General features: G+C 41.5%; 19 protein-coding genes and 1 long non-coding RNA gene across 28 annotated transcripts; 5 read left to right on the top strand and 15 right to left on the bottom strand.

The window, feature by feature from the left end:
* Positions 1 to 177: 177 nt before the first annotated feature.
* Positions 178 to 3,356, top strand: rab5aa (RAB5A, member RAS oncogene family, a). The gene is made up of 6 exons (XM_079571568.1): positions 178 to 363; positions 1,208 to 1,417; positions 1,500 to 1,651; positions 1,810 to 1,932; positions 2,014 to 2,107; positions 2,211 to 3,356. Exons 2-6 carry the CDS (start codon positions 1,252 to 1,254, stop codon positions 2,324 to 2,326), a joined length of 651 nt encoding a protein of 216 aa, XP_079427694.1. The 5' UTR covers positions 178 to 363; positions 1,208 to 1,251; the 3' UTR covers positions 2,327 to 3,356.
* A 1,441-nt stretch (positions 3,357 to 4,797) lies between these two features.
* On the top strand, positions 4,798 to 11,199 carry kat2b (K(lysine) acetyltransferase 2B). Its single transcript, XM_079571553.1, has 18 exons — positions 4,798 to 5,148; positions 5,919 to 6,045; positions 6,123 to 6,268; positions 6,346 to 6,432; positions 6,510 to 6,691; positions 6,761 to 6,952; positions 7,035 to 7,138; positions 7,223 to 7,348; positions 7,553 to 7,686; positions 7,823 to 8,031; positions 8,119 to 8,245; positions 8,306 to 8,416; positions 8,536 to 8,679; positions 8,743 to 8,857; positions 8,951 to 8,981; positions 9,082 to 9,145; positions 9,221 to 9,305; positions 10,324 to 11,199. Exons 1-18 carry the CDS (start codon positions 4,939 to 4,941, stop codon positions 10,515 to 10,517), a joined length of 2,388 nt encoding a protein of 795 aa, XP_079427679.1. The 5' UTR covers positions 4,798 to 4,938; the 3' UTR covers positions 10,518 to 11,199.
* Positions 11,200 to 11,550: 351 nt separating this feature from the next.
* On the bottom strand, positions 11,551 to 14,511 carry LOC306974360 (shugoshin 1-like). 4 transcript variants are annotated; one of them, XM_079571556.1, is made up of 10 exons: positions 14,430 to 14,511; positions 14,084 to 14,241; positions 13,780 to 13,988; positions 13,654 to 13,694; positions 13,518 to 13,573; positions 12,650 to 13,450; positions 12,464 to 12,562; positions 12,229 to 12,381; positions 11,893 to 12,088; positions 11,551 to 11,813 (listed from the first exon to the last, which is right to left on the bottom strand). In XM_079571556.1, exons 2-10 carry the CDS (start codon positions 14,229 to 14,231, stop codon positions 11,654 to 11,656), a joined length of 1,863 nt encoding a protein of 620 aa, XP_079427682.1. In that variant the 5' UTR covers positions 14,232 to 14,241; positions 14,430 to 14,511; the 3' UTR covers positions 11,551 to 11,653. The 4 variants fall into 4 exon arrangements, with proteins under 4 accessions (XP_079427682.1, XP_079427684.1, XP_079427685.1 ...); XM_079571558.1 differs by having other exon boundaries at positions 12,229 to 12,378; XM_079571559.1 differs by having other exon boundaries at positions 12,229 to 12,375.
* A 7,730-nt stretch (positions 14,512 to 22,241) lies between these two features.
* Positions 22,242 to 43,944, bottom strand: LOC306974363 (zinc finger protein 385D-like). The gene is made up of 8 exons (XM_079571565.1): positions 43,755 to 43,944; positions 41,847 to 41,965; positions 30,114 to 30,221; positions 28,316 to 28,475; positions 26,404 to 26,640; positions 25,931 to 26,115; positions 23,887 to 23,991; positions 22,242 to 22,563 (listed from the first exon to the last, which is right to left on the bottom strand). The coding sequence occupies exons 1-8, from the start codon at positions 43,762 to 43,764 to the stop codon at positions 22,315 to 22,317; spliced, it is 1,173 nt and encodes a 390-aa protein (XP_079427691.1). The 5' UTR covers positions 43,765 to 43,944; the 3' UTR covers positions 22,242 to 22,314.
* Positions 43,945 to 53,406: 9,462 nt separating this feature from the next.
* On the bottom strand, positions 53,407 to 55,390 carry LOC306974367 (ras-related protein Rab-25-like). The gene is made up of 5 exons (XM_079571569.1): positions 54,814 to 55,390; positions 54,275 to 54,470; positions 54,006 to 54,199; positions 53,836 to 53,916; positions 53,407 to 53,767 (listed from the first exon to the last, which is right to left on the bottom strand). Exons 1-5 carry the CDS (start codon positions 54,848 to 54,850, stop codon positions 53,640 to 53,642), a joined length of 636 nt encoding a protein of 211 aa, XP_079427695.1. The 5' UTR covers positions 54,851 to 55,390; the 3' UTR covers positions 53,407 to 53,639.
* A 435-nt stretch (positions 55,391 to 55,825) lies between these two features.
* Positions 55,826 to 61,940, bottom strand: ubqln4 (ubiquilin 4). Its single transcript, XM_079571555.1, has 11 exons — positions 61,758 to 61,940; positions 60,106 to 60,257; positions 59,885 to 60,030; positions 59,538 to 59,800; positions 59,016 to 59,174; positions 58,702 to 58,924; positions 58,482 to 58,621; positions 57,886 to 57,969; positions 57,622 to 57,737; positions 57,207 to 57,510; positions 55,826 to 57,129 (listed from the first exon to the last, which is right to left on the bottom strand). The coding sequence occupies exons 1-11, from the start codon at positions 61,899 to 61,901 to the stop codon at positions 56,977 to 56,979; spliced, it is 1,884 nt and encodes a 627-aa protein (XP_079427681.1). The 5' UTR covers positions 61,902 to 61,940; the 3' UTR covers positions 55,826 to 56,976.
* Positions 61,941 to 63,500: 1,560 nt separating this feature from the next.
* LOC306974368 (lens fiber membrane intrinsic protein-like) lies at positions 63,501 to 66,567 on the top strand (the record flags this gene model as incomplete). Its single annotated transcript, XM_079571570.1, has 4 exons — positions 63,501 to 63,675; positions 64,753 to 64,902; positions 65,000 to 65,134; positions 66,506 to 66,567. The coding sequence occupies 4 exons, from the start codon at positions 63,501 to 63,503 to the stop codon at positions 66,565 to 66,567; spliced, it is 522 nt and encodes a 173-aa protein (XP_079427696.1).
* Positions 66,568 to 72,022: 5,455 nt separating this feature from the next.
* On the bottom strand, positions 72,023 to 86,921 carry tinagl1 (tubulointerstitial nephritis antigen-like 1). Its single transcript, XM_079571564.1, has 11 exons — positions 86,616 to 86,921; positions 84,361 to 84,427; positions 81,152 to 81,244; positions 80,958 to 81,072; positions 79,110 to 79,236; positions 78,845 to 78,995; positions 78,573 to 78,759; positions 77,739 to 77,784; positions 77,005 to 77,128; positions 73,531 to 73,576; positions 72,023 to 73,376 (listed from the first exon to the last, which is right to left on the bottom strand). Exons 1-11 carry the CDS (start codon positions 86,917 to 86,919, stop codon positions 73,212 to 73,214), a joined length of 1,425 nt encoding a protein of 474 aa, XP_079427690.1. The 5' UTR covers positions 86,920 to 86,921; the 3' UTR covers positions 72,023 to 73,211.
* A 12,841-nt stretch (positions 86,922 to 99,762) lies between these two features.
* On the top strand, positions 99,763 to 101,498 carry cfap300 (cilia and flagella associated protein 300). The gene is made up of 7 exons (XM_079571406.1): positions 99,763 to 99,892; positions 99,963 to 100,044; positions 100,121 to 100,190; positions 100,289 to 100,446; positions 100,519 to 100,691; positions 100,794 to 100,860; positions 101,454 to 101,498. The coding sequence occupies exons 1-7, from the start codon at positions 99,783 to 99,785 to the stop codon at positions 101,478 to 101,480; spliced, it is 687 nt and encodes a 228-aa protein (XP_079427532.1). The 5' UTR covers positions 99,763 to 99,782; the 3' UTR covers positions 101,481 to 101,498.
* Positions 101,499 to 101,831: 333 nt separating this feature from the next.
* kcnq4 (potassium voltage-gated channel subfamily Q member 4) lies at positions 101,832 to 149,230 on the bottom strand. 3 transcript variants are annotated; one of them, XM_079570705.1, is made up of 15 exons: positions 149,178 to 149,230; positions 134,494 to 135,326; positions 113,992 to 114,082; positions 113,354 to 113,480; positions 113,104 to 113,279; positions 112,521 to 112,646; positions 112,265 to 112,375; positions 112,089 to 112,184; positions 111,643 to 111,731; positions 111,130 to 111,255; positions 108,821 to 109,050; positions 108,651 to 108,750; positions 104,939 to 105,070; positions 104,722 to 104,860; positions 101,832 to 104,510 (listed from the first exon to the last, which is right to left on the bottom strand). In XM_079570705.1, the coding sequence occupies exons 2-15, from the start codon at positions 134,793 to 134,795 to the stop codon at positions 104,307 to 104,309; spliced, it is 2,049 nt and encodes a 682-aa protein (XP_079426831.1). In that variant the 5' UTR covers positions 134,796 to 135,326; positions 149,178 to 149,230; the 3' UTR covers positions 101,832 to 104,306. The 3 variants fall into 3 exon arrangements, with proteins under 3 accessions (XP_079426831.1, XP_079426832.1, XP_079426833.1); XM_079570706.1 differs by lacking the exon at positions 111,130 to 111,255 and adding an exon at positions 110,396 to 110,452 and having other exon boundaries at positions 101,833 to 104,510; positions 149,178 to 149,227; XM_079570707.1 differs by lacking the exon at positions 111,130 to 111,255 and having other exon boundaries at positions 101,833 to 104,510; positions 149,178 to 149,227.
* Positions 149,231 to 149,292: 62 nt separating this feature from the next.
* nfyc (nuclear transcription factor Y, gamma) lies at positions 149,293 to 166,345 on the bottom strand. 4 transcript variants are annotated; one of them, XM_079570287.1, is made up of 11 exons: positions 166,224 to 166,345; positions 156,807 to 156,913; positions 156,653 to 156,724; positions 155,938 to 156,051; positions 154,293 to 154,388; positions 153,470 to 153,646; positions 151,188 to 151,256; positions 150,760 to 150,912; positions 150,465 to 150,569; positions 150,325 to 150,384; positions 149,293 to 150,235 (listed from the first exon to the last, which is right to left on the bottom strand). In XM_079570287.1, the coding sequence occupies exons 2-11, from the start codon at positions 156,900 to 156,902 to the stop codon at positions 150,116 to 150,118; spliced, it is 1,062 nt and encodes a 353-aa protein (XP_079426413.1). In that variant the 5' UTR covers positions 156,903 to 156,913; positions 166,224 to 166,345; the 3' UTR covers positions 149,293 to 150,115. The 4 variants fall into 4 exon arrangements, with proteins under 4 accessions (XP_079426413.1, XP_079426414.1, XP_079426415.1 ...); XM_079570288.1 differs by lacking the exon at positions 166,224 to 166,345 and adding an exon at positions 163,135 to 163,699; XM_079570289.1 differs by lacking the exon at positions 166,224 to 166,345 and adding an exon at positions 162,915 to 162,933.
* Positions 163,873 to 175,709, bottom strand: LOC306973464 (uncharacterized protein; the record flags this gene model as incomplete). The annotated part of the gene is made up of 14 exons (XM_079570388.1): positions 175,402 to 175,709; positions 175,176 to 175,244; positions 172,987 to 173,011; positions 169,379 to 169,465; positions 169,139 to 169,281; positions 168,958 to 169,077; positions 168,827 to 168,875; positions 167,981 to 168,752; positions 167,749 to 167,839; positions 167,560 to 167,640; positions 167,373 to 167,474; positions 167,049 to 167,289; positions 166,726 to 166,908; positions 163,873 to 163,910 (listed from the first exon to the last, which is right to left on the bottom strand). The coding sequence occupies exons 1-14, from the start codon at positions 175,459 to 175,461 to the stop codon at positions 163,873 to 163,875; spliced, it is 2,061 nt and encodes a 686-aa protein (XP_079426514.1). The 5' UTR covers positions 175,462 to 175,709.
* A 440-nt stretch (positions 175,710 to 176,149) lies between these two features.
* Positions 176,150 to 179,311, bottom strand: LOC306973535 (regulation of nuclear pre-mRNA domain-containing protein 1A-like). Its single transcript, XM_079570459.1, has 7 exons — positions 178,948 to 179,311; positions 178,296 to 178,425; positions 178,113 to 178,230; positions 177,942 to 178,025; positions 177,744 to 177,870; positions 177,376 to 177,551; positions 176,150 to 176,695 (listed from the first exon to the last, which is right to left on the bottom strand). The coding sequence occupies exons 1-7, from the start codon at positions 179,096 to 179,098 to the stop codon at positions 176,621 to 176,623; spliced, it is 861 nt and encodes a 286-aa protein (XP_079426585.1). The 5' UTR covers positions 179,099 to 179,311; the 3' UTR covers positions 176,150 to 176,620.
* A 1,823-nt stretch (positions 179,312 to 181,134) lies between these two features.
* LOC306974230 (uncharacterized protein) lies at positions 181,135 to 183,558 on the bottom strand. Its single transcript, XM_079571405.1, has 8 exons — positions 183,420 to 183,558; positions 183,225 to 183,347; positions 183,042 to 183,096; positions 182,103 to 182,360; positions 181,887 to 182,023; positions 181,698 to 181,814; positions 181,568 to 181,625; positions 181,135 to 181,395 (listed from the first exon to the last, which is right to left on the bottom strand). The coding sequence occupies exons 1-8, from the start codon at positions 183,471 to 183,473 to the stop codon at positions 181,328 to 181,330; spliced, it is 870 nt and encodes a 289-aa protein (XP_079427531.1). The 5' UTR covers positions 183,474 to 183,558; the 3' UTR covers positions 181,135 to 181,327.
* Positions 183,559 to 183,632: 74 nt separating this feature from the next.
* LOC306974326 lies at positions 183,633 to 185,163 on the bottom strand. The gene is made up of 3 exons (XR_013793622.1): positions 185,014 to 185,163; positions 183,944 to 183,987; positions 183,633 to 183,713 (listed from the first exon to the last, which is right to left on the bottom strand). It is a non-coding gene; the product is annotated as an uncharacterized lncRNA (long non-coding RNA).
* Positions 185,164 to 188,752: 3,589 nt separating this feature from the next.
* LOC306974314 (uncharacterized protein) lies at positions 188,753 to 189,793 on the bottom strand. Its single transcript, XM_079571508.1, has 7 exons — positions 189,711 to 189,793; positions 189,580 to 189,645; positions 189,366 to 189,505; positions 189,175 to 189,297; positions 189,049 to 189,106; positions 188,900 to 188,980; positions 188,753 to 188,821 (listed from the first exon to the last, which is right to left on the bottom strand). Exons 1-7 carry the CDS (start codon positions 189,787 to 189,789, stop codon positions 188,769 to 188,771), a joined length of 600 nt encoding a protein of 199 aa, XP_079427634.1. The 5' UTR covers positions 189,790 to 189,793; the 3' UTR covers positions 188,753 to 188,768.
* A 2,343-nt stretch (positions 189,794 to 192,136) lies between these two features.
* Positions 192,137 to 200,336, bottom strand: LOC306973463 (uncharacterized protein; the record flags this gene model as incomplete). The annotated part of the gene is made up of 28 exons (XM_079570387.1): positions 200,293 to 200,336; positions 200,144 to 200,212; positions 199,923 to 200,062; positions 199,725 to 199,847; positions 199,603 to 199,660; positions 199,202 to 199,273; positions 199,047 to 199,109; positions 198,441 to 198,556; positions 198,284 to 198,352; positions 198,177 to 198,201; positions 198,064 to 198,081; positions 197,901 to 197,966; positions 197,688 to 197,827; positions 197,475 to 197,591; positions 197,340 to 197,397; positions 197,190 to 197,234; positions 197,056 to 197,112; positions 196,204 to 196,337; positions 195,535 to 195,639; positions 195,412 to 195,466; positions 194,434 to 194,514; positions 193,100 to 193,507; positions 192,959 to 193,021; positions 192,748 to 192,884; positions 192,563 to 192,670; positions 192,425 to 192,485; positions 192,222 to 192,344; positions 192,137 to 192,156 (listed from the first exon to the last, which is right to left on the bottom strand). The coding sequence occupies exons 2-28, from the start codon at positions 200,193 to 200,195 to the stop codon at positions 192,137 to 192,139; spliced, it is 2,514 nt and encodes an 837-aa protein (XP_079426513.1). The 5' UTR covers positions 200,196 to 200,212; positions 200,293 to 200,336.
* Positions 200,337 to 208,000: 7,664 nt separating this feature from the next.
* On the bottom strand, positions 208,001 to 215,507 carry fkbp9 (FKBP prolyl isomerase 9). The gene is made up of 10 exons (XM_079570781.1): positions 215,167 to 215,507; positions 214,535 to 214,680; positions 213,198 to 213,387; positions 212,967 to 213,112; positions 212,600 to 212,789; positions 211,689 to 211,834; positions 211,417 to 211,606; positions 210,851 to 210,996; positions 209,552 to 209,715; positions 208,001 to 208,661 (listed from the first exon to the last, which is right to left on the bottom strand). The coding sequence occupies exons 1-10, from the start codon at positions 215,367 to 215,369 to the stop codon at positions 208,485 to 208,487; spliced, it is 1,698 nt and encodes a 565-aa protein (XP_079426907.1). The 5' UTR covers positions 215,370 to 215,507; the 3' UTR covers positions 208,001 to 208,484.
* Positions 215,508 to 216,142: 635 nt separating this feature from the next.
* On the top strand, positions 216,143 to 220,829 carry crtap (cartilage associated protein). Its single transcript, XM_079570745.1, has 7 exons — positions 216,143 to 216,873; positions 217,291 to 217,440; positions 217,549 to 217,720; positions 218,012 to 218,140; positions 218,235 to 218,380; positions 219,443 to 219,526; positions 220,595 to 220,829. Exons 1-7 carry the CDS (start codon positions 216,412 to 216,414, stop codon positions 220,646 to 220,648), a joined length of 1,197 nt encoding a protein of 398 aa, XP_079426871.1. The 5' UTR covers positions 216,143 to 216,411; the 3' UTR covers positions 220,649 to 220,829.
* A 1,624-nt stretch (positions 220,830 to 222,453) lies between these two features.
* Positions 222,454 to 230,587, bottom strand: susd5 (sushi domain containing 5). Its single transcript, XM_079570458.1, has 5 exons — positions 230,481 to 230,587; positions 229,307 to 229,484; positions 226,430 to 226,539; positions 225,162 to 225,350; positions 222,454 to 224,278 (listed from the first exon to the last, which is right to left on the bottom strand). Exons 1-5 carry the CDS (start codon positions 230,545 to 230,547, stop codon positions 222,657 to 222,659), a joined length of 2,166 nt encoding a protein of 721 aa, XP_079426584.1. The 5' UTR covers positions 230,548 to 230,587; the 3' UTR covers positions 222,454 to 222,656.
* Between the last annotated feature and the right edge of the window lie 5,982 nt (positions 230,588 to 236,569).

Below are 236,569 nucleotides of genomic sequence, written 5' to 3'. Positions count from 1 at the left end.
TTTGGGACAATTTGAGTTCTGAATAGATTGATTGATTGTAGCACTTTAATGTCGTTGAGGTAGATATAGAGGTTTTATTGCGGAATCATGTTTTGTGGATGTAAAATGTATAAACCGAACAGCATATCTTTGAAATGGCCTGAGCAGAGAAATCCATGAGCAGACGTCGTGTGACGTGGCAGAGGGCGGAAGTTCTTGCTTGTGTTTTGGTTCTAAAGGGAAGTTGCGACAAGAAAGAAAGAAGACGGGATTTTTTAAATCATTTTCCGACTTTTCGACATTATCACGTCGAAATAAATTGGCTTGTTTTGATAAACACTTCAATTGTTGTGTTCAAAGTTGAAAACGTCGTCTGGCTCCCAGGTAACGCACTTGACATCATAGCAAGGCTAGCTGGTTCACTGCTAAAGGCTAACGCCTTGGCCAGTCAGTTGTCATCGGGGAGAGGTTAGCTTTTAGCTGGTTAAAGTGGTGTTTTTCAATGGGCAGACATTTGTCTGCTTTTTCTTTGTCGGTTTGCCAGATGTCTTCGTGGTAGGCTAGGCTTTATCAAATCATGCCAGTCATGCGTGGTAGATATTTGTGGCTGGAATCAGGTCAGTGGGAGGAAGGCTAATATCTCTGTTCTCTGTTTACCGCGACACAAAGAAATCAGGACAATAATTTAAGTATTTATATTTTATGTTATGCTCTATTGCCATTGACATCTGCAAAAAACACGCTTTTATCATCTCAGAGGAAATAACCTAATTTATAGGTTAAATGAAAAAGTGGCGTTCTGTCACAAAAAACAAAACAGATTCACCACAGGACGTGAAATGAGAAGTACTCAAGCAACATTCAGTATGTGAGATGTGTTGTCAATGTCACTTACCTAGTACATATAACCATGATAAGGCGTTGTTCTTAAACTGGAAATTACTTGCATGTTTCCTTGACCATTTCACTTTACCAAAATTGTAAAAAAATAAAATAAAAAAAAGTCTTCCTAGATTCTTGTATAATACTGGGAACAAAGTGGTATTGTGTAATAATAAAGGTAGTCTTGTTTTGCCAAGTAGGTAAGGAACTGAATACCAGACGAGTATGAATGCTGTTAAGGATGCTGTGCATTCACATCCACATTCACTCTTTCTGCTATTACATATTTAGATAATTGTCTTGCCTAATTTTGTGAAGGTGAACAAAGTGTTTTGTCCGCTTTCAGCACAAGTCTGAAGTTTGAGGGATACCAGGTGATCTGTCAAGGTCATGGCCAATCGAGGAGGAGCTACAAGACCCAACGGACCAAACACGGGGACCAAAATCTGTCAGTTTAAGCTGGTGCTACTTGGTGAGTCAGCTGTGGGAAAGTCAAGCTTGGTGCTGCGTTTTGTCAAAGGACAGTTTCATGAATTCCAAGAAAGCACAATAGGAGGTGAGTTAAACATTTAAACCAAATGTTAAGAGAAAATGAACTGCACTGTTATGAAACGACATTAATTGCTTTTTTTGTTTAGCGGCCTTCCTCACCCAGACAGTGTGTCTAGATGACACAACAGTAAAGTTTGAGATTTGGGATACTGCAGGTCAAGAGCGTTACCACAGTTTGGCACCTATGTATTACAGAGGGGCGCAAGCAGCTATAGTTGTCTATGACATCACGAATGAGGTATGTTTTAACTGCCTTGTCGTACAAATCTACAATCTGCTCTACAATCTTTTTTGTCCAAATAGAGACTGTAATATTGGATTTTTGTTTATTTTCTCAAAAAAATTAAAGTAGCTGAAAGTGTAAAAATGAATTAATGCATAATGCATTTTCCTCAGGAATCTTTTGCTCGAGCTAAGAACTGGGTAAAAGAGCTACAAAGACAAGCTAGTCCTAACATTGTCATCGCACTGTCAGGCAACAAGGCGGACCTGGCCAATAAAAGAGCTGTTGACTTCCAGGTTGGAGAAATTCCAGATTATTAACACTTCTTGATATTGTTTGAACAGATGTACAAATATATGAACAATATATTTTGACAGGATGCCCAGTCATATGCAGATGACAACAGCTTGCTTTTTATGGAGACATCAGCTAAAACTTCTATGAATGTGAATGAGATATTTATGGCTATTGGTGGGTGACTCTAAAGTGAAATGCATATTATTCATACCTACATAACATTGTAACACAGCATTAACCTTTCTTTTTACATATTTCTTTCTTAAATGAACCATAGCAAAGAGACTCCCGAAGAGTGAACCTCAGGCTGCTGGAGCTAACACTGGGCGTAACAGAGGAGTGGATCTAACAGAAGCTGCACAACCCGCCAAGGCTCCATGCTGCAGTAACTAACAGGATGCCTTCCCAAACCACCTTTACCACAGTAACTGATACAGCCCATGCACCAATGCCACTGCAGTTACTATTTTATGTCTTGTTGTCTTATCCCCGGTTCTTTAATGTTCAAGAGAAGAAAAAAACTAAACATTTTATAGTTGCTAGGTCAGCCAATTGCCTGACTTCTGGCTCTGCCTCCTATGCTCCATTCTGATTTTGCTGCTACTTGGTGAGTTTGCTCTCCAGTCTTTCATTCATAATGTTTAATTGCACAAGAACAGACACATTGGGGCCCCATGCCTTTCTTCCTCTTTGTAGATATGTCTGTTTTCTAGAGAAAATGACTGGTTTACTACTACATTCTTATGCCTGTCTTTACCGTATGAATCTATATGCCAATTGTTGTTAATATTATGAACTTAACCAACATACATTAGATCAAAGAGAAGGGTGTGCATAGATACATAGCAGATGAATTTGAGAATGGAATTAATGCTGCTTAGTTCTTCTCAGTTACCAGGTTTTTTAACCAAAAGCTAAACGTCTTTAGACCCCATCTTAATCCTTGTCTGTCTTTGCCTAATCAGTTGATCCTTAGTGGCATTTGTTTTCATTTTCTTGACCATCTACGGCCCGTGCGAGCCATAATGCAATCACTCGCAGTATTTCTGTATGAACTCCTCTGGACCAATCCAACACAACTCTACTGTCACATGACCAGGTGCAGATGCTGCTGAGGTTAAACTGTCTCTTTGTTATTCCATTCCTTTTTCACTCAGTTTTTTCATTGTGGATGAAATCTCTTGATTTTTGCCTTTTGGAAGAAGTAGCATGTTTCTTTAGTTTAAGAAAAGTTTAAAGGTGTTGACCTTTCGGGAGTTGCAATATATAAGAACAATTGAATATCCCCTTGAATGCAAACGGTCTGAAATACCGTCCCAAGCAGGAAATATCTTTAAGTTTTGCAGACTGTTCAGGTGTTTATAATTGCATTTTTATGGGGGAAAAAAGTTCATATTAATTCATAATTAACCTTTCAGTGACCCAGCGGTTGTATGGAAGGTTAACATGGTGCCTTTACTTTCCACCCCATGGCATTAGGGGGCTCAAAGACCAATTGTTGTTTGGGGTTCTGGTAGGTTTTTCACTGCTGATGCATCTGTGTCCATGGTTACGTGTACAGTCCATCTGGAAAAACTACCAGAAACCCTGAAAACCCTGAAATAAAATTAGTCCTGGAGCGCGTAGAGGCCACTGGCGTGGAAAGCAAAGGCGCCAAGCTAACCACCCATACAGCCACTGGGTCACAGAGAGGTCAAATTTGCACTAATATCAACTTTTTTCTCTCACATGACCCCTATATTTGCACATTGTCAAGTATCATTGAACCTAACTGTCTTTGTACAATAATTGCCTGTTACAGCATCTTTCCCACGTTTGACTCGATCTCCCTTTGTTTGTATTATATATTTGCACCATCACAGACGACATGTAGCCACATATCCATGGGGCTCATGTCTTAAACAGGTCTGTCTTACTCATGCCTTGCACTAACAATGTTCATGATTTATCTTGTCATATTTACAGCCAGTGTGATATAAGTCTATATATATATATATATATTATATATATATAAATACATATAAATATATAAATAATCTACTGTAAATAGGATGTTGCAGTGTACTCTGCTTATTTACCTGTGATAGGACAAAATCTTGCTAGGGCATGCCCAATAATTTTTAAAAATGTACAGTCATTGATTGGAAAATGGCAAGATAGATTTGATTTCTGTTGCTGTTTCTTATTTCCCCCCACAAATGGTTCAGTTATAATCAGTGGTGGTCTGTATTATAAATGTATGTAGTGATATTAACCAAAATGAAATAGCATTTATTTAGTGGTCTGTATTGTACACTTTTTTTCAAAAGAAAGTCACAATATCTGGTTTAGTTTTTTTTTTATATCAATCTCTTGGGTCTCACAAGTTCTTTCTTGTGGTATTCAGGTGCCTTGCACTTGTCCCTCCAGTGGACCTGGACACCTCTGGAGTTCAGTGACTCTTCTGTGACTCATGTGGAAACATTGAAACTGTCAGCAGGCAGAAGTATGATTCAGAATAAACAAATTAACACAAATCAAGACACAAAATGTATGTTTTTGTGTGTGGCTGCTTTATTTCAATGAGCTGAATTTAAATGCAAGCATTTTACAATGCTGTACAGGTACCAAATAATGGTATTTGGGTAGGTAATCAACTGCTATGTGAGTTTTTATCAAAGTGACCAGTTATTTTACCATTTATTATATTTTCTGGATGCTCATAAGTTACTACTGCTAATGGGGATGTATTTGCGTATTTTAAACGTGGAGTGTGATCCTCACATTTAATGAGAATAGATTGCTATATTGTCTCTTGACCTTGAATATAGCGCCGTATTTTATCGTATTACTGTATTTTGACCTCGTCTGGATCCAATCTCACTTGTCCTCTAGCGGACGAAAATGGACCTACACAGAGAAAATGAAAATAAGGATGAGCGCCATGTCTGATCCTACACTGCTGGACTAAAGCGCGCACCAGATTGGATCTCCACGGCCGGCCCCCTGTCTGCACTGGGGAAACCATGGCCGATGGTGCGGGCTTTCAGCAGGGCTCGCCGGCCGTAGGGGCTGCAGGCTCGGCGCCGGCCGGGCCAGGGGCCGGGGGAGCGGGGATCACCGATGGCTCCGGTGCCGCTGGAGGATCTGCGCGAATCGCTGTAAAGAAGGCGCAAGTCCGCTCTTCACCGCGACCCAAGAAACTGGAAAAACTCGGAGTGTATTCATCCTGCAAAGTACGCACTAACGTCCCCGTAGTGCTCTTTTTATCACCCCTACTTTAAGAGATGTTTTGAGAGGGGCTTAGGCGGCACTCTGTAATAGCTACTTTACAAAACGCAAGCATTAGCGGAAGCCATTGCTGCTCAAATGTTTTGTATTTTTGCAAACGCAAGCTTTACTCGCAAGTTAAAAATAATAGCTTATTTACGTGACACTTCTGGGCGGCGGCCTGTTGGCTGCAGGTCGTCCTTGTTGATGTTGTCCCTGTGGGTGTTGAGGTGGGGGTTTGTGATTGTAATAAACTTGGCTTGCCTCTTGGTCTAGGGGGGTATTTGGCAGTGTGCAGAGCCTACACCGTGTGCGTGAGAGGGTGTTTAGTGCGGGTTTAATACTCCCCGCGGGGCTTTTAGCAGCCCTGTCACTGTGTCAATGCACAATGCAACAAGAAGCACATTCTGAGGCATATGCAGCGTATGCAACGCAGACGCGGATGGGGTCTTTGTTTTGACAGGGCGACAGCTGCTACGAGGGGCGGAGTTTGTTCTGCACTGCACATGCGCATAAAACAGTCTCAGCTGACGATGACAGCTCCTGGCATTTTGCTGTCACAAGCAGTTAATTCCCAATTTTGAGAAAATAAGAGTTGGTCTGTAATTATTTCTTTTCCTTAAAGCCTATATCTCATGCTTTGTTGGTAGAAACTCTAGTGCGCCTCAGTAAAACCTGATTTAAAAAGATTTTTAAAGATGGATTTTTAGGATAATGTAATTTCTCTGTTTTCCAGGCTGAAGGTGCCTGTAAGTGTAATGGTTGGAAAAGTCAAAATCCCCCTCCCACGCCCCCTCGCACCGACCAGCAGTCCAGCACTGTCAACCTCCAGGAGCCCTGCCGGAGCTGCTCACACACCCTGGGTACATCATCCCTCAGACGTATTGCATACCCTGGCCAGTGCTAGGGTGGGAGATAAATGTTTGCTCTCTCTTTTTAGGGGACCATGTCACACATCTAGAGAATGTTTCTGAGGAGGAGATGAACAGATTGTTAGGGATTGTTACGGATGTGGAGTATCTGTACACGTGTGTTCACAAGGAGGAGGATGCTGACACTAAGCAGGTCTACTTTTCCCTTTTCAAAGTAAGTTTTGGTCTTTGCTGCAATATATTGGCAATGTGTTCACATACAATGGTACTAAACCTGCATTAATATTTCAGTTGCTTAGAAAATCCATTCTTTTGATGGGAAAGCCCATGTTGGAAGCACAAGAGAGTCCGCCTTTTGAAAAACCCAGTATAGAGCAGGTAACATAAATAAAGGCACAACTCAACGTAGATCGGGTGGACCAAGCACATGTGACCGCTCGTTTCTTCTGCTGCAGGGAGTGAACAATTTTGTCCAATACAAATTCAGCCATCTACCCTCCAAGGAGCGTCAAACCATCATTGAGCTGGCAAAGATGTTTCTCAACCAAATCAACTACTGGCAGCTTGAGACTCCCTCCCAGAGGCGACAGCAAGTGCCCAGTGATGACGCAGCAGGATACAAGGCCAACTACACCAGGTACTTTCACTCACTGACACCGCGCTACAGCACATGGGAAGTACTTTAATCCCCTCTGTGTCCCCTCAGATGGCTGTGCTACTGTAACGTGCCTCAATTCTGCGACAGTCTGCCCCGGTACGAGACCACACAGATCTTCGGGCGAACGCTGCTACGCTCCGTGTTCACTGTGATGAGGAAGCAACTGCTGGAGCAGGCTCGACAGGAGAAAGACAAGCTCCCTCCAGAGAAACGCACGCTGATTCTCACACACTTCCCCAAGTAAAAAATCCAGACAGTTTTGTAGGTGACGGGATTTGCAAATGTACATGTTAGTTATATTGCCGTGTACGTGTATTTCCAGGTTCTTGTCGATGCTGGAGGAGGAGGTGTACAGTCACAACTCTCCAATCTGGTGCCAAGATTTTCAGGCAGGAGCTTCGGGAGGACAGATTCCTATCCACACAGGTACACACTCACTTGAAGCACATGCCACACAGCTGACACAGCCCCCCAACTTTGTGTAATAATAATTTCTTTGTATTTGTTCAGTAATCAGTGCACCTCCAGTCACTAGACCATTGTACTACAGCACCAGTCCTGTCTCAGTGGATCCCTCCACCGGGGGCAGTGTGAGTCCTGCCAGAAAACCAGTATCTGCTCTAGAGCCAAACCCAGGTATCAGCTTAAGCTTTTAATGGCTAGGAACGTAATGAAGGCAACACAGTGACAAACAGTGTCAATGAAGGTGTGACTGGTATTTGTTTTTGTAATGGTACTCTGAAAGTTCTGCAGATCTTTGTGTTAGGGTTTGGGCTGCATGTATTCAAGCTATTACCTTTTATGTTTTTTTTTTATTTGTCTCTGCTATGTTTTTATCAGGTGTGGAAAAGCGTAAAGCTTCAGAGCCACTCAATCACGAGGAAAATAAGAGGCCCAGAGTGATGGGCGACATCCCCATGGAGCTAATCAACGAAGTTATGGCAACCATCACTGACCCTGCTGCTGTTCCTGAGGTAACCAATGAAAAGACTCATGACCTGGAAATAAATAACCAGGATTAACATTATTCTTTGACAACTGAATCATGCATTATTTCAGCTTGAAACGTACTGTTGCAGTGTGTAAAACTAAACATGTACATTGCTGTAGACCAGTTTACTGTCTGCCCATTCTGCGCGAGATGAGGCGGCCCGTCTGGAGGAGCGCAGGGGTGTGATTGAGTTCCACGTCATTGGGAATTCGCTGAACCAAAAACCCAACAAGAGGATTCTGATGTGGCTCGTGGGCCTCCAGAACGTGTTCTCCCACCAACTCCCCCGCATGCCAAAGGAGTACATCACACGGCTCGTCTTTGACCCGTGAGTGGAGCGGATGTTGTGGCGCATGTCCCAGTCAGGAATTGACTCTCATCATGAATGCACTTTAATGATTTAATGTTTCTGCAGAAAGCACAAAACACTGTCGTTAATTAAAGATGGTCGGGTCATCGGTGGGATCTGCTTCCGGATGTTTCCCTCACAGGGCTTTACAGAGATCGTGTTCTGTGCTGTCACATCAAATGAACAAGTCAAGGTAAGAGCTCCTTTGGCTAATGCTTCATGTGGCACAGAGTATGATTGGTTTGTCTTTTAGGGATACGGGACCCATTTGATGAACCATCTAAAAGAATACCACATCAAGCATGAAATTCTCAACTTCCTCACCTATGCTGATGAATACGCTATTGGCTACTTCAAAAAACAGGTATTTCAGTTTTAAGTCATCGGTGCGCCTCCCATGAAGCGTCTTACTGGGTGTTTCTGAAATCTAATGCCTTTTTAACATGTGAATTTATTTCCTTCCTTTCTCTTGTACTCCTTTAGGGTTTCTCAAAAGACATCAAGGTCCCGAAGGCTAAATATGTGGGCTACATCAAAGACTATGAGGGTGCCACACTAATGGGCTGTGAGCTCAACCCCAGCATCCCTTACACCGACTTCTCGATCATTATTAAAAAGCAAAAAGAGGTATTGCAACGCACAACAATATCATTCCATAATGTTTTTGGCCTAATGTTTCACTTCTCACAGATAATCAAGAAGCTGATCGAAAGGAAACAGGCTCAGATCAGAAAAGTTTACCCAGGACTGTCCTGTTTTAAGGAAGGAGTACGGCAGATTCCCATTGAAAGCATTCCTGGCATACGTAAGAAGAATTATTTCTGATTCAATATTTGTATAGATTTAGAATGAGAAGAATTGAGATTCTGTTTCTTTCTTATTTTTGTTTTGTGAACAGGTGACACTGGATGGAAGTCACTTGGGAAAGGGTTTGTTTGATTCAACTCTTGTCTTGCTTTACCAACAAAACTACGTAACTCCCAAGAAAAGATTTACAGCACAAATGTTCACTCGTTCTACATATTGCAGGAAGGAACTGAAGGACCCGGATCAACTGTACGGCGCACTAAAGACCATCCTCCAGCACGTGAAGGTCTGATTTCACAGCAGATGATTATCTTGTAATTTAAGTATGTCTGTCCTCTTAACATTTAATTTTACTCTAAAGAGTCATCAAAACGCCTGGCCTTTTATGGAGCCAGTGAAGAAAACAGAGGCACCTGGGTACTACCAAGTCATTCGCTTCCCCATGGGTAAGTTAAAGGCAATTCAGATCAATCTGTCAATCAGTCCTCAACGTGGGCCAGAATTTAGACCTGCTATGCTTGTAGTGTTTTGTAGTGTTCATTATTTATTTACATCACATTCATATACCTAGCAATATTCTCATTTAATATTCTTATGGATGTAATTTAGTTTTTTTGCATAGTGATTTTTTTTTTTTCTGCAACTTATTTTTCATTCTGATTCCAAGTTTAACTGTGAGATGAGATATTGTAACAAAAATAATTTCCCCTTGAGGATCAATGAAGTATTCGGGTTTGGGTTAGTCCAGAGCCGCTGCGATTGATCGTGCCGCCATTGATTCCAACAGTTATTAAATCTAAATTTGGAAATAGGCAAGACGGGTTTATTTATACAGCACATTTCATGTCAAAGACAACTGAATGTGCCTTACAACAACACCAAACATACAAAAACACAATGAAAATACAATAAATCAATTGATACAATCACCTAAGAAAAAATATACACATATATATCTACGTATGTTATTATTTTATTATTTCCTAAAATAAGTTCAATTGCCATAGGCAGCAGGAAGTGACCATGCTTTCAGCTTGTCTCACGTTGTCACGGAGACTGTTCCAAACCTTTGCTGCAATATATTGAAACGCTGCCTTAGGCGTGACTCTAGGAACCACCAAAAGACCTTTTCCCGAGGCAATTTCTAACTGTATTTTTAGCTTCTAGTGAAAAAGCTTCAAGATGAGTCAATGACAACCTTTGTGTGTTTTTGTGGGCCAAAGAAAATTATCCCATAGTGACATTGTTTGTCTTTTCTTATTCCGGTATTCTATCAAAAACACAAGATTATGGGCCAAAATTCAATGGGAGGTTCTGCAGAAAGTTTTGGCTCAAAAGTTTCTCGTTGTGTTTAGTTTCCTTTTCAATATCGACCCAACCCTAAAATGCATAGATTTGTGTTTGCGTGTGGTAGAATTTGGCCAAGATTTGACTTAATGCTACCTGTAAACTGTCTTTACACAGATCTCAAAACTATGAGCGAGCGTCTAAAGAGCAGATACTACACCACACGCAAGTTGTTCATGGCGGACATGCAGCGAATCTTCACCAACTGTCGAGAGTACAACCCCCCGGAGAGCGAGTACTACAAGTGCGCCAACTTACTGGAGAAATTCTTCTACACCAAGATCAAAGAGGCAGGACTCATAGAGAAGTAGCATGTTTTACGGTGAGACAAAAGCTTGTTTGGACACTGAAGGTACTCGAGGTCATTTGGAGGAGGAATACAAGACTGGCCACAAGATAAGGCCTCTCAGACGACCAGCAGACTGTTGTAGATGTCAAACAAATGAAGATGCTTCTAGTTTCATAACCTAGTTTTCAAACACATTTTTACAGTCATTTAGCCTTTGAAAGAGGTGTTCGTTGATTCAGGTAGATGTCATCAGCCCCATCTAAACCAAACTGTGTTAGAATACACCTGGCCTGGGTGGGACATCCCATTTATGTATGTACAAGTGTTGAAAAGATGCCGTTTGTCTTTGGTGAGTTCATCATGCCAAAAAATAAGATATAAATATTTTAAATTTGTACAGATTTTATTGACAGAAAGGAGGAATATTCTCATGTATATTTGAAAAGTGTATATAATATATTTTTAGTTTCAGAAATTAATAAGTTCTTGTTTTCAGTAAACTACATAGGGCAGTTTGCATACTAAAAACACTTTTATTTTTGCAAGTATTGGATAACACAAATGAAAGCATCCTATTTCCAAGTCTTTCAAACAAATGCTTAATATTGACCTGAAGCTAATTTAATAAACTAGAGCGTATTATTTATGTGCTGTAATTTAATACAACTATGCTTAAGACAAAGTCTTAATTTCATATCTTTGTTCTGCAGAAGATTGATACATTGTGCAATACAATGTAGTTTCGATGTTTGCTTAGGACAAAAACTTGTTTGTACTTTTGAAAGATGTTTTTGTCAAAATGTTTCATCCTTTTTGTATAGCTGGTTTTACTGGCATTGTGTGAGCCTTTTTTGTAGACCGAATAAAACACAAGTGCAGCTAGATCTACCATTTTAAAGACAAATTAATACAGCCTTTTATTATGACAATGTATTACTCAAATTACAGAGCACCTGTACACTTGTTATATATTACATTTCATCTCCGACCATCAGGATCTTAAAATAAAAGTAATGATAAACAAACTGACATTCACAAACTATAAAATACTAGTATAAATGGGTAAATTTTACTAAAATTTAACACATCAGACATTGAAATTAAAATGTTTATTAAAAATAGTACAACTGGTGGTGCTAAAACAGGTAGTGGATGCCTTTAGAGACAGCCAACAAATGACTCATTGTATTTTTCTAATGGCAGCTGCGTTTTCATGGAGTTTCTTGATTTTTGCTCGGATCGTCTCCCGGTCTTCTGCTTGAAAATCGGTGAGCGAAGGAACTCCAAATCTGTGAATTTGTCTCCTCGCCTGAGTTTCCTGAAAAGAGTATTGTTATTAGAGAGTAAAGCATTATGACTACAGCTGTATGCGTAGTAATAATAAACGGTAGGCTTACGCGATGAGGGAGGGCTCTTTGTAGTCAACAGTCATAGTGCAGCGGCGTTTGCGAGTTGGACCCTGAGCTGGCGTGGAGCAGCGTGCACCCGAGAGACGGGACCCTCCGCATGGGTACTTCCGATAGGCTGCAGGGGACATATTGGTCACATCACACAGACTCAAGCCCCGCCCCATGGGCCTCATACCAAATCCACCTGTGGACATGTGAAGAAAGAGTGAAACCAGTGAAGTCACCAACAAATGCCACACGTGAATAGAAAAGTGAGGTGCATGCAGTGATGGCGAGAAACAACAAGAGGAGTGTGAACTGCACAGTAAATTGAAAAGGACTCACGTTTCTTGCATGACCTCCCTCTCTGTGGTGTTTGGTCAGTGTGGGAGTCATTAGAAGATTCTCCAAAGTTCGAGAGGACGTCATCAATTCTCTTTATTTCAGCTTCAACCAGAGGACTAACAGGCTGCAGACAGTGTTCCTCAATGTCTGCTTCTTGGGGATCGAAATGGACACATTGTGAATGAAGCTCACTAACAAAAATAGTCAATTTACTGTATTTACACCAGTTACTCACCAGCAGCTTCATTTTCTTCATAAACCCCATCCTGCTCCTCTGAGATCTTTTCTTTTTTGGACCTCTCAATCTTAGAGCACGAGTCTTCATCTCTATAAACTGCAAATAAAAAGCATTGGCAAATTTTGATCCTGACTGCTTGTAATGTAGGTTCAAAATAAGTTCAAAACAATTCACTTTTCTTACCTGTAAATTCTTTTTGTGGATAAATGTTTTCATAAATCACTTGCTTTGAGCGTCTGCCTCTGCGTGTGTTGATGGCTTTCATGGCTTCAGGTGAAGAATGTTTTTTTCGGCTTTTCTGTGGGATGTAAAGACTGTCCTCTGATTCAGGAGATGGCGGGGACAGTGAATCTTTCCCTTTGAACACAACCGTTGCTGCATCAGCTACTTCCTTGGATTGAGACGTGGTTGGCTCATTGTCCTCAGCTTTTGCTTTAAAAGGGGTAACATGAACAGCTTCCTCACAGTCAAAGTCAAACGTATCATTAAATCCAAGTGAAGTATTGAGTTTGTTTTGGGACGTAGGAGCAGTCTTGGAGCGTGTAGAAGAGCGATCCCGACTCTTGGAGCGAGCTCTGGGTTTGGGGTTTTCCCACGGTTTCTTTAAAGGACCACGCTCCGGCTTCCGTCCACGCTCTGGTTTCTTCTGAGTCGGATCTGCTTTAGATCTGCTCGGCTGTTTTCTGCCTGGCTGAGGCTCCTTAGTGCATCTGGCTGGAGCCGGTTCAGGTGTTGAGTGCTGAAACTCTTCAATAGGCTCTTCAAACATTGGCTCTTCAGCTAGATGTGTTTGTTTCTGGTTTGCATCATCTCTGCAAATAGGACTTGCTTTTAGGGTACCTAATTGAGCAACTGAGTCCTCTGTCATTATCTTGTGCTCCTGCACACGCTCAGAGCGTCTCCTGCTACTACTTTTGTCAGTTTGGCGACGTCTGACACCCACAGTTGACGGCAGCACAGCAATCTTATCATCGTGTTGTAAATCTGAAAGTCCACATTTTTGTTATTACCTTTTTATACATTGCAGTTTGTAATAAACAGGGCTGTTTACCTGCACACACAGGGAAGCCTTTTTGTGGAGGAGTCTCAATCTTGTTACATTTCTTCCTGTTTGATAAAAAATAATGAATCCAAATGTTTGCAGTCGTTAAAAACAAAGTTCTTGGTTGTATTCTATATTTATTTACCTTTGTAATTCTGTTTGAGCAATGTTGTTGGAGGACGTGTTCTATAAAGACATATTAAACATAATGGAACACGTTATATGTATAATGAAAGACTTTACAAGACTTTACACACGTTGTTGAGCATACCTCTGAGGAGTTTGAAGACAAAGCTTCCTGCTCTTTCAGTTTCTTCTTAAGTAAAAGGAGATGAAGAAAGAGAGCCTGTTGTTCTCTTTTCAGCTGTAGGATCACGGCATTTGCCAGCCTCACCTTTTCTTTTTCAGCCTGCAATGCCACAGCCAGGGCTTGGTTGTTTTGCTGGACGCCCTGCAGAATTGTGTTTGTTGAACTGGTACCTGAGTAAAAGAACAGCTTAATTCCACCGGATCATGATCGGTGTGGTGTTTTACACATTTAAGTACACATTAAGGGGGTTAGCATATATCTTTACCGTTGATACATGTGGTTATCCTCCGAGACCGTCCTCTGTTTGGTAAAGAGACGCTGGCTAAACGCTTGTTCCTTTTCTCCTTCATTTTTTCTTTTATCTCTTCCAAACTTTTTTGAAACGACTTTTTCTTCACCCGTTCCTTTGCCATGTCTCAGAATCTTTAACAGACATAATTTGTGCAAACTTAATCACCAACACTGAGTAAATTTAATGCAAGTGAGCAAACATGCTAGATTAGCTAGCATGTGGGTTGCTACAGGCTTGTTATAGCACTTTTACAACGGACCCCAACCCAAAACACACGCAATACTAGTGATTACTGCTACTCACATGTGCTGCTACTCACATGTGCTGAGAGCGGTACGAAGTTTGAGAATAAAATCCGTCGATGGAAAAGCGACTGTACAACCTTTAAAGACCAAAAAAAAGTATTATTATTATTACTGTCGGAGGAACGCATCCGCTCAGTCAGTTGACGTTCGAATTGTGTGACGCGGCTGATGATTGGTGGAATCAGAAACACGTAATTTCCGCCTGCATTACCATTAAAGCTCGCTAGGAAGTGCTAATAAACAACGATTTATTTATTTTTCATACTGATCATTTGTATTTGATCAATTAAAATGCACATTCTTTGTGTAATGTGTTTGACTTACAATAAAAAACATGTATGTAAAGGTGCATTATGCAACTTTATATGTGGGGGGAAAAAGTTGATTTGTGGCTGTATTTGACAATGTAGTGACCCAACGGCTGAATGGCGCCTTTAGGGGAGACCGGGGCGCGACATTTTTTTTTTCCCAGGATGGGAAAGGCCACATTTGAAAACAACCCTCTTTTAAACTGATCCAAACTACCCTAGACCTAAACTTAACCCTAACCTTAAAAACACGAAAATCAATGGGAAAAGCCCTTTCCCATCCTAGGAAAAAATAATAGCGACCGGGGCTATTTGTCCCGTCACATAGCCACACTAGAGGGCGCTGTACGCTTGTACTGATATATAGTATGTGTATTGGTATTCCTCTTCTCTTCCAATAATAATTTTCCCATTTGGGCTGAAGACATGAGGGCAGGACACATTTGAATAGTTTTTATGCCTTTTCCCAAACTTTATCTGTAATGAGAGCTTTCCTTTAGTTAGTGCCTTAAACAAAAGACACTGGTCTGAAAGACAGAGACAGTAGCATCGATTTGAGCCTTTTTAAAGCTAACCTGCTAAGTCTGTTCGTTAACTAACTTATATTGTCTGTAAAGTGGACACTAGGGGTTATTTGTCACATGGGTATAACATGGTGGGACATCTTTTACATTTTGTGTCTAATATGTTTTTCTCATCACCTTATTTTAACATTTGCTTTTATAGCAAATGTATGTTTGGGTCATTTGAGTAAATTTGTACATTTTGCACCTAATAGAGTAAATGAGTGTTATGAACACATGAGGTATTGCATTGCGACTGTTTTAAAAGTTTCAAAGCAAGTTAGAAAGGTTTATCAAATTTCAAGTTAATATGAAAAAACCTCCTTTAAAAACAATAGTGACAACCAACCCCACGCCATTGGGACAACTTGCTCCGCACAGTGGATTTAGTGACGGTATTATTTGACGGTAAATAACCATTTATTGCAACATGATAGAAAAAAGAGAGCGAGATCTCTTTCAAGTCAAGGGTTCAAGCTTTCTTTTAATGCAGGTCTGACTCTTGTGGGACTTTCTGTTGATAAGCAGCGAACTCTAGAATAGACAAAAAAAGTGTGACAAATAGCCCCAGTCTCCCTTACTTTCCATCACAGTGATCTCTAGATTTTAATAAGATTTGTTAAATTGTGTTAGTCTGCTTGTTTTTATATCTAGTAACTATTATGCTCATTTGAAATAAGATGCCTCTTGCTCCCCTGGATCTGAAAGCCTAAATATAGCCTAATGCAAACTGAAATTGCATTTGCGCCTGTGTAATACAGCAAAAGACATATACATCTTCACTAGCAATCCAACAACAATTCAACTTTTTCATGGGCTGGGCATAGAAAATAAACACTAAAAACACTCAAATGCAGTCAGAATACGTCAGCGTGTGAAGGAGTGTTCTAATGAAATGTGCTTCTGCAGTGGAGCCGTGAGTGACTCATTGTGTTTCAATAATTAGACCTATTCTGTTTGCCAAGACTGTTACTCCCTCTAAAATCAGGGTGGAAATATTAGTCATGTCTGCATTATAATGCACAAGAAAGAGGCATTTAAGAACACATAGACATCTCTTTTAAGTAAGTAATTTTACACTGTTCTTACACACTACATTTGACCAGTGTTAGCCTACTTGTGTGCTGTATGATTGATCTTCTACCTACCTAAAAAGAAAGCAAAGTGGAGCAGTCAAGGAAGGCGTTGGCATTGTATTTATTGGCCATGATCTTTAAACACAGTGCAAGCATTTGTATAGTAGAGTTAGTGCTGATGACTAATAAAGATACATTTCTTTGGAATGCTTCCTAGATGTGTGCCTCTCACTGCAGTAACACATCTCACTCACTATAAGCAAACTCATACTACATTTTAACGTTAAATAGCCTATGTATAATGTTCACGACGCATGTATGTTTTTGCACTGGCACCACAAGTTTGAAATATCACAACTTTACACATTTTTTGAGTGTGATACATCATAGCAATTGTGTGTTTTGCTGCACACTGGAGATGGCATTTTGGGAATAAATGTTTTCATATTGGGCTTACCATCTGGTGCTGCTAAATGGACTCATTCTTAATGTCTCTGTCACCACATGTAATCTGTTAAAATGCATGAAGTACTAGAGATAAATAACTTTGTCACTGTGGCAGTTTTATCAAATGTACTACATTAATAACCCATCTCTATCCCAGCAATCCCGAACAGCTCATTTGTCTTCCCTTCCAGAAGAAAAGTATGAACTCTAATCTGCACTCGTCTCCACTGTGCCAGAGTCACACACAGCCACACTTTAATATGGAAAAGCCAATGTGTTTGGTGCCATAATATATCTTAATGAAATCATAACACTGTCGGAGCAGCCATCCAAAATAAACCCTCAAACTGAAGCAGCCTTAGAGAACAGTTCCTGTCCTGTTTAATTGAAAGGATAGTATAGTGAGATATGGGACATTTTTGTTATGATCAGAAACCTTGTCAGATTCTGGAGAGTGAGGAATTTTCTCACGCCCTGTGTCTTACCTACATTATTCAAATGCAAATCCTCTAATTAAAGCCAGCTATATTTAGATTGCTTCCACTGTCTTGATTAGAGCAACTGCTACGGCTAAAACGCTGAAATACTGAATCATTTTTAAGAATCAGCATAACTGCACAGACCCTATCAGAGGTTCTCAAACTGTAGTATATGTATGCTGGTGGTATTTGGACTTCCTCTGTTGGTTCTCAGGGACATCAGCGATTTTAGACCTCCTTTATTTTAATTAGATACTAATCCATTTATGCTTAGGCTAATAACACTGTTTAGTTGGTTTAATTAGTTTTGTACAAGTCTGGGTCTATTTAAGGTTTACGTTTTAACCTGGTTTTAGTCCTGAGCCGACTATTTAATGAGGTAGAACTTGGTGTGAAAAGTTCAAGAACTACTGACTACGAATAAATTATGAGCCCAGATTGCTACGCTATGTGTACGGGTAACATAAAACAGATTTTTTAAAAATAGCTATTTGTTCTCAAATCAGTCAGAAGTGGAAGTGTTAGAAGCAGAAACATGGTCTGAGTGGGCCTCACAAAGCTGAACGATGAGTCACACCTTTTCCAAAAGTACAGCTATCATGATTAAGAGTAAACAAGTAGCAAAACAAAAAAACAATTAAAGGTGCATTATGCAAGAAAAAAGTTTATTTTAGGCATATTTGACCTTATAGTGATCCAGCAGCTGTATGAGTGGTCAGCATGGCACCTTTACTTTCCATCACTTTGGTCTCTACAACGCTCCAGGATCAATTGCTTCGTAGGTTTTCTAAACAATTGATCCTGGAGCATCGTAGCCATTGGGTCACTAGAAGGTCAAACTTAAAAATTTTTGCCCACATGAAAAGTTGCATCATGCACTATAACGCTCAGTATGAATGTATTCCTAATTCCACCACATCAACTTTTACCAATAGATTTGGACCTATATGAAAGTCGAACCTCAAAAGATGTTTTGTTCAAATATAGGATACAGGACAGAGTTTGATCCTAGGTTTGGATGATAAGCAGCACAATTCTCCACACAATTGCTTCCCAGTGGGACTTTCATGCTGTTTGTGCTTAATGTACTGCACTTGAACGCCCCACGCAGCCTTTTTCAGTTGTCAAATCTCTCCATCCTTGTTCGCAGTGCTCTGGAGGGAAAATGACGGGCCGCAATTTGAACTTTTGGGCTTCCAGGCACAGCTGTTATTCATGCCAGTGCTCACCTGTCTCTGTGTTCCCTGAACTGGAGCTGCACAACAGGCTGTGTCAGTGGAAGGGGGGAAACACATGATACTGCATGGGTGACTTTAGACACAACTGAGGCTGCAAAGGACAAGTACAAATGAGCAGGACATTGTTGACATTTGTTTGCGTTGTATTTTGTGTTTTTGCATCCTTATTTTTGTATACTTTTATATTTATATTGCATTTTATATACATGTATTTTTGTGTACAGTACTTTAGGGAGCAATGTTGTTTTCAATGTGCTTTATAAATAAACTTGACCTTGACAAGCAAATTCCTAATTTACTGAACCACTTCGCCAACCACTATGCAATGCCTATTGTGTTTTAGATATCAAAATCATTTTTAAGGTGTTGCTTTAGTCTGACAAAGTAACATTTGCAAAAGTGACACTTTCTTGGCTGAAGTCATTTTAAAAAGTGACAGAAAAGGTGCAAAATTTCACAAAATCCATCTGAATCCGTTATACGTGAAGTGAAATATAATCCCATCTTCTGTTCATATTAAAGAAACATTTTAGACACGCAAAATATAATTAATGTATGAACAAACTGTGACATTTGTGCAATGTTTAATGTACAATGTTCATAAAGGTGCACTGATTTTACCTAATGAAACTCTTCAAAATCACTTAATCCCAACCCATATCGTTAACTGTGCCTGTCTTGCATTTCCTGCCACTTTTCTACCTTTAGCATTAGAACCAAAGCGCTTTACAGCAAGGAACCAGTCACCCACTCTCATTCACACACCAATGTGCGCAGACACTTGGCAAGGAGGGTGAAAAGTCTTGCTCAAGGACACAACAACAGTGTGCATCTGCAGGAGCCGGGATTTGAACCCCCCGACCTTCTGATCATGAGACGACCCACTCAACCAACTGCACCACTGCTCTTAAACAGTATCAAAAATCCACACAGTAAAACTTTTACACACGGGGTCGGGGATTAGTGACAAGGACACATTCATTCACATTCAAATTTAAGCCAAAAATTCCTTTCACTACTTTTTAATCCCAGTTCTCTGTCTTTGTAAACCCTTTCGACATTTGTTTTTGTTAAATGAAGAGAACACTAAATCCTTAGAGAAAAGGAGTGGACTTTTGAGACAGATAATGCTAATCAATCTGTGTCTAAGAAAAATGTAATGGTGGAAAAAGACCCTCGAGTGGTGGCGGGGGTGGTGGGGGGGGGGGGGCCTGGACCATGACACAGTGTATAAGATGGGACGTCCCACACACAGATGTTCACAATCAACACCCCATTCATAACGGCTGTAATGAAGATGGCTGTGACAGGGCGAGCAGTGATTGATTGGTAATAGGGTTCTGAACTGTCTGCTGGAAATATTTACTCTGGACTGTGGCAAGAGGCGACGGCCAAAATATCCAACTAATTAATCCAGTTTAGTGTCTTTGGACCGATGAGATGAGAAGGAGAGGTCGTGGAAAGATCAAAACTGAAAGCACTGAGAGAATAAGTTCTCAAGAATAATGTGCATTTGTATGCTTTAAACATTTTAGGTAAAAAGATGATTTCGACGAATGTAACTTAAAGCAGCACTAAGTAACTTGTTTACCTTAATGAATCCTTTCTGTAGTCCCCCTGGGGGTAGAACAAGTGTTAATGGGATGATTGGGTGGCTTTTCATCTCCCCCGGTGTCTCTGGCCAGAAAACCACCCTTGCAACTTCCCTGCCTATGGGTCAGAGGCCCCAATACATACTAATAGAATCACAAAGAAGAAGCTAACAGGCTAACGGGCAACTGTGGACTAGCTCCACTTAAACAGCATTTACAGCCTGGTTTTAGTGAGAAAATGACCTCCATCGTGTAATTGGATGTACAATATCCCTCTCTCCCTTTGTTTTTTCAGTCAGTGTAGTATTTGCTCTCACGGACAATTAATGAGTAAAAAACCGCAACATGCTACGACACCTGCAGTGGCACTTAGTACTACTTTATTGATGACAGTATTTGTTTTTGCTATATTACTCTATTCTGCTGAAACATGGACGTTATTTTAGCAAGACCTGATTATAAACCCTTGATGTGTGAATGTACAGAAAACATCACTTATGCAGCCCACAGAACAAAGACAGAAGTGTTGCAAAGGAATCCATCAAAAAAAAAAGATCACTGGTAGAGTCAATCCATAAAAGGAAACTGTACTTTGGACACAGCTTAGTGAGCGATGGAGACACGTAGAGACTTGATAGAAACGTGCAATAGAATTGAGAAGGAGAGGAAGGCAAAGAGAGGGGTGGACATTGTGAAGTGAACAGGACTAAAGTGATAAGCGACTACAGGAATGGATTTGGAGGACACAAACATGCCATTCAACTAGCAGATAAGAAGACTTCACACAATACTATATGTAGGCTAATTATAGGGGATTTGTCACCTTTTTGATCAAGTGGGGCAATCTTTACTTGTTGGATGGATAGCTCTTAGGAGGTCAGATGTTGTTGAGACTTAAACCCAAACAAAGCCAAAAACCTGCCCCATCATGCAGTAGCACTACCTCATCGTGGTTTAGGATTATGGACAAGATGTTGTTCATTTTGAAGTTATGCAAATACCGCTGTTAAAAAAAAGAGAGAGAGAGATCCCTTTACAAAGACATAAATAGTAAAAGCTATAAAACCAAACAAGTGCTTGGGACTTGGTTTCTAAGGGAAAAATACCAAAAATAGTCAACATGAGTGGTGCAGTTTCTGAGGGAGGATGGAAATAAGATTAAGAGTGAGTGAAGCCGGGGTGTTTTGGCAGAGCGGATGTGAAGGTTCAACAGGAGGATTACACAGTCAAACCCCATACACTCCTTTAAACACACTGAGCCAACACCAACAGATCTCTTTATATATTTATTCCAATGTGAGAGAATATATATGCACCTTAGCACAACATTGTATTGTAAAATAAACATCTTGATTCAACCATGCTCTGTTCATCGGTGATAGTCAAAAGCAGAGTAGGATTTGAATACACAGGTGAGACATCATGAGAACAAAAGGCCTTTTAGAACTAACTTTTTCTGGTGACCTGCTTTTTGAACCCCCGGTACTGTGTTTAAATCAAATATAGATATTCTGTTGTGGGCTGCAATTCAATGGCCATGGCTCATTTTCAGCAAAAAGAAGGAAAAAAAAGAGCACTTAAAAGAATTAGTACACATCAGCCTACGCGCAACTGCAGCGTCAGAGGTGGGTAAGTTTACATTTTGGAGGGAGTGTTACAGGGGAAATAAAGCTCTAGACAGGTATTGTATCCATCATTGTTATTTATAGTATGCAATAGTTTAAAATAGATGCCCAACATATATCAACGCAGTATGACTTATAAAACAGACCGTCAAAAAATGCAAGCCCTATCTTGGTCTTTTTATTCATTAGCATGTAGCTCTCTTAACTCATGGTACTGCACTATTTTTTCAAGAATGCACAGAATAGATGAAATAACACAACCACTGTACGTTGAATGAGGGGATAAAAAGTTTTCATAGTGCTCTGAAATTTACAGCTTCCTTCATTTATGGGGCCTATATTGTGCAAAAGGTTGAACTAGCATTCTGTTGCATACGGCACACAACTATTACATTAGAGTTTCTGTGATGTGATGTCTAAACCTGTGTATTCTTTATCAAATAATCGTTTTAAATTATTTTTATTTGTTTTTTTTTTTGTTGCTTTTTCATGAAACACTGTCTTCTGCCTCCATCTCTCCCCCCCTTGGTCCACACATGTCCAGTACGTTGATCGAGTGGCATGGCTTGTGTCAGAACGGCGCAAACAGGACCGCCCCGTGTGTGGAGCATATGGGGCCGGGGGCCGGAGCGGGGTGCAGCAGGGCCGAGGCAGGGAGGGGCGGCGTCTGGAACAGGGCAGGGGTAGAGTTTGTCGCGGTACGGAGAGGGAAGGCGTGCATCGTGGTCGCCATGGCAGCCGCGACTGAGATCTGCCGCTGGAGGAGACAGGACGTCAGGGGTTTGGTCAAGTCCTGGTTCTTGCTCAGCGCCAATCGGATCTAAGGAAAACAACACAAGTAATTAGTCTTTTGATTTTTATCTATTTGACACTTGAACAGGAAGAAATCCATAAAGAACAATATGCTCTAAAAGGCTCTAAAAAGCTCTAAAAGGGATATTTCAGGATTTTTGACGTAGGGCTTGTTTCCTAGTTATCCAGAGTTTTGCTGATTTCTGGAGATGTTTTTTTTCTTCTTTTTAATCATGTCTGTGTTGACTGACGTACTATTATTTTGCATTTAAAAAAACTTATATTTGAGCAGCATCAGCTTCCTGGTCTAAGCTTCGCAGCGGCGGAGTGATCTGCTAGGTTACCGGATCTACAGTAGTTTGTTTACCTGCGGCCGGCATTACTACACGTGGAATTCACAAAGGAGCTTTCTACAAATCAGATATGGCAATGTTTGGAGGACGACCCGACAATTTTGATGAGGTTTTTAATGCAGGTACTCTGGATAACTAGGAAATAAGGCCCTATGTCAAAAATCCTGAAATATCCTCATATCCAATCTCGACTGGCCTCTTTACTGTGAATGGAATCGGCTAATTGACTGTATTCCCTTGTCCCAACTATAAAACTATATAATACTATACTAATGTTGCCTTTAAAAACACAGAGAAACGTGATATCTTACTCTTGTGTAAAACGTGCAATAATCTGACCCAATGCTCCCTATGTGTGTTCTGGGACTACAGCAGCTAATGAAATGGATCTCTTTTTTTTAAGCCAGTTCCCCATGTCCCACCACTCTGCACAACTTTCCCTAAACTTTGAGGTGTTTTTGTCAATTGTTTTTTGAACCGGTTTCAGCCTATGTCTAAGAGTTCAGAGGAGGACAGAGAAGATAAAGTATGGAAAGCTATTTTGGCCAAAGTATTTTAATCCACTCCTGGAATAGTCCATTGAGGATTCCACCTGTCTTTGCAAATACGTGTCAGGAATCTTGGTTCTGTTTCGAGTCGACTGAAAAACGATGTGTGACGGCATGTAGCAGTCAGAACATGCTGACATCTGCAGCTGAAGGACAACAAGCCCATGTATCTTAAAATGTAAATATAGAAGATAAAAGCCAAGCACTATTTTTAACCCCTTTTGGCCACACTAGTATCTATAGTAAAGGTTTGAGTATATTTGGGGATACATGCTGCTGTGAATTGAGCCATCAAGTCCCTGTCAACACACACACTTGCAAAGTCATTCCCCTTTGTGGCTGGAGCGTGGTTCATAAGTTGACTTTAACAGAACATCCAATAAAAAGACCTTTGATGATTCCATTTTTCTTTACCAATCAGTGTGAATTGTAAGATCGCGTGTCACTCACTGTCTGAAAGTTATGCTGGTGCCGCTGGTTGAGGGGGAACGGGGTGAACTTGGGTTTGCCTGGTTTTCCCGCAGCCCGGTCCTTGTGCCTCCTGCTGCTGATGTGCTGTGTGTGTGTGGGAGGGAGGGGAAAACAGATAAAATTCATATCCACACAGTATCCAATCTACATAATCATAGGGCAAATTTGGACAAGTTTAATCACAGTTTCCTATTTGTTGTAATATGCATCTTTCTGTAGATTTGCAGAAACTCATGTGGGGGCGGGTTCGGGAGATGTTTTCTGATTTGATTGACAGGTACAAGCAGATGGCGGCGTGCACGAGGCGACAGTAAACTCCTAAATATGCATGAGCACCTGGCCAAAGTTAACTTTTAAACACGGAAGAGATGTATGCATTCCTGTCACGAGCGGCAGCATCAGATTCAGAAAGATGCCCGGCTTACAGTGGCTTTGAGCTCATTATCTTGAGGAATGTGCATCTTGAACTTGGTGCGGCGACAGGTGTGAGATCGTTGCGGTGTAATTTGGCGTGAAATCGCTGCGGGCCTGATTTGCTCTCGCTGATGCCTCGTGGATAATGTGACTAAGGGTATATTAGTACCAGACTGAGAGGGAGTCAAATCCAAGTCTGTTTGGCTGTTTATTCCTCTTATGTTGTGTGATAACTCATGCTGTCTGACATCTACGTAAACATGTGTGTAGACTTTAGACTGTTGGTGTGTCCTTGGGCAAGACACTTCACCCAGCTTGTCAAGTGTAAACCAGTATTTTAACAATTATTTAATAGCTTGGTTAAAAAAGAAAAGAAAAGAAAACTGCAGTGCTAGGGAATATTCTAGCCTCTTGGTGGCACAGCGGCTAGAAGATCTCAGATTCGATTCCCACCTGGACGGGCCCTGTCTATGTGGAGTGTGCATGCTCTGCCCGTGTCTGCGTAGGTTTCCTCCAGGTTCTCCGGTTTCCCCTACCACTAAAAACATGTACAACAGCCCAGGATGAATGAGAGCGTATTTGTGAGTGCGAGTTAAGCCAATTGATAAATACATAAACTACAAAGGACAGGTCTTGTGATGGATAGCTCCATCTCTGCCTGTCTTCTTGGTGTGGTTTTTATCCTTCACGAACACTCATCTGTCTCCCTTGGCATCATACAGTCTGTCACACAGAGGCCTCGACATTTACCAACACAAATGATCACGTGATCTCATACAAGGCCTACAGGCATTTGTGGCTCTCTATCCATCACCACTCCAGTCTATTTAAACCTCCTGTTGTGCTGGACTTGAATGACCAACACCAACATGATGAGAGTCCATGTTTCCATACTGATGGAGAATAATCTTCTCCTGTCTCCAGTACATATAGGACGGATTTGTGAGAGCTAGAAATGACTTTGGACCATCATCAACCGTTTCAATTCAACCTCCTCCCCCTGTCGCTATTTGAGAACATGATAAATTACAAGTACAGGGCCTTAAAGATTCTCCTTCTGATCAAATCTACACACATTTAGTTTCACTGTATTACCATGGAGTAGAGCCACAATGAGAAAACAATTTTAGAGACATTTCTTTTTGCAAATGAACTCTTATCAAGATCACTTTAAGCCTGTGATATTGTATACATAAAAGGGTGTCCTTGAGCAAGACACCCTACCCACATTGCTTCACAGCATGTGATTGATTGCATCATGCAGAGATTCTTATGTAAGTCTGACAAATCCCTGTGCCACTGTGGGCAACGTGGCCCAGATCTTTATTCAAGGAGCAAAAATATGGAGAGAAAAAATAAACAGTAATAGTAAACTGACAGGTTGTTTTGTTGCTTTGTTTTTCTGGAAAAAACTACAAAATGTAAAGTGTAAATATTTTTGGCCAGTGCAGTACAATAAGATGTACAGTTTGATAAGTTCATGCCAGTTTATCTGAATGCTGAAATCTAAGCGTTACATTTCCCTTGAAGGTCGAGCCCTGCTGCTACACTCCCGGAAGAAAGGCACCCTCTTTCTAAACTAACTTGCTCATCACTAGAGCTCCCTCACCTGTTTGAGCTGAGTTTCAGAGTTGACGTGCACGTCGCAGATCTCACAGTGGAAGGTTTTGTTCTGCAGTCCCGTTGAAGCCTCAGGGGACGCCGCCGCTAACTTCGCTTTGACGCCTGACCTCGGGAAGGACTTGATAGCCCCGTCACCGCTCCGGGCCTCCAGCATTGTCTTGTGCTTCGTGCCTTTGGGCAAGAACATATTTCATTCACAAGTAGTTACAAGTGGCATTTATGGGGTTTGGGAAGCATTTATACCTCTTTATATTCCTATGTTATTGTGTTCTTTATTTATTCTGAAATAGTTCAAATTATCCAACTATGATTGACGTTTGGGTTTGTAAAACTTTGAGGGTATAATATTGAGCAATAGATAATAGACTCAATTTTAGTAGAATATAATAAAAGAGAAGTCATTGAAAGAAGTCTGAACACTTTCCAGTGGTAACCAGATGTCAAATGTAAGTCTTGTACCGCTGTTGTGAGCCTGGAGCTGGGAGGCGGAGTTGACAGCCACTTTACACAGGGAGCAGTAGAGGAGACGTATGGCCTTCTCCTCCTCAGTCTCATCCTCCGGGGCAGTGTCCAGATCGGAGTCTCTTGGTGCATCCTTCTCCTTCACTCCAGGACAAGGTGGCAGTGTGGGGTCAGAGGTCAGAATGTCACAGCTGGAGAGGGTCGTGTCCGACGGGGGGACTGGCGACGTGGGCTCTAGGTTAGAGACACGCACAAGACGCTAAAACATTTGAATGGATGAAAATGGAGTTGAAATTCTATTGTGGCTTTTATGTGTCCTGCAATCATCTATGGTCATAGTAAATGCCAAGACATATTACACGTTACATTTCTTTAATCAGGAGGTGCAAAAGAACTTTCTCTATCCAATTATATGAAAGAGAAAAGCTTCATTAATTTGATGAGGTATTCCACTGATCATGTGCCACATTAGAATCTGGAGCCTACGGTTAATCAAATCAGTGAACACTTTTTAAAACTTCTTTCAATACCAAGAACTGTCTGATTTTTGAGCTTGCAAGATTAATAAAATACATATTTTAAGTCTTTGTAAAAGGTTCATACTATCTTCTTTGGTTAAGCCTATTATAGTTTTGTTCTTTTAGTAAGACAGAAGGTTTAGTTTACCTGCTTTACTAGCTTCAATCACTTCCTGTGATCCACCAGGTTCCTCAGAAGTGTCGTAACTAGTAAAGCAGGTAAACTAAACCTTCTTAATAGGTTAATAGGTTAATAAAATGCATTCACATCTCCCTGACTGTCAATGCTAATATTCTCTTTCTTTTTTTTCTTCGCTCTCGTCTGTTAAATAAGTGGAGAATAAATCTTACAGCAACTTTAAGCTAAGCTTCAAGCTGTAGGACCCACAGATTTCCTGAGCATCTCTCTTATATGAGCTTACCAAACAGCCTCAGACATGCTGAGGAGCTTGTTGTTGTAGATTGCTGAGAGAACGTGGTTTTCTTGGCGGTAATAGTCCATTCATTATTTTACTCTTTCTGCGACAGACACACTTAAACCCACAGTCTTCATACTCTTCAAGAGAATTTTCTTTTGTGAAAGAGAGCTGTGGAGGTTTTAAGTAAAATGTTCATGCTGTCCTAATGACAACGGTTATCACAGCATGGGTGAGTGGACCATTGATTCCTCTGCGGCCAAACGACACAAGCTGTTAGCTGGAGTAATCTTAGAGAGCTCTTCACTTATTGAGCACTCTCTGGCTCTGAACTGAAAACGATCACTCTCTCCTTCTAACTCAGAAAACACTGAGAAATGTCACTTGTCACAATTTGTCAGGCTCAGGAGCGTTGTTCTGTATATCTATTATGCCGCAGACATGAAGAAAAAGAACCATTCAATTGGCAAACAATCACATTGGAAAGACTACAGCGGTGTTTGCTTATCTACACCTTTGAACTATCGATATTTGAACTTTCAATTTTTCTATACGAGTTTTGAGTTGGACTTTTACCTCCGTACCTTGAGTGGCATTTGAGGTTGGTTTGGAGCTCTATCAAAAGTGAATCCATGTCTCATTTATTTATTCACATCAACATCGAGAGGACGACGCTCATTTGATAATTAATGTGATTGGTGTATAAAAATATTACGCAAAAACAGATGCCGCTCACACACTGGCGCCCCCGAACAGCGGGGTACATTCAAGTGTTTGATCTTGAGGAGGCTACGAATGAGGTCAGTAAATAAAGACATGAGCAAGCGAGAAGATAATGCTCCAAGCTTTAATCTCTTCACGGTGAAACCTGGCGCAGCGGGCGATTTACCACTTCAAAGAGGTAAAAACCGTGACTTGGGAAAAAAAGCAGGTCTGAGCTGTGTATGTTGGTGATGCCTCGGCTGTCACACGCACCTCCCGATGCCGCGTCGGAGCTGGCGGGCGACGGCTGGATTTGGGATGCGGTTTCCTTAGCGACGGGTTCAGGGTTCCCAATCTTAGTGTCGGGGGCATCCAAGGCTTTTATCCGCTTTGCATGTTTGCTGGTGCCACTGTAATGAGAAGACGCCTGTGCCTGTGAGCAAAACAACAGGGAATACACATAGAGGTATTTGATGAAGAAGAGTTGACAGCACTTTTGAAGAAAGCAACACATTGATCTGAACCCAACCGCGGCGTGTGTCCCGTCCCTAAGGCTGCTTACATAATATCACAGGGAACACGGAGAATCCTTTTACATTTAGTTGAATTAATGTCCTGACCTAACCCAAAGCCGCGCATAATTAAGTTACATTTGAAATTTAAATATTTGGAAATAAAGATTTGCATTTCCCACCGGGGTTTTTTAAAAGGGCTAATTTCTTTGAACTCTCAGCGCCTTTCAAACTGGTAAAAGCAAAGGACACGTGGTTAACCCTGCTCTATGGGACGCTAGGTAATACAGATTTGGCTTTACAGGAGTTTGACCTCTTAACCCCCACCTGAACCGAGCACACTTTCTTCAGTTCTCCGGTATTACCCAAATAAAAGCTTCTTGAAAAAAGTGTCAAAATAGAAAACAAGGATGAAAACAAAGCATAAATCCCACAATAAACAAGCGACAAAATGACAACTAGACAGTGATGAAAAAGCCATAAAAAAGCTACAATAAAATGCAACAAAAGCAACAAAACACGACATTAAGAACTACGAAAACACGAAGAGACAAAAACGCTTCATAAATGTGACAAAAACGTGGCGACAACGTGACGGAAAAAAAAGTTGCAATCAGTTTTTGTTTTCCTTTATTTAGCCAAGATAATCCTCTTTAAATTTAAAAATCTTTTTTGGAGGTCTTAGCTTTCAAATGTGGCATGACACTAGTCTATAGGCTGTAAGCTCCAGTCCAGAAGCTTGTAGATTTGGGTAAAGCGGAAATGGAGAAAATCTGGTCGGTTTAGGTGAGAGGTTAAAGTCAGACCTGTGACGAGTAAATGGCAATACTTAAAATGCTGTGATTTATCCTCTTAACCGTCCCCTGATCCAAGCACATTTTCTCCAGTTTGGCTTTACCTATCCAATCTAAAAGCTTCTTGGAAAAACGAAAAAGTAACAAAAACGCAAAAAAAAAAACACAAGGGAAAAGTGACAAAAGAGTGACAAAAACGTGGAAGAAGCCGAGATGAGTTTTGTATTCCTTAGCTTTCAAATGAGGTGTCACCCTGCCCTACTGGCTGTGAGCTCTCAGGTGAATAAGCGTTTGGGTAATGTTGAACTGGACAAAATATGCTCGGTTAAGCTGTGCATTTCAGTTATCGTTTAGATTTAACACAGGATTCCCAAGTACTACTGCAGTATTAGTGTTTTGTATTTGACTTATACAACTGTAAAGTATTATTAGTTCAGGGTTGCATCTGAAAAGTTTCTGATATGAAACTAGTTTTTGAGCATCACTGTGGACAACCTTCTCCCTCTCTCGCATAAAAGAGCAGCACCGATGGCCTCGGATGTGAGGATTTGACATTGGCCTGGTGGAATTGAGGGCAGGCATGCTTCTGCAACATCTTTTAATATTAGGGTGAGGCCGCAGCACATGTTGATATAACAATCACCCGGTACAAAGGAAACATTTCAAAGACCTGGTCCGATCTCACCGACCAGTAAAACAACTAAGACAAGGATAGGCCTCTTTAAAGGTTTTAAAAGGCGTGTGAGAATGCCAGGCCCCACCCACCTCCGAGTTAAACCCCAGACGACACACTCCACAAGAGCTGTGCTTCCTCTTCAAGGGTGAGCTCAGAGCAAAGCTGGGCCCGACCAGAGCTTTGTGCACAGGGTCCATCTGAGGAGAGAGAGAACACCAGAACACCACACACTGTTAATTTCATCTGCTCATTTGTTCTTTTCATTTAAAGGTGCATTATGCAACTTTTTAGGCGGAAAATAATGTGCATATTTGACATTGTAGTGGCCCAGCAGCTGTATGAGCTGTATGAGTCAGCATGGCGCCTTTACTGTAGATCACAGTGTTCTCTACAACGATCCGGATCAATTGTTTTGTAGGTTTTCTGGTGAGAGAGTCCGTCAGCAGTGAAAACCTTTCAGACAATTGTTCCTGGCTTGTTCCAAGGCATCTTAGAGACCACTGTGATGGAAAATAAAGGCGCCCTGCCGAACACCCATACAGCCTCTGGGTCATTACAAGGTCAAATATGCACAAATATCAACTTTTTTCCCAACATAAAAAGTTACATTAAGGCACCGTTAACCTTAAAGGGACTATAAGTGTTGAAACTAAGTTTTTTCATTCCCCTACAGGTACCAGCAATGTTCTTATGTGTAGAATGAGCCCAGGCCCGTTCACCACAACTGCCTCTAAAATCCTGCACTCAAAAAGGTGTTAATTCGGGTCCGAAGTGCCGTCATGCACGAGCTTAACATGGAAGCTGCAGTTACGCATAAGATCTGAGGTGGCAGTAGTGAGCATAAAATGACCAACTTGCATCTAGTCTCTTTAAATGTAGAACTCACACTCAAACTCAATTTGGCCAAAAGATGACTCCAACAACAACGCTTATGGAAAAGGGTGGTTTATTTATTACAAGAAGCTAAGACAAACTCCAGGCACTTAGCAAAAGCCTGCACGGCTTTGCTTTTTCTTCACTCCAAATTAAAGGCTCTATCTAATCTGTGCAAACGACGAGGCCCTGGGCCTAATGAAAACTCCAAGTTATTTTTAAGTATTTTGGACTGACTAAATGTTACACTTAGTTGACTGAATTGGCATTTTATCGACAACAACAAAAACAAAAAACAAAAACTTGATCAAAATGAAATTGGGGCCAGGTTTGTGGGAGTGAGAGTCAGGCAGTGAAAGTAAAAAGCTGAAGTCAAAAGTAGATCGAGATGAAAGGTGTGAGCTGCTGGAGCCTGATCAAGCATCCACATGTCACAGTGAACACTTGTGTAAAGTGCACAGCGGCTCGAACTGGAGTGACCTCACACACTGTAAGTGCCTCCACCCACTGAGAGCACGCAGCCAAAACACTGCTGCTGCTGCCGACAGCCGTGGAGTCTGCCGCAGATAAGCACAGTCCATAAAAGAGTGTGTTATTTCATCAACCTCTCTCTGCCCCTTATACAGTACTTTGACTCGCTGTTTATGAATTCTGAGTGAATGCTGTACCACAGTTTGAGAAACACTATGGGGGAAAGGATTGATCATGAAGCAACATAATCTCCTCTTATTGGGAAAACATTTTAATTATTTTGTTAATGCCGCCGACTTCCACCTAAGCTGTGGTGAGCCATAATGTCTACATCTTAGTAGTACTTAAAGTTTACACCAACAGAAGTGCAAAGTGGATCCAGGTATTTTCAGGCCATAGCCCTCCATGATGTGGCCGTTGCCTCTGTTAGCTATCACCGACACACAACTAACATTTATGGCTGTTCCAGGAAGGCGCTATGACACTAATCCTTCTAATGGTGTTTCCAGTTGGTACTGAAAGGTGAGGTTTAGTGAGCGCCAAGTAACGAGTGCTACACAAACACGCATAGCATTAAATGGCACTAATGTTTTAACAAAGTTGGAGTCTGGAGAAAGAGCTACATGATATGAGCAAAAACAAATCCAACATTTGATCACTTTCTTGCATATCGCGCAACCAATATTGTGGCAATATTTTAAGAAACAATTTCAACAACACTGCGCAGCTTAAAGTCTCTGCGCTTTTCAAGAGCTCCAAGAACCTGCCCTCCACCTGCTGATGTCATAAGGTGGTGTTTCTCCCTGCTCTGAGTGAAGGATAATGTTTAGAATAGACGTTTTACAGTGAACATACCATGTATAATTGAGGGTTAAAAACATTTCCTTTAAGATATATATTTAAGTAGTTTTACAAAGTTAACAGTAAGGAGTAAGAGAATGGGTTGTTCAGGATTTATAATTAGTCTGGAGCTCCCCCTGCAGGCGATCTTTCCCTTTTTGTTCACGGCATGGAAACAAATCTATGGCATTGGGATGATCACAGAATGAGTGATGGATTATGGGCTTTAGAAATGGGAAGTTTCATGTTCAATATATGAATAAACAAATTCGGGGAAGTATATGATGGAGTGCTTCAGCAGTAGAAAAAGAAACAACCAAAGTGAACAGGATTACGGAAAATCCTGCTTGTGTTTTTGACGAGTGCAGGAGTAACATTACAAAATGGTTCAAATTTGGCATGATTTTTCACTAAAATAAAGCATAATGTAGAACCTTTACACAGTGATGTAAATGTAAACTACTTTTATATACTGTATGTAGCACTGGCTATTACCCACTGTCTGATAAGAATGCATGTACTGCACAGTCAATAAAAGAGGCTCAGTGGAAGAAAGCAAGTGCGGATTCAATGCGCTACATAATCAGTCTCTAACTGTGAGGCCGCACTGAAATGCAGCAGCTGGTGATGTATAAATGTATGTGCAATCATGGATTGGACAGCGAGTGCCAGGAGCCCCAATCTGAATTGTGAGGGGTAATAATGTGTTTCTCTATACTGGTCTGGTGAGCTCAATAGAAACATGTACAACGGCTTAAGATGAAAGTGTTTTTCAAGACTTACACCGCGCTGAGTCAAACAAAGAACGAGGCAAATGTATGAAAAACACATTGAGCCTTGTGCATATTGTGAAGTAAAAACTGGTGATTGGAAGCTGCAATTATTCAAAACAAGCTTCAAAGCTTTGTCATATAGAATAATTACTATGCTATGATGTTTTTCAAGTACTTTACTTCTAACTAGCTAGTTTGAAGAAACACAATGTACTTATTTTAGCTTCCCTTATGACACGCAGATGCTACAGCAGGTGAAGACAAACATTTAGGTTGTGTCTTAATAGAGGTAATAGTGGCAGTACTTAGGGGCTTGTGCAAGACACATCACCCACCTCCAGTTTGTGTATGGTTGGCTCACGGGACTGACTGTTGGAGCTTTGATTTTTCAAGGGCACTTTAAAATCCTTAGGGCAAGTCTCGTCATACCATTGCTTGCTTCTCCATCGGGCCGCTCCCTCCTTTTGGGCTATTTGCCTAAAGTCTGGCACCTGTGTACCCACCATCTGGCACAGGTAAGCACGTCTGCAAACAAAAGCCTGTCAGAGTCAACACGAGGCGGAGCTTTTTTTCTCACTTGGTTTGGTATCCAAAAAAGCAAACAAAAAGTACTAATAGTCAGAGCACTGTACTTGACTCTTACTTATTCTGAAGTAAGAATGTACTTGATGTATTTTCTGTAGCGGCTAAACAGAAGCTCGGCTCATTATCGCAGCAGTAGAGCAGATGAAAAACAGCTGGTTATTTACACAGGCTTATGTGTTTAATTCCATATTGGTAAGACGAGTGAAGTAGTTAAGCTTTTAAAAATACACTCTGTTGTGACTTAATCAAATAAACCATCATGAGACATTTAACTATCCCTATAATTTCAGCGCCTCTGCGACTCTATTTTTAATCATCGTCTGTACTGTGTCACTGCGATACTACTGAGAGAACTAAGTGGAGATTTCTTTTATGCATCTCAGGTGTGTTCAGAGACTCAGGTCCCTCTCTTGTGTTCTTGCTTATTTTCTTTGATCATCTCTCCAGACTGCAGCGGTGAACAGTCAGGAGCAGTCCTTGTGTCTGTCCGCTGAAAGCCACAACATACGCTTCTCTGGTTCATTTCTCAAGTAGCATCGAAGATACTGTATACAAATATTCTAACACTTTCCTTGCAGCAATTTGTTTTACCAGATGCCACTGCCATTTTTATTAATTATGTTTATTAACCTCTTAACCCCCTCCTTAAAGGAATAGGCCACCGTTTTTACATACTAAGATATGTTCTTACCTCACTTTAGACGTGTTAATATATCCCCGTCTGGTCTTTGTCCGTGCGCTTTGCCAGGCAAACGGAGCACATACGCAGCCTCTCCCACATGTCATATAGCTCCAAAAAAGCTCACGATAGAAGCTACCAAGCTCTTCCACGTGTTCCCTATTTAAATAAAGTTACGTGAAGTGTTTTCATACGAAGTATATTTACCCAGAAATGTAGCATGTCGATTTTATAAGCAAATAAAAAGGGGGACTATATTGTGAGGCGTAATGATACGAGGAGTAAAACGTCCGCGCAGTAACTCCTAAAGGTTATTGCCGGAAGTGAGCGGGGGAAGTCTTTAGGAGTTACTACGCGGACGCTGTGCTCCTCGTATCATTACGCCTCACAATATAGTCCCCCTTTGTATTTGCTTATAAAATCGACATGTTACATTTCTGTGTAAATATACTTCGCATGAAAACACTTCACGTAACTTAATTTAAATAGGGAACACGTGGAAGAGCTTGGTAGCTTCTATCGTGAGCTTTTTCGGAGCTATGTGACATGTGGGAGAGGCTGCGTATGTGCTCCGTTTGCGTGACAGAGCGCACGGACAAAGACCAGACGGGGATATATTAACTCGACTAAAGTGAGGTAAGAACATATTTTAGTATGTAAAAACGGTGGCCTATTCCTTTAACCAAATGTGTTTTCTCCAGTTCAGATCTAAAAGGCCAGTGTAACGCCTCATTTGAAAGCTAGGACCTACAAAACTCATCTAAACAGATCTTTTTCTTTGCTTTGTTGTCACTTTTTCAGTCACACCTTTGTTGCTTTTTTGTTGCTTTTTTTGGTCCCCTTTCTATTGGCTTTTGTAGCATTTTCCTCCTTGTTTTTGTCTCATTATTGTCCCTATTTTGAGGCTTTTTTCAAGAAGCTTTGAGACTACGGTAATGCCAAACTGGAAAAATGTTCTCTGTTCAGGTGGGGGTTTAGAGGTTAAAGAAAAATCACGAGACAAAACATTATCTTTGAAACTGTGTTTTTATGGTGGGCTGACCAAATGTATTGAAAAGTGAATTAAGCAGAATACAAAGTAAATACTACTGACATTGCTGCACTGATTGAAGTTTTGCTTTCACATTGTCTGGCCATAAGAGCTAAGAAGACGAGTTCTTTTTACAACCAATTCAGACTAGTCGACGAATTAAAGCCTCACTAAAATAAGCTCTCAGTCATTTTCCATGGTAGATCAATGTTTATGCTCAGCAGTCATCTACACTGGGTAGTTTCGTGTTAAGTGCATTTCGGCCTCTCACCTAAGAAGCTTCGTCAGGAATGTATCAGTGGGTTCCAGTTTGTCTGTTTGACTGATAGCCGTCTCATTGTTGATTTTTCAAACTTTTCCTCTGATCCAAAGCTGTTGTTATAAAGATTTATTTCCAAGATATTAACACACATCATAAGGAGTGGCCCACTGAAAGTCCGCGCTCCAAGATAATGCTCTTTTCTGCTTTGAGAATCTTCCAATACCGTGTTATCCAGAAGGCTTTCCTCGACATTTCTCTTCATATTCAAGTCCAGCCTGCACCCTCCTGCTCCGTCTCCTGTTGGCTCTGTATGTGGCCTCTCCATCTGCCGCTCCGAACCCGCGGCTTCCACGTGCGCATCAAAGGCACCTTCAGCGGTCCCGGTGGTCACGGCACCACACGATCACCGCGCCTGCTGCTACACGGGACGGACCGAGGCAAAGTCATTCTGACCCAATTCCACTCAACTCATCCTGTTACACCTGCAAAATAGTCACTTTGAAATGAACTTTGTGTATTAGGCATGGTTTTGTTTTGGAGAATGAGTGTGAGCATTCCTAAAATAGATGTGATGTATTCGGTGCCAAATACTGTGCTGTCTAAAGTAACAGTTTTAGACAGCAATGTTCAAATCAACATAGCATTGCAGCTTTTTTTTTTGGCGAGAAAAAGAAAACCTGTTTCAGAACATGACATTCTTCCATAATAAGCAGCATCATTATTTTCTGTGGGCTACTATTTGAATGTTAAATATGCAATGTCTTCTGTCTTAAATGTGGTTATGTGAAGCAAAGCAGATTTCAACCTGGAGACGGATCAAAAATGTCAACAGCTGTAATGACGTTAGTTCCTTTATGGTGTCATTTGGCCATAACAACGAATATGCCCAAAGAGTTATGCACTCCGTTATAGGTTCAGACAAGTCCAGACTGAAGCAAGTCCAAAACTGTAACCATAGAAACCCCAAGAGTGGGTACCAAACAATCTCCTGTTGGGTGATTTTGGAGAGAGGTGGAGTCAGCTCAGTGCAACAACCGCACGAGGAAAAGACTAAAACACATTCTCAGAGTTCAGATATGTGTCACTGCCCACAACTGTGCAGAACCCCCACAAAGTCACATCCAATCAATATACAACAACTAGGCAACCATATTATATTATATTTACAACCAGTCATTCAACCAGTGCTTCACATTTATTTAATTTTCAATCATATGCCAACACGCCATTAATCTGAGGCTTCTTGAGAGTATCTTGAGCTAATAATGTTTGGAGGCTGAGAACATGTGAGTACAAATAACTACTATACAAAGTCCTACAACTACTAATAATAGGCGACTGCTCGTGCTCCTGCAGAAGCAACTTGGATTACAACCACAACAAGACAACACTCCTTCTGCTAGGTTCTTCTATTATAAATAAACCAATTCACTAAGTATCATGCTGCAACATGGATGAGGCTGACCAGAGGACGAAAGCATGTCAAGTAGTCCTGCATTATTAATACCGTGTAGCCTACTTACAGTTACAGGCTCATTGCATTGGGAATTTCTACGCAGTGAGAAGTAAGTAAGTGGTTTATTTGTCATGATACAAATGTATAACAAAATTGTGTCGATCAGATGTAGGGTTAGTCCCGAGCCGCCACTGTGGGACAACCTGACCAGGATGTTTTTGGAGGTAGGGGAAACCGGAGTACCTGGGGAAACCTGGCTCCCTTCAGTGATCCTCTGAAACGGTGCATTGCCTACTGGGTGTGTCCTTGTCCTTTCAGAGCGTGCAGTGTCCTGCACTGGTCAGCTCCACCTCCTCCTTGCTCTTCATGCTGCCTCCTCTCGCTACCTTCTCATCTTCATCTTTGTCCTACTCCTTCTCCCCTGGCTTTGACGCCGTTCTCCACCTGAGGGTCACCTGTGAAACTCCGCCTTACAGGTGAACCAGGTCTCAGTGAATGGAAGTATAGCAGACGAATATAATCCATCTTATTCTCCAGTAAACATGCAGGCTGCAGGTCTTGCTAAAATACCTCCTTGTTTGCCCCTTTTTTTTGTTTCCTGTGACACCATCAACAAAATACAGACAAAATACTATTTTAACAGTTTGTTTTACATCTTTCTAGTCACAGCAGCTCCATCCATCCATCCATTTTCCTCCGCTTATCCGGGGCCGGGTCGCGGGGGCAGCAGTTTCAGCAGAGATGCCCAGACTTCCCGGTCCACACACACCTCCTCCAGCTGTTCTGGGGGGACCCCGAGGCGACACCAGGCCAGCTCGGAGACATAGTCCCACCACCGTGTCCTGGGTCTTCCACGAGGCCTTATCCCACTAGGACATGCCTGGAACACCTCCTGTGGGAGGCGACCAGGAGGCATCCAAAACAGATGCCCGAGCCACCTCAGCTGGCTCCTTTCGACGTGAAGGAGCAGCGACTACTCCGAGCTCCTCTCGGGTAACTGAGCTCCTCACCCGATCTCGGAGGGTGCGCCCAGCCACCCTGCGAAGGAAACTCATTTCGGCCGCTTGTATTCGCGATCTTGTCCTTTCAGTCATGACCCAAATCTCATGACCATAGGTGAGAGTGGGAACGTAGATCGATCGGTAAATCGAGAGCTTTGCCCCGACTCAGCTCCCTCTTCACCACGACAGACCGATACAGCGACCGCATCACTGCTGACGCCGCACCGATCCGTCTGTCGATCTCACGCTCCATCCGTCCCTCACTCGTGAACAAGACCCCGAGATACTTGAACTCCTCCACTTGAGGTAAGGACTCCCCACCGACCTGTAGAGGGGAAGCCACCTTTTTCCGGTGGAGAACCATGGCCTCAGATTTGGAGGTGCTGATCCTCATCCCGGCCGCCACACACTCGGCTGCAAACCGCCCCAGAGCGTGCTGAAGGTCCTGGTTCGTTGAAGCCAACAGAACAACAGCAGCTATACTCCCAAAATGATCTTTATCCTGGCAATATTGTGAAAATGAAAGAATTTGGAGAACAAAAACACGTGGGAGACTGTGGTTATAAATAAGACAGGCACACAAAAATATGCAAGCACAGACTTCAACATGACAGGAAGTATTTTATTACTGTTCTTTTATTTATGTTTTCCCTGACTGATCCAAGTGGTAGCATTTCTTGCCCTGACTATTTTTGGTAGGGGAAGAATAGGGAGCTTGAACTATGGACTGTATGTTGGGGTGGGAGAAGATGATGGTGAGGGCAGGGGAGGAGTGGACCACAGAGGAGCACCAAAGTGTAAAAGACGGATCGACTGAGAGAGGGTTAAGGCAGCAGTAGATCAAGCGGTCAAGACCCACAGCGACGTCAGCTCACAGGAGCGAAAACGGCTTTTGACAAGGATTGACATTTCTGAATGCCTTTTCAACACACACTTGGTCCCCTTTTTCTAAACCAGCAATTTGTTTCTTTTACGTCTTTCTACTAAAACGTTTAAGAGCACGGCACGGGTTTATAGCTGAGAAGAGTTGTGTTTTTTTTTTTAAAAGGACTCAGGACTAAGAGCTTGAGTCAGTAGCTCTCAAAAACTACTTCATCTTGACAGGAGCGAGTTTTATTACAGACCATGATTATAAAAAATGTAGTCTCCAGTTAAAATTATACGCTTTAGACATCTGTTGACTGCGAAAGCACTAGTTGAAAGGCCCTGTTAAATATAGCTCACATTAACACTAAAGGAACAATAGGTTTTAAGGAAACTGGGCAATCTACATGACTCTGAGTGCTGCAGACTCCATATTTGTGAGAAGTCTAATATGAGGTTGTCATCACACAAAACATGGCCGAAGTCATGTAATAGAGGCGCTAATTATTTGTAATCATTGAGCCAAACTTGCCACAGAAAATCCTCTCGACTGGGACAATACTGACAAGGATACACTATCGATTGCAAATCGATCAAAATTGTAATTTTAATGGTCGCAATCTGCAAATTCCATGAATGCAATCATTTAGTTATTTTCATGCATGTTTTGTTTTAGCTAATTCCATGTGTCTCCGCGTGTCTGCGCAGGCGTCTGCCGGGTCCTCTAGTTTCCCCACCACTAAAAACATGCACAATGATGTTTGTGAATGAATGGTGGCGGTCAGAGGGACAAGTGGAGAAGATGTGTGCAGTCGTGCTTCTGTCAGTCTACCCCAGGGGAAACTGAAGCTACATACAAAGCTGAAGAACATACTGTGATGCACTTTGAGTGACTGGTGTCATGTGAAAAGCGCTTCCATTCCACAAACATGACCAAATCAATTCTATACGTGTTTACATTACATATCAGAACAGGGTGAAACTACAAATTGCTTTTATTATACTTGTATACAACTTATGAAGAGAGGATGAGCCTGAATCTACACCAGTTGAGAATCACTGCCTTCTCTAGCGGGTTCTCAAACTGTGGTAGTTAGTGAATACATTGGTTATCAACCTGGGAGTCTGGACCTGCATGGGATCTATGGGTGCCACACTACATGAACATAACAACTGCTTGTTTTCCAAAATATGCAGTGGAAACACTGGCTTTATATCAGTCATGAGATTTAGAACTCACAGAGATAACTCTAAGTACCAGACGACACGTCTTTGCAAAGAAATGGAAAAGGTGTAGTCTCTGACTCAGTACTTGGGCTTCTTAAGTTAAGTTGTACTTTATTAATCTTTCTCTAAAATTTGTTCTCTGCATTTGACCCATCCTCAATGTTGATGGGCGACCTGTAGGAGCAGTGAGCTGTCAGCATGGGCTGGCGCTCGGGCACCCATCTCCATGATGTGGAGCCAGGCTGGTGTTCAGAAACACCTGGCTGGAGGATTCACCTATTGCACATGTTTTTACCACTAATCTATGCAGACATGGGAAGAACATGTAAACCCCACACTGGCCCCCTGTCCACGTGGGAATCAAACCCAGAATCTTCAAGCTGTGAGGCACGAGTATTAACTACTGCGCCACCGTGATGCAAACAGACAGCTCAGTTTTTTTAAACCCTCCAGGGCCGCTATGTGTGCCTCTCCCACACCCCTGGCCCAAGCGCACATCCCCCTTGGCTCCACACTGCTGCGAGTGCACGGCTCCAGACGGGGAAGAACAGACACAAAACCAGGTCCGATGATCTCCAATGTCTTTATACCGGAACAACCTGCCGTCAGCTGGGCCAACCCGGAAGCCCCATCTTCAGATGGTGCTATGGGAAATCTGTAATTCAATTCAATTACAGATTATTTCATTTATGCACTTATTATGCATTTAGTCCAATTATGGTCCATTTTGACTGTTTGATTTGATCTTGAGCTAGGCCTGGTGGAACTTGAACGGTCAACTGCTCGAGACCATCTCCAGACCAGGCAGAGCGAGGGCAAGATTTAGCAGTGGGCGGGGTCAGGAATTGTGACTTACAGCTGTCAAGATAAGACGGAAACGAAGCAAGGTAGTTGGCCAAGATTTGGTTGTGCATGACAACAACACAACACATTATTCAAACCCTGGAGGGCAGGACTGGTAGAAGATGAGTTCCCTTAAGTTAGAATTAACAAACTTATGCAGCTATGTCACTTTTGCCTCACGACTGACTCCGTACTATCTGGCGAAAGTGCTATTTTTTCTAGTTCTATACATTTCTGCAGTTTTCTCAAACAGACAGCGGCCCTTCAGCCATGTCTGACATATTAACTCTCCTCTGGGCTTTTAGTTGTCTGCACCTTCAACCCTTCACAAAAACAGAGGCAGACAGCTCCCAGAAAACCTCTGTGCCAGGAATATTAAGGACCCCACCCCACGGCTTGTACCAAAATGTCACGCCTCAATGCATCACCACCATATATCTGGAAAAGGTGTGGGTGCAGCTGCAGCATCTGTGTGTTGAAGACTGTGACATACTCAGTCCTGTAGCGGCGATGTGATAATAAAGTGTGATTTGAGCAGTGATGTGACGTTCATGTCAAATAGGATTCCTGCACTGCTCTTCATGAACAGATCTCATTTGTTAAAGAGACAAATCTTTTGAATGCAGTTTTACATAAATATACACTAAATTAAAACAAGAAACACCATAACAGCAGAGCAGACAGCTTTACCCACACGCTGCAGTTTTAGCTTGATTCTTGATTCTTGATTGTGGCACTTTTTTTTTAATTAAACTACTTTGGACACTTTAGTCTTGTTTATTTTTGTACTAATTAAGTTTCTAGCCGTGAAGCACGAGCGCTAACCACGACATCGTACAAATATAGAAAGAGTCCATCAGTTCAATGACGGTTTGAAATAAGCGGATCCCGAAGATCCCACAGAAATCATGCACTTACCTCAGTGAAGGCTGGCAGCAGGTGGAAGGGGAGGAGGTGTTTGAGGGGGTCCGGGGAGGCCTGGGTCCTGCCCGCGGTGGGACGCAGCAGCTGGGGCAGAGCGCTGTGGCACACATTACCTGGAGACGAGAGCGCAGGTAAAGAGACAGGAACAGATGGGGAACCGCGGGATGAAGAACGCGATAATGAAACACACGACAGAAATAAACCCAAGAAACATGTCTCCTAGAGCCGACTGTATAATGAGGAAAGTATGTTTGTGTTAACAGTACAAAGGTCCCTGTGCAAATCCACCATGCATTTCTTTAGGTACTATATGCATTTCTTGCTTCATCTATTCTATATGAGCATGTAGTCTAAATAAGTGGTATTTTCAGTCTTTAGTTTCTGTTCTAAACTTGGTAGGTACAGTATGTTGATAGATACAGTAGCATATTTCCATTGTGTGCCTCCCACAAGTCCTTGGACATGATCATATGTTTCTTTATTATTTCCAGTATTGAGTAGGCTAAGGTGCAAAACACGGTGGACAATTTACTGAACACTGTTTCATTCTGTGGACGAAATACTTTGAAAGTGCTCTTCAGCTGCTGTGGTCTTCAAGTGCATCAAACATGTCCAGTGCAAGAAAAGATTTGCTTAGACATCCATCCCATGACTCATTCTGTACATTTGTGGGAAATGGTTTATTTGTTCTTTCGAGGCTCATCAATAATCACTGAAACATTGCTATGTTTTTGGCGTGTTGACTGTTGCACCCCGCAGCAGTATATGTAAACAATTCACAAGAAAACAGCATTAAAGTTTCCACCTTCCATTTACGAGGGCGATGATTCGTGCGTGACCTCCCAATCTTCCAAAATAGCTGCAAATTGAGAGATTTCAGGAAGTAGGTGTGACCAAAAGCAATAAGCAAATAGTTTTATAATTCACAGGAGAGAGCGATCTATTAGGGCCCCAGACACTTGTTGTGGCCAGTTATTTAATTGCAAACTGCGGCCCATCATCACTAACAGTGATGCGATTAGCGTCGTGTTTACTTGGCCATGTCCTGATTGCAGACGCTTGTTAGTTTGTGAAAAGCTTGATTACAGTCTGATTCGTGACCAGCGCGCATCTGTAATCAGTCTGATCAGACCGAGTACACACCACCCATCCGCAGCCATTACACTGATTGCCCACTGCCTTGTTGGTACAGGCTGTCATATGACTAACTATAGCCTGAATTAAAGGCCCTATACCTGTGTGTGTGTTTGTTTGTTTGTTTGTTTGTTTGTTTGTTTGTTTGTTTGTTTGTTTGTTTGTTTGTTTGTTTGTCGTGTCCAAACTCATTTCGAACTTTCCTCACACATTTTCAACATCCCAACTAAGTTTCTAAGGATGTTTCACAACTTTCAGGGTCACATTTCAGGGTCATTGTCACCACTGTGCTAAGAATAAAACTTGCCTGCTGGTTCTTGAGCAAAAACAAATGCCTTATCATTAGAAGCACAATGTCTTTTCACAATTTACTGAAGGAGGAGGTCATTCCACTATCAGGAAGAACATCAGGTAAAGGACCTTTAATATGGCTCCAGGCAACATCCACACTGACACAAACTTCAAATGAAAACCCATTTGCCTCATCGTTTACGAGACGAGTATTGTGTGTTCTTTGCTCAAATTTAGGCTATTTTTGACTGGTGGTGGGCTCACAAAACAAGGCATTTTTGAGCTACCTCTGCAAGAAACTCAACTGTGTAGGCGTTGTGTGGAAAAGATGCAGTCGTGGTATCGCTTAGAAAGAGAGAGGCAGGTGACTTGAAAGAGCTCAACATAGCAACAAGTGACTCCAGTCCAATTCGCTCGCAACATTTGCAAATCGTAACAAAAACTCCTCAGTGAAAGGGTTTATAATTGTGTACGTACCAAAATACATCGCGACACCTTTAGGAAAATCCCGTTAGCTTGGCCGTAAAAGTCCTTCTCATCATCAGCCGCAGGATACGGGGCTCGTGCGTCTCGCTGCCTCCACAGTCAGTGCGCGCGTGTGTGCTCTCCTCTCCGCTTCTTCTGGATCACTGGCTGGCGGTGCGCTGTGGCTCGTTCACATCTGGACCCCCCCTTCCACCCTTTACCCCCTCCCTCTCAGAGATAACCACTCCTCGTCTTGTCTCCCCCCCCTCCGTTCTTCCGCCTGCAGAAATGCGCCTGTAATTCACTAAATCGACGGAAATTGTCTATAATAGGCGCGCGGTACCATCAGCGCGCACCTCCAGTAAGATCTAAAGTTCCAACATGCGCAGTGCTGTTCGGTTTTTCCCTTATCAAAGTGACTTCTCGAGTTGCCAATGCTTCACAGATGAGCAGCGTGCCCCAGGAGGAAATGTGTTCTATGAATTGGCTGCCATCCTCTCCCCTTTCTTCTCTGTATTTTTAGATCCAAAGTCCATCCAGGCGCGCGGCACACTTTGCGCACAGATTTATTTATATAGGCGCCAACGTATTTGCACTTTGTTGTTCTGCGTCCTCGCATTCTCGCACACTTCATTGCATGAGCAGAGTGACCTCGCGTCAACTTTTCCTGCGCGCGTGCCCGAGCATGTTCTTCATCTTGTCAGGAAACTGGACACCAACATGTTTTCCCACAAACTACAGCTCCTGAGAGATTTAAGCCTTAATGCATTGGTATTCAGCTGCTCCTCGGCCTACAAGGCTTTTTACTTCTTTGCTTCAGACAGAAAATCAAGTAAGGAAACAGGATTTAAATGTTACTTCAGTCAACTTCAACTCAGCTGAACCGTCTACAATACTCAATCACTCTTTTTTTCCCCACAAACAATGAAAGAGGGAGATATACATTTATTGTTGGTGGTCCAAACTCATTCCTAACTTTCCTTACACGTTCTCTAACTTCACAATTCATCAGAGTTGAGTTTAAAAGCATGTTTCATGACTTTCATAGAGCAATATTCTGCTAGTTCATGAATGACAAAATGGTATTTTCATAAAAGTATTTTAACAAACAAAACATTATTTTCAAGGGCCTTTGAATACTCGCTGTGTGGTCAAAAGCAGTTGATGTTCTCACTGTGCAAAGGTGTCCTAAGCCTAATCCTTTGGCAGACTAGGGACTTTTGCAGAAGCCTTGACCACCGGGAGATTCCAGATATTTGTGCAGATGCTCAAGTGCAGAGAGCCAGAGCCATTTCTTCTCAGACTAGTTGAGTTGCGTAGGGCCCTCATTGCCTTAAGGGCCCCATATCGCAGTCAAATGATGGTGTTGTTTCGCTTGTTAGTGTCTTGTTGTGGCAACAGCGCTCACTCACTCCCTATTTTGCCACTTATTACACCAAAATGGAGCAGTCTGCTGAAGTGGATGTGCAGGAGAGATCTTCCGGCTTCCCTGTCACCCCCAGGGCAGGTCTCCCATCTCCCGAGCGGTGCTCACCTCATGTTTTGCATTGCCATCAGCCACACACTCATTTCAACTAGCTTGTTGTTGTCTCTAGCAGAGGACACTCATACAGGACAGTATTTTAGCGAATAGAAGAGGCAAAAGGGAGCTGAATCCACCGGCTCTGTTCTCTGAATGTACATGGTCTAAACAAATTAGTCAATGTGATATTTGCCATTTACCATTAGCCCTAAACCCCAGTCTGACAGTGGCAAATGGTTAATGGTTCTCACACAGTGGGGCAGGGACGAATTGAGGTCATTGTTCCACTTCTGCCATGTACCTGTTTTAAATGGGCTCGTTCTTCGTCGATTATCCTTGGATTGCGTACTGTAGGGCCCCTGTGGACGTTTGCTTTGGGCCCCAGAAAGGCAAGCACCGGCTCTGCAGAGCTAATTTCGTCAAAGGAACAAGTCGACTTAAGTTTCTTGTTTCATTGTCTTTTAATGATGTTCAAGAGGTGTGCAGGATCAGATTCTAGTCATACACTTAGTAACATGAGATTTCCTGCTGGCTTCAATTGGCAAGAAGCCAAATCTGGGTGTTGTTGCGTGTTTTATGTAGGCGATAGTAAGTATTCTGCAGTGAAGGGTTTGTAAAGTAAGAAAAAGATCTTCAAGTTCAACAGCTGCGAAAGTATAACATGTCAGCCAATAGTGCGCATTCTCCAAAACCCCAGTGACATAATTGCCTGAGAAACTGTGCTGCGATGACTGCAGATTGGCCAGGGTCTAAAGCTGTTGTCATTTTACATAGTCAGCCACTGTATCCAGCAGCGCAACCTAAACCTCGCATTACGCAAAGCACTAATGCAGCCAAATTCTCCGGGCCGGAGCTCATCTGAAATGGACCGAGGCGTAGTGGAAACATGCTTTGTGGTCAGACACAGCCAAGGTTATATTTGCCAAAGACGAAGTGCAGAGGCTCCTGACTTAACCATCAGAGATTTTCTCCCTCTCCTTCATACACCTGTCTCCTAAAACACACGAGTTCTTTGTTAAGCGCTTTTGACAAGAGAGAAATTAGTGGTTTAAGTAAAATAAATATGAAGAAAATATAAACTGAACTCCAACTTCTGCGCATATGTGTTTTTCGGGTAAAGCAAGGAAAATGTTGGTCCATCTTGTGGCAGGATGACAACAAAATAAAATGGATGAGGCAGTGGTTTTTAACTGGTCCAAACTGCATTACAGATCATTTTCTTGTCACATTTTCCAAAGCTTGCATTCAGTGATTTGCACAATTTGACTGTATAGTGAGTGCCTCTTCAGACATCATGTGCATTTTCCAGGCTTGGGACTGGCACAAAAAGTATGCCAGTCTCAAGCTTTTTAAGCGCTTTGTTTTCTTCATCTAAATCCAAAAATCGGGAGCAGCAATAGCTCATTTGGTCCCTTACTGATCCAAAAGGTCGACGGATCAAGCCCAGCTCCCATAAAGTTCAAACTGTGCTTGTGTCTTTGAGCAAGACACTTCATGGTGGAGTCACCCTAACAGAGGGGAGAGGGGCACCATTTCCTCAGCCGTCCTCACAGTCCTCACACAAACCCAGTTCATGAAATATATCAAATATTTGCATTCATTCTCAGGATATGTATCATAATGGTGCATTGGGGTATAATGACGGCTGTGGAGATAGGGCTCTTCAATCATATGAAAAATAATATTCCTGATTGTTTTAGTTTGGCCCGAGCACCATCAGGGCTGGCAAAGGGGCTCTCATAATTCTAGTGGTTCATCATTATTATTCAAACTATTTCAAAGTCTTGTCTTTTCCAAACAATGCAAACTATATTATTGGGATACTTTAAGAAGTGAAAATTATTTGTTACAAGTCCTATGTAAACAAATAAAGTGCTCAGTCACTTAACGCCATAGAATCTGAGTGCTTTTAAAGGGGCGGGGCAGGGGAGCTTGGCGGAGCAAGCATGAGACATATTTTTTTTCTCAATTATGTTATTTTTGTAATCCATAACTGTAATCATTTAGAATTTTGATTAATTGCACAGCCCTACGTGGAGCCGCCAGTATTTCAGAGTCATTTAGGAGGGAAATTAGTTACAGAGTGAGGTCCATTTGGTGAGGAGGGGATGATGAGTTGGTCCAGTGAAGCGACTCGGCATGAGAAGTGCATCTACTGAGTTAGCGCTGGGTTATATTTCACACGGACCAATCCTCCATCATGGAACAAAACACTAGAGCACACATGGAAAGATCGTCTCATAAACCCAATTTAACGCAGCTTTTGTCACTTTCTGTACTGCCAGACACTCTGAGTCTCTGTGAGAAAGAGCAGAGCACTTCGCAGGGCTGGGTGGTATTATTATTGGGGTTTTCTCTGCCTCATTCGAGCAGCAGCTGACAAGTCTCCAGTGCCACAGTGGAGACTTTTGTTTGAATTCCTAAGCTCTGAGTTACACAGTCAGGTGTCTTACATCCAAAAGACTAATCGTCATGCCAAAGCACAAGTCACAAGGGGAGAAAAATGTTAAAAAGGGTCACATTTAAGGTCAAATTATCACGAGTTCTCCCAGCATAGGGGGTCAGGTTTGAGATGAGGCGAGTCCATTAGCAGCAATGGCACATATTTATTTATATATTTATATATTTTTCACTAACATAATACAAAAAAGCCTGAATTTTATTGTATTTATTGGGTCAAATGTTTCACAGTACAGCTTTAATCCAACCAACAGCATCACTTTTTACACTTAACATTTTTATCGCTGGAGCACATGATTTTTCCTGTTCAAACGGTGACATTTTTTGTTTTTGGCTCAAACTTGTTTCTAGCTCTCACAATCCCTCCAATGTATCTGTATTGTTCAAACTATTTAATCATATGCACGTTTCATGCTCGTGTACAGCTTTGAGCGGTGGCAAACTGAAGCAATGGGACGACCCCAGGGGCGGAGCTAGAAAAAAAATCACGGGGTGGCAAGCAGGGTCAGGGATCATTTCTGGGGTGGCAACACATTTTACAAAGTCGACTGTGGGGAAAGTGGGGGTATTGCTTGATTGTAAGGCAATTTTTTACGTTTAGATGCAGGCTGAGCCTACCAAAATTATAAACAAATAGCAGCATTGTCCAAAATATAAGTGGGGGTTTCCAACTCAGGTGAAATATAAACTTTGGTAAATAAATAAATACATTTAAAAAATCATCATCTTGGGAGCCACAGGAGTTGGCACGTGGCTCCTTATTTAGCTCTTAAGTTGCTATAATTCTTAGTCCTGTCAAAAAAAGTGCTAACTAAGAGTGAGCCTCTGATGTGAGACATTACATAGGTTATACAGACCAAAACGATTAAATAGATCAGGCATAGAAGGTCTGGATTGCAACTAGTCCTTGAAACAATGCATTTATAAAGTGATGACGACACTAGAGTTTAGTCAGTTCCAGACAAGGACAAAATCTGGCTGAAATCAATGGGGTGGCAGCTGGGGTGGCAAGATCTTTACAAGGGGTGCCACACCTCTAGATGCGCCCCTGGACCACCCCCAAAATAATAATTTAGATTCTACTTCTATCTTCTGGCTTAATACAACTTTTGGTGAAGACAATGGAACATGGTCTGTGCTTTGCTGTGTTTACAACATACTCTGAGGTGGTAAAAAATAAATGAACTCTACAACAACAAACAGTCAGGTCAGCTTTAATCACTGCTATGCTTTCAAGTTTTCAATTCTGTGAAAGCTGATAAAATATCAATACTAAATGAATGCAATTAGCTTTGAACCAAAAGGTGTTTTGACACAGGTCTCACTATGAGACCAGAAGGCCGACCACTGAGCCACCACGCCACCCAGTTCAGTCAGCGTGATTATTTTTTCACAAACTCTTGCTCTTTGTGAGCATTGACCTACAGTGGTGCAGTTAGTAGAGTAGGGTTGTTATGTGACCGGCGGGTCGGAGGTTTGAATCCCGCAGGTGCAAGTTGTCATTGTGTCCTTGGGCAAGACATTTCACCCACTTTGCCTCCAGAGTCTGATAATGTAGTAATAATCAAAACATTATTCTCATATCCATTAAGTTTGGAATTGAATGGGAGAACTTCAACATTAGAAATAGAAATACATCAGCTGTAAACAATATGTAAAAAAAGTAGAGTAAAGAACTGCCGGATCACTACTGATAAATATATTTAACACTCTAAAGCTGAAATTACAATTATTCTTATTGGACAACACAAGCCTAAGCTCTATTCTTGCTGACTGACTGGTAGCATTAGTTTTGTTAGTTAGCATTAGTTTGTAAAGAGAGACCTACTTCACAAACAGACTTAATGAATTTGCTTGTTCTTCATGTCCTCTCCAATTCAAAGTACTTCCAATAATCTCCTAATGTTTCCAAGTGTTAACCCACTCTGCTGATCAGTAACGCACTAAAGACAGCCTTCCTTTTACACTTCTCTGTTCTCGAGTTGCAGCACTTAAATAATGGCCCGCTGCATCGTTTTACACCTGTGGCGTGATGTCGGGCAGCGCAGATGGACAGACAAACCCAACGCTGCCATGGCAACTGAAATCTGTAATATTATTCTGTTAAGTGGACGGACGCTGGGACTCTCCGGTGCTCGGCTTGGGCCTCTACCTGTTTAATTACTTCAGCGGTAAAGGAAATCCAGTGACTCCAACCGAGCGCCAACAGCCTTGCACCACAGGATCTCCAATAATATGAGGGGCTTAATTGACTTTCAGCAAAGAGAGGTGCTGGGTACGAGAATGCATATACGTAGACGTAAACAGAGGCTTTGAGTCTGCAGTAGACTGATAAATGCACCTTGTTTCCTGCTGCACTGCACATTTTAGGAAGTCCAGATTGTACGCTGATGGCTCACCTCTATTCTTTTATTGGTCACCATAACAACATCACCATGGTAATCAGCGCCTTGACTTCGGGTCTATTTATGCACTGATGCCGGTTCACATGGAAATATCACATTTGTTTTTTCCCAGCACTACAAGAATAAGAAGAAGAAAATCAAGATTCCACTTGAACCTGTGCATTTCTGTTCTGTTTAAAGTGTCACCACAAAGAAGCTGCGCAAAACAACAAACAAATGTTCGCCCTGAAACAGCTGCCTTGACCGTGTCATTAAGACATAACCAGCGATGTTGGGGCTAAAGTGAATAGTTCTGTAATCTTACTGCTTGTACCTACATTTTACACCTTTGACCTTCAGCCGGAGGGGACAGAGAGTTCATGGATGGGATGGGTCCTTGACAATTGTCCTACAGAGAAAGCAGGCTGTGATTTGCAGTTTAACCCTGTAACATATGACATGATACATTTCTCCCTGTTCCAAAATATCGTATCTCATTCATTATTAAATGCACTGAGATTGAAATCCATGACATGGCAAAGTGTGCCATCCTTCATATTTACAGGAAGCGGCTTTCTGCAGGGCCAACGTGTCTTTGATGATCACATATGCTGCACACAACCCCACAAACAGACTGAGGAAGTGAAGATCAACACCAAAAACAAGCATCCAAAGCCCCAAAACCACATCAGAAAATTGAAAAGTTGGGGAAAAGTCTGCGAGCTGTTGTTCAGGGAGGATAATCACCGCGCATGCAAATGTGCTGGTGAGGACGGCTTTTAAGGAAGACTTATGTTCCTGAAGGTCAAGGTCACAGAAACTCAACAGTAATAAAACAAACAGATGTTGTGTAAAGTTGTGGAAGACGGGATGTCCCACAGAGACAAAGATGAGAAAAAAAGATGAAGGATCATAAACAGTGTCACAGAGCAGGGGTGATGTGTCATACTGCTCTTCATGTTAGCGCCACAAGGTGCATTTTACAGGCTACATGTCAATATGCATGAGGGCAATAGTCTCCACATGGCTACTGAAACCAAGGTTAAAGCAGTACTAAGTAACTCTTCCCCCTAGAGGCCATAAGCGCAACTGCAGGTGTCGTAGCAAGTTACGATTTTTTAACTTAACAATTGTCTTGGAGAGTAAATCCTACGCTGACAGGAAAGGCGAAGGGAGAGATGGATATTGTACATCCAATTGCACAATGGAAATATTTTTTTTCACTCAAACTTGGCTGTAAATACTGTTTAAAGTGACGTTAGCCCGCAGTTAGCTTTGCCCGTTAGCATGTTAGCCACTTCTTCGTGATTCCATTAGTGTGTATTGCTTTCTCCGGACCGGTGGCAGTCGAGTTGCAAACATGGTTTTCTGGCCAGAGACACCTGGGGGAGATGAAAGACCCTCCAATCATCCCATAAACACTTGTATTACCCCCACAGGGACTACGGAAAGGATTTTTTAAGGTAAACACGTTACTTAGTACTGCTTTAAAACAAGGGCTTTAGACGAGACTTCACGAGCCTGTTAACGACCTCCACCAAGGCATTGGCAACAACATCACCATGTGTAATGATGTGTCTGTAGACCTGAGGCCATACTGAATCAATTAAAAAGAAAAGAAAAAGAAGACAAATTTAGGCTATTCTAATTAATGTGTTTCTCCAAAAAGTGCAGACCTATACAAATCAATCAATATAAGCTCCAACACATTATAAAGTCCACTTGAAGAAACAATAGATAAAAATGCCCACGCCTAAATGTTGTTTTGGTCTGTTTCACAAGTAATTACAGAATAGATTGAAAAACAATACTTACCTTGTTAAAGCCGGGAGTAAGTTCATGGTCTCGGTGTCATGCAGTAGAAGTTGTTTAAAAGAAAGGCAATCATTTTCTTTTTTTGACAAATGTAGCTTGCAAGTATGATGATAACATATTTCCTTCCACGTTGAGAGGGCCTTCTTGGTTCATATAGGTACTGTAACCCCTATAAAATGTCATAATGCAAAAATATTTAAACATTTTCGATTCTCTATGTTAGAATTCCATAGGGAAGAAACTCAATAAAGGCTTTTTGAGATTTTAATGATCTCCAGCTGAGTCTACTGTGCGCACATCTGTGAAGCAGAGATACGGAGTGGCAACTGTCCAGATTGGCATTAACCTCCACTGTTCCAGATTTATCCTCTGTCTGCGAGAGCCACATGTCCAATTACGCCCGCGGCCTGCGCACGATCCGCCGATCCACAGGGACATGAAAGCACCTGGTGCGGGGAATGGAGAAAGACAACAAGGGGCCAGGACTGTGTCTAGGGAGCGGCAGCACGAGGTAAAAAAAATTAAATAAAAGCGCTTACTGGTGTTTTTAAACGGAATCAGTTGATTATTGGGTGTAAAACTAATAATGGAGAAAAGAAGACCAACTGTAGGCACAAGAATAAGCCCAACTGCAGCGCCATCTCCTGAACAATCACTGAAGTTACAACTTAAAATACAAGACCTTTGTCCTTTTGGCAAGATCTTTGTCCCCCTTGTCACACCTATCTGGTTAATGTTTTTTCTTGTTAAGTATTGGTATTATGGTCATCATTGTGGTCAACTGTATGAATTAGTATAAAGTTTAGATTGGCTTTTTACACAGAACCTGTATGTTGGTGGATGAATTTGGCCGCTAGGCTTGACATTGCTCCCAGGGAACAACCCCAAACCAGCCAAAGAGGTTATGCAAGTGATGTCACAGCATCAGAAGCGATTAAAATGTTGAGGGTTTTGTTTTGTATGTTTGAAGGAACTTTGACCTATTGATTGGCTTATATTCTGAATTCATCCGAGTTGTGGAAATGTCGGCTACTTCAAAGTTTAAAACATTTCTTCATACAGTTGCCTGACGTTTCGAGAGTCATCCAACTCTCTTCTTCAAAGGACCAAAGATGATTAGTCCCATCAGATGTAAGATTGGGTGTGGTGACATAGCATAGCACACAGGTGTTGCACAGTCACCAGGCAAGACTTTCCCAACTCTGATTTAATCCAACAAAGGTTGAGCTCATCCAGGTAGATACATACAACACTGAGAGTTAGGCTACTTACATTTGAATTGATAAGTGAATCTCAGCATAGATTTGATTATATACTGTAATCCTTCTAATCCTATCTACCTGACAACCAAATAAAATAAGAATTCAGTTTGTGAAAGTCCATCTTTTTTCAGTGGACCAGAATTACTGATCAGGATCACAGCTTCACAATGAATTAACCATAAAAAGTATTATAAATAATTTATTGCAAGTACAGTGCATGCTTTTATAAATTCACACATTGTTTTTAAAAATATAAAACCATAAAAATCAGTGTCTATCTATTTGGGCCCACTAATATCCAACTATACATTCATGGTTTGAATCTGGCCTTTTTCATCGTCCTCACATACCATACTGTCAAGCTTGATCATTTACAGGTGAAGAGACTATGACAGACAACGAACTGGTGTATCTCAGGCATCACTATGTTAAATTTGGCCGTTTGTTCAGTCTGTTACGAGTTGCTGCAGCAGGTTTTCCTCTCCTCTTGGCCTTGGCTTGCTGATCCAATCGGACTGGAGATGGTCACTGCGCTGATTGACCCACGGGTGACCTCTCTGCTGGCCACCTTCTTATGGATGGCTGTAGGTAAATAAACAGTATGTAAATGTTACTCCTATCATACATTTGCAAGGAGTGAAAGGACTTACATTTAAGAACTTCATGAAAAGCTGCTTCAACATTTGTGGAGTCCAGTGCCGACGTCTCCATGAACATAAGGCCATTTTTTTCTGAAGTGATTGAAAACAAGGAGTGTTTGAGCAAATACTGGACTGCATTAAGATCCCTATCTGAATTCCTCAAAGGTAGCCAGACCGACCTGCAAAGTCCAGCGCCTCCTCTGTTGGGACAGTCCTGAGAGTGTCCAAATCCCTCTTGTTCCCCACCAGCATGACCACAATGTGTGGGTCTGCGTGGTCGTACAACTCCTTCAACCACCTCTCAGCACTTTCATAGGTCAAATGTTTGCTTATGTCATAGACTAAAAGTGCACCCACTGCTCCTCGGTAGTACCTAGAGAGAGAACAAAGAAGATTTACGACACTATAGAGATGTGGCTGAAGGGTGTGTTTATTGGTAAATACCCACGCAGAGGTGATGGCCCGGTAGCGCTCTAGCCCAGCCGTGTCCCATATTTGCGCCTTAATGGTGAAGTTGTCCAGCTGAACCGTCCGGGTGCTGAACTCCACTCCTATAGTCGTGCGGCTGTCGTGATTGAATTCATTTTTGGTGAAGCGAGTCAGGAGGTTGCTCTTGCCCACGCCTGACTCCCCTATCAAAACCACTGTGAAATCACATTAAAGTCTCAGATTAACATGTCCAGACTTCTACTGGTGGAATGAATGAGGAGGTTTGGCAATTGAGGTGGAGTTTTCCAACAGCTTTTATCATACTAGACTTAAGATGTATGTGGCCCATACTATAGCCTGTATTTGACACAGCTTTGGAATGATAAGAATGGCAATTGTTACCACAGGAAAACGTCAACAGGCAAAAGTTTCACAACGGGTCTCACTTCCTCATGTCCTTCAGTGCTGAACCATAATAGCATAAAATTAACTATTAACAGACTAAATTCTATGCATGTGTGCAATATCATTCGTCTTGATAATCAGAGATAAACTTACCTTTGAAGACAAAGTTGTATGACTCATCTTTACTCATGTTGTATTCCTAAGAGAAGGCCCCAAGAATGTAGCCACATTGAGTTGTCGTCCAAAACTAAAAGTAGGCCAGATGGCTCCTCCAAATAGCCTTCTGTTCCCCACCGGCCCGGAGCAAGAGAAGGTGAAAATGGAGGTGAGCTTCAAAAACAGGTCGAGCTGCACCCACCAGAAACGCCGCTCCTCGCTTCCTTGTGCGTGGATACGGGACAGGCAGGTAAAGGCAGGGAGCCGTGGCCAGCCGAGCCCTCATCAGCTGACACCTGCAGGACGGGGAGGAGAGGGAGGGGGCAGAAAGAGAGAGAGAGCAGGTACAACAGGTAGAACAAGAGTCATCCTGATCTGGGACTCCACCCTCAGAGCACTCTGCTTACGGTCTCTATTCATCTGTATGACAATAGAGCTCGCCAAGCAGGTGCAATGGACTGTTGAGCAGCCATGTTACTCCTTCCTTACAAATATCAGCAATAAAAACCTGTTTGCAAGACGGTTCAATGTACCTTTTGTGTCTGAAGGCAGTGAGTAGTGAGCAGGTGGAGTAAATAGTATGTTTCCTTGTTTTAGTGACTCATTAACCATGCAAAAAGAGCATGTGTGACGTGGAGGTTGGACTAAAACACAAACATCAAGAAGATGTAACAATCAAGGACATAGTGAACATAAATGTACAGACACTTTTAAAAACGTAGGTCTAAAGTTGTAGTAGTCCTGGGTTAATCCTTAACTAGCCTTATAACCCCACTGTTTACCTTACGGCTCTTTCCCGACCATAATCAATTCAAAGGACAGGAACTATGTGAGCACTTACAGAGATACTATATTTAGAAGTAAAATGTAATATTTTACACATTGCTAACTAATTTAATTCCCTATGGAAAACATAAGCATTTGAGTGTTGACTTCTACAATATTGACCCAGTTTAGTCGAATTTTCAACAGTGCTAACAAAAACAAAGCAAAACAAATTAGGAACGGATCATTTTTGAGCATGGTTTATTTTTAGTACAGTACTGTTAAAAGTTAGTTTCAACATGTTCAATTGGGAGATGGACTCTTCAGCTGAGGTCAACAGACAAAGCAAAGCTTAAGAAGCAGTTGCCAGGGTTACCACAACTACACGGCTGTAATTCAAAAGAAAGAAAAAAGACAAACTAAAAGTTGATTTTGGAAAACAAAATTGTAAAGTATTATTACTTAATATTTTAATTGATTTCAATGTTGATTTTAAAGAAGACAAACTGTAGTTTTTGCTTGATGCCGATGGCACCTCACACAAAGTAAAGTAAAATGAATCAGATTAAAATTATAAGAAAACTTTTCTTTGTGGTCATTCTCACAGCATCCTTTTCATTTTTAATAAAGTCCTATATATATTGTGAACTCTTAAGGAACATTTTATGTATTTGAACTCCGTGAAATAGGGAATGCCAATGTTGATGTTTGTCTATGGGCAGGGACAACAAAAGGCACTGCCATCGTGCCTCAGAGGAGAAAGACACTGAGTGCCTCGAGTGGGCACAGTATATGGAATGACAGATTACAACTCAAAGGAAGTGTGGGGCGTCATTTCCAAAGCATTTATAATAAATAGTGTTCTGCAGAATCTCAAGAGAAGAGAGAAATTATATCATGAATGAAGGGGTTAGGTCAATAATGTCTGAAAATGTCACAAAATCCTTTCATAAAAGCAGATCTCCACATTGTAGCTCGCTACAGTACAACTGTATCTATGCTAACTACTGCCTCACAGTGGTTAGATGCAGTACTTAACCCAGTCAATCACATCTGCCTAATCTCTATCAGCTCAGCATTTATACGACACTCCACTCTGGTAGGAACAGGGGTAAACGTAAAAGGAAGAAATGGTCGGAGTCCAAAGACAGGCGATGGGTTGGCTCCGTTCTCACTCCTCGATGTGAGTGGTTCAGTCCGGCTCTGCAGTTCTTGGGGACAGTTTTGGGTGAATCCGAAAAGAAAACAAGAATGATGTGAGGAGACCAGAATGAGGATGTTGAAGATCCTGCCCTTTTCTTCAGATGGTTGGGATATTCAAATTTTCTCTTGGTTTTTCTGTAGATGCTGGGTGAGTTGTGTATGTGTGCATGTGTCAGTATGAGCTGTGAATCTTTACGAAGGCTGTGAGCCCAGCAGTCTCTCGATAGCGGCATTGATGTCTCCACCAGTAGCGATAAGGGCCTGCAGATTGGCCTCACGGTTGATAAATCCCATAGCACTTAACTGGTCCAGTTGGGACTGAAACCGAACCTCTGGGGTTACGCTCTGCACAAAGATATTATAATCATGATTAGAAAGGCATTGAACAATGGAGATGACTGACTTATGATGAGGGTACAGACCATTGGATTTGCTGCCCCACCACCTCCGGCAAACATCTGGAGCATCTGTTGCATCAGCTGTTGCTGGGCACTGTTCGTTCCTGCGCTGCTGGGAGAAGAGGCTGGGTTGTCTGATGGGACTGATGGGACCGGCGGGACCGGCGGGACGCCTGGAATCCCGCCTGGAATTCCGCCTGGAATCCCGCTTGGAATCCCGCCTGGAATCCCCCCTGGAATCCCCCCTGGAATCCCTCCAGGAATCCCGCCTGGAATCCCGCCTGGAATCCCGCCTGGAATCCCGCCTGGAATCCCGCCTGTCATTAAACTGAACCAAAAAATACTGTTAAGTATGACATAACTTCCTCTTCTCTCCTCTGGTTAACATTTTAATCTTGGTTATGTGCAATAGGCCTTATTGCGTCGCATTGCGTCTTACCTGGGCATGAGCCCAGGAGCCTCTGTCTGCAGCGTCTGTAAGCCCTGCTGGATCTGCATTAAGGCCTGCATGGCCCGGGGGTTAGTCATCACTGACAAGGCTTCAGGATTCTGCATCTGAAATACAAATACACCACTTTACTAAAATCATGTCACATGGGAGGAAAAATAAATTTCTGCACTTTAGTTCAAGTTTTCAGGGAAAAAGGTTGATTTCAGACATAGAGCAATAACATTACATTAAATACACATGTTTAGTAATGACCTGCTGAAGAAAGATGGGCAGCTGAGCTCGGAGCTGTTCCTGTAGCTGTGGGTTTCCAGCAAACAAGGGGTTATTCATCAAAACCTGAAAGTTCAACAAAAGAGTGAAGTTAATTATTAATTCAACTGTAATGAACGCAGTACAAACAAACTAAAAACAACCCTTATTCATTGTACATTAATGTAGCGGCTAAAGTGTGGTTACATTTTCATGTTAACTTGGGCGGTAATTGTAGCTGTGTAACAGTAGCTAGTTTGATCAGGAAAGAAGCTTAAAAACAAGGACCCTGCTTGTTTGCTAGGCCCTCGTGACTGTGATAAAACTTGGGACTGGATACTAATACTGTTATTACAGTACCTCTATGGTATTGAAAAAAGTGACTGTAAAACTGGTTTAGAAAAAAAGTCTATATGTAAATCAATAAAATCATAGAAGATAATTTTGCTAAAGATATAGTCTATGAATCGTAAACCAGGTGTCATGGAAGTGCTGGTTGATTTTTATTTTTAAGAACTGAATGATGCACAGCTCTATGTGCTCCGAGTGAAACATTCAGTCACAAAAATGTAAATTAACTATAATATATCAGTACACACCTGAGAAGCTACCTCTGGGTTTTGAGACAGTGACTGCATCAGTGAGCGCATGTAGGGAGCAGACATCATGTTTTGCATGAGCTGTGGATTATCAGAGATCTGCTGCAGTAAACTCTGCATCCCTGGGCTGTTAAACATCCCTGCATGAAGGATATAGGTGATTAATGACCTCAACAAACAGAAAAACAGTAAGCCTTTTAAGTCTCTAGTCTTGACTAACCGTTGCCAAGACTTGCAGCGTTGATGCCGAGAGGGTTTGACACAGAGGGGTTGGTGCCACCAGTTGAGGTTGTGCTTCCTGTGGAAGTGCCTCCACTTTCAGCAGTGGTTGAAGTACTTGATGGTCCCCAAGGATTGGGTAAAGGCTCACGGTTCTCTGTTCTTGATGGCTGAGCCCCAGATTCAGAGCCTCCACTTAGAGCTGAGAATGGATTATTCCCAAACTAAAGGAAAATTATGACAGAAATACCTTGACATCAATCAAATTAGGGCATTTAAATAAATAAATACTCAGTAATATAGTGTGTAGTGTACCTGTTCTCTGGCAGCACTGAACATAGGCTCCTGAATGTCGGTGTACATCCTGCGCAGTGCGTTGTACCCACCAGGGATGCTCTCCAAGTTACTTAGAGCTCGGTCCTGATTCCGCATCATTTCCTGCATCATGGCTGGGTTCCTGGCTAACTCCATTGTCTACAATGCAAGGTAAGTGAATGTCATGTTGTGGTAAGATAAAAAAGAAAAGAAAACTGAATTGTAGACCATCTTAAAGAGGGGCACATGAGCTAAACAGACAAGACAAACATATAGGACTGTTATTCAAAGTCACAGCCTCTTACGAACGTGCACGTTCAGCAAACACTTTCAGGAAGCTAGATTTTAGTGCTTTTTCGACATGTATGAACAAAGAAGATCAGGAGAATGGCCGTCTACAGCAGTCACTGTTCAGCCGTGTGAACTTTAGATTGTCTTGTTTATTGTTTTTGCAGTCCTGTGTGGCAACTCCTGTTGTGATATTGGGCCAAACACTTGATTGAGTGATTGATTGTTAATTACCTGTCTCATTAGCTCAGGGTTGTTGAGCATGTGTGAAATCTCGGGATTGCGCTCCATGAGCTGCTGCATCTGTGGGTTAGCCATAATCATCTGTCTCATGAGGTCTGGGTTGGACATCATGTTCTGGACCAAGGGGTTCTCCATGATCTGGGACAGCATTTCTGGGTTGGACATGAGCTGCCGCTGCATTTGCTGCTGCAGCTCCATGAAGTTAGCAGATCCCATTCCTAGTCCAGCCAGATTAGAAAGGTCCCCGAAGCCAGCTACAAAGAAAGGCATCAGAGGAAAAATTAGCGCCGATGTTCTTTTCAGGAATGTCATGGACTATGATATTGAGTGGGACTCACAGAGTATGTTGGGAGTCTGAGTAGGTGGCGGGGCAGAGCCTGAAGATCCTGTTGTGGGAGAGGCGTTAGTTCCTGGACTGGAGGTGGAGGCACTGCCTGCTGGGGTGGTAGAAGAGCTTGAAGCTGAGGTACTACTTTCGCCGGCCCTTGAACAGTTAGTATGAAAATGGCAGTTAGGTTTGAATAAAGGAACAAGATATAGCAAACAAATAAAGACTTACTTGTGAGCTGTTTTTATTACTAAATGTACTGTCAAGCCATCCTTGATACCATGTTGGCTAAGAGTGTCTCCATCTTTTAAGATCTTTCCTGCAAAAATGAGTACCAACTGGTCCTGTTTGGCTTTGAACCGCTTTGAGATCTCTTCCTTGAACTAAAAGAAGAAAGAAAGGGTGGGGGGTGCAATTAAAAGAATGTGTAATTTGTAAACATTTCTCAGACCGGTCTTGGTTTACCTCTAATTTTGTATAACAATAGACAGAAACTGCAGAGTGTATTATAATAATAAATGCTATAGCTATATAACTATAGCTTAGGTATTAATGTTCAGGCTGGGACAAAATATCAGATCACAATACTTTTAGCTGCAATACCAAGCATGGAAGTATCGCAATACTTTCAATACTTGAGTTTGGAGGCATCTTTTTCCATTTTGTGTTAATGGACTTCAATCTTAACACTTCAATAAATGTCAAACGGCATTTGGTTAATTAACTTTGGATATTTTACACATTTAAAAGGAAAACTATCACTTATCATAATTACTTACTCACATGCAATGCGTATCGGATCGGCCCCTGAGTATTGTGATATGTATCGGATCATGACAAAAGTGTATTGCCCCAGCCCTTATATGTAGTTATACATATGTATAAAACATAATGTAGTTGTGGCACTTCTTACAAAAACAGATGTTAATGTTAATTAATAACTTCAATCAATAGGACAACATTCTAAACGTTCTGTCAAACACTCCACCACCAAAAGTATGTATTGTGAATCATTATCCACATGGTTAACTTGACCTACACCCTATTTAATACATGTTTTGGCCTTGGGTGTTCGACATTATTGCTGTGTATTTTCATTTAAGCACAAGCAACAAGACGTCTTGTAGGAACCAAAGGGGTCCAACATGGGCCTCCACAGAGACAATAAACACTGGCCTGGTTTCACAACATCAAAGGTCGTGCATGTGTGACATGCTAAGTTACAACTCCACTCTTTAGTGCACATAATGATGACGATGCAGTAGTTATTGCCCACTATGTACAGAGCCATTATTTATACTCCCGGGCCAAGCTGTACTTCGTTGTCATACCAACAGGGACACTGGGGATTTTATTCCCTGCTGAAAAAGTGAATGACTCAGATACAGCAGAATGTTCTAGATCAGCTTTAAAGCACTAACAGCTACGGAAATACGGATCAGGTCACATAGAGTAGACCGCTATCAACACCGTTTCAGTATAAAATTTGACAATGTTCCAAGCAACAAACCACAAAAAGGAAGCTCATCAGCTGACACTTGTTTGGCTACATGTTAGCCTGAAGGCTGAAGCCTACTGGCTGATTTCGTAGTCGAGCTCGTAAAAGGCTAATGTTAGCACTAGCTACGTAGCCACTTAGCAACTAAAATATACTCTCCGTCTTAACTTTGGATTTTAGACAATTAGCGTTATACAGTGTCTGGTATTAATGACACATGTAAAAACGCTTTCACAAACAGCGGTCGCTAAAACCCTAAATACTTGTAGTAAGCCGGCAAAAGAGATGAAAGATGCTAACGCAGCTAACTAGCGGTGCCCTGAAGTTGTGGGCAGCAGCATGACGTTGAGCGTGTCACGGCGGCGCAGCGGCAAAACAGACAAACCTGTGTGACAGAGGCATCTTCGGCGATGGCGATTTCTTCTTTATCTTTTGGGGTTTTCACTGTGACCTTGATAATAGTTCCCTCTAAATCCTCAGGTGTATTATTGTTGTTATTTCCAGGATCTGCGGCGCCTTGGTCAGCCATCTTTACTCCGCCGATGGAACAGCTCGGTCTGCGTCAGCTTCCGGGTCAGGAAAGGTCACACGTCTTTCCAGAACAAATGTCAGGTGTTTTTCTTTTCTTATTTGTCCAGCAGTCCAGCAGTACATAAAACATTCACTCATTTATTTCCATCAAGTCCATTTACGTTGATCATCAGTCAAATGTTTAATATTCAATGTAAGGATATTAAACATTTAGAAGCCATGGTGAATCCAGCTAGCTCCAGCTGTGACAGGCAAGTGATGTCACTGAAATCTGCCATTCATGGTTGGCATCTGTTTTTAAATCAAAAAGAGAAAAATATAATAAAACCTCATGAACGTGTTATAACCGTAGATTTGCCCTGCCATTCTCAAAGTCCAGAGTCTAGGGGCCCCTTGTTGCGAAGATAATCAAAACAATGTTTAACACCATAAAATTACTTACAAAATAACAATTCAGGCACCTGTGTGTTGATATAAAGCAGTAAATTGTAATTAATAGCCTTAATTAATTGTCTTTTTTTTCTCCACTTGTTTTTGAAGCCCCGCCCACAGTGCCTCTAGACCCCACTTTGGGAACCAACACTGAAGTAACTTGTCCTGCATGGGGTTTCGTTGTGTGTTATACTCCTCAAGGGAAAGACACTATTATGTTGAAATATGTTGCATAACCTATGTGGTATTATTTGATGACATTTCGATAGTATTTGGCTAAACCTTATTCTGATATTGAGACAAATATTTATTACTGATTTCAGTGGTTGCGTGTCAGTCTGTGATTGCTCTGTTTACTCAAAAGAGTCAAGGTTGTCTATGTTTCTTCTTTGAGTGCTGTGTAGCAATAAAACATAAGCTACATAAGAATAAGCACATAGAAATGTTTAAAGGAAAGGACAGCATTTAAAGTCCCTTCTATTGGCTACTAATGTGCCACTCTAGAGTGTGACAGCACAATGAAAATGGCTATTTCAGCATGTAGCATTGAAACACAGTGTCCTGCAAACCTCTGCACATCCCCAGTTCCAGAGCATAGTGTTAATAAACAAACAAAACACGGCATAAAGACACATAGACCGGCCCTACTCTGTGCTCCCAGGGATCACATGCACTGGGCCCCGGGCGGCTTCATTCAGACACAGCACACACCCCAAAGGATTTTGCTGTGATCGACAGAAATGATCAGGGGGACAACTTCTGGTCATAGTATTGTCTGAGTCCAAGAGAGAAACTGCTCTCTTGCCACTCCACTGTGTGTGTTTATCCCAGAAAGGTGGGCAGCGGCGAGTTGCTCTTCCAGATACAAGGTAAGCCATCCAAAATCACTGTGGTTTTGGTGTTGGTGTGGAAATTCTAAAACTGTGAGATACTACGTTTTGCACTTGGACTATAACTAGATAACTTGAACAAGAGGGACATTTGTTGCTAGATATTTTTACTTTTATGATGCACCACTCCAGAGAAAGGTAAGATATCTGAGAATTGCTGTACCTGATTTGCTTTATAATTGTTTTAGCAATGAATTGGAATACAAACTAAAACTACTAACTGCAGTTATGTGTTGAACAGTTGCTCTGCAGTGGGCCCGTTGTCTCAGCTCAAGATGTACAGCTTCATGGGAGGGGGCCTGTTCTGTGCCATAGTGGGCAACATCCTGCTGGTGGTGTGCACGGCCACCGACTACTGGATGCAGTACCGTCTCTCGGGGAATTACGCCCACCAGGGTCTGTGGAGGTACTGCATGGCCAACAAGTGCTACATGCAGACGGACAGCATAGGTAAGACCTGTGGGGTAGGGTAAAAGACAAAGAGAATCATGTGTAATGTGTGGGAAAAACATGATAAGTGTTAGTCTTGACAATCCATAAAATCCTAATGCAAATTTAAGGGGAGACACTGCAGGCAAAACTCATTTTTTTCAGTTTTCAGGTTTTGGGCCAAATTGGTCTCTGAACATACAAGCTTTCACCCGGAAACCAAAAATATGCCTAATCTTCCCAAAAACATGATTGAATATTGCGCTGATTCAATGTTCCCCCATAGACTTATATGGGAAACACAGTTTCAAGGGCCTTTTTCTCAAAACACATTTTTCTGTCATTGTGGCGACACTATGTCCACGTCAGTCGGACCTAAAGACTTCAAATTTTCCAGCCTTGGACTGAACAATATTTGGAAGATTTTTTCAGAAGGATTTTTTATTATTTAATCCCTAGCCCCATTTATTGAGTTTTGAATGTCAAAAAATAAGGTGAAAATTACATTTTTACACATTTTTCCACTAAAAAACAGCTTATTTTAAAACTAAACAAGATATCCAAAATCCCCTCTGAAAAAGTCTTGGTAACTCATTTATCAATAAAATGAAACCATAAATTTGAATGTAGCTCTATCCATTATTCAGATTTCGTCGCCAAAAAGATGGGAAATTTGGGGCATTTTTAGGCATAAAACACCTTGTTCTTATATGAAAAGATAAAATGACAGAAAACTTGCAATGTATTTTTTTTTCTCACATTCTTGCCAGTGATCTACAGCAAAAGTTTTAAATTGATATCTGTAAATTTAATTTTTTTCCCTATTGACCTGCAGTGTCTCGCCTTAAACTTCAAATTATGGTTTCTAACTTTATGAAGTTCAAAATCAGCGTTTTTATATCAGATTATTTCCAGCCACCATCCATTCTGTTTAAAGATTTGCAAAAACTGTCCCAAAAAAAAGTCAACAGTAGCTTTTTTCGCTATTTCATTCTCATTATAAGTTTATTGATATTACATGTTTTTGCTTGTTTACACTGTATTCTTGTAGGTGTAGCCTATATTCCTCTCTTGATAATTCTTCTCTTGCCTTTGCAGCGTACTGGAACGCCACGAGGGCCTTCATGATCCTCTCAGGGATGACATGTTTCGCTGGGATCATCGCCGGCATCATGTCCTTCTCACACTTCTCCTCCTTCGAAAGATTCAACCGTTCCTTTGCTGCAGGAATCATGTTTTTTGTCTCCAGTAGGTCACACAGTTGTTTGTTTATTTTTTGCTTACTGTATATAGTCTGTCCATCATCTGTGTCCAGTTACGTAAACTCCTATTGTTTTATTTGTAGCTTTCTTTGTTCTGCTGGGAATGGCCATCTACACCGGAGTGACTGTGAACTTCCTGGGCAGGCGTTTCGGGGACTGGCGCTTCTCCTGGTCGTACATACTAGGCTGGGTGGCCATGCTCATGACATTCTTTGCCGGTAAGAACGACAATACAAAAATAAAGGAAGCTATATCATCACACTAATGTTTGAGTAAGCTCTCAGTCATCTGTGGGTCTTCTATTTTTTCTCAAAACGTTGTCGGACCAGGCCAGGTGACATATTTTTGAGAATTGTTAAGACTTAAAGGGTCTAGATGGTCATTTTATACTCACTACTGCCACCTCTGGTCTTACGCGTAACTGCAGCTTCCATATTAAGCTCATGCATGACAGCACTTCGGACCAAAATTAACAATTTTTTGAGTGACAGTGCAGGATTTTAGAGGCAGTTGTGGTGAACAGGCTCATTCTACACATTAGGACATGGCTGGAACATGTAAAGGGAGGAAAATGCGTATTTTTAACATTTTTAAACTCCATATAGTCCCTTAAATTACAAAGAAATAAGCAAAAATGAATATTAGAAGCATTCTGAAAGCATAAAATTTGCCAACAGTCTTATTTATAACACAGGGATTAAGATAAAAAGCTTATGGACGCAAACGTGCATGTTTTTGGTGGTATATTCTTGATCATTTGAGCTTATAGTCTTTACTTTGGTCCAGCATGGCCCCCTTATAGATCCCAAAATCCCACCTGGACTCACAACAACATTAATGAAGTATTTCCTCATTAATTTACAAATAATAGTAACCAATAATAACCAACCAAATACACATAACGTTTTTTCCACTTTGGAGCCATAGAAGCTAAAACAAAAGATCCCAAATCCACCTTTTATCCAAAGTAGTAATCTAGTCTGGATTTAGAGGACCTATATCTGATTTATACATTTTACATTGTTTGTTGTAGTTCAAAGTCATCCCTTACTTTCCTAACGCATTTCTAACATTCCAATTGTCCACTGGGATAAGTTTATTAGCATGTTTCACAACTTTCAGGGAGCAATACTGTCACACAAAAACTAGCTGCTAGTTCATGATTGACAAAACATTATAACTCAGTCGCACGGCGCAGAAATGTCCTTTTTCACAAATGTCCGCTTCTACGATACACTGAAGGGCAAAACACATTTTATTACACCTCCAGAAAAGAACAAGCATTGGGTCTTTTATGCCGTGATCTGGAAAATATCCTTCGCTAAAATAAAAGAGAATTGTTCAATGTGCAATTGTGAAATAGATAAAGCACACTCAAAATGTAATGTTAAGTCTGTTAGATGTGGAGTTGGCCGATATCCACCCAGCCTCTCATATATATTTATTGTTTTTAGGTAACAAACCCCAAAATAGCAAAACAATCACTGTAAAAAAAAAAAGTTAGTGAGCAGTATTTAAGATTTTTGAACATCCAATTAATTAATGGGACTATACTATACTATATGTTTAAGCTGTGTTTTGTGTTGCAGGCATTTTCTACATATGTGCCTACAGAATGTGCGAGTGCAGAAGAGGAACTGGGCCTCGCTGAGTCAAGACAAAGTGCATAATTTAACTGGACAATGCCACTTTAAAATCATGGGCAAGCACAAAGGCAGCACTGACTGATCGACTGGACAGGAATGAAGTCTGCGCTTTTTAACCTATGAAGGATTTACATTTTATAACATCTTCTGCCTTGTTTACTCTTTTTTCAGTATTTATTTGGCATATTCATTTCTCTTTATAAAGAAGAGGTCGCTGTGTGTTGTTTTAAGAAGTTACCGGTAGATGGCAGCACTTACACATGTATTTTACAACACGTGCATTTCACAGAGAAACTGATTAATTAAAAGACAAAGGATTAGGCCTTTATGAACACATCAATAAAGGGATTAAAGATAACCCTCTGTGTTTTCATTATTATTATCACTCTGCAAAATATTTCCGATGATGAAGTAAACTGAGTGTAAACAGCAAGCAGAATATTTTCCCTGAGGAGAGGGCTTTATTGTGTTATGAGAAATACATTGCAGGAAGCCTGGTGAGAGGGAGACTATTGTTTGCACAGTTCAGGGCACACATGCATCAAAGGCACTACACGTGTTTGCCTTCCCCTGAAGCAGAGAAACTACACGTTTTATTACAAGCGGCAAAAAATGCACTGCCTCCAGTTACAGACAGCATCTTGTGAGTGGTGGAACAGAAAAAATACTTTTAGGCTACTTTAGTATTTTCAACACAGTGACTTATACTCCGGAAAATAATGACGTATTTTCCGGAGTATAAGTCGCACTAGCCAAATAATGCATAATGAAGAAGAATAAACATTTATAAGTCGCTCCGCAGTATAAGTCACATCACCCTTGACAACTCCCTGAGCATGGACCGTTTACAAGTCTCTCCCGGCAGTTCGTCGTTCAAGCATCCATTTGCGAACTCGTTCCTCCAGCTGTTTTTCTTGTTTTCTTCATCGCAGTAAGAGTAGCCTCTGCTTTTCACCAGTCCCTCACAAGTTTTTCTCTCACTTCACACTTTTTTTTTCTGCTGCTTGATGATCGTTTTTTAAATCTTCTGTGGGACAGGGATAGCAGATACTGGTACACACTGGCCCTTTAACAGTTTTCAGTATGAAAATAGCAAAATGATTTGATATTATATATTTTGATATACAGAATCCAAGTCGCACCTGAGTATAAGTCGCACGTCCAGCCAAACTATGAAAACAAAGTGTGACGGTATACTAAACAAAAAGAATAGAATGAAAACATAATAGTCTAATTAAAAAAACTACCTGAAGTTATGCTCTGATTCATTTGTATTTTTGAGTAGTCCTGCCCATAAAGACCTTCATGCCACCTTCTGCTGATATCATGATGTGGTGCTCCTTTGCGCTTTAGTCTAAACACTTTGCTTGTTCTGATCGTTTTAGAGCCGCTAATGCCATTTCTGAGTAAGCTACATACTCCTTGCCTACTTAATTTCAGGTTAGTCTGTAAAACATAAAGCCTGTAGCCTGTAATGCAAAGGTAAATTAAAGTCAAAGTTGTATAGGGATATTAACAGTTTTAGCTGACAGTGCTGGAGGAAGCATGTTCACTCATAAACTGCACTGAACACATCGTTTCTTTTGCCTGGTACTTTTTAAGTTCTGCTTTTAAAGATAAGAAAACCTTTAGCGGTTTAACTTCACAGATTCATTGCTCTCAGTCTCTCAATCTCTTCACATCATGTTTGTTGAAACCCCCCTGAGAAGAGCAAGTTCATAAAAAGTCAAAAGCATGGATTTGGACCGGGGAACTTCCTGGGTGGAGTCTTGGCCAATGATTGTTTCACTTTAATAAGCACTTCCTCTGGGTGATCAGCTGAGAGGAACGGACTAAGGAGCCGGTGACTCAAGTAATAAATGCTGTGCTTTGTTCGTGACGCAAAAACAATGAAAAATGTAAACAGTTTCCCTGCTCCCAGTGTATAAAGCGGGCCCCTTGGATTGTAGCAACTATTCGGAGATAAGCTGCAATAGTGGCTGATATTCTCTGGATTCTTTGGTTAGGCTTTCATTGAGCCACATACTATTATTACATATTTCTATAAAGTCATATAAGATAAGCAAATATTATATAACACAACCCAGTATACTCTAGTACTTTCCCCTCTCTGATGTAGGGATTCACCTGGCCCTTTGGATTGTGGGCAGTGTGCTTATAAACGCTTTAACAAGTCGCCTACGTCACAGTCTTTCAGAAAACATTCACAGTGGAAAATACTTTTACATCTATGCCCTATTGTTTGTACCCTACGTGCCCAGTGCTCATTAAAAGTTTACCAGATGCAGGAATGCAAGGTGAAGGTCAGTCCTCCAGGGAGCAGCTCTTTTTGAGACCCGGTAGTTTTCACCCACACAGACCCATAATAATATGGCGAGGCTCCTAATAAGAGCTATTACTGTATTTGGTTCAGCTTCAAACAGGGGGAGTCTCCTGACCACTCTCACCTCGGGGACAGGTGTGCAGCCAGGTGTGGCTCAGGGAACAAACACACTTAGCCCCATAAAACTAAAACTAGGGCTTAAATGGAAGAAAGTGGTGGAAATAACTCAGCTGGCAACTGTTTACCATTGATCTATTGACACAAGACAAAGCTGGTGTTATAATAATTGCCCCTTGACTTAGCTTTGTGAGAGAATTTTTCTATTTTTGGTAGAAGGTATCCATAACATTATAGCCTCTTAATAAACCTATCTAGCAATTCATTTAGTCATTTTGATCAATGGGATTTTACAAACCTAAATCATACAGAGAAAGCCTTGTGTACATTTCTGCTGCTCTTTTTGCGAAAGTAGGAAACTCAAAATTTGGAAAAGATGACACAAATAATTGAAGAAATAAAATACATCCAACGAATAAATTCATAAATCCATAAATCCATAAATCCATAATTCTAATCCATAACCTTAAACTAGAAGATTATACTACATACTTTACTCAGGAAAAACTTGTATGGCTAGTGATAAATAAACCCTAGTTTTCTGGTAACTTAACTTAACCCCGACCAGAACTGAGCACATTTTCTCCAGTTACGCTTTACCCAAATCTAAAAGCTTCTTGAAAAAGTGTCAAAATAGCGACAAACACAAGGATGAAAATACAACTAAAGGAGTCACAAAAAAGGCAGAAAAGAGTGACAAAATAATGACAAAAACGCAACTAAAAAAAGCGATAAAAAGTGTTGAAAACACGACAAGAAAGCATCAAAGATCATGGGAAAAAAGCATTGAAGAAAGCAACAAAAAATAACCAAAACACGGGAGAAGAATCCTATGAAAACCAGACAAAAAAGAGACAAAAATGTAACAAAAACACACTTTTTAGGTCTTAGCTTTCAAATGAGGCATCGCTCTAGCCTCAAGGCTGTAAACTCCAGTCAAGAAACTTTTTGAACTGGAGGAAAGGGTGAGAAGAAAGTTAGTGTCACGGCTTGTTATTCCTCCACAGACAAAAACGATTTCCCTGCCCGGTGGACAAGCTGACACAGCACACGCTTAAACAAACCCCGTCCGGGCTGCCACGTCCAATCGGGCCTGCCCCTCAACTCATTACCCATTGTGGCTCACTGACTCCAAATATTAGCAAAAATCCCACTCATTCACAGCACGCCCTCAAGTGTTTTTAAAGACAGTTTATTGTGTGTCTCTGCGATCAATACACAAGACAGGGCTGATGACATTACACGACACAAAGAAGACGAAAAAGCATAATTTACATCTTTATAAATAAGTCAGCTGATATGAAGTGGTTTGTTTCACATTACATGATACGGAAGAATGCAGCTGCAGTGAGTGCCGTGCAGTGGGTGATTGTGTTTACATTAGATTCAATGTAATCCGAGTGGTCCCCCTACTGTATCATCACAATATAGAAATGACTGCTACATTGCATTTGGTCCAAAGAAACAGGTAAGATGAAGTGTGCGCCTTTGGTCTCGTGTCTGCAATGATTTGTGCAACTGGCCACAGAAGAAGGAAACAACTCTATCATAAAATAAGCACCAAAGAGCTGTTATAATGTAATACAAGACATCAGGCAAAATGGTGGGCAGGGGCCACATAACTCGAAATAGGAGAGAAACGATTTAAGAGTGAAATATCCGAACAGATACAGTACAAATGTTGAACCTCGTGATTCTTTGTTAGGAATAGAAGGAAAAAAATTCATCAAGTGGCTTAAGTTCCAGCCTTTTGAAAAATATTAAGTCTTGATGTTTACATAATAGTTGGGGGAAAAGACACATTAGTCCATTTCTGGCGACATAGAAGGCTTTAAACTTTGTGCCAGTTTCTGCTTCACAAGGACAGGCCCATTAATGAAAGAAATATGAACCATAAAGACATGTAAAAACATTTGCATTTCAATTGTTGTTTTTTTAACGCGGATTCAAAACATTGTGAAATTATGTGAACCTTTTGGGAGAGAACTTGCAACAGCTCAAGCAAAAACATTACAGTCTTGCAAAACTCCATATTTTACACATTTTTGCCTAAATATGGAAATGTTTACATCGCTTATCCGAAGTTCAACAGGCACCTTTTAGCAAATGTTATACAGAGACGAAAAGGCGTTTTGAAGTCGGAGCAAAGCAAAATATATAATTTACAGTGAGCTGTAATAATAGAGGAGGGTATTTTTATAAGTGAGACTTCAATTAGCCTCCAATAAAAACTTTATAAGACGCAATGAGAGGAAAGAAAATGTTTCCAGCAATAACAACTACAGTAGGAGTGTGTGCCTGTAAACAAAATATAGTTCATCTGTAAGCTTTGATTTAAGTTGGTAACTGTGGCTTGAAGTATCGTGACACATGGAGTTTAGCAGCAGTGGTCAAAGGTAGAAGATGCTGTATTGTGAGAGCTACAACAATATATACAAAAAATAAAAAATAGCATAGTAACAACCAGAAATGCTATTGCTTTACATGAATATCTGCATCTTGCATCAGTCTTAAATACGTGAATGTGTCCGAAGTGGAAAGAAGCCAGAAACTTGAGGTGTTCAAAGCATTTGGAATAGCAAGACGGGGTTGTGATTTTCAATCCTTGCCAAAACTACAGGAAGAAAAGTTTTATATTTAGATTCTAAATTAAAGCCACACTGCGGAATATTCTACATTACATATGCTACGTCACAAGATACACTTAAAGGGATATTTCAGGATTTTTGATATAGGGCCTCAATTCCTAGTCATCCTGAGTGTTGTTGATTTCTGGAGATTTTTTTATTTTTTTATTAATGCAGTAATTAATGCAAGAGTATGGTATCTAGTAGCCTGCATTAAAAACGTCTTCAAAATCATCAGGCAGTCCTTCAAACTGCCATAACTGATTTGTAGAAAGCTCCTTTGTGAATTCCCGCAGGTAAACAAACTGCTGTGGATCTGGTAACCTAGCAGATCACTCCACCGCTGCGTAGCTTACAACCAGGAAGCTGATGCTGCTGAAGTTACTTTAAAGGGAAAATGGTTGTATTTCAAAAATTATTCAGTCAACACAGACATTTATATGTGTAGTCTGGTGTTGTAAGTGATTTGCCTCAGGTGCACTGTGCTTGGGTCAGACTGTTTATAATGCAGGCTGCTAGCTACCATAGACATGCGCTAGCCTAGCACTGGCCTAGCACCACTACACTCTTCAAATATAAGGACTGCAAGAATTTAAAAAAAAAAATAATCTCCAGAAATCAACAACACTCTGGATAACTCAGAAATAAGGCCCTATGTCAAAAATCCTGATATATCCCTTTAAGTCTGGTAAAACATAAACAAACATGGCAGCGATACCAAAGGAGTTAAGGATTATCTGGACTCAGGTGAGGCTATTTCTAGAGTGGGTTATCAAAATTAAGCATTTAGACAAGAGTCAGATCTGAGGTCAATTGAGGTAATGTTCACCAATAAAACTATCTGAAAGGAAATACAAGCTTGTATTCTGTCAATTTGATGAAATATTACGCAGTGCGGCTTTAAATGAACTGCTTTGACCAAAATATTAAAGACTTTCTTACTGTTTCTTGGTCATGCTTGTTTGTTATCAGGAAAGAAAAAAAAAAAACTCTTTCAAGTTTGAGAGTGTGAAAAACCGCCGCCTTGAGCCGATATGATCTCAATGCCGAGTGTTAAATTGAGCGAAAGAGCCAACTGTGTTTGTGTTTGATTGACGGCCTGATGTGGGAAAGGTCATATCTGACACTGTATCGCGTTACAAAGTGAACCTGGGTGTGCCTAATAGCTTTATGTCTCATGCCTAACAATCTGCCTCTCAAATTTCCACCTCTTGAGCTGTCCCCTCGGGTCGCCCTCCTGTCTGTTTTACACATTAAGCCACAAAGCGCATAAAGTACATGTTAAATGTTCTTCTCCTGTCAGGTGAGGCTGCTTAAAGAGCCGCAGCTTGGAGATGGATGAACCTGAGGAGGATGCTGAATGTAAAAGCTTTTACATGTTTGTTTTTGGAGCAATAAACGTTGAGTTACAGAGGAAGCAGTGGCGGCTGTTTTGTTAAATGGGGAAAAGAGGGGTTTTTACGACCCCGGAGTATAAAAAGGTGTGAAGGGTTTGATCCCCGGCCAATTTGGTGGATCCGCTGTTGTAGTTCATCTCCTGGATCATTGGGGGTGCAGGTAAATGTCTCATTTCAGAATGTCTCTATTTGCGTTTGCGATGATGGTGGTGATGGTTGTGCATGTCCTCCATCGTAATCCTGCCCCAAACGCCGATCACAAATGTCTCGATTTCACACTCGTTTTCACCTCGAGCGATTCGGAAGTAGCCGTTTTCACCCCAGTTCTTTCCCCAGGAGTTGGCCGCAATCTGAAAGAACAGCACATAAAGTAACAAAACAATAGATTAACAGAAAAAAGCGTACATAACCAATTAGTAATTGAGTAAAGCTTTCCACAGTCATCATCCCATCAGACCTAGTAATAATAAAACATGAAAATCAAGATCTTAAAATTAACCTTACCCAATATTTTTGTATTGTGCCATCGACTTTTCTCTCCTCTCCCCATCTGCAATCGGAAAAAAGAACGCACGCTTTCAAAACAAGGCAAACAATAGCAAGCAAAGTTGAGACAAGGCCTGAGTCCCTATTTTTAAACTTCTGAGAATATTATTAGCTTGATTGGCACGGCAGGAATGTGTTCACCTTGGGCATTACTGATACATAAAAGCAGGAAGGGGCATCTGACTGCGTTCAAAATGGCGGAAAATGCTTCATCAACTTCCTGAAAACATGGTATTTATGGCTGGACAACACCGAGCTGCACTTGTACATCATTCCACTCCAAAGAACACGGAGTCCCCCTTTTCCTGTGCCGTTTCCGCGCTCCGGCATGAAACAGGAAGCAAAGGGGAGGTCACAGGGAAGTGACTTAAATCTTGGAAATGTCAACCCATCCAGACATGGACTGTGTGAAGGCAGACGTATCTGTGTCCCCATTGCCCTCTCTAAAAACGCTATCCCGTCCCGCAAAACAACTTGGCAAAAGCCCATAAATTCCCATCATGCCTTGCTGTTTGGTCCTGGCTCGAGTCAACTGGTGCCAACTTTAACTTATTGTAACCTGCAGTGATCAAAACAGTTTCCCTAATTCCCATCCTGTTTTTGCGCCCAGGCCCTTGGTTTTCCCAAGGGCCGTTCGGTGCCCAGTCACGTGTTGTCTTTTATAAGAGAAAGGAATGCTGGGAAAATTGTTCGTCTGGTTTTGGTCCGTGCCAAGTCCGAGGGTCGGTGCGACGGCACTTGAGCCAAGCTTCCATCAGAGATCGACTTTATTAAAGTCTCATATGAAGCAGACAAGATAAACAGATGTCTACTGATGCCAGCCAATCAAGAAAGCTCTATTTCAATCACCGATCACTTTCAGTTTCACTCAAAAAGATTGTGTCTGCAACTATCAACACTGACAGATGCACACAAAATCAGACCACTCTTCATCGCTTATCTTCCCTCCAATCACTGCACTTGCTCACAGCGGGACAATGGCGGCTGGACTATAGACCTGCATGTCCCGCCCCTGACCTCTCCCTCCGGGGGCACTGATCCTCATCTCTGTCCGGTGCGTTTGGAATCAGCGCGGCAGACAATTCTCTTTCCACTACAATGCGCTTCAATACAGGATAACAAACTTTCCCAGGGCCCGGGCTTAAGCGAACGCACCGGATTTATACAGAGCAAACACGGCGACGGTCGCGGCTCAAAATTCTGTCCTGTGTCCAACTGCCCCAAAGTGGAATGACTCTGTAGCAGAGCGAGCTATAGGACTATTTATTAAATTTGACAAAAATGGCATGACATTCACAAAAACAAATCATGTCATATCATACATCTATTCTAAGTCTAAATACGATGTTTTATTTTGGGATAAATTACTCCTTTTCAGAGGTTTTCAAACTGTGGTACAGCTAATACTGGAGGTTTGTAGTTCAATTCAAGTTACCCAGGATCCTCTGTGTCTGTGAGCAGTGTTGGGCAAGTTACTTTAAAATTGTAATATATTCTATAATAGAAGTTACAGCTTTAAAAATTGTATATGTTTGTATCACTGTTTCAGAAATATAACTGAGTTAAACTACTTTGAGTTACTTCTAAGTTACTTTTGGCAAAATATAAACTGAAAATAGTCAAAAAAGTGCAGTCAAAGATTGCTATTCCCATTCTCTCATGTTTTGTTTTTGTTTAACTGCAAATCGTATACATGAGTATGCAACTTGATTTAGTGCTGCATTTTATTTGGGGGAGTTATTTAAATGCACTTGTAACTCGAGTTACTTGAATTGTAATGACTAATATATTCCCGCATTTTGTGTAAATAATATGTTATATTCCTCAGTTACTGAAAAAGTAATATATTGTTGTAATCAATTATTTTATACGTTACCCCCCAACACTGTCTGTGAGTCTAAACTGTTTGATATTAAAACAATAAATTCAATTATTTTTGTCTTTTGGGTTGATCCTTGTTTAGAGCTACTTCGCTCATGGTTCATTCCTAGTTAAAACCTGATTTAGCTCTAGACCAAATCTGTATTGAAAACAAATAGATGTCTCTCAAAAGATCTTAGCAAAACATTTTCATAATTGCTTTGATATGTGTAGAATCATATTTTAGTTGTGGACCCTGCTCTACTTACTGGAGACAAACCAAACATTACATTTTTATGGGCATACCAAAGACGTCAACCTAATGCACAAACAGCTTTACATGAAAACATTTTTACGGCACGCTGCGAGCTGTGAGGCATGTCATTTGAACAGGGTAAGTGCAGGTCTGTGGATAAAAGTTGGGGTGTTTACGTTCAACAAGCCTGCGCACGTCCCGTTATCATCAAACATATACATCTTAGAGAGGCATCCACAACAGCAGCAGTGAAGACTGGGTTAAAAAGGCTGTGTTGTGTCTGGATCAATGGCCAACCAGATAAAAGAACTTAGTCATAGCAAGAGAGGAGTCTCTAAATGCCTTGCGTTTCTGCGGGACAAGCTAAGCCATTATGTGTGATTTTCTATTGAAGATCACAAGAAGACAAGCAGAGTATGCAAACAGAGGACCGACCATTTGGCTGCGTTTCTGACATCATTATTTGATTTAAGGGAGGGCTAGTAAAGGTATTGTTCCACTCTCCAAACTTTGTTGCTTAAATTTAACATTTACAGTATATTATTACGATAAGATTTCACAACTTTACATTCTTCAGAAGAGGGAAGATTGACAAAACTACAGGTGAGATAAAAAGGAGTGCAGAGGAGGGGCCCGACTGAGCAGGTGTGTCAGACGTCTGCCCGGCTGCATATTTGTGGTCATTGTGGTTTTTGGAGGAGGAGCACGGGGGGGAAGTGGGGGGTTTGTCTGGGCCCACAAAGGAGCGGAGACAAGGTGTGCCGCCAAAAACAATTGATGGAGGCTTATTTATGTACCCAGTCATGACAGTGTAAGTGTCTGGTCAAAGTCAAGCTGACACAACTACAGCATGATTCATAATAAACACACTGTATAAACGCAACATAGAAGTTTCTCTCTCAATTGTGCAATAAAACAATGAAGAGCCCAAAAACATTTTAAACCTCCACCAAGGGGTTGGCTCTATTTCTCAATGAAAATACAGAGTCAAATCAAAAACAATACCCAGGCTCTTGCTCCATTGAACACAACACTACTATGATTTGAGTTAAATTGGCACTTTCTTGTACAAGCATGTTCAAAAACCCATATTCATAATTCCATTTTTGTCATGTATGCAGTAGAGATGGGTGATATAACCCTGACATGCTGTCTGTTTGGTAATATTTTAAAGACTTTTCCAACGTTTCCCCAAACACCCCTCCTATTGGTCAGCTTCTGTTATGAGAGGTGGATTTAACCAAGTGTTTTTCCCCACCTCCTGTATGAACCACAAAAAAAGTGTGTAATATCATTAGTTGTTTACACAAACTTACCCAATGATTCGGACTGAGTGTGTCCCATGCTTGCGGTAATGCGAAGGCTTTGTGAAGCTGACGTCTGTGTGCTTGTAGATTCCGCTCTTGTAAATAAAGAAATCTTCATGCACCTCCATAATCGCTAGAAGAAAAAACATGTATAAATAAGAGGCACGATGTTTGAAAGACCTTAGCCTTTACATAACACGGAAAAAAGCTATCTTAATACAATGATACAGAGCTAAAGGACTCACTTGTGCTTTCCACTAAACTGAGAGGAAACACAATGCAGATAATTGCGCACACACATTTCAGGCTTTGTCAAAGAGGAACTTGACATCAGGCCAACAAGTCTTTCTGGACGGCTTAACAATAACCCAGAAGACCTGGCATGGGCTCATGGACCGTTCACATGCACACACGAATGCTGCGTTTTAAGTGGACTTGACAATGGTCCAGATGGGCAGCAGACAATGAGGCGAGCAGAGAAGGAAAGTCAGTCTGACCTCACCGACATGAGGCCTCATACTTTTGACCAGGTGTTAAGTGTCAAAGTTAAAAAATGTGGCCAAAACTATTAGAAAGGCAGGGGTCAAATGTAACAAGAGGGGTCAGACGTGCAGCCCAACCCTCAGAGCTACCAGTTCTGAAGATCGTTGACTGTCTTGACACACTAATACATGATGTAGTGCTGTTGTTTACACTGATAGGCTTACTTTTAAGGAGGCACACACTCATTCAGATCATCTTACCTTGCACCGGGCCATTATCCATAATCTCCTTCATAATCTCCTTCTCCTGTGAGACAAAAGAGATAAAGGATTTATAGAGTGAGTCCAAAGATCATTACATGCAGTGAGATACAGCGGAGTGAAACCTCTGCCTCTGAAGATGTAAAAAGTAAGATAATAAGATTGGGCCTCCCTTTGTTTTAAAGCCTCCTTATTGACTCCATAGACCACTGGGAGACACAAATAACATGCTGTAACGATTGTGAGGAGCATTAGCGCTAGCGTCAGTTAGCTCTGATGGATTCAGCCTGATGAATGGCATGTCGGCAGTAGCTTATTGATCGTGGCGCTAACTTCGGGAAAGCAAACATGACTAAAATCGTCTTTCTTCTCCAAAAACTATAAATGACAGATTATTTACTGGCACAAACTGTCGACAATAAGATCTAATTTACAAGATATTTGATACAAGAATAGGCTGAATATTGACCTAATGTTTGATACGACCGGTAAACAGGTTTAATGCACCGAGTGGTAAATTGATTTCGAAAACAACTGCCGAAAGGAAAACAAGACTTTATTGCTCTATACAGTAAAACAGTTTCAATTTGCTGTATGTCTGAAGTAGACTGCATGTCAAGCCTTTCAGAGATTGATGTAGCTGGGAAGCTGTTTGACGTACTGTATATGTTCCCATATTCATTCATACAGTGTAAAAATGCATGGCAAACGTCCAAACACACGCTGGGAAAACATGTGAGGGGGATTACAGTGTAGCTCTCCACAATGCAGTGAAAGCAGTTACACCGCAGTGTTTACAGGAAGTGCAGAGCAGGTGGTGGGTGCATTACTTACATTTGAGGAGAGCCTGTACGGAGGCGTGGACTGGTAGATGTCGTTGTGGTAGTTGTATGTGTTGGGGCAGCGCTGTGTGGCCTGCCTTTTGCCCCGTCCCACCGAGCGGCTCTGCATCATACAGCGGGCCACCTCCACGGGCGTCTGCTGAGGAGGGCTAAAGGGGTAGCACTCTTCAGTCACCACTCTGTAATACACGAGGAAATGTCATGAAATTCACCGTAAACTATGTACACCCGGTTGTAAATAACAGAGTTTGTGTTAGAGTGTACCCTCGGCGGCGGAGGTACCACCAGGCTCCGTCTATACGCCCTCCTGCGCAGCCCCCCTGGTTACGAGTGTCACAGGAAATCAGGTTTTGTGGAGACAGCTGAGGCGTCATGTGACCCATGGACTGGATGGAGATTCGGTCTGAAGCCACAGCTAATAACAAACAGCAAAACACTTTCATTTGTCTTCATCTTCAAACTTTTCCACACACACTCCCATATCATATAAGCCTTATTTTTCACTCTTAGTTTAACTATCAGTGCCTACCTGCCGTGGAGAAGGCCCAGGACGCTGCACAGTTGCCTTGATCCAACGGCTCATGAATCTTCCCAGGCCACTTCTCCACTGAGTTGAAGTAAAGGGGAATCTGCTCACTCTGGGGATCCATGTTCATCTAATGGTCAGAGCATCACATTATTATTAGTTATTGTTTTTTTTTCATTTATGCATGTTCATGGTTATCAAAGGGCTTTTGTATTTTGGCTACATTATGAAATGAATAAGGTATGCTGCAGAAATGTGGACAAGAACAAACTATTCACAGCCTTTCTTTGCGCCACACGGTTGGGCCACAGGCTGATTGCATAAGCCTGTTAATCAAGCATTGTGCAGAAAGGACTTATTCATGGACAATTAGGAGCATTTGGCCCTGTGTCAATCTGCGAGCCAGTGGAATTGACAGCCATTCTTCATCGCAGATACATCTTCACGACTCGCAACCATTTTTGGACAGTTTCCTTAAAAGATGGGAAGAGTGTGCGTTTATCTGTATTAAATAGAATAATCCCTGGGAAGATAAATCCTTATAATGATATGGCTCACATGACGCGAGGAAATGCCAAACATACCTCGTCCATTAATCTCCACTTTAAGGTTGGGTGAACTGCTAATCTTTCAGTTATGTGTGATAACAGAGAGCGCACGCTTCTGTGAAACTAACGTGCCCCTCCTGAAGAGCACAGAGGGCAGACGGACAGCTGATACACGGCTGAGGAATGCACCGCGAGTCCCGAAGGTGAAAGGTGGAGGTCTCTGGCTTACAGCGCACGTGTGTTTGCCTGAATTTGTCAGGAAATTAGCCAATAGGTTTCCTTCAGGTGCTTGGTCATTTCAGCTGACGACAATGTGTGTTTGAACAAAGCCACTAGTGAAATACTATAGCTGAAAAAAATGTGCATCTATGTTCATTTTTGCTGCAGTTTTTGTTTTATGTGAATAGAACCAGTAATTACAGAGGTATTAACCATAAACAAGGTCAAAACATCTGCATTTTGAGAACCAAAAGGGAAACTAAACCTCCATATTTGGGCTTTCATAATGTTGTGACGTCACATGAATGCCACCTATTTGAAGTAGAGGTGCACAGGAAGGATGTAGTTCCTGGCACAGGTAGGGGCATGTCGACAGCGGAAACTGGAAAGGGGGCTGACCGAGATGTGTGGAAGAGGCATGTCGTGAGAGCCAGGAGGAGTGTGATGGAGAGATGGCGGTGCAGACAGCAGAGGAGGCTGCTCTTTATGCCTGCCACCATCCCCTCTATCTTCTGTCTGCTGTTTTGGGTCTGTCTTATGTAATCTGTCTGGGCGAAATGTAAACAGAGACGCTGTGGATCACAGTGGACTGAGGTCCCAGACACAGAGGCAGTCACCTGCTCAGGGGCCACCATAATTAAGTGAAAAATGTTTCCCTCTTTTCATATTAGGGCCATACCAATGTCCAGTGACTGTTACAATGACTTACATTATTGCCACCGACACGCCAGCGCTTATATAGGGAATATCATGCAAAACAAGTAAACATTATGCCAGCTTAATTTCACATAATACAAAAGCTGTGAATAAAACAGCAGAAGTTAAGTGCGCTCAAGAAATGGGTGTGCTTTGTGACGCACTGGGTGTTTCCAGTGGAGAACTTTAGTCAGAGGAAATTCTTTCACTGAGATTTTGTAGCTGGGACGGATATTGTCTTCCTCAGGCAAGTAATGCCTCCTGGCTGCAACATTATTATTTATGTTGTAACAAAGCGACCAAACTATGTAGAAAGCCTTATCTGTCAGCAAAAACCTCATTTATTTTTGACACCACGGGCAGCATTTCGCACTACCAAATAAAATACCTGCATCTCGTTCATGTTGAGGATAGTCCTGGACGGCCTCTGTGTGCCCAGCCTGTAGCGGATGCCCTCATCCAGCGTCATGCCATAAAACTGACTGTAGTTTGCAGCCCTCCACCTGAAAGAGCAGGACAATGTCAGCTACGTATTTTATCATCATGTGAAGTGTACTGTGACGAGTGCAGTGTGGTCCGTACCCATATCGTCCTCTGTTTACTCCTTGGATCATGTCCGCCTCTATCATACAGGCGTTCTGCTCACACTCCCAGCGTCCAGTCAAACCACACGTACTATAAAAGACATTAAATGAAGAATGATCACGTCATTTTTCCAAAAGGTATAAGACAATACCAAAGTTTAGACAGCCAGTAAAATAACAACACTCAAGAGTTAAATATGAGCCAAGCTAGCGGCCCCAGACTGACTGGATAAATCCAGAATGATGAGAATATGAGGAGGATAACGGCCACATGAAGCCTTTTATGGCAACAGCACACAGGTCCATTTTTAGCGAAGAGAAAGCACAAGGAACACAGAAGTTGGGAGATGACAAAGTGGATAAGGGAGCCGGATATTAACAATGACATCTACTTGTTTTTATTGGATGGGACTAAAAATAGTGAGGAGTGATGTGCGTGCCTCAATGGCTCACTTTATAAAATGGGATCCAGATAAAGTAAATCTTGCTTAGGTAAATCCGGTTTTAGCTTACGGGTTTAACATATATAAAGACAAGTTGTATGACAATTAACTTACTGATAAACAGTCTGGAAAACAACCATTTCTGCCATACAGTATTTTTCAGAACAATCAGTGCACACAGATATAGAATCCCTTTAAGCCAAACCCCATTGACTGTGTGTGTCTCCTATACGTTGTCGCACAAAACCTCCCTGTGACTTCCCGCATCATCATCCCACAGTGGGACGGAGGTGCAGGGGGAACATACAGTGACCCCTGACCTCTCCCTCCCGTTAGAAGATCTCAGGCATGCACACAGCAAAGCGCCACTGGGTCGGCAAGCGCAATAAATTAGCACGAGCGCAGGCGTAATGACAGACTGACAGAGGCGCACGGACTGGAGTGTGGTCACAGATTTGAGTAATGAGGCCTATGTGGACAACAGGAGGCCATTTTTTACATTCCAGGTCATGCCCTATAATCTGAGTGACTTCACCTCTGAGGCGCAGGGAAATACATGGGGATTTCACTTATATAAGACAGAGCCGCGCAAGGTGTATCCTCTCACAACAGATGTTTGAGAACAGTCAAAACCGCAACAAATACTTGTGTTTTATGGAGGCAATTAATTGGATATTTGATTGGATGAGGCCCCGTTACATTATTGAATGAAATGAACATCACAAATGCATCTGCAATTGCAATAAGCCTCAAAAGATTTCCCTCAAGCGCTTTCAAAGTCAAATACTTTATGCTCAATAACTGCTCCTCTGCTTTATAGGCGTCAGGTATTATAAACAAAAGTGAATAATAAAGCAATCAACAGCCATCCTGCACTTTAGCACACACCTGCCATTTGAAGCCAAACTGCATAACAGCGCACAAGGCTAAATAGAATAAAATAGTAACATACATTCTTATTACAGATGTTTTTTATTGGTGAAAAATACCTTTAAAGTAGAACTAACTCATGCCCCTAGAGGCCATAAGCGCCACTGCAGGCGTCATAGCATGTTGCTGTTTTGAGGGATATTGTACATCCAATTAGACAACGGAGATTTTTTTTTTTTCACTCAAACTTGGCTGTAAATACTTTGCCCATTAGCCCGTTAGCTTCTTCTTCGTGATTCCATTAGTGTGTATTCGTGGCTCCAACCCGGAGGCAGGAAAGTTGCAATTGTGGTTTTCTGGCCAGAGACACCAGGGAGAGATGAAAGACCCCCCAATTATCCCATTAACACTTCTATTACCCCCAGAGGGACTACGAAAAGGATTTATTAAGGTTAACAAGTTACTTAGTACTACTTTAAAAAAAAAAATGAATCTTTCTATCTGTTGGCTCGGCTCTTCTCACTTATTATTTTTACATAAATAGATCTAAGTACAAATAGATCTAGAAGAATGTTTTTATAATCTGTAATGTTCCACAGTGTATTTGTGTGTGCGTGTTTTTTTAATCTATTGGCAATATTTTGTTGACAAGATATCAGTATTTTGCAGCACTATCTGGTGGCATGTCCGTTTGTGTAGGATGTGCGGATGGGAGTGCGGGGGCTCCGGTCCTGCTAATGAGAGGAAAAGAGGGAGATGTGTCTGTGCTGAAGCGGAAGCCCTGTCAGACTAGGAGGATGGCCTTATGGGAAATTATAAAGTGTAGGAGTGCAATTGTCTCCCTCCGCGCTCAGGGCAGCGTGCAAGTTTTCAAGAGTCCATGCGCGCTGCTTTAGCGTGGCTGTGCGAAAGAGCGAGGGCATGAGACCTCTTTGTCGGATCGTCAAAAGGGCAGTTGGCACATAAACTGATTTGTGTGCAAAGCTGAAACTATCTTGACAAGTCCATCCTCGTTCCATTTCAGCTGCTGCCCTGCACTCCATCAAATCTCAATGAGAGCCATTTCCAGCCCCGTCCTTTATCTGCACAACCATCAGGGCCTTTCGCTCAAATCTAATAGAGCTGTCTCACCAAGTCTTAAGCCGTCACTTTGACAGAGGGCAGGCACTGCACAGTCCAACAGTTGTACCATGTGAGGAATTGAGGAGCAAAGGGTCAGCATTTAGCTCAGACATGCCCTGGCAAACATCCCTAGACTGCTTCCGCTTCCACACAGTTTACATGTTTATAAATGGATGTTAAACCAACAATGATTGGCCATTTGATTTCAAAGACAGAGACTCAGTGACACTGCAGCGAGAAACCAGAGTCGAGAACAGGTGAGGAATGTAATTCTGTCTTCACTCTTTTAACTTCCTCCCCTCCTTGTGAACGCCCACAAGAGGAACAGATTTAGCTTTCCTTCAGGACGTGCATATCTTGCAGACACATATGAAGCGTTTTATTAGATTCTGTGACTGCCCCTCATGGGCTGCTTGGCCAAATGATCAAACTTCAGTTTTACAAAGTTGTTAGATCATTAGGTGAGCATTATGTCTTTATAGCTACACAGATAAAGCACAGCTGAGCGTATTTATTAATGTAATTCATTGTTGTTCACATGTTGAGATGTTGGAGTAAATGGAGATTATGACAATTATTAAGGCACCTAGGCAGCCTTAAGTCGACCTCAGTTTGGGCTTTTATTTATTTTGCTAGTCTATAGTGAGTTGTAAAATGTAGATTAATATGTGTTAACATGATGATGACTTATATGGACTTAAATTCACCTGTGGGAACATTTAAGCTTTTATGGGCATTAAGAGACATGAAGGAGAAAGGCGTGTTTACTTACCATAAATTGCAGTTCTCTTTGTATGTTTGCCCTGTTAAGAACTTGTTTCCATTTCGCTCACAGGTGCCTGAGGAGACAAAAAGGGGACTTAATATATTTGATGTGAGGCCTGACTATTAGCTCTGCTTGTGTGCGTGTGTTGGTCTGGGTGCGAGTGTACACACAAAATATGTGAGCCCTAAGAAGCTCTGAGCTCCATAATCCAGAGTAGGAATGTGGCGTTAGCGTCTTTCCTGCCTTCCCAGGCTTCCTCTATGCTTTAACCAGCTTACGTTCACTTTTATCTAACGAGAAGGGCAAGAACACAGCCCACCCAACGCATCAATTATTAAACAGGGGGAAATATTCACCTCCTGCTGATGATAAAGTCCATTTTGAACTCAGAACGTGACGCGGTGGCAGTGACTCAGCTTCAGACATTCCTTCGCAGGGAATTTGACCCGCGACAATCGTCATCTCATTCGCACATAAAGGTTGTGTAAACAGCACAGACTCGGTGACAGACTTTTATCTATGGTATGACTTACAGTATGCGCTAACCGTCCGTGTAAATTTGTTAAGGTATTCGGGGCATGATGTTACAGTGTGAATTTACAGGCAGGGTATATGATTAGCCCATAACGCGAGGCCTAAGCAAAGTGAGATTTATAGCTTACACCTGTCATGGACAATCACAACTCACTGTAAAAATACCAGATACAGCCTGTAGACATATAATTCTCCAGGGCATAGCAGGTGATTTGATATGATGGTGGTAGCTATTTCATTTCTCACAATGGTAATAAGCAGTTGAATTGAATTGAACCACTCAGTTGAAAAAGGATCTAGTGTCACTTTGTCCCTTCCTCTCCTTTCCAACTGTGTGATGTGCGATAGGCTCGACACCAGTTTAAGCCTTGCCTTGAACCCCTTTGTCACATAAAAGAGCACATACCTGCCAGGACCTCACTGCCACTCGTCCCAGGCCTGGTGTCTCTGCCTTCACATAGCCCACATTCTTTGGTCTGACCTCCATTCATCCCTCTGTACCCCCCTCCCCTCGTCCCGCGTTAATAAGAAGCTCAGTGTTCCTTCTCTCTGCTCAGGTAATGCCGCTCACCGGGACATTTTACACCTTTGCTTGTTCGCCAGCGACAGAGGAAGTTTGCACAATCGAAACATATTAACATTTACCATTGATTTCAAATTAATGGTCCACCTGCTGTTTTTGGTAATGCTGCTTTCACGCACGTTGAAGATTTGTCCGTATGTGCTTCAAAGCTAGTTTTAAATACTTTAAGTCATTCACTTGTGACAAATCTACTCCCCAAAAGGTGTAGAGGTGTTTCATAAAGTCACTTTGAAGTAGGCGTCTGGACATTGTTTTAAAGTGGTTTTATGACCTTCGCCAGGGATCCTGTGCTTTCTTTGGCATTGGTATGAATTTTTGGTTAAAGAGTGCCAGGACAGTGTTGATATTTTGTCATAATTACTATACTGGACACTGCCTTTGAGAGATAAAGCTCCAGTTTGTCAGAATTGCTCCAAAGGTTATCAACTTATGAAATGACTACCGTATTTTCCGGACAAAAAGTCACACTTTTTTCCATAGTTTGGCTGAGGGGGGGAACTTATACTCAGGTGCGACTTATATAACAAAATATATAATTTCACATGTTTGTTATTTTCATACTGACTCTAGGCTTGTGTACCAGTATCTGATACTCCTGTACTACTGAAGATTTAAAAAACAGTAATCGAGCGGCAGAAAAAAGTGTGGAGTGAGTGATAAGTTTGTGAGGGACTGGTGAAAAGCGGAGGTTACTCTTACTCTTAAGAAAACAAAAAAAAGCTAATCACAGGCTAAAAGCAAGATGGCCACATTGAGAGGAACGAGTTAAAAAATGAGCACTTGAACAACGTGCTGCCGGGAGAGGCTTGTCAACGGTGCAGTTACGCCTCCAGGCCCAGGTAGTTACCAAGGCTGGTGCTTATACACTTATATACAGTGGGGGGAAAAAGTATTTGGTCAGTTCCCGATAGACTTTCTATTGGATTTCGGCCAGTTTTTCGTCAGCTCCCAATTTCGGCCAAATACTTTTTACCCCACTGTATGTTTTTTTCTTCTTCACTATGCATGTTTTGGCTAGTGCGACTTATAGTCTGAAGCGATTTATAGTCCGGAAAATACGGTACTCCTTCTTTGAGTATGCGCTTTGCTGATGGTAATCTCAATCCAAAATAAATCATATTATTTTATCATTGCCACTTCTTACCAATAAAAGGCGGTTGCACCCCTAGACAGTGTCCCCAGAAGTCGGGACAGCAGTCGGACACGGTGCGGTTACAGAAGAGGTCACAGTAGCAGATGGTGTCCAGATATGGGACGGTGCACATGTCATCTCTGCCGGGACAGCAGCCTCCTCTCCTCTGGCAGTATGAGCCATACGGGTCTCTGATGCCCTCCAAATGCAGTGGGCTCGCTAGCTCCCTCTTGGTCCTCCTTGACAGGATCCTCTCCGCAGTTCCCTCTCCAACCACCAGCAGCAGCGCAGCCACGGCCAACAACATGGCTTTCATGGTGAGCTGTAAAGAATAGGTTTATTATTAAAAAATGCTGTGTGAATGTATAACGACAGACATTCTTCTTCCCATAAGTACATAGTGTAGGTGCAATCATTCAGGTGTGACAGTTGCCAACGCACCATCAAGTCGAGGCTGCAATTTACATAAACATCAACACAAATCGTAGCCTGGTAGTGCACGTACACAAACAAGAGATAAGTTCAAACTAAGCTGGCAGCAATGAGACCAAATAATCTACTGGGATATCTTCTCCCCCCGTCAACTTTCCCTTAAAGAAGCCAAAACAAACAGCAGCTCCAAATGAAAACAGACTTTATGAAAAAAGAAATGTTGACTTGACCATTATTCCTCCTCCGTAGATTCATTTTATGTCTTAAACAGTGAAGGGACATCTAAAATACCCAACAGTACATTATAAAAGATATGAGCGCAAACGGAATTATGCTTTAGCAGGAAGTCAAGGAATAATAAACAATAGCACACACCTGTCCCTTAAGAGTTGTCCCATCAGAGGAAATGTTTCATTAGCAATATTCAGTTATGTTTATAGAGATGTATATTTTTGGGAGTAGCTAATATAGTTTGATATCAGGAGACAAAAGGAATCCACAGATATAGATGGTCTAAGTACACAGTACCTGTTTTATCTATGGACAATGCAAAGCCATCTCTGTCCACTTAGCCTCCCAAAGGTCATGCGTGTGTGTTGGCCTGTTACTAAATGCAGATCCTATGGACAGAGCCACACAATGGCAAGGGGTTGGCCTCTGCTTACATAAATCAAATCATTAATTATCCAATCAGATCCCAGAGCATAATAGGCACCCCGCACATAAAGCAGTGCACCGGAAAAGGATCTTTGCTGGACCGTTTTCTGCATGACTGTGCCTTTAGTCCAGAGACACACACACAAGCTCACACTGATTTGGCATATGGGAGTTGGGATGAGCAAGTCTCTTCCTTTTACAACAAGTGTTTTGTTGTAGCAGCCGCGCAATAAAACACCCACCAGTCTCTTTCTAAATCAGATGCTGAGGCCTTTGGGTCAGAATGTCAGAATAAAGCGCACACGTGGTGATCAAAACATTGGCCTCTAAAGGGCCAACAGTGTTATAGTCATGGAGTTTAAAAACAATTAAGGAAGCACAGACCTCCACCAAGGCATTAGTCATATCGCTGCTGTTGAAGTTACTATCTTTCTATTGGATATTAAGGAACATTTTCATCAAGCAATAGTGATTAAAAACATTACAGTGTCCAAATCCAGATCCGCTGTCTCCCATGATATTTCAAAGTTATGTAATTAGACCAACAAATCAACACAAGTGGAAGCACATCATCTAAAAAACTACACAATAAATAACCTTTTAAAGATGATACTTTAATCTATTATCTCACTTAGTATGCCCAAAGGCCAGTCCACCATATGGCTCACCAGTGCGGGGGACAGCTGTAGTCCTATTAGTGATCCCAGAGAGATGAGAGATGACCACAAAATCAGTGAGAGAGAACAACAGAGAGAGAGAGAACAAGTGGCAACATGTAAAAACTTTGAGATTACTGAATAGCAAGAGTCAACAAAATCTTTCTTTGTCTTTGAAATGAAATGTAATATCTCATTGTCTTGGTTTGAAGCCCAGCAAGTTCAAACAAAGCTGCCTCAATGGACACTGCTTAGATGAAGAAAATATGAAGTGCATGTTTTAGTGCATTTTTGTCAATATTGAGCCTTTTAATAAAACATATTCTGGGAAAAATTTGGACAAACATTCTCATATAATGACCGCTTTCATTTCAGCCATAGTTTCAGTTTCAATATCGCCGTGCAGGTGTCTATAATGGTGAGGGAAACTTATCAAGCTGCTTCGCACAATACAAGCAGAACAGACTGAACCCAATAACCTTCAAATCTGTCTGCCACAAATAGTTGAAACATTTTGCAACCCCAAAATGTACATATGTTGCAATTGTGAAAGTTTTGCAAAGGTTAGAGCATTGAATTATCTAAGTAGGACAAGAACACACCAGACTAGAGGAATATAATTGAGGTAACATGAGAGTATGAGTGACTTTTGTGAGGAGCCTGCACCTGCCCAGAAACTAGCCTCAAAAAAAGAAAGCAAAGTCTTGTTACCTTGAATTGACGTAATCTGGCTTTTATAGTCCGTAATAAGAAGTCAGTGACAGCCAGGTGAAAGTCTTTGGGTAAAAGGTCTTTCTCCAGTGTCCTTCAGCCTGCTCTGTCACTCTCCCTATATACAGCACGCTAACTAACCACTCCCCCTAAACCCCTGCACTCTTGCCCGGGTCCCAGCTACAATGCCTGCCTCCCTCACACACATATACACAGACACATACACACACACACACACACAAGTCCCGTAAAACTAATCTACTCACTGTCATATTCCAGCAACAGTGCCCACTCTTCTGCCACCCCCTCCACTATCTTTAAGTTTTCCCTGGGTAAAAACTGCTTAAGCCACTAGTACTGACCTACCATCTAGTGGTCACTGATTGCATAACAGAGATGACATTTATAGTGATGGGGAGTGGTTCCAAATCAGTGCTAGAAACCTGTAGAAGATTCTGGAGGTGAGGTTTTGGCAAGCACAAGGCAGGCAAATAGCTGACATTTTATGGATGTTTTGGATCCCCAGACAGTTGTTTGAATATGTTGACAGAGATTATTTTTGCAGTCTTATTTTTCCTTTCTTAGCACTCCCGCTCACATGGCACAAGGAGGAATGAAACTAAAGCAATAACTCATGGATATTAGCAAGAAACGATTAAGTATCAATATTACTCAAACATAAATGAATGAAACAAGACACATCTCCAAGAACGGGATGTTTCCAAGAGGGAACAACATTATAATATGCTTATTGTCTTAAAAGAAAATGTCTATTCAGCAGAATGATGCTGTTACCTTTATAAATGGGCTTTAGCAGTCAGACACGGTGGTCCTCAGAAGTCACAGCTGCTTGTGGGAAGACCCCCCTCGGAGCCGATCAATAAGCTGATGTCTGTAACACAGTGGGTGTCACGCAGCCCGGGGGTGCCCCGAAACCCTGTCAGGACAATTACAAATAAGACACATTGTGTTTTTCCTCTTAATTTAAACAAAGCAATAAAACAGCCTAACAGACCATTTTGTCTTGTTTAATAATTGACCTGCTGTGTTCAGAACTAATTGGCTGATTAATTACTAACCCAAACATAGACATGGCTCTGCTCTTAAAGTCCAAGTCATGCATGGTTTATCGGTTCACTGTCTCTGATATAAATGTAGATATTGTAATTATTTATTCTAAAGCTATGCATGGAACGTGCAGGAAGTATGTGAAAACAAACTCCTGTCAATCTATTTTTTTGGTGGAGAAAATACAGATGTGATTGCGAAACCATGATGATCTAGATGTTGAAGAATTGTACCACTAGATTTGTACAACCAACAAAAACAAAAACAATGAAGAGGACAACAGCATTGCAAAATAAATCTTTCTTTGGCAGTCCACTATCAAAGCCCTTATGCACAACTTTTCTTGAGGTCTGTATTTTAAACCATTAACTGTAAAGCCTGACATGACAGAACACAACCGATTCTTTCAGCACCGCGAGGAGAGACGAGGTGTTTTCAGTGTAACTTGTTTGACTTTTTTTACTTGCAACAGTGGTAATTATGGCTTTTCCCTCCTTTTGCACAAGCACCTGAACACCGGCGCCCTGAGCTATGTTTACTGCGTTTTATTGTCACCACCATCTCAAGCGTTATTACAGTTTTACCCCATGTCTTGTCTACCTGCCAGCAAAGAGCCACACTGTTGTAGTGACATGTAAAGAATGCTGCTTTGCTTACTGACTGGGGAGGGCTGGAACATGGATATTTAAGATACAGAACTCAGTGTGCAGCCTGATAGCACATGGGCAGCACATTCAACTTCAGCGTCGTGAGTTCACTTCTGGCAATCTGTTCTTTGTTAATACCATGCTATATTCACCAACTTAAACTCCCATCTGCACTCAAATCAGAGGGTTTGTGTCTAAAATGATATTAGAAAACTCTCTTTGTCTCTCTTGACCCCAAGTCCGTAATAAAGTTGAATTGAATTGAATACTATATACATTTCAAAGTATTTAATTGTAATTTAATTGTAATGCAATCCTAACCTCATTTACCAATTACTGTCCAGCTCTGGTGTAAAGTATTCATAAACAGAGTACGGTTTATTTGTTTACTGTTTACGGTAAATGCACAGCCGTAGATCGTAGCCACATGTGGGTGTATAAGGGCCCCTCTGTTGCAGACCCCCTGATTCAGAAAGAAGTCACATGATTGCTGCAATTCATGCGTAATCCCAAAACTGAGTCACTTCACTTGGATTTCAAAGCGGAGGCGCTGTTTCGTAATCCACGCACTATAGTTGTACATTACATAGGACCTACCCAGTGACTCAGGCCTTAACAAGCCCTCCAGATGTTTGTCGAGTGACGCCGGTGACGAGGAACAGAAAAGGGAACCAGATACAAGATACTCACTGCTGCTGCTTCTGTTTTGGGGCATCACTTCCCGAAAATAGACTCAAGACGGGGGCCCCGACGCTGACGGCACACATGGAAACAATAGAGATTATACAGAAAGATTAGCGGCACTCAAGATCAGATTTGTCAAACTCAAGGTGGAAGAAAGACAAATATTTCACTGTCTATTTCTGATACATTTGGAGGATTATTCTGGCGCTTTTGGAAAATAGTTGCAAAAGGGAAGTAATAATATCAATGTGTATCATTGTTGTTAATGTGTACTGCGTTTCACCATTATGAGACAAAGTTACAGTTGAGGTCAGGAGGAGGTCATGGTTATGATAATTATTTATTATGAACTAGGATAATTTTGGGCCATAATAGTACATTTATTCATTCAGTATGATGCCTTATTGACAGTCATGTTTTTTGTAATTTGATCTTTTTATTTTCTACTGAAGAGACACCAAGAGCCCCCACACCCACAGCATAGTGGAGGCGTCAAAAGAGGCACTACATGAAAAAAGCAAGAGACAAAGGAGAAAGTGTCCGGGCAAAACTCACAGCTAAGCCACACAAGCCTTCTTTCCCTGCTAGTGTTCTGGCTAATGGATGTTCTCTAGAAAGTAAAACAGATTAATTGCTAAGCTCTTCCCAGAAGATGGTGAAAGACTATTGTGGAGCGGAGGAAGCTGCACAGCAGGAAGAAGAAGGAGGAGGTGGAGGAGCAGACCAGTGCAGGACACCATGCTCTGAAACAGGGACAAACCCAGGAGGCGGTGCACCGTTTCAGAGGATCAGAGGGGCACTGAAGGCTGCCAGCCAGGTTTCCTCCGGGTGCTACGGTTTCCCCGACCACCGAACCATGCTGGTCACGTTGGCCCACACTGGCAGCTGTGTCGCACCTGAACACAATTTCATTGTACGGTTGTACAATGACAAATAAAGCACATACTTTTGCTTACTTACTTATCATTCAGTATCTTCTATTTACTGATCTTCATACCCGATATATTGATGAAAACAATGTTTATTAAAAACTATGTCACAAAAACAGCAACCTGTCATATCCAGAGTATAACACTGGGGCTGTATAGAAGAGACATGAGCCTGCGAGTGCATTTAACAGTGGGATTAATCAGGAAATGTTTATTTGATTGTCACTATGTGGGCTGTTCATACACAGTCATCTCGAGGAACAATTCGTCCCTGTTTTCAGGCCGTGACATCATACACTCCCATGATGCTCCTCCTATGATGTGAGGTCCACTGGGATGACCTTGTGAAGGAGTGGACGCATATCCCCACTCCTTTGTGAATTTGCTGTTCCTGGAAAACGCCCCGTATAGTAAACAACAAGAACAAGTGTGCGGACATGTTGCTCCAAGGATCATTCGAGAAGCTTTTTTATAGAGTGTGTGGAAAATCACCCACGTGTTATTGTTGATGAGCAGCGCAGGCGAACGGGACGGGCTCCAGTCAATGCGCTGCTTGTTTTCTCCTTTTGCAGCTGGAGAAATGGCACTTCGGACTTGTTTTTGAGAACACAATTTTGTTTCTGTCCAGGACACCCATAATCTCCACAGAGACAGCCAGAAGGAATGTGAAATGCATCTATACAACTGCCTTTCTCTGAGTAATCCTCACCTCAGATCAGTGTCTGGCTCAAGTTTCTTCAATGAAACCCTTTCCTAATCCAGTTTAAGGATCTGTATGGACACCTCCTATATACATCTCATAAACACAATGGGACAAAAGTATAGGATTACAGATCAAATGTAGACTGCAGGTTTGATTACAGTATAACAAGCAGTCGCTAGAAAATTACTGGTAAATATGTAGTTCTCAGAGTCAAATCTGCCAAATGCATTTAAATCACTGTTTCCTTTCAATGGATGAAATGCAGATTGAGTTGATTCTGGCAAGACCTGCACAATCTGAGAATTGCATAGAAACCTCAAATAATATTGTGAATTTGCGATTACTGTATAATTCTGATCATACATCAAATTATACTAAATCGAGACCAATACAAGGATGAATTGAACTACATAAGGAAAATCACGGACATTAGAATTTTTCTAATAAAGTATAATATATTGTATATTTAAATGCACTGAACTGCACTAAATCTCATATCTCGTAATGCTAAAGTTCAATGACAGAGCCAACTTTTTGCCAACTCAGATGTATTGATTGTGAAACCACTGACGTCCAGGCGGTTTATTGCTGAGCTGATATGCGACAAACTCTGAATCATTTATTAGTCAGTAAAAAAAATGAGAAATGTTAGAAATGATCAGTATTGTCAGCATGAAATCTGCACAGGGCAGCTTTGGAAACTACAGCTCAGCATTATTATTTTTTTGATAAAGGTTAATTTTAGAATTGAATCAGAAATGGAAATGCAGAGTCCTCTTTTTACACAAAATTCCAGCCATCATTCCACGCTACTGAGGCAGCACGGTAACGCAGCGGTTAGTGCCTCCGCTTCTCAGCTAGAAGGTCCCGGGTTCGGGTCCCACCAGGACGGGGCCTTTCTGTGTGGAGTTTGCATGTTCTCCCCATGTCTGCGTAGGTTTCCTCCGGGTACTCCGGTTTCCCCTACCACTAAAAACATGTGCAATAGGTGAATCCTCCAGCCAGGTGATTCTGACCATCAGCCTGGCTCCACATCAAGGAGATAGGTCCCCGGGCGCGGCACGGCCGTCGACCACTTACGGGCATTGAGGGATGGGCTAAATGCATAGGACAAATTTCCCCACGGGGACAATAAAGTATACAAACAAACAAACAAACAAACTGCAGGTCAGCTGAACAGCTCAGAGGAATATTTAATGACCTGCTGCCTATTCTGCTTGATGCTTCAAAACAATCACTTAAAGGGATATTTCAGGATTTTTGACATAGGGCCTGATTTCCTAGTTATCTAGAGTTTTGTTGATTTCTGTTGATTTTTTTTATTTTTTATTCATGCAGTCCTTATATTTGAAGAGTTTAGTGGTGCTAGGCTAGTGCGAAGCTAGTGCATGTCTATGGTAACTAGTAGCCTGGATTAAAAACAGTCTGACCCAAGCACAGTGCAGCTGAGGCAAATCACTTATAACACCAGACTACCGATATAAATGTCTGTGTAATTTTTTTAATATAATCATTTTGCTGCAGCATCAGCTTCCTGGTTGTAAGCTACGCAGCGGCGGAGTGATCTGGTAGGTTACAGGATCTACAGTAGTTTGTTTAACTGCAGCCGGCATTACAACACATGGAACTCACAAAGAAAATTTGTTCATTTCAGACATGGTAACGTTTGGAGGACTACCCCATGATTTTGAAGAGGTTTTTAATGCAGGCTACTAGTTACCATGGACATGCGCTAGCCTAGCACCACTAAACTCTTCAAAAAGAAAAAAAAAAAAATCTCCAGAAATCAACACTCTGGATAACTAGGAAATGAGGCCCTATGTCAAAAATTATGAAATATGTCTTTAATTTAGACTATATGGCTGCACAATATTTTGCCAAATTAGTGTTATCGCAATACTGATGCTATATCCATATTGTTGTTGTTTTTATTTCCAACTTTGTTCAAATTTAGTCTTGTTTCAATTCCAATTTTGTATTTTTCAAGACTTGTTTTGACACAGTTTTAATGGAGAAATCAAATTGCTGGTGATTTTTGTTTAAAGAAACGGAAAGAATTGTTTTGAAAAAAGTAGAATCTTCTTTTTTGCTCATCTCATGTTACCCTAATTTAAAACCAACTCATGCTATTTTGTTTAGAGATTAGCCAATGTAATTAAAACCCAGCTCTGGTTGCGTTACATGGCAAGTTATGGGTGTGGCGTGTCGCGGCTTGTTACTGTTTACGGTTTCTCAGATGCGCGCCTCATGCTACGCTGCTCTGTTGAAATGTGTGGAGCAACATCCCAATATCTTACGCAAGATCAACGTAATTCTCTCATTCGGGTTTCACTGCCTGTCTTGAAGGAGGCCTCTTCCTCCTCCTACGGAACTGACACATGAAAAAAAAAATGGATGTCCTTTTCCACTAGACGTAGGGTTTTCCACAATATTCCACTAGACTGACCTTAAAAACACAAAGGGCCTCAGGTGGTCCTCTCCTCTCCACTCAGAGTCCATCCCCAAAGGATCTGGCCATCGCTCAATATCTGTCAACCTGCTCTGCACGCGTCCATTGCATTTACCACATCGATTATGCTACAGACTCCTTTTTCAACTGACCTCTGTGGAAACTGTTTCTATCTAACGTAAAGCAGTAAAGTTGACATTTTCAGTATAGCGTATAAGCAAGCTGAATTATTTCCTTCATACATCCTTTTCCATAAATATACCGAGAGTTCATCCTGGCTCGAAGGAAGGAGATTTGTTTCGTTTGGATCTGAGAGGAGCTCAGAGACCCTCCACTGATACAAAGGGGGCGGCAGGATCAGCACTCTCTGCACCTACGCTGTGTTTATCATTGGTTTGACACGCTTCCACTCAGACCTTCACAAGGATTTGGGACTAAGACTTGTTGTAAATATCAGGTTTATAATGAAGGAGTTGTGTGTTTTGCTATTGGTAATATCTGATGTGCGATCTTAAGTACTCTGGAACTCGTGACCCTTGTGGTTTTAAGCGGGGTTCTGAGCAGATTCCTTGTAACGCTCTAAAACCGCATCTATTGGAGTTGCAGGAGGTTGGCAGAGGGCGACAGTCACATTCCCGAGCGCCTGTGGAACATGTCACTGTAGTGTACACAGCGTTACCAGGGAGACCGGCCCTAAACCATGCCAAACAGAAACGTCTCGGAGCAGGATGGGCCTGTGTTCTGGTTGAAGAGTGACTACTTTGGACACTGACAAGTCCAAAAAAGGTCATGACAGGAAAGTTGTCTTCATTAGCCTTTGAGATTCCTAGTTTTGAAAAAGCATGTTCAAAATCCACAAAGAGGAAAACATTTTATTTTTTATTTTGCCAATGCAGAAAAAATGGACTCTGTAGGTGATTGGGTAGAGAATTTATGGTTCATGAAAAAACTCAATATAAATATGAGCTGCTAAACTAACACAAGAATCAGTATAGTATAGTATAGTATAGAGAACAAGCAGTATTAAACGTAATAATAAGTAGGGCTGGGACGATCCACATGTCTTGATACCCAGGGGCCAATCCGATACATATTGTGATACAGTAAGTAATTATAACAAGTGATATGTTTACCTTAAAATGTGCAAAAAGTCATGTCCAAAGTCTATAAACCAAATACAATTTGACCCTTACTTAAGTGTAGATTGAAAAGTGCGTTAACAAAGTGCTGTGTAACGGTTAGCTACTGGAAAACAAAGGGGTATATGATAAAAAAGCCTCCAAAGACAAGTATTGAAAGTATTGCGATAAAATATCGATGCTTGGTATTGCAGCACAAAGTGTTGCGATCCAAGTCCGATCAGATATTTTGTCCCAGCCCTAATACTCAGATTGGAATATTTTGCTTGGATTCCTCATTGCTTAATTGAGCAGTTCTAGCATTTACACTTATAGAAGAAGCATGAGTTTGAGTCTATATATAAGCGTTCATAGCACCTACTAAAATCCACCCAGTGTAAATGTAGTTTACGACATATAACCAATTACATTTCAGTAAATGTTCCGCTTAATGCTCTAAACAAATTATTTACACATTATGGTCTTGACCTTTGACCTTCCAATAGCCACTTTATGATGACATCACCATCATCAATACCTTTTTTAGGACAGGCAGCTGTTAACACTCTATGAGGAAGAGGTCTTGGACATAATCGACATAATCATTCACCCACTATAAAAGTTATAGCGGCTTATCACACTAACTTCTACTCTTCCTGATGCATTCCTCTGCTCTCCCAGCTCCCTCATCCAAATCTCTGTGCTTTGACGTGCTACTGCAAGGTTCTTTCTGGATTCCCAGAATGTTTAAGATACACTATCACGGAGTACGAGGACACAATCAAACAAGAATGGGAAAACCGGGAAAGTAGGAAAGCTGCGTGATTTGTTGCAGACAAAACAAAGTGGAATTCTGATTAAGGTTTTGCAATGGGTTGGGTCTTGAAATGTGACAGGAAAAAAGCAGCAAGTAAAGTTTATGGACATTCAAACAAAGAAAACGGCCACACAAAATACATACATTAGTGTATATTGTGACTATTATAACTATTATAAGTCCACAAAGCCCACATTATCAGTGATTTACTCATTGCCTTGTACGTCCTATTTTAGAAGTTTGAAAAGGGCTCTCGGACAATTATAAGATTATCCAAAATAGACAACAAATATTCATACCTAAAAAAACACCGACAATAAATGTTGCCTTGACTAAAATTAGTTGGAAGCCATTAAACGATACACGTAAAGGAAAAAAACGATAGTGGTAATAAAGTGTGTCATGGAAATGTATGACAATCTAAGACGCCCAGAAATTCCTGCCCTCTTACATCTTCTCACCTGCTGTGTCTCTGTGTGCACCAGGTTTCACTTTTGAAAGGTGTAATAAGGCACAATTTGAGTGTAATTTACCACAGAGCAATCAGCATACAATACAAACATCTCATTCTAATGATGTTGAGTCTATAATGTCATGTTAATCAAAACAAAATTGACTGTTGTGTTTAAAATGTCTCTTGTGAGATGAGTTGTTTTTTTGGGAGCCTCTTTTTTTGTGTGTGTGTAATGTGGTGCACCAAGACTATTCCCAGGGGCAAACAATGATTGCGTACTCTCTCTTTTATATCGTTTACTTCCACCAATTCAAAAAGCGAAAGCGCCTGCTGGGTTTTTGATTAACCTATGTCATTACTGCTGTCTGGGGTTGTCCATCCATTTGTTCTGTAAGTGGCAAGGGAAATCAAAATGGGAAAACAAATGAGAAACTAACATTGGACAAAATCGACAGGATGGAGTGCAAACTTTTTTTCATTGAGGGCCACATATTTAAAGGGGGGGTATTATGCAAAATCGACTTTTTCAAGCTTTACATCATGTTATTATGTCATTCCCTCATTAAAAACATGCCTGAAGTGTTGCCTTGGCACATTCACGTATTTTTTAGTAATCTGTAAAAACTCTGATGGCAGCCATTTTAGGGATAGGTTTGCCTGAGTCCTCCTAGGAACGCCCCCACCTCCTGGAGACGCCTCCAAGCTTTCGTCACCAGTCGAGTAACCAATCACTGCTCCTCAGCAGAACCCCCTCCCCACTGATGCCACAGACAGCGTGTGGAGGGGGCGTGTCGGAAAGGGTCTGAGGTTCTTAAAGAGACAGAGGCCTATTTCAAGACATTCGCTGCAGCCATTTTGAGAGAGCAATTTTATACAAGGCAGTTATTTTTAATTTACTGCATTTACAGACCAACAGAAGGTTTGGTCATCATTGTAGTGTGCAATAGACTGGTGCTATGTGATTGAAAAAAGCATAATACCCCCTCTTTAACCCATACAGCATAGAGGGCTACAGACTGATGGTTAATGCAGAGAAAATTGAATTTGGGTGCATTTTTGGTGTGATTCCATATTGTAACCATCCCACCACATCGTTTTTTTATGCCATATCACTCTAAAATATTAGTTATTGAGGCTTTAATGCAGCATGTTTAAAGTTACAGTTACAAGTTAAACTTGCAGCAAGGGGGCCAGAAAAAAAAATTCTGAAAGACACATTTGGCCTCCGGGTAGTTTGGACACTGTGCTCTTTATTGGACTCAATATTAAAACAGATAGCTTCCTGAATATTATTGGCGGGAAAATGGTTATAGAAACCAAACATTGATTTAAAATATACATATATATAGCCTAACTATATTATAGAATAATAGCCTGCTGAGACAGAGAATATTTAGTCAGTTCGCCATAATATTTCATGATGCTGCTCTAGTTTTCAGTGGTGTTGTCCTACCTTCTCCACAAAGCATGTGTCCGCCCTCAAGTGGCTAAACCATGTTCATACGGTTCTATCTTATATCTGTGGGTCTGACAAACCCCACACAGACACTCTGATGAAGACTGCATATAAAATACAATTCGGTTTTTCAATATTTTTGGTCTGCTAGTTTCACGTTTCACAGGATCAAAACTGCGTTTGTTATAAGATAAAAACGCGAGACTTTGTTGTCATGGCAACGTAACGTAAACAGTTAGTTGCCAGTCGGTTTGGATTATTGATTTCTATGTCTACGCCGTAGCTCTACGCTAGAACTACATATTTATATATATTTTATTAATTACATTTTTACGTATCATAACGTTTGAAGGTGAACAAAACATTCCGTGCCCAAAGGTAGCGGGGCTAATGAAAACATGGCAGGTGAGGGGTGCGAGTTTGAGAAAAGTTTTACCTTCAGTTCTCTGCCGTCCAAGAAGTTTACATTTCTGCAAAACAAAGAAACGCTGTCACTGCTGATGAAATGGTAAGTGAATTGGGCTTAATAACACGATAGTAGTTTCTGAATGCTTTATTTTAATTTGAAATTTCCACAGGTCAATGCTGGGAAGACTGTCAGCTCTGGCATTCAGCTTTGATCAATGCTTCTTTCCGTACAACTGCAAAACGTTTGCTCACGTGAGTCTCCAATATTTGTTCAAAAACACAGGAAATAAAGGAACATCTAGTGATACCTCACATGTAATTGCCGTAGAGTTTCTTCACGGATATCAATGTGATTTCCAGTCTGAAGAAGGTGGAGACACGAGCCTGGGTGCCTCTTGGTATGCTGTTTAAATCTCCCATTATTGATAGAAGGAAATTGTGGTACCCTCCCATAGTTGAGGAATGTTTTTGATATTTGCATTGTGTGTTTTTGCAGTGAGACCCATAGAGTCTATTAAAGTGGAGGTGGTGCCATGCTCTAAGGTCTCCATGGATTTGTTTGACCCAATTTACTCAAGTGGCATTGTGATGCCCAGTGGACATATAGTCAAGTGTTTCCATGAAATCTACCCTGACTACGATGAACTAAGACAAGTCTGTGTTTTGCTTTCAAACACCCCCACCTGATGTTTTGTCTGCACTTGACGTAACCTTCTGCTTCTGTAGATGTTGAACGATGAGGAGTCTGAGCACTTTCCTGTGATCAGCCAAGAGGAGCGCCAGGAGTTTCTGTTTCGACTCTTCAAGCACCTGTGTCTGGGTGGGGAGCTCTGTCAGAATGAGCACACTATTGAGGCTTATATCAGCACCACAAAGCAAATTTACAAAGAACTTATCAGGTGGGTCATTCACTGTCATGACTTCTTCATAATGTGAGATAGCCAAAAATGTAACATCTACATACTGTGTGCGGAATATTAATTGTAATTTATCTTTCCTAGTGTTCAGAAAGACACAGAGACAAAAAAGATCAGTGTTGTTTCTACCGTCCTCAAAGTGTCTGCCTTTGTAAGTTCCTAAACGTGAATAGTAAGATGAGTGGTGGGGCTTTGTTTGGTCAGAGGCTTAGGCCATATGATATTATTTGAGAAAATTAATGTTTGAAAATTGTCAATTGTGACTGAGAAGGAGCTACATGTGCAGAAAACACTTGCTAAATGTGGGGGAGCCACGATTTTAGACTGGGGAGGTGGGGTTGCTGCCTCCAGCTCCATGCGCAGGGGGACTCCGGGAAAAAAAGGTTGGGAAACACTGGCCTAGAGTGACGGCTCAAACTCCTGAAGGGCCTCACAGGCACCTCCGCAGGCCCCCATAGGTTGTTTACACGAGACAGGTGCCAAATAGCGAGTGCAAGCTGATAAATACAGTTTGTAATTTTCTGGGCTTGTTGCACCTAGTTTATCATTTGATAATATCTTGTATTATAGTATTAGGCCCCCAAATCTGATATGTATAAAAGAATGCTGCGTGAACAGGAAATGCAGAAATGACTGTCCCTTTTGCACATACTACTTGTTTTGCACGTGAGCAGATGCTTGGTAAATGACCCCCAGCCATATATTTGTTTAAATATGTATAACTGCGAATCTGTGTTTATTCAGTGTGGAGAAACATTTGAATTGGAGTGAATTTGTATTGTTGGGGGACTTTGGGAAGAAGACTATGAATGTGGTGATGACCATAAGAATGAAGAATAAAACTTAAGTTACATTCTTTTTCACCAGGATGAGTCTGGACCGTGTTTCCCAGGACGACCTGAAGAGGAGGAGCAAACATTTGCCTATTTGATTGTGGACCCCTATAAAAGGCATGTGACACTGCTTTACCACCTATATGGAATAGGAGATTTTTCATTTTGACACAGTTAGTAATGGATTGAGATGAGTATTAATCAAAAACACATGACAGCATACAGTCCAAAGATCTTTATTGAACAAATAAATTAATAAGTTAGTCAAGTGAGCTAATTTTATTCTCAGCAAATACACTTCTTTGTACATCTCCAAGATCAATAAATGTGCAATAAATCATAAGAAGTAAGAAAGAACTTCAGTAAACTCCATCATCACTGTCATAAACCAGTAGCTACATCAACAGGAATCGGAAGACTTTATTGTTCTTTTAGCATTTCATTTATTGCTTTTACATGAGTTTCACTTAGACATTTCCAACACCTACGAGCGCAGTTAAAGGGCAACGAGCTGGAATGTCGAATGGCAGCAAGTCATTGATTGGTGGATGGTGGACGTCTCAACAACAGACGACAAAGAGCACGTGCAGATTGAGTCATGCATAGATAGCATTCAGTCAGTTAGACAATCACTGTTTCTCATATTCCTAAACTAGCGCCCCCTAGTGGCCTCAGAGGTAGTTGTGTGGAAGCCATTCTATTTCAAGGTGACATGCTTATGAAAGGACACACATGCCTGCAGACCTGTCCATGCCTCCGACTTTAAATCCAACATTTACTAATACATTAGGGTGTCCTCTTATAGTCGTTGGTACATAAATATACAACAATATTTCTGAAAAGGCTGCAGCAGTGTTTCAGATCGTAAAATTACATGTGGGATTTTTAAAAACAAAGTTAAATAAAGGCACAGGTCTCACTTTATATTTCACCTAATACTGGGGCCACCATCTCTTAAAACATGCAATACTGATTCCTCACATCTTTAAAAAGCGCAACATTCTTGTGACATTTAGTCAATCTACAGTAATAATGCCTCTAGTAAGGTTAGGTAGATACCTCTAATTTAGCTCCCCACAGTTTTTTTTTTTTTTTTTTTTCAATGGGACAAACATGAAACAGTAAGTACCACTTTAAATGGAGCACAAGTTCTAGATAGGCTGAGAAATCAAGTACATTCACGTTTCAAAAATGGTCTAGGCTTGGCGCGAATGGAAATGTGCAGTACCTGAGTCAATTGGCTTGTCAGGACCATATAAAGGAGTTTCCATTGGCCAAATACTGTATAGTGACCTCTTTTCATGTGTAGATGACATTAAAAAATACATGTTCATTCAGTCAAAGGGATCCTGAAAGTCATCAATGGACTGACTCGACATAATGCTGCATTAACATCTAACAATTTTGAATACTGACCTATAAATCCTACTGTAATCATGAAAAACATATAAATTCATAGTATTCCATAAAGTCTAACACTGTTACGGTAAGGAAATTAAAATATACTCATTATACATTATAAATTGTTCTCATTTACCAAAGGTGTTACAGCAGAGTCTTGTTGTATGGCTGTTTGTACTCTCCAGTTTTGCCCACACACCAACAGAAACGTAACAGGGCAGCAGTAGCAGCAAATAAAACAGGCCTGACGTTAGTAACAGCTTCAGTGGACTGTTTCCTAAGACACGTGCATTTATGAGGACTTCATGCGACCTGAGCGCCTTGCAGGTTTTTCATTATTCAAAACCCCACCACTCTGGCCAAAGAAGTTTCACCTCCAAGGTAAAAAAAAAAAAAAAAAAAAAAAAAAGTCACGGAGGACTGTGTTGTTGTTCTGAACCCGCTGGCGAAGGAGACCTGAGGCTGCATTTGAGGAGCGCAGGGAAGAACTAACCGAAATGAAAGCAGATTTTGTATTTGAGGAACATGCATTTCTGAGGTGGGCTGCAAGACACGGAGGTATAGAAGACATCTTTAAAACATGGAAAGATGTATCAACTTTGCCAAGAAAATTATTTGATTTTTTTTTTTTTTTTTCAAGGTCGTATAGGTTTAATTAAGTAGTGATGATTATAATGTTTATTTTTTGCACAAGGGCTTGCTGAAATGTGCATGTAAAAAGGTAAATTGCACAGTCCGCCACTACAACATATAATATTCCCTCACGGCCTGTTTAGCCGTAGAGGAGTGAGCCTCAGTGGTGGAGTGCTTTGGCAAAATCCCACAGAGCGCCTGCGTTTTTCTTAATATTGGGTGGGGGTTTTTTTGTAAGTAAGATTACATTCATCACAGTATTAAAAGTTGCAATGCCATTCAAAGTTTAAGTGACTGGCATAATACTGAAGAAAACAACACTGTCATGGCACTTGCAAACTCTCCGGAGTCCATTGATTTCAGCAGCCGATAAAGCAGTGATAAAAGACATAGATTCTCTAAACATTTACAAAAAAGTTAAAGTCTATTTATCTACAGTTGAGGCTTGGCGGAGGCGTAGCATAATGAGGAATGGGCTGGGAGTCAGTAGTCTCCTTGTGTACCTTGAGCCTTGTCTCTGGGACAGACAGGCAAATGCAGTGAGCAGCTTTGGCTGAGGCTCCATCTAGTGGCCTCTGATGGAAACACATTTCACCCGAAGACGATCAGGTGAGTGGAGGAGACCAGAAGCACCAATCACTGCTGAGAGTTGTAAATGAGGAACAGACAGTAACTCGTGTTACTGCTGTCTGTGAGTGTTAAGCCCCAACAACTTCTCTGCGGGCCGCTGTCATTCCAGGATGCCGCTCTCCGACTGGGAGATGTTGAGTGTGTTAGCGGAGGGGAACAGGTCTTTTTGGTCTGTGGGGCTGTGGTAGTCTGAGGTGAGGTCCGGGTCCAGGAGTGAGGACAATGTGAAGTGGGACGAGCCTTTCTTCAGGCACTGAGAGTAGATGTTAAGCAGAGCGTCTACTTTGTTCTCTATGGACTGCACCTGAACATAAAACAAAAACAGTGTCATCTTAATTGGCCTGGGTGGGGTCAGGGGAGGCGCCTTAAAATAGTCTGTAATGAGCTGGTCATTGCATAAAATCACAGAGAGAAATACAAAACAAGTTACCTAGTATTTTGTGCCACATCCCTGGTAATATATCCACAAATGGTACATACCAAGGTCACATTGATTGTTTACCAGAGACATGTACCTGTTTCTCTACTTTTACTACACGTCCCATCATGCTTAGCTCATCCAAGGGGTCCAGTTCTGGTGGTGTTTTCTCTCCCTTTTCCGAGCGTGCCTTCTTGTCTGTCGATACAGCACCCCGTCCAATTATCTGATCCACCCTTTTTAAGACAAACATAGTATATCATAAAGTTTGTACGTGTGTGCTTGTAATATAGACATAACATTGAAAGGCCTACCGCATTTGAAGGCTCTTGATGCGTCCGAGCATATCCAGGTGTCCCGCTGAGTACTGTTCTATGACGTCCTTCACGTCATATGGACGCAGCGTCTCCTTGAACTTCCTTTTGGCCACCAGAAACTTTAAAATCCTGCACATTAACAAACATTAACGCTGACATCTGTTATCATTGTCCATATGCTGCATCTATCCAAACATACTGTAAACCTTTTGAAAAATGCAACGCAAAGACAGCTATCAAATGCTGTATAGGCCACACCAAATATAACTAGATTAATTACAGTCGGTGTGACCTTATCGGTGACAAACAGCCCCATAATGAGGCCGCATTCACCCACACAGTAAGCCAAGCGTATATATTGTAATGGTGACAACATCTTCAGAAGGCATCTGCTTATCGCAACTTGCTGTTTCAGCAAATAGCCACAGCTGTAGGAACAGACCATTCTATCAGAAGTCTGCTCTTTTGCTGGATGGACTGGTCCGTGAGAGCCACTGAAGGGCACGACACTACCACGTCCCTGTTCAAAGACAGGAACATTTGCGTCCGTCCAGCACTGATAGGATATTATTAACCATTGGGGGAGCTGGGTGTATTGTGCCAAGATTTCAACTGGCCCGTTTTTATTTTAGACATAGACAGCTCAAAGATGCTGGCTTTGCAAAAAGGTTGTATGTCCTAAACGTAAGTGAGACATAACACGCTCACTCAAGCCATCATCTGGCCCCAGTGATGGATTGCACCGTGAGTCAAGACGGGACAGAAGAGCGAGGACGGAAGAGGGAGGGCCGCTTTGTTCACCAGGAAATCCTATCTTTCACACCCAGATGCCTAAGTCCACTATAATACTCTGTGTGGCACTATTGGGAGAAATGTTAGTAAGGAATAAATCACATCAAAGGCCTAAAAGTGGATGACTGCAAACATTTACAAAAAGCACAGAACTGAAATGCAAGAGGGGACATAAGTGCATACGTGGACTGAGCGGTGGCATGGGGTCACTCTCTGAAATATCCCGGGTAAACTTTGATGAGGTCAGCAGCACCCGCATTTGAGGCAGTTTGTAACAAAGGGGGGTTGGTGTTTGGAGCAGAGGAGAGAGGAGCGCGAGGAGGAGGTGGTCCACAGCTGGTGCAGCCGGAGCAGCAGTTAGCACCCGCTTCCCCCCCCTCATGCTGCACTGTTTCTTGATGACTCGCTGGGTATTTTTGCAGCCACTCTTTTCTTATTTTGCAGGTAGATGCAGATTTTTTTTCTCGCCAGGGTGGGTCTCAGGTGTGGGTAAAAGAAAAGGTTGGGGAAACAGGAGAGCAGGGACTTTTGATTTAGATCCTCCAAGGGTTTCTGTTAAAGTGCTGACCCTCTTTCTCCGTCGATAAAACGTTTTTCATAATCTCTATGTACAGTAATCTGCGGTTAATGTAATAGTGGCGCCAATAAATTACAACAGTGGATGATAGAGGTTGGCACACCTCACGGAAACTCATAATGCTTTTCTACTGCTCTAAAGGTGAGAAGCAAAAACAATGACTGGAGGGACAGGAAGTGTCATCAGCTGTGCCCGAAATGCTTGCATAGCTGGGTCGAAAAATTCCTGCTATTCAGCAAATGTTTCCTGATAGTCTCCAATAGCAAAGGTTTTATGTGCAACTTTAAAAAATGACTATTTTGCTGACACCTTTCTTAGGAGGGCCAAGTAGGGTGAGTCACTTAAAGGGCAAGTTTGAGTATACCCCAAATACATTGTGCTGCTATACGAACAAAATATAGCACAAGGAGCATTCAACCAATCAGGAAAAAGTACTGTGTTAACACTAAAAATATTACAGCTGAGAGGCTAAAACAAAAGAAGATGATGACCGAGGATCTAATCGGTATAAATAGCAAATACTCATTCTTTAATAAAGTATACGCTTCAACAAAGACTGCTATTGTGCAAAAAAAAACTGTAGCTTATGCAGTATTGGATTTGCACACAAAAACGTGAAGGAGGGCTGAGAAATAAACCTGGCCTTGTGTCTCTTCTCAAAACAAAGCACTCCAATGATCCAAATGCATCTCTATATAAAGTGAAGTCTCAGCACTAAGGCTTGGTGCAAAATTCCACTTTAACAACATCAATCATGACGCTGTGCATGCGTACTTGTGTGCGTGAGCGAGTACACGGAGCACCTGCTGTTTACACACCTGCACTATCTATAGGAACTCCCTCCCTCTATTGTCTACAGCACAGAGCAGCCGAGGTCACAGTGATCTGCTGAGTCAAGTGCAGCCACCAGGAGATATCAAATAGCCTATCATTGGCGTCCAGGGATCGAACAATCATGTTTTCTGCGGTAGCTCTCTCGCTAAAATGTATTCTCACCAATATTCTTTGATAATAATTTTAATAAACCACAACTTTTTTTTCTGATGGTTGCTGTCTAGCCGTGCAGTGAATCAGAATGGTTTATTAATAGGGCGAGTTTTATTGCACTGATGCATGAGTTGCGGGTAACATTTTAGGATGACATAAAGAATAATCAAAGCTGGCATGTGGGTGCTAAGTGCTTTTATCTCCAAGTAAGAAGTACCCACATTCTCCAATGGGAAGTTGACGCAATCGATATATACAAATTATTATGAAAAAGTGCGTCTTCTGAAATTACACTAACAACTAAACTACATGTAAATCAAATACTTTTGCAATATTATAGAAAAGTAATTACTGCTAATGGAGCAGTTTAGCCTTACATTATTTTCTGCATCCCTAATGTAATGATATCAATTATCCACACACATGAGCCTCACAAAGCGCCACTGCAGCGTGAAACATGCTGCTCAGCTGGATACAGCACTCTGGAGACCACCGCGGCCCCAACACCAGATGTTTGTGGGTAACTGTGGTTTTTCTGCCTTCATAAGTGAAAACCTCTCTGTAGGTTAATCTTAAGCATTTTAGACATAATGATTAATTGTGTGTGTTTCCGTTGTTCAACATGGTATGAAGGAGTCAAGCCTTAAAAAACAAACAAAGATAAATTGAGTTAGAGGAAGGAACTGGATTGTGGTGTGTGGAGTTAAGTAGTTTATACTGATGAAGCACTAACGGCAGCTCTATAAACTCCACTGTATACTTTGGTGAAGGTTGTAATCCACAGTTGTCTTTGTGGTTAAAAAAAAAGCTTTGTGTGAATTACGTCATTATATCATGTCTTCGCTACTCAAATATAGCTGGTCTGATGTTTCAAATGTTCCAGCCTACACAATCCTGTCCTATGATGCTGTGATCTATATAAAGTGAGTACTCTGTGTGTGAACTGGCTCTGATACAAGGTCACAGTATAAACTGACCCTGGTCAAGATCAAGCTCAGTTACCGCTCTTTTCTCATTTCCACTCTGTCAGCTGGAATAACACCGTGAGGAAAAGCAGCATGTTCTTCTATATTACTGACCTGATTCTATCTGTGACCAGCTTGAGCTAACCTCTGTTTTTGTGAGGTAGTAGCAGGTGGGACCAAGTGAGATGATACGCAAGTAAGGGTCTTAACAAAGACATGAGCACAGTGTGAACTGGGTGAAGAATAAAGGGAACACATGGAAGAAACAAACAAAGCTAAAAGCAGGAAAATAGCAAAGCCTCTTGTATCTTTGACCTCAAGGATGCTGTATAAATACTGTGTTGTAATTTATCATTAGCAACACACAATATAAAGCTGTAGAACTCACCTGACCGCTCGTATGAGAGTCTTCACTGCAGGAATGACCTCATCCATGGCCACGTCACAATACGCCTTGTCCTCCACATTGTCCTCGCCGACCCCTTCCACTGCCCCATGAAGAGAACAGTCATCAGAAACCACGAATACTAAGAACCCATAAGTTAGATGAACACACACCATCCACGGGAGGACGGGGCTTGAGACGTAGTGAAGTGCGAAACCGGGTGCGGTCATTGAAGCTCCAGCTTTTTTGGACTTTCCCAGGACTGGTGGCCTCTGGGACGTTCTCCTGGCTGGGGGAGTGGCGCACCCCGGAGCTGGGCGGCAGTGGGGAAGCTTTGTTCCGAATGGCTTGGGATGATCGGGAATTGTTCATCCTGATGCGATCCCGGAAACCCATTTTTCCACTAATGGGCAGGATAGAACAGTAAAACAGTTGGCGAGCACATTTTTGCTTGAACATTCGACGAAGCAGCGTTTGGGAACAGGAAAGCAGAAGATGAAAGCACTCAGAAATAATGTGTTAGTCAATATATAAAGTTAACCATCAGCTCACCAACAAACAGAACTGGGACGACAACAGACAACTGTTTCGGGAGGCAGCTTAACCACAGGCCCCTCAGTAACGTTAAAACAAATGTAAAGTGTCTATATCGCTGTCACTGATTCAGCAAAGTCAAAGTGAAACCTGATTCAAGAGGTGCGGCAGTGCTGGCAGGGCAGAATATGTCTCATCAAACATTATAAAAACACTTTTAATCTCAGCAAAAACAGGGGGATTACATTTCAAGTTAAAGGTAGAACAATCATTGGCTAAATAACCCACAATAACCAACAGCAGAAGCGACACAATTCTCAAACAATCGTCGCATAGAGCCCTAATGCAGCAGCTCTCACACGCTCCGAAGACGGCTCCCTATCCAGAGCCGCTCACATGTAACACACAGTCACGGACCCAAAGGCAATGCAAACGTCATGCACCACAGAGCAGTTCCAGCCCGGGCGGTTTCACTCCACATGTTTACGATGATATACTCGTTGTTGTGCGTGAGGCCAGCCATTTAAAATCAGATTTAAATAGATAGACTTGAAGCGTATGAGGGCATTTCACAGGATATGCGAGCTGAAATGCTTTTGGTAAAGGCTAAAGCATAGGAGGAAGAAAGAATGAATGAGGTGCATGCGGCAGGTTTGTTCACATTCATAACTGTTCCTGCCAGAGCCCTGACAGAACATCATGCATCTTTTGAACAACCATATTTATTTAAAAAGAGGGGAAAAAAATGAAAGAGAATGTATTTGAGCAAAAGGGTCAATAGTGAAAGTAAGAAAAGAAGCAGTCAAATTCAATGTCATGTTTTCTATAAACCATCTCAGACATTTGTTTTCTACGCATGGTTTATTTTGGCTGAAAAGAACGGCAGGCTCAGATTCAGTCTAGAATCTTTAGCGTTTACATCTGCACAGATTTCATGCTCCTGGAAGAACAGAGCATGTCCTGATGGGAACATGAGCACTTGTAGACCAGAGGGGAGCATCCACTATGAGGATTTCACTTGAAAGTGCTTGTAAATTTGATAAAAATGTATCGCACCAAACGGGGGGTGTTTTAGTGGCTCAGACGTAGGCATTAAGTGAGCTGCTTCTCTGGTCTAGATGATGAGTGAAACAGGCAGGGTTAGGAAAATGCATGTTAAAAGGGAGTATTATCAGTTTGAGCGTGCCCCGTGCACAGGCTGTTGCCGTGGATACCTCTGCTTGCGGCCAGCGTGTATCCGGAAGAAACCTCGCTTTTTAGAAAGAAGTTGACTGGGGAGACACACAAGGCAGAGGGAGAAAGGGTGAGGGGGAAACTATGGGGAGGAGGGGAGGATGAGTCCTGGGACACTGAGTGAGTGACGGTCCCGTTAGAACAAGGATGAACACAAAGTACTGAGGTACAGGGAGGGGACATCTCTATAGTCCAAATAGCCCCGTCTCACAAATTCACAGAAACACCAAAATGTCGCTGCTTTGGATTATGGAGACAGTTAGGAGGAGGGCTGGTCATGCAGAGGTGATCGCTCCACCGGAGTATATTCATCAAAAGCAGCCTGTCTCAAAGCTGTAGATTTTTACTAAACAACTCCCTTGGATTCCATGCATACACATGAAATATGCTTCTAGTTTACTTTCAACATTGTACACACGTTGCAGTAAAAACGTCTAAAGCACAAACCTGCACGGATCATCTGCCTTCCTGAGGACACATGGAGGGTGAAGGATGGATGGATGTCATGACAACAAAGGAAAAGAAGAGGACAGGATGAGAGACAGGTGAAGATAAAGCTTGTGGGGAGCTGCATCACACTGTTAGTTGAGTTCTGTTAGACAAGTCACACTGGAAGAACTTTGTCTTCCTATTGCTCACGGTATCTCTGCTGTTTAGAGCTCTGTTCACATACACTCAGACTGAAAGTGAGGGCACATGTTTGCAGGCTTCATACCTGTCACCTGACAGGTAGGGGGAGCAGTAGGGGCGCAGCCCTGACAGCAGCGTGTTGTAGGAGTTGTGAAGGGCCTTCTTGTTCTTACGTTGTCGCTGAAGATGACTGAACAGTAACGTCAGTTCTCTGACACCAACCATGCACAAATAAATAGAACAAAAAATAAGAAAAAATATCATAAAGAAATGAAAACATGAAAAGAACACAATAATGGTCCACTCAGAAGAAGAGGAACAAGACGGGTACCCAATAAAAGTTACTGTTTAGGCTCTCATGTTGATCTTCTTTTGAGAAAACAAAATACATGAAATGAATGTGATATTTTCAAATTGTATGTAAATAATACAAAAAAAGGAAATGTATTTTGGTGATGGAAACATTCTTGAGTGGTGGAAATAAACCACTGCCACAACACCCTAAAACAACTATTTATAGCATGAGTAAGCGGTTTCTTAATAAAAGAACATGTTCTGAAGTCCAGCCTGTGAAGTACCCGAAGTGCTGTGTACCTACCTGAATGAGGGCAACATGCTGTCATAGAAGTACCAGGTAGCTGTTAGATATGAGTGCTTGGCATCTGTGGAGTAGAGACGCCACGCCGCCTGAAGCAGAGCAGAAAGAGGAAAACTCTTTCATAAAAATAGTGCAATACATACAGTAGGACTGGGCAATTTATGACATTTTAATCTCAATCTCAATTTTAGTTACACTAATCATCATGGGGCATTTTAGGCGTCAGGTTCATAGCTAGTTCTCTAAGTTTGTGAGTTAAATAAGAGTGGAATGTTTGAGCTGAGGTTTAACTTTCAATAGTTTTTTATTTTTCAAAAGAAAAAATCTTATAAAAAAAACTGAGACTGATAAATATGAAAAAAGCTGCTCATTTTCGGCCGCTGTATCACCCAGCCCTATCACAGTGTAGCTAACAGAGAAAACAGACGCCTCTAATCTAGCACTACCTGTATGAGGTTTGCGGCGGGCATCCTCCTTTTCTCAAAGTGCTTCTGTCGGTGCTGCTCTTGGACCTTCAGAGCAAAACCGGACCCTAGAATCCCCTAAAGGTCAAAGGTTGTAAGTTTATGACTGAACAAGAGATAATGAATGCTTGAATATCATTGGACAAAGGGAGCATTACAGCGGGCAGGGCGAAGAAGGAGACCCCCAGAAGAGCAAAGCCCGCTGCCAGGAGCCGTCCCTGCCACGTCCGAGGGGTCTTGTCACCGTAGCCGATAGTGGTCAGAGTAATCTACAAAGCGTGCATTCAGCACATGATAATTACTATGCAACGTTTTCAATCCTCTTTCTCATATAGTCTATTGTAAACCTAAGATTTTAAAGGAATACATAAGGCAATATTGAGCCTGGGGTGGTTTGAAAGCTACAGTACTCACAGTCCCCCACCAGAGGGAGTCTGCATAGGTGTTGAAGTCTGAGTTATTGTCTTTCTCAGCCAGGTAGACCAGGAACGAGGCAAAGATCAGGACCAGGAAGCCTATGTACCAGGCCGTTATTAACTCCTGCGAGAAGTGAAACACAATACAAGGAGGCCATCAATCACAGGTGTCAACAGCGGCAGCATCTTTGCCATCATAATCCCTGCTTTTGTTAATGCTTCCCTATCATCATTATCAGCAAAACTCTCTCCATCATCACTTTTATCTTGCACTTTGCCGTGACGGCAAACTTAGACAGGCCCCAATTCATCATCATTGTCTCTGTCCAAGTATGTTCTCAAAGCGACGGGTGTCGGCTGTTGAGGTCAGCAAATCAGGAAAACTAATGAAGCTATGGGCTCCAGATTATATCAATTACCAGCAAGTCATCAGCACATCAGAAGCCAGCATTAGGCACATAAGGCCGGGTAATTGCAATACAGCGTCACCATAGCTCCATGCGTGTGGCTAAATTTCAAACATGCGCTCTTGTGGCAGAGCTTTGGAAAGTTGGGGACTGCACGTAACAGTTTGTTCCCACCTTGCTGTGAGCATAAACCACTGAGCCCAGTAGTTTCCAGGTGCCTCCTCGCCTGTCCATACGAACCATACGCAAGATCTGCAGGAAACGCATACTGCGAAGCGCTGAGGTGGCAAAGATGTTGCCCTGCGTCCCTGCCGCGATCACTGCCAATGACGCCACAAACACAATACAATCTAGAAAAGAGAAAAGAGTACAGGAAGTGAAGCAGGCGGCATATTTGAAGGCAGTTTCTTATAAGAGGACGGACCTATGACACAGAAGGGCTTCCTGGCAAACCTGAGGCGGCCCTGCCATCCCCGGTATCTGCAGCAGCAGCCGGCCGCCCAGATCCTGATGAAGTACTCCAGACCAAACACCACGATCATCACGAACTCCTGCAACACAGCACAAAACAACAGGACACTCATACAAAGGAACACTTAATAAGATGAATGTTACAAGTTTATAAGTTGATTAAGTCATATCTACATCATTTCAGTAGATTGTTATTAATATTTTACTTATTGCATTTACACAACAACTAAAATACACTTGCTTCAAAATATTAGCGGAAGAGTAAGTAACACCCACTAACGGCTGATAATGGCAGGGGATGGACAGAAAAAGTGAGATTCTTTTTTTCGATAAATGAGACGCTCCGGTTGAAAAGGAGCCTCAGTGTCCATGACGTTTCCCTGAAGAAGCTGGAGCGCACAGGAAGGAGGGGAGGGCCTGTATTATGGGATAGCTATTTGGATTAGTGCATCATGCCAGTCATTTCTTGCACTGTCAACAACACCTGAATCTGTGTACCTGCTTACACTGCTGTCTCTGTCTCCAACTAAACAGCGCATATACACAATAGGTGGCACGTCTGTGAGGAATAAATGCAGAAAGAGGTCTTACCAGGATAAAGAGACCCTGGTTGGCCATTTTTTGATGGTCTGGGATGGTGGAGAAGACAGACAGCACCAGACAGCTGAACACCAGCAAGAAACTACAAAAAACACAGGTTAAAAAGCACGTCAGGGAGAAGGAAACTGTTTAGAAGTTACATTTAGCTAACAATAAAAGGACGCTGTGGAAGCTTTTAATTCGCTTTGTGCATGATTAGTCATTAGGCACAAACAGTAGCAAAAGCGCAGAGAACTGTTGATCCGTAACACAGCACAAGCAAAGAAACCGAATACATTTCAGTTTAGTGACAAATCTATTGTTTTGTTCTTGGGTGAAGCTATGTAATACCAGAGCAGCCTATGAGGATGTCGTCATGAACATACAATAGCTTTAGTTTCATTATTGTATCTTTTTAATCTTCATAACATGTTTTTTCTGGAGTCTCTACGAATAGGGCTGGTCACCGTTGGTATTGGAATAAAAGTTTAGCAAATAAATATGATATCTCTGGACCAAACGGACATCTTTAATGCCTGTTGGATCCAGGGACAACATTAAAGGAAGTTACTTGGTTGTTTCAGCTGAAAGTAATGAACACAATTTAAAAAAAAAAATACTTTTTTAATGGAATAAATGAAGGTTATTGTTCTGGTTCTAGATGACAAATATTTTAGTGGGCATCAATATCGAGGTTTTTTTAAGTATCATTAAAGCACCTGTATCATAAAAAAATTAACGGTGCCCAGCCCTACGAACAACTATGGGCTATATGGTAAAATGGTAACTTATATAGTACTTTTCCACCTACATTAATAATGTATGGAGACAGACCAATCAATGCTTCTGTATTTTTTTTTTGTCTCCGTGTCAGTGTGCCAGCAGTCTTACATAGTCAAGCTGTTTCATACACCATACCCCAGTCATTACTGTAAGAGTGTAGGACGGCGGAGCTGCACTGGTCACTGGCTCTATGTGAACACTGAGGCTGGGCAGGATTATGGAGGTGCAGCTGCTCCAGATGCTCCACATGCCACACGCCAAAACCAGGGAACACTTGTTGACACCAAACCAATTCTCAAGGGCTCACACAATGGTGCCCTTTCACAGCGATTAGTAATGCGATCAGCCATTCTCAGTCGGCCTAATTTGAGCCAGACAAAAAGCATTTTAAGATCAAAACAAACTGGGAACACAGGACAGAATTTCAAGTATTAGGTCATTGCGTAAACTCAGTGGAACTATAATCAGATTTATAACACATTTATTATTGTGTTACTAGTTGTTTTGGGGAGACAAATATATAGCAGGTTGAACTATATCATCATAATAATAATAATAAGAGGACACAGTGAGGAATAAAGAGAAGCCCCCAGATTTCTACTGTACTGAAATTTGTATATTTGCTAATGCTAATCTGGATTATTTACATCACAAATGTTGTGGATGTTGTTATTAATATGCACTGTCCCTATCAAATGAATAAATAAATAAATACTGTACACTTGAAAGAAGACTATTCCCATTCGGTTCACACTGTTACAGCAAAAAAAGTCACTGGCAGAAACCAGTTTGCCTGGCCTGCCAGACACTCCACATTTCTGTTCAAATATCTTTGAAATATCTATGAAAAAGCATGTAGTTTGGCAGGCCAGGCAAGAAACCAGTCACGTTACAGTAATTATGCATATGTGCTCAGGGGGGATTGAACCTGCATATTTGCATTACATTATTATTGTAAAAAGTACATCTTCATATTATTATTGCCTCAAACAAACATTTAACTCATGGCCACTTGGATAAAATAAAATAAACAGCAGATTATTTAAAAAGAAAATAAAAAAGAGCTGACGAAACAGTCCTTTCCTTCAATTAACTGAAGGTGCAGTGTTTGCATAAAGACGAGGCGGACAGGAAACAAATTACAGTGTCTACATTTATTTTACTGTAAATGTTATGTCTGTTTGTTATAGTCTGGTTAATGTGTTTTCACAGAATATGGATGCTCGTGAGTGTGAAATAAAGCCTGTTCATCTTTCACATACACAAACTCCAGTACAGCTCACAATGATTTCTAAATGTACATTCATAATTTGTGTCATAGCCATTAGATTATTATTTTTTTTAAACTTTTTTTTATCATTGTGCCCAATGAATGACAGTAACCCAGCAGAACAACCAGCCTCCTCCTGCTCCACGTAAATAAAATGTGTTTACAGCGCCTTAACAATGCCATCAATAAGTAAATACATAAATACATTAGAAAGCCAGGAGACATTCGGGCCATGGATGTCGAGCGGTGAAGGAGTCACATTTCTGCTGAGGGCACACTTTAGCGGAGTACAACTATCCTCCGGCTCTCCTCCTTCACAAGGAAATGTCAATTAAGAGCAAAGCATCAGTCCAAATCCACCAAATCAGCAGAGCAGTTCCCAGGGGACACAGACAGAAACCCTGCTCTGAGTGCTTCATGTAATGTCCTGTCTCAACCAAATATTATTGGACCAAAAAGATATCAGTGGGATTAATCACAATTTAAAGGCATAAAGAGATTAACACCAAACATGTATAAAGATATGGGTATTTATAAGGATAAGGCTACATACATTATTAATCCCCATAGGGAAATTTGTCATCTGCATTTGACCCATCCTCTGATGCCGCTGGGGTGACCCGTAAGGAGCAGTGGGCAGCCCCCGACAGTGTCCGGGGACCAATCTGCAGATGTGGAGTCATGTTTTTAATGACTCCTCAGATCACCCAGACCTACGCAGGTACGGGGAGAACAGACAGACAGATGCGCCCAACACCGGCTTTGAGTTTGTCAGTAACTGCTCTTGCAAATACTAATAGTATTAAACACAAAGTACTAAAAACTGGTAAGATCTACTGTACTGCCTGACCTACTATACTGTTGGATTACCTTTGATTACAGCACATTCACTTTGGCACTTTATCGATAGGAGCCTCTGAAATGTCAATTGCATTATTTTTTCTCACTAAGATCTTCACTAAGATCCTCACTAAGATTCTCAATTGGTTAGCCCCATCTGAACTCTGTGGTGGCCAATCCATGCTCTCAGTCGTTCAAGAGTTGTCCATATTCAATGAAGGTATTCAAGTCGTCTTCTGTACTCAGTGGTTGAAGTCTCGATATCGTCTTGATATCGTTGTGAACACGATCATTTATGTTACTCTCAGCTCCATCAGAGCAGCATAAACATTGACTGTGGAATCTGGGGTCAGGTGCTTAAAAAGTAAAATGAAATGAAGGACGTAAACTGCTTGAGTAGACCATAAAACATCACTGAATTAATCTTCCCAATTGGTCTTAGGCTAGGATTTTGAAGTGATTTGTCCATTATCAATTATATTGTCAAATATATCGTTATCCCCTCCTGGAACCAGGACAACAGAGCGCCCGCATGATCCGGGAGCTCTGTTGTCGGGGGCTTCGTGCCCCTGGTAGGGTCTCCCATGGCAAACTGGTCCTAGGTGACGGGTCAGACAAAGCGCGGTTCAGAAGCTCCTTATGAGAGAACAACAGGCCCGGTTAATCGTGAGGCCGTCCTTCTGTGGACCCACCACCTGCAGGAGGAGCCATAGGGGCTGGTGCAATGTGATTTGGGCAGCTCCAATGGCTGTCCCCACGACCCGGCAACGGACAAGTGGAAGAAAATGGATGGATGGATGGATGGATGGATGGGTATATCGTTATCGTGACATTTCTTTTTTATATCGTGATATAGATTTTAGGCCATATCGCCCTGCCCTAGTGTGTAAATGGTGCCTCATGCTCCGTGAATAACCTGGTCATTCAGGCTGTCCAGGTCGTCAGCTCATCTCATTCTTTGGGCACATAGTGTTGCAGAACCTAGACGTGAGCGACCCCAGATCATAAGAGTTTGTTAAATCCACGTGTCGACTTTTTCTTTTGGTCAGGCAGTGTACAATGGGCGGTAACTGTGTCACCTTTTACCTATGTCAGGTAACAAAGACATCTATCTGCTCTCCTAATCATGGCTTACATTTGTAATAGTCTCCGCATCATCAAACACAGCGAAGAACATCATATACTGTATAAGAAATGAAAGTCAGCTGCTGAGGAACATCTTACTTAGCCTGTCTTACTAATTGCTCCAGAAGTTTTGGGGAGAGAAATGCATGCTCTGCTATATACACAGAATATCTGACTTTTCCACAAAAGCCAACTGAGCGCAATTTGTCTCGTGGACACTGTGGAGAATCGAGAAAAATGCAAGCGCAGGATAAGACATAAAAGGAACGATAGAAGGAGAAGGAAGAGAAGGGAGCGGAGGAGAGATCTCATTGTGTGTTCCTCTAAACTACCCTCATTCATTTACGTCCCCACTTCGGTTATAAAGTTTACCTCCCCAGTGAAAGTCTAACTGATCAGAGGTGCGGGGCGAGAGAGCGCACATTTGACTAAAGCTCCAGAGGCCCATTGGGGGAGCTCCAGGGGCAGACGCGGGGATATGTACAGCAGGATACGGGGGAACTAGATTGCTTTTAATGGAGGCTGCTTTTACGACTCTATTCCTGTAAGCAGATAGTATAAGTGAAAACATCTCACGTTACTTTGACACGACTGAGAAAATATTACGGGACAAAATGAAGAATAATGAAGATATACACCGATAAGAATAACATTATGACCCATATGTGAATACAATAACACACATTACCTCAGCGGACACTTTAGAGCAGGGGTTCTCAACTGAAGGGGATAGAATCACTACTTGAGTCTGTTAAAATGGCTGTTGTCGGGTTCTTCTTATCATAATGTGAGCCTTGACCGAGCACATTTTCTCCAGTTCGACTGAAAGCTTCTTGAAATAAAGCGTCAAAATAGCACCAAAACGAGACGTAAGTGATGAAAAAGTGATGAAAAAGCGAGAAAATAAGTGACAGAGACGCAATAAAACAGGTGACAAAAAAGTGATGAAAAATCAACAAAGAAGCAACAAAAACAAGTGACGAAAAAGTGACAAAAAAGTGATGAAAAAGTGATGAAAAGGTGCCAAAAATGCAGCAAAACAAGCAACAAAAAAGGAAGAAAATCGCACCAAAACGGGCGACAAAAATTGATGAAAAAGCACCAAAAAAATGCCCAAAACACAACAAAACAGGCAATGCAAAAGTGATGAAAAAGCAACAAAACAAGTGACAAAACCGGTGACAAAAGTGATGAAAAAGCAACAAAAAAAGCATCAAAAAAACTAAAAAAGCATCAGTTTTGTAGGTCTTAGCTGGTAGTCATTGTATATAAGATACCACTATTTACTATTTAATTGTTTTTTCCTCACATTTCCTGCCTATTTGCACACCCTGAGTGTTTCTAAGAGCTGAATGTAACAAGTATATACATTGTGAGATCAATAAAGGCTATCTTATCTTATCTTAGCCGTTTTGTTATAATCCTTACAGAGGCATTACACTGGCTGTAAGCTCCAGCCGAGAAGCTGTTTTTTTGTGTGTGAAGCTAAACTGAAGAAAATGTGCTCGGTTAAGGCGGGAGTTAAAGGGTTACTGCTTATTCAACAACAATCTTTCTTTGAGTCTAAGTCATATTTCGTCATCCCAGGCAGGTGATTGTGGGTCCCGACGCCACACCAGTCGAGAACCACTGCTTTAGAGCACATCGCTTTGTTTTGTTTTTTTACATCTTTTAAGTTGATCCAAAACTGCAGCTCTAATGGAGTGTTCCCGGTCAGTCGGTGTCTGGATCTATCAAAAGTGCCTGGGGAGACTGAAGGCCATGGAGTCTGGTCAAATAGACGAGCTACAATATCTCAATTGAATTAAACACTTTGGGTGAATGAAACACTTTCCGCGTGATATGTTGGCACTTCACAAGAGCAACTAAAGTGTCGCATAACGTGATGTAATACACAAAGATGGAGTGCAGAAGGTAAGCTTGAAAAGTCAGGGTGAGCGTGGACATAAAGTGAAAGAGGTCATGGTTAAGAGACGTTTTCGATGTGCAACATACAAGAGCAAACGCAGGCGCCGGTTTGATCAATGATGCTCTGACAATGGCTTTCCAGGGATTGACTCGCAGGCGGTGCACGCGCAAACAAAATGATTATTGAGCGCAGCGGAGCCACCCCCCGCGCAAGGCCAGGTAAACATAACTGTCCACCTAAACAAACGACGCCCGTGTCAAACTCGGAGTGGGAACATGCGATTTATTTAGCTAATGCATTGACAGATACATCTGAACTTGAACTTGTGTCAGGGGTCACCTTGGTTATCTGGGCTATTAAAGAGAAGGGAGAGGATAATGTGGCAGTAAGGGGGAGGAGTGAGATGTCGTCAGTAGCAGAGGAGAAAAAGGTGGTAACAGTAGAAAGATATTAATAGCGTTTCCCTTGACTTTAAATAGCGACCGCGCGGGGGGAAAATGTGCACAGGTAGGCTGCAAGCGAGCACGGAGCAGGCCGGTCCTCTGTCCCGTGAGCTAAAACACACACCCCTCCCTTGCCCCTCCTCCTGCTGCAAACTTTTCAAAGCCAACGCACAAACAAATAGGAGATGAAAAGTGCTTTTTCACAGCAAAAGGAGCTGACTGGGCGATTTAGTGGCACTCATACTGGCCCCAGAAAGAGAAGGCACAGAGAGAGTGTGAGTGTTACGTGTTTTCACTGGATGCCTTCAGAAACGTATGTGAACAGATCAATTATTTACACAAGTGGGGAAACAATGTTGGGTAATGAGCGTTAGTCACACGGTTCACGAAAGGTGCAGCCGTGGCAGTTTACACGAGGAGGAGACTTCAAATACAAGCACTTGAGAGGATACGCGGCGCGCGACTCCTCCGCTGTCTGACTGTACGTGATGCATTTCAAACACGGTGACACATACAGTCGGTTTTCGTCACTGCAGAGCGTCAGCCCAAACGCACAACAAGGCACCAATTGAGACAGTATTCCAGGAGATGATTCACTGACAGATTACTGGACTGCTTCTGCTTTGAGTAAGGCCACCGTCGTTCTAATCGCCGGCAGGAAACACAGAGGAAAGGTAAAAAAGGAGTTACATCAATACCATAAAAAATGAGACTGTGAAAATGTACTGAGTGGAAAGTTAGAGACCCAAACACAAAAGATAACATTTACGCAGCAAACACCAAAAGTGTGTTCTAAGGATGAACTTGGAACACAGAACATGGCTTTTTCAGCAAAAAGCCCTCTAAAAAAAGGTATCTCTCTCCTTGTAACGCCATGTGACTTTGTAAAAATCCCCCAGCGGCCCGCGTACAGGTCATCTCGGCGCTTGAGGACAGGTACAGCTCAAGGGAATCTACTAAAAATGTGACTAATATCTCTGAAAACTGCATAACAAGGCCAAAGCTTAAATACGTTGTTGTTGATGTATGTTTAAAGTGTCGGTGTTCAATCATTTAGGTAACAATTAGGCTGGTCTAAATCTTCATGTTACTGCTGGGTGGGCATTTGAAATCCCCACCGGAGCTAATCTCGGTGGCTTTGATGAGGTAAGTTAAGGACGGGGCACAGCCACACGAACCACCATTCACATTCTTCATTCATTCATTCACACAATGTCTATATTGTCATAAATCAAATACAGTCGTTCATAATCTTTCCATTTAACCTCTTAACCCCCACCTGAACCGAGCACATTTTCTCCAATTTGTCATTATCCAAATCTAAAGGCAAAAAAAAGCATCAAAATAGTGACGAAAACGAGGATGAAAATGCAACAAAAAAGCAAAAAAGTGACAAAAAACGATAGTCAGACCAATTTTTCCAAATGTCTGGTCTATAATCCTGTAAAAACAAACACAGGATTATAGCACTGGCCAATTTTATTTTATTACTTTAGGTGATCCAGTCATAGTTTCTGTCCCAGCTTTGATTCATTGTCGTTAGCATTAGAATATTGTTACTAGCCGCGGCATTTTGCACGGCGATCAAAAATACAACAGTGGAGGTGAAAACTAACTTCTGCACTTCAAAATGACCATATTGTCCATATTGAGGTTTAGTGAAACTTGTGTTTAACAAACTTGAAGCCAACCAGTTTTTCTCACCTCTCCTGAGGCCTGGTGAGTTGTGGGAGGACTCGTTTTAAAGCCCTGACTTTGCTCTTTCCAATACAAAAAACGGGAAGTCTCTAACATCAAATATCGGATATATCGGCCGGCCGATACAAAAAGAGACAGCTCAGCCGGAGGGAGATTAAAAGTCATTTACAAAGCACAGGCTTTTGTTATTTATTGAAAACAATTTAAAACGCTATCAAAATGAGTTTGCAATCACTTCTTAATAACTCAGTTCTGCCAGTGCACTGACGCTGGTGAATCTCTGGTTTTTTTTACCTAATAGACAAAAATGCTGATACGCTTTAATAAATGAAGTTAATCAATGCAGGCTCATTATTATAATCATTATTGAATTCAAAATGATTCGACAATAAGGATAAAGCTTTGAAATGCATAATTGTATATACAGTAAGCCCACTAAGCCGGAAGAAATGGTGACCACTGTAAAACTGTGACTGAGCCTCTAATGATAAGAAGTAGGCGCCACACTTGCACTCACATCTTGAGCGCCCGGGCCCGACAGCCAATCACAATCCAGCACCAGCGTCTGCACTTTGCTGCCTATTCAGTTGTCAGCGTAGCGTGCAGTGACATTTAGCTCTGGCAGCGTTAGCCTAATTAGCACTGGGTCTCCAAACGCTTTAGTAAGAGCACAGCCTGTCACCTTGCTATACGGCATTGTGACTCTTATACAACGGGATCATGGGAACTACGGGGTCCCTACATAAGGAAAAAAAAAACTTCAAAACAGGTGGTGGTACCGGTCATGTGATTTTGCTGAGGTGCAGATGTTCATACTCCCTGCTTGACCAGGTCCCACAGTGAATTTAAGGCCGATCATCATTAGTCTGTGGCAGTTATAATCCCGTTACATTGGCAGCGGGGATCTCAGGTGATGGATTACGGAGGGTCAAGGGCAGCTCAATAGCGAAAAGAAAAAGAAAGCAGAGATGGCAACATTTGAACTGGGGGTAATGGGATTGGCCTGGGTAGGGTTTGGCGTCAGAGGTGTGAGAAAGAGGGGCCCGCCATCTCCGTGGTCAGTGGATGTCTAAGAACTGGGATTTAAATAAACAGTGGACACTGACAATATACCAATACAGGGTTGGGATAAATGATCTAGTAAAGTATATGCCCGAAAGGCAAATGACTGATTTTGTATGAGTGATGTGTCAACCACGCTCATGTTTAAAAGAGGAACAGAAAATACGAAAGGAAGCATCTTCTAAAACATGTGATGCAAAAAGAGTGAACTATTATGCTTACCCCACTGATAAACAGATTGTAATGTTTAACTTTTTTTTGCCAATAATTTATTGCAGGTACAGATTGAAGGAGGGAGGATGGAGACCTTCAATAAGCTGCTGAAGCCGTGAGTTGCTGCACTTGAGCACATGAGCTCTATGTTTGTGTAGGCTCTCTGTCATCCAGGAATTTTCCTTCACAGCAGATTTTCAAATGTTGTCTACTGGACAGGCCTGGCTCTTTCTTCAGAGGCCTCTTCCTGTTGTTGAAGGAATAGGCCACCGTTTTTGCATACTGACGTATGTTCTTACCTTAGCATAGATGAGTTGATGAGTACCTGTCTGGTCTTTACGCATGCGCTCAGTCAAGCAAAAACATGTTGTTATATTGTAAGGCGTAATAATACCTTAGGAGCACAATATAGTGCCACTTTTTATCCGCTTAGAAAATCGACCTGTTTAATTTTGTGTTACTATACTTGGATCGTGAGTCACGTAGCGGTTTTTAAATTGGGAAAACATGGAAGAGCTTGGTCACTTTTAGTTTCACCCCAGTTTGGGTCCATGAGGAGGAGAGGCTAAATGCTAACAACATGTTCGGTGTTTTTGCGTGACTGAGCGCTCACGTAAAGACCAGACAGGTACAAATCAACTTGTCTAAGCTCAGGTAAGAACATATCTCAGTATGCAAAAATGGTGGCCTATTCCTTTAAGAGGTTTCCTCCAGGTACTCCGGTTTCCCCTACCACTAAAAACATCAACAATATGCGCCCCTCTGGGGCCAGGACTCCTCTGAAAAAGTGATTCTTAATCTCAGTGGGACTTTCCTTGTTTAAATAAAGGTCAAATAAAATATTTCAAAGTTCTTTCTACATGAATTGCAGCCTATCCTGCCACACCTGTTTTAACATTTCAATCAACAAGCACCTTTATGTATTGACTTTTTTTCTATCGTGTTCTCTTAAAATACTAATGAAGTTTTCCATACAGACTACTTCTTTCCATCAACATTTAAAAATAACAAATAACACAGATATGCTTCTGACACTGTTGAGCAGAGGTCCTTGCAGGCACCTTGTAAAAACACACAGTTACCATAACAGCAACCTCTGGCCTCAGGCTGGAGCTGGTGTGTGTTGTTTGGTGATGCCCGAGTTTGTTCTGGGACAGTGCGGTGGGTGAATCCTGCTCCATGGACAGAGCAGAGCTTCACTTTCGCCGCGTTATCCCTGCTGTAAAAGTCAAACAGCAGTGTGTCATGACATGAGCAGCTGTTTGTCTGCCGCTCTGTGATTTGTCATTTTCAAACAGGGTCCAGAGCCACACTCCGGGTGAAAGTCAATACGCTTATCACCCCAAAGATCACCAGTCAGTGTTTTCTTCCACAACTCCCAGCAGAAATGAGCAGACTGTATAAGTGTGTTGCCATGAAGAAGTTCTCACTGGGATAAAGGGTAGTTCGGGCCCCACAGAAAGGAAGTCGGAATATGTAAAGGTATAAACAAATGCTGGTCAGTTAGAAGAAACCAAAATGAAAATCTTTATATTTGTCTCTCACCCCCTGAATCTTGTTTAGAGTTCTGGTGAAGTGGTCCACTCGAGGCCTCTTCAGCACACACTCCTCTCTTTAACTCATTACGACCAATTAGGTGACAGAGCAGGGAGGAGCAGCGGATGGGAGCTATAGATAATATGCCTCTGAATAATTCATCCCTCTGTGACTCGGGCCCTGCCTCTGGCCGTTACTGTGACGACCCCATCTCCTCGTCTCCTCAGTCCTCATCAAGTTTGTTGTAATCTGCTACAAAATGACCAAAAAACGTTTTAAAAAGATGAGTGAAGCGAGGATTGAACATTTTCAGAAAGAAAAATTGTGAACAAAGTTTAGCAGGTATGGATGCAATACACGGAGCTAAAATCTATGAAATCTTGTAAAGGCTTCATATCTACAGTATGTTTAATATTATTAAAAGTAGTAGTAGTTGTAGTAGTAGTGATTTTGATGAGTTTAAAATACTAGTATGATGTATGTAACTGTGGCCATAAGGTCTCTGACGCCTGTTGCGGCGGTAACTCCCAAACCCCCGGAAGTAAGGGATGCCGTCAAGCTGAAGAAGGAGTCCTACTTGGTCTTGTTGGCTTCTAGGACTCAGTGGGAGGAGTTCAGAGAAGCCATGGAGGAGGACTATCGGTCGGCCTCAAAGAAATGCTGGCAAACCATCCGGTGCCTCAGGAGGGGGACGCAGTGCTCCACCAACACTGTTTACAGTGCGGGTGTGGAGTTACTGACCTGATGTTGTCAGGCGGTGGAAGGAGTATTTCAAGGATCATTGTCCCGGTCGCGGCACACTGGTGTTCCAGCCATGTTCTATTGGGAGGAGGCTCCAGGAAGACCCAGGACATAATGGGACCATGTCTCTGAGCTGTCCTGTGTCGCCTTGGGGTCTTCCCAGAACAGCTGGAGCAGGTTTGCATGGATCGGGAAGTCTGGGCATCTCTGCTCAGACTGTTACCTCCGCGACCCGGCCCCGGATAAAGCGGAAGAAAATGGAGGTTGGGTGGATCTCACTAACAAACTTTAATTTATAAATATACACAATTGCTATCAATAAACCCCATGTTTGGTTGGTTTGAGCATGTTTACCTCACTGAGGGCACAGAGAAATGTTTGTAAAATATTTGTTTCATGTTCATTTTCTAAAATATTTAGAAAAAAACTCATATATTCTTTAAGTGACAATGAGGCAGAATTTGATATTATCCAACAAAATATCAAATCTTACAGTCAATGCAAAGTTAATGCAACTATAGGCTTCTGTGTATTGTTTCGTATAAGAAGTCCCGTGATGTCACAGGGAACACAGACTGGACAACCCGCTGTCTGGAGAACAGGTGCCTTCATGAAAGATTACAGCGGGCCATTATGTGCAAAGATAGAACAAGGGGAGGGGTGGGGGTGATGGCAGAAGTACAGTGACCACACAGAGCACGTATCAGCCGGACAGAGAGATAGATGATGAGAAAAAGTGGACAGGAGAAGGTGTCTGAATAATGAATTGGACATAGGGAGGGGACAGTGAGGCGCAAAGGGCCAGAATGGGAACAAGCGGATGAGGTTTTGTCTGTGAGAGCTCATCACACACTTGCTGACAGAGCTTTAATCCGGGGCCAAAGAGAAGGGCCCGCACTTGTGGATACGCATACGCTGACAACATGTAATATCAGGTTCACTCAATTTTGTGTGGGCTGCTCTGAGATACGCTTTAAGCAAAAAGCATCAAGACATGTGTCGGAAAATTAGATTAAGGAAAACTGCTAATGATAATAAAAGGGCACACTCTGAAGAGGGGATGGTCCCATTGTGGGGCGCTGGAGACCCGACAACTTGTAAAATTAATTGAATATTACACCTTTTCAAATAGAAGAAGACTTTATTTTTTGCTCAGGCATCGATGGTGTGTTTGTACATACTTGTATTTGGATTGTGGTGAGCTGTCACTGTCGAGAAATGTTTAGCCAGAGGCCGGGATAAAATTAATAGTGGAGAAAGTGCAACAAAACCAAACGTTTAGACTGGAGGAAGAAAGAAATTGTCACACAGACAGATTAAATCATGAAGAGTACAAAATCGAAAGCACGCCGAGGAATTGGAAAAGAGGGAGGACACAAAAACACTCCGACCATGAGGGACTGACAGCAAGAGCAATTAAGAGCGAGTCGTTAACATTTGATTGTTTATGTTGCGTGCACGTTGCGACTGGTCGGCTGGGCCCACACATATTACTGGATCTCTATAAACTGCACACGCTCGGATGCTCTCACATCAGCAAATGTGCACCGGGCAATCAGGACCTTTTCCTGCGAGCGTGCACAGTCAGCCACACCAGCAGCCACACACCCATACGTGCTGGATATACACAACATAAGCGCTTCTTGCAGGCCGCCGCACCTTATAAATACTGTCCCAGATTGTGATTTTGTTTGAGCTGTGTCTCCATGGAGCTGTTTCCTCATGTGTTTACAGTGGCTGCCGTTATAAATTAAAATGATCTTAACAACACTTAAAGTAGGCTGTGTGCACGCTGGCAGGCAGGGACACAAGAGAGTCTGAGGGGGTATCCCTCGAACGCAGCCAAAACACCACATTGATGTCAAGTAATGGCTCAATGATGTGTACACATATGAAGAGGCCTGCGCAGTCATGCAGGTTCCTCAGTCTGAAATATAAATCCAACAGCAGACAGTCGCTGATAGCACCGCGTGCCCTGTGGAGTGAAGTTACAACACGTGAACAAATCCAATACAAAACGAACAAGACACACAGGGACACACAGTCTCACAAAAGAGCATTTACAGTAGTTCTGGTGTAAATACTTTTTAATCGTTTCTAGCACAGACACCTTACAAGGGTATAGTAAACAAGTCCAACTAATTTGCTCAAGAGTTGCACATTTTATTGAAACTGTACTTCAATCCGACAGTAGGCCAATAAATATGTTTTAATCAACCTAATCTAAAACTAAAATCTTTGGGGACAGCAAACATTTTCTTGTTTATTTAAAAGCACAATTTGTTTGTATTTAGTTCAGTGGGTGAAAAAACAGTTAACTTGCTTAAGTCTTACAACCCATAAAAAAAGTCTTTCCAATCCAGACAACTTAACATTTCAATTTAGCCTTAAGTGCCTTATCTCAATCATGTAAGTGCATAAAGCATCTTGTTAATTCCTTAACACGTTTGCTGTGGAGTTATTTTCCACATTATTCAGTGTGCTGTGATATCGGTGGCACGCAGGAGCACCCAGCCATTAGGCCCAGACCTCAAGTGTGCTGCCGCGAGATAATGGCACGGCTAACGCTATTGATTTATCCTGCCTCATGGTCTTCCGCGTCCACACACGGAGCCTGCTCTTAAAGCTCTCCTCGACACTCTGCTCCTTGATGAACACAACGCAGGCTGCTCTAAAAGTGTTGTGGATATGGGTCATAAAAGCAAAGTAAATAACTGCCAGTCGACACGAGAGATATCCGGACTCCAACACATGTGCTGTCAAGGACAAAAGGGAAACGCATTTACAGAGCCGAATATTTAGGAAAAATAACGGGATGTAAACCAGCTCCTCCACCCACGGCCAGCGACGGGGGAGGGACTCACTCAGGGCACTTCACTGGCACTGTTGTCAAGCTACGGCTGACAAAGTTCAAACTGTCTGTGAAGTGTTGGGAGATTAGACAAACATTGATTTAAACCAGAACAATGGAGTTAAAACTAAAACACAAGTAGCATATTAAAATGTCCTCGGAGAAGGATTACAATAAAGCCAAGGCAGAGGTGCCTGGTGATCATGTGCAGTAGGCAATATTTGGGGATGACACAGCAAATTAGCTCCTATTTCAGCAAACAGACAACGTACATGACTTGTGACTTGTCTGACATCCTGATACAGCCCCTTTTATCCAGGTTTTGGACTGGCACAAAAAGCACTGTCTGGATTACACGTAACAATGTAGTAATTATCGTATAACCCCGCAAGAACAAGCCAATGTTTACAACTTTGTCCCCATGATGTATATAGTTTGAAGAAGTAACTGGACAGCAACATTGTTTTGTTCCAGGAGCAAAGGGGGAAAAATCAACAACATCCCTCAACAGCAGATTTTGGTTTAAATAAACGACTGCTACAAGAAAGTGACACAACAATCTGTCATGATTTGCAGCTTCTGTTCTATGTCGACTGTGGACGACTTGCCGTCTCTGCAGAATGTGACAAAGGGAGGGAGGCACTGATAGAGATATGAAATATAAAGCTCTGACATACGGCCTGTGGATTTTCCTGGCTGTGAACAGCAGCTCTGGAGCATTCACAGCCAGTCAAAATAAAGTCTTGTCGTTTGCTTTGAGTCTCTGAGCCAAAGAATTTCTGTCCAGCTTCAACACTATCGTAACATCAACACAGATTAGAGTTAGATTAGTAAATTGTGTGAGACTGAGCGCACCAAAGTCGACAGATACAGCCCGATTTGTGTGGATCTCCAGAGCACACACTTTCAACCTTATAAGTTCTGCTCTGCCAATTCAATACATAACACGTTTTGTACATGTGTGTGGCCTGCTTTTACGACATAGGGATGTGAATTTGTACACAAAGTCAGTTGTGGATGGCTTTTATATTAGGATAAACAGCAGCCCTTCATAATGTGAATTTAATAGTCAAAGTTGTTTTAAGGTTAGACCTGTGGTGGCCACAGTGTAGGCCAGTGTTGCCTCAATGTAATGTCCCTAAACACGTGGAAACACAATGTGCGTAGTGTCCTGACTCTGGGTGAATGTGATCACGAGCAGAGCCTGGATATTACAGGGGGAAACCTGATTCTCGGTCGTCCATCCTGGGACAGACAGTCCCCGATCCCCCGGGAGACACATTTTGCCCTGAAAGGAGAAATTAATACAGCGACTAACCTCAGCTCTCCCTTGTTCCTGCTCAGCCCTGTTCTCTTTCCCCCATATCTCTGCCTTTATGTACGCACAAATCAGAGGGCCTGTCCACAACTCCTGTATCCACTGAAGGACAATGAGGGGCTTGATCGACCTTTACAGAAAACCTGGGATTCTTCGCAACCCGCCACACTACCGTTCCACGAGAGTCACCTTTAAGGCATCTTCCGACAGTCTTCCGAGACACTGGATCCTACTCTCTTCATGGCAGCTGCTGCTGTCGTAGAGGACAAGCTGAAAACTTCCTACTGAAATCAATATAGATCATATTATCATTACTATTATTCATTCACCCCACTCAATGTGACCTCTTCATCTGTACTCTGCTTCACCAATTATAAGAGCAGTAACAAAGCGCCAAACAGCCCCATGGTAGCGTCCACATAGAGTAAACATGTCACAACTAAAGGTCAAGGGCAAAAAAGATATGTTTTTCTTTATTGTTGTCAACCAAAACATAAGGCTAAAATTCTTATACACTCCCCCTCCCAAAAAAGGAATGTAAAGGAATGTTTACATCAAAATGTTTCTGAGATGTAAGTCACTTTTGTTGTTTTCATGCGTCACAGAAAAAGAGTCCCGGGTCTCTGGAGTTTGCATGTTCTCCCCGTGACCATTAAAAACTTTTACTGTGTGTGAGAGTGTGTTTTAGAGAACGGACGCAAATTAGCCAATGGTTACGATGGAGCGAGGTGGTCCCATGTTTTCTCATCAGCATGCACTGTCTTTACCAAACAAATGAATAAATATAATTAGCCGCCAATTGCCTTCATAGAAAAGTAAGTTATCTCTCATAGAGTTTGAGGTTCTTCCTCAGAGGAAATTAAGCGTGTGAATGAAAGAAGAAATGTGCAAAGGCATTTGAGCCGTGAAGTATTCTTAATGGGGCAGAATTTACAGAAGCCGGTGAAGTGGACAGATAAAAACTGCTTGTGGTAAATGAACAACAGGCAAATCCCTCACACCACATGCAGTTTTACTGTATCATACCCACACCGCTTTCACTCTTCCTGAATCATCAATAAATATGCTTCTGCGAGCTGACTAAAACATGCAGGCATCAAAGAAAAAGGCTATTTTCAAAAGTTATTGAGAACATTAATAATAAAAAAGTGCTCAACACCTAACGGTTGAGTTGTTTTTGGGGACTGCCAGAGGGGCTAATTTTAGTCGATTTTGTGTCGCGTGGTTGAATCTGTGCAAAGGCTGGCCACGCTGAGGAAGGTATACTCCAAATGATTTAAGGAGGAACTAAAAATGCTGGTATAGACAACTGTCTGAGCTAAATTAGTTTGATAATGCCAAAATGGCAATTCAACTTTAATGGAAAGCCTCGCGGGCTGCCACCTCTGTCCACAGACGTGAGTGCAAAGGATGTGTGAAGGATAAAGTGTGGGCAGTCAGACATATTCAGGCTCTTGGGCCAAACCGTCAACACTGAGCTTATGGAGAGCTGGGACTCCTGTTGGGGGTATCTCCCATCACATCTATAAATAATGTGTTCCGAGGCCCAGGCTTTAATAAACATACGCCGTCACTGCAGTGGCCTGTGCCATAAAAGGTTAACGTAAGGGATTCCTGCACCACATGTCTTCTGCATGTGAAGTTGAGAGAGGCTTTTTGACATCTTTAGGTTGCATCACAATATATATGTAATTTGATCCGAAAATATGCATATAAATATCAAACATGATTACATTATAATGATCCAATACCTGTCTAAACAAAATACCTGACTGTAGTGGCTCAAACTCAAGCTCACACCTCATCTGAACCAAAGTGCACCCTTGTGATGAGCTACATATCATGCCTGTGTAATTTTGCTGGTCATTTTTGCTCTTCCTTTGCAGGACATCAATAATACATCTTCTGAGAATCAATCAATCACATTAACCCGACATTACTTTTCCTGTCCGCCCCAGCGCACCATTACTGAACATTCAGCAGCAGCACAATGCCTGCGATGTGACACATTCTGCTGCCTTTTACAGTAGTGCCATATGTATGTGTGATACGGAAAAGCCCTCAGTTTAAAAATGTACTTCCAGTGCCCCTAAGGACTCCCCACTGGGATGAATTACAAAGAGTGCCAAACAGGCGGCACAGTGTGAAGGGCTAAATGTGGCACGGCCTATGGCACAAACGAGCCTGGGGTCAAAGGTGAGGAAAACACAGAATCCAATCCTTCTGAATGTTGCTGGTGATGTGCAAAGCTCAAAGGATTTTGACAACAAACTTACAGGATACACATTACCACGGATGATCCAGCAGCAGACGAAGGGATACCACTTTAAAAACCCTTCCGTTTGTCTTCTGTTTGATGAATGCAGGGTGTAAGGGGGAGCGAAGTGCTTATATGTGTCTTACTGTATCAAACAAAATAATCAAACAGCTTAGGTTAATATGTTGCTTATTCCAAAAAAGACAAAAGTGCTGAAATAAAGATTACACTTTTTCTTTCCGTGACTATGCACTAAAAGAACAATTTCATTATTATCTTGTCAGCAATGTGGAAATAAGCACGCACATCTAAAAGGTAGGTAAAGCTCCTACTACTGTGCGGACCCTCTTTTTTGATTTTTAATATCATCTTGTCAACAATATTTTGTCTTTAAATGCAACTCAATCCACAAAAAAAAAGTAATATAATTTATCTTGAATGAATTGTGCATCTGACTGGCAATGCTAATGCAAAGGCAAAGCATTTTCCAAGAACTAATGCTCACATTTTACACACGAGTTTGAGCCGCTCACGCAGGCCGCCCGGAGAGGGGATTAAACTGTGACAAAGGGGACCTTTACAGTGAATGAATGAGGGGAGCAGTGAGGACAAGTGGCACTTAACATTTCAAATGCACACTTGAAATTAGGGTCCCGGCGAAACACACTCAACGCAGGTCTGCTTTTTGGAGACACAACGTCCGCAAGCACAAAGTTTTGGATGGTCTGTATATAATGCACATTGTTAGGAAACTGAAAAATAAACTGAAAAAAGAAAATAACTGCATTCTTGTGACAATTGTACGGTTCAATAAATGAGTGGCAGATTTTGGGAATAGTGTCATTAATTATACTTTTCATACTTAAACAAATAAAGCTACATTTGTTATTAAAATATATACATACAAAACAACAGTATGTACTTCATCATAGTCTGAACTGCTAAATGTCTTCAAAGAATATATACATTTTCTGCTTGTGATTTGTGTTACAATGATAATTTTCCATCCGCCACTGATTCGAAACTTCAAAACTGTGGGCCCTAAAATTACGACATTAACATTTTTCAGTCCCTGTATTTTCGGATCAAAGTATGTTCTACTCAGTGACGTAAGGTTTATTCTGGGAGTACATCGGCTTGTGCAAGTCTGCATCTTCATGCTCACGCAGCTGTGTTGGGCAGAAGGAGCGTGGTGCCGATGAGGTGAGTTCTGGGACTAAAGTGTGAGTCTACGGAGAGAGATTAGAGCGGAGAGCGCCTTCACCTGCAAACACCCAACACATCTGCTCCAACACAGTCACACCGCTGCTCCAATTAAAGGATCAGAGGGAGTTAGAGCAGTCCTGGGGCTCATTTCAATTACGATAGATCAAATGCATCGTAATTGAGCTTAGCTGTACTATGTATTTCCCGGTCACGTGGTGCAAATCCTCCGTGTGGTAAGCATCGACCTGGACAATTAATCAAAGTGAAACACAGATGCAGGTAATGCTATATCATGGGAATCCAGGTTGGGCCACAAATGTGCAGAAATGCAACGCACACTGTTTGCTATAAACAAGATTCCACTCAAGTGTGCCCTGCTGCTGATGCTATAACAAGAAAATAACAACAAAGCCATAATGTCACCCAGAATGTCACAAGCAAAGGCCAAACGCACCTAATGAGTAACAGTAAATACATGACGCCGTGGTACCTGACATGTAACTCTCCCAGGAACAGGGCAAAAGGAGAGAATAAAGGGAGCACTCAGTGTGTACACTACAGTGGGGTTTCCCTCTGAACCAGACCCATGATGGCACTGGCAGAGGGACAGCTGGGCTTGTCTAAGCAACTATGGGAAGCACAGACAAGTTCAAAAAAGTTACCCCTCACAGAGACGAGAGCGAGTCCACTTGGAGACAAGAGCTCTGCAAAAGCACAACTTCTTCACTTTACTTGTGAAACTTTAGTGACATGCTTCAAGTTGAGCTCTGGTTCATTTCAGTGCTGTGCTATTTTGCTGATGGGTCAAGCACCTCTACGCATGACCTCATACTTTTCCAGTGTTTACATGTTGTATACATTACAGCTTATATGGCACTAAGAACCACTCTGGTGTCACAGAGTCACAAGGATTACCTTGGTCTCTGCAGTTTCGTTTCAGTTTACACGTTACCTTCAACAAAAATATAAATATAAGCAGACAAATAAAGTGTCAGATAGTTCAGCCAAATAAATGAGTCAGAGCAGAAATAGTTGAGATATATTAGATGAAACTTGGAGTGTTGAGGTATGGAAATCAGATAGCCAAAAGAACCCATGCTCAGATTATGTGGCATATAGGCTAATCCAGGTAACGGCAGCTGAGCATTTTACACTCTGTTTCTTGATTGATAAATTGGTCAAATCCCTGCAGGTTATTGCCACTTCAATTGCAGATTTTCATCAACTTTATATGAATAAAACATAGATAAAACTGAACTCACATGAATGCGTGGTAGATGAATGCCCATCCTCGCGGTCTTTCCAGCACGTTGTACAGGCAGTTCTGTAACTTTCTGTATCGCTTGCTGGAGGCAGAGGTACTTGCCCGAGGTCCTGGAGGTCCTGGCAGCGGGGTCCCAAGCAGCCCAGTGCGGTGAGACGGGTGACCTCGCTCCGGTGTGGACGGCTCGCTTCTCTCGGTGTGGACAGCGGTCAGAGCGACAAACTCCACCCGCCGGTCGTCGTTTGGTGCCGGAGGAGCCAGCATCCTGATGCCGCCGTTGTTGGACGGGCTTCCTAACATGTTCGCAATGTCCAACTCAAACTACGTAAGAAGTTTGCAAGTAGTCATAACCCGGTTAGGATTACAAGTCTGGCATCACTGGACGTTTCCTGCCGCTGTTTAGCTTGATTTCCTCACAATATAATAGTTATCTGTGAATCAAGACGCTGAAAAAACAATCGGAACCACTCGTGCGCTCAGTATGTCGAGTCAAAACGTGACGTTGCCCTGTCATTGTTGAGAGATAAACTTTTAAACTACCCTGAAATCGCACGCACTGCCTGCAAAAGCACAGCGGAGCTCTGCAAGCGAGCCCCTACTCAGCTGGCATCACTTCCCAAAATGACATGGGCAAAGTGACCTGAAGTAAATGCCCAGATCAAGGTAAAGCGATGTGCGTAAAAGTCACGGCTGTAAAGTTACGCACGCGTCATGCGAGTGGAGCATCTCGTGTACAGTAAGTTAATTTGCAGTAGAGTGATCAGCTCGAGACTTGCCCCATCAGCTGTTAGTCCTCTGCGTCCTCCTCCTCTCCATGTGGTCCAGAGGCAGCTGTGCGCGCGCAACACAAGAGAACAACACAAATGTGAAGCCCAAACCGCCAAGAGAAAGAAGTTTGCACTACTAGTTTGAAGTTGTTGTTGGGATTCGGTCGCTTGTGGTCATATTTAACAAAAAACATATCAAGCACTCGGGGGAAAGACGCTCAAATAGAAACGAACAGTTGTTTTTCATTTCATTAGGGTTTATTGTGGAAGAGAGTTAGTGAGTAAATCCCAGCTTTATGATGGGACAGGTGCTTCTGTCGTTTCCCTTCTCAGAGTGGACACAGCTTTCTATATCGACCCCTGTGACACACCGAAGGCTTGTGGTTATGGCACAAATACATTGTGGAGCCAAGAGCGCACCCCTCCCTCCCCAAATTATCTGCTGTTGCCACTGTATCATCTCACAAGCGAAGTGATGTATCTAAATGAAGGTGTGATGTCGAAGAGAAAAGCTTCTCTTCTGCCTTGTCTTACAGTGTCTGGCATTCTCAAGAAGCAAAAAAAAAGACACATGATTTGTAATACTTGGCCGTTTACAGAGGCCTACCGATAATTACCTCTAAGGAATGCAGCTGGAATTTTTACTAGTAACAAATGTAGACATTCTTGTCACACCGTTATACAGTATCTCCACACGCCTGAGGTCAAACATCACATGCTTCACAGAGGAGGAGAGTGAGTCAGGATGGACTGTTGACAACTGAGCATTTTGTAGCAAAGTGTTAAAGCGCAAGATCGAGCATCAAATCCGACTTAAACCGGTGCTTGTTATTCAAAGGGAAACTCAAGGTTAAGGTTGTATCATACTAGACATGAGTTCTTATTCCATCATCTGTACTCTGTAGTTTAGGCCCTATACCTTTTTAATTACAAACAATGAAAGAGGAAGCCACTATATAATTCCTCCAGGTACGACAGACACAAGTGGCTTTCTCTACTGATGAATTTATTTTCTTCATCTTAATAAACACACCGTGAAAACTATAAAACACAAACAAGACAATAATTAGCTTCAAGAAAAATAAAGACAATTGGCAAATCAAAATACTTAGACAAAAATAAAACAGACAAAATACCTCGTTGGCTGAGTACCGAGAGCTAGAGGAATTAGCTTCAGGTTTCTTCTTACTTCTTATTTTGGTCGTTTCTTGTTAAACGTTTACCTTTTGTTTTTCTTAAACATCTTGCTTCTTTTTCTCTTGAGAGATCGCTTCTTCTACGATAATTAACTTCTACTCTGCAGACGTAAAACTGACTTTTCCGCCACAGCGCCCTCTGGTGGCACTCAACCATAACAACATAAAAATACACAAAAAACAAAGTGAAATGAAAGTGTGGCAGTTACACTCCCACCAAATCTCACTACTTTTGCTGTGGGATTTCTATTAATTAACTCTAACTGACAGTCTGAACATAAAAACAACTGTAAGCATTAGTCTGCTTCAATCAAAACAATAACCTTATGTATAGGTCTTTCTAGTGAAACGGTTTTAGTCGTAAGTTTGTTTTGTTTGTCATACGTCCTTTCACTAACCAAAAGTCGAATCTTTCTCACTTTGTTATCAGGTCCAGGATAGACGTCTGTGACTTTGGCTAGCTTCCATTCATTGCGTGGTGCAAGATCTTCTTGTAGAAGCACTACATCGTTAATCTTCAGATCTCTTCTGTGTGCATTCCACTTCTGTCTTGGTTGCAAGTTGAGCAAATATTCTTTCCTCCAACGAATCCAAAACTCGTTAGCCAAATATTGTACTCTTCTCCAACGTTTTTGAAGGTATAAGTCTTCTTTCATGAACTCTCCTGGTGGAGGCTGAATAATGGTTGACTTCATTGTTAGGATGTGGTTAGGCGTTAGCGGTTCCGGGCCAGTTGGATCGTTCAAATGTTCAACTGAGAGTGGCCTGCTGTTGATTATCGCCATGACTTCGTACAACAAGGTTCTTAAAGATGTACTGTCGAGTCTCTTCGCTGAATGGTCAAGGATAGCTGAAAGAACACTACGGATGGTCCTTATCTGCCTTTCCCACACTCCGCCCATGTGGCTTGCCGATGGGGGATTCATGAGAAATTCACATCCAAGTACTTTCACTTTCTCTTGGTCCAAATCTTTCATGAGTTTTGCAAATTCTCTCTGGGCACCAACGAAATTGGTTCCCTTGTCACATCTTAGTTGACGAACATTCCCTCTGATTGCAATAAACGCTCGCAAAGCATTGAGGAATGCGTCTGTACTTAGATCGTCCACAACTTCGATATGTATGGCTCGTGAGCATAGACAGGTGAGTATGAGTCCATATCTCTTGAGTTCTTTACGTCCGTCTTTGACGTATATCGGTCCGAAACAATCCATTCCGACATAAGTAAAGGGTGGAGTAGGTTCCGTCCGGTCTATTGGTAAATCTCCCATACTTTGATTCTCTGTCTTCCTTCTGTACTTGCGACACTTGACACATGTGAAGATGTATGATGAAACTGCACGGCTGCTTCCAAGGATCCACCAACCGTTAGCACGCAGTTCATTCATAGTCATTCCACGACCTTGGTGTTGAACTTTCGAGTGAAAATGTCTGATTAACAAAGTTGAGACATGACTGTCCTTGGGGAGTATGGCTGGATGCTTTACGTGTGGGTGTAGCACAGCTTGACTCAAACGTCCGCCAACTCTAAGGATTCCTTCATCATCCAGAAACGGACTCAGTTTGTACAGTTTTCTATCTTTGGTCTTAGAAACAGTTTTCTTTGATTTCAGATTCTTTATTTCTTCTGCGAAAGCTTTCTCTTGAACTAGTTTAATGACAAACAGTTCAGTTTCTTTTCTCTCTTCCAAACTTGTACTTTCTTTGGTCTTTGTTATTTCACCTTTGTGTTCCTTGACTTTCCTTCTCAAGATTGCAAGTGCTCTTATCAATCTTGTCCATTCTGAGAACTTCTCAAATCTGTCGAGAATAGTTCGCTCTTCTTTTGCCTTGGAGGTACACACAAAAGCTTTTCGAAGCTCTGGATCATTTTCTTTGATCTCTCCCACCTTGACATCTCTAACAGGCAGGTTCCTTTCCCAGAGAAATGCTGGTCCTTTAAACCAATCTGAAGACTTGAGTTGTTCTGCAGTTAAGCCTCGAGAAGTGTAGTCCGCAGGGTTGTGCTCTGACGCAACATATGCCCATTGCTCTGGTCTTGTGCTTGACTTGATTCTTTGTATGCGATTAGCTACGAATACTTGAAACCTCCTGGCATCATTATTTATGTAGCCGAGAACGACGGTAGAGTCTGTCCAGAAGAACTCTTGCATGTCTGGGATTTCAAGCTCTGTTCTGAGAAGATCACTGACTCTAACTGCAACAACTGCTGCTGAGAGCTCGAGTCTAGGGATAGTCGTGACGCTAGTGGGTGTGACTCTTGACTTGGCCATTACTAAACAGCAATGGACTTGATCTGAATGGTTAATGACTCGCAGGTAAGTACATGCGCCATATCCGTTGACACTGGCGTCTGCGAAGTGATGAAGCTCGTAGCTTTTGACTTGTCCGAAATCTTTAGGAACGAAACATCTTGAAATTTGCACATTGGCTAAACTTGGTAGATCTTTGATCCATGATTCCCACTGAGGATTCAGATGTTCTGGAAGCTCTTGATCCCAATCAACCTTATCTCTGCACATTTGCTGGAGAATCTGCTTGCCAAGGAGGACAAACGGTGCGATAAAGCCAAGGGGGTCGTAAATAGAGGCTACGGTGGAAAGTACACCTCTTCTTGTCAGTGGGTTTGACTTGACTTGAACTCTGAACTTGAAAGTGTCTGATGTTATGCACCATTCCACTCCAAGAGCTCTTTCAATGCGTGGTAAACTTAAAGACATGTCCAGGTCTTTAACTGTAGCACACTCTTCTTCAGGAATAGTGGACATAACACTTTCACTGTTGGACACAAACTTGTGGAGTCTTAACTTTCCGGTAGCGCATAGCTCTCTTGAGTCTCTGATAAGTTGAATAGCCTCACTCTCCGTATGAACGCTTGTCAAGCCGTCATCGACATAAAAGTTTCTTTGTATGAAGCATATGGCGTTCTCTTGAAATGTACCTTGTCCTTGTGCTGCGAGGTGTTTCAGGCCAAAGTTGGCGCAGCCTGGAGACGACGCTGCTCCAAATAGATGGACTTTCATCCGAAAGACTGATGGTGTTGCTTCCAAGTCTCCCTTCTCCCACCAAAGAAACCTTAAGTAATCCTGATCTTCCTTTGTGACGTGGAATTGGTGAAACATTCGCTCTATATCACACATGAATGCGACAGAACTTTTGCGAAAACGACAAAGAACGCCCACCAAAGCATTCGTCAGGTCAGGACCGGTCAAGAGATGGTCGTTGAGAGAGGTATCTTGGTACTTGGCAGAGGCATCAAATACTACTCTGATCTTTCCTGGTTTGTGCGGGTGATAGACCCCATGGTGTGGGATATACCACGCAGGAGTGTTGTCTAATTCTTCATCAGGGACCTTTTCTGCGTCACCTCTTGAGATGATGTCATCCATAAAGTTTTTGTAATCGCTGTAGTATGTTTTGTCTTTCTTGAATCTCTTTTCCAGACACTTCAAGCGATGCATTGCACATATTTTATTGTTTGGTAACTTGGGTCTTTCATCACGAAATGGTAATGGCATCTCATAATGGCCTCTTTCATTTTGTTTGATGTTCTCTTTAAGTTTTGCAAGGAACTTCAAGTCTTCTTGAGACACCGGATTGTCATCAATGGCCTTTTCAGAGAAGTCTGCTTCGAGCGCCTTGACGATGTCTGAAGGAGTGACGTCTCTTATTTTTGTCCTATTTACATAGTGGACCTTGTTCTGAAGCTTCACAGATGGCTCGATCTCTGGAATAACTTTTTTGACAATAATGCGATGACTGATTCCAATTGCATCTCCATAGTTTAGACAGGGATTACTTTGTCCAACAATGCTCCAACCAAGATCTGTGCGTTGAGCATACGGCTGTTCTTCTTTGCCTGACACGACCTCTCTTGGGAGGAGAGCTTGTGAGCAGTTGTATCCGATCAACAATCCTACTTCACAGTCTTGCAAAGGTGTGATTTCGGACTGAAGGTGTTCCAAATGTGGCCAAGCTTTAGCAGTCTCATTAGTTGGTATGTGAGCTTTATTGGCAGGAATAAACTCTCGAGTATATGTAGGAGGTAGAGTGATTTTCTTGCTTGAATTAAAGCCACGAACTTGAAGATCTTGTAGTCTGTGAGACTGAACAACTGTTGTCTGGGAAGACATGGTAGACAGTTCTAGTTTGACAGGTTCTTGCTTCCTCTCAAGCGAGTCTGCAACTTCACAGAGAACAAAGGTGGTGTCACTCTGCGTGTCCAGTAACGCATATACGAGGACTTCTTTGGGTTTTGCAGGAGACGAAAGCCACACAGGAATGATTGCGGCTGTTTGTGTGTTACTTTCTTGACTTACAACTCTGTTTGTTGTAGCTGTGGCATTAACTTGTTCTTGAGCTTGGTCGTTGTGGCTTGGTCTTTCGTTACTTGGGTTTGGCTTATCTGGTAGTTGTTGTTTTTGTTCTTCTTTATCTTTGACTCTATCTTCGTGAAGACAGGTAGGATGTTTTTTATTGCACTTCTCACAAACATTGCGACTTGTACAGTTCTTCGAATGGTGACCTGGTTTGAGACAACCGAAACAGAGCTTTTCCGACTGAATGAACTTAATTCTGTCTGACACTGCTTTGTCCAAAAAACTTCTGCATTTGTGTAGACTATGCTTGGGCTTCTTGCAGAATATGCATGTCAGTTGCGGCCTTTCTTGTGAAGTAGTTGTCAGAGTATTAGCTCCAATTTGTCTCTGTCTTGTGGGTTTCAGCCTTTCTGATTTGTCAAGATCACCTTGCTTCAGCGACTGCAGCGACGTAACAGGGTTACAAGCAATCTTGGCTTCTCTTGTTAGAAATGCAACAAACTGGCTGAAAGTGGGAAACTGGTTTGTTTGTTCTTCGATTTCAATTACCTTGCGGTTCCAGCTAGCTGCGAGCCAGTCTGGTAACTTGGAAAGAATCTTTCTGTTCTCATTGCAGTCATTCAGTATCTCTAATGACTTGAGGTGAACCATTGCTGCTTCACAACTGCGCAAGAAATCTGCAAAGTCTCTTAACTCAAAACTATCCTTAGAAGTCATTTTGGGCCATGCTTGTAGTTTGTCTCTGTAAGCTTTAGCGATTGTGAATGGGTTTCCGTACCTTTCATCGAGAATCTTCCATGCAGAAACGTATGCAGATTCTGTTCCAAGTAGGAAGTATCCATCAAGGGCACTCTTAGCTTGTCCACTCACATATCTCCGAAGGTAGAATATTTTCTCCTTTTCCGGGATGTTCTTTTGGTCAATCAGTGTTTTAAATGAAAGTTTCCAGTCACTGTATCCTAAAGGATCCCCACTAAACGCAGCAGGTTCAGGAACCGGGATGCGGCTTGCACTTAGTGCACTTGCAAGCACTTTCACAAGATCTGATGTACCATCACTTGTAGGGGTGGCTGCAACTTGGGTTTCAGCTTGTTCAAGCAGAGAAGGGAAGTGTACATGTTTGTCGTCTTTAACTTTTATATTGATCTTTGTCAAATCAACTTGGCGCTCCCCTGTAACACTCGCTTGGTCATACACTTGCATCCTTGCTTGTGCTGCCTTGAGATCTTTAACCTTATCCAGATGCTGTACCTTTCTTTTTTTCTCATCAAGAGTTCTTTGCAGTACTGCATACTCTTCTTCTTGTTGAGCCTTTAACTTTGCTTCATCAGCTTCTCTTAGCATTCTCAATTTGATTTCCTCTGCCTCTCTTTCTAAGCGCATTTGCTTTACTAATGCTTCTCGCTCTGCAACCTTTTTCCTGACTTCAGCTTCAAGCATAGCAATTTCTTGCTGTTCTTTCTCTTGTTCTTGTAACACGGTGAGAACAGCTTGACTTGCAGCTGCTTCTGCTGCAGCTTCTTGATGCTTTACAGAGGATCTACTTGAATGCTCAGATGTGTTCTTAGTTGTGTTAAAGGAGCTTGACTTACTGCTTGTGGTCTTAAAGAGGGAGCCTGCATCTGGCCAATCTTGTTCCTCTTCCTCTTTCCCATCCAATCGATTAGTTGCTCGATCCACAATGAAGTTTGAGATCTCCACACATTTATCTACTTTGCGACGGGTCTCATGATCTGGTGGGGTGAGCTTGCGTAACTCACCATAGACTTTCGTGACATCTGCACACAAACCTGTAACATCACCAATAATATCTTTAAGTAAGTCTTCACTTAATGGGTCAGATTGAGAGAGGGGTTGCTTAGATGATTTAGCACGTGTTCTCCACTTTTCATAATTGTAGTTAAATCTTTGTTGGAGTCCCTTAATTCTTTCATCTTGCATTTCTTTTCCTTTCTCTGTGAGTGTTTTCACTCTCTCACTTCTTCTTGGTTCTGCTAGCTCTTGTTGCTTGCTAGAATCAGTAACTTGTTCTTGAAACAGCGCTCGGAGTTCTGCACTGACCTCAGTTTCAACTGGGAGGTCACTTGGCTCTGTCATGGTAACGTTCTGTCACTCAAATGGTCGTTAAAACGTCTTATGTTAACTTAGTCTCTTTTACACAGAAGGTACTTGAAAATGTACACTTCTTAAATATTCTTGAAATCAAAGGCAAAATACAATAGAATGTAACTTGGTATAAATGTAACTTAAATAGCTCTTAGTTCAAAATTCTCAAAATATAAAAATGCCCTTTAACTTTTCAAATAAAATACAGCATTGACTTGGCTGTAAACAATGTCCCAATAAAATAAAATAGATACTGGTTCTTAACTTGTGCACCTTTTAAACTTATAAACTTGAGGTAGCCGTCACCTTATGAACAGAAAACCTGGGAGGGCAAGGACGTTGCTTTCTTCACAGTTCACTTAGACAACCTTTAAGCTCGCCTTCTTCTTATGGCCTTATCTTAAAGCATTGCTCCTCAGACTGCGTGCTTTTGGTCCTTGCGCACTCCTGGCTCCACTGTCCGTTCACAGCTCCGCTCCGTGCATGTGCTGATCACGCCCGACGAGACCGCTGCACCTTAGATCATGCCGCCTCGTCATGTGCTCTCCACTCGCGCAGATCAGTCCGAGTTTTCACTATAATTCCTCCAGGTACGACAGACACAAGTGGCTTTCTCTACTGATGAATTTATTTTCTTCATCTTAATAAACACACCGTGAAAACTATAAAACACAAACAAGACAATAATTAGCTTCAAGAAAAATAAAGACAATTGGCAAATCAAAATACTTAGACAAAAATAAAACAGACAAAATACCTCGTTGGCTGAGTACCGAGAGCTAGAGGAATTAGCTTCAGGTTTCTTCTTACTTCTTATTTTGGTCGTTTCTTGTTAAACGTTTACCTTTTGTTTTTCTTAAACATCTTGCTTCTTTTTCTCTTGAGAGATCGCTTCTTCTACGATAATTAACTTCTACTCTGCAGACGTAAAACTGACTTTTCCGCCACAGCGCCCTCTGGTGGCACTCAACCATAACAACATAAAAATACACAAAAAACAAAGTGAAATGAAAGTGTGGCAGTTACACACTAATTTAAAATGTTAGCTTTGGTCCAAACTCATCCCTAACTTTCCCAACATATTTGTTATATCCAGATTCTTCACAGGGACGAGTTTAGAGGCACATTTCACAACTTGCAGGGTGACTTTTCCGGGTCATGGTCAATGAAGTGCCAGAAAACGAGCCTGAGAGTTCATGAGGTTGATACAAATGCTTTGTAATTATCAATAATCAGGTCGGTGGGGAATCCTAAGTGGAGGAGTTCAAGTATCTCGGGGTCTTGATCACGAGTGAGGGACGGATGGAGCGTGAGATCGACAGACGGATCGGTGCAGCGTCAGCAGTGATGCGGTCGCTGTATCGGTCTGTCGTGGTGAAGAGGGAGCTGAGTCGGGGCAAAGCTCTCGATTCACTGATCGATCTACGTTCCCACCCTCACCTATGGTCATGAGATCTGGGTAATGACCGAAAGGACAAGATCGCAGATACAAGCGGCTGAAATGAGTTTCTTTCGGAGGGTGGCTGGGCGGCGCACCCTTCGAGATCGGGTGAGGAGCTCAGTTACCCGGGAGGAGCTCAGAGTAGAGTCGCTGCTCCTTTACGTCGAAAGGAGCCAGCTGAGGTGGCTAGGGCATCTGTTTCGGGTGCCTCCTGGCTGCCTCCCACGGGAGGTGTTCCGGGCATGTCCTATTGGGAAGAGGCCTCGTGGGAGGCCCAGGGCTGGATCCATGGATGGATGGATGGCTTTGTAATTAGATGGACAACCCACAAATGTCTGAGTTGAGTCAGGAGGACAAAACAAAATTGACCTGCAATTGACCTAGACTTAGTGCGTTAAAGTCTAGGTGCTTTATTTGTCATTATACAAGAACTGTACAACTAAATTTGTCCTCTTGTCCGCTGGGAAGGAGTGGACGCCCGGGGACCCATCTCCAGATGAGGAGCCAGGCTCATGGTCAGAATCACCTGGCTGGAGGATTCACCTATTGTACATGTTTTTCATAGTAGGGGAAACCTATGCAGACACAGGGAGAACATCGAACCCGGGATCTTCCAAGTTGTGAAGCACGAGCATCACCCCTGTTTGCCCGGCTCCAAATCACTGCTCGCTACCTGTTTACTGATCTGCCCTGTTCATAATTTTCAACCTGCTGCTAAAACTAAGAGCATTCGTGCTGCTGACAAAGCTTCATGGACAACACTTAAACTACAGAGTACAGATGACAGCTGAAGAACATTTGTCAAAGGAAATTTCCTGTACGACTGAGAGCTTAGACATATGTTATACCATACTGACGAAGTGGAATAAAAAACTGAATTATGAACAACATAAGCTAAAAATCCCTCTTTAAGGCTACTGTCTTTGTCTGTGACGTAAATGTGTGTTTTTATAGCACTTTATTTTGTTCAATTTTTTTTTTTATTGCCTTTAAGATTGTTTTCAGAATTACATCGAGCTACTATGACAGCACAATGTCCATTATGGATTATTAAGGTTAGTCTAGAATTATATAAGAAAATGAGAGAAAATGAGGACTGAAGTTGGGCGTGTTGTGGATCCTGACTACCTCTCGTTGCAAAATGTCCAAACTCCATGCACAACAGCAGTGACCTGTATTAGAACAACCTGCTCTCTGTTCCCGAGCGGAGTGAGGGGGGGCAGGGCCGGGGTGGTGACGGACAGGACGGCTCTGCTACACCTCTGGGGACCGGCATCAATATTCCACTGAGAAGAAGTAAAGGCCGCTCCTCCCTCTGCCCGGTACATTAGGTTGTGCTCACGTGACATCATAAACACAGACTATAGTTTAAAATGGCAGTGGACGACAGCTGAGGATTCTGCGGGAGAAAATGACAGTCATTTTGTTGTTTTTACTCTTTTTTGGGGATAGATGGTTAATACATCTAAAATTACTTGGCCTATCCACATGACACAAAAAACAGTGCAAAGTTTAAAGTTGTCTATCAGTGCACATGAGCATAAGTTAGAAAAAATATATAATGTCGTAAACCCCTCCTGGAACAGCCATCTTGACGTGGTGGAGGGGTTTGAGCACCCGAATGATCCTAGGAGCTCTGGTGTCGGGGGCTTCGTGCCCCTGGTAGGGTCTCCCATGGCAACCAGGTCCTAGGTGACGGGTCAGACAAAGTGAGAGACCAACAGGCCCGGTTAAAATCATGAGGCCGTCCTTCTGTGGACCCACCACCTGCAGGAGGAGCCATAAGGGGCTGGTGCAATGTGATTTGGGCAGCTCCAACAGCTGAGTGGAAGAAAATGGATGGATGAATGGATAAAATATAATGTCGTAAATACTTTTGTGGACTAAAACTAAACAAAAAAATGAACTTAAAGTAGTTTATAATGTCTAAAACTGAAATGTCCAAATATTTTTGTCAATAAAAAACGATTGAGAAGCAAGAGGGGACATCTAAGTTTCCAGTGACACTATTTGAAAGAGCCACAAACAAAGCATTGTGGTTTATTACATTCGATGCAAAGAAGAGGATTGCAGAGAACATTACATTGGAGAAAGCAAACAACAGTCGGCACGGTGGCTTATGGGATGGCACCGATGGCACATAGCTCCTATTTGCTGGTGAGGAACCACCATATGCTGAAGGGAGTAAGATAGGGAGCATACAGGCTCCTTTCCCTACCTCCTTTCTCACTGACAGCCCTATTCGGAGGCTTCTTATCATGACTGAGAGTGCGACTGAGAGCCAACTCAGACATGTTGGAGAAGGTGCATGAAGTGGTACAATAAGATTAAATACTGTATGTTTTAAATAAAATAATTTTGATACATGTATGTAATTATATATCCAGTATATAAATAGCTCTGTCACTTCAAACAACCATTTATTCCAGCGTAATCATTAAGGCTTCTGGTTGACAAAGAGGTCGATATTAACTAAGGACTAAACAAGAGGCCGTGACAAAGGGCAACAGCTGAGGACAAGCGGTACAAAGTGGGACTTACCTCCACTGACCACACACTATAAACTAACACATGCTTTTTAATGCTGGAGTGACTGAGTGCAGTTCAGACAAGCTGTTACTGCAAAAACAGATTTATTCTGTTATATTGTTAGATGAAATGGAGGCCAGTGGGCGATTAAGAGACAAAGATCGACTGAAAGGCGATAAAAGTGAACCCAGTGTGTAATATTTGTTACTACAGTACCGGACACTGACATAGTGATTCAACAGGGCGATCAGAGTGGGACCACATTAAAGTCCAAAAGTGACCATACAACTGTTGTTGACATACAACATTTTTTATCATTTCAGAAACACAGAAGATGGAAACCACTCAGATAATACAAATCAACATCTGTGCAGTTCCAACAGTCCACCGCAGCACCAGCCACGGCACACTCGTTCACTTTAAGCCACTGCGTGCACTCCCTGAACACTCTCATGTTTGAGTTTGGACAAATCACCTTGTTGGAGAGGAAGTGCACAGTCCATGTTCACATTGTTTTTGGTCACATGATTAAAAAGTGTGATACTGTTTTTGAGAGCGACACACTCCAAACGTCCCGTAGACACTACAGACATTAGTTTGTGTTATTATAGTTGGTAAACTTAGCTGGGGTATCAAAAATCCTTGCAAGTGTGAGTGTAATTGAGTGAGTGGTGGTGATGGCACAGATTGGCAGCCTCACTTCTGTCAGTCTGCCCCAGCCAGCAGTGGCTATAACAGTAGCTTACCACCACCGAGTATGGAGTGAAATAATAGACAATCCCATTTTATAAAAGCACTATCATTTTGGAAATTCATTGCCATCATTATCCAGTTTTCAGAATGTGTAACATGCAAGGATTAAAAAATCTTTCTGTTAAATTGTGTTATGTTAAAACGAAGTCCTTTCATGAATCAAGTTTTTTACTAATTAGACTCCGGACTGTGTTGCACTCCGTCATTGGAAATGGATTGTGATGTGTGTTTATTTGTGTGTATACATCTATCTATTTGTGTATATGCATATGGATGTTTGTTGCATGAAAAACTGATGTTCTGTCATATTAACCAACTTATAAGTCACAATTCGTCCCACTCCTTTTTGAGTGTTATTATATACAGTATTATAGAAGTACATGTAAATATGAATATGAATGTATGTTAAAAGATCCAAACACTGCGATGAAACAATGAAAAGCACACGAACAATGCGAGGAAAAAGTCATGTGTATATGTAATGTACATCGTAATAATCAATCAATCAAAAGTAATTCTTGCCTAAGTAAAAGTCCAGTATCGTTTAAAGCAACGGTTCACAATTATCAGGTCGGGACCCAGGGAAACGTTTAAAATGGTTGATTATTGAGAAGTTGCTACATTTGTAGGTTTATACTATGCTTTTCAACAATCATTAGTGAGAGAATACAGCATTTTACATTAGATATAACAAGTTCATTTGCTGTGTCCCAATCACATGTTTTGGACAGAGTCAGTTTGAGTTCCTCTGGCCAGTGTCGCGTTGATCTGACCCATTGAGTTATACAAGACAAATACAATCCTTTTCATGCTCGACTTAGGCTCAAATATTCCCTCAATCCTTTTGGGCCTCATTAGACAAAGCCAGGCATTTGTCCAGCCTCATTGATGTAGTTATCGTTTGCCAAATAGGTTTATTACTGAAACGCAATAGAGAGCAGCACTGAACGTTATAAATTGAATATCATGGGCAAAATCTAGCATGCACAAGCAGCAACGTCCACAGCTTTACATTAGTCAAGGCAAAATCAAGAAGTTAAGGACATAGCTGTGGAACGCCTCATTTTAAAAGGTGGATTATCATTATAGGAATGTGCAGCGAATACCTAAATGCTTAGCAGTTTTGACAATATAATCCTGAGCTCTATTGTGTTGGCCCAGCGATCAAGATTAAAAAGATATATCTCATTGAACTTAACTTTCGGATTGTCTGTTTAAGTTGCAAGAGCACATCACATCTCTCAACCAGTCATTTTCAGTTCTACCATAATTACTTCTCTCTAGTGCTGAGCAGCCAAATAACTCATGACTCTATGGTTTATCCCTTTCTCACAGAGGGATTTCATCGACTTCCTGCAGACAGAAGGCCACAGAAGTTCAGAAGTTACTCAATTAGTCTGCATGTGACTTTTATCAGATAATCTCTTAAGAGCTGACTTCTTAATTGCTTGCAGGCTTTAGGAAGAATGGTGCTGCCCTCTAGTGGTGCTATGCGACTGGACGAACAGGCGCAAAGGGTAAATGCAAGTGTCATGTATCTGAACTCCTGTATATTATATTGATGTTTCTACCTGGGCACTTGATGCTTGCTGCTTTGCCCTTCTCTTCTGCCTCCCTGCCTACAATGTTTTATATTCCTGCAACCAAACAATAAACATCATGAGACACTTTAACAAGTCATATTTGTGTTTATTTTTTTCTTCACAAAAATTGTTTACAAAAGGGAACATCAAAATAAAAATGTACCCATCTACTGCATGTCATCCTGGCCATTTGAATTACATGCATAATTCACAATTGAAACACAAATCGGTATTGTACAAAAATGTGGGGCGAAGGAGAAACCTAAAGAAAGTCTGTATAGAAAAGGTCGGATTTTATTTTTTTGCCTCGGACTAAGTCATGAGAGTTAAACTGCAAAACGCTTAACCTGTAAATATGAGTGGTGTGAGCTGCAGAGAGAGGCTAAGAGGACACCCCAGCTCTAAACAGGACAGGCTGAAGAAAACAGACAAGATGAGAGATACCTGGTGTTAAAAGCCCACAAAAAGCCTCTAAAGAACATGCCGACCAAAATGTCACAAGGAGAATGCTTCCCTTGGGTTCATTTCCTACTAATGTGATGTCGGAGGTATAAGACTTATTAACACGACAGACAAACGACATGAGCCTTTGTACAGAAAATTGTGGTGGAAACTCAAGACTAAATGAGTACCTTCAGCTATTACATTATTCAAAATACAGAAAAGATACAGACAGTACAAACCTGTTCTATTAAAAACTGAAGTGTGGACATGAGATGAGCACAGTACAAACCGAACTAATCAACCACGTGGAACATGGTGAATGTGAAAGTACTTTTTATACAGATGTTGGTCAAATATTATTCAAAGATCCCTTTAGCTGCTCATGTAAAGTCCCCTCTGAAGCAGTGTTAATAAGGGATCTCTAGTGTTGTCAGATGTTGTAGTTTCCTCTCGCACTGGCTGTGAGTGAGAGCGACCGCAGCTCATTCAGTGCTGACCTGTGTGACCTGAGCGTCAGCCGCCTGACTGGTCGACTGAATGAACATGGGCTGGGTCAACTCCTGACCCGCGGGCATCGTCACCTGCTGAATCTGGTACAATTGCTGTAAAACAAGGGACAACACAAAGCATGAAAAAAAGCCCCCCTTGACTCATTATAAACTTAAGAGAAAGTCCACTGTATGAAGAATACCTGTCCATCAGTAAACTGGTTAAACTGCGGCTGGCCTTGTTGGACTTCTGTCTGCGTGATCTAAAACGAAAACATATTTTTAACACAAAAGAATCATCAAGATCATGCGTAGCTTATTTTAGGTTTGCCTTTGGTTATACCTGTTGGGTATTAGTCAGGGTCTGCAGTTGTCCTTGGACCACCTGAGCACCAGAAACAGGCTGGGCAAGACGGATGTACTGTAGCTGACCTGCATTTAGCTGCACCTACGTTCCAAAGACACAAGAGGGAGACAAACGCCAGCTCAATGCAAAGGTCACCAAAGCCTTCTGGTCATTCTAGCTATCATCGAAAAGAACACGAAGGTTTGTGAAATCTACATTCAACCTGTAAATGAGAGCCGATGGTAATGCACGCTCTAATAACTTCAGTGAAATGAATGTGACTACATCATACCGGGATTTGCTGGATCTCCCCCGTGTTTGTGATGATCTGCTGCATGACCTGCATGGTCTGCCCCTGGGCTTGAGCCTGTGCCTGACCTTGAGGTGCAGCTTGGACAATTTGTACTTGTTGGCCTTCACCCACTTGCATCGCTACTGGAGCACTCTTTAAAAAAGACAAAGTGACAGAGCATAGAAGAGCGATCAGAAACAGGAAAGTTCAAACTGGGCAGTACATTGTTGTTAAAGAGCTGGCAAGATGGAGGTGACGGGGCAGATTTCAGGCTGCCGCTTCTCTCCCGACTGTCACACTATCCAAAAAGGCCACATGATCGCGACCGTGGTCATTCAAAACAGTGTACAGGCCCCAGAGTGAGTCACAGCAGGAATCAATGACAGACGTAAGCATAAACGGCATGAACATGTTGTGGAAGAATTTACCGTGATCGGTGTGCCTTGTGATTGCACCTGCACTTGCTGTAACTGCTGCATTGTTGCACCTTGCAGCATCTGAGGGCCCAAAGTAAAAACCAGGCGAAGGTGTTGAAATGAGAAAATGACAAAAAGACACATATGAGAGAGCAGTGAATGCAAGCGCTAAACACATGATGCAGGCACAAATGGAGGATATGCAAAAGACGTTAGCAAACACAGTGATGTAAGCAGCATATGATTAGAAGCCTGTGCACGGTGTAAATAAAGACAGGGTTTGAGGGCACACCACTCAAAATGTATGTAAATGAAACGGACATCAAACAACATTGAAGTTCATTGAGTAAAAACAGAGCCTCAAATTTTGAGTCGCTGTTCATTCAACACAACAGACCAGGGCTTGGCCTCTGTTAATGAGCTTCCTACACAATGGCCTATAGTGTAGTGTTGAGGTGAGTGTCAAAGTGTGACCTCTAAGTGCTCACAGCGGGGACTGCAGCAGCAGCAGGGCTGTAGAGTCTGACTTGGGCTAAGTGAGTATGACAGCTCAGCTAAAGGCAGTCTGCTGAAGCAGCATGGAGCACCAGGGCATAGGCCACACACAACAGATGCACCGCTAATAAGCAAAACGAGAAGAGGCGAGATCATTACAGGGAATTACATATTGGCCCTATACAATAGCTGTATCACTATCACGTGATGCAAGATCATTTGGGCCTGTACACAAGAACTGAACCTCATTGTTTCACATCATACCTACATATGCCCATAGGCTTCACAGAAATTCAAATTCAGAGCGTAAATGTTGCCAGAGCTGTAAAGATCGGAGCTCCACATTTGAACCTCACTCCCAGAGCATGGATTCTACAGCAGGGTGTGAATGTGGGTGTGTTTGAAGGGACTGATATTGTTACTGGTGGGAGAGCAGCCCTCACTGTTATTTTGTATATCAATGTTCTTCCGTTATTTTTGAGCCGAACATGTGTCAATTAATATATCAAAGAGCACTGCGGTTACTGTCCGAGGCTGTTAAAGCTGCCCTGAGTTATGTTTTTGTGAATTTGAGGAGTGGTGAACCCTGCTATGCTCCCCCTCCCCTCACACCTGGCTTTACCCCCTCACCCACCCCACACTGCCCTGATTATAGATTCAATGACATACGGAAATCTCATTAATCTTGTGAGCAACACACATGTATCAGCAGGATAAATAAGATTAAACAATTTGAGACTTAAACTTTCATGTAAGTTTTAATATTTTCCTCTTTTTTTGGCAGCCTCCGGTGCCTGTTCTGGACATTTCATGAGGATGTTTGTCAGTTTACAATCGTTTGTAAACTATCATAATGCAAAACTCTGACTGTGTTAGCCGCTAATGCTAAACTCTGTGTTAGCTGCTAAAGCTAAACTCTGACTGTGTTAGCTGCTAAAGCTAAACTCTGACTGTGTTAGCTGCTAAAGCTAAACTCGGACTGTGTTAGCCGCTAATGCTGAACTCTGACTGTGTTAGCCGCTAATGCTGAACTCTGACTGTGTTAGCCGCTAATGCTGAACTCTGACTGTGTTAGCCGCTAATGCTGAACTCTGACTGTGTTAGCCGCTAATGCTGAACTCTGACTGTGTTAGCTGCTAAAGCTAAACTCTGACTGTGTTAGCCGCTAATGCTGAACTCTGACTGTGTTAGCTGCTAAAGCTAAACTCTGACTATGTTAGCCGCTAATGCTGAACTCTGACTGTGTTAGCCGCTAATGCTAAGCTTTGACTGTGTTAGCCGCTAATGCTAAACTCTGACTGTTAGCTGCTAATGCTGAACTCTGTGTTAGCTGCTAATGCTGAACTCTGTGTTAGCTGCTAATGCTAAACTCTGACTGTGTTAGCCGCTAATGCTAAACTCTGACTGTGCTAGCCGCTAATGCTAAACTCTGACTGCGCTAGCCGCTAAAGCTATACTCGGATTGTGTTAGCCGCTAATGCTAAACTATGACTGCGCTAGGCGCTAATGCTATACTTGGATTGTGTTAGCTGCTAATGCAAAACTCTGACTGTGTTAGCCGCTAACTGTAGCTGCATTTGCTGCTTCAAACATTTGCGATCCCTGCACATGTTAGTGTTGACATGGTGATGGGTAAGGTGAGGGTGAGGCGTGTGTTGGGGTGCGCTGTGAGGCGAGGGAGGTGCAGCGCTGGTCTGCTTCTGCAGCACAAAGTTAGCTTGCTGTTTGAAGGTGGGAATGTGGGAATGCAACCATTGCGGTCCGGTAAAATGGAGTGGCTGAGGGCGGCTTTAAGATACCTGTCCTTGTTGAGGCTGTGCGATGATAATCTGTCCCGGCTGAATGGTGGTGGCTCCCTGTGCTCCCTGCTGCTGCGCCTGCTGCGCCCCTTGCACCTGCACTGCACCGGGCTGCTGAGCCAAGGTGAAATAATACTGCACCGGCTCGGCTGGAGCGACCGACTGGCGCACATCGTCCTGTAGAAAACAGACAAAATGAAAAAGGCCTATCAGACGGATACATCGCCATCCATTCTTTTGGTGAGTGTAAGGGTGGCCTAAAAATAACTCCTGGTTGGAGAGGAGTAATGCAATCTGGACCAAATAGAGCAATCATACAGTCATTATTGTACATATCCAGAACATACAGGTGATAGAGCCCTATAATATCAGACATGTATGGAACAGACACACTCCTGATATATTTATAACTTATGAGGCAGCTTCGATGACGCGTGTCCGTCACCAGAAGCGTAAACACCCCTCTCCCAGCTCCATGACAACACAGCTGAGAGTGTAGGATGTTTACATGCCTGGAGACAGTCTAAGTCAAACACTCCTTTTATCCGTCTACATAAACTCGGACCCTACGATTCCATTTGTCTTAACTCAATCATTTTCGTATCGTTGTTGTGACAATGTTTGGGTCATGTTTGCTAAGAGGCAATAAGACGCTGCAAACATCCGACTGAAAGCTATGGCTGTCCAAACTCGAAGCTTCCAGTCAAGGATGTTTACAGCCCCTCCAAATTGCCGATCATCCACAAAGTCCAGAGATTATCGAACGCCTGAGATTATCAACTGATCCCCGGTAAAATGCTCTCAAAGAGGTACATCTCTCTACCTGTCGTTTAGGGGGTTTCAGGTCGTCCCGGGGCACGATGTCGATCAGAAAGTCAAACTGGTCGAACTTTGTTATGGCCATGGCAATGTCATTCCTCTGTAAAGTAAAAGACAAGGTGCACATTAATCAAGGACTGAAAACAGCTCAATGAGAAGTAGTAGGATAACATAAAAGTGCATGTGACAGGTTTTTATGTTCTTCTAATTATTATTTACTTTAGTTTAGTTTATCATTTGTCACACACACACAAATATATACGTTGAAGGGGTGATTTTTTTTTATGTTGGAACATTAAAGGGACTAAACAGAGTTTAAAAATGTTAAAATTAAGTATTTTCCTCCCCCTACATGTTCCAACAATGTCCTAAGGTGTAGAATGAGCTCAGACCTGTTCAGCACAACTGCCTCTAAAATCCTGCACTGTCACTCAAAAAGGTGTTAATTCGGGTCGAAGTGCCATCATGCACAAGCTCAATATAGAAGGTGCAGTTACACGTATGACCTGAGGTGGCAGTAGTGAGTATAAAATGGCTAACTTGCATCTAGCCCCTTTAAGAAAACATTAGTAAAATAAGTGGCAAAACTTATGAAAACTCTTCTCTGTTCCAAAAATCTAATAATGACATGACACAAGCAAAACCAGAGAACAAATATTCATCTATAATTGTGTTTTGTTTTGGTAAATTGGGTGGACTAACCAGTCATATGCACTTTGAGGTTTTCAACTATGCAAATTACCAGCATATTTATATATATTAAAAAAAACAAAAAAAAACAATTTGCAATGTTCCTCAACCTGCTGCGCATGTGACTATACCCTCCTCTATATCCTCAGCGCTGTGCTGTGTGAGGAATTTTCCACAGGATATTGGCTGTCAGGACCCCCCATTGTGGCCCTCCCTGCACTTGAACCTATTTATAGAAGCCTGATTAATATCTGGTAACACCAGGTCACATCTACACTTGTTCTATTGATGAGCGTCACCATGGCGATCGCGATTGGCGTGCCCCTGACAATGGCTCTCGCGCTCTGTTTGTCTATGCCCCGTGCAAACACGAGATCTGATTTGACACAAGGAAGTGGAGGGAAGTGTTGCAACCATTCAAACAACAGCTATTTAATACAATCAAATAGAAATGAATTTGAGATGAAACATTACTGTAAATCCAGTATGTGCACGTGTATAACCCAGAGGGGCGGCTAATCTCGGTGAGGAATGTGAATGCACTTAAAGGCTTTCTGCTCCACAAGTTTTCCACTCTGTGACTTCCAGGTGAGAGGCTAGTCAATGTTTGCTAACTTTCCCCATCAGCATTCCCATGTTGCCTAATGCCTACTTCCTCTTCCTCTCATTCAACATTCGGACAGCAGGGGGAAAAGTGCCACTGGACAGAAAAGTGGGTCACGAGCGCCCGCCTAGATTTGCTTTCAAAGTCAATGGACAGAGAAACGGAACAGAGGGAGCGTCCTCCAGGGGATGCTGGTATGAGGCCTCTATTTAGGAAGCCCATGTCAACAAAAACAAAATGCAGGACTCTATGGCGGCCCCATTTTAGATTACCGAGTGAACCAGATAATCCTACTCGTTACACGGCGTAGGGTCAAATATACATGGGCAGGTATTGCTCAGTGTGTGACGGCGACCTGTAGTGTCCGCCTCTTGTTGTCCTCTGTGTGGATCCAGGCTCTGAGGGTCAGCTCTGTGATGAATATCTGAGCAGCTTTGGCAAACAGCACTGGGGCTTCAGCACTGATCATCTGCTCACAAAGAGAGAAGAACACAATTAGTATTCACAGTCGAATATAGTTATTCAACAATCGTCCAATGCACCAAAGACTGCTACAAGTGTTTCATACACAATTTAAAGAGTTAAAAGAAGAACTGTAGGAAACATTGCTGCAGAAGTAATTGCTGCGCTCTTTGTGAAAGCTGCTGCGTCAGGGCGAACAGAAGAGGCCTGTGCAGGTGATCTCCTGATCTCTTAAGCTGCTGCTTAACTAACTAAGGGGATAGTGCTCCGAGCACGACATATGAAAGTCACTATGTATAGACCATGGTCCATTATGTAAAAATGATACATAAATATATCTAAATAAACACACTCACAGATTTAAATTCATACTAGCACTTTGATGGAGGTGATGATACAAAATAAGCCCTTATTAAATAAAATAAAAACTCACATCTTTTACTTTTTACAATTTAAAACAAAGGCAAACAACGTTAAGGGAGCAGCTTTACGGTGGATCTCATTTTATATAAGAGATTTGAAGATAAAAGTTCAAGTCCGTGCACATGCTGATCTACGTAGATTCGACCTAGTTTCTGCTACAGTTAAAGATCCGTCTTATCTCTTACCTTAACGTCTTCATCCAGCTTCATAATTTTTTTGATTCGAGCCAGAGGCAACTCCTGGACCCGGAAATCCTTCTGCAAAAGTAAAGTTTCAAAGGTGAGACAATGCGCACTAATAAAAGGGCTTTCATTTATTCTGCGGCGCGAAGCCTCGTACCATGGTCAGGTTCCTGATCTCGTCCATCACGCGGGGCCAAAAGGACTGCAGGGTCTGCTGGGCATCGCTGCTTCCTCCAAACGCATCTGAAGACATCCTCTATTTGGCTGCGAGCACAAAAAGAAGAGAAATACTTACACATGATTGTAGAAAGTAACAAGCTCAAAGCGTAGGGGTTACAAAATTGCACTTTGAATGGTTTCTATTCACAAACATTGACATAGAACAAAACTTTCTGATTCTCGCTATAGATCTGCAGTTTAGATTTGTCTTCTCTCAAATGTTACTGCTCGTTTAAAACCTGCTCTGTCAACTGAATCTTCATTTTAAAACATAAATCACAAATATAAAACACCAGGCACAAGACTTGGATGTGTTTTAAGCACATTCACAAGATTCCACGCAGGAATTTCCCAGTCCTACACTTGAATGCATACAGGAATGCCTTATCAGACTATCATGGCCAGAGTCGCTTTACAAATACGCGGAGGGTCATGTGCGAGTCAGCTGCAGTAGCGGTTAGCCCCGCTTTTGACCCCACGTGCTCGGGACAAGGGGAACCTGTTCATATCGGTTTGTACAAGAAGCTGTAGTTAACTTTACAGGGGCCACTTAGCAGAGAAGCGCCCTAATGGTGGCATAGGGAAATGTCAGCTGTCAAATTATGTATACATTTGGGGGACCTGCTCCTCCACAGGCCCACGGGAGGTTTAAAGAGGATTCAGCAGGTTACTATGGTATGTCAAGAATCTGCTGGGAATATTGGCCGGCCTGTCTGAGCACGCAGAGCTCACGGAGTCTGGATCGCGCCGCTCGACTTTGACTCCGCAGAAGCATTTGGCGAGGCGGAGAAAAGGGTCTTCGATTCAGAGAGTTATTTCGCTGGGGCAAGAAGACGTAGGTGTGTGTGTGTGTGTGTGTGTCGCCTTGTCCAGTTTAGTGAAAGTGTAGCGCGGAGACGAAGTGCCACAGGCTGCACTGCGGAGGTAGGAGACAGACAGGGCTAAATGGGTCAAAATCTGAACGTGAGGACAGCGCAGAGGACATAGACATGACAGCACAAACACACTGGTGCGGTTCAGTCCTCCCTGTGCCCTGGTTTATTGAGTGAGCCCCGCAGCAGGCGCCTGAGCTTTTTGTCCAGTACAAAACTTAGACTCAATGCCCCAAGTTATCCTAGTTTTCAAATACCAAACTGAATTGTGGTAAAACACTATCTTCAGCAGTGATTCTGAAGCTTTTTTTCCTTGAACCCTCACCCTCAAAATAAAGGTTGTGTCTCTCCTACACCTGTAGTTCCATTAACAATCGAAAGTGTTGACAATTAATTCACTCGTACTCGTACAAAATGCAGGCCACAACTCAATGTGTAAAAATATTCTACTCTTGCTAAATCGCTAAGTTCAAAAGGACATGGTTAACTCGACTGATTTTTGACAGCGAGGGTGTCATCTATTGCCGAAGAGCGGGTTACTGAATGATACAAGCCGTGCTCGACCTGCGCTGTCATTTTGTTTTCAGAGCCTAAATCAATGCGACAGAGCGGCAGCAGGGGTTATATAAATCTATCAGTCGGCCTGTGGTATGCCAGTCTTATGACCGACCTTCGCTGCGTCTTCCTTTGAATGTTTTACTTTAGGTGCATACGTTACTCTACAGCAGAGTTTCAGGGGATACTTGTGTGGGTGGGGGCAAAGTAGAAAGCTTTTCAATTAAACATGTGTATGGCAATTTACTAAAATTGCTGGGGTATTTGTAAATAGGCAACTAGAAGGCAATTTCGTTGACCAGTTTTTCCAATTACTGGGTAGTACAGTTGAGTTGGGGGTAATTGGGGGCATGATTAAATGAAATTAAAACCACAGGGGATGTTACAAAACAGGTTGGGAACAACTGCTTAACTGGACAAAAGTGACAAACCAGCTCCAGTTTTCCTGAGTGTGAGAAATCAAAGCACAAACACCAGATCAACATACCAGCATATTTAAAACTATTATACACTTTGCCGACCCTACTGACAGCATGTTACATTTTGACTCAACCATGAGCACATAGTACCATGGAAACTATTCTGTCGCTCTGAGGTGACAGATGAGGACGGAAAATAGCAAATGATTCATTGATTTAAAAGTGAAACATGAGAGACACCTCAGGTTCTGCTCCCTCTAAACTCGCTTCGACTTGAAGCATCAAACACAGTTATTTAATCACATGAACTCGCCAACCCCCCTCTCAGACTGTGACCCCTCGACCTTCAGGCTAAACGTGCAGCGCCTCGCACAAACCGCAGCAAGAGGAAGCAGCCAAGAGTGTGAAATGAAGTCGATGTTTTAAATGAAAGCAAAAGAGGTGGTGACGGAAAAGAAAGACTTTTGTCCCACATCTTGTGGCAGCGGACCTTCAAAACAAAATAAGTCGAGCGGGTTCCTTCAAAAACAGTCAGGTGTTAACATCCAAACTGCACTGTTTAACCCTCGGCTCGCTCGGGCAGAAAAATGCAGTTCATGAAGTGGTTCTCTCCATTTTGTGCAATACCTTCTATGGTCTGGGTCCGTTCCCAGTCAAATAAACAGACAGTCTATGGTCTGCGGTGAGAGAATCAAAGCTCACAAATGTCCGAGTTAGATGGTAGCAAAGACCTATAGTGGCTCAAGAGAAGAAACCATGTGTTGAAAATGACTTATCTCACAGGTCACACTCACAGAAGCGTTAAGAGGAATAGTTTCGCTTTTGGTTGCAAGTGTTGAAGCAAAGTTGGCTCCTTTCAGCAACTGTTTGGTCCAAAAGAGTCGATTGGATATTGGAGGATATTGAATCTGCAAAACCCTTATACATGTGTCACATCGATTTATTCAGCAGCTTGTTTTTAGCCCATGAGAAGGGGAGGGGGGTGACAATGGGAAGACTTTGTGGATGAATAAAGCCGCCACTATTTAATGCTTCCCTGAAAACTAAAAATTCACCTTGGTTCATTTTTGCTGACAGAGACCTTTTTTGTTTCCATGCAGAAATATGAACCACAAACAAATCCCAAAACGCCTGCATTGTCGAGGGTTAAAAGTCAAATTCTACCACAGAAATCTGACGTTCACCTCAATTTCAAAAGGAATAGGCCACCGTTTTTACATACGGAGATATGTTCTTACCTGAGCTTAGACAAGTTGATACGTACCTGACTGGTCTTTGTGCGTGTCTGTGGAAGAGCTTGGTTGCGTCTAACTTCACCCCGTTTGGAGCTATGGGAATACACTGGGAGAGGCCAAATATATACACATCTATAAACATCTTTGGTCTTTTGCGTGACTGAGGGCAGGCACAAAGACCAGACAGGTACACATCAACTCGTCTAAGCTCAGGTAAGAACATATCTCAGTATGTAAAACCGTGGCCTGTTCCTTTAAAGTTAGTTAAACCGGTTCTTCAATGAAACAATGTGAACACAATCCACTATGAACCAGGCCTTGTGTGTGGGGGAAACATAAAGTCTGGATAATGATGTTAATATTCCACTTCTCAGTACATTATATCTGTGCGTATTGCCACGGTCTGCTGCTGAAAGTACACTGTGTGGCGACGCATCTCTCCTCTCCCCTGCAGTTGCGTCGTCCTTCATCAGGTCATGGAGACAATGTGATGCCGGTGTTGGGTTTCCTCTTTGTGTGCGCGGACGGGACTTTGAGGGCTCGAGTGTTGTGTGCACTGTCAAAACAGTCCCAACGCAAGAGCCGCCGCAGCCCTCTTCCTGTCGCCGCCACGTTAACTTTCGATCTTGGTGCCACTCTCCACGTCCTGTCCCTCCGTCTTACTTACTTACTTACTTACTCTTACATTCAAATTCTCACAAGAAGTCAATGTTGCAGTCAGCTGAATCAGCGCGAATGTTGTTTCCGGTCTGTAACGCTGTGCTGTCGGCTCATCCCTCGCTCTCTCTCCCCTTTTTCTTTGACTGGATTAGGAGGACGTCATGTCAAGTGGCCACTCACAGAAGCAGAGGCGCCGCTCTCCAACTCTGACATCACACCGCTTCACATGAGCCTTCGATTCCAGTCCAAATACAACTGATAGCTTTGCACACAGAGGGACATTGAAAAAAGACACAGTATCACAAAGTAAAAAAAATGTTTAAAAAGGTCTAGAGATGGATAATGTTAAGCACTTGGTAATGTGTTAATGTTACTTTAGTGAAACTGACCCAACAACTAATACTTTCTCTGATTCATCGCCAACCATGACAAGGCTCCATATGAGAGTCATAACACCAGAAAAGCAACAGCTGATTTTCAATAGAGTAAATAATTACACCACACTATTAGACAACAAAAGAGAAAATATTGCAAGTATGTGATGAAACTAAAAAAGCTTTCTATATCAAGGCACTGTGTGTGATTAAATAATGGCATCAGGACAACACAAAACGGATACTATTTGCACGAAGCTCTACTAGGGCACGTGAACACATCATGCCAGTTGTATTACAGTACGGTTTCTGGGTATGGACCTTGTGACTTTAGAGGTATCATTCTAATTTCCATTTGGATTTGTTACATTTGCACACAACAGGGACTCTGCTATGACTGATGACCTTGGTGAACCCGATCACAAATTTCACACACACACAAACCTACCACTCACAGCACAGAGTAAATGATCTACCGCCCCAAAACAAAAAAAACAAGAAGTTCTCAGACAGGTATTACAGATTAACCACTGGTTCATGAGTGGACGGGACATTTCCCTCACATTTGGTTTTAAAGCACAGATGGAACCATAATGACTGACATGACGTCCAGTGGACCATAGCAGCCGATGGAACGTCCGAGCAAACTTTGCCCTTGGTTCTACTTCAAGCCAACTCCAGGAAGTACAAGTCACTGATTTCCCAAGGTCATTCCACAGCGGCAAGAGGGAAACCAGAGAGGGGTGGGGGGAAAGGAGATGGAGGACAGGGTTTTCAACTTTCACTGCAGCACTTAAGTGACCCCAGCGGCAGTGGACTTTCGATGACGATCCCATAAAACCACGTCACAAAAACAGGCCCGCTGTTTTTGAAGTTCACTTCCTGTGGTCCACTTGTCTCCCCCTCATATGCTTTGCTCTCATCGCTGAGAGAGACTGCAGAAGCCAATCTCACATTCCCATGACCTTCATCAAATGCTAGGCCTCTACTCTGGCGTCAAAGTAGGCAGGGCTAAAGCTACCTGCATAAAACACGATGAGTACAGCTGACTCCCCGGCTGCCCACACCGCCTTTGGTGACAGTGTACACATGTTCAAATGCAGGAGGGAGGAGGAGGCAAGGGCAACAGAGCCTCAGCACACAGCCAGCGATAGTGGTCACCTTAGCGATAAGCTCAAAGACTTAGCCATGTCCAAGCGCCTTTGGTAACTTTGTTCTCTCCTGGTTCAGTAAACAATAGTGTAGAGAACAAATTGTGTCCAAATTGTATGCAGGCATTTGTCAACCATGGGATTTGGCAGCAAGGGCTTCAACATAAGAGTTATTTTTAGTCCCTCTGTTTCACTCCCCATTGGGACAATGTTTTGTCAAAAGCACCAATGGAAACATTCAATTAGAGTGCACAGGAGGGCAAACAAATCTAATTTGAAAGAAGCGCAAGAGGAGAAAGAAAAGAATGTACTCCCAACGCAGATACCTTCAGAAGAGATCAGATCAAACCATTAGGCTCCACAGCCCCTGGAGGTGACAAGCAGACAGTCTGTCCCATCTGGGTGTCTGTCCCTGTCAGGGCAGGGAAAGGGTCCTTGGGTCAATGTGACCAGCTGTACCACCTCCCTGAGGACGCCTGACTTCGCAAACTATAAACCAAAGTAAAAAACATCCATGCAATATGGATGTCACCCACAGAGCTCCGCTCTGCAGCACAGCCTGAAGGACAGTGACCGAGAGGGTTCAAATGACTGAGGCACCAAGGTCCTAGGACATCAATAACAAAGTGACGAACATGAAATTAAACAAGCAAGACAAATGATCAGTGAAGAAGAGTAAACTCTTAAACTTGTAAAGAAATGCGTGTACGAAGTCTGTAATCAAAGCTTTTCTTTCCAGCAATGAGTGAAAGTGAAGGGCACACACGCACGTTAACGCACCTCTCCACTCTCTCCAAAGACAGAGCGTCAGGACATCAGGAGCGGGAGGGGGTTTGGAGACGGCTGTAGAGGACAGACGCTCTCTCATCACTGCAGAGCCCACGGACAAGGTTAGCCATTTATCATGCTTCACAAACAAGCACTCTTTAACTATAATAGACAACGCGTAACTAACTTGAGTGAGTCTGATCCCGTTTCTGTGCGGTCAGTCAGGACTTACCCCGTGTCCTTCATGGTGAACAGTTTGCCCTGTTGAAGCGCAGCGCATCTCTGTGTGTTTGAGCCAAGCAGCAGAGTAGGAGTAGAGAGGGGAAAAAAACTCTTGACAATTTCTCCCGTCCCCAGATCTTATCAACAGACAAAAGGCACTCTGGCTCCACTGGACGGCTTAAAAAAAAAAAACTCCCAACTCGGACACAAGTGAAAAGCAGCCCCCTCCCCCTGCTTTCTCTGCTTTCACACACACTGCCCAGTCTTCTTCAGTGCCCACAAACATCTTCCTCCTGATCAAAACCCTCCGGACTCTCGCGTTTCTCAGCCAGTGACGTTCAAACAGCTGACCTCTCCGTGTCATTGTTTGTGAGCAACTTTTACAGCGCTTTGCCCGCTCTTCTACTGCGGCGTTTTACTCCGTCTTTGAGCGAACCCTTGTGTCAGAGCAAACTAAAGGGATTAGAAACGCAGGATAAAAACGCCGACACCGCGCCAGGCAACGATGTAGCGGCACTCCCGACTCCCGGACAAAATTTAGCACAGCCTCCTTCCCCTTTAACATTCAACAGTAATCAATCTAGCATGCTACACGATACTCAAACCCCGCCTTAAAGCTGCCCCCTGCCTCACTCAACACTTCCGTCCAATGGAGGCGCGAGCCTCCCGTTCGCCATTGGTTTACGCACGCGTCAATTAGATCAATAGCCGCCTTAGGATCCTCCCCTTGTGGCTGTCCAACCCCCTTTTACTGACAGCCAACTTCCTGCTCTAAGTTACCTTGAGCTACAAGATAGGGGTCAGAGAAAAGAAAAGAGGAACATGGAGTAGGAAGAAGTGGAGAGAAAGAGCAGATAAAGTTTTAGAAAGCGCTTCGAGTGAAAGAGTTTGTGCGTCTGCTCGCCTCGACATGGTCTGTCCTCCAGCGGTGCTCGTGTCTTCCTGCTGCGGGACAGATGAGAGAGGTTCCCAGGTTGCTGTCTACCAACTGCTCTGCTTATTTACAATGTCAAACTAAATGTCTTCCAAAGGCCCGCCTCCTCTGTGCCACTACAGGCGGAGAGCCCCGTGATGAGGGGCTCGGCGCTGCACACCATTGGCTGTGGGACGTGCCAGAGTGGATGCCGCATGTTGCATTTAAAGTACAAAAGCGTAGTCGCCGTCTCATACGTGTTTGATACAATACGTGCATAGGTATTGTCCTTGCATTCATTCTCATTCATCGTTGCCCACACCACAAATACTAAAGCAATAACTGTAATAATCTGTTTTGCTTGTAAAGATGCAAATGACTAAGTGACCAACAATTTAAGGGAATGTTAGTCCATGTTCTGCAGATGGCTGTAAGTAATGTGATTGATTACAGTACAAAACATGGCCAGGGCTCACGAGATGATGAGGATCAGCTGATTTAAAGACTATGGAGGGGGATGTGTTTCATGTTTCACTGCTTGTGTGTAGAAAACAAGACTTAAAGACAAGGTAAAAGTCTGTAAACAAAGACGGTGTTGTGTTGTCTGTAAAAAACGACACCCACAGCAACTTGCACAATTAAAACGTCAGCAATGTCACACAATGCCCTTATTGTTAACCTAAACCTACTCCTGGTTTAATGTGAACACCGTAAACAAGCTTCCCATGTTTGCAGTGTTTACATGCGGTTAAGTAACAATCATAAGAACATGATAAAGAAGTGAAACTACATCACAGTAGCTCAGAGATTTGAGGGTGATGTTTGTGCAAGTGTAGCGTTTTGTCACAGAGAACATAGCGCTACATTTCGCAGCAGTGAACACCACAATAAGTTTATTATAAGCAGAGCAATAGAAGTATATCCCATCAATGAAATACGAAGAGGGGGAGGGGAACCGGAAGGATGGAGAAGGACAGAGAGGAGAGTCATTACAGGATGAGAGGGAGACTCAAGAGAGACAATGCTCAGTGTTCCCTTTGCTATTTTGAGAGGAGCTCAGGGGCCAGAACAGTTTTACAGTTGTCCTTAATGATTGGAGTAGTGTGGCACAAAAATTAAACTGCATGGTGACTATACTACTGGTGGTGTTGCCTTTGCTGACACCTGGCAAGGACACCATGCACTGCACAAGACCTTCCCTCGAGATCAGGTGCTCTGTTTGGATATAAACACACATCCACCTCGAGTTGGATAAACAGATCTTGCTTAGGGTTTATGAAGAGAACGATTAAGTGAGGCGCAACACACCAGAAACATGTCACATCTAGGTTTAATAAAGAATACCTGAGAGGAAAAATACATATAGGCATCAACTTTTAAGCTGTGGTTGAATTTGAAACGAAGGGAGACGCAAATCATTCTAAACATGAGTAGTTTTGGGAAATATCGGACCAACCCTTGTACAACTCTGCACTTGAACGTTACCTGATAGAAAAGCCACTATATTTATAACAAAGACATACAGATCATATCAACTGGAGGTGACAAGCGGGTTCGTGTATTTGGAGCAGAAGACAGTTTATCCCTGGTGCACGTGCAATAGTCCCCCTTTTGTCGCTGAGGCACAGCTCTCTTGACTAGAGCTAACAAGTGATATTGGCCTGTCGGTCGGAGAAGCACAACGGTCACTGCCTTCATATGTATCTGTGACAAGATCACCAGTGGACAGCACGCCCGTAATCAAATGAAAGTTTGTAAAGCTTTCCGGAGCTAGGAAGAAGCCGTCTAACCAATAAAGACAACGTTTGGATCTGTCCTTCAGACCAATCAAACCTCGGACTTGATTCCACCAATCAAGGTTTTAAGGGCTAAGTTCGTTCTGCAACTAGCGCCATTTGGGTCCCAGCAGTAGCCGCAGCTCCGTTCGAAACTCACTGTACGTAGACCCAACATGGCCGACATACCGTAGTAGTTTCCTGGACGCCTATGAACCCTTCTGCGGGCCACCAATAAGCGCCGCTGAGAGCGGGGAGGGAAATGGCGCCTATGTTCATCTTCCAAAACAATCGTCTATTGGTCAAGAACACCAAATGAAAAGAAGCAGCGTAATTGCATAAACTTTCACCTAACCTAGTTTATTCCACAGACACATTTCACAGATACACGGGATTTCATGTATTACTTACTTTGTTTAAGGTGTTCCAAGTGAAGCCCAGTTCGGTGTATTATTTATTTTATTTAGCTTGCAAGGGAAAATCAAGATGGCTGCAACTCGAACCGGAAGAAGCCGTACGTGCGAACGCAATGACGTAACAGCGGTGCTCGTATTTATCATTTTTCGTGGCAAAATAAATAATTGGAATTGTGGAAGGCTTCAGTATGAATAATATATTGTGTTGAGTTAATGTTTTAAGGAATATTTGAAAAAAAAAATCAATGATTTTGCATGCCAAATTAACTTTATTTCTAATAAATGTGTCTGCAACAACTGTAAGGATTTAAACAATGTCATTGTGAACTGTAGATTGTATAATTTGTCATAAAATGCAAAATATTGTTACAGCACAACACAACAGGACTACACTGAACATCTGCATAACTATTGTCTTTTAACAAGTTCAAGGAGAGTAGAGGTGATTTTATCCAAGTTTCTTGAATACTGAGGGGGCCTATTCATCCTTGGCCCACGTTCCATGGGGAGAAGCGATGTGGATGACTGGTAATCAGGGTATTTATCAGCAGGCTGGTAATCTCGAGGCCGCAACGGCTCTTGGAACGTTTCAGGAAAAGGTTCTGGCATGTCATAGCCAGGGTCTGGCATGTCATAGCCAGGGGCATGTTGTGGTTGGTTATTGGGCCATCTCTTTGTATCTGAAATCAAAGACAAAACTTATTATATGCAAACAAATGGCCATGAAGTGAAATGTATTAAGTTGCAAACTATTCAAATGAATCAAATATTATCCCACGTGCGACTTCAATGTTTTTCACAAACACAAATTATATTTTACCTTTAAAAGGCTTTCTTTCAGAATATCTGGCTTCAGGAAGTACAGGATGTGTTTGCTCTTGGAAATCTTCATCCAACATTTGTTCATCATAAGACACTTGATTAGGATCATCATCATAAGGTGCCTCTGCTCTTCTGATATCCAGTTTTTCTCTGTGAGTTCTGCCATAGCGGTCCCGTGTATGTGTCATACCTGGCCTCATGTGACTGTAATCTTCAACTAATCTACTTGGCCCCTGTTGCTAGAATAAAACAAATCACTGTATTTTATTTTAAGTTAAATACACTTAATCCATATTGTATGATATTAATGCAAAACACATACCGCTGCTTTCTCAGCCTTTCTGGCCTTAAATTCTCTCAAGACACTGCAAAGTCGTTCTTTAAGAAAGTTGGCCTCCTCTTCATTCTCAATTTCAATGTTTCTCTAATGGGGGAAAAAAAGGGATAAAAATCTATATATTACACACATCTATACTGTCAATGTGGTTATTAATCTCAAAATAGGTTACCAGCATCTCGAAGACATCCCCTGTACTTTCAGAGCATTCTGGCATGGCATCCTCATGGTAGGTTTCGGTTTGTTTAATGCCCTAAAGCACATAATTTGTAATGTTTCACTAAATGCAATGGATCAGGCCATGATAATCTTTTGAGACAACAAGAGTAAAGTCACTATAGTAGTTATAAGAATATCTTACTTTAGGAGGGTCCATCTGTTGTGTTTTCAGTTCTCGTCTTTCCGGTCTCCGTGAAAACTTGGGGTCTGGTGGTCCATAATTGTCACTAAGCCTTAAAAGTAAAATGAATCAAGACATCTTTATCCTTCTATCAATGCAGATATGTAGATCTAAATATATCTGATATAGATCGGTATTGACAGTGAGTGAGTTGGTTAAAAAAAAAAAAAAAAAGTTAAAAGACGCCACTCACATCTCATGTGCTGTTTGAACCTCTTCTGCAGTGGCATCGGAAAAGCGACTCTTTCTTTTTCTTCCCTTAGCCTCTTCATGACAGGGCTCTCCCTTGAGGAAGCGCATAAATGGATCTGGGATGTTGGACATTTTTCTGCTGAAGTCCCCTGACCTCGAGGGGCTTCCTCTGTTTGGTCCAGGATTGGACAGTGCCTCATGCGGACGCTCCCCTAACGCATCATATCTGTAGTCTTTAATTAAATTGTAAATTTCATGTGAGCTTTTGCCATCTATAGAGGTTGAATAGCTGCTCTGGTTGGCCAATGGTCTCCTTGTATGCTCATGGTGATGAGACTCGATGTCAGTAGGCCACTTCTGAGATTTGACCAGTTGCTCACGTCGGAGTTCCTCTGTATAAAACTCCTTCAGCACATCTTTTTGAGAAGGCGGCTTTCTAAATACATCAGTTAAAGGCTCTTCTCTTTGACTGCGACCATATTGCCTCCTATCTTGATCTTGAGGGGCAAGAACATCAGAGAAGATTCCACTTTCCTCACGCTGATAATCTCTGACCCCTGGGTAGCCCAAACTATCTCTGTCTGATTTATAATGCCCGGTATATATTTCACTGTCACCAACGAGTTCTCTGCTGGAAAAGGTATCGTCATATCTTTCCTGCATGTAGTCATCAGACACCTGCCTACCAGGGTCTTTGGAATAGCTCCCAAATTTGAACATGGTTGGTCCCATTTCTTTTGTATAACTAGAACCCTGGCCATTTTTTGGTCCACCTAGAGACAAAGTACATTAATTAACACGGTTTTAGTATAAATGTATTTGCAATTAAATATAGGCAATAAAAAACCTTCAGTGGAAAATCTTGAGGGTCGTCTTTTTGTCTTGTCAGGCATTGGCTGAAAGTGAAATTAGAATATTTACAAACAACATACATACAACTTAAATACTTATTATTCTTGTCATAAGAGCTTGTTCAACCTTTGGCTTTCCTTGTCCATCCTGTCTTTCTGCAATCTCTGCTTTGGCTCGTATAATTTTCCCTGCTATCGTTAGGGGTCGTTGGGTGTCCCAGTTGACCAAATCAGGCCGATTTTTCTCCTACAATAACATAAATTAGGCTGTGCAACGCAGCAACACTGACCAATATTGAATAATTTACCAGGTATTTTTGTCTGTGTTTACGTCCAATCACATGCTGGACTGCTTCAGTGATATATGCATACACCTTACAGAGGGTGCAGTTGTATTTAATACCCGACTGCTCACCAACATCACCAGGTACTTCGACCAAGGAGTCTAAACCTTTAGAAACAGAGAAAAGGACATTTTATACATTTTCATACAATGTGTAACCATTTTATGCATCCATTGTTCAAGATAAAGGGAAAAAAATACTAACCAATAATAGGTTCGTCAAGGTTTAAGTAACCCAGATACTGAGTGATGTCCTCAAAGACAGGCAGAATTTGTTGTCTGAGAATCTTTCCTGTTTGTCAAAAAACACACAATTAGAAACACATAAAAACAATTACATAACGTTTGTTTCAAAAACGCTTTTTAGTAAACTGAGCATTCGCTTAACAAAGCGAACGTTTACACAATTTTAAAAAGCACACCTCTGTATTTGCATGTTTGCTACAGGTAAAGGCCCAATACATTTAGTTCATATGAGAACAAGCTTTAGCTATGCATTCCTTCCAGTATCAAACACAGTAAAATTATGCAGCTGTGGAGAATAAGATTTTTTTTTTTTTTTATGTTAAATTGTATTTGTGTAAAACCAATTAGGAAATAATACTGTGAACTCCAGGTTACTGTGGTGTGTAGCTCAAATGAAAAAACCTTAACGTCCATACACAGACACAAGTGTAGAATCTACTCAGTATATGCAGCAAGTGTTCAACTCACAGTGGTTAACAGGATATGTAAATCCCTTTCTTTTTTCAACGCATATTCTGCAGAAATGCATGTAATACGTTTGTTAAGTGTGACACACACAATAAGCTACTTCCGGGTCAAAAATGTTCCATAAGAGAGAGAGTTACATAAACACAGCAAAGGTTTATCTGAATCTCCTGCTGAAATAACAAAAGATAAAAGGCCAAAAAGTGCTTTACATCTTAATAGAAAAATACATCTCACAATTTCACCTGGAAAAATGAAGATATATTTTTATATTTAAAATAATTCTTCATTACTGTATGTATGGACACATTTTTTGGATAATTAATGTCAGAAAAGCAATACTAAAGATAATCCAGAGTAAATGTGATATTTCTTTGCGATCAGATGTTTAAAAAGAACCATGTAGGCTGCAGGCTCTACAGCAGGTTAAAATCAGCTAAATCCCATTAAAGTGAATATGGCTTAAGCGCCGTTGGATCCGGAAGTGGAGCGATGACATCATTTAAAGTATAGGTGGTTGGTATTAAAAAAAATAACTTGACAAAAATGTTCTGGAGTCCATGATTTCTTTTGTTTTGTTTGATTCTCCCTATTCCAGTGTCTGCATTCAATTGTAGAACAGTGCTTTTCATGATCCTGCATCCTGTGACCATGACAGCATCTAACTATTGTCAACCAATTTACTTGGTTGACTTTAAAAAAAGGGACTAGAAGCAAGTCTGTCATTTCTATACTCACTACTGCCACCTCAGGTCTTCCGCGTAACTGCAGTTCTATATTATTATGACGGCACTTTGGACCGAATTAACACCTTTTTACATGTGATGAATAGGTCTGTGCTCATTCTACACATTAGGACATGGCTGGAACATGTAGGGAGAGGAAAATACTTAATTTTAACATTTGTAAACTCCGTATAGTCCCTTTAAGAAAAATGCTTTATTTGTCATTATACATTGTACAACGAAATTGCTTAGATCAGATGTAGCGGGCCACCATTGTGGGCCAACCCGACTAGCATGCTTTTGGAGGTACAGCCAGGTAAAGCTCCTCTTCCACCTTCTCCTTCCTCCTCCTCCAGCACAGCTCTCTTCGTGGCGCGTCCTCTCGCTCCTTCATCTTTGTCTTCCTCCTTCTGCCCTGGTTTTGACGCCATTCTTCACCTGAGGGTCACCTGTGAAACTCCGCCTTAGCAGTTGAGCCAGGACTCTGTGACAGACTTTTGTGTTTTGATATTCACCATCTTCTTGAAAGTGTAGCAGACAAATATAATCCATCTTATTCTCCAATGAAAAGGCTTGGTCTCGAAGAGAAGGATCTGCGGTGCTTGGTGTATCGTTTAAAGATGGAAAGACAGGCAAAGAATCTGACTGGTACGTAGGTGGTGTTTGGTTGGTGACTTTGAAGTAAAGTGATGTCCTGCACGTTCAACGTTGATGAGAGGTGTTCAAAACCAGGCAGACAGAAAATCCAAGTGAACAAAAGGTAGAGGAATTGTTTGCGTCTGTGGTCTTATGAGGAACTTGTGGGTTTTACAACTGGTCACTGATTAAAGGTTCATTTCCTATGAGGAGGAAGGTGGCACTTTGGGAGACGTCAAGAAATGAGGTAGCCATCTCGAGGTTTGATTTTCTCCATTTGGTCATGGGTCGCCACAACCATTTAAGTGATTTTCCAAGCCTTTAACGTCACATTAATGTGACTGGAGGAGACAAACAGGGGTTAAACATCTTACCCAGTGTGCATCAAATGAGGATTGAATTGACGATCTTCCAAATCCCAATCCTTAACCACTGCATTACTGAAGCCCTCTTTCTTATAGATGCAGGAGTGTCTAGAAGTTCTTCAGAACCAAAGCTCATGTAGAGTGTTGTAGTTTTCCAAGAGTCACACTCTGCTTCAGCAGTTAAAAAGGGCCCTTTTACATTTTAAGGACCTTTTGCTGTAAAGATCATTAGCACCAGTTGTGTTTTGTCACATGGTTGAAAAGGGGCAACTGGGGACTAGGGCAAGTTTGAAGAGTCCTGCTTCAGAGTAGGTACTACAACTGCATGTAACCATAGGTTACTCAATATGACCACAACACCATGCTAACTCGAGATAATTTCTCTAATCTTTTCTTTCTGCTTGAAGCTTCACTTTCCTTTGCACAACAACAATTAAATAGTTGTAGAAAAGGAAGCAGAACCCTTTGCCTCCGCTATCTGTAAAAGTCTGGACATTAAATGCAGCTTTTCACGTTCAATTATAACTCTTCGGTTGTGAAAAGTCCAATCTCTGGCTTCCTTTGCACTACAAGTGAGATTTTGCTGTAGTCCATTGAAACTGGCGGTCCGCATATTAATGTGGCATCACACATTGGTGCAGAGCGAATCCAAGATCCTGTTCATACACCATCCACTGCAAACTTTAGAGGCTGGAGTCCCATGAACTCAGATTCTGTAACTGCAGCGCATGAAAACGCCAAGTCATGTTGAAAATTCAACAGGAAAATAATTTGTGCACAACAGCACTTGTGGGCCCCCCCACCACTGTTGTTTTGATTTCATAATATCAATGTTGAATATGTTATGCCAACATGATATTGTAAATATCTATCACCTGAAAGTAAAAACAAAACCTGTAAAACAGATGATCTACTGTAGATGTATTAATATCTGCTATATCTCCAAATTTCTTAACCCGTTCTAAGGACTACTTGAAGGCAGTAAAACGGTTACATTAATCCTTAATGACTATGAGGGGTTTCTGTTGTCTGTAGAGCCTCCAAGTCAGTTTTTAAGCTGCTCCGGCCCCTAGTGCAGCCTTGTGTAGCTTTTGCTTCACACCTTGTACCATCAACCAGTGGCATTTGCCTGTCACACGTCCTCAAGAATGTTTTGAGTGGGTCGTGGTTAAGTCCCAGCGCATATAATGATCCGTTTTGAGTTTTGGCCTCGACACCGTCTGCCAAATCTCGCTTCATCAACTAGTTATTTTGTGCAATTCATGTTAGGGTCATGGATGAGTTCATAACCATTTCAAGTTTTACCCACACGTCCAAAATCAAGGTAGACAAACCCAAAAGGAAGACATATCTTACCAGATGTTAAAATGACTTACCCTCAGCAATCAAGGCCTCCTCATTCTGCCAGGAATAAAAGAAGAATCGTAAAAAATTAAAACATTGAGCACTATGTTGATTTCAAAGAACAGTTAAATTTTAAACTCTGTTTTGGAAGTGTAAAGTACAACAATTGTTGGATCTTTTTATCTGGAAGTACTCAAAATTAATCTTTTGGGATAAAAAATAAGGGAAAATTTAGCTTATTTGCAGTTATAATGACAAATGATAGAGGCACCTAAAAATCTATTTTAATTCAAAGTCATGAATGCCACAGACGTGAGCAACAACAAAACTTGCCCAGATTCCAAAATAAATTTGCCATTTGGAGATTTCAAAGCTTGAACACAGGGCTCAAGCAGACTGAAACAATGACAATAGAGAGAGAAAAACGGACAACAAAACGTACTGGCGCTTCAGTCAAAGGACACACCGAGTAAACGCTGTTACTAGAAGAGTCTCAAGATGAGACAATTCTTTTCCTTTTTCAAAGTCTGAAAGCAGAAGGTTTGCATAAGCAGTTACCACAAGCAGACAGCTCTTACCATCAAACACAGACGAAGTCAAAGCAAGAATAGAGTAAGATGATGAATAAGATGGCAAATCACTGTTTTCGTAACAGTTTGAAATTACATACACCACCGAAAACAGTCAAAGAACAAAGATTTACTTGAACTTGCACCGTTTTCCCCTCGATGATGGATAATACCCTATTTTTCAGATATCTGCTGCAATCAGATAAGATTGCTCAAAAGGCGAAAGATGAATAGTGTAAAACATTTGCAAAACATAAAAAGGTGACCACTTAATTTGGTAGAGAAACCAAACTCATTTCTATGTTCATCTTATTATTAAATACACAATGTGACCTGAAGGTGGTCAGTAAGGAATACAACAGAAACTTCTGTATGCACGCTCACACAAGCTCCCCAGCTGTCCAAAAATACATTTCCACAGTCACTTGTCAGCATAGGCGCATTGAGTTGCCTTGTGTACGAAATGCGCGGTATAAATAAAGTTGCCTTGCCTTGCCATGGTTCGGCTCTAACTCTCTACTCTGCAAGCTTTCACCCTGACTTTCAAGCATTTCCACTAGGTACTAGCACATCAAAGCAAGCAGGCAGGTACTAAAGATGACATCAACAGGCTGTCAAGAGAGGACCGCTCTCTGAAACAGGCATAGTTTCACAATTCAAGATTTAACATAACGCCACTGTAAGAGGTGATTTTCACAAACAGCCGACTGTTCGCATTTGACCCTATTATCTTACCTTCATATTTGCTTTGAGCTGCTTTTCTCTTGTGATTGGCTTGACACTGCTGAATAACTTCATGAACTACGTAAAATGCAGTATTTGTGCACAGCTTTGTTCAACTCATAATTAGTTGTAGTGCAGTAGTGGTTGTTGCATGCCTGGAGCGGGTCTGGAATAAAAGCATGAGGAACCCGTCCCATTTTCTGTAGTAGAAAAGCAACAGAGGTTGAGCCAAGCAGAGCGGCGCTGGGCAGATTTGGCTGGTTTTGCTGATGTGTGCTCAAGTCCACTGCATTTTGCAAAAGTATAAATGGAAGGAGTTCAATCATTTCGCCAAATATTCGATTGATGTCTTGATTTCTACCCATACGTCGTTGGGTATGATTTGGATAATCCAAAGTCAAAGTTCTGTATGGGCAGGATTTAAGACAAGTCAAGAAGTAGCCCATATAAAAGAATGGCACAAAAAAGTTCAGTCACCGCAACTGATAACCAGAAAATGTGGGATTTGACGATGCATGTGCATGACTCGATGTCTCAAGCACAAGAAGAACTAAATGGAACTCAAGAAGTGAACAATCCAGTCTGTTCCAGAACCCACTCTGGGTTCTGCAAGTACAGTCCTCCATGCATTTTTAAGATATATAATAAAAGCATCATTATACTTTAGAGGAATGATGAAGATAATGAGCTATGTGATAACTCGTGACAATAAATCACACACAATATCACAATATTTTAAACATTGTAAACTAAGATGAGAAGAGGAGGCATATTTCTTTCTAAAAGTCAATGGGAAATTTGAATGGGGATTTTAATTTCTGCTCCATTGTCCACGTTCATGGGTCAATAAAATCTTAAGATATATTTCTGTTCGTTTTAGACCATTATGACCCGTTTACATAAAATCATCATGAAAGGGATCACAGTACCTTTAAATGTCCTGGAGACGTCACGTGTAATTTGTACAACGTTTCCCCTCTGATGGACTTGTTGCAAACCTGCAAAACAAACATACAAACACTTTTCAACTGAAACAACCATTAAAAGGTTTGGATTGGCGAGTCGCGTGCATCTATGTCGCTTTAAAACAAGGGGCATGGCTCGAACCAAGGCCTAGGCAAACAATAGTACATAAACTAGGAATACATCGCGTACCTCGCAGTTGATAAAGTCGATCTCAACGCAATCTTCATATGGTGTTTCGAAGCCGTCCATTTTCAACGATGATGTTTGCACAGCGTCCAAAAACACAAACCTTCAGTTGAGAAAGCTAACTACTAGCTAACGATAGCTAACGATAGCCTAACACGCGGAAAAACCGCTTGTTGTGACAAATCAAGATGTTTATGGGACAATCTAAGCTACTACACGAATTCAGTCAACTCGAAAAGAAATTGTAAATGTCTGTTCTAACACTTGTTCCTTCTTTTTTTGGTCAATATCAAAAACTAAGCAAAACCAACCAACTGAACAGCTCCACTGTATCTTCAGGAGTACGGAACGCCCACGTGGACAAACAAAATAAAAGGTTTCTAACTTCCATATTTAATATAAACAATCGCATTAAAGCGCAGTATTAAAGTTCTGTTTGGTAGGTTCATACTTATATATATATTTACATATTTATTGCAACCCTGATGAAAATCTTTTCCAAGATTTATATCTTATGAAAATAGAAACCTCGCCACCTAATGGCTCATATCGTAATTACACTTCACAAAGTAACATGTACTTTTATTTGGATTTAAACATGTTTTAATACGCTACTACGTATACAAAGGTTGACAGTTTCGTTTGGTTTCTTCTGGTATTTCGAGGCACCAACTAGAGCTACCAATAGCTGAGCAAAGGGCACAACAAAGGTCGCTTCAAGACTTTTTATGTATGTGTGTGTGTGTGTGTGTGTGATCAGCTGTGATCATGTCACGTGATGTACACATGCACATTTGCAGTTTGACTACTTAAGTTAGTACATTTACACAAATGTGGAAATCATACCCATTCAAGTTAAGGCCATTAACACTTACAAATCTGAGCGATCCAATTATTAAAACATGATGCAAAAATACAGTTCAAAATTGTCTTCACATACACTTATGAGAATACAACAGTGAGATGACCCAAACACAAAATACTGAAGAAAATCATAAAATGAGAGGGTATCAGTACATACAATACAGTAATGACTTATGACTAATAAAACAAAAACCTAAACAAAAAACACAGACCAGCAGTTGCTTTTGGATGTAACATAATGGTTCCAAAATCAAACTATTTATATAAAATCCTCCAAAACATTCATGATGGGAATAAACTGTGACGGGTGAGACATTTCAACAGCAGTAGTTGAAGAGGTCAGTTCAGAGTTCAGTTTTCATGGAAGATTATTTATACGGGAGCGCAGCTCTTTCCGGACTTGGGTCACTTGTGCCAGTTTGCGTTTATATTCCTACAATAAAAAACATACACAAATAAATAAACTTTGTCCAGTACATTTGGTTGTACTTGTACATAAACATGAATCAAACATTTATTCTGTAATTTTGTACCAGACATTTCAATGAGCAGAACATTTAATGTGCTTTACATACATGTATTATATGCATATGTATTTGTTGCTTAATATTCGCTGAAATAAAGTGTATATATATATATATATATATATAGTGAATAAAGTCCTTTAATCATCCAGATTTTGTTCTCATAAACAATTCATGTTTAGTTGAAAGCCATTTAAATAAAAAATAAAGTTAAAATAGAAAGACATTACATAAGTCTGAAGTAAGTTTGTAACAAATGATAGTGTCAATTTATTTAGAAACCAATGATTGTTATCTGGAGAACACATTATACACTTTAAAACATGCCATGTGCTGAAACAAGAGGTTTGACGACCAACACAAGAATAACATTCTGTTTTATGAAAACCATTATGCATATGTAAGTCTGCTTTGTCAGTAAATCCTCATGAAGCATGGCTTCAAAATAAATGAAAATAAATGGTACACATTTTGTCATGTGATTATTGAATAAAAACAGGTTAGTCAATTAAGAAAATAAATAGCCATTAGTTTCAGCCCCAAAGTAAAGTCACACAACAGTTATGTGACAAAAATGTGATTTACGCACTTCAAGTTTCTGCTCATTTTGAGCCAGGCCGTCTTTCTGACTCTGAAGGAAAGTTGTTAATGTGCGAGTCAGTTGTCGTCGATCATCAATTTCTGCTGCCAAACGACCGCTGTAGTCTGCTAGCAACATGCAGGCCTCCTCCACCAAACGAGAGAGTCTCTCCCCAGTCTCTTTATCTGATGCATAAAGCACAACACGGTGAATAACATTCTGCATTAAGTTCTATGCTGACATCAGCACTGGGGCAGTTATATAAGGGATATTGTGAATGACTATCATTAGAAACATGTCTTCATAGAGTTGTACAGTAGCATCAACCCTGACACAAAACAAATCAAATATCCATTCCTAATCAATATCAGAGCTACCTGTGATCCTGTGAAGCAGTGACGTGTCCTGTACTTCAGCTGGAAGCGACGAGATGCGCTGCCGCAAAACAGAATCACTAGATGCTGCATTCTCTAACTCTTGTAGAGCTCGGATTAAATCTGTCGTCTAAAAATCAAAGAAAAGACACTATTTGACAAAAGCACGGTAGCAGTAATTTAACATTGTTCAAGGTTTACCTGCGGTGGCTCAGCTGGTGAGCTTTGGGAAGCAAAGTCTTCATCATCTGGGTGGATGTCTTCATAAGATCTTTTCTTGGGTTTCTTTTCATCTAATATTTATTTTTGGAAGACAAAACATTATAACATACAATACTCAAGAACAATTTCAAAAGTTACAGGGGAAAACACAATATACCTACTTATGATTTGAGACAACTGATTGAGCAGGTTGTTCTCATAAACCCCTCTTTCTTGCCAAATGGACAACACTCGACCGAGCTGTTTTTTACAGCCTTCTTCCCCGTCCCTAAAAATGATGCAGATGACATTACAATGTAGCTACGAACGAGATGTGTTACTCACATACTTTACCTGTGCACATGTTTGAAGGCATCCACAATGACAGGTGCAAAGTCTTGAGTGAACTCTGGTCCTTTTTTCTTACTGTTTTGAATTACATCATTGGCCAAGTAAAGGAAGGTCAACTTTCTAGATACCTGGGCTACAACAACAAATGTTAATACTTTTAGGGTGACGCAATAGTATGTACAATGCAATAACAGCAAATATCCATATATGCGTATGATTTATAATTCTGCTTCCAGTGCGCAGTGTGTTATCCACAAAGGGTTGATGGTAAAGGGGAGCCAGTTCAGTACTTCAAGTGCTTTTTGAGTCGAAAACAAAGACTGTGCAACATGCACTGGTGATAACACTGTAACAGCAAGATGTATCAATACTATACACGTTATAAAATGATAATAGTCGTGCACTAATTGAAACAGAATACTATAATTTAACAACATTGATTGAAATTTCTTGGACCCGCCCACAGTTTGTTAACCCGTAGTTTACCCCACTTATTCAGGTTTTACACCAGAGAAAGCATGAACCTGGTGCAGGTTCACACACACACAAACTGAGATTCACATTGAATGATTAGACATCGTTGGTTGGCGAAATCCAAATGAGATTGAGCATTAGCAAGAGATGCTACAGGCAGTGAACTCACTTCTTCTCTTACCTTTCTTTAACTCGTTGAACCACACATTGACAATAGTCTTCGAGTGCTTTCTATGATGAATCAGCCACAAGGACAATGTTTGTACACTTTGCTGAGAGTTGCTGAGCTCGGATAGTTTCTTCTCTAGAGCCGCTTCAGAGAAAGCGGACATGTCGACTGGACACAAAATGTCTACAGGAAAAGGGGGTGCGTCAAGGAGCTTCCACAATTACATCCACAAACACCTATTTACAAAGGGGGGGCATGTGTCGTCCGAAAGAATACACCGTGGCTGTAAAGGACAATTATCACTGGTTTGCGCACAATCCTACAATCCGATCGCTGGTTCGGTGCAGCTGCAGGGCTCGGATGATTGTACTTCCGTATAAAACTACGTCACAGGGTCGACGTTTATGTCCAGTGGGATTTTCATGTTTTCAATAATATAAATATACAGTCACCTCATTGGGACAGATTTGAGAAATCGAATCTGATGTGGACATTTAGGTCTGTCGAGGAAAAAAGATAAAAAGACTAAGAAAAAAAAAAAAAAAAAAGGCAAAACATGTTTTATTTATTGTTGAATCCCAATCAGGCCAACAACAGTCTACCAAACATTGAGCTCTCTTTACAATATTTATTTTTCACATACTGTCCAACAGTATTAAATGCAATACGTTTGAGTAGCCTGTGTGGTCTCATTAAAACATGTTAACAGTCGTTTAGCTTATTTGTATATTTTTCCATATGGGTCTTAAAAAAAGAGACCAACATGTATTGTGTATTAAAGGCAATACACCTGGACACACACACCCGTGCATCTAACTATACAGCATCTGAATCAATATCATCAACTTGCAGGCTAGTTTTACAGCATTTCAGCGGAAAAAGTGTAAAACTTGCCCATAAATTGGGAATTATAGGCATTTGGGAAACTTGGGAATGCATATGGACCACAACTGACATTTTTGGCTCCCTCTTCCACTGTTTGTAATAATAAAAAGAAAAACTGTATAAGCCCTTTAAAAATAGGTAAACAATATGAACAAAAAAATCATACATATATTTTGTATTAAGTCATAATGCGAGCTAAAAATCAGGCTCGACTTAACAATTGCACCCTCAACATGTCTTTCAGGAACAAAAGATCTGTGAACACCAATAGGTGATAATGTGTACAGCACCTCAGAACATAGGCATGTACCTGCTTTTATAACATAGCCCCATAATGTGCAAAGTGGCACAAAGGTGAACTTAAAATATTAAGATTCAATTTCCCATAAGAACCCATTGTATATCTCACTGTTAAGACGGGTACCTGTGATTGGAGTAGAAATTTGACATAGGGTAAAACACATTATTGGAAGAGCCAGGTTCATCAGCATTTGGGAAAGCAGAGGCAGTGTACGGTTGAACACAGCAGGGGGCATAACACGGAGGCTGCCCAGATGCAGGCTGAGGCTGGTGTGTTCCCCAACCAGAGCTGCTGACTTGATATGAAGCGTACTGCTGAGTGTTAGCTCTGTGTTCAGTGTAAAAACCGGTGAAAGACTGGCTGCAATCAGTGAGTGTAATGCAGTTATTATGGGAAAAAGAATTCCCTGCCTGAGGTACTTCGGGGAACATCCTGCAACCACCCTGGACATACCCTGAGGAGAACACATGCGGTTGTTGAGAGTAATCTGGGGCCACATACTGAGGAGGAGGAGGTGGAGGAGGTGGAGGCGTTTGTTGTTGTTGGTAATAAGGAGTAGGCCGCCATCTTTCATTCTCTTTAGTTCCAACTGACCACAAAAAGCCTTGAGGTGCCACATATTCACTTTGGAACTGAGGAGAGGCTTGGTCATTGTACGCTTTTGATGCATCTAAATTGTCTAGACACAATCCAGCTTTTGACAGAATCTCTGTTTTACTGTCATGGCTTTGGTCCTCGAACAAGTTAATCGACTGTTCATCCATTTCTTGTTTGACGTACTCAAACGTGCGCTCAGAGAAGTCAGTTGATGAATTCAGCTGATATTGTCGGGTGAGGTTGGGATCTTCTGAGTTAATGTCAAAAAACCCAGAGGAAAAGTCAGAAGTAGCATTGTGTGGTTCTGGAGAAAACCTGCGAGGAGGAGGAGGAGGAGGAGGAGGACTTGGGCCAAAATGATCTGTAGGTGAATATGTGAATGAAGGAAGACGGTCTTTGCTGAAAGAGGTCCTCTCAACAAGAAGTGAGCCTTGAGTAACAGGGAGAGTGACCTTGAACACAGGATTCTTCGTTTTTTTGGTCTTTTGTATAATCTTTTTTTCCTTTGGTACTTGAACAGCTTTTTGGTGTGGGGGCGTGGACAACTTTTGTCCTAAAATAGAATCGTACATAATTTTACCAACTCAAAAATAGAAAACTCAACTTCGATCACTTACGTTTGACCTCAATGTATTTCACAGGAAAATCAGAATTGTTCCATCCAAGTGTTTTAACACCTGAAACATATTTTTGGCTGCATTTCTTTTCCTCAATCGGAAGTGGTTAATAAATACAAACAGTAAGAACAATTTCTGTTTTAACATATGTTTGTGGTTGTGATCAGTATACTCACAGGAATGAAAAAAGCGATCCACAGGAGTATTTTGAAAAGTTAAAATTTGTACTTACACCAGTGGTAGCTCTTGGTAGTCATTTGAATACAGAGAGATTCTGGTATTTGCACCACCTTGAGGGTTACACAAACGTGAATAAAAGACACTAACTACTGTAAATAATACATAGACTACATAAAACGTACCTTTAATTTAGTAGTACGCGTTTCTTCGCCTTTTGTCTTCAACCTTTCAGCCAGTAATTCCAACTGAGAAATATCATTTAAGTCGACAGTTTCCAGCTTCTCGGGATGAGCTTCCATCTATGCAAAGATAATTGTAAATGTTATATTATGCAAGTAAGTGTTCATTTATGATAAAATAGTAGCACAGACCAGGTAGTTGGTGATGTGGGAAGTGCCGGTCAGGTGATCAGTGATGTCGTGTTTCAGGGACCGGACCCGGCAGCAGTGGCACAGAAAACAGTATGTCTGACCATCTTCACTTTTGCACTCGATCACCCTCACAAGGCCTATTTAAAAAAACAAAACTCGCTTTTCATATTCTCTCCTCAAACCTGATACAAGTAATGACAGACTTCTTGGAATTACCAAAAAGAGGTGCTTGTCCTTTATAGTCATTGAGAAAGCTGTTGCTGTCTATGAATGACTCTGATGAGCTGTCTGATACATTACTTTGTTGTGGTGAGTTTTGCAAATCCAAAAGGGCCTTTTCATATTTCTTCCGGGGGCTGTACAGAACTATTCTCTTAGATGGGGACTGGTTCCACATTTTGGACGCCATCATTTCGGAGATTTCCGGTTCACTCTGCTTCAGGGTATCTTTTAAGAAGTCTATGACATTTTGTGCTGTGGTGTTCAGAAAGCAAAGCAGTAAAACATGAACAAAAATCAGAAGATCACACATGTATTTATAATACAAGGCATGCAAGAAAGAAAGAAGAAAAAAAGCGTGATCATTTTGATGCTGGCAAAAATAACGCAACACAGCATGACAAACTTTGATGTCACGATAATCGAGGTAGCATTTCCTAATCAACCTCTTACCCACCGCCTTGACAGAGTGCATTTTCTCCAGTTCAGTTTTACCCAAATCTAAAAGGTTACAGCCTATAGGCCAGTGTAACGCTTCATTTGAAAGCTAAGATATACAAACTGAATGGGTCTTTTTCCTTGCATTGTTTCCGTGTTGTCATAGGATTTTTGCCATTTTTTTCAGCGCTTTTTTGTCACTCTTTTATTGCTTTTTTGGGGGGTCTCATTTTATTGTGTTTTTGGCCCAATTTTGTCACTTTTTCATATTTTTTTGTCACTTTTTTGTTCTGTTTTTGTTGCTTTTTTATTGCATTTTTGTACTTTTTAAAAACTTTTTCATACTTTTTTTTGTTGCCTTTTCATCGCTATTTTGATGTTTTTTCAAGAAGCTTTTATATTTGGGTAGAGCCAAACGGGAGAAAATGTGCTCAGTTCAGGTGGGGGTTAAGGGGCTAAAACCACTAATATAACTAGAAGACAGAAAGTAACACAAACCATTTTCGCTTTGGCCTTCCATCTGCTGATATGAGGTCTTGTCAAACTCTACCACCTTCAAATTTGGGTACAAAAAATATAGTCACCCTCCAGCCATTTGCACTTTAGTTTGTTTTTTTCATCCCAATTCGTAAAAAGGTGAAAATGTTGTATAAAATATATAACTTTCCCAGTTTAACACACCTGAACAGATCCTGGTCCTTCTTTTTCCTCGATTTTCTTGGCAATGTCCATCAGCGGCCAGGCTAACTTTGACAGACAGGAGCTATCCCCCAACTCTGAAACCAGTTCAGGGTGCCTAGTTTTCTATTACACAGCAAACACGGTCAAGACCAACTCTTTTGCTTCCAAACCAATCCCCCAAACAGTTACACTCACCGTGTAGTTGAATCTATGGAGGCTTCCCATGATGTGATTTCGCATGTCTGACATATCCAGGCGACACACACACACCTCACACACGTAGAACGCCTCTCTTTGGGACGCACCTCCATTAACACATTCAACTATGCTGCTCAGGCCTGAAGAAGGAGGGGGGGGAAAAAAATCAGCAAAACAGCCATTGTGGAATGAGAGTAAAGATGTGCTACTAGCCTATAAATGGCTGCAGTCTGTTCTTGTTGTTCAGATGTGCTTTCAGGGATTTAAACAGCTCGCTCTCGTCAGAATTCCCTGCAAACAAAAAGTGAAATCTGTGAATCTTGGTGACTGGTTCAGCAAAAGACAAAACCAACAGACACAATGATTAAAACGTTGATTTTGGCCCTTGTGTGCCTTTGTCAGGGCCCTCCGTTTTTTATAAAGTTATATGCTGATCCCTGCACTGAAGTGACATCTTTTGAAAGAACCAGTACATCCAAGTAGCATTCCTGTGTTTTAGTTTGCTTATACAAAACTGTTACCTTGATGTGCTCCAGACATCATCCTTTCTCCGTCAGATGGCCACCTACACAAATATCATAGAATATTTAATTTTGAAGCCTTTTCCACTTGTAAATAATATCAGTCTGACAGTAATTATCAAGCCAGCTGAAAGAAAGACATGATAGAGAGGGTTTTGGAGGTATAATTCTTTATTCTGCATGCAGAAAGTCCAGCATGGAAGATTGTATCAGCTTTACCACTTTGCTTTCCATTTAGAAAAGGAACTAGGGGCTCATCCAGGCTGGGAAGAGGGAGAACTCTCACTTCCCCCGTACATAATGTATCAACAGACTATGATGGTTTCTGTTATCTTGACAAAAGCAAGCAGTCAAAACAGTGAGGAGTGATCTCAAGTTTAATGTTTCACTAGTTGTGATAATCTACAGAAGATTAGGTTATCTAAACAAGTGTACTGGATATTATTGCACAACTTGTGTCCAAATATGATGACCTTGGACAGTTGTATTTGTGGAGATGTATTTATATTGGAAATAAAATAATGCATCTAAAATGTAAATGGCTGAAAAAAGAGCAAAAGAAAGTATTTATTGGAGTAGACACTATACAAATAAATAAGGGAAACTAAGAAAAGAGAATAAGAAAAGTGCTGCGGGAAAAATCTTTACTGCTTATTACTTACAGTATATCAGGGTAAAACCCTTGATCTTCAATAAGCCAAGCTACATACTCCAGTAGAAAAATGACGCTCTGTAAACTCTGCACAAAGATGTTGACATCTCACCAGGTGGCAGTGCAGCATCATGCAAACAAAAGTTTAACCTAAACGTCCTTAAACAAAAAAGTCCCAATTACAAGAAAAACACCAAAAAGAAATGGATCATTGTTGGTTAATCACACGGCTGATGTCTATGTGTACAATATATTTTTGTACCGTTTAATTTTGAACAGAAATAGCAAACACTGAGCTTACCAAGATTGATCAAATTGCTATTTTCAGCAGATTTGTCCACCGCACGTGTAACTTTTAGTCGACTTTGACAACGGTTTATCGGCTAACTCTTTAACAAAACATCACGCATGTACTTACCACAAGCAGCGGTTTCTCCTGATCTAAGTAAAAAAGTACTCAAAAGGAAAACTTGGTTCACAAGTCAGCTCAGCTTTGCTCTGTCAAGCCACAACCTCAGTCCTTTAACCAACCGGCCGCCGCCAGACCGCCGCCCCCAAACTTCCTGCGTTCGGCCTCCCGCAGACGAGTGGAAGAGACGTTATGCGCGTGATGTCAGCGCTTAGCAACAGTACGAGAGCTCTTGGCAACAGCAGCAAATTGAGTGGCAAGTCTGCAATGTTATTTATTGATTTCTCACTCAATTTGCAATGTTTAAGGTTCAGTTCTATATCCATTTATTAAAACATGAGCATAGTCTCTATGACTGTTGAGTAAGAACCATAGACATGTGTGAATGTGATGTGTTATGTTTGTGACTGCAACACCCAGCTCCTTTCAAGAGTATTTTCTCAAAACTACTACTGAATGGAGTGAGAAGTTAGACATCTTGACACTTGTTGAATTCATGAATACATGTAAAAGACAGATGCCACATCCTAATCCAACAAACTTATCGTACACAGGTAAATAGGAGAAACTTTATTGTACACAAAAAGACTACTTTAACTGGTGGTTAGTATATGAATGCCATAACTCGAAATATGTACACATTTATTCTCATTTTATATAAAAAAAAAATGTTATTCACGCATAAATGTTAGAAAAGTAGAGCAATTTAAATAAAATATAAACAGCATAAAACATTTAAAATGTATACTGTACATGTTAACGTGTGGTTGAACGGCCAAACACAGACTAAGTCTACTGTCTGTGAGGAAAGAACTGAGGGTTTGTTTGAGATGGAGCTGAGGATGGAGGAAAGAGATCCTGCATTGTAACTCCGTTGTATTCCTGCATATGGTTTTGAGTGTACGTGTAACTTTGAGTGACAGTGTTGAATGAAACTGCATTTAAATAAGCCACATTACTTGTACCACCTACAGTCCCATTAGACCACAAAGGATAGTTCTGAGCAACTGGCTGCAGCTGTGTGTTAGGATTGAACCACCCAGACACTTCTGGATGCTGTAAATGTGGCTGCACAGGTGTGTAACACTGTGTTTGGAGCGGATGGTAAACGGGACTTGGGTAGGCATAGCCATGTGGAACACCAAACTGTGTGTGAGTGTTTGAATAATCTGCATTAGATTGATATGCTGTCTGGACAAACTGTCTGTACTCTCCTGTGACCCCCTGTGAACCACTGGTTACTGGGGGTATGGCTGCAGAACTTGGTGGAGGTCCCTGACAGACGCTAAAGTTTGTATTTTGTTGGTCGTGAGCATTCCTTCTGAAATAGTTGTGTTGATGTCTGGGGGTAATAATTGAGTTTATGGGTACCTGCTCTATCTGACCTTGGGTCAGCTTTGTAACACATATTGGCGCCCGCTCTTCCTGGCACTGGCCCTGCTGGGTGGCATCTTGGGACTGCGCCACTTGTGTTGGTGACTGTAACTGCAGCTCTTGGTTTTGTGTTTGTTGTTTTACCTGAAGTGGCGTTTGTGGAGTTTGTTGTGTTTGTAACTTGACAGCCCCAGAGTCAGAGTGTACGTGTTTAATGAGTCCTGGGGAAGTGTGTGGAGGACATTTGGAAGTTGCCTCCTGTGTGCCTGATTTTAACTGCAGCTCTTGCTGCTGCTGTGAGGCCTGACTTTGATACTGCACAATTTCTGAATGTAGAGCACTGTAATGTTTCTCGGTTTGTGACATCTGGATGTCTAGCTGTGACGTCTCCATTAAAATGTTTGAATCTGAGACATCGTTTGTTATCTTCATTTGTTTTATCTTATTTACTTTTTGCTCTATTTGTATCTTTGGCAGCTGCATTTGCACTTTTGACTTCTCTACTGGTTCATCATCTTTGGACTTAAAATGCTGCCCTTGCAATTGTTCAGATGTGGTTGCTTCATTCAGACTATGAATTAAAACAGACGTCACACTAACCCCGCTGAACTTTTCTGTATTCTTGTTTGATACATATGTGCCTGAAGTCAAGTTTTCACTCTGTAATTCAACAGAAGGGCTAGTCACCATGTTTTGTATTTCAGCAGCCACATCAGTATCTGTTTTTGGTGGTTGCCAAACATCCCACTTCGAATGTTGTGGTGTCTCACACTGTTCTTCATTGCTTTCTGGTGATTCAACTGTATGTGGTTCTGAAGTTTGGTTGCTAGAAGGCATTGAATGTTTCATGCTGTTTTTTGCATTTTTAAGAAAATCGATTAACAACAAACAATAGTGCTTGTCCAATGCTGCCTTATCTTCAGGATTAAGTGGTGGGGTTTCATTGGCGTTGTGATCGACCACAGAAAATGACTTTGCAGTGCTATGACCGTGAGGTGAACCTTCTTCTGTCATTAGGTCTTCATCTACAGTTGTGGTAACATTATCTTCTAAGAGGTCTGAACTGACTGCAGATGTTTCTTGCACTGATGGTGAGCCTAGTTGAACATCAGACTCGAGTTTAATATCTCTGCATGTATCTGTGAGGGTCGCTAAAGATGACTTAATTAGATCTTCCTCTACAGGTTTGTTAACTTTACCTTCTATGAGGTTTGGACTGACTGTAGATGTTTCTTGGACTGATGGTGAGCCTAGTTGAACGTCAGACTCGGGTTTATTATCTGAGCATGCATCTTTGTGGGTTGCTGAAGATGTTGTCTCAATGGTCATGTCAAGTAATGTATCGACAACAGGAGATGGTACTGCTGTACTGTGGCTAAATAGACCGGTGATATCAAAGCAAGCTTTTGTTTCTGGATGAAAATGCTCTTTGTTATCTTTTGGTGACACTGCAAGGTTTTTATTGCTAGCAGAATCAGCTGGCTCATCAGGTTGTTTTGGGGATTTTGTTGAAACAGGATTTTGAGATTGAGAGTCGAGAGGTTCAGTAATTTGAGGCGAGTTTGTGCTGCCGGTAAATGTAGGACTGGTGCAAGATTCAGCCTTCACTTGGGCAAAGTTTCCACCTGAACAGGCTTCATGTTGAGTGAGATCCGTTATCCCACCAGTCCTTTCTGTTAAAGATATTTCCATTTGATTTGGAAGATCTACCGGGAACAAAAAAGACAAAAGTTAAAAAATAAAAACAACACACTGGCCATCATCATTGAACACTGGTCTGACCAATAGCTGGAAAGAATATCACCTTTTTCTAAGCATCTATTCAAATATTTGATATGCAGGGTTTTACACCAACTTTTTTGCAGGCCGGCCACTGCAAATACACTTATCCAATACGACTAGCCACGCGCTACAATTTCATTGACAATATCGTTTTTGCTTTCTTCTTTTAATCAAACCAAAATGGAGCTCACACAATCCAACTAGCCAGACACTGGTAATGTCAAGTCCTTTGAATATGTCTACCTTTTGTAGAAATTACAGTTGCATCTCCCTGTCTCTTTGCTGGTATGCTGTGAGAGAACATAATTGTGTGACATCGACATTAAAATAAAGTAAAATCACCGTAAGAATTATTAGAACACCTATTTGTTGACAATGATCTGTACCCATATAGTACAGTAAAAACCTGTTTATACCAGAGGTAACTAAATGGTGGAAAGAGAAAGTGCTGTTCCTGATCTCCTTGACAGACCCCAGTCAAATCTACCCCTGGTTTAAACATTACATTAAATTCAACAATACCTTAAAGGCATATAAAAAAAACAATTGAAACCTTGTACATGCTAAGTGTTCTAATAATTGAGGCCACCGCCAAACATTTCAGTGAATTAAATGCATATTAATATACCTGCGTGTGTTCTGGGTGTGTCCAATGGTGGCTCTACAGTCCAAAAGCAAAAAAAGTACATATAATCAACAAAAGAATAATCACAGGTCACATAAAGCAGCTAAACCAAACTGAATTCACCTTCTGGCGTGACAATGAGTGGTAGGTCAGTCCTTTTCTTTTCTTCCTTGATCCTTTGCACCACATTCAAAGCTGAGTAAAAAGGCAAGTTTTAATATCCATTTAAAAAGTATAAATATTTGTGTGTTGGTTCATTCTACCTTCCGCAAATGGTGCTGTTCGAACCCACTCAAAGCATTCTTCGCTCAGAAGCACAGTCTTTTGAAGAAAACAGTACATTAGCCACAAAATGCATGCAATTTAATACAAAATACACTAAGCGTTACCTGTGCATCCATTGAATCTTCACGGCCTTTGACCAAGTCAGCAATGTAATCTGTCAGCACATCTGACATCCGTGGAATCAGTTCCTCTTCTGCCCAGTACATAAACTGTGGATACTGCCGAATCTGATGCAATATAATAAGTTTAAAACGTGTTCAATGTGAAAAAGTAGGATGCATTAACATCCACTCACGAGGTATTTCGAATGGTGCTTGGTGCTTCTCATGTGATCACAAATGTCATTGACAGAGATGGTTAGGCTGCAGCTCTCACAAAGGTAAAATGTAGGTTGTTTGGGAGGCACAACACGGCATTCCCAGACAAAACAAAGGCCTGATAATGACAATATACTCAATTCTTGGGCTTCAATGAAAAAATAAAAGCATGAGATCAGATGGTGTACTCACCAATAACTGATGTGTCCTTCACTGCTAAAATACGGGACAGGTTACTGAGGTCATCTGTAGTTGAACCTGCAAATGTTCATAATAAATGAGACTTGCATGATGTTTTAAAAACATTATCTTTTTTATCATACCTTTTATAATCCTTGGTGTTACTATAGATGTTGGTTTCTGGACTACAGGGCTTGGTGACAGTGCAACCGTTGCTGTCATATTTATCTGTGGATTGTTTTCTTTCCCTGTCAAAGTTGAAAAGACAAGTGAGAACGTTTTCAAATGGTCAACAGACTACAACACAACGGGGGAGGCAAGGTCTGGGGGTCCTCCATCTAGAATTTTTTAAAGGAATTGACAATATCTTTATTATTTTAGCAAGTTTATTCTGTCTTCAAATCATCCGTTAGGCCACAGCAGATCTGCTGGGCCTGACATTGTCTACCTCTGCTACTACGTAACAACTACAAATCAATTGCATAGCTCTTCTTGAACATTCATAAAAGTTAATATTTACATAAAACAACAATGGAATATATAGAAGGGTATGAATACTTCCAGACACTAATTCGTGTGTAAAAATAACTGACTAATTTCACAGTGAAGCTGTAATTTACCAAGGTGTGGGCTTGTGGCATCACGTGGGCTGACTGATATGTTGGGACTGGATGAGAAATCACTTGTTGAAGCCGATGGTCGTCGATGTCCAAGTTTCTTTGAGCTCTTCTTCTTGAGCAAAAGTTTTACCTTCTCTATGGCTGGAAGGAGACAAGAAATACAATTTGTGTTGAAACTAGTGTTAAACCCCGGTCACATTTCCTCTATAGTCCAATCAGCAGATGAACTTTGCTTCTATAACTGGGCACAATGATGATCTATATCAGATCAGAACAAATGATAAGGTCAATTGTTCAGAGCAATGATAAAATGTGGCAATGCTTTACTAATATAATTGACAAGATATAAAAGATATATAAATATATATTTTTTAGAAAACTTAGATAATTTCATACAAATTAAAAGGAAGGTGTACTAGGATGAATGGTGGTTATATTCTGTGATTGTTTTAAGAATGTACTCGTCTCTACATTTAGCCTTGTGAATACTTTCAACGTACCTTTGCCATCTGGAAGACTCTTGAGCTCTTTGTATTCATCAAGCGACACTTCAACATGCTGAAATAAATATACATTTATTAATATAGATTTGAAATGTATTATCAAACGTTAAGCAATATGTAAGTCAGTCTTACCTCGCTCGAAGCTTTCTCTCCATCATGTAATAGTGCCACTAGTTTACTGAGCTCTTCCTCATCTGGTTGGTCACTACATGATGGAAACTTTCTTTTCTGTATGAAGGGTATAAGCACAGGTCTGTTACTTTTCTAATCTGTATGGAAAATGTATTTATTTCAGATGTATTGCTGCTGAATGTAAAGTTCATCGTGAGTTACCTACCACACAATTTATTTGATGGATTGTGCTGGTCAGATGATTGCTTCTTTCTAGTTTAGCTGAACAAGCAAAACAGAAAGCGAGCCTCTTTTCTTTACATTTCACTTTAACCACCTGGTCTAAACCTGTAAAAAAAACTGAATATTTTAGATAAGTCTAAGCAGAACAAGTCACTTCTGAAACATTACTTACCAACTTGAGGGGAAGGAACTTTCTGATCCGATTCCTCTGTGAGCATCATCGGACCAGAGATGGGCGCTGTAGGTGTGAGCGGCTCACGTTTGCGTACTAGATCATCATTCTTAACATGTAATTCTGCATGTGCTTTCAATTTCAACTGGGTTCCTTTAGATTGCTTAAGGATATTGGAGATCTTGGGGGTGGATGTGGCAGGTATAGCAGATGGCAATTTTGTTACAGAGGAAGAGGAGTCAGTAGTTGCTTTTTTGACAGGCTGAACTAATTTATTTTGTAGGTTAGGAGTTCCCTTTGTTGCATTTGAGACAGCGACAGCAGTAATAGGGGCACAATCTGTCACTTTGTGAGCCAACAAATCTGACGGCGTTTGTTGAGTATTTGAGGTGACAAGGTCAGAGTTACACGTAGAGGCAGGTACACTTGATGCGGTGATGTTGGTCATTGAAGGTTGAACAGGTTTAGTTGTTGGTTTGGGTGCGCCAGTTGATGTAAAGCTGGCAGGCGTGGCATATTGAATCTTATCACTGGTGTTTTCTGGAGTATTAACTATTTTAGATTCAACTTCAGGAATTCCAGCTTGAGTCGTTATAAATTTACAAACGGGTTGACTTGATTTAGATGCCCCTGTGGGAACTGCATTGCTGGTATCTTCAACAATATCTGCACTTTCTGATCCATCCTTGGGTTTTGAAGAAGATTTGCGATTATCTAAAAGACTCGAAGCAGGAATGGTTGGGGCAGCTGAAGTAACAGTGACTCCGGGGGACGAATGCTCAGAATCCTTGTGGCAGGTTGTCGCTTGTACCTTAGACAATTCGGGGTCTGAGCTTCTGTTAAAATTAGTTTCTTTGAGTGATTTAGAGGAGATTTCATTTTTGGATGGGAGCTTGGTCTCTGAAGATGTTGGCTCTGGGTCAATCTCCATTTGCATGTCCTAACGAAGAGAAGCATTATCTATTAAAATATGCATCATCAAAAGCATAGGTATAATCGCTTTACTTGCCTGTTGTGATGTCTGTTGCCCGGTTAAAGTGACAGTCCTGGCGCAGTCTTCATGTGAAGCAGGTGCCCAGGTAATCTTAGGTAACTTCCGAGGCAGGTGTGTTTTCACTATGTTGAAAGCTGCAAAACAATAGTGGGAATTTTAATAGCACATTTGTCAGTGCAGATAACTACTCACTACAAACCGAATGTTAACTTACCTTTAACATATTCACTGGTTGATGCTAGGCTCTCATAGTCTTCTGGCATCAGCTTCACAACCTATGCCCCATACATACAAAAGCAAAGATGAAGCAGTTGCCTTTTATTGTTCTATTGCATCAAGAAAATGTTAGTACCTGGGCCTCCCCATATCCGACTGTATTTTCCCAGTGTTCTGCCTGTTTAGCCAAAACTGCTTTCCAGTTTTTGGCTTGAGGGAGAGAGGACGAGTTTTCCCCTGCTTTCTACAGTCAGAACAAGAGGCAATTTTTAATTGCAATAACTAGTCTTCTAACTAGAGCTTCTAGGATAAAGTACTCACAAGAAGGTAACTATGGTAATGCCATGTTTCGCTCAGGTGTTTGGTGATATATGGCTCCTTAAATATCAGGTGGCAGCATTCACACAGGTAGATGGGGGCACGGTCATTGCAAAAACATTCGTAAATTGCACTCAGGCCTAAAAATCACAACAAATTAAAGTTGGTAAGAAAGTCGTCACTAAATGTAAACAATAATCTTAAATCAAGCTACCAATCACAGGGCCCCGACTCCTCTCTTGAATATATGACTGTAAATTGCGACCATAACACGGCGCTGTAAAAGAGCCAATACCCAATTATGATATAAAGTCAAGCTGAAAACAAAGGCAAATCAACACCAACAACAATATACCTGATTTGCCAACAGCTGCATCACTGGATCTGCACAGTTTTGTTTTATCAACGTTTTGGAGGATTGGGATTTCCTTTTTTTCCTCTGGATTGGATTTACACGTTCGTTTAAGCTCTGCATTCTCTATTTCTGAGTCAACGGTGTCCATATCAGACGGACAGCGGTGTCTCTTTGATGCAGATTTCATCATAGTTTCACAGGAGCTGCTTTTGGCACTTTTTAACTCTTCCAATTGACTTGGTTCGGGTGGATTTGAAGGATCTTTCTCCTCCTTTACTTCCTTCTCAGTTGACAAATCGTTTGCTGCTTCCTCAACAGCCTTGCCAGTTATGGACTGAATTTCTGTGACAGCCTTTGACTTATTTGTTTCTGTATTAAGATTTTCTTCTTGCGTTTGTTGTCCTGGAACTATAAGAAGAAGAAAAAAAAACAATCTTGATTTTCATATTCAAATATTCAAAAGAAGATTTTACAAACCTGAATATGTTTTCATATCTTTACATGTTTTGACTTCATTTCCTGCAGACTTCCTCAAGAGTCAGATGATGTTGTGACTCGTCTGAGCAAGGAAGTGACGATCAAAACATGTAAAAGGTATGAAAGCAATCTGTCTGATGGAAGAGTCTAAACAATACATATTTAAGAAGAATAAATGAAATATCTTGTCAAGGAAGAGAGAAGGAAGACACTATGCAACAAAGTTTAAGAAACTGGCACTTGCTCTCAGACATAGCACATGGCCTTGAAACGAAACATTGTTTTTTTTTATCCTGCACCTTCCAAAAGATACTCTACACAATGGTTCACTTATTACTGTTGGCCAAATGAATATCCTGCTCTCCCATGATTTGATGAGAATAGCAAGAAACTGAGTCTTGTTCACAACCTTCAATACAGTATTGAGGAAATATAATATTTCATTTATAAAAAATGTAATACATAAAATGCTCTTATCAACACTCAAGGACTCAACCTTGGTGAGCATAACAACGAGAGATATCTACTGCAACTTGAATAACACAAACACCAAAATGACTACCTTGAAACTGGCTTGGTATGTTTCAGTATGTAAACCGTAGGCCTTTTGTTACAGTCAATGTAAAGTGTGAAACTGCAATCGAACTGAACGCTGCTCTGTCCAGTCCACTAAAGAAATCTCTTAAGACAATGAGAACTGTCAGGCCAGTGCAGTTTTTTTAATTTTTTTATTACTGTTCTCCACGGCAAGTTTAAATTATATAAACACTTTTTTCCCTAATTATTAATACTCAAGTGTCATATATGCATCATACAGTAATATTCAAGAGAGTAATTATCCATAACAATTGACTCACATAATTTCGCTTTGGGCGTTATGGAAGGTATGAGGGGTCCCTTGCCATTTCTTAATTTTTCAGCTGACAGCAGGCGTACTTCTGGGAAAGGGGGGAGAGACACACAAATGAAGTCACGTGGTTTCATCGTGTCCTTGGGTAAGACACTTCACCCATGACTGAGAGTGTGAATGGGTGAAGCGCTGTAACTGAAATACAGCCACGATTTAACCACCATTTCAATAAGTAACATCCTTGCAAGACTAGTTAACACTGGACATTTTCAGTCGATAGAAGACTTTTATATTGCATTATGTTTGACCTGTGAAAACCTGCTAAAAGTTGCTACCGCGTTGCTAATAAATCGTTAGCATTTTAGCAAACTAGCTACATGCTAATATAGCGATTTCCTTATTTGTTAGATGTCGCGGTATTATGTTTTTTTTTTTGCAGTAATGTATATTTAAGTTACCCTGAGATTGTTTTCATCCTTGTCCCCCCTAACAGTAAAGAATGAGGACGCGAGAAGAGCCGAGCCAATCGTGAATAGATGGAAATGTGTACCATTAGGCTAGCGCCACAAAAATGGAGGCGTGTTGTCTTTTTGACACGTGATAGTGACACAACTTATGTAGAAATAAACTAACGCGATATCGGACTGTAGTTGGTTGATCATTTAGTCACACTTACCTTTTTGAATTTAAATGTGAGGCACATCTGTATTGTTAATTCACTATAGACCCTTTGTTCCGGGCTTAGCGGCGGGAAGCTAGATTCCTATGGTATTTCCATTGTAGCTGTTGTCATAGTAACAATAAACAAATGTCTAACTGTTTGAAATATCAGATAAACCTTATTTTATCGTCTCAATGTGGTCATGTTGTGGCTTAAGGTGCAAGAACAAGAGGAATGACAGTCAAGTTCACGTTGTCAAGCAAAGATCTTGTCTAAGAAACCTTTGGTTGCAGTGTGTCGCCACCAACCATCCGACGCACTTACTTGTGCTGTAGTCCTTTAGATCAGTCTTGTGTTGAAATGGGTCAAATTCGATTTCCTGCAGGCACAACATTAGATAGCCATTACAAAAAAATGTCTAACACATAATTCAATTATAGGCCATACCTGTGCACTTGAAACACCGTGGATGTGGGCAGCTTGTTTTGCCAAGTCCAGTAACACCTTGTCATCGGTGCTATTTAAATCCAATGAACCTGGATGAAATTTTTCCTTAACAAACCAAAACAATACAAATCACATGTCTTTCTGATGTAAACGAGAACAAGTTTTTGTAAGAGGCGCATTGAGTTGCCTTGTGTACGAAATGTGCGGTATAAATAAAGTTGCCTTGCCTTGCCTAAGACATAGTACATAATTTGTTACGTTCATCCGAGAATACACTGCACAAAAAGCTTGGTTTAAGTATTTTGCCTTCACAATTTGAGAAGAAAGTTATCACACCAGTCACATTTATGTCTAGGCAAGCCATTTTATTATTAGAGCACAATTAAAAACAACAACAGGCCCTCATGTTGTAATGGAACAAAGACAAGACAATAACAGCAGCAATAGCAAAGAAAAGATTAAACAGAATAAAACACAATCATTCCAAAATCGGTCAGAATTAAATATTTTGAACATGTCAGTGGAGGAGGTCATAATATGGGTAGGGAGACAGTTCCAGTTTAGCAGCAATGGCTTTTAGATCTTGAAGCCTTTTGGTCAAACATTTATGTTACCGTATGAGTAACAAAAGTCCATAAAAACTGCACCAAAAACTACAAATGCACTTACCAGAAAAGCAACAACGTGTTCCCAGCTGAAGACATGTCCAGTATAGTCGTCTGATGACAGCGGCCGTTGACAAAGGAGACAGAGAAACTTCCATCCGGAGACTTTCTGTCCGTATTTGACCAAGAAATCCCAACCTAGAAAAAATATACACAGAATGTACCCATAAAAGGAAAAAAAAACACACAAAAAACTACTACTTCAGCAAAGACCACAGTGTTTGCACAATGACTTTTCAATGACTCACTATAAACAACTTGTATGTATTTCTCCAATTGTGCAATCAGAGGAGGAAGTCTGCCGGTCCCCTTAGCCTCAAGACAAAATTAAGTATCACCTTGTAAACAAATGGGGGCTAGGGGAACGTGTGAGAAGGTTCTATAGCTGGGATTTCAGATCAAGATCCAAGGAGATGGACACTATATTATTGGGTAATATTTTAGGCAGGAATTCAGTGCCATGTGCTATAGTGGAAAAGCGGAGCTGAGTGTATTTCAGAAGCTGAAAAAGATAAGCCACGTTTCTTTCTTTCCTTTTAGATTATAATAAACTCCTCCTTTACCAAACTGGTAACATTAGCAGGTAATACACCAGTGAAATACGCTGGTTATAAAAATTCAGGATCTTAATTTTACACAGGCGTAAATAATAGGTACACGGTACATAGAGAAGCATCACGGCACTTGCTGTATTATGTAAAGTTGTAGTTTTACAGCAGAATTAATACTACTGTCAATTGATTGTTAATTAATTGCAAGCACTAGTGTCATTTCAATAGGTTTGTTTAGAACGGTTTACACTATAGTGAGGTCATGAATCACCAAGCATGACAGTTCATGTATGAGAGAAGCATACCCAGAATTGGAAATCTGTGATTGTCTTGAAGTTTGCTGTTTGTTTCAGGCTGTGGAACTGCAAAACAGGAATCAATAAGTCCACAGCACTTTCACAATAAAATAACAACAGAGTGAACTTTATCATTTACTCACTTCCATTCATTAATACAGGGTGGTATCGGTCTAGCTTCTCCATCACTAAAAATGGTTACAAGACATTGAATACAGTACAGTCGCCTTTAAAACCATGCGTCTACAGCTGGCAAAGAAAATCTGTTATAAAGCAAAATTTAATATGTATACCATTTGGATACGCAACAGGGGCTCCACGGGGGAAAAGGCATGGTGGGACATCCAATATCTGGGAAAAAAAAAAAAAAAAAAACTGGTGACAAACATTTAATATGGAACATACATTTAGAGAAAAACTTTCTTTACCCTGATACTTTTATTTGATCCTCTTTCCTCCTCCTCTTTACATGCTTGTACCTTTAAATATAAGTAATGAAGTCTCGGTTTCCACGCAAAAGGAAGTTTCCATGGATTCTGGTATATCTGAGAGGCGACAGAAATGAAGTGATGTGGGGGAAACAACACTACTCTTAATTGTTTTACACAATAAATCTTCAGCACTAAACTCTGCCAACCTACCAGAGACTGTACAAGGTGTTTCTCAGACTTCATGTGGAGTTGAAGATCACACGCTGAAAACGCCGTCTCACAAGCAAAGCACAAATAAATGGGTTCATCTGTGAGTTGATGGCTGAGAATACTCACAACCAGGGATACACCTATCAAAACAGATGTATTATGAAGAAACTTAATCATTAAAATGGTTATTCGTTTATTTTAATCCCATCTTACCAGCACACAAGATATCGTCATCAGTGAAATGCTTGTATGAGTGAAAATGTGGTTTACATTCACTAGCTGCAAAAATGATGCCAAAAAATTAAATTGGAGGAATAAATAAGGAATTGATAGAGTTTGAGCAACTCGTAGCGAAGCGGGTTAAATGGATGCTTACTTTGTTCGGCCGTAACTGCTAAAAACAACAACAACAAAAACATGATTGTAATAAGGAAGTACTATTTTTATTACGAGCTCACACAAACAAAAAAGAAAATTAGCTGCGGTTACCTGGTCCAAAGGTTTTTATTAAGTTCTGTTGACAGAGACAATTATGAATCGTCACATTCTTTCAAAAGAAGCGTTAGTTTCTTTAGTTCACATGTGAAGATTCCTACCTCCTGGTGTTCACTCGTCAGCAGATGATCGCAATAAAGAGAGTTTGTTTCGAAGTTTTTGCTGCAGTTCTGGGGGGAAAAAGGAAAGAAAAACATAAGTAGGAAAAGTGTAGGAAAAATAAAATAAAGCCTCTGCTTTAAAAACTGAATCAAGCACCTGACAGTGAAAACTGTACGATGGTGCTGTTCGAGTCTCACTGTTTTCAGTTGTGCTTTTTTTAATTTCTTCTTTGATATTTTGTATCGAAGAGCTGTTTCCAGATGTTACGGGTTCTAAGATATAGACAAATATTTTCATTAATAACATGCAGAAATTGCCTTGAAAATGTATGTTATGTTCCCTTAGTGTTAGAGAATCAGTACCAAACATCTCTTGGCATAACACGTTTTACCGTAGCCATAACGGTCCTTAACCTACAAACCCCTTCACTAAACATTCAACAGCCTGTTGATGGTTCAATTGTCTCCAGACCTTGAGGCAAGGCCAAGACTGACAATAAGACTCTAGTCTCAGGCAATGTAATGTGAAGAGGTATGCAAGTGCGGCTACAGCGAGACAAAGATTATTAGAGGATTGGATGTAGGTTAAGGAAAAATTCTCTCAACTCTCTAACAACTACTAGGTATGGAAGTAAATTCCCCAACAAGTATGTAACTTAAAGACAAATTCACAAAATAAAAACAGAACACTTGATTTGACCCTTTTACATAAAACTGCATTAATAATCACAAGTCAAAATAGACTTAAGGGAAAACAACGTACCGGACTTCGTGCTGTCTTGTTTGACATTTGTTGGTATTTTATCACTTGCAGACAAAGTTGCCTCTAAAAGATACAATTAAAATCTTGTAAGCAGTAAATGGTAAATAGTGAACTACTAAATAGTGTTGTTACAAAATGAGAAAATCTACACATACCAAGCTTTTTTCCCGGTGTGACAGTAGGTATCAGACTGCCTTTTTTTGCAATGGATTCAATTTTACTCAGAGCTACAATTTAATTATGGGGGAAAAAAAACATTTCATTAACAACTAAAATATACAGTGTAAAAATAAAACTAATGGGGTGTCATTTATCAAGGCAGGTGCTAAATAGCGAGTGCAAGCCAGAAAATAGCACAATAGCTATGGTCATGTTGCACCCCATTTATTTACAATTTGAAATTGCCAAAATAAGATATGTAAATGACAGATTGCTGCACGAGTGAAAATGGGCAAATTACTTAGTTTCAAGTCCACTCCTGCCCGTGCCACTCATTTTACACACACGCAAACGCTTGGCAAATGACCCCCTTGATAATAATATAAAGCATACTGACCGTCTTTAAAACTGACATTAAGCACATACAGCATTTGGCTGGTGTTCAGTGTCAATTGCTGTGAAACACAATAATTATGTCCTTGTCCTCCTTGAACAGTGTGCATTTTCAAATTGAGTTACCTGTATGTCTTTAGGGCCAAGAAGTTTCTCTGACTGCGTTGCAAAACCAGCCAGTGTACCAGTGTCAGGGCTGCCCTTCATGTACCACTCTTTGGCCTTCAAAGTAGATGGGTGCCATGAACTCTGCAAGACACAGACACATGTTATGCAACAGTTTTAAATATTCAGAAAAACATGACACGCCAGATCTGATATTACGAGATAAGAGAAGACGTGTTCAAAGCTCAGCAGATGTCTGATGACCAGGCTGGAGGAAACATGGAGACGACACAGCGTGCAAAGGTAGTTCCTCAAGTGTGTGTGGGGGGTACAAATACACTCCACTATGTTCTGCAGGCCTGCGGGACAATCGAGATCCAGCATAAAACTCCAAGAAGAACAGGAATAAAAATAAAAACATGTCACATTTTTAATCAAACCAAGGAGAGGATGCTTCCTGTTGGAGTCATCTTTGTACTTCTGTATCCTCATTCTTTCTGGATACTTCCCTGACAGGGTAGATGACAAAATATCCTTCTTTAATTAATTCAACTATTTTAATATATTATGAATTGAGTGTTAAATATACCTTTGAAAATATCTGAAAGTGATTTATTTTGATGGAGCAAAAACATCACTGTAAATGAAAAGAGATTTGCGTCATTTCATGTTTCATACAAAGTACAGTATATGTTACGTTGCGACACATACCTTGACTGTAATTTTTGTTGTTGCACTCTTGAAACAGTCTAACAGGCATGTGCAACATCTGCAGAGACAAAAAAATCAAATCATATGTCTGCAAGTGGTTCCATGTGGTTATAGTTGAGTCACGATATTTCAAGTCCAAGTCACCTCCAAAAGTGCCTTTGAACTTAAACCCATATTCATTGTTTATATAAAAGTGTATATTCAAGTACTTGAGCGTCAAGTCAAGTCAAGTCAGAGTCCAAGGTTAAAGGAATAAGCCTCAGTTTTTACATACTGAGATATGTTCTTACCTTAGCTTAGACGAGTTGATGCGTAACCGTCTGGTCTTTGTGCGTGCGCTCAGTCACGCAATTGTTGTTTGCATTTAGCCTCTCCCAGCATAGGTAGGTATAGTGCCATACTGGGGTGAAGTTTTATTTAAATACAGTTACATGAGCCATTACATGATCCAAGTCTACATAGTTACACAAAATTAAACATTTTCTAAGCGGATAAAAAGGGGTACTATATTGTAAGGCGTGATAATACCTTAGGAGCACTTCGGCGTCCACACAGTAAAGTGAGATATTACTGCACGGACATCAAAGTGCTATGTTCTTCCAATATAGTCCCCCTTTTTATCCTATTAGAAAATTGACATGTTTAATTTTGTGTAAATATACTTGGATCGTGTAACTTTTCACGCAACTGTATTTAAATATGGAAACGTGGAACAGCTTGGTAGCTTCTAACTATATCTCTGCTGGGAGAGGCTAAATGCTATCAACATTTGCGTGACTGAGCACACGGGTAAAGACCAGACAGGTACGCATCAACTCGTCTAAGCTCAGGTAAGAACATATATCAGTATGTAAAAACTATGGCCTTTTCCTTTAAGTCTTCTATCCTGAACCTCAAGTCAAGTCATCAGTCACTGCCCGAGTGCCCCTCAAAAACTCACAGATCCCAGTCTAGTCCCGAGTCCTGAGTTTAATGTTCAGGTCGAGCCATGAGTCTCGAGAACGACAGGTCAGACTCCATGTAAAAAGAGCATTTGTAGCTTGTAGTTTTAAAGTAAAGATTTGTCACTCGTAACTCACCTGCAATCTCCCAGTTCCCGTTTTCTCCCGTTCTTTCTTCATGTTTTCCATCAGTGAAATGGGTATGTTGTTCCCAGTGTGAACAACGGCAAAACTCAGTGCGTTTGGATCAGTATAGGCCTAAAAGATGGGGATTTACATTAAACATGCAGTTCAAACATAATTCTACTTTTTACTTAGACTCACAAAGTAGCTGCTGTAGTGGTTGACTTGAGACAAATGAGAGACGACAGTTTTTGCATGAAACGTTTGTTCACAGACATGGCAAAGGTAGAAGGCATTTTTGGTTTCTGAGCAGAAGCACAGGGTCATCTGAGACAAACCTACCAAAGAAAAAAAGAATGGTGAGGTTCAGCAATACGACAACACCTGTGACACAGTCAGAAAAAGGATAAAAACCCATGATAACATTAAAGTGTCCATGATTTTGACTAGAAATTTGCATTATAGTATTTGACACAAGGAAGATAAGACTGTGGAGATGGTAAGAAACAGGACTAAAACGTCAATGTACCATATGTTCATATTTAAATTTGGATTCGGTTTTAATATTGGTGTTGAGTTTTCCCTTAGTATCGAATGACAAGCGGTTGGGGAAAAGTAAATGGCCTGTTGTCTCTGTGAGCATAAAGCTACATGACACAGAAACCATATCATTTAATTCTATATCACCAAAGTACCAACCCCTTAACACAATACCAACGATAAAGCACTAACCCAGTACGGGGCGTGAAGAAATAGGCTTGTAATGAATATCCTTGAAGAAAATCCATGGGGTGTGGCCTGAAAAAATGGTTTGTCACAGAAAAATAACATCAAAACAATGAATGAATATTATAATCAGACAGGACTTGTGCTTACTCTGACAGTTCCGGTTGTAAGCCTCTACAAATGACAGAAAGAAGGATGAGCCTCAAACAATGGAACAAAATCATCTGAACATATGTAACACTATCGTTCACCTTTTGGGAAGATTTCTTTGTATGTCTGAAAAAGTTTAAAGTTTTAAAGAGAAAGTATTTTGTTAGTGGTTTCTCATCTTAAACAGGCAAACTGGAAACCAAAATGTCTCACCTCCTTATGGTGACATGAGCGTAGTAGATGCCGCTTGAAATGTCCGACTGTCACAAATTTTTCAGAGCAGATCTGTAACATAAAACATGATGGGTAAAAAAATAAAATGGCAATATTTCATTTTATCATAATTTTCAACAAACCATGACAGACTCACTGACAAAGATGGGCTTATCTCAACATAGGATGCCCCATTTTGTCTACATTGTCCATCAAATCCCAGTAAAATTTAGAGTCAAATTAAAATGTATTTTATTTACGTACTATTATAACTGAATGGCCTCACCCCCTCCTATCTGTCTGGTCTGGTTCACACTTACGCTCCCTCTGTAACAGAGGGTCAGCTCTCGGGTCAGCAGATCAGCTGCACGGACTATTCACGGTCTCCCCTCAGGCAGGAGGCTATACGGTCCATCCAGACCCAAACCTCCCCCACAAAAACTGTTTTTCCCCTCCGCTATTAGGCTCATGAACAATGAAAAGACCCAACAACTCTGTATCAGACTCATGAACGTAATAACCAGTTCCAGCCATTTGCACTGCTCTATTGCACTATGAGGTTTGTCCACACACTCATCTGCTGCTACCACATCTGTAAATAAATGCACACTGTTTTTATAGCTTGTTTAAATCTACTTTAAAACTATAAGACTATATGAGGGCATGCATATAGTTTTTAATAGTGTATTATCTATCGACCAAGTTTATATTATGTTTTATGTTTCATGTTGCACGATTGAACTGAAACTGAAGAAAATTCCTAGTTTTTAACCTGTTCACAAACAATGGCAATAAAAACAATTCTGATTCTGAACTGGTTGTTCTGAAAACCAAACACAAACTTCAGGAAGATCGAGCCTTCTCTGTTGCTGAATGTGGAACCAGATGCCATCAGAGATTAGACAGGCCCAGTCTCTACCCGTTTTTAAAGCTCTCCTAAAAACGCACCTCTTTTTGCTGGCGAATGATGTGCGTTTTCACTGTGGTGTTGCCCGACTTCTTTCTTACACTTTTACAGTAAATGTTTTGTATGTTTTTGTGTACGGCCAACTGTACAGTGTTTAAAGTGCTTTATAAATAAAGTTGGTATGGTACCAATCATTGTGCAAGACAGATTAGATACATTATGCAATTATGCAAAGACTTAAAACGATTTTGCCTGGGTGTGAAACAACATTTTCTGGGAAATCAAACATGTCAGTATTAAAGAAAACAACAACAGCAACAACTAAATTTGACATCTGAGAAGGGTAGGGGTGGGTATAGACTATAGAGGAACAAGTTTTCCCTTTAATAAAATTTACTTTTTAAAAATTGTATATAAAATGTAAATACTGTCTGTAAATATTATGAACTGTATTTTTTTGTGCTTTTTGTAGTGTTTTGTAATTGTCTTTCTCGGGGACTGCAGATGGAAATTAGCTCCAAGAGCTAAAGTCTGGTACAAAGCATCTTTTCATATGCTGATTAATGCTCCTGTACATGTCCCTGTCAAATAAATAAAATAAAATAAAATAAAATAAAATAAAATAAAATAAATACATTGAGTGCATATCTAGATGATTCATGTCTCTTGCATCCCAATCAACTCACAATATAAAACGTCTGAATGTTTTGGTAATTGTGGATGAAGAGCCTTAGTAAGTTCCCAAAGCCTAGGTACCTTTCCTTGCCTTTGTCTGATGTGGACATGGTCAGGCATCTACATCATGGTCAAGGTCAAATTTATTTATAAAGCACATTTACAACAACCATCGCGGCCCAAAGTACTGTACACAGGCAATACAAAAAAGTTAAAATACATAAGTAAATTACAAACAATGGCAAGAACAACCAAAGAAAATCTTGCTCAGCTTGTGTTGAAGGCCTGTGTAAACAAATGGGTCTAGTACAGCAGTTAGCGCTCATGCTTCACAGCTCGAAGGCCCCGGGTTCGACGGGGCCTTCCTGTGTGGAGTTTGCATGTTCTCCCCGTGTCTGCGTAGGTTTCCTCCGGGTACCCAAGTTTCCCCTACCACCAAAAACATGTGCAATAGGCCAGGATGAGCGTGTTTGAGAGTGCGCATGGCATTTTTTAAGACTGTTAAAAAAGACTGTTCCAAAGTGTGGGCGCTGCAACAGCAAAAGTACGGTCACCCCTCGCACTTCATTTGCTGACCTGGTTGTCCTCTTAGGGACATGACAGTTTGAAGCTCTTGTGTGGTAAGAAGGAGCCATGCCATTTAAACACTTAAAAACTATCAATAGGACCTGAAACTGGATCCTGTAGCTCCCTGGGAGCCAGTGCAAGGAGGCCAGAACAGAAGTTATGCTCATATTTCTGTGAGCCAGTGGGCGAGTGGGTGAGTGTGCTGCAGTGTTTTGGATCAGCTGCAGGCGATGGATGGAGGCCTGGTCTAAACCGTAGTATAATGAGTTACAGGAGTCCAACCAGCACAAGATAAGGGCACAAGAACCACAGGCTCTAGATCAGTGTGTGGTTGGTAAGGCTTTACTTTACTGAGAAGGCGTAACTGGTAAAAGCCTACTTTTACAACTGCATCATCACTCGCGTGCTGTACCAATGTTCATGGAGCCAGAGGTATGTGTTTGTTTAGCACATGGATAATTTAACATCAGTGTAGCCTTCACTGCCTTGTACCAAAATCACCCATAATGCACCACATCTCTCAAGAAAAAAAGGGGAAAAAGTTGGAACTGGCTTATGTGACTTGAAACACTTTAGCTCCTCTTTTAAAGAAAACAATCCATGCTTTGAATGTTTAATGACTCTGCAGCCGCTGCTCATTTTGACAACAATATAGCTTTGCTTTAGTCATCTGTTGATAAAAAGACAAAACAATTTGTCAAGATTTGGCTAAATCTTTGGGCGCATTGAGTTGCCTTATGTCAGATTTCAACCTCCTCAGCCAAACTACCTCACCCCCTCGAGGAAACACATCTTCCCTTTTATAATGATGTCACTTCCATTACCTCTGAAGTGCGTCCCATTAGCAGCTCTTTTTGGATCAAGGCAGGACATGCGGGCACTTGGACTGGAACTGAGCTCGAAGGCACTGCCTTCAAAAGCAAGGTCAGGTATTTATTGATTATTTGGTTGGTTGGTTGGTTGGTTGGTTGAGATTGTAGCCATGGGCTAATTAGCATCCTCTTGTTGTGAAGCACAACACTAACCGCTGTGCCACCGTGTCGCCCAAAAATCTGTAAAACTTTTGAAGTCTGTTCTCCATGTTCCTCCACGTGCGTCACATGTTTGAGTCGACGGCGAAGAGGTCACACGAAAATATAGTAAAGTCCAAATCTCTTGGTGGTCGGTGTTAATCCATTATAATTCATGCAAAATAGGACAGTAAAGTGAGCCATCTCCTACTGCAGTGCGTTTCACCTCTAAAATAAGTCCTTTGTCTGTTTTTCACCCCTTTACCCTGTGTGGGGTTTTTTGTTTTTTTTTATGACATCCGGTGTTTCTGTGTCAGCGCGGGTTGGGGGCTGCACAAAGAAGGAAATGTAACATGATAATGCTCATATTCTGTTGGATATCCTTTCACTAGCCCCTAAAGATATGTGAGTGACCCTCAGTTCGAGCATTGTTGACACACTTTCAAACGCGTGCATTGGAGCTTGAAGTTCACTCACCTGGCAGTCAAAAGACATGGCTCTCGCGCTTTCACTCATCATTGGATCCGAAAGCAGGACAGGAGTAAAGTCTCCGCCATAAAAACAAACACAAAACTAGTAGGAAGAGACCATTGATAGTATAATGGGAGAGACTAGACTTCGATCAGGCTGGAGTTTTCGTCGCATCACAACAAAAGTGACGATTGTTCCTGACGCTTCGACTGAACAGCTGGTCTCATGACTGATCCCGCCCCTGAACCGCCCCGTTCATTTAACCCTCGTGTGGCCCTTAATTTTACACCCTTTCAAGACCCTAGTGTCAAAAAATGTACACTCCAAAAAAAGAGCCTTAAAATAACCATACATTCATATTTTTATCTGCTTCTTTTTACACAAATCTTCAGTGGCTTTTGGGTCAAAATGACCAAAGGCCCCGCAGTCTGTGGTCCATGTCAATGAACTATGTAGGGGCCGATCCGATACGTTTTGCGATACGGTAAATAATTATGATAGGGATATGTTTACTTTAAAGTGATAGTCTGGAACTCTAAATGTTTTTCAAATTGTATGAAATGTGCACACTTCACCACCTAGTCTTGCATTTTGATGTCAAGTAAGTCATAGTATGTACATATTATTTTGTGTAAAGTCCATCCTTCCCGGATCTCACCAACTAATCAGAGTATAGTATCCTCCCGTGTCGACCAATGAGACGAGCGTTTCCAGTGAACCAGCCTGTCCAATCAGGTAGGTTTACTTTAAAAAAAATCTGTTCCAGCTCTCACTTTGCAAACTAAGTAGGGCTTTTCGGGTTAAAGAGGAGAGGAATTTTATTATTTGTTTTGACATTTCAATCTACCACTCCTCACTTACAAACTTACAGACTATCACTTTAAAATGTGTAAAAAGTCATGTGTCCAAAGTTTATAAACCAAATGCCATTTGACATTTACTGAAGTATTTAGATTGAACAGAGCATTAACACAAAATGTAGCAAAGTGCTGTAACTGTTACTGTAAAACGAAGGAGTGTATGATAAAAAATGCCTCCAAACACAAGTATTGAAAGTATTGCGACACTTGATGAAGTATCGATACTTGGTATTGCAGCACAAAGTATTGCGATCCAAGTCCGATCCGATATTTTGTCCCAGCCCTAAAATATACAGTGGGGAAAAGAAGGATTTGTTCAGTTTCCCATTGACTTTCAATTGGATTTTGGCCAAATACTTTTTTCCCCCACTGTAAGTCCCCATTTTTTTGCCCCAAAATAAGGAATTTGCTGCATTGTTGCAATAAGTTAAAATAAATCAAAGCAGCAATAGGTGACAAACAAAGGCCATCAAAAAATAAGTCTTTAGTTTCAAAGGTTATTTTCTTACACGCTGCAATAATTCAAGAAGCAAAAGTTTGTTGGGTAGTATATAAAAAGGCTGTGACTATTTTATATACTACACTACAATACTATACTACACTACAATCTACTATACTACACTACAATCTGTGATTTGGGCAGCTTCAACGGCTGCCCCCACGACCCGGCAAAGGACAAGTCGAAAAAAATGGATGGATGGACGGACAACACCATAGCTGCAGTTGGTATGATTCAATATTCCCACTATGTTGTGCGTGTTTTTAATATTGCACAGCAGTGTTCATATCAGGGATGTTGCACTAGTTTTCTGTTTTTCATGGATGTCACCCAACACCTGTCATGCTGCTGCCCCGACAGTGTGATATTCTTGTTGAAATTATAAGTTTATACCTATTAATGAAGAAACAGAGAGCAGGTATATAATGTAAAGTTTTACTCAAATCGTTATGGCCACTGTTGTAACACTTTCAAGTTATTCCTGAATATATAAAAAAAAAACATCACACCTGACCTGTCACACACACTCATATCTCTCTTCTGCTGTTCCTCAGTCACACATTCAAATTCAATATCCTGAATATTTTGATGACAAAAACTACACAAAACAAGCAAAGAGACCACCCATACAATATGAATGGTAAAACACAACACGGTTTGCAGATTGTCCTTATTTCACCCGTTTAAATAAACAATCTGCATCATAAAGGTAACAGTCTTTCATGTCAATAAAAGTGGTAATTAAAACATGAAGAAATCTCGCCATATCAACTACACATAGCTGTCTGAGTGCAAGGCAAATAAAAAAATAATCTTTGCACCTTTTTCACGGTAAGAAAGAGCATCAGTAAATTAATCTGCCTAAACTGTATTTAATCAGTGTGCAACCCCATAACCCACTTTTAATAATGTAAAATCCTGTCCCCCATCATAGCTCGTCATGGGCCGCTTCATCTGCTTTAAGTTTGAACTCGTTTTCCGTGATCTTCCCGTCTCCGTTGCGGTCCTGGTTGGAGAACATGTTGTCGATGATACGGTAAGCGTCAAAACCAGGCGCTAGACGACCTTTGCCCTCTGAAACCTGGCGCATGATGTAGTCCGTGAACTGGAAGACGACACAAAAAGCAAATTATGGATGGATACTTTATTAATCTCATGGGAAATTGAAAAAGTTAGAACCACACATTTGTTTTGTTGGTGTTGTTTTCTCCCGTCACAGCAAATTCTGTGGCTTCTACAAGTCTGTGTGTAAATCTTGTTTCATTTCAGTGGTTTACACCTTATCCATAACTTTTGTTGGGTAACTTGCCAGTATAGTATTCATGTATCCAGGTTTGAGGGAAAAACAACACCGGCAAGCTTTTTCTCCTGTAATTCGAGGGGTCTCCTGGTGGTTCCTAGAGTCACGACTAAACACGGTGAGGCTGCGTTTCAGTCTCATGCAGCAAAAGCGTCAGCAAGAGGGCTTGTTCTGATTGCTTATTCAGTGCATGCTATTGTGTATGTAAATTTTACCTGTACTTTGGTAAATGGTTTCACTTTCACTACAATGTTACTGTATATTATCTTTGTAACCAGGGACTACAGATGGAAACTAGCTATTTATTGATAATCTGGTGCAGAACATACTGTATCTGTCTTTGAGCTTAATGTCCCTTCAATAAAGACTAAACTAAGTCTGGAACAGTCTCTGTGAGGACCTAAGACAGGGCTCAACTCTGACTATCTTTAAGTCCAGACTGAAAGCATGTCTTTTTACTGTTGCCTATTGAATGTATTTTAACCAATAATGTGTTTTTATTGTATTTTCATTGCATATTTGTATTTGGTGTGAGGCACATTGAGTTGTCTCTTGCTTTATAAAAACACTGGTCTTGCCTTATGACAATGAAATGATCTTTAGCTCATCTTTTATCTACTTTTATCTAATCAGTTCCTTAAAACAGCAAGATACAATCAATATACATCAATATAGCACTGTAGTGAAGGTTATACCTCAGAAGCCTCCACTTGTTTGTTATTGTCCTTGTCCATCTCAGAGAACAGATCTGGAGACACTTCCTCGTTCCAGATGAACATGTAGCCCTCGGGAAGGCCTTCCTCGTACTCAACCAACTCCACGTCAAACACCAGCACCGCACTGCCCGGCACCTCGTCAGCTGCAAACATTCATATCAAAGAAACATCAACCACTAGCGACCATGTGCCAGCCATAACTGTTAACAGCAACCTGGTCTGGTCTTTATAACGAAGTCTGCTTCAGCACCAGATGCTCACATAATTCCAGCCCTTCAGTGAATGATGTACTGCCACAAATCCTCCTCAGTTGTAACAAGATTATGTACTGGCCATAAATTTAGTACATTTCAAAAATGAGATTAAGAAAAAGGCTCAGAAAACCCATTTGAGGAAAAAAGGGACAATTAGTGTAAAAGCAGTATACATTTGCCTATACACTGTAACTCTTTTAATGTAGATGTCTTTCTGCCATGCACACACTTCCGTCAGTACTTTTGTCTTTGGAACCAACATTCCTGGGAGTTCTGTTTATGTCAGGGCAGGCTGACCGACCAGTAGGATCTGGGAATGCCCCATGAAGTTTTATTTTAATGATCTGCACTCTCCTCGTGGGAAAGGTTCAGGTGTGAATACAGAACGCTACATTCACAGAAATATAGCCTTGTGTTATGTGACCTTGGCAGATAGTTTGCGTGTGGGAGGGCACCACTCCCGAAGCATATCTCAGACTTCAACGGTCCTCCTTTTCTCACAAGAGAGTTAACGGCTCAAAGAGGGTTGTTTGAGTCAAGACCGCTTATCATGGCCACTGTTTGACTGAACTTTAGACTCCACACAACCACTCAACTCTCACTGACTCTCAACAACAACTGACCATGCTCGCTCAGGACAACATGCAGCAATAACAGAACATGTTAGCTATGTTCATATAATCCTGTGTGCAAGCCAAAAACTTGGGATTGAGTCTACATCAAGATATAGGTAAAGAAATTTGGAACTCTAATTTGCTGTAAACTAATCCAACACATTGTCACATAAACATACTTTTAATGTTAATGTATGTTAACATGGTACACACTGCAATAACATTCTGTATTGTTTCACCCAGTTATCAGTCTGTCTTCCATCCATAGAACAGGTCAAGTGGATTTATGTTGCTCTTTTAGACGAACCTTTGAGAGCACAAGGTTCATCCCTTGGCCAAGTATGTATGTAAATGTCATTTATGAACACAATATACATATATATATAAAGGGGAGAGGGTGTGAGACTTACTGACGCCTCTCTCTCCATAGCCGAGGTGAGGGGGAATAACAAGATGTCTCTTTTCTCCCACACACATTCCTACGAGCCCATCCTCCATCCCTGGTACAACTTGGTTAGCTCCAAGGACGATGTTGTATGTCTTTCCATAGTTATACCTGGACATTCAGTTGGGGAATGCACAGTTAGTTCATGATGATGTTTTCACATTTTTTCTTCAATGTAAGGTCCTCCCTAAGACCAGCAGTATAATAAAAATCAGCATCTTATTAAAAAACCCTCATCAAACGTGAACTTTACCAGCAGTTGTTGTTTACATCACCGTGACAGTACAGCTCCCTAAACTATGAGCTGTACTTTACTGAGAAGGCATGCTAACAATTTCAAATGTACACATTCTCACTTTCATTGTTTGTATACAACAAAATAAACAGGTATAGGATAAGTGTCAGTGGCTCAGAAAGCTGTTAAACACTGCACACTGTAAAAGGAAGTGATGCACCAAAGCACAGAGACCGCAGATGTCGACGGAGGAAGCGCCCAAAGGCCACTGTGCACACAGTAACACAGCAACTTACGTGGAGTCAATCGAAGAGCCGTCCATTAAAGAGGCGTTGTAGTGATATTTAACAAAATCTCCTTTCTTTGTTTGCCTATTGCACTCCTCTGGCTTGAATGTGATCGAGACATCAGTGCTGTCAGAGGGGTTGTGAAAGTCAATTATATGAATGTCAAAGACCAGCACTGCAGATCCAGGAATCTTAGAACCTGCAGAAATCAAACATTGTACTTTAAATATATTACCTTCACAGATTTAACTTGTGTGTGTGTGTGTTGGCTTTGTGAATACCTGTGCCTTCCTCTCCATATGCCAAATGTGGGGGGATAGTGATGGTGCGTTTTTCTCCAACACACACCCCAATGAGGCCTTCATCCATACCAGCGATCACATACCCCCGACCCACATAGGTGTCGTAGGTGCGATTACGGGAGTAGCTGGAGAAAAATGACATGGTTGACTTTTAATCCAGAAAAAAGATTCAAGGAAAAGGCAAGTCTGAATATTAAAAGCTCATCATGTTTATTTGTCCACTTCCAATTTGTTCTTTGTGTTAAGAGCTTGGCATAATTTCTCGGATGCATGTAGACTGTATCTAATAGACTACAATGTTTTTACTGTAGCAACAAACCTAAGCTCTTCTTTATCTTGTCCTTGATGTTCAGACAGCGTTCATTTCACAGAAATATAAGAGATAAACTGAAGGTGAACGCTCCTTCATGCATGATAAATATTGAGGTTTTCTTTGCTTTAGGATTGCAGTTCAATGAGCCGTTTTTGGAGAGCTTATTTTATGTTGATGAAATACTTCTAAAAATATCTTGTATAAGTCTGAATGATGTATTTTTAGAATCACTTCTGCATTTTATGCAAATGGTGAGGATGGGAAATGGTATTCAACTTGTTGTGTTTGTCCTCATAATATTTAAGTTTCTTGTAGTTGTAACAAATGCAGCCTCTTTTGGAATGATTTTAAGTTTTACACATAAGTGCTAAACTGTGACATGAAGAAAGTACAGTCACATGACATGACCACACAGTGTCAAGTTTTCTGACTAACAAGCATTAAGAGCAACATTTAGAGCAATGTTGCCATTTAGTGGTGACTTATGGTACAACAACAGCACGTTGTAAACCTACTGTCAAAGTTTGAAGTGAATGCAAGTGAACGTGAGTGAATGTGAAAGGAAATGTAGCGTTACCTTGAATCAAAGAAAGTCCCATCGAGGAGGCTGCCATTATAATGGTAACGCACAAAGTCACCGGCTTGTGTTTTTCTTGTGCAGGATTCAGGCACCTGTTGATTGGTCACTGTGATCTCATCTCTGGGATTGTGGAGGTCCAGAAGCACCACGTCAAATACAAGAGAAGCCTGTCCTGGGATGTCACTGCCTGAAAATTAAAATAAGATTTTATTTGTCTTATTAAATTAGTGTTGTCATCAGTCAAAATGTGAAACTTTGCCCTATACCGCCCTCTTCTGTACAATGAGACGAAGTACAGCCCCAGCTGTGTGTATGTGTATACTTTATATGTAAACAGAAGAAAAACTAGCACTTAAAGATTTACCATCTCCATTTTCCCCATAGCCAAGGGAGGGAGGCATTTTAATGATTCGTCTTTCTCCAACGCACATTCCTAGAAGCCCCTGGTCCATCCCAGCGATTAACCAGCCAATCCCCACATAAGTGTCATAAGTGCGCATCCGAGTATGGCTGAGAAGAGAAAGAAGTATATTATTGTATACAGGACTCAATAAAAAGTCAAAATAACATTTTAAAATGTTATAGCAGAAAAAACCTGGAATCAAACAGGGTCCCATCCAAAAGGGTCCCATTGTAGTGGTATCGCACAAAGTCGGACACCTCCACTTTCCGGGAGCAGATGGGTGGAGTGAAGTAGGTGTTACTTTGGACTCCATCCTCTGGGTTCCAAATATCCAAAAGCAGGACGTCAAAATGAAGAATGGAGTCAGCTGGAATAATGTCACCTGTAGGAAGATAACAAATTAACTCATAAGGCTTAAGCTTATTACTGTCAGTGACATAACCCTATAGATACAGTGTGTCATCTGTTTAGCTGTCGTGGGATCCTTAAATTTTGCACCCTTTCAAGACCCTAATTATATATAACAAAATAACAAAATAATAATAATAACAAAAAATTACACTCCAAAAAAGAGCCTTAAAATAACCATACATGCATATTTTTTTCTGCTTCTTTTTACAAAAATGCTCAGTGGCTTTTAGGTCATTTTGATAAGCCACTGGAGCCCGCAGCCTTCGGGTCAAAATGACCCGGGTCAAAATGACCTGAAGACCACACAAGGGTTTTAAGCAAAAGGCGCAATGGTACAGTAGCTTTACAGCAAATTATGTTGCATGAGCATGTCATTTAAAAACTCCTGGACATTGCAATTGATCAAACATGGGCAGTGTTTGATAAATCTAAAATATCCTATATTAAATTAAGGTTTTGGACATGTGACTCAATCCAGCTGTCAGAGTGTGCTTCTGGATCATGTAATTGCTAATCCAAGGCTATGTCATGTAAAAAATCATAATCATAATCATTAAAGGAACAGGCCACCGTTTTTACATGCTGAGATATGTTCTTACCTGAGCTTAGACGAGTTGATGCGTACCTGTCAGGTCTTTGTGTGTGCCCTCAGTCACGCAAAAACGACCAAAGATATTGTTAGCATTTGGCCTCTCCTAACTTATAGAAAGCTACCACGCTCTTCCACGGGCACAGACAAAGACCAGACCGGTACACATCAACTCGTCTAAGCTCAGGTAAGAACATATCTCAGTATAGAACAATTGTGGCCTATTCCTTTAACACTGACCACTGCCCATAATTCGCTCACACATAATTCAACCAAACTACCTTGTATTCCTTCAAAGTCACCCATGACGGCAATAACCAGGCCCTGTCTACTTATCCACTGAGATCGGACGAGATTCTGACGGCGGTACGCCAGATCTCTTTCTGTGATTGCTCACTTCCTGCACCCCAAAGCAATACCTTTAGCACCATGTAATTACATTCTTAAAGACTGTCTTTGATTTATGCTAGGTAATTATGTCTGTGCGTTGTTACATAGGATGTGCTACTGATGTTTACTTGTAACATACCATATCCCTGTTTGCCATAGGCCAGGTGAGGGGGGATCTTGACCAGACTCCTCTCGTTGACACACATGCCCACCAGAGCTTTGTCCATTCCTTGAATCAGCTGCTTCTTACCCACAAACACGTTGTAGGTACTGCCCCGGTCATAACTGCATACAAACATGAACATTAGGGGTGGAATACAAATGCAGTCCGAAGTTATCGCTCATGTGATAAAGATGTAAAAGAGCCAGGGATGCTTATAAGGATGACAAAATGATGAAAAATTATGACAAAATTGCATAAAGATATGTTCTGTGTCATAATAAGCTATATAGTTCTGTACAGTGAAATAATGGATTTGGTTGGTTGTCCAGATATACACTTTTTTATCAGATTATTGTGAGAAAATGAAACTCAAAATGACAAAATGCTTACTAAAACCTTGAGGATATATAATGTAATAGAGTTTATTGGCTTAGGTGAATTGGAAAGACGTCTACGGTCTATACATCCCTATACCATCCTGCCTGCGTGGCTCTTCTACATGGACAATTTTACGCATTACGCACACAGCTAGCCTCTCACTCATAGCTACTTTGCACACAAGTTAAACGTTCAGGGAAGGGGATAAAAAAAAAGAAGCGCACACACACCTGGAGTCAAACTTTGTGCCATCGGGAAACGTGCCGATGTAGTGATATCTGACATAATCTCCCACCTCGACTGCGCGCACGCACTTCTCTGGCACGAAAGTTTTCTCAATGAAGATGTCGTCTAGCGGGATGTGAGGAGCGTTGCAGGCGGCGAATGTCACCAGGAAGGCCAAGGATAGCACGCATTGCACGCACTGGGTCATTTTTAGCTGAGCTTACAACACGCGAATGCCAAAAGTTTATCGTCAAGGTGTGTAACGCGCTCTCCTGGTGCTCGCTCTGTCTTCCTTTACTCCTGCAGTCAAGTCCTGCCCAAAGTCCCGGGGCAGGAACGAACACGTGTCAAGTCACGCCAGTACATTTAACTTCCTGTTAAAACTTTGCAATAAGAGCTTGACTGGGGACAACTTTGGTGATCATTGCATTTTATTTCCTATCACATTCAATGAGACTTTCTTTTATACAATGTAGCAGAAGTTGTTTTGTGTTTTGGGAGTCGTTTTTGCCTCGCTGTTTTAATTCCCCCTTAACCTGAAGCACGTCATAGCCCCGTTTTCCTGCCACCACGTTCTCCTTGCAGGCAACTTGACGCCGTTGGATTTTCAATAGGATAGTTGGGGGGTACCACGTATTGCTCCTGCGCAGTGCGGCCTCCGTGATGTGTCAACGTGGTGCCGTGGGGCCCCAACGCAGCTGCACCCTCACAGGACGCCACAATATCTTTTCCTTATTCTTATCATAATTATAATAATAGCAATTTAGGCTAATGCAAAACTTAAAAACGCGAGAAACACACATGCACTGTTTTAATTATCTATAGGTTATTTTGTATTTTACAAAATGTTCTACTGCCAAAGGGGCTGCAAATGTTTCTACGTGGCAGCGGTGGAGGGGCGGGGCACACTTCGCACCAGGGGTCTGATTAGTGACCTGCTGAAGGGAATCAGGTTATTACTACATCTGTTGCGTTATAATATGTGATTTGCATAGTATTGGCGAATGAGTGGTTTTATAGCAATTTTGGGGTGGATTAAGTTCAGAAGTTGGACTTTTAGAACAAGTGAACTGATTTAAGCTGCTTTTCCTACGTTTTGTGGGAGGAGCGCTCAAAGCCGCTACTTCTGCCTGTTGCTTGCCCGGGGGAGGGGAGCTTTTGTCCGGATACATGATGGAACTTGAGGCGGTCCCACAAACACACGCCTAGCTGCTCCCCCTATCTTCTCAGGAGCCTCTTGGCCTCCAAACATGGCATCCACGGGTTCTTTACAGACTTTTCCCTTACTGTCACTGACGCTTTTAATCGCGGGAGTCCATTCTCAATACGAAAAGTACAGCTTTCGGAGTTTCCCCAGGCATGAGCTGATGCCGCTGGAATCCGCTTACAAGTACGCGCTGGACCAGTACACGGGGGAGAAGTGGAAGGAGACCGTGGAGTACATCGAGGTGTCCCTGAGGCTGTACCGACTCCTGAGAGACAGCGAGGCCTTCTGTAACCTCAACTGCAGCTCCGTGAGGCTGGACGACGAGGAGAAGTTTGCGGAATTCCCTGAACTGCGCTCTTTTGGCAACGTCATGAAACGGGCGCAGTGCCTGAAGAGGTGCAAGCAAGGGCTGCCTGCTTTCAGACAGACCATGCCCAGCAGAGAAACCATAGAAGAGTTTGAAAGAAGAGAGCCGTACAGATACCTGCAGTATGCATACTTCAAAGTAAGTGGATAGACTATTGTAAATCAAGGGGCTGATATGCCCATCCTCAAGATCATTTTTGGTGTAACTGTACACTAGTCTACAGATTAAGGTGAAGTACTGTTGATCAATCACTTGACCCAGCTGCTAAACTCCCCACTTCACTTCGGGCCCTAGAACTTTCGCTTAAGTGGACTATTTTAGGAGCGTGACCGTGCGTAATGGCGTCATCTACGTGCCACGATGCACAGCAGGCTGTTGTCTGAAAAACCTTTGCATCAACTAAATGAAAATAAAGCAGTACCTTGTAACAAATCACAACACAAGTCACAGTAGATTGTTTAGACCTTGTATAGTGATGATCATGTAATATTTGTGGAATAGCCGTGTTGCCAAGAGAAGGATTATGTGTGTGACTTTCTATGTTGCACATTACAGTCAGAAAACCTGGCCAAGGCGGTGTCAGCAGCTCACACCTTCCTCCTGAAGCATCCAGACGATGAGATGATGCAAAGAAACATGGCCTACTACAAGAGCCTGCCAGGAGCTGAAGAGCATCTTAAAGACCTGGAGAGTAAATCCTATGAGGTAAAGGGGCTGTTTAATATTGTCATATCCCATGTCACCTGTAAACAGCAAACTATAATCCTAGTTGTGTTTATAAAAGTAATAATAAAACATTTTGTTTTGTTTTAGACATTATTTGTTCGAGCAGTGAGAGCCTACAATGGAGACAATTTCCGTACATCGGTGTCGGACATGGAGCTTGCTCTTAGAGATTATTTTAAAGTCTATGATGAGTGCCTGGCTGCATCCGAGGGACCAAGAGATGTCAAAGACTTTAAAGACTTCTACCCCTCAATAGCTGGTCAGTATTCATCACGATGCTTTATGAAATGGGCTTAAAGTGTGTTTAGGGCGACAGCGGCTCAGATGGTAGAGCTCTCCCCAATGACACAATGCTTTGTGTCTTTCGGCAAGACACTCTTTGTGAATTTAGTGTGAGATTGAGGTTGGTCATTGAGGACACATTTCCATCACAGGGAAGGGGTGGCTACATCAATAGTCCACCACCAGAGTGAATGGCAAATGCTGTGTAAAGTGCTATTAAAGTCTGCCAAATGATTAGGTTTCATGTTTTCTCTCTTTTTCCTGACAGATCACTATATTGAGGTCCTTGAGCGAAAGGTGAAATGTGATAGTGATCTTACGCCTGTTGTGGGAGGCTTCATTGTTGAAAAGTTTGTAGCCACGATGTACCACTACCTGCAGTTTGCCTATTACAAATGTAGGTGTTGAGAGTCTTCTATATTACAGTGCTTGTTGTTATATTTGTATTTCATAGTGTGGAAAATTAAACTCACCTTTTCTCTGTCTCTTAGTGAAGGATTTGAAAAACGCAGTGCCATGTGCAACCAGTTACCTACTGTTTGACCCCAGTGATGAAGTTATGAACAACAATGTGGTCTACTACCAGTATCACAAAAAACAATGGGACCTGACAGAGGAGGATTTCCTGCCTAGATCAGTAAGACAAATTAATGACTTACATTTAAGATCTGCTACGACTGACGAAACCGCTTGTCCTCTCAATAAAGCCTCAGTTAATGGACATCAGTATTGATCTTCTCATAAAACTGTAATCCATGGTTAACAGAGTGTCATTAATGTAGCCAAGCCTCAATGATTAACTACAATGTATGTAGAGGGATTTCATAGGCTAGTAATTTCACAGTACGGCCATAAAAACGGTTGTTTATTCGTTTATTTTGGTCGGGACACTGCATGTTATTCAATTAGCGGTCATGCTTCAGAGCTAGAAGGTCCCAGGTTTGATTGCCACCTGGACGGGGCCTTTCTGTGTGGCGTTTGCATGTTCTCCCTGTGTCTGCATAGGTTTCCTCTGGGTACTCTGGTTTCCCCTACCACTAAAAACATGTACAATAGGTTAATCCTCCTGCAGGCATTTCTAGCTCCACATCTGGAGATGGGGCCCTGAGCGTCGGCCCAGGCTGTCTGCTCACTGCTCCTACAGGTCGCCCCAGCGGCAGTGAGGATGGGTCAAATGCAGAGACTGGATTTCCCTACAGGGATCAATAATACAATAACACACCACACTGGATGGTGGTCATGGGCTAATTTCCATTCGTCGTCCCACACTCGCACTCACAACACACTATCGCTCATCCTGGCCTTTTGTACACGTTTTTGGTGGTAGGGGAGACCGTAGTACCCAGAGGAAACCTATGCAGACACAAGAAAATTATGCAAACTCCACACAGAAAGCCTGTGCCAGAGATCAAACCCAGGAGCTTCTTGCTATCGTGTACAAAAAAAACAATGGAAGAAGTAAAAAGTATCCTGAAAGTGTATTAAACAATAGATTTACTGAATTATTTCCGACTATATCACTATGGCTGGAACAATACCTACATTCTAATCTTCCTTCCATTACATTTACTTTTACAATTTCAAGAAGCTGCTGCAGTAGTACCTACAATAAATAACTATGTTTATTGTATAGGTGCATTTCTCTTTACAAAACAAGTATTTTACGTCCTGATATTATAGATGTGTCTTTGTTGTTTAGGAGGCATTGCGGTATCACAATCAGACGACTCTGCAGCTACAGATGTTGGACTTTGCCAGACAGCGCCTGATGAGTGATGACGAGGTGAGTTTGTCTTTGATCTAGTGTACGTAGGTTACAGCTATGTTCTTAAACCTGTGCTATAGGAAGATTTCATGTTTTTATTTGAAGTTTCTATATATCGGTAATTAAATTTAGAGATACCTTTCAATCAAAGCAGAATTGGCTTGAATCGTTGCTGAGTCGTTGCTCAAGAAGATTTTTGTGCCTGAAACAATGAAAAAAAATTCCTGAAATCATATAAGATTTGGAGCCCATACTCAGTGTTTGTGCTTGTAAAACATCTTGATTCTTCAGTACAGCAAAGGCCTTGTCCTTTATGTATGCAGGCAGATCACCAGGAGGTGGCAGCACGATACCTGCAGTTTCCATTGTTATTGCAATGCAGCAAAAGCGCCATGTAGCCACCAGGGCAATCCTCAAGATCCTCAATTACTGCACATGCTGTTATGCGGAAACTGTATTGCACTTTATCAAATCTCCTGGAATTACAAACAAGTATAATGTAAATGTTGTTGGCTCATTCATTCATTCATGGGGCACAAAATGTCAGATAAAAGGAGCAAGTTGGAGCCACCTTTAATATGTATCCTGATAAGCAGTAAACATGTAATACATTTTCAGATCTTCATCAAAACAAAACATTTTGCATGATGTTGAAAATATTCATGTGGACATGGTACATTTTTGTTGTTGTCCAGCTAATGCTACAACCAGAAAGCAGAATGAGCACCACTTTATTCCATTTGTCGTTGCATAAACCAGTATTTAACAATACATCTTAAACTTTAAAGGACTCTCTCTCTCTGTCATCTACAAAATCCCTGTACCTGTCCCCAATCAAGTGTTACTTAGAGCCAGTGCAGTTCTCCAGCAGCTAAGGTTAGGGGATTTGAGGTCCTCAAATCCGAAGGTGCTGAGCTTTAACATGAGATATTGCATGTTCACATATAGAGAGATGAAGTAGGTAGTTAGTGCTTGCTTCCTCATTATGCTGCATACCCATGTTGTGATTGTAATGCTCTTTTTAAACCAGTCAGAGCGCATGCTACATACCCTGCCATTCAGCTTGTGTGGGTTTTGTGTTTACAGGGGGAGGTTGTGGAGTTTATAGACGAGTTTCTGGAAGACGATGAATTGCCCTGAACAGCTGAAATACTGAACAACGCAAATACCAAAGCAGACACTGCACAGCGTGTATTTATTATTTTTGCAAGAAGCACTGATTGGCCACCGCAGTTTCAGATACAAGCAATAAATTATCAACTGGGCCAGACTTCAAACAAACTATGACTTTGCTGTGAAAGCTGCCATTGTCTTTATTGTTTTGAGATGTGTAATTTTTCAATAAAATGTCTTTGTAAATATTGTTGTTTTTGTATTTCTTCTAACGATAAGGAAGTTATTATCACCAAATATATCATTACATAATCGCTAAAATATGAAAGGAAAGAAACATTGGTCATGAGGAAATTTTTTGAACTGGTGTCATTTGAGAAGAGACATGAGAAAACAGAGTTGTTTAATAATGTTTGAACATTGAGGCTCAGTGCAGTTTGTCGCGTGTCGATGTTAAAATACTCAAGGGAACATTTGCTCTGTATGACTGTCTCAAGAACCCTCACCGCTCCTTTTCACCATTATTGCTCATTTCTTCCCCATTTCCACTAGCAGTTTAAAATGGCTCAAGGATTATTACTTCACATTTTGCAATATGAGTCCTATAAAATATAATCATTGCCCTTCACAGCACAGTAACAGCGTGGAAATAGGATGGTAATTGAAAGATAAATGGGGATTTTGCAACCCTGTTTCAATATTAACATGATGTACTAACCATATTTCCCAGTCATTGTGAGTTTTATACAGGATTGGGATAAGGGTCACGATAAATCATAGCACCATGGAATAAAATGTGTATTCTGTTTCCAAGTAATTACCATAATTACCATGTTATGGCACTTTAATGCTATTTCCATGCTGTTACAGTGCTGTAACAAGCTACGAATAAAGCTGCATAGAGATGACACAAGGTACATGTTTCGACCTTTATTGTTGTATACAGTATTGTACAATTTTTTTGTACAAAAAGTAGAATTTCAGCAAAACAAAGACAGAAAAGCAAGGCACACTGCCACGATTCGTTGCTTCCCGACACACAAGGCATGACAAATAGTGGAGAAAGTAAATTTACCCTGTGAAAAATCTGAGGTAAAATGCACTATATTCTTTTCTGAGCACCAGATAAAACAGTATATTTGACTTTTTATTGAGTTTAATTTCACAAAACAAAAACAGATTGAAGTTTCATCACTGTGTAGAATGACTTATGAGTATTTATCAGATTATTTATAACAAGTGTCTTCCCGTCGTCACCTGCTGCTGCATCCCTTTTCATGTGTATACAAAAACATAACCACACTCTGAACTGTATAGCTACTATTTACATTGCACTTAAAACTTTCATGATACTTTACAATATTCAAACAAAACGACGACCATTCCTACTGAAAGTCACATTTTCAAATATACAAGACAAGAGCTGACAAGACTCTGGTCACTGAACTTCAACATCTGTCTTACGACCCTTATATGAGATTTGATTTGAACTTCTGTATGTTTATAAACGTATTCCAGGGTTGCTGTTTTTGTTTCCCCCTCTCCTGTGGTTACTCTATAGTTTGGTTCTGATTGCTATAATCATTTCCTCAGTACTCAAGCTAGACCTTCAGTGCATTGATCTGAAACACGTAATCACTTTCCTTTTCATAGATGTGCTTGTTCAAGACTTCAATGGAGGCAGTAGTTTCTATATTTGAAAATGGCCAGCTGTTCATATGTAGATCATGATGGAAATATATGATGTACAGAATATAAAAACTGATAACATCCTTTGGTTTTCTTGATTCTTCAGAATAGGACTGTTGCACTGTTCTAGAACAATGGTGCTTTATTCTTTCAGAGATGGAGGATGTTTCAGCTCCTCTGATTCAGGCCCATGTTTTGTCTTATGTGTGGATTTTCAATAGGAAGTTATACCATTTTTAATTTATATTATGAACCCACGATATTTAAATAGAAAGTAAAGTAGTGTCAATAGTGTCTTTGAAAATTCCTACTCCTTCAAAACTGAGTCCATTTCTCCTCCGTCTCCTCACACTTTCTGCTGCATCTCCATCTGTTGCCCCTGTCTCTTCTGACTTTGGCCTTTGCCGTTCATTTCGTACACTGAGCTTTTCTGCAGTTGCCGTCGGTAACACCACACTCCCATGACGACCGCTGCAGCCACCACGCACACCGCTATAATTATGGCCGCGACAGTCGGACCCCTGCGCGACGTAGTCGGAGGGGGGCAGTTCTCATCCGTGCACACCGCCTCCCCCCTCTCCCCCTCCGCCTCCCCCCTCTCCACCACCCCCTTCTCCCCCTCCACCTCCCCTCTCTCGCCCATTTCACCTGGGAGGTTATCGATGGTGTGCTCCTCGACGTGTCTGTCCCCAGCCAAGACATCCAGGTCGTTCAGAGGCGGGACAGGCCCCTGATCCAGAAAGGGGTGCTCAGTGAGATCTCCGAGCCAGGAGTTGGTGGGCGCAGCCTGTTGCGTGTCGTAGTCTGTGGTGTCCGAGTACGAATTTGAGTCAGAAGGGTCTGGGCGGGCCGCAGCGGTCGCCTCCTCTTTCCCCAATTCATCTAAACCAGGCTCTGTATTGGGAAGTCCTGTGTTGAGAAAAATCTCATTTGGATTTTCTGTGACTTGCTCTTTCTGCGTTGTGGATGCCTCCTGTCCGGCCTCTTTTTGCGCAATAGGGTAACCATCTAGCCACGTGTCATCAGTGGTGGCTTTAGTCCCCGTGGCCTTCTGGGATACATTGTGCCGCCCCCCATCCATTGTGAAAATCACATGCTGCCGACTGTTGTCCTCATAGCTGTCGTTATCGTCTGGATCATACGGCTTCTCGGTGTCTTCAGAGTCGCTGTGGTCCACCTGCTCTTGGGACAAATCCGGCTGCTCTGTGGGATCCTCATAACTTTCATGTTCCTCATACGTTTGCCCCGGACCGTCGTAATCTCGGCTGTCATAGTGGACTCGTATACGGTCTCCCTCGTGCTCTCCCATGTCATAGTGGTCATCGTGGCTGTCCTCATCATCATGGTGTTGTGTGGGTGTGTAAACGGTCACGTCCCTCTCGTCCTGGTGGCTGTCAAGGGAATCGTGCTCGTGACTCCGGCTGTCGTTGTGACTCTCCATATGGCTCTCAAATGTCTCCACCTGATCCGTAAAGTCAACAACATGCTGCGGGTCCACTTCCATGCTCTCCTGCTCCTTGCTCTCGTTCGACTGGACACCTGCTGAGCTCTGGGTGGCGGAATTTGTGGAGACGGAGACAGGAGGTCCTTCCTGAAAGGCCTCGGACGGAAACCAGAACATGTGTTTTTGGGAGAGCAGTGAGACGGGGGAGTGTGTCGCCGGTACTTCCTCAGTTCTGACCACCTCTGTCCTCTCCGGGCTCCAACTTTGATTCACAATGAAATCTCCGACGCCGCCCTCTTCAGCTTGTTCCTCTCCCAAAGCAGCTTCATCCAGTTTTTCACTCAGATCAACTGGCTCTCCGGGGTCGTCCAACACTGCTTGTTCATCTTGGTGCGCTGCCTCTTGAAAGCCTTTTCCATCCTGCACTTCTTGGTAGACCTGGCCTTGAGTCTCCTCGGGATCCTTGGTCTGTTTGTAGGAGTCCGTAAACTGGTCTTCATAGTCGATGAGGCTCTCTGCTTCATCTGTCAAAACAAACACATCGTATCTGATCACAAACCTGAAATTTGTTGCATTCACATTTGAGAGTTTGAAGCTTTTTGGAAGAAGATACATTTTAAATTCCCACTGCTGGAGATCACAAGCTTGTGGGTGTCCTTGCATATCAAAAGCTTGGGATAATTTCGCTCACAAGGACCACAACCTCAGATATGAAGTACAAAAACGTTTATTGAGAACGGGTATTGACGTTTTGGGGGTTCGGTGAGGGAAGCTCACGGGCTCTCGTCCCCCTACCTGTAGGAAAAGCAGAAGAATATTAGTAAAAGGGAGGGAGGGTGGGGCCGGAAACTCCGAACGAGAGGACGAGGTTAGTAGACGGGGGCTTAAATAGGCCGGCGGCCGGAAGAGGCGTATAGGAGGTGTGGTCCTGCTCTCGAACCTCAGATAAATATAAATACTTATCTCCATTTAAAATCTGTCAAAAAATCTGTCCTATCTTGTGTACCGTAGCAGTGGATTTACTGTGTCTGGTGACCCAACAGTGTAAAGGCAAAGAAACAAAAGAATATGAAAATGAATACAGGCCTTTCGCCCTTTGCCCATATTACATGGCTCTTCCCTCTCCTCTGTGAACTGGGACACACCATGGCATGTCACACTCTGGTGCCATGGCAGCCATTTTGATCCCAGCTTACAACTGAGACAGTGTTTCTCAAAGGCACTGACTCAAGCACCATGCACTTAACAACACAAGCTGCTAACACACACAGAGGTGAGTGCTTTGACCTCAGCATGTTCCTGTCCAGTCTGGGTCAAAGTTCCAAGCTTTGATGCTTAGGGCGACAAGGAGACAATATCCATGTTGTGTTCACATTGTAAAGGGACAGTTAACATATTTCTTTTCACCTTTTACACAAAGCTGGACCAGGCCATACCACTCCCCACAGCTGTCACAGAGCAGACTGAAGGCACTGTTTCCACTGGGCATCACATAGCCGGGCATGCAGGAGTAGAGCAGCTCGTCTCCCAGTTCAAACCCCGTGTGCCCCTGGAAGTGGGCGTTAGGAAAGGAGGGAGGATCACCACATGGCTTACCTATGACACAAGAGATGATTATATTGTTACTGCTGTTTTACAGTCAACAGAAAATAATAATAATGCTTTTAATTATCATACACATATCAGTGGTGGAAAATAACAAAGTAAAAAGTACAAATTATAGGTACTTTTACTTTACTTAAGTACATTTTATGATGAATACTTTTTACTTTTACTTCACTACATTTTAGAGCCTGTATCTGTACTTTCTACTCCACTACATTTTGAAATCGGGTTAAAAGTAAAAGTATTTTATTTTTAAAGTGACCTCTCGGAGTTTAAACATGTTAAAATGATGTATTTTCCTCGACCTACATGTTCCAGCAATGTAAATCTAAAATCCTGCACTGTCACTCTGTCACTTGTTAATTCGGGCCCAAAGTGCCGTCATGCACGAGCTTAATATAGACTGTTACGCATAAGACCTGAGGTGGCAGCAACTAGAATGAAAATGACCAACTTGCATCTAGTCCCTTTAAGTAAACATTTTATCAGATACTTGTACTTTTACTTTTACTGTATATGCACTTTTACTTAAGTAAGAATATTGAGTACTTCTTCCACCACAGACACATATAATCGTCTAATTTGAAGCCAGAATATTAGGTCGAGAGCGGGGCAAATATCAATCTATGAGCAAAAGGTTGCATCATTCATATACAGTATACTATTAGGAATTGAGTTCACCTGCCATCTCAAACCTGTGGCTTTAAGTCAGCTGGATCAGTGACTGAAGGACTGTCTCATCACCGAGCTGTCGTCGAGCTTGGTGGAGCTTTGTCTTTGCCAATAATGAATTGAGAGAAATAAAAATGTTGATTCTCTACATTTACAAGCAGTAGAATTGACAATGAAACTGAATTATTTAAATAATGTTGTTGCTCCCTGACACTACAGTGAGAGTAATTAATTTGTTTCCACTTTATGTCAGTTTTTCACTCATGAGGATAGTCCCAGTAATTACAGAGATGAACTGTAACAAAACATCAACATTAAAAAAAACTACAATAAGACAATTGAACGAATACTTCATTTTTATAAGTACTTTATCAGTATTGTAATTAGTTCTTTCTCACCTTGGTCTTTGATACAAAAGGCGCTCAGGTCAGTGAAGTCCTCGGTAACATTTTCTGTTTTTACATCCACAACTTTCGATGTACTGCCCTCAGCATTACACACGGTAGTCCTGTGAATAGGAAAATAAAAGCATATAAAATAGTTATAAAGCCTATATTTATATGGAGATTATGTCAATGTATGTATATTATAGGCTTTCACTGCTCTGCACGTTTTTACATTGTTACAGCATGGACTCAGTTAAAAACCCAGGAAGTTAGATAAGTAGATGTCTTTACGTACACATATAAAGGCAATGCTCTTTTTGGACTATGAAACAGGTCTGTATAAATATACAAATATATACATCCTGTTCTGTCTCCTGCCATGTGTTGTTTTTACTTTGTCAAATATTATTGCAAGATGACTTCACACTACAGGAACACCAAACATGGTCCAGTACAGATGCAGTATCTGCATTTGGGGACCTGGTTATCACAGTGATGCAATAAAGAAAATGTTCCCATGTGTAGCTGTAGTATTTTTTCTGAAGTGGGTTCATTTTCAAAGGGTTTAAACTGAGAGGCCCTATACCAGATTTGTTTTTCTTTGTTTACGATGTAATTTTGTAGTGAAACATGCTAAAAAAAAAGTGTTTTAAAATATGTTTCATAGCTTTCACAAATATCTGTTTTCACAATATACTGAAGGACAAAACAAATTTCATTCCTCCTCAAGAAAAATAAATCAGGTATAGGACCTTTAATTGGTCTCGTTTGCTTCCTACATCGTCCTCCCAGCCAAAGCACAGTGTGTTCCCCTGGGGCCAGCTCCAATCAAATCCATTACAGGAAGTTAAAAGCTTTAATAACAGAAGCCATTAAAAGTCAAATGTGTTTTAACAGACAGTAGTAATAGCCATGTATCATTTGGGTAATGGGAACCGAGGGTTACAATGGTTAAGTTTGCGAGTAGCTATAGGGCATAGCAGAGTTAATCAAAGTCTCTCTAATTGGAAAGAATTTGACAGGCAGAGCAGTGTGGGACTGTGAGAAGCTTGTGAGTCATAGAGCATGCATGTTTCACATAAACTCTGACTTGGGCTTATAAGGAAATAAATCCAGGGGCAAGAGGGATGTGGTGCAATAGAGGGTATGCCAATTGAAATCTGAACAGAATTAGAAATAAAAATAATAACATTTAGTGGCAAATAAAAGAATAACGTTGCCACTCAATTTGCTGCTGTTGCCATGATGGAAAACCAACTGCCAAGCTGTTTCTAATGACATCACACACATACCCTCTAAAAGGACAAATACCAAGAAAACATGCAGCTACAGAGGCAGAGGCCGGTTTTCCCTACCACTAAAAACATGTACAACAGGCCAGGAGGAATCAGAATGCATTTGAGAGTGCGCATGTGGGACGACGGATGGAAATTAGCCCAAGGCAATCCGGTGTGGCGTGTTTACATGCATATGACCCATGTATGTTCATTAACATGCACTGTCCCGACCAAATAAACCACTGAATACATAAATCACTGTTTTGACACTGAACACCCCCGTATGTTTAAACAGGGCTGGCTGAGATGGCAAAAGCTATATCTGAAATTAAAGTAAAGATGAATGTTGTTGTTTTTTTGCTCGGGGAAATCGGAGCACTGAGTCTGACCATAGATTTAATCACATATCTATCAGAATTAGATTAATACGGATCCATATTTTATGCTTTGAAACCCTTGCAGGACATCAAATGAAAGTTCATGAACCTGACCGGTTGACTTGACTACATCATTGTGTTTGGTTTCCTGGGCTGCACAAATGACTGACAAGTAAGAGGAAGATGTGAAAATATGAGTCAATCTTTGAGGTTCCGTTATTGTGAAGCAAAATATAAAATCACGTCAGCGAAAGTCTGGCCTTACTATCATATAACAGAAATTCTGCAAAAAAATCCGTTTACAATCATTTGCTTTACCCTAGAAAATGGAATGAAGCTAAAATCGATTGATATATCTAACCATCTATCCTATCAGAAAACACTTTTAGAATTTCAGAGAAGAACAAAACACACTTTTCCCAGAATCCGAATCAGAGATCGTGTCACTGTCACAAGATTAAAATTAGTAGAGGGACTTATTAATGGCCTAAGAACTATGAACTCTACTATGAACAGCTTACCATTAATCATTCAACATTTTACACATTTCTATATGGTTTGCTTTCAATGTGCCTACCATGTTTCTGCTAGTGTGTAGATAGAAAAAGTTCAGGTTCTACATCATCACAAGTTACAAGTCACTCAGATTAAGTCGAAGTCGAAGTCGTAAGGCCGAGCACAAACATCTTCCACTGGACAGTGAACCGGTCTGAAACTGTATTAGGCATTAAGCGCAGTACTTTTCTCCACTGTGCGACTAAAGCACACCTATCAAACTGTCAATCCGTTTTACACAGTATACCTGGCCTTGCCCGTGGCCTCGGAGCCTTCCCTCATCACTGTCTGACGCGTCATGTTGCCGTGGAGATGAGAGGTGTAAATGGAGGCAGTTGTCGACATGACACTCTGGCTCTGAATTCCCTCCTGCTCTAACGCAGAACAGTGGAGCCATTCTCTCACCCATCTTCCTCCAGCCTGTCTCTTCGTCCTCTCAAATGGGCCCTAACATCCTCCTATCTCCTTAAGAACACTACTGCCTGCATGTACAATGTTAGCAGAATAGAATAGCTGGAATAAATGTTTGTGGTCATTTTTTTCTTGAGTTGTATTTGTCCACTTTGTGTCAGTCCCAAATCTGGGCAAATTGTGTATTGCAAAAATAAACAAAAAGGTGAGTAAAAAAAGGGGTTGCCTACAAAAAGCACTACATAAATCAGATCTATTGCATCTCTTACCCCACTGTCGCCCCGTGCAGCCACCCACGAGTGCATGCTGAGAAGAAGCAGTCGGCCACGGCCTGGTGGAGCTCTTCTGCCGAGGCGAGGCGGGCGTGTTGTGTTGCGCAGGCTCGCGCTGCGTCTTTGTGTCCCAGCAATCCAGAGGAGTTCCTCAGCTCCAGCACAAAGACGCGGCCTGAGACCAAAGACAGGGAACGAACTGGTTTGTTTATACGGATCAATTTACTTAAGTGTGTCCCACTTTTAGAGAATGTAGCTGATTTGGGATTTCTGAGATATTTCTATCAGTACAGATCAAGGTCAAGACAATGTTTTTTAATTATAGTCGGATTATTTAATTTGCAAGTTTCTTTTATACTTGAACCTTGACCATTGAACTGAAAAAGCCTGAAGAAGGCTGATGGGTTTCAGGCGTCATCAATAATAAGGGCATGACCATGAAATCAAGTGGGGAATGACAAAGAATGAAAAATATTTATAAGCAAAGGAGCAAAGTTTATGTCATGGGCGTGGCAACAACTAATTGGCTGTTTCAAACTAGATTACAGAGCCCTGGCCTTTCCAATCTTTCAAACTTCAATAATTTTTACAAGATGCACCATGTTATTCATTAAACCTATGAAACATTCAAGGACATTGTTAAAAGCATGTTTCAAAATGGACCACAAGATGAATAAATGGAGGATAAAAACAAGTTGTCAATCAATCACATTTTCAATCAGTGTATTTGTATTTGTTTATGTGCTGTATGATTGAAAGGCATTTAAAATTGATTTAGACAGTTCTGTTAATTGACCCAAATTACAGCACCACCCCATTAGCATTAGCATTCTAAAACAAAAAATGGAGAATAATGTTTACACATTCTCTCAAGGCTAATTAATACCACTGTGCAAGAAAACATCAGTCCCTGTGTTGCTGTAATAGAAACGCGCTGGGATTAACAGGAATAAACAGCAACAAAAAAGTAAAAAAAAAAAGTGAAAAGGCCATTTTAGGTAATCTCGTTAATTGCAATTCCCGCGAGACAATTTAAAGGCGCTACCACGTAACAGAAGCTTAACGGTAGGATAACTTTTCATCGAGATATTTTGATTTATGACATTAAAACTTAGGATATTAATCACTTTTAAGGTTATTATCTATATTTTAAGGTAGAAAGTCTTCTTACCGTCTGCAATTACGACTGGAGCCAACTGAAGACAACTGATGCATCCAAGGAGCAACACAACCAGCATCTTTCTCAGCTGTAAGCAAAAAAATACCCTTTAATTGTTTTTATTTTTTTTTTAGAAATAAATGTCCACACTTCTCGGAGATAATCTGTGTCCGACAAAAGCTACTAGTATCTAATGCAAGGAAAAAAACGCTTATTCCCGGTGTGGCTGAAGTGAACAAGTGCGGAGTGACACAAAAAGTCCTGCAGTTTATCTCCCCAAATAGTCGCCCTCGCCTGCAGATCGAGCACCGGTGTGAAAACTTGCGAGTCCCTGTTGGTAAATACGTCACTGTTGAAAATCTTGAGGGTGGGCAGGCTCATAAACCAAGAGGCTGCTTCCCCGCTGCAGAGAAGGGCATCGTGCAGAGGAAGATGCTGCTGCCGAAGTGCCCCTGAGCAAGTCACCTGCGGTCTCTGCTGATTTTTGAGGGGGGGGGGGGGGGGGGGGGGGGGCGCTGTCTTATTATGACCTTGCCCCCATTTGTTTGAGTGAGGATGGATGCTGAAGGACAATAGACAGTGAAGTGGCATTGTGTCTTTGAATCTGCCATCTGTAGATAACCAGGACATACACAAACCGGAAGCACCGCACTAAAGCCTTAACACTAATAAAATGCTGCTACTGATTATCACAGTGTGCACATGTGGCACCTTTGAACAATGTCAGTTCCCTCTGTTTATTTTAAGTTTAACCGGGCTACAGCATTTAACAAATATTTGTGAGCTATATTTATATCAGTGATTCCCAGCCTGGGTCTACCTAAGCGTCACAGAGGGAACTGTGGATAAACATGTACTGGGAAAGGTATTTTGTCCTGGTAGATTGATATATATCGGTTCTGTTGATATATTGCACTTTGTAGAATATGGGCTCTCGGCGTTGAAGTATTGGCATAGGCTGATGTTTTGTTCAGATAAAAATGTATAACAGATCTGCATAATAATAATAATAATAATACCTTTAATTTGTAAAGCACTTTACATGGGAATCTCAAAGTGCTACAGCACAAATAAAAACGGACAATAATAAAATAATAAAAGCACACAAGAGTTGAAGTTAAAATGTTAATAAGGGAACAGAAAAGTCTTCTCTTCTGAAAGTCTCCAGAGACTGTGGGGCCCTCAGGTGTGGTGGTGGACCTGGAACGCTCTGTCACCCATTGTCCGGAGCTTTGTTCTGGGGACGGAGAGAAGGTTGGTGTCTGTGGACCTGAGTGTTCTGGTTATGGGCGGAGGGGTGAGGAGTTCAGTGAGACAGTCCGGGGCGTGTCCATGGATGCATTGATAGGTGAGCAGGCAGATTTTGTATTTGATGCGTTGTCCGATCGGGAGCCAGTGGAGGTCACAGAGGGCTGGGGTGATGTGCTGGTGCTTAGGTGTCCTCGTCAGGATCCTGGCCGCGGCGTTCTGAATATATTGAAGTTGTTGAAGACTTTTTGCCGGGATCCCGACGAGGAGGGCATTGCAGTAGTCCAGCCTGGAGGAGACAAAGGAGACAAGAGTCGATAGCTGAGAGCAAATTTCGTTTTACCTTTTGGCACTTAGTAACGGTTTGGACACAGCCCTTCATGCTTTAGAATTATAGTCAATAAAAAAGTAGCGGCAATTCACAAAGGGAGAAACACTCTGTTTTGACTTAAAGTGAGGTGTCAAATTAAGTAAGTAATTAAACGCTTTATTTGTCATTACACAATTGTACAAAGAAAGTGTAGGGTTAGTCCTGAACTGCTGCGACTCTGCATGCCGCCACTGTGGGCCAACCTGACCAGCATATTTTTGGAGGTAGAGGAAATCAAGAGTACCCTGAGAAAACCTGGCAGCCTTCAGTGCTCCTCTGAAACGGTGCACCGCTTCCTAGGTTCATCCCTGTTTCAGAGCGTGGTGTCCTGCACTGGTCAGCTCCTCCTTCCTCTTCTTCCTGCACAGCTCTCTCCACGCTGCCTCCTCTCGCTCTTTCTCATTTTCATCTTTGTCTTCCTCCTTGTCCCCTGGCTCTGACGCCATTCTTCGTCTGAGCAGTGTGAATTTCGTCGACTAAAATATTTAGTCTTAATTTTAGTCAAAGTGATATTTTTGACGACTCAAATTGGACTAAAACTAAATTGAAAGTTTTTCATGAGACTAAAACTATGACTAAAATGTCCAGATATTTTAGTCGACTAAAATAAGACTAAATAAAAATGAAAAGGAGAGAGTAAAATCATCCAAACTTCTATTGATTTCTATTGTCTAAAAGAGCCTCAGATCATGTAAATTCTCTGCCAAAGGATCAGCTCTGAGCTTTGTTCATGTGGAGCAGCTCCATAAAGCAGAGGAACACGATTAAATATGATTATAATGAATATTATCAATGCAAAGTCGACTAAATTCGTCTTAAATTTAGTCGACTAAATTTACTTGCAATTTAAAGACTAAAACTAGACTAAAATCGAATTACGTTTTCGTCAAAAGACTAAGACTAAAACTAAATTAAAATATGTTGTCAAAATTAACACTGCGTCTGAGGGTCACCTGTGAAACTCCGCCTTACAGTTGAGCCAGGATTCAGTGAATATAAAAACAAAACAGTATTTGAAAAGCAGATGAAAATGTTTTTTTTAAAAGCTGCTGCCTGTTCAATAGTCGGTGCCACCAGATCATCTGTGCCTCATACAGATGATACATTAACCTTTACTACAAAAATAACCTTGGCTTGGGCCTACTATTACCATAACCATAATGTTAAATATGTAAGGTTTCAGCCACACTCAGAATTGACCATATGCATTTTGATATTTATCTCAACACATTTTCACCACCTATTTATCATGTTTTTTCAACCACTTACTCATGCTTACACCCTACAGGGCTGAGAGCGGAGATAAGGTGGGCTGACTCAAGAGGAGGCTATTTTTGGAGAGATTTGCTCGTAAAACGGCAGAGAAACAGACTGATTCACACCTGCCGCTTCTCTGAAATCCGGGTGAGAATTGTATTTCGTGCAGGTGCCTGGCGTTTGGGGATCGACTTGCGTGAGACTTCACACAGGAGTGCGATCTCACACAACTTCCTGTGCAGCTCTGTCTGGCAACCGGGCCGCGGAGCTAATCACACGTACACCAACCGCAGGTACGTGAGACACCCGTGACGCCCGGAGCGAGACATGACCTGTCCCGAGTGAGGCATGAGTGTTTTGATTGACTCAGAGCAATAGTGTCGTGAGCTAAGTGATGTCCAATGCAGAGAGGAGGCAACCAGTGTTTAAACAAAATCCAAAACCTTACCAACTACTCAAAATTTGGAATGAGAAGCATTGCGTAGTCCTAAATTTCTTGTTGGTTGGCCAGAACAACATTACAATAGTAAGCCAGGAGTCTCCAACAAGTAACTCTCTTGGCCTTTCCATTTACCCTCATGAAAAGGCTTTCTACATTCAGATTATGATCACACACAATCTTCAAACATTCAGGCAAACGCGGTAAAGTATTGGGATTTTCAATGCGTAATAAGTAGCTCTCTGACAATAATAAGATGCTCACAAGAGAAATATAAGATTGGACACCCCTTTAGCAAACAACAGCTGACCCGGGGCTAGACAGATACATAGTAATTACATTGATTTGTACTGCCTTACTTTACTAACTCAAGCATTTGGTTGCATTCTACACTGAGCCGCCAGCCACAGCCCAGTCAAGAGAGAGGGGAGCATAGAGCTATTCAAAGATCTGAGGTAATTAATCTGAATTTTGCTGGGAGATTGTTAATTACCATACAGCATAGTGAGATAAAGCTGTCACGTGGCTATAAGCACATTGCAAACAGATGAAAGACTACATTTAGGCTAAACCTGTCTGTGTGCGTATCCTAAGCTAAGGGTTATAAAGCCAAAGTTTTTGTGGCATTTAAACAACCCAAGCGTTTTACATCTGTAACGAACAGGGAACAATTTGAGCTTTTTATACATTTATCAACACGAAGAGATGAAAGGTCAACCAGATAAAAACCTCGGCTGATCACATTTGGAGTCACTGCAATGACTATCTCTGCTAATTAAGCTTGGCCAAACCTCAGTCTCGTCATGCTCCGAGTGAGGGACAACCCGATTTAACCAATTACAAGCAAGTGTGAACTTTAAGATCTAAACCATAATGACAACATTGTGTGTGTATACCGAAACACCTGACTTGACTCTTGTGCGAGTGTCAGAGATCCACAGTTATTTACATAGTCCAGGCGGTGATTGACCGAGGTGAAGTTGGTTGGAGGATGGATATTTGGTAGACATTCAGACCCGAAGCTGCAGCAGCTGTGAGGCGGCCAGACGCACACGGAGAAGAGGCTTACGCTTGTACTATCCGATCAGATTTAGGGACCGTCAGCAAATTACTCTACTTAATATGGCTGCTAAAAGTAAAGTCCACGGGAAAAGAGCTTTGTGGTGAAATATTTAACTAATTCACCACAGATCTAAAACAAATCTATTTTTTAAATATATTTTGTACGACTTATATATATATATGTTTTTGTACTATATAATTGTTCATTTCTCAGTGATCCTCGACCATTTTCACCAATATTATTCCTTTTTCTCATGTTTTATGTTTAAAATCTTTGACTACATTTTGAGCTTTTTCCAGAGTGTATTCTTTATATCATGAAACATGGGGCTCATGCTTTGAAATTAAACTTAAAAGCTTAAATTTATTTTATTTTTGACCAAAAAATATAGGTATGTTACATTATAATTTTTCCACAGAAAATATGGGCTTTTCCTCAATCACTTTTAGGGCATTTGACCCAGTGATCCCGAACCACATTACAAAATTAGTACTAGCTATGGGGCTCAGGCCATGACATTCTCAAATTCTCTTAAAAGTTTTTGCTGTATTTTTCAAGGGTTTTACTCAGAAAATATGGGTTTTTGTTCAATAGCTTTTGCGATGCAATACAATATACTTTATTCATCCTGAAGGAAATTCAGATTATCAGCTGGACACATAAAAAACAATAGATTAAAAAACAAAACATTCAATAAATAGGACAGTGCAGATAATGCATTATAGGACGGTACAGCTATAATTCCCATTTAGCTCAGCCAAGGATTTGTTATACAGCCTAATCGCTCTGGGAAAGAAAGATTTTCTGAGTCTATCTGTGGAGCAGTCTCTCACTGAAGGAGCTCCTCTGCCCCATCACCAGCTCATGCAGGGAGTGGTCGCTGTTGTCCATCAAAGAGAGCAGCTTCTCCAGGGTTCTCCTCGCCGTGACTGACACTACAGAGTCCTGATCGGCCCCATCACAGAGGAAGCCTTTCTGATCAGTTTGTCCAGTCTCTTGAGTGCCCCTCTGTCTGATGTTTTCCCACCAGCACACCACACCATATAAAGAGCTTAAAACAAGCAAGCCTCCTCAGGAAGTAGAGTTTGCACTGCATTTTCTTGTAGAGCTGGTGTTCAATGACCAGTCCAGCTTCTCATCCACCTGCAGCCCAAGTTATTTGTACGAGGTCACCACCTCAAGCTCCTCGCCATTGATGGTCACAGGCTGAGGAGATGGGCGGCCTCTTTAAGTCCTGGACCATCTCCGTTGTCTTGGAGGTGTTCAGCTGCAGGTGGTTCAGGTGGCTCCAGTTGGTGGCAATGGCAGTGGCAGTGTTGTCCAAGAACTTCTGCAAATTGACACAGTGCTCTGCCTGAAGTCCGCGGTGTACAGAGTAAAGAGGAGGGGCGTGAGAACTATCCCCTGTGGAGAACCGATACGGCTGGTCACAGAGTCAGAGATGTTGCTCCCCAACCGGACAAACTGTGGCCTGTCGGTGAGATATCCGTGATCCAGAACACGAGGAGTGAGTCGACCTGCATGTTGGTGAGTTCGTCTTTCAGGAGGAGGGGCTGGATTATGTTGAAGGCACTGGAGAAATCAATAAAAATATTCTCACAGCGCCACTCTCCTTTTCAAGATGGTGCAGGAGGTACAGCACCATTTTTACCGTATTTTACAAGGGGTTTACTCCCAAACGACTTTTCAAAATTAGAAAAAGCTATTGAGGAAAACTCATATTT

Source organism: Gobius niger (assembly GCF_951799975.1).
Source record: "Gobius niger genome assembly, chromosome: 14".
In the NCBI taxonomy this organism is placed as follows: domain Eukaryota; kingdom Metazoa; phylum Chordata; class Actinopteri; order Gobiiformes; family Gobiidae; genus Gobius; species Gobius niger.
Note: the sequence above shows the minus strand (reverse complement) of the source record. Positions and strands in the feature narration are given on the sequence as shown.

Bases quoted from the DNA above. Each gene is read 5' to 3' on its own strand.
- nfyc (XM_079570287.1), bottom strand. From the start codon at position 156,902: ATGTCTTCAGATGCGTTTGGAGGAAGCAGCGATGCCCAGCAGACCCTG. The intron at 156,725-156,806 runs GTACGAGGCTTC...TTACTTTTGCAG, and splicing joins AGATCAGGAACCTGACCATG to AAGGATTTCCGGGTCCAGGA. The intron at 154,389-155,937 runs GTCGCCGTCACA...TTTACTTTACAG, and splicing joins ACAAGAGGCGGACACTACAG to AGGAATGACATTGCCATGGC.
- ubqln4 (XM_079571555.1), bottom strand. From the start codon at position 61,901: ATGGCTGACCAAGGCGCCGCAGATCCTGGAAATAACAACAATAATACA. The intron at 60,031-60,105 runs GTAAGTCTTTAT...TAACTGTTCAAG, and splicing joins GTAATAAAAACAGCTCACAA to GGCCGGCGAAAGTAGTACCT. The intron at 57,970-58,481 runs GTGTGTACTGAT...TTGAACTTTCAG, and splicing joins ACCCAGAGGTAGCTTCTCAG to GTTTTGATGAATAACCCCTT.
- kcnq4 (XM_079570705.1), bottom strand. From the start codon at position 134,795: ATGTTAGGAAGCCCGTCCAACAACGGCGGCATCAGGATGCTGGCTCCT. The intron at 112,185-112,264 runs GTAATGCTCCCT...TTTGACCTTTAG, and splicing joins CCTTCTTCGCCCTGCCCGCT to GGGATTCTAGGGTCCGGTTT. The intron at 104,861-104,938 runs GTAGGCCTTTCA...TGTCTTAAAAAG, and splicing joins ATCAAGAGCCTTCAAATGCG to GGTGGATCAGATAATTGGAC.
- crtap (XM_079570745.1), top strand. From the start codon at position 216,412: ATGGCATCCACGGGTTCTTTACAGACTTTTCCCTTACTGTCACTGACG. The intron at 217,441-217,548 runs GTAAAGGGGCTG...GTTTTGTTTTAG, and splicing joins TGGAGAGTAAATCCTATGAG to ACATTATTTGTTCGAGCAGT. The intron at 219,527-220,594 runs GTGAGTTTGTCT...TTGTGTTTACAG, and splicing joins GCCTGATGAGTGATGACGAG to GGGGAGGTTGTGGAGTTTAT.
- rab5aa (XM_079571568.1), top strand. From the start codon at position 1,252: ATGGCCAATCGAGGAGGAGCTACAAGACCCAACGGACCAAACACGGGG. The intron at 1,652-1,809 runs GTATGTTTTAAC...CATTTTCCTCAG, and splicing joins TCTATGACATCACGAATGAG to GAATCTTTTGCTCGAGCTAA. The intron at 2,108-2,210 runs GTGGGTGACTCT...AATGAACCATAG, and splicing joins TGAGATATTTATGGCTATTG to CAAAGAGACTCCCGAAGAGT.
- LOC306974314 (XM_079571508.1), bottom strand. From the start codon at position 189,789: ATGACAGCAACGGTTGCACTGTCACCAAGCCCTGTAGTCCAGAAACCA. The intron at 189,506-189,579 runs GTGAGTACACCA...TGTCATTATCAG, and splicing joins GAAGGACACATCAGTTATTG to GCCTTTGTTTTGTCTGGGAA. The intron at 188,822-188,899 runs GTTTGGTTTAGC...TTTGGACTGTAG, and splicing joins CACGCCAGAAGGTGAATTCA to AGCCACCATTGGACACACCC.
- tinagl1 (XM_079571564.1), bottom strand. From the start codon at position 86,919: ATGAAAGCCATGTTGTTGGCCGTGGCTGCGCTGCTGCTGGTGGTTGGA. The intron at 81,245-84,360 runs GTAAGTAAACAC...TGTCTTTTATAG, and splicing joins AAAGAGAACTGCAATTTATG to TACGTGTGGTTTGACTGGAC. The intron at 73,377-73,530 runs GTAAGGTTAATT...CTGTTCTTTCAG, and splicing joins GCACAATACAAAAATATTGG to ATTGCGGCCAACTCCTGGGG.
- LOC306974363 (XM_079571565.1), bottom strand. The intron at 30,222-41,846 runs GTAAGTGCATGA...CTCTCTCCTCAG, and splicing joins TGCTGCCAGCCTTCACTGAG to ATGGACCCTGTGCACAAAGC. The intron at 26,641-28,315 runs GTGCGTGTGACA...TCTCTAACCTAG, and splicing joins CTCCGACGCGGCATCGGGAG to AGCCCACGTCGCCAGTCCCC.
- cfap300 (XM_079571406.1), top strand. From the start codon at position 99,783: ATGGCAGGTGAGGGGTGCGAGTTTGAGAAAAGTTTTACCTTCAGTTCT. The intron at 100,191-100,288 runs GTATGCTGTTTA...GTGTTTTTGCAG, and splicing joins ACGAGCCTGGGTGCCTCTTG to TGAGACCCATAGAGTCTATT. The intron at 100,861-101,453 runs GTAAGTTCCTAA...GTGTTTATTCAG, and splicing joins TCCTCAAAGTGTCTGCCTTT to TGTGGAGAAACATTTGAATT.
- LOC306974230 (XM_079571405.1), bottom strand. From the start codon at position 183,473: ATGTCAGACATGCGAAATCACATCATGGGAAGCCTCCATAGATTCAAC. The intron at 183,097-183,224 runs GTGTGTTAAACT...CCAAATTTGAAG, and splicing joins AAGGACCAGGATCTGTTCAG to GTGGTAGAGTTTGACAAGAC. The intron at 182,361-183,041 runs GTTTGTGTTACT...TGAACACCACAG, and splicing joins GGAAGGCCAAAGCGAAAATG to CACAAAATGTCATAGACTTC.
- fkbp9 (XM_079570781.1), bottom strand. From the start codon at position 215,369: ATGACCCAGTGCGTGCAATGCGTGCTATCCTTGGCCTTCCTGGTGACA. The intron at 211,607-211,688 runs GTATTCACAAAG...TGATTTCTGCAG, and splicing joins ATATGGAGAGGAAGGCACAG to GTTCTAAGATTCCTGGATCT. The intron at 210,997-211,416 runs GTAAGTTGCTGT...CTGAATGTCCAG, and splicing joins GGCTCTTCGATTGACTCCAC to GTATAACTATGGAAAGACAT.
- susd5 (XM_079570458.1), bottom strand. From the start codon at position 230,547: ATGCTGGTTGTGTTGCTCCTTGGATGCATCAGTTGTCTTCAGTTGGCT. The intron at 229,485-230,480 runs GTAAGAAGACTT...CTTTGGTCTCAG, and splicing joins TCCAGTCGTAATTGCAGACG to GCCGCGTCTTTGTGCTGGAG. The intron at 226,540-229,306 runs GTAAGAGATGCA...TCCTATTCACAG, and splicing joins CTGCACGGGGCGACAGTGGG to GACTACCGTGTGTAATGCTG.
- LOC306974360 (XM_079571556.1), bottom strand. From the start codon at position 14,231: ATGGCAAAGGAACGGGTGAAGAAAAAGTCGTTTCAAAAAAGTTTGGAA. The intron at 13,695-13,779 runs GTATGCTCAACA...ATGTCTTTATAG, and splicing joins TGTCTTCAAACTCCTCAGAG to AACACGTCCTCCAACAACAT. The intron at 12,089-12,228 runs GTGAGTCCTTTT...ACATGTCCACAG, and splicing joins AGGGAGGTCATGCAAGAAAC to GTGGATTTGGTATGAGGCCC.
- LOC306973535 (XM_079570459.1), bottom strand. From the start codon at position 179,098: ATGTCCGCTTTCTCTGAAGCGGCTCTAGAGAAGAAACTATCCGAGCTC. The intron at 178,426-178,947 runs GTAAGAGAAGAA...TTGTTGTTGTAG, and splicing joins GTTCAACGAGTTAAAGAAAG to CCCAGGTATCTAGAAAGTTG. The intron at 178,026-178,112 runs GTGTTTTCCCCT...TTAGATGAAAAG, and splicing joins AAATCATAAGTAGGTATATT to AAACCCAAGAAAAGATCTTA.
- LOC306974367 (XM_079571569.1), bottom strand. From the start codon at position 54,850: ATGAGTAAAGATGAGTCATACAACTTTGTCTTCAAAG. The intron at 53,917-54,005 runs GTCGGTCTGGCT...CAATCACTTCAG, and splicing joins GGAGGCGCTGGACTTTGCAG to AAAAAAATGGCCTTATGTTC. The intron at 53,768-53,835 runs GTAAGTCCTTTC...ATTTACCTACAG, and splicing joins TTTTCATGAAGTTCTTAAAT to CCATCCATAAGAAGGTGGCC.
- kat2b (XM_079571553.1), top strand. From the start codon at position 4,939: ATGGCCGATGGTGCGGGCTTTCAGCAGGGCTCGCCGGCCGTAGGGGCT. The intron at 9,146-9,220 runs GTCTGATTTCAC...TTTACTCTAAAG, and splicing joins CCATCCTCCAGCACGTGAAG to AGTCATCAAAACGCCTGGCC. The intron at 9,306-10,323 runs GTAAGTTAAAGG...GTCTTTACACAG, and splicing joins AGTCATTCGCTTCCCCATGG to ATCTCAAAACTATGAGCGAG.